Below are 288,358 nucleotides of genomic sequence, written 5' to 3' on the forward strand. Positions count from 1 at the left end.
AACACAGGAGCAATCTGGATGAACAACCCCTGGAAAAGTCAGTCCTCAGCCCAAAGCAATACCACAAGCTTCCAGAAACTGCTTGTGAGTTGAGGTTTTATTTTGCAAATGTGTATCTACATGCCCGTGTGTCAGCAGTGTCGACTCCAGAGAGCTAGGAATACAGTAAATGACATGGTAGGTAGCTCCGGAAAATGAGGATTTATTTTTAGTTCTGACCCTTGTCTGTTAAACGATCTGATATAAAAACAAGGAGGAAAAAGAGAGAAGAGACTGAAATCTAGGAGGCAACGAAAGGATGTGGAATTTCTGCTGGATCTTAAAAAGTATCAGTGTGAAACTCAAGTACACTTTTCCCATTTCTTTTCAATCAGAAAGGTGTTGACAGGAAAAATGGATGAAGAGTGGACGATGTGACTTCTTAGGAGACTCTGGTCCCTTCCCTGCAGTCATTCATTTTGAGACCCTGGCTCGAGGTGCCTATGGTGGAGGTGGTGGTCTTCTTCAGATATGGAGCCTTTAGCTTGTCACTCATTTAATCCCTGGATATGATAAGATTGTACTTCCAAGCAATCTGTCCTGTTTGTCTTGATGTTTTATGGGCTGTCGTCCAAAGGGTTCCTGCCTAGCCTCTGTTTCTATGCTCTGCTGAAATGGAGCAAAAAGGGAAAAGAGGCCAAGGAGTAGGATCGGACAGAAAGCTGAGTCTGCTCAGTAAAGAGAGGGAAATCGTAGAGATGCAGAAGGATGGAGAAGGTGGACTCTCAGAGAAGGACAGGGCTCGAGCTAAGAGACTTGAGTAGGAAAGCAGGAATCTGAACAGCAGCACAAGAACAGACAAGAAGCCAAGATCAAGAGACATAACTCTTCATTTCTATTGTAAAATGTGGTCAAACATTTTGTCATGGTGCATCGACAGTGTTATACTTTAGGGATATCTGAATTCTAGTCCCGGCTTTGTCACTAAATCACTGTGTGACCTTGAAGAAGACACTTGAGTTCAGTTTTCTTCTCTACAAGCCACGGAGGTTGAATTAGAATGGGGTCTCCAGGGAATTCTCTGGCAGTTCAATGTTTAGGACTCAGCACTTCCACTGCCTGGGCACGAGTTTGATCTCTGGTTGAGGAACTAAGATCCTGCATGCTGCAAGGTGCAGTGAAAGAAAAAGATGGGGTCCCCAAAGTAGAGACCCCCAGAAGAGTCAAGACACAGCTAAGACTTGTGTGAGGACCTAAGATGGTTGCTTCCAGCAAGTCAAGCCCTTCCTCTGTCCTTCCAACACCCAGAGCTGTCAGCTGCAAATCCTGCAGGGGAGGGGTGCTCTCTCCGAGGCAGTTTGCCTTCTCAGTCTCTATGTAAAACGTGTTCCCACCCCACACCCCAACTCCCTGTGATCTCAGGACCTCAGAAATCCAAAAGTAACTTTTCTCTCTGAAGGGATGCAAATCCTAGAACAGGTTTCAATGATTCTCACTCTTCTCTCAACTCTGAAGCTCTTAGATTTGGAGATTCTATTACAGAATAAGGTTGCAGACCACTTACATGGCAGTTACCTACAGACCCTTATCACAGTCTGGAGGCAAGCTGTCCCACCTGTTGGGACACTGAGCTTCATCTAGGCCTAGGTCCTGGGCCCTTTCTATCTGCTCTCTATCTTCCCCCGGAGATGTCCTTGTCTGCACATGGGATTCAGGGTCACCATCACATTTGTGCTCAGCTGGTGGGAGAGGCGAAGAGTGAAAGAAAACTCCTGGATAAGCAGTTTCTTTTTAAACAAGTGATGGGGGAATTACACACATCACTGGTGCTCACAGTCCAGGGTGAGAGCATGGCCACGGAGCCATGTTGCACCATGGGGAGCTGGGAAATGAAACCCTTGACTGGGTGGGGGGGTGTGGATTGAAATTCCATTACCAGAGGAGAAGAGAAGCACAGATTTGGGAAGACAAGGTCAGTCTGAAGCAATAAGGAACCAGCAGACCACACTAGCCGGTGAGGGGGGCAGTTACGGATGCTTGACCAGCCATCAGAAATGTCACGGGAAGGGAAAAGAAAAAAAGATGTTATCCTTAGGAACTGTGTGTCCATTTGAAGGAAAAGACAACATCAGCAAATACTAGCCTGCCTTTCCTCTTTGGCTACAACCCACTATTTAAGCTTTGCTTCAAGGTTAACTGCTGCAGTGGTTTCCAAACTTCTAGAAAAGAAGTTGCATTTATAAATGCACTCTTACATGAGATTTTAATTATAAATAAGAAAACAAAAAGACTGCTCTGGCTGAAACAGAGAAGAGGGCTCAGAATTCTGGCCACCTGCTCTGGCTGTCTTCGCACATTAGAGGCCAACACCCATGGAGTTCGATGTCCACTTGAAGGTTTTCCCCCAGAACAGTGAGACTCCAAGAAACCTAATCTGAGGACCCCTGATCTGTGAGAAGCAGGTCAAAGCTACTATCAAGGATAATGTGATGTCATTAAAGCCAAACTAAGACCACTCTGAACTTTGTAACAGTGAAGTCATGCTCCAGATTCTAAAAGTGAGAAATCTGAACTTCACTCATTTCCTAAGTAAGGTCATTCCATAAACCCTATTCTGTGATAAAATGACTCAATTCATTTATTATTACAGAGCCTTGTGCATTTTTAAATTTTTATAATATTCAGATGGCTATATCCATGATTGATTTAGTCAACGATGCAAACCCCAGCTACAACCTGGTTACTGTGGGGAAATTTCATCCGCTAGATAAAGTGGTTTCATGGACTACACTGCTACAAAAACCCTCACAGGACAAGGCCCACCCTGACTGAGAGACAGGAGCAGATTCAGGCAAAGGACATGAGCTCCCTGGTCAGAGCATCATAAATACCAGTACCCAGGGGCCAGCGATTCTCTTACCTCTTATGGTGAATATCAAGGAAGAGAGGGATGTGTGAAAGAGAAGATCTGGAATTTCAACTCAGGATTGCATTATGAAAGTGTGAAAATGTTAGTCGCTTAGTCGTGTCTGATTCTTTGTGACCCCATGGACTGTAGCCCACCAGGCTCCTCTGTCCATGGAATTCTCCAGGCAACACTGGAGAGGGTTGCCATTTCCTTCTCCAGGGGATCTTCCCGACCCAGGGAACAAACCCGGGGTCTCCTGCATTGCCAGCAGATTCTTTACCATCTGAGCCACCAGGACTACATTATGGATGACCTCAAAAGAAGCTTCCAGAATGTGCAGGAGCCCTGGATCCCAATACCAGATCGGCAGAAATGCAAGCCATCTGGTTGGGGTAGAAGAGAAACAGCAGGGAAGGGGGAGATGGACTGACATTCCTCCAGCAGTGTCAGTGGGGAATGACACCCCACCCCAAATGTCTGCAAGGCTATTACACATTGAAGAAAGCAGGGAAGAGGTCCTGAACCTGGCTAAGAGAGCTGAGTATTCCTGATGCAGGTTTATTCCTGACAAGGGTAAACAGGAGGTCTCAGTAGTAAACCAAAAATAAGGGACCAGTTTTCTTCTTACACCTCCTTCATACCAGATAAAGTTTCTTGACTCTTAATCCAGTCTTAAAGAAATAATCTTCCCATTTAAGCCCTGCATTAAATGAACAAAACATCATAGAGTGTGTTGCAAATTGTTCAATAAGCACCTTGTAAAAAGCCCAACGGAAATATGGGCAAAAGACATGAACAGGCAGTTCACTGAGACTGTGAAGATGTAATAAAAAAGGAGTCCAAGCTAATTATTCCTCAGGGAATTGCAAGTGCAGACCACACTGAGATACCTTTTTATACACACCAGATTAGCAAGAATTAAGAATTGTAACAACACCAAGTGTGGGAGAGAAGAGGTAAAGCTACAGGAATTCTTTCACATTCCTAGCGGGAGTGTAAATTGCTGTAATCACTTTGGAAAACCATTTGGCATTTCCTTGTAAAGTTAAACATTTTTAACTAGGACTTAGTAGTTTCACTCCTGAGTACATATTCTAGATCAGGTTTTTTCCAAAGTTGCAGGTCATGAACCTATTTTAGTGGTGTACAAATGACATTTTTAATAAACAAAATAGAATACAGGGATTTCCCTGGTGGTCCAGTGGCTAAGACTCTGCACTCCCAATGCAGGGGACCTGGGTTCGACCCCTGGTCAGGGAACTAGATCCCACATGCTGCAACTAAGAGTTCACATGCTGCAACAAAAATCTAAGATCCCGAATACAGCAGCTAAGACCCAGCACAGTCAAATAAATAAATATTTTTTAAAGAATACAATCAAGTAGAAAAACTTAGAGGACATTGTAGTAAGGAGAAGTTTTGTTTCATGAATTGTTTCATGTATGTGTGTATGTCCATGTGTGTGCGCATTGTGGTATAATTTTCATGGTTGCTAAATGAGTCAGACAAGACCCCTGTGGAGGAGCAGAATGTTTATCCCTGGGATCAGCCTTTGAATGTTAAAGCAGAAAAGGTTTCCAGAATAAATTCACCCAAGTTAGTACCAGGCCATGTTCCCTGATTTTCTTGACTAAAATAAACTGTTTTCTTCAAACTGTATTTTTGCACAAATCCCTTTTTACCAGGGGACAGCCTGTGCCATCTGGACCAGGCTCTTCAGTGGACACAATTCATTAGCTGCCGTCACTCTCAAAATGCAATTGAAATGGATGCATCCTTTAAACTGAATGCAAACAGTGGCTTCTCCACACTCATTTGACTCAATAATTCATGAAGTACTCATGATTACTTATTGAGACTAAAGTAAAATTAGCCACATAGCAGCCCGGGAAATGTATCTGCCCTAAGGTATTAAGTGTCTGTGTGTGTGTACTCAGTCGTGTCCGACTCTCTGCGACCCCGTGGACAGTAGCCCACCAGGTTCCTCTGTCCATGGGATTCTCCAGGCAAGAATACTGGAGTGGGTTGCCATTTCCTCCTCCAGGGGATCTTCCTGACCAGGGATTGAACCTGTGTCTCTTGCGTCTCCTGCTTTAGCAGGTGGATTCTTTACCACTAGCGCCACCTAGAAAGCCCATTAAGTGTCTCTATACAATGGCAAACTTTACCGTCCTAAAAACCATTCTTAGTTCCAAGGACTTACTGGAACAAAAGCATCAATTATGAACTGTTGGGCTTGCAAAGGTGGAACAAATTTTCATATTTTTGTGCTGTAGGTTGAATTGTTTCCCCTCAGAATGTATGTGCTAAGCCCTATTGCCTAACAAATGTGAACTTATTTGGAAACAGAGTCACTGTAGACATAATTTGTTAAGACAAAGTCATACTGGAGTTGGTAGGACCTTTGTTCAATATGACTGGTGTCCTTTTATAAAGGGAAATTTTGGACACCGGCATGTACACAGGCAGAATACCATGTGAACATGAAGGCATGGATTGGAGTGATGCAGAAATACTAAAAATTCCAGAAAACCACCAGAAGCTAAGCAAGAGGCATGGAATAGATCCCCCCTTACAGACCTCAAAAGGACTCAACCCTGCTGACATCTTGATTTATCTCAAGTCTCCAGAACTACAGTGATTCCTGTCATTCTAAACCACCAAGTAGTGGTACTGTTACAGTAGTCCTAGCAAACTAACGTACTTTAGATCTTTAAGATTTAGGCAAACGCTTTATATCCTATTTAAATACTTAATTATTACTCTAGTTTTACACTTCCTTTGTGGCTCAGTTGGTAAAGAGACTGCCTGCAATGTAGGAGATCCAGTTTCGATCCATGGGTTGGGAAGATTCCCCTGGAGGAGGAAATGGCAACCCACTCCAGTATTCTTGCCTGAGAAATCCTATGGACGAGGAGCCTGGTGGGCTGTAGTCCACGGGGTCACAAGTGGGACACAACTGAATGACTGAACCACTGAGGGTTTACAGTCAACATGTGATATCAGGAAACTTGGAATTAAGATTCCATTTTGCATATTAATTGGCTATTTAACCTCAAATATATCACTTACCCTCTTTGGGCTTGCATTTTCATGTGTGACATAGTCATGACAACAACATTTGTCCTACTTACCTCTCACAGTGGCAAATGGGCCCAAAGAGGTAAGACTTGGGAAAGTGAAAGTGAAAGTTGCTCAGTCATGTCCGACTCTTCCTGACCCCATGGACTATACGTACAGTCCATGGAATTCTGCAGGCCAGAATACTGGAGTAGGTAGCCTTTCCCTTCTCCAGGGGATCTTCCCAACCCAAGGATCGAACCCAGGTCTCCCGCATTGCAGGCGAATTCTTTACCAGCTGAACCACAAGGGAAGCTCATACATGGGAAGCTCAGTTCAGTCACTCAGTCGTGTCTGATTCTTTGTGACCCCATGGACTGCAGCACACCAGGCCTCCCTGTCCATCACCAACTCCCGGAGTTTACTCAAACTCATGTGCATAGAGTCGGTGATGCCATCCAGCCATCTCATCCTCTGTCGTCCCCTTCTCCTCCTGCCCCCAATCCCTCCCAGCATCAGGGTCTTTTCCAACGAGTCAACACTTCGCATGAGGTGGCCAAAGTATTGGAGTTTCAACTTCAGCATCAGTCCTTCCAATGAACACCCAGGACTGATCTCCTTTAGGATGGACTGGTTGGATCTCCTTGCAGTCCAAGGGACTCTCAAGAGTTGTCTCCAACACCACAGTTCGAAAGCATCAATTTTTCGTCGCTCAGCTTTCCTCACAGTCCAACTCTCACATCCATACATGACCACTGGAAGAACCATAGCCTTGACCAGATGGACCTTTGTTGGCAAAGTAATGTCTCTGCTTTTTAATATGCCATCTAGTTGGTCATAACTTTCCTTCCAAGGAGTAAGCGTCTTTTAATTTCATGGCTGCAATAACCATCTGCAGTGATTTTGGAGCCCAAAAAATAAAGTCTGACACTGTTTCCACTGTTTCCCCATCTATTTCCATGAAGTGAAGGGACCAGATGCCATGATCTTAGTTTTCTGAATGTTGAGCTTTAAGCCAACTTTTTCACTCTCCTCTTTCACTTTCATCAAGAGGCTTTTTAGTTCCTCTTCACTTTCTGCCATAAGTGTGGTGTCATCTGCATATCTGAGGTTATTGATATTTCTCCCAGCAATCTTGATTCCAGCTTGTGCTTCTTCCAGCCCAGCATTTCTCATGATGTACTCTGTGTATAAGTTAAATAAGCAGGAGAAAGCATTAACTGTTCATGCTCAAAGACTCTTTGACATCCAGTGTCAAAATCCTTGCCTTGCTGTGTCCACCATTATATGCCAGTCTTTGCTAATCATACTCAAGCCTCTATACTGAAAGACCAGCCTTAGACCAAATTTCAAGTTCTCAATAAATTTCAACCTTGCCTTTTCCCCTCTGATCCCTACTGAAACTCTGTTGAGGTGGTGTCCTCCCTTTCAACAGTGAGTAATCAGCTCAACTTTGTCTTATCAACAGGTTGTGCTGGTGTTATGTAGGGATCCAGCCCTGGACATACTAACATGCAATCTATGTTACAAAGTTAGTCAATAATCACTCAGTTCAGTTCAGTTCAGTCGCTCAGTTGTGTCCGACTCTTTGCGACCCCATGAATGGAATGCCAGGCCTCCCTGTCCATCACCAACTCCTGGAGTCTACCCAGACCCATATCCATCGAGTCGGTGATGCCATCCAGCCATCTCATCCTCTGTTGTCCCCTTCTCCTCCTGCCCCCAATCCTTCCCAGCATTAGGGTCTTTTCCAATGAGTCAGCTCTTTGCATGAGGTGGCCAAAGTATTGGAGTTTCAGCTTCAGCGTCAGTCCTTCCAATGAACACCCAGGACTGATCTCCTTTAGGATGGACTGGTTGGATCTCCTTGCAGTCCAAGGGACTCTCAAGAGTCTTCTCCAACACCACAGTTCAAAAGCATCAATTCTTCGTCACTCAGCTCACTTCCATACATGACCACCGAAAAACCATAGCCTTGACTAGACGGACCTTTGTTGGCAAAGTAATGTCTCTGCTTTTAAATATGCTATCCAGGTTGGTCATAACTTTCCTTCCAAAGAGTAAGCGTCTTTTAATTTCATGGCTGCAATCACCATCTGCAGTGATTTTTGCACTTTCCCATGTAAGGTAAATTGTAAAGCATTAGATAACTATGCAAAACATTGTATTTCCCATCCATTAAAATGACAATAATGATTATTGACTAACCTTGTAATGTAGATTGCATGTTAGTTTGTCCAGGGCTGGATCCCTACATAACACCAGCACAACTTGTTGATAAGACAAAGTTGAGCTGATTACTCACTGTTGAAAGGGCACCACCTTGACAGAGTTTCAGTAGGGATCAGAGGGGAAAAGGCAAGGTTGAAATTTATTGAGAACTTGAAATTTGGTCTAAGGCCGGTCTTTCAGTATAGAGGCTTGAGTATGATTAGCAAAGACTGGCATATAATGGTGGACACAGCAAGGCAAGGATTTTAACACTGGATGTCAAAGAGTCTTTGAGCTTGAACAGTTAATGCTTTCTCCTGCAGGAGCTGGAAGTTCCTCTATTGAACAATAAGGCTATTTGCCTGTGAAAGTGTTTCCTGGAATAGTAAATTATGTAAATAGTAAATTATTCAATTATGAGAAACACAATTGAATAATAAAGTCATACTAAGGCAGATGGGTAGGTGGTTTTGGGTCTTGTGTCCAGACTGGATGGGAATGGGGAGCGATGGTCTCAGTTCTCAAGCATAAAATGTGAGTAAAGTGCTGGACTTGGTGGCTGTGTCCTCTCATCCCCTCTCTTTTGGGCAGGCTCATGCTGCTCTTCTCCATCTGTGTTCTTTCTCCCAAGGTCAGTTCCTCATTCAAACTGGCTCTCTGCCAGCACTGTCCCTCACTGTCATCCAAAAACTAATTTCTTCCTACCCTAAAACTCATTGCTAATTTTCATTTTGGTTAATCCGTGTAATATTACGGATTTCTCATTGTTCTAAGTCCCCCTGCACAGGGTTGCCTAATTTTAAGGAGAATTCAACCCACAGGAACAAGGCAGGGGAGACAATTCCACAGGAAAAATTGTCTTCTGAGGAGGTGATTAGATACTTTCCTTCCACCACCTCGGTGCCTATTTCCACCATAGTCTCAAACAGAGGGCAGATGGTCATTTGGCCCACTAGCTTTAGCTGTTTCTGCTGAGATGATCAGATAAAGTCTCTATCAGCACCAGCTGCTTCCAGTGTGCTGAAAATTTCTTTGCATTCAAAATAGGCATAAAACCAGCAGTTTAGAACTCAGATTGTTGTTGCTGCTGCTGTTGTTTGGTCGCTAAGAGATGTCCAGCTCTTTTGTGACCCTGTGGACTGTAGACTGTCAGGCTCCTCTGTCCATGGGATTCTCCAGGCAAGAATACTGGAGTGAAAAAAAAAGAATACTGGAGTGGGTTGCCATTTCCTTTACCAGGGGATCTTCCTGACCCAGGGATCAAACCCACATCTCCTGCATTGGCAGGCGGATTCTTTATTGCTGAGTCACAATTTGGAACTGGCTTCCTGGTCCTGGGTGGTCCAGGTTGAATTAATCTAGATCCATTTTCCTACCCCCTGCCTGTTCCCAGCATTCCTCACCCCCAAAAGGCTAATTTCTTGCTTTCAAAAGCTACTTGGAAGAACTGGTAATTCTCTTCTGGTACAATCACAAGGGAATGAATGGTTCATTGTTAAAGAAGTCATTCCCCTGAATAAGGCGATCTTTCCTTCAAACAAGGTTAGGGGTGTTGGACCAAACATTATAATTAAGCCAAGTATTTGTCTGCACTTCTTGTTATGCAGCCCAATGTATATAGATGTTTCAAACAGCTGAATTTGGGGTTCCATCATGTTATATGCTATTAAGACAAAACAATTTAGAGACAGGCATGTAGTAAAGCACAATAGCTATCTTATTTTCAAAAGGTTCAGAGATATCTGAGATTTTTGAAAACTTAGACATTTTATAGGGCGTAGGAAAAGCAACTAGCAATTTCCTGAATTGCAAAGAGTATTTTATAGAGTTAAGTTACAAGACAATTATACTTTCACTAGATGCCCAAATTCTACTTATCCGCTTAGAATTTCTGTTGATTGGTGAGTGAGAAATAAAGATATAATTTACTGGCTAAGCCAGTCCTATAATGAATGGAACAAAACAGGATACGCTTGAGAAGTAATAAGCACTGTCTTTGATTTCTAACACTCTGGTCAGGAAATTTGAACTGGTTGTGTGAGTTAGGTCTTTTGGAAAAAAAAAAGTCACTAGGGTTTTCTAAACTTTTTGAAGAGAGATATTGGTTGGTTGGTTTGTATGTGGTAAAATATACATAAAATTTACTATCAAAACCATTTTTAAGTGATAGTTCAGTGGCATTAAATAATGCATTCAATCACTTTGTTGTATAACTATCACCCCAGCCATCTACTGAACTTTTTCATCTTGCAAAATTGAAATCCCTTATGCATTAACAATAACCCCTCATTCCCTCCTTCCTCTAGCTCCAGTAATCTCTATTCTACTTTCTACGCTCATGAATTTGACTATTCTAGATACCTCTTATAAGTGGAATCGTACAATATTTGTCCTTCTCTGATTAGCTTACTTTACTTGGCACAATGCTTTCCAGTTTCACTCATGCTATATGTGTCAGAATATATACGCATGTGTTAGAATTCCCTTCCTTTTAAAGGCTGAATAATATTTCACTGCATCTAGATGCTGTATTTTGCTTATCCATCTATCTGTCAATAGACACTTGGGTTGCTTCCACCTGGTTGTTATTTTTCGTATCTTGTCATTTTCTGACAACTCCCATCTTTGGAGCACTGGAGAAAGTCAGACACAGTTGGAGAAGGGGCAGGTGATGGGCTTACCTGCCTCCTGAGAAACCTGTATGCAGTTAGAACGGAACATGGAATAACAGACTGGAGGTGAGGCAGCTGAGAGGAAAGATGAGGCAGAGTGGGCAGCCAAGGGCCTGTGCAGAGGGAGGCAGAGGGCCAGGTGGCTTCCCCAGAGGCCAGGCAGACAGCAGCAGCATCTGCCAGAAAAGTTCTACCAGCAGTGGCTCTTCTTGGTTTCAGGTGTCCTCTGACCCCTGTGTTTAGAACCCCTGGTCAGGTACAGCCTCTGGTGTAATTAGGTAGGTGATTCTAGAATGACACTAACATTTCTAAATCAATGTTCACTAAGGCTTAACAGGAAGACCCTTACCAGAATTAAGCAAGCCAGGAAGATCATTTTGATCAGATGAGCAGTTTAGGAAGTCTGTGTGTGCTGGCACGTGCTCACCTGTGTCGAACTCTTCATAACCCCATGGCCTGTAGCCCGCCAGGCTACTCTGTCCATGGAATTTTCCAGGCAAGAATATTGGAGTGGGATGCCATTTCCTACTTCAGGGGATCTTCCTGACCCAGGGATCCAACCTACGTCTCCTGCATTGGCAGGCAGAGTCTTTACTGCTGGCACCGCCTCACGGAAAACGGAGCTCTAAATCCCCTACTAACTCCAAACAGCACTGTTTTAAACCCGGGTTTTACAAACCTATGGTTGTCGGGGTGGAGGAGGGGAGGGAGGGATAGTTAGGAAGTTTGGAAAGGTCATGTACACACTGCTATATTCAAAATGGGTAACCAACAAAGACCTACTGTATAGCACATGGAACTCTGCTCAATGTTATGTGCCAGCCTGGATGGGAGGGGGTGCTGCGGGGAGAACGGATACATGTATGTATGTATGGCTGAGTCCCTTCACAGTTCACCTGTAACTATCACAACACTGTTATACTGTAATACAAAATAAAAAGTTTAAAGTTTAAGGAAAAATAACCCGAGTTTTAAGTTTGATTGAAATGGGATCACATGACAAGTTCTTCCTGAATTAAAAATAAAAGGAAGTATCCAGTCTTGGGCAAATCAGGCTGTAAGATTAAGTAGAAATATTGTAATTTCAGTACTTTAAAACATTCAACATTAATATTTAAAAATTTAAACACAAAAACTGAGTCATCATTTGGTTTTTCATACTAATGCTGAAGAGCAATTAAGGCATATATTAACAATTGTACAAGCGAGGAAACGAAATTTCAGAAAAGCTATGTGACATACCAAAGAAGTCGCAGCATTGGAATTGGAAACCAGGGCTTCTGAATTTAAATTTTAAGTCGTTTCTTTAAGTCAGAGGTGTTTAATCTCTGGAAACGAGGCAGAGGTAGGCTGAGTTGCACTGTGGACTGGATAAAATTTTAATAACTTACAGCATGCCAGTTCTGGCTTTGCTACTAACAAGTTATTTCATGTGAGAGAAATAACATTATCACAACTTCTCCTCCTAAGAAACTAGGATTCAAGTAGATGACTTGTCCAGGGACTCATAAGTGTAGTTTGATCCCAATGATCTCATTTGATATGGTTTTTCCAGTAGTCATGCACGGATGTGAGAGCTGGACCATAAAGAAAGCTGAGCACCGAAGAATCGATGCTTTTGAACTGTGGAAGAAGACTCTTGAGAGTCCCTTGCACTTCAAGGAGATCAAACCAGTCCATCCTAAAGGAGATCAGTCCTGAAAATTCATGTAAAGGACTGATGCTGAAGCTGAAGCTCCAATACTTTGACCACCTGATGCACATTGGAAAAGACCCTGATGCTGGGAAAGATTGAAGGCAGGAGGAGAAGGGGACGACAGAGGATGAGATGGTTGGATGGCATCACCGACTCAGTGGACATGAGTTTGAGCAAGCTCTGGGAGTTGGTGATGGACAGGAAAGCCTGGAGTGCTGCAGTCCATGGGGTCGCAAAGAGTGACTGAATGACTGAACTGATCTCGATTGAAGAGTCCTCAACCTTCACCTCTATTCTAGAAGCAGAAGCACATCTTTATGTTTGTTTATGGATTTCTAAAGAAAAGTGTACTCAAAATTTAAAACTAATGAAGGCAATCTTCTCTGACCGAAGGGGGTGAGGAGTCCAGAAGTTCCCCCAGAGGGTGCTGTCCACAGGGTGACCTGAGGAATCCAGAAACTGCCCATCAGATTGGTCTGAACTTTCTAAATCTTTACAAGTCTTACTGAGCCAAACCTGGACCTTCTCCCTCCCTCATCCCCCTCCCCCCCATAAAACTGTACTACTTACATTTGGATAGGTAAAACTGGTGATTTCTCCAATATTTCAAAACTGATTTCTCTCACAAAGTCACCCAACCTTAAATGGGGTTCTACCGCTCTGTCTCTATTGACTAATTGCTGTGGACCAGCCAAAAGTTATCTTTGGACACTCTTTAAAATACTATGTACTAAACATGGCTTCCTTATAGCTCAGATGGTAAAGAATCTGCCCGCAATGCGGGAGACCTGGGTTTGATCCCTGGGTTGGGAAGATCCCCTGCAGAAGGGAATAGCAATCCACTCCAGTATTCCTGCCTGGAAAATTCCCCGGACAGAGAAGCCTGGTGGGCTACAGTCCATGGGGTCACAAAGAGTCGGACACGACTATGTGACTAATACTATACTACACTAAACATGGTTAATGATCCTTGGCCTAGATGGAGAGAAAGCAGAAAGGGCAGGGATTCCCTTTCACTGAAAGGACTGATAGTAGCGGTGTGCGGTCCGTGATCTCAACATGTCCGTGAACATCCCTGCCTGACCCGCGATGCTGGAGAGAAGCCCCATTCTGTTTGGCTCACTCCGCACCTTCCCGTCCCCTGAGACGGCTGGCTGCCGCGGGCGGAGTCTGAGTGTAACAGTTGAGAGCCGAGTGCAGAGGCACGTGCCTGGAGAGGAAGCCCCGAGAGCCAGCCGTAATGAATGAAGCTTTGCTCCAGAGACTGTAACCAAGGCGATCGGGAGGCTGGCCTGGGTGTGGGGTGATTCAGACGATAGCAAGTAAATGAACACATAACACCTCTTTGTCTAGCTCAGGGAGGCCAAATGAACTCCTAGAGAATGGTGAATTTTCCAGGTAACCGGAACTTATTCCTTTAAGAACCCCAACTGCAAATCTTAAAACATTTGTTGTTGCTTTTGAAACTTTCTAGATGTATTCCCTTTAAGATACCGGGATATAGCTCTGGGTCTTCATTCTTGAGACTCCCTTAATGTTCCACGTTTAGGACCTCTGAGGTCCGTGGGGTTCCTCTTCTGTCCCTGCAAGCACCTGCCCCCACCCCACACAGGTGCTGGCTGATCCATGCTCCCACACCCGCAGCTGCCTCTTGAGGCCCTTTTCTTTAATTTGTATAGGGCCAGGGAGCCAGAAGCTGGAACTTCTCAGAACAGGTTCATAAATAAGGCTGAAAACACTTTCGGTGGTAGCCTGAACCCTACAAATTAAGTACTTGCCTGAGCTTTGGTACACTGATTTTTAAATCAACATAAGTGTTTTCTTAAGTTATTCTTTTTTAAATTTATTTTTTAATACTTATTTATTATTTATTTGGCTGTGTGGGGTCTTAGTTGTGGCATTAGGCACCTTCAGTGCATGGCATGGACTCTAGTTTTGGCAGGCTTAGTTGCCCCCAAGGTATGTGGGATCTTAGTTCTCCAACCAGAAATCAGCCTGAGTCTCTTGCATTGCAAGGTGGATTCTTAACCACTGGACCACCAGGGATGTCCATAGCTATTCTTTTCAGTTGTAGTAAAATGCACATAACATGAAATTTAGTATCTTAATCATTCAGTGGCATTAAGTACATTCACATTGTTGTGCAGCCGTCACCACTATCCGTCTCCAGAGCTCTTTCATCTTGCAAAACTGAGACGCTACACCCATTAAACAGTAACTACCCTATTCCCTCTCCTCTCCCGGCCCTGGAATCCACCATTCTATTTTCTGTCTCTACGAATTTGACTGCTCTTAATACTTCACCTAAGTGGAATCGTAGAGTATGTGGTTTTTTGTGACTGGCTTATTTTACCTACCATAATATCCTCAAGGTTCGTGTATGTTGAAGCACAAGTCAGAATTCCCTTCCTTTTTAAGGCTGAATAATGTTCCATTGTGTATGTGTACTATATTTTGTTCATCCACTCATCTCTTGATAGGTACTTGGATTGCTTCCTCATTTTGGCTATTGTGAATAATGTTGCTATGAGCACGAGTGTACAAATATCTCTTTGACTTCTTGCTTTCAGTTCTTTGGGGTATATTCCAGAAGTGGAATTGCTGGATCATGTAGGAATTCTATTCTTAATGTTTGGAGGAGCTGCCATACTGTTTTCCATAATAGCTGCACCACTTTATATTCTCACCAACAATGCACAAAAGTTCCAACCTCTCCACATCCTTGCCAACACTTGTTATCTTCTGTCAGATTCCTTTTTTTGCTTACTTATTGTTCATAGTTGTCCTTATGTAGTGAAGAGCTACCAGCTTTCAAAACCTCTGGATTAGTGGGGTGTTTACCAAATGAAGCAATAACAAGTTAGGCAGGTATGTCTCACAACAGTTGTGATCATAAAAGTCATACTTTAAATGTAGCATAGAGGAGCTAGCTATTTTAAAAAAGCTTACAACCAATTATTTTAAAAGATTTTTTTTTACCAAATAACTTTTTATTATAAAATTACATTCATTGTAAAAAATCTAGAAATTATAGAAAAGGGGATAAAAGAAAATAACGCCACTGTGTAGAGGTAACTTCAGTTAGTATTTGTGTTCATGTTCCCTTCTCTATACACTTGCCTTCTACACATATATATATGTATATATTATGTGTATTTATTTTGTATATATAAATATTATATATATATATATATATATATATATATATATATATATTCCCTGTCATTTTTCTTCACTATCTTTTCTCCCCCGGCCCCCCAAACACTCGTATACTTGCACCTTAGACTGTTGATTACCCTCTGATCCTGCCATACATGTTCGTGGATTTGTGGCTTATCCACTCTTATTCTTTTAAACTGGCCTTATTCTATTCTTGCAGTTTGGTAGTCTGTAGCATTTTTCCATATCATCATATTCTTAAATCAGCTTCAGATACATGCTTTTTAATAGCTGTATAGTAAGAATCCTTAAAAAATAATCACCTCTTATTATCTTTGGGGGAAGTATTCATGTTTTGGACTTTCTCAGGTATAACTTTAGGGTTTTTAAAAAAATAACCAAACCTGTTTTTACAGGTGCCCCACTGGGTAGACTCTTTGCTAAGACTGTTACTCCCATTTTATAGATGGTGAAAGATAGACACCCCAAGAGGTATTTCTGGTCTGATATTTTTTTCAAATGGTAAGAACACTGATCTGTTACATATGGGAAAGAGACTTGCAGAATGGGCCAATTCAGTTGTGGCACTCAAAGATCCCTAAAAAATATGAAGGTGTCCTGAAGATTATTGTGTAATTTCATGAGCAGCTTCTCCTTCAGAGTTAATTGACAGTTAACAATAATTCTAACAATGCTTTGGTGTTGTCAGACCTTTGGGGTTCACATGTGTGTGTGTGCCTTTTTAGAGAGCAATTAATAAGTGTTGGCATTGTGCTTGTGATCCTTCTGAAATGCTTGGGAAGGATATTGTCGTTGCTGTAGCTTTGTGTATTTTGGGTCTTACAAATGATTTACCACTTACTAAATTTGAAATCCAAATTGTGGATTTGGCTCTGGCTGCTGCCAGCTAACAAATGCTATAACACTGGGGAAAAGTTAAGAAGCTATCACAGACTGCTTAAATTTCTAACTTTTTCTAGGGTAATCATGTGGAAGAGAAATGCCTAGATTTATAGGTCAAACAATGATAATTTGTATTATTTAAAACAATAATTGTCATATTCCCATATGGAAAAAAAATTCTTCATCATGTATTTTTAACTTGATACACTTCAGTAAACAGTGTTTTAAAATTTTTATCAATCTATAAGTTACAATTTAAGTAATAATTACTAGATTGCTTTAATGTGACTATAGAGCTAAATAGTAGACTATATTTTCCTAAGTATTATCATTCCTCTTTCTATTCTGTCCCTCAAGCTGTAAAGGAAGGAAAAAAAAAAAACCATGCAGAAACATCAGTTCAGTTCAGTCGCTCAGTCGTGTCTGACCCTTTGTGGCCCCATGAACGGCAGCACGCCAGGCCTCCCTGTCTATCACCAACTCCTGGAGTCTACCCAAACTCATGTCCATTGAATCAGTGATGCCATCCAACCATCTTATCCTCTGTCATCCCCTTCTTCTCCTGCCTTCAATCTTTCCCAGGATCAGGGTCTTTTCAAATGAGTCAGTTCTTCACATCAAGTGGACAAAGTATTAGAGTTTCAGCTTCAACATCAGTCCTTCCAATGAACACCCAGGACTGATCTCCTTTAGGATGGACTGGTTGGATCTCCCTGCAGTCCAAGAGACTCTCAAGAGTATTCTCCAACACCATAGTTTAAAAGCATCAATTCTTCAACACTCAGCTTTCCTTATAGTCCAACTCTCACATCCATACATGACTACTGGAAGAACCATAGCCTTGACTAGACGGACCTTTGTTGACAAAATAATGTCTCTACTTTTTAATATGCTGTCTAGGTTGGTCATAACTTTCCTTCCAAGGAGTAAGCGTCTTTTAATTTCATGACTGCAATCACCATCTGCAGTGATTTTGGTGCCCAAGAAAATCAAGTCTCTCATTGTTTCCATTGTTTCCCCATCTATTTGCCATGAAGTGATGGGACCAGATGTCATGATCTTAGTTTTCTGAATGTTGAGCTTTAAGCCAACTTTTTCACTCTCCTCTTGCACTTTCATCAAGAGGCTCTTTAGTTCTTCTTCCCTTTCTGCCATAAGTGTGGTGTCATCTGCATATCTGAGGTTATTGATATTTCTCCCAGCAATCTTGATTCCAGCTTGTGCTTCTTCCAGCCCGGCATTTCTCATGATGTACTCTGCATATAAGTTAAATAAGCAGGGTGACAATATACAGCCTTGACGTGCTCCTTTTCCTATTTGGAACCAGTCTGTTGTTCCACATCTGGTTCTAACTGTTGCTTCCTGACCTGCATAGAGGTTTCTCAAGAGTCAGGTCAGGTGGTGTGGTATGCCCATCTCTTGAAGAATTTTCCATTTGTTGTGATCCACACAGTCAAAGGCTTTGGCATAGTCAATAAAGCAGAAATAGGTGTTTTTCTGGAACTCTCTTGCTTTTTCGATGATCCAGCGGATGTTGGCAATTTGATCTCTGGCTCCTCTGCCTTTTTTAAAACCAGCTTGAACATCTGGAAGTTCACAGTTCACATATTGCTGAAGCCTGGCTTGGAGAATTTTGAGCATTAATTTGCTAGTGTGTGAGATGAGTCCAGTTGTGCTGTAGTTTGAGCATTCTTTGGCATTGCCTTTCTTAGGGATTGGAATGAAAACTGACCTTTTCCAGTCCTGTGGCCACTGCTGAGTTTTCCAAATTTGCTGGCATATTAAGTGCAGCACCTTCACAGGATCATCTTTCAGGATTTGAAATAGCTCAATTGGAATTCCATCACCTCCACTAGCTTTGTTTTTAGTGATGCTTCCTAAGGCCCACTTGACTTCTCATTCTAGGATGTCTGGCTCTAGGCAAGTGATCATACCATCATGATTATCTGGGTCGTGAAGATCTTTTTTGTACAGTTCTTCTGTGTATTCTTGCCACCTCTTCTTAATATTTTCTGCTTCTGTTAGGCCCTACCATTTCTGTCCTTTATTGAGACCATCTTTGCATGAAATGTTCCTTTGGTGTCTCTAATTTTCTGGAAAAGATCTCTAGTCTTTCCCATTCTATTGTTTTCCTCTATTTCTTTGCATTGATCGCTGAGGAAGGCTTTCTTGTCTCTTCTCGCTATTCTTTGGAACAGAAAAATCAAGGCACACATTTATGAGAAAATGTGAGAATGTACTATTGCTGCCGCATTGTAGATTTGGATTAAAATTGTGCAATTTTTCATGATCATATCTGCTAGCAAAGTTAATTGTGAAGAATCTCACTATTTTCCTCCTATCACTTTATAGTGAATAAGATGCTGCTCCTCAAGCATCAAAGTCAACGATAATCCAGTTCTGTAATTAGCACCACTTCATCCATCATGTTGTTTGAAATATGTTGAAATACAATGTTTTGCTGGATTTCAAATAATAAATATAGAATTTTAAAAACATTAGAACCAGAAAGATATTATTCTTTCTCAATTTAAAGAGAAGGAAACAAAGAGGATAAACAACTTGCCTAAAGGCAGATTTTTTTTTTCCATTAATTCACCCAGTCCTTCATCCACTTATTCAAGCAACCACGGTTAGCAGGCAGGAGTCAATGTGAGGCCCTCTGAATGCAAAAAGAGTGTAAGACACCAAGACTATTTTTAAGGATTTAAACTCCAGAAAGAAGAGGCAGGCAACCCCACAATTAATCACTACAGTGGATTGTGCTCAGGACCTTGTTGGCAACATGGGCTAAGTGCTACCAAAGCATAAAGATAAAAAGGTTACTTCTAGCTGAGACAGTCAGGAAGGTTTCCCAGAAGAGGAGACTTTTGAACTGGGCCTTAAGGAATGAACATTTCTTGTGTTCATGTAGAGAAGAACAAAAGGCAACCCAAGCAGAATATACAACATGAACAGAGCCTCAAACTCATGAGCATCTATGGCAGGACTAGGGAATGGGCATCAGCCTAAGGTACAAGGGTGTGGGGAGAAAAGGCAGGGGAAAAAAATGGCAGAAAATTGGTCTTAAAGAATCTCATGTGGTTAGATTGGTAAAAACTTTGAATGTCATGCTGAGTGTGAATTTTATTCCAAGAAAATTGGGTTTGTGAAAGGCTTATAAATAGGGTTGGGATATGATCAGAACTTGGTTTGCACTGAAGATGAGTTAGAAATCTACATCCTAGACAGGAGATGATGAGAGCCTAAATGTGGAAGAGTGGCAATGGTGGAACAAAGAAGATATATGAATATCCAGTAAGCAAATAAAAAGATACTCAGGTTACTAGTCATTAGGGAAATAGAAGTTAGAACCACAGTAAGATAACACTACATATACTAGAATGATTTAACTTAAAAAGGCAGACCATACTAAGCATTGGCAAGGATTCTCATGTATGGAATTCTCAGTATATGGGATTCTCATATAATGCTGGTAGGAATGTAAAATGGTACAATTTTAGAAAACAGCTTGGCAGACTTCTATAAGGTTAAATATACACTAATTACATGATTGGACTGCAAGGAGATCCAACCAGTCCATCCTAAAGGAGATCAGTCCTGGGTGTTCATTGGAAGGACTGATGCTGAAGCTGAAACTCCAATACTTTGGCCACCTCATGCGAAGAGTTGACTCATTGGAAAAGACCCTGATGCTGGGAGGGATTGGGGGCAGAGGAGAAGGGGACGACAGAGGATGAGATGGCTGGATGGCATCACCGACTTGATGGACATGAGTTTGAGTAAACTCCAGGAGTTGGTGATGGACAGGGAGGCCTGGTGTGCTGCGATTCATGGGGTCGCAAAGAGTCGGACACGACTGAACAACTGAACTGAATTGAACTGAATGAATTACATGATTCAGGCTTTCCAAATCTAATTCTTTAGCAAAGAAAAATAAAAACATATTCATTTCAGTATTCAAAATCCACAGAGTCCACAGAGACTTGTAGATGAATGCTCATATCAGCTGTAAATGTATATCAGCATAATAACCTAAACACTGGAAACCCTAATGTGTATTAGTGAATAAACAACCTAAAATGAATACTGAGAAATAAAAAAGTAATGCTCTGTTGATACCTGTAACAGCATGGAGGAATCACAAATGCATTACATTAAGTAAAAGAAGTCAACACAAGAGTACATACTGCATAATTACATTTATGAGAGACTCTAGAGACAAATCTAACCTATAATGATACAAAGCAGACCAATGGTTGCCTGGGGCAGAGGGAAGGATTGACTAGAAAGAGTCACAGGGGAATATTTTTGGAGTGATGGAGTTGTTCTATACCTTAATTGTGATGATGGTCATGGGGTATATAAATATGGCAGAACTCAAGTAAATGTGGATGCATTTTATTATATATAAATTATACTACAATAAATTTCATTTAAAAATAATAAATTGAACTTGGTGAATAAAATTAAAAATATGGCAGTTGGTCTGATTTTACAAATTTTTCCATTGTGTATATGTATGTGGTCAGTCATGTCCTACTCCTTGTGACGCCATGGACTATAGACCTCCAGGCTACTCTGTCCATGGAATTTTCCAGGCAAGAATACTGGAGTGGGTTGCCATTTCCTACTCCAGGGGATCTTCCTGATCTAGGGGTTGAACCTGTGTCTCTTGTGTTTCGTGCATTGGCAGGTGGATTCTTTACCTCCAGCACAACCTAGGATTTTCCATGGGTTCTATTTAATTATAAATTGATGTCTTAAAATAATAAAAAAGATGCAGACAGAAACAAATACAGAAAGGATTTCCTATTCCATTTCATTCAGTCAACCAGAAGGAGAGAGTTATATAGTAAAATTCAGCAGCCAGTATAATACAGAGTCCCAGCTTCATGTATTAGCAAAAAGCAACTTAAGTAGATGGTATTGTGGTATTAGCAAACTCCACTAGATTGGAAATAATTTTATTTTATGGATTCATGCATCACCTTTCACCCATTTGAAAAGTCATTTTTATATTTTTCTACATTTTGAATGTATCTCTTCTGTATGCACTTAAACTCCATAAAACAGTTGAGCTATCTTTAATAATGCTGATCCTAGACATTTCTTTATTCCTTTGTATTTTCATTTTTATTCTTATTTTCACAATTTTTATTATACATTAGGGGAAAAGAAATTGTGGAAAAGTAAAATATGAAGGAAGATAAAGTAAAGAAGAGAGACATTGCATAGAACTTGTTCCTTAACAACTCTGCCATCATTCAGACTTTTCTCTATTCTTTTCCATGTTACTCCTTAAAGGAATGATTGCCTGGGAAGGAGAAGAACTTGGAAAGGAAGCCTGAAGGATTAAGACCTGCTTTATCTCTATCTTCAGGGGAAATTCCCTCCCTTCTTTTCAGGAATCTCTCTTTTTCTCCCTCTGGAGGTGTGGTTCTAGGAGGGCTCTCAAGCGAAGCATGGACCCAAGCTGGACCAATCAAAGTCCTTCATCCCTGGCCAGTATTTTGGTCAGGTATGCACACATGACCCAAGCAAGTCAATCAGAGCTTATCTCTGTTCCTCCCACGTACAATTTGTTGGGGTAGAACATGTCCCTCCTTGATAGCCAAGTAAGAGGTGAGCCAAGAGCTCTGGCAGCTGTATAACAGCTTTGTGAAGAAGCCAGTCTGAGAGAGAGAAGCCATTACTCAGAATTAGACACAAGACAGAGAAAGAGTCTTGACTGTTTGGCACGTTGGTCATCACTGCCTTGCCTGAGATTTTATGACATGAGAAATAATTCCCTCAGTTCAAGTTGGTTTTTGTCTATTATAATCTTTTAAAAAGAGTGATGAACGTAGGAATGTAGGAACTCTTGTCTTCCCACTTGGACTACAATGCAATCAATCTTTCTAGGGCAGCAGAGAGCGGCTGGGGGCTCTAATGAAAGAAACATTCAGGGGTCCTCCAACAAGGGCATGTGTGTATTGATATATTCAGGACTGCTTCCAGAACTCTGCACTCCAGATATTGCTAAAGGGCCTCCCCTCTCTCTGACTCCTTTCCTGACCCAGATTAACACTTCTAATCAGACCTAAGCGTCTTGAGCTCTAAGTTCCCTTCTTAGAGCCTTCTCAGATCTCTTACATACTCTAGCTTCACTAAAGTCATTTAACTGGACTGCTGCCCAGTAAGTCTGGAGGCCAAGATCCAAAATATTGCTATGAGACCTCCAGGAATCTCTGCTTCATTCCTTCTTCCCTCCTTGGAGAGAAATGGCCTTCTTGAACTCTTCTGAAGAATGACTTCAGTGTCTTTTTCAAGTTGGAGAGAAACATAGGTTTCATCCCAACTTCTGCCTGGCTCCTTAGTCATGATATACAGACAGTGGTCCCTCACTGGGAACTCTGCCAAGGGTAACTGAGCAGGAGCTGATTCCTAAGAGTTTGGTGGATGAGGGGAGGAGCTTCTTCCTCATACTTAGCTTTGCCACCAACCTGATGGCCTAAGAGCAGTGCTTTCCCCCATAGAAACTTGAACTTGAATATGGACAGATGCTTTCCTTTTAAGACCTTGTGGACCCACGGAGAGCAATTTGGAGCATTCAAATAAGATTTTGCTAAAGATCTGTGGATAACAAAAGAAAAATAAGCAGAGGGAAACACGAATCTAGATTACCTGGTTTGTAAGTTACGGTTCTTGCTCATGACCTCAAGTGCTTCTGTCTTATCTGCTTATAATTTTGTATCCTGCCTTTTTTTTATTCTGTGCATTCTTTCCCATTTTGCAGGTTCTGCCTTTTTTTGGAGGAAGAACTTCCAAGTATCAATATAATAATCAAACAACGGGTGAGGACTTTTTGATGTCTAAAGGTGCATAGTCTCTGAGAAGTCATCAGAGCATCTCTTGACAAGACAACCTGGGCAAAAGTGAACATCCTTCAACTAGAGCAACCATTTCCCTCAGAGTGCAGCAGCCACCACTCTACTCAAAGAAAGTGGGAACTTCTGGAAGGAGAAAATTGGTATATCAGCTAACTTTGTTGTATAACAAGCTATCTCTTAACTTTAGCCACTTTGAAATAATAACCATGATTTCGTGGGTTGACTGGCCAGTTATTTTGGTCTGGTAGCTACTTTGAATTTGATTTCTATAAGCTGCCACCAGAAACCTAACAAAAAACTCAAATAGAAGGTCAAAGGAGAAAAGCTCCTTTCCCTTGACAGATTTTTATAAACAATTTTTATTTTATATTATTTAACATTTTATAGTAATTTAACAATGTTTTATTAGTTTTAGGTATACATCAAAGTGATTCAGTTTTACATATACATGTACTTATTCTTTTTCAAATTCTTTTCCCATTTAGGTTATTACAGACTACTGAGGAGAGTACCATGTGTTATACAGTAGGTCCTTTTTGGTCATCTATCTTTTAAATATAGTTCTTTGATACGCTGATGGTAACAGTGGACATAATTACATATGGTAGATGTAGCATCAGGGCCCCTTGTTACTATATTCCACTGAGTGTCCTCTCACTAGAAACCCCATCATCAGGAGAAGGTTAAATACCTTATAGTTTATGAACTGATGTCAAATGAGTAGGAGTTAACTAAGATATCAAATAGCTGCATATCCGTAACTTTTATGCACTTTTGCTCATCACTTAGATTGTTTTAATTCTTCCTTCCCTACTTGTCTCATCACAACCAGTTTTAGAACAGAGTTATTCTGGAAAGCATTCATTGAGTCAAACCTGACATAAACTATGAACTTAGCTCGTTACATCAACTTTCAAAATTAAACAGACTGTCCAGTGTTTAGGATACCAGAAGAACATGAAGAATCACAGACCAGCTTTCTTAGGAATTGTTTCTTAACTTAATTTGGGCATCATTCAGTAGGAAAAGCATGCCTAACCCGACTTAACATTAAACAGAGATCTGAAGATATAAATAACTCAAATAAAGCAAATCAAGATCACCATCTCATTAGTAACAGGAGAGAAAATAAAATGAAAAATAAGTAGGAAAAGACCAGACTGTGAACTTTTGAAGGGAAACATTTGCAAGTGAGAGACATTGAATAAAATCAAGTACAATGAGATGCTTAATGAAGGCAACATTACAAAGAACACATAAAACAGGAGCTATTTAAAGAAAAATTATTTATCAGATGCTTGACGATATAAAATGCCACCTGAGTTAGACAAGAAAGCCTGAACAGGAAGCTCAGATGGCAGGGTTCTATTCAAGGCCTTTTCCTAAAATATTGTAACCATACATATTGGTGATAAATTTGCAGTGAGTACTTAAGTCCTAAAAAAGTCTTTCACAAGAAGAAAAATGAAAAAATACATGATTCCTTTTCAAAGATTTTTGTTAAGTCTCATCTAGACTAAGATGTTTATGGTCAATTGCTTTGCAAACAACCACAGCTAAAGATAGCATGGGTCACCAAAGGGGTATGATATTTCCTATCTAGTCTCTCTGATACTAGTTAGAATATTAATGAAGAGTATGTAGACACTTCCCTCAACACCTTTGAAAACACACTTGGGCTTGGTTTCATTTCATTTACTGCCCTGTTTTCAACCGAAAGTGTTAGCCAATATACTCCAAGGATTCCTATATGAGTTTTTGCTTCACTGAATTGATTTAAGGAAACTAACCGTGGTCATGTATGGATGTGAGAGTTGGACTGTGAAGAGAGCTGAGCGCTGAAAAATTGATGCTTTCGAACTGTGGTGTTGGAGAAGACTCTTGAGAGTCCCTTGGACTGCAAGGAGATCCAACCAGTCCATCCTAAAGGAGATCAGTCCTGGGTGTTCATTGGAAGGACTGATGCTGAAGCTGAAACTCCAATACTTTGGCCACTTCATGCGAAGAGTTGACTCATTGGAAAAGACCCTGATGCTGGGAGGGATTGGGGGCAGGAGGAGAAGGGGACAACAGAGGATGAGATGGCTGGATGGCATCACCGACTCGATGGGCATGAGTTTGAGTAAACTCCAGGAGTTGGTGATGGACAGGGAGGCTTGCGTGCTGCGATTCATGGGGTCACAAAGAGTCGGACACGACTGAGCAACTGAACTGAACTGAACTGAATTGAACTCTATAAGCTCTGTTAAGCTCTGCTAATTGTATGGCTGGGATATCTAAAGGAAGGAGTGGTGAAGGAGTGAATTATCACTGGTCCCTTCTCAGTAGCATTATTATGCTGAAAAAAAAATTAATTGAAGTTCCCTAATTTGGAGATGCAGTTAACTCATGTACTGAGTCCCTGTATCATACAGGGTACAAGCACAGGCCCTTGATATACAGATCTCTGGCTAAGGGAGGGGTTTATTCATAGTTTGGGTAGTCCATGTCATGATTTACAAGGCGGGCTATTGCTGTAGCACAATTGGGACTTAAGTGTTTTGTTTGCTTTGTTTTTAACTGTGTCCATTCAGTTTCCTAAATGGAACTCGAGTCTTTTTTTTCTTTTCTTTAATCAGATAAGTGAAGTGAAATAGAAGCCACCTGGTGCAGAGCTGGCCTTTCTGGCTTTTTCTTTCCTAGCTGGGTGGCTTTGGGTTAATCTCTCATCCTTTCTGTACCTGACCTTCATGAACTAAAAGTATGGCAAGGATGACAGTAATGGTGTGCAGGTTCAAGGAATATTGTAAGGATGGACTGATTGAGTGTATGTGAGTGCCTAGTAGATTAGCACACATCATTATAGGCTAAACAATTACTTACATTCCTTTCTTACATTCCTGTGACTCAAAGGACACTTCTTCCCTCAAATGTAAATCTTTGCTGGCTTTCATCGAAAGCTGGCAAATTAGTACAGAGAGGAGAGGGGAATCAAAGTAAATTTGGCCCTTAATTGCCTTAATTTTTGATTTGCAGTTCAATTCATTTGCCACTAGAATGGGCTTCCTCGGTGGCTCAGCAGTAGAGAATCTGCCTGTCAATGCAGAAGATGTAGGCTTGATCCCTGGGTCGGAAGATCCCCTGGAGAAGGAAATGGTAACCCACTGTAATATTCTTGCCCGGGAAATCTCATAGACAGAGGAGCCTGCTGACTTACAGACCGTGGGGTCACAAAGAGTCGGGCACGACTGAGTGACTAAACAATAATCTTAGAATAGTTAGCCACTGGCTACTTTGGTCAAAGCACTCAACTTCTTCATACACAAAATAAATATAGTGTCACCATTCTATTTCACCATAAGTTGGTAGCAATGATAAATGACTTGAGTACTAGAATGTTTCGAGGCCAAATGAAAGTATTATGATTAGTGACATTAATAATTATTTTCTAATAATAGCTGTTTATCTTTTGGCTTTAGCAAAACTTGATTAGAGATTGAATTTTGATGTTAAACCCAAGAAAATAATCTCTCAATCTGGAATTTGGCCAGGTTACCATGCTGAGCAACAGTTTCAAAGAAAAAGACAATTGGGATTTTTAATGAGCTTTGAAATTTATCTGAAAGGTGGGCTGAAAGCTACAAAAGACATGGTATTAGGCAGTGTGACTTTAAACAGCTCATTCAGGATACAACCTAGTGATAATATCTTTCTTCTCTACCAGAGAAGAAAAATAATCTTTCATTAACTCTTCCCCTGATCTCCTTTGAGGAAATAGTCCAAGGTCAGTTGTTACCCAATCATAATGTCCCTAGGATAATTGACTGGTATTTTCAAATTTGATTAAGTCAATGGGACAAGTAAATCAATTCAATGCAAGAGACAGGGCAACCACTCATTTTTCTTGCCAAGCTATCAGCCAGATTTTATAAGAGATAATTCAGAATAGGGTTATGGCGATGCTTCTTTTCAATCCGATTACTAAAGCATCATGACTTGATTGTTATCTAGAAATGAAGCCCGCCTACTATACTCTTTAAATGGGAACCATGGCTGAATTTTGTGGAAATAACGCCTTGCATTGTATAGAATATGGCCTCTACCAATTGTTAATCTAATGTTGTTCAGGCTTTAGAAATCTTCTGCCAAGTTTAAACGCTGTGGCAATAAGGAAAGAAAGAGGCTCTGGGAAAGAGGAAATGAAATTAGCTGAATAAATCCTAATTTGGAAGGAAGAAAACTGACAAATGGCAGAAAAATGCAAATGGCAGAGAGGCAAATAGTTTGCTCTAATGTCTTTGTCTTCTGATAATATTTTTGAACCAAGATTATATATGGACAGCTAAAGTTGAAAGATGAGTAATAAAAATATCTTGAATCCTACTGGAATATCATGTTATATATTATTTTTTCCCATCCTTGGGGAAACAAACAAAAATTACACTAATTGCCACAAAGAAAACCCAATCCCATTACATCTAAGTGAACGTATACAATCACATGCACTCCAAACTACTTCTTGTTCTCACCCATCCCTATGTAACTCTTGGTTTTTCAGGGGAGATCCCTTTTTTGGGTGATGAAGGAGACTGTGCCTACAATCCTTAGCAATGATTTCCTGACTGCTGAGCAGCATTAGTCATGCATCCTCCTCATGCCCATAAATGGAGGACAAGCCTACACTGATGCTATCAGACGAATTTAAACAAGGCCTGTTCTGAGAGAACCCTCAGAGCCAGACTGACAACACTCCTGCAGCAAACCCATCTTCAGTAGAAGTGTGTTTTGTTTCATCTTACACTTGGGCACACACTACTAATAGAGGCATAGAACAACTTGGGATCGCGGGGATCGCTGTGCATGCCTAGGGCTTGGAGCAGGCCTTCCATTGTGGTGTTAAGCTGGGGTGTTGCTCTGTAAGCCAAAGTTTAAGTCCATATACTCAGTGCTAAGAAGAGATTGTATTTCTTTTGATGAAGAGTTTCCTCTTCATCTTTGATTAGAGCAGTCATTCATTTATTTATTCATTTATTCGTTTATTTCCAAACATCCAGGTGCCTACCTGAGGGCCAGGTATTGGGCTTCAGGCTGAGCAACCCTTGTGAGAGAAAAATGCAAGCGATTTTCACCATTCAGCCAAGCCAATAAAATCAGCTAATTTTAAAGCAGCTTTACATTTTACTGTCTAACTCACTTATTTATGCCCTAGGAAGGCAGTATGATGTGGTAGAAGGAGCAATGGACCAATAATTAGAAATCCTGGTGTAAGTTCCAGTTCTACCACAAAGAGACTGCGTGACTGTGGGGCAGTTTACTTAACCTCTCTGGGCCTCACTTTCCTTTTTTGAAAATATGAGTGGGTTGGACTTAAGATTCCTTCCATCTCTAAAATTCTTTTATTCTATACGGTAACACATTCCACAAAGTTTCTTTTGTGACCAGAATTAGTTGGTGAATTCCCAGCTCAAGTTTCCCTTTTGCTCTCTTTTATTGTTAAACCAAATATGAACAAGAAGTAATAATATTTTGTCACAGCCAACAAATTGCCCTTCCACTGAATGACCTTTGGAGGTCAGGCCACCCATCACAACATCTAAATCCAAAGGCAATGGTATGATCAACTTGTGAGCTGGCGGGCTGCCATCCAAAAGTATGGAAATGGTTGTAGCCAGCCAAAATTCTTGGCTGGTACATTTTTAATAAACATAGAAAATAAGAACAGCATTTTCCACCTGGATTGCTTAATTTGGTGCCCATACCATCGGAACACTTGCTGGAAGGATAAAGATGATGTGATATATCACTTATTTAGCGCAGGATGGATTAACTTGCACAAATGAGAAGTAGGTTATGGAGTCATCTGTAAGGCATTTTTATCCTTGCCTCTTGTCTCTGGCAAGAGATAGCTTGAGTCATTACAGCAACATCTCCACCCCTTTTGGCCCTTTGTAAGAGTTTTCCCTGAAACATAAGCTCTGCTGGATTTACTGTATTGCTATGAATGGACTAAGGCAAATTGGTGTGAATTCTTTGTGGTCGAATACCTCTTCTTAATATTTTTGCAAGATGGTTCAACATGTCTTATTACTTTTCCAAGAAAAAAACCTCCACAGCAAATGTTCTCTGGTTAATTTGGAGAATATCTGAGGTGCATGTGTTTTAATTACATAAATGTCAGTGAGTGCTTAGGATAGGACAATGAGCCTCATAGTTATTAGCTCTGGTTTTTAATTGCGGTGATTGCACAAACTCATCCAGTTCTTGGATTCTGTATTTCTGTCTCTACTTGTAATGTGGCAGCAAGGACATTTGATGGGCAAGACTGTTTTCTCTGCAGTGCTTGGAGATCCCTGAATAAAATACACTGTGATAGTTAAGATGTAATTAGACATGTGGGTGGAAATTAGTGTTCAAGCACACCATGTCTAAGCAGAGTCACTGTGCCTTTTTACTACCTGAGGCCACCCTGGTCCTGTGCCATAACTCCAGGTCACTGAGTATACAGCGCTGTTGGTTAGAGGCTGCAGGTTCCAAAAAGAAAATAAATAACTTGGTATTGAATCTGAAACCGGGAAGCTTTTTATAGTAAAAACTGGGCCACACAGTTCTATTATAGACAAGTCAGGCATTCACCAAGTATGACTATAACCTGTTCACTTTTCTTTTGGAAGTGTACATGATCTCAATGATCAAAACTATAATTTGAATTGTACCTCCATCTTATAAAACACCAAAACTTTCTACTAGATTTCCGGAGTCATGGCAGGTCCTCCATTTTGGATTAGATTCTCCAGTCATACGGACCCAGTAGCAACAGACCTTTTCCTTCTCAGTCATCTTAAAAAACACACACTTCTCCGTGGGACTACAAAAGGCCTGCAATTTGTCCAGTTTAATTTTTCATTTGATTTTGGATTTGCTTCTGGACACCTAAAAACTCCCACTACTATAAATCCTGGCTTTCTGGATGGACTCCCCCCTCCCCCAACGCCACTGACTTTAAATGAGTTTGCTTCGCCAGCATTTTACATTTTACCTTTTAAACGTGATTTCAAGACCAAACCAATGATGGAAAATTAAAAACCATCATTACATCATTAGTATCCCCCCACGGTCCCCCTGCACCCCCACACTGAGTCTCCCACCCTTTATCCCCCTGTTGCGGCCGGAATTCCCTTTTTGCTAATGACGACAGAAAGCGGTTTCCCGAGCTGCGTTTCTCTTCTTGCACTCTTGCTGCTGCACACGATGCCTCGCGCGTCTCCCGGTGACTGCGTTTCCCCGCGAGTTGGCCGCGTTCTTTCGGGGATGAAGTCATCCCTATACATGGTGTGCCTATTAGTTCGTTACATTGGTACAGCACACTGGGATTCCTCGGAAAGAAAAGGAGCGACGCGAACAATGATGACCATATTTTACATGTATACGCCACTCCTCCCCCCAGCCCGGGGGAATCGCCGGGAGCCGCGCGCGGCGGGGGCGGGCCGTGGGGCTGGCCGGGATGCCCAACGACTGGCAGGTCCGGGTCGTGAGATACAGCAACAGGGCGAGCTGAGGACAAGCCCCGCGCGAGGGCACCCGGACGGGCAGATCCGGAGTCCCTCCGGCCCGGCCCAGTGCCCAGTCTCACGCATCCCGATCGCCGCCTCCCGGCTCCCCACGCCTGTGCCGGCAGGTCCCGCACCGGGAGGTCCTGGCGCCCCAGTCTGGCACTCAGCTCTCCAGCGCGGGAGCTCCCCCAGGGTCAGGGGAGCGGGAGTAGACGGGGGCGGGGGGGGGGGGCGACGGCCAAGGACAACCCGGGGCGGGGGTGTGGGCAGCCCTGATCCCAGGGGGCCGGGGAGCGGGCCGGGGAGCGGGGCGGGGGCGGGGTGGGAAAGCAACAAAGAGCCTTTGCTAACCCGCCGTCGCCGAGCCCGCTCCCGCCCCTCGCGGCTCCCCGCAGGCCGGCGGGGTCCCGGGCCGGCGGCGCGGCGCGGGGAGCCCGGCCCCCCTGCCTCCCCTCCCCCCCGCCTCCCGCACCGCCCCCTCGCCCTCGGGGGAAGGAGGGGAGGAAGGCGGCGCCTGCGTGCTCCTCCGCCGCGCGCCCCGCCTCCTCCCGGGCTCCTCGCGGCGATCCGACTCTCCTCCCGCGGCTGCCGCAGCTGCCGGTTGCACACGGCCTCGGCGGCGGGCGCGGCGAGGCGCGAGCCTGTGGAGCGGCGGCCGGGCGCGCGGCCCCGGCGGCACCCCTCCGAGGGCGGCCGAAGAAGCTCCCGGGGGAGGAGGAGGAGGAGGTGAAGGAGGAGGAGGTGGGGGGCTGCGGCGGCCGCGGGACCCACACTCGGCGCCTCGGCCTCTCCGCCCCCTCCCCAGCTTTTCTTTCGCCCGCTCCTCTCCCGCTCCGGACCCGCGCCTCGGCTTTGTGCGAGGAGATGGTGTAGCCCCGCGGCCGCCTGGAGGAGGAGCTGGACACTTGTCTGCCGGCCCCGAGCTGCGTCCCCGCCCCTGGAGGAGAGACCCCCCCCGCTCGGCTCGGCGCCTCCCGCGTCTCCCGGCTGCTGGGGAAGCCTCGGCGCGGCCGGCACCATGAGGTGAGGGGCGCGCGGGGCGGGGGCCGGCGGGCCATTGTGCCGCGGGAGCCGCGACCCCTCTCTCTCGGTCTTTCCCCGGACCCCGCCTTCCCTCTCCCGGCCCGGCGCGTCTCCCAGGTCTCCGGTCTCTATCTCCCCCCCTCCCCCTTTGTCCCTTCTCATTTTTCTTTCTTTCTTGTAATCCTCCCCAGCCCCTCTTACTGGGGAGGGGGGGGGGGCTCCTCTTTTCGACGTTCTCCCGTTTTTCCTCAAATGCTCCTCTTGAGCCCAGGATTTCCCTTCCTAAATTTAATGTGCTCCTGGCTCCCTCCCCCCCAGCCCTTGCGAGACAAACCTGGGAGATGGGGAGGGGTTCGAGAATCGAAGCGTGCTTGTTGCTGGGAAACAGGTATTTTTCCGTCTCTATGTAAAAATTTCGTTCACTTTTATAACAAAACTCTCGTGTTTAACTAAAAAAAAAAGGGATGAAAGTTTGAAAGACCTGTAATTTCTGTGGGGAATAAAGTGCTCTGGTAGTGGTAGGTGAAAGGGTTCAGAAAGGTGAAATTTCACGGTGGTGGGGGAAGGGAAAGAATTTATTACGTTAATATTGGGGAGGGGGAACACAGTGAAAGACTGCGATAAGTAAGTTGTTCGGGGTGTGTAAACGGGGGCGGGGGAGGGATTTGTTTGGAAAACCCTTTTCTCTTCCTCTAGCAGCCTGTGTTGCATTGCAGCAGCTGCCTTTTTCCTTTTTCTCTCTAATCAATAACACAGAAGCTAAATTATTTTTTCAGCCCCAAAGAATTGAATGTACCGTCGTAAAATGTTACTTTAATTGATACGATGAAACATATGGTGTGATATTTTTCGTGTTTGTTTCTCCAATTGTGTTAGAGAATAAACCGTGATGTGGTGTGTCATTCATTGGAGATTTTTTTTCAGCCTTTCCTGTGTTTTGTGTCCATAACCTCCTCTTTTCGGATTGGTGCAAGACTTCGTGAGAAATGGGACTTGGTAGACTGAAGGCTGATCCATTCTGCGTTATCATCCTTAAGGCCTTCCTTTTAGGTTAAACAATTGTGGATAAAAGTAAATTACTCCATTTCTGTCTTCTGAAAGAGATAGTCTTACAGTTCGTTCGGATTTGAATCTCCTTTGTGTTAAAAGATTAATGGCTAACCGTTGCCAAGACCCTTATAATGTAATACAATGAGATTTGAATGATATAATCTACACTTTCCTGCGTTTTGGCAAGAAAATGTCATGTCATTGGAATTCTTTCTCAATTTAAGTAGTTTCCACTTTAAACTTTTTTTTCCTGTCAAGATTGAACACTACTTTACCATTTTGGTTTTTATTTTAATATACATATATATTTGTGATAGAGCTTTCAGCTTATTGTGAATTTGAATTATCTCTGATTCAAGTTATGGAGCTTTATTTGAAGGCTTTAAAATTTGTTTTTAATGCTGTGTCTCTAAGTGACCCCTTTTCCTTTGTGATTTCACAAGCAAGTTATTTTCAAGTATAGATAGTGCAAAATGTAATTATGGCATACTTTGTAAAATATGGCTTGAAAAACTTGAGCCATGCCTTTGAACATAGTTTTTTTTTTTTGAATCAAGTTATTGATGTCCTTGAAAACTCTGGAACTACAATAAAGCATTGTTAATGTTAAGTCTTGTAATAAATTATATTGATTTCTGCTGTAACTTTTAATGCTTATAGGAGTTTTGGAGATCAGAATGTATCAAGTTGTTCCAAACTTTGGGTAAACTTTTCCCAACATTGAAAAATGTAAAACAATGAAAGTGAGTTATTTTAAAATGAAATGATTGTAAAGTTGTCAGATTCAAAGACTGTGAACCAAAAAGAAAAGAAAAAACTTAAAAATTAATATTCAGTGAAGTTTGATTACTATCATGTATAGTTATCAACCTGTCAAAGGTAAATTATATCTTCACTTAAAAATTCCTTTTCTAATAAGAAGTAATTTGTAACTTTTAAGCTGTTTTCCTGCTCTGCTCTGTTCCTTATTAAATGTAGAAAGGGAGGAATCACACTGATGCTTCCCAGTAGCTTAAATATAGAAGATGCTACACAGGTCTGAAAAGTTTGTTAAAGTAGTCTACAGTAATTCTTTGTAGGCTAATTGTGAATAATTTACAAGCAGAAAAGAGGATCAGCTTTTCACTTTGGAAGGCATTGGATTATTTGGTAGGTGGTTTGTGCGACTCATATGTATTCACGTTTCCTTAGATACCTGTAAAAGCAGGATTGTCTGGTAAGGAAGTAAAAAGTGCTGGTTGCAAAAAGCTCTGGCATATTTTGGTGCGTAAGAAACGGCTTTTTAGGTTATAGTCATATTGATTTGGTCTCGATGCTTTCCAGTATGCTAGGGCATAAATGTTACACTATTAAATTGAGTCTCTCTAATTATGAGTAGTTCTGATGCTTTAAAGGCCATCCAGAAATAGGAGTGTTTGGGTAGAAAATTTCCACTTAAGTTGGTCATAATTCTGAAGAGGGACTGTGATAAATATGTTGCGGTTTAGGCATTTGTGATAAGATCTCTCAGATGACTTTAGTTTCAGGAATGGCACTCACTGGTATAATGTAATAACTCCTTTGCAGAAGGGAATGGAATAATAACCTTGTGCTTAGTTGCTCAGTCATGTCCAGCTTTCTGAGATCCTGTTCCTGAAGCAATGGCATTCTACACATTTAAAAAGCTGTGTATAGAATTACTTGTTAGTACTTTTTTTAAAAACAGATGAGAATTAAAATGAGAACTTGTATTTCTTATACAAAACAGTGAGAGGGTTGAGACCTAAAAAACTGATACTTTTGTTAGTGGAACACCGGACTTTTTGTTCTATTCTTATTTTTCATTTATGTAATGATTGAAAATTATAAGATGATTTGTGATATAGGTAGGGGATTATGTGTAATATTAATATAGCATATACCTTTTAAATGATTACATTTTTGCTTAGTTGGTTAGTTACTCAAATTTTTTTTTTTTGGTCGAAAGAGAAGCTTGTCTGATATAAGATAGTTGCATGTAGCTTAGTGGCTAAGAAGAGCTCAGAAGATTTCGGATTGACATTCTTAGATCTGTATTAAATAGTCCAGGATTCCACTCACTCTTCTGTGACGTTCTCATGGAAAAAAGGTGTAGTTGAGTTGTGAGGATTCAGCCAAGTCATTTATTAGCTGGATGACCTTGAGCTGATCACTTTATTTCACTGATCCATATTTAAAAATATGTAAAAATAGGGATAGTTATTTACTGGGTATTAAGGATCAAATGATACTATTGACTAGAAGAGAGTGTGTATTGTGTACTTGTAAACCTTATACAGTTACATTACCCATCTTGTTTTAGGGCTTAGTTCTGTAAGGTAAGCCTTTTGGGTAGTTTGCTTCACCTCATCTAGTTCAAGGATGGCAAGCAGGTTGTATTTTGCTTATCTACTCCCAGTTGATAGTGGCTGCCATATTGATAAAGGGCATAGCTGCATTTCTGGGTTTTGTGAAAAAGGGCCTTGATGTTTGATTGGGATGAGGGTTGTACAGAATGGCAATAAAGTGTTTCCTGATATGCACCTTGTTTAACCATCTGTGATCCAGTCCAGTCTTCTTATTTTATAGGTGAGGAAACCTATCTTTGTTTCCTTTCCTTGTGTATGTTTAGTCTTTGAAGTAGTTATTGTGACTTTGTTACCTTCGTTTATACTAATGATAAATTTAATACACATTTTAAGAGTGTGGCATAGTTAAAGTCCAGAAGATCCGGGTTTTATATGCTGACTTGTTAATGGAGAAAACTGATAAATATGGAGATTATTCTATTTCAAGAATTGTTGTGTCAATGGTCAAGTGAGAGCCCGTGAAAGGATAATAATAGTAGTCTCTATTCCCATGGATCTTGCTTTATGCTTGTAGGTTTTGGATGTGTGGCTTTCTTACAGAGGTTAATTTTAGGGGCAGATGCCAAATTTTCATTTTTTAGAATGTCAGTGCTTTGTATTTAGGCATTGTTTTGCCTTGTAGGTATTAAGGAATACATCATGAATAAGAATGTGGATTAATGAAGAAAAGGTACTGGTTTTTTACAGCAGTCAAGGTTTTCAGTTAGTCCAGTTGGAATAACTGAAATAACTGGCGGGCCCATTTGGCTGGTATAGAAGAAATTACTTACTCAACTGACAGCTTTGGTTACTTATCTTTTTGGTTACACAGCTTAAATCTGGGGTGACTGTATAACTTGTGAAACTCCCAGTCTTGTTTTTTTTTTTTTAACATCCCCTCCCTCTTGAGCCTCCCTTGCCATCCCACCCGTCTAGGTTGTTACACAGCTCTGATTGAGTTTCCAGAGTTATACGGCAAATTCCCATTGGCTATCTACTTTACACATGGTAATAGACGTTTCCATGTTACTCTCTCCCTACATCCCACCCTTTCCGCCCCCACCCCCCACCCTTGTGCATAAATCTGTTCTCTTTGTCTAACACCCAGTCTTTATCATAAGTGTAAGAAGAGTTTGGGAAAATGTGATTTCAATTTTTATGCAGTTGTTGGGGAGGAAAAAGACTTCAGTTCTTCCCATGCGCTTCTCTCCTTTCTCTGAATTGATGGATGAAACTGAGTGGAAGTAAAAGTCAGAGAGAGAATCTGAGCTGAGGCTGTACTTCAGTGAATGCTTCCTCAAACAAAGGCTTATGAAGTTTTCTGGCATAGAAATCAGGAAGAGAATTCCTTATCAGACCTGAGAAGTAGTCCTTGATTTATCTACATCCCAGCTCTCTTCTGTGTTACTGTGTCCTTTGCATATTTTTTTGCCATTGCGTTTATTTCACTGTTTTATAATGATGTGGATTTTTCTGTCCCTCTTCGCTGTAAACTCCTTGAGAGTAGGACAGCGCTTTTATATTCAGGGTTCCAGCAAAATATTTGGCATAAGGTGGGTGCTTATATAAATGCTTGACTTGGGGGTGTCCTTTTCCAGAGTCTATTCACTAACAATAAGCACCACCATTTCTGGAGCACCTATAATATTTTGTAGCCATACTGGGCATTCTAGGATGTAAAATAGTATTCAGCATATAATAAATGTTAGTAAAGTTATTTAATTCAAATAAAACAAGCATCCTGAACACAAGAATAGGTAGAGAGCTTGTTTCTTCCTCAAACACAAAGCTCTGCTGCTGCTAAGTCACTTCAGTCGTGTCCAACTCTGTGTGACCCCATAGACGGCAGCCCACCAGGCTCCCTCATCCCTGGGATTCTCCAGGCAAGAACACTGGAGTGGGTTGCCATTTCCTTCTCCAATGTATGAAAATGAAAAGTGAAAGTGAAGTCGCTCAGTCGTGTCCAACTCTTAGCGACCCCATGGACTGCAGCCTACCAGGCTCCTCCCTCCATGGGATTTTCCAGGCAAGAGTACTGGAGTGGGCTGCCATTGCCTTCTCGGAACAAAGCTCAGAAGTGGCCAAAAAAACAAAAACAAAAACAAACAAAAAAAAAGAAGTGGCCAAAAAGAGTCAGACTCAGGTTTGTCTAACTCCAAAGCCGTTTTGGAAGATACTGGGTTTCCTTGACTTTCTCATTAAATTCTGAATTAACAGAATGGCCATCATTCTTTGATCATGGGACTTGCAAGTATTTTTGAGCAACAAGCTCAAAATGCCTACATGTCTATTGGCTTAGCTGATTTCTACTCTGCTTAATGACTGTTTTGATCCTTATTAGTGCTTAAAATACCAATAATTGGATAGTTTGTGATATTCATGAAGAAAGGTTTATTAGTTAGCTCAAGATGCTATAACAAAATCCCATAGAGATTTATTTTCTTAAAGTTCTGGAGGCTGGAAATCTTGAGATCAGGGTGCCAGTATGGCCGGTTCTGGTAGGACCCCCATCTTTTTGGACACTTTCTTGTTATGTCCTCATATGGTAGAGGGAGAGACAGAGGTCTCTCCCCTTTCTTACAAGGTCACTGATCCTTTTGGATTTGGACCCCACCCTTATGACCTCATTTAACCTTAGTTACCTTCTTAATGCCCTGTCTCTGAATATAGTCAAAGAAGGGATAGGGCTTCAATATATGGATTTTTCTGGGAAATAATTCAGCCCATAGCAGAAGATAGCCCGGTTTTTTTTGGTCAGTGGATACTGCTTTGATGGAAGAAGTGAATCTGTATAATGCTTAGGTGATTTTTAGATTGATTGGTTTAAGTAACTCTACATGAAGAAAGCATTTACTGATGAAATGAAACATTTATGAAAGAGACCGCCTACATTTTCTAGAAATTTCTGTACATTGGGAAGTTTTTGTTTTATAATGACTCTGATAAGCTTGCATTTATTTTTTCAAAAAATCCTTTTGGTATGAAACATATGGCTCAGTGCAGAGGTTGCATCAGTTCAGTTCAGTCGCTCAGTCGTGTCCGACTCTCTGCGACCCCGTGGACATCACCTGTCCATCACCAACTCCCGGAGCCTACTCAAAACTCATGTCCATCGCATTGGTGGTGCCATCCAACCATCTCATCCTCTGTCGTCTCCTTCTCCTCCTGCCTTCAATCTTTCCCAGCATCAGGGTCTTTTCCACTGAGTCAGTTCTTCGCATCAGGTGGCCAAAGTGTTGCATATAAGAGGGTAAAAAGGACAGGCTTTAAAGTCAACCTGAGTTCAAAGTAGGTTATAAACCTACTTTGAGTACATCACAATTTTTGAGATATGAATTTTTTCTATAAAATGGAGATACTTTTTTGCATTATAGGGTTGTTAAGGAGAATTAAATCAGAAATTATTTAAAACGCTGGCATAACATTTGGCACGTAAAATGGGCTTGGTGAGAGTAAATCCCCTACTTCTGTGGAAGTCTGACATCTCCTAAGTTTATGTTAAGAATGTGAAAACTGATGTAAAATGGTGCAGCCGCTTTAGAAAACAAGTGCTAAACATAGAGTTACTAGATTACCCAGAAATTTCACTCCAGGGTATATGCACAAGATAAATAAAAATATATGTCTATACAAACTGGACACAAATGTTCATGGCAGCATTACTCATAATAGCCAAAAGGAACATGGTTGGAAACATGCTAAGTGAATGGAAGTCAGACACAAAAAGCCACTTTTGTGACAGGAAGAAGATTAACATTTGCTATGGTTTTGGGAGCATAAAGGAAGATTGGGAAGTGAGTATGTGCAAGAGGGTTCCCCGACCCCATTCCGCTGTGTATATGTGTCTGTGTGTGTTTGGATGCCGTCAGGGTGTCTGAGAATTCAACTGAATTCTGACGTTGCCTACCTGGAGATGGAATCGGATTCCACCTGTAAAGGGTTCAGTCCCACAAGACCCATGTTCTATTTCAGGAAGTGTGTCAGTCATGTCCGACACTGTCCCCATGCACTGTAACCCACCAGGCTCCTCTGTCCATAGGATTCTCCAGGCAAGAATACTTGAGTGCAAGAATACTGGAGTGCATAGCCATTCGCTTCTCCAGGAGATCTTCCCAACCCAGGGGTCGAACCTGGGTTTTCCGCATTGCAGGCGGATTCTTTACTGACTGAGCCACCAGGGAAGCCCCTTTCCATTTCAGAGATGAGTCGCAAGTCCAGGTTGTTACGTGTACTTCTGATTGACTGGCTGTGACTCAGAGGGCTCCATAGCCCCCTCCTCAGGTGTGATTAATTTTTTAGAATGGCTTGCAGATCTCTGGAAAGCTCCGTTTACTCACTAGATTCCTCCTTTATTATTAAAAAAGATATTAAAGAAGATGAGCCAGATGAAGAGCTACACAGTTCCTGAACAAAGGAGCTTCTGTCCTTGTGGAACTTGGGTCATGGCATGGTGGCATATGGAAGTGTTCTGGTTCCCTGATGTGGAAGCTCTCAAAAAAGAGAGCCTGAAAGCCATTCTTTTGGGTTTTTGTAGAGGCCTCTTCACATTGTCATGATTGACTGAACCATTGACCAGTGGTGACTGATTCGACTTTCAGCCCCACTCCTCATCTTTGAAGATAGGATGGAGTGGGTAGGGGGGTGGCCCTGAAAGTTCCAGCCCTCTAGTTACTTGGTTGGTCCTTCTGGCATCAGCCCCAGTCCTTGGGGTGCTTCTGAAAGTTACTTCATTCACATAACCAAAAGACAGCTTTATCACTCTGCTTCAGAAATTCAAGGGTTGGGCGAGCTGTGAGCGTGAAACTGGAGGAAGACCAAATATATATCTTAAAAATCACAATGTATATTGGGTTTCCTTCTGGGATGATGGGAGATGTTCTAGAATTAAACAATGATGATCATTGTTCAACCTTGTGAATATACTTTATTGTTCTGTCCCTTAGTCATGTCCGACTCTTTGCAACCCCGTGGGCTGCAGCACACGAGGCTTCCCTTGCATCACCATCTCCTTGAGTTTGCTCAGACTCATGTCCATTGAGATGATGTGATGCCATCCAACCATGTCATCCTCTGTTGTCCCCTTCTTCTCCTGCCCTCAGTCTTTCTCAGCATCAGAATCTTTTCTGAGTCAGCTCTTTGCATTGGGTGATCAAAGTACTGGAAGTTCAGCATCAGTTCCTTCCAATGAGTATTCAGGATTAATATCCTTTAGGATTGACTGGTTTGATCTCCTTGCAGTCCAAGGGACTCTCAAGAGTCTTCTCCATCACCACAGTTCAAAAGCAGCAGTTCTTCTTGGACTAATATTTTAAATTGACATCTTCATGTTTTCTAAAGAAGAGAGATTGAAGATAGAGAACCATTGGGCTTTTCTCTTTAGGGAACCAGGTGGGTGGGAGTGCTGAAGTGGAAACGTTAATTAATGGTGCCTCTGAGAGGCCTGATCAAATTTTGGAGTTCTTTATGCGCAGGTAGCAGCCATCTCTCTGGTAGCTCTGTTACAACAAGGATGACTAAAGTCACTGATAATATCAGTGAAACAAGTCCGTCAGAATCTTCAGAAACCCATTTAATCTGGATAGTGATTTTTCTTGGGTCTGTTTACAGTAATCACAAATACCAGAGAAAGTTTTGTCTTTGGTGTCATCAACCTTGATGATATTTTTGCCCTTCTAGGACATCTGGTCTTGACAAACCTATATGTCTAATGATAATGAAGTCAAAATGACTGACTGCGCTGCCTGGGTCCTCCTATCCTTTTTCGTATCTGTTGTTATATGTGTGAGCGTGGTGGGGAAGAAGATTCATAAAGAACCTCAGACCATAAAGTGAAATAAAATGAATAGCTCTTTAGGTCAAATCTCAAGAGAATCCAAATTGCTTGTGCAATGAACTGATCTTTCTGTGCAGGTGTTGTGATATAAAATATTGGTTATATTTGAGTGTCTGCTTTTGCTTTGAGAAGTCCCCTCCTCATCTACTCCAAATTCTCATCTCACATTAGACTAGTATTGCAAGCAAATTGTATCCATTCCTTTTTTTTTTTTTTTAGCAATTTAAGGTTTATGGATCAAAAAAGTTTTCATTTCATTTGCTTTCATCTCTTTTTAGTCTCTTATTTGCCTTGGTTTAAGAAAAGGAACCCAATTTACTATTGTCGAAACAAAGGTTTGGTCAGCGTTTGTTTTAATTACTTTTTTCTTTTCATTATAAAGCAGTATAGATTCTACATAGATTTTAGAAGGTATGGAAAGTATAAAGATTTCAATAACTTAAATCTAAACCATCTAGAATTTTAATATTTTGATATATAGCTTTCTAGACTTCTCATAATGCATATGGCATATGTTGTGCATCCTCAGTCATGTCCAACTCTTTGCGACCCCATGGACTGTAGCCTGCCAGGCACCTCTGTCCATGGAATTTTCCAGGCAAGAGTCCTGGAGTGGGTTGCCATTTCCGTCTTCAGGGGATCATCCCAACCCAGGGATTGGACCCACCTCTGTTACGCGTCCTGCATTTGCAGGTCAGTTCTTTACCACTGGTGCCACCTGGAAGCCCCTATAATGCACATAAATGTGCTTGTGGGTGTATGAGTGTGTTTTAAGTAAAAGTGAGATCATACTATTTAGAAGCAAAATTATGTATTTTGTAACTGGCCGTTTTCCACATCTTGTCACTAAATAGAGATCTAAAATAATTTTAAGTGACTGCATGGTATTTTCACTATGCTTTGGGTGACCTTAATCTACTTAATCTCTTGAAAGTTGCTCAGTCGTGTCCGACTCTTTGTGACCCCATGGACTATACAGTCCATGGAGTTCTCCAGGCCAGAATACTGGAGTGGATAGCCTTTCCCTTCTCCAGGGGATCCTCCCAACCGAGGGATTGAACCCAGCTCTCCTGCATTGCAGGCGGATTCTTTACCAACTGAGCCACAAGGGGTAGACTTTTAGATTTTTTTCCCTTGTTTATAAAAAATACTGCTATGAACATCTTTGGGTATATATATCTTTGTGCATATCATATTTTAAATCTGCACAGATACTTATGTTTTAGGATAAATTCATAGGATTAAATTGGAGAGTGTTTATTTTTCCCTTTTCTTTTACTTTTTTGTATCAGCAGGTTGTTAGGTCTCCCTTTGCTTCTCTCCGCCTCACCAACACTGCTGAAACCCCGGCCACTGTTACTCACTGGAGCAGTTGGTATCTTCTCATTTCCGTTCTTGTGCCACATTCTCTGTACATCAGTTAGAATGGTCTTAAAGTGGAAATCCAATACTGTTCTTTGCCTGCTGAAGCCTTCAATGTCATCTTAGTGTTCTTGGGATAAAACTCAAACTAATAATAAAACCAAAATTATTAGTAGGTCCTGCGTGATCTGACTATATTCTAGTTCCTGGAATATGGGAATTCACAGGCTTCTGTGAGTATGCAATATTTGAGTGAATAATAAATGAAATTGCCAGACCAAAGGGAATTTTCTTAGTTTTTGGTACACATTACCAAATTAACAACAGCGGATGAGTGCCAGTTTCACCTCACTCTAACCAACTCAAACCATTGTCAGCATTTTTAATCTTTGCCTATCTGATAGGCAGAAGGTGTTATCTCATTGTTTTAATTTGTGTTTCTTTGATAGTAGAGTTGAATATTTCTTGTTGTGTTTATTCGACATTTCTTTTGACAGAGTTGTCTCTGCGTCCTTTGCCTGTTTCCCAAATAGGATTTTAATTGTTCTTGTAATGATTTATAACGTCTTTAAAAGGTAACCTTTTGTGGTGTAGATGTTTTATGCCAGTTATCTAATGTGGTATTTGAGACTACCTCAAAACCTAGCAAAACATGTATGAGCTGGCTGGTCAGTTCCGCTGGACTCACTTGTATCTTTTCATTTCTTAACTAGGTTCATGTGCTATGTCTTTTTGTGTCTCACTTAGTAGTACCAGGTTGCAAGGTCTTATCAAACTTCGGCCTGCATCCTCTTCCCTAATGCCTTCTTGGCCAAAGCCAGGCGATCAAGCCCAGAGTCAGGATGGGAGGAGACTACACACACATGAATCAAAATCAACCATATGTATCTCTTTTAAAAAGAAAATGTTCATTTATTTATTTATTTATGGCTGCACTGGGTCTTCATTGCTCTGTGCAGGCTTTTTCTAGTTGTGAAAAGCAAGGGCTACACCGTAGTAGCAATGTGTGGGCTTTTCATTGCTGAGGCTTCTCTTGTTGAAGAGCACAGGCTCTTGAGCTTGGCCTCAGTAGTTACGGTACACTGGCTTCATTGCCCCAGGGCATGTGGCATCTTCCAATACCAGGGATCAAACCGTGTCCCCTGCATTGGCAGGCAGATTCTTAACCTCTGGACCACCAGGGAAGTCCAATTGTATGTATCTTATAAACAAATTGAGCGCTCATCTTTTAATTTTACTTTGGTATGGAAGCATTAAAGTTTCATGTCAGTTCTGTTAGTCTTTACCTTTATGGTTTCTGCCTTTGGTGTCAAGCCATTCCTTTTCAAACTAAAATGATACAGGTATTCACCTACATTTTCTTCTGTTACTTTTTGGTTTCATTTATGTTTAAATTTAAGCCACTTGAAATTTATTTTGGTGCACGATGGGAGGTTAGCACTCGACTAAATACCAAACAGTTAGTTGTCAGCATCATTTGTTGAAAAATCCGTCTTTTCCCATTTATTTGAAATGTCATACTCATTGTATACTGAATTCTCATAAATACTTAGCTCTGTTATTTGTTAACATTATTATTAATGTCATAATAACATTTGTTATTTGACTCATTAGTTACTTGTCTAATTTTAGGCTATTACCTCACTGTATTAATTACTCTGATTTTATAGTATATTTTAGTATCTAGAAAGGAAAGTTACTGTTCATTTATTGTTTTTCAAAATTTTATTTGCTTTTCTATTTGATACATTCCTTTAGTTTAGTTTTAGAATCATTTCATCAGTTAAAGCAAAAATGAAATAAAAAATTGCACTCCCAAACCTGTTGGAGTTTTAATTAGAATTGTGTTAAATTAATGGATTAATATGGCTGGAGGAATTGACCCCTTTATAATATGGAATTTTCTGTTCTTTTTTGTCTCTGTATATTCAGATTTAAAAATTTTATCTTTAGTAAAGTGCAGCAGTACTTTAGTTTAGTTTAGTAGGTTTGACATTGTACCTTTAAAAAGTTCTATATTTAGAAATTAAAGTTTCAGCTCATTTTTGCTGTAAGTATATATCTGTTCTCATTTTTCTTTGTCTTAATTTTATTTAACATATATACTTATATTTAAACATAAAGCTTTTGATTTTGAGTTTTTCCTTCTCTAATAACTCATTTCCAATGTTGACATTTCTATTCCTCAGTTTTCTTAGATGTTGAAATGTAATAGCTAACAGTTACTGAGTACTTACTGCCTGAAATCCTTCCCATATAATCATTTAATACTCCCCTTTACAACTTATAAGGTAGAAACAGTTGTTAGCCTCCTTTTGTAGGTGAGAAAGATGAGTCTCAGGGTTGAGAACCTCGCCCAGGGTTCAGTTCAGTTCAGTCATTCAGTTGTGTCCGACTCTGCGACCCCATGAATCGCAGCACTCCAGGCCTCCCTGTCCGTCACCAACTACCTGAGTTTACTCAAACACGTGTCCATCGAGTCGGTGATGCCATCCAACCATCTTATCCTCTTTTGTCCCCTGCTCCTCCTGCCCGCAATCCCTGCCAGCATCAGGGTCTTTTCCAGTGAGTCAACTCTTTGCATGAGGTGGCCAAAGTATTGGAGTTTCACCTTCAACATCAGTCCTTCCAATGAACACCCAGGACTGATCTCCTTTAGGATGGACTGGTTGGATCTCCTGGCAGTCCAAGAGTCTTCTCCAACGCCCAGGGTTACCCGTTGGTAAACAGTGAACTGGGATTTCACCCCAGACAGTCTGATTCCAGAGCCCGTACTTTTAACCAGTATTCTAGGGTCTAGGGTCTCTCTGTAATGATTCACTTTTATGAACTGAGGTCTGTGTTTGAATTTTTCTAAATGTTGATGTGTGAGTGAATATTTTTCTTTGTGATTTCATCATATAAGGGTTCTTTATTTTCTGAAGAACAAGGCCATGTAGAATGAATTGACCTAGAATAGGAGGAACATTTCAGAGATAGCAGGGGTGGGGAGAAAAAGGCTTTATTTGGGTTTAATCTTGAAAAGTGAAACAAAATTATGGAAACATTCATGTTATGGTTGCTACTGTGTGTTAAATTCTTAAGATGGAAGAAGAATGAATCAAGTGTTGGTTGCTTGTTTCACATAATTTTTATTTAAAAATTGCAAGACGGTATGAAACTATACTATATAGTTAATGTTATGATGGACTTTTCTAGTGTGATCCTAAAGAAAGTCATTTTTGCAAAAATATTCAAGGACTTATGTTTTCAGATTTTTTTGTTTTTGACCTCCTATTATCTCATCTTGATTAGCTTTCTCCAATTAATTGCTGGTGATGTCTGTTCAAATGCTTTTAGCTTCAAGTAGCAGACTCAAAGTACTTCAACATTAAGAACATTTACCATCTCATATAATTGAAAGTCTAGAGAAAGAGTGGGGTCTAAGCCCACTCCACTGAGTGGCTCACAGATGTCTCTGAGAACCCAGGAACATTTTGCCATCTTGAGTATCCATTTAATCTTCACACTGGTAGCAAGCAGGGCATGGGATTTCTAGGCTTCACTTTCAGAACCACTGATTCTTCATGGGAAGAAGGGTCGTCTTTTGTTCCTTTTCCGCCTTTCTTAAGGTATAATTTACATACAGCTAAATTTTAATCATAAGTATATCTACAGGTTGATTAATTTTTACTACATATACTCATCTGTGTAACTACCACCCAGGTCAGGATACAGAACATACTCATCACCCCATTAAGTGCCCTTAACATTCCTTCCAAGTCAGTGTCCCTCTCCAGTGTTCATTTCTGCCAGGGGCTTTGTGATTAGTTGGAAACAGTTCTCATCATTTTTAGTAACTTTGAAGAGTCCTGCGTCTCTTGGAAGGCTTGCACCTCAGCTTTGCACATGGTACACATTGTGTTGCTTTGTCATTGAAATACCTGCCATCGTTGAGAGACTGCCAGGTAAACTGAACTGACAGAGGTTACTGTTAGCTTAGGAGGAATGTTTGACAAGGTTGAATTTTATAAGTGGTTAGTTCATTCATTTTTCTGGTGTGTATGTATTAGGATGATTTTGCTTTCCTGGGCAACCTGGCAAGTTATGGGAGTCCAGCAATGAATCATATTAAGACCCCAAGCCTATTTTGTCCTGTATTACATTTTTACATATGTGTTGCTGGATATTCTAATTTATTGCATTGGTGTATTACCCCATCCAGTCTGTGATCTGTGCAACAGTCAGATCTTTCTGAAATTTAGATTTATCAGCTCAATGTCATGTCTAAAACACTTCAGTGGCTTCATGTTGCTCTTAGAATTAAGACCAAACTTCCTTTTTATTGCCTACTTCCTGTGTGAATCTTCTTGCTCTGTGATTCCAAAGTTAGTAAAATGGCACAATAAGATGAATCCTCAAAAGCCAGTTATAAAAAACTAAAAGATGTACATGGACATACCCATTCCCTTATGCGTATAGTTTAGTGGGGGTGGAGGCGTTAATCAGTAGTGGTAAAGAACCTGTCTGCCAATACAGAAGAACTAAGGGGTGTGGGTTCAATCCATGGGTCAGGAAAATTCCCTGGAAGAGGAAATGATAACCCACTCCAGTATTCTTGCCTGGAAAATCCCATGGACAGAGGAGCCTGGTAGCTATAGTCCGTGGAATAACAAAGAGTTGGACTAAAGTGACTTCACACATCGTGAAGGTAGACTTTTATCTATTTTTGTCTGATTCCTTTCTAAATGATGTCATGTGCAAATAATGTTTAAGGTTTTTCTCTAGTATGTATGCCTTTTATTTATAGCAGCTTGCCAAAGTTATTTTGTATTGCTTTAGTGAAGTATTTTGTTAAATCCCTCTATTATTTTGTTCAAAGCATCTACTTTAAGGGAAATTCCTCTGTCATCTTTTTATATTCCTCTGGATATGGAAGCTTTTCAAGGTGTTTTCATTTTAGAAGGAAATGCTGCTGCTGCTGCTAAGTTGCTTCAGTCGTGTCTGACTCTGTGTGATCCCATAGACGGCAGCCCACCAGGCTCCTCTGTCCCTGGGATTCTCCAGGCAAGATAGGCAGGTCTAATAGAATCATCATTGGCTTCAAAGATGTTTTTTGCTTTTTACCGACTTTGAGACGTTGGCTGTCCCCAGTCTCAATTTCTGTCTCTGCCATATGGAATTAATAATCCATTGCCTTGTTTTGTGGTTTGCCTTAGTGCATTTAGAAAATTTATGGATTTAGTGTATTCTTGTACACTTGATTTAGCGGATTGTTTTCTTTGTGTTGTACCATAACCTTTTTTAAAAAATAAAATTTGAGCTGCTGAATGTTCTTTTGCCGTTTTCTTTAACCTTTTTTTAAAAAATTAATTTTTGGCTGCAGTGGGTCTTTTTTAAAAAATTTATTTATTTTGATTGGAGGCTAATTACTTTATGATATCATGGTGGTTTTTGCCATACCTTGACTGAATTAGCCACAGTTGTACATGTGTGCCCCTGTCCCAAACTCCCCTCCCACCTCTCTCCCTATCCCATCCCTCTGGGTTGTCCCAGTGCACCAACTTTGAGTGCCCTGTTTCATGCACTGAACTTGGACTGGTCATCTATTTCATATAATATAAATGTTGCAATGCTATTCTCTCAAATCATCCCACCCTCGCCTTCTCCCACAGAGTCCAAAAGTCTGTTCTTTACATCTGTGTCTCTTTTGCTGTCTTGCCTATAGGGTGGTCGTTACCATCTTTCTAAATTCCATATATATATGCGTTAATATACTGTACTGGTGTTTTTCTTTCCAGCTTACTTCACTCTGTATAATAGGCTGCAGTTTCATCCACCTCATTAGAACTGACTCAAGTGTGTTCTTTTTAATAGCCAAGTAATACTCCATTGTGTATATGTACTACAGCTTTTTTATCCATTTGTCTGCCGATGGACATCTTGGTTACTTCCATGTCCTAGCTATTGTAAACATGCGCTGGGTCTTTGTTGTTCCCTGAGGGCTTTCTCTAGTTGCGGTGAGCAGGGGCTTCTCTGGTTACTGTGCTCGGGTTTCTCATTGTGGTTTCTTTTCTTGTTGCAGAACATGGGCTCTGGGGCTCATGGGCTCAATTATTGCGGCACACGAGCTTAGTTGCTCTGTGGCATGTAGGATCTTCCTGAATCAGGGATCAAACCTGTGTCCCCTGCATTGGCAGGCAGATTCTTAACTACTGGACCACCAGAGAAGTCTGTTTTTAAGAATTATTTGTTTGTCTCCATTGGGTCTTGAGTGTGGGCTCTAGAGTGCACTGGCTTAGTAGTTGGGGCACGGCCTGTAGGATCTTAGTTCCTCAACCAGGGGTTGGACCCACATCCACTATATTGGAAGGAGATTGTTATCCACTGTGCCACCAAGAAAGTCCCTTTAACTTTTAGTATGAAAGACTTCTGATGTTAGGCACTCTAAAAGCAAGGACCTAGTTAAAGTCTTAGAGAATGTATATTTTAAAGTGTTTTAAACTTTCTTAAGGTGAATTTTTAAAAAACAGACCCCCTGCACTGTGGAACTGTTACCTGCATCATTGGAAGCAAGCCTCATTTCTCCCCCAGTGGCCAGTCTAACCTTCCCTCCATATGCTTGGTCCATACTGGGCCAGCTATTCTTCCCAAACTTCCGCCTAAGAAGCTTTCACTTGCACCCTGCAGCACACAGCTGTCTCAACCTGGCATTCAGCGTCCTTTGCAAAATGTTCCAGCTGTGCCTGTCCATACTCATCGTGTGAATTCATTTCACAGTGGTCTGCTTTTTGTTCCCCAAAGGTTCTGGTGGAATGTTGGTCTCATTACTTTTGTTCTGTCTTCTGGAAAGCTGCCTTCTCTGTGCTCACTCAGTCTCACTCTTCCTTCAGTTTCCTCTGTTAGTTTATATCTTTTAGTGATCACTCCTGGCTAAGTCTCTCTTACTGAACTCAGATCATCTGTTAACCATTCAGCTTGTTTGGTACTTCAGACCTAAAATTTTCCTTAAAAAATCAAATGTGGGCTCCCTTTACTCCTGGTACATTTCCATAAGCACTTTATAGCATGCTGGATACAATCAGGGACTTCCAGTAACTTAAAAAATAGATATATAAAAACTAAACTCATGATTATTGATTGTTTTAGTCCTCATTTTAATTCTCTAGATAAATCATCTGATTTTCAAAGGTATTAGGGTACTTTGAGCAACTTAATATTAAACAGTGTGTTTTTATAATGTTAAGTAGGTATGGGTGAGTGATGGTAATGGTATTTGGATAAAACAATATGTACTTGAAACTATAAGGACCAACACAAGTTGTATGTATGTGTATCTGTATGTGTATCTATATGTTTTTCTAGCTAGAAACCTTATGTAAATAAGTATTCTATCACCCAATCAACAGTCCTGTTTCTCTTTAACAGATTAACTGTTGCATTTCTTTCTGAGTCTGTAAAAAGTACTAAATTAGAAACTAATTCAATAAGGTTTTAATACAGATCATGAGTACAATGATGAAGTAGACAGTTTATTTTTTGTGACCGCCAGATCGCCTCTTTCCCTCATTTTCCTAAATGCTTCCGTAATTTCTGTATCAATCAAGATTCTCTAGAGAAATTGAACCAATATTTATTTATTCACTCATTTAAAGGAATTGACTTACGTGACTGTGGGGGCTGATTAGAATGAAATTTGTAAGGCAAACTGGCACACTGGAAATTGAGACAAGAGTTGATTTTGCATCTTGAGTCTGGAATTTGTAGGGCAAGCCAGTAGTATGGAAACTCAGTTTTTATGTCACAGTCTTGACGCAGAATTCCTTCCTTTCCTCTTCTAGCTTCTGGTGTTTGCTGGCAGTCCTTGGCATTTCTCGGTTTAGAGGTGCCTTACTCTAATCTCTGCTTCTGTTGTCATAAGTCTGTATTTCCCACATGTGTCTGTCTTCACATGGCATTTTTCTCTTTTAAGGAGACCAGTCATACTGGATTAAGGGCCCAGATTACTCCAGTGTGATCGCATCTTAACTAAGTATATCTGCCATGATTCTGTGGTTCCAAGTATCACCTTCTGTGGTACTGGGAGTTAGCACTTCAACATTAGCTTTTGCCTTAGTCTCCCATTTGGGTATGGACCATGACTTTGGTCTCATTCATCTCTCACTTTAGTCAGTTGAACAGAGGAGGATATGTGTACACATATAATAAATATAAATACATGCAAAATATCCACAATGAAACTGTTAGAAGTAATGAATGAATTCAGTAAAATTGCAGGGTACAAGATTAATGCCCCTAAGTCAGTTGTTTCTATACACCAGCAGTGAGCAATAAGAACAGGAAATTAAGAAACACTTACATTTACAGTAGTATCTAAAAGAATAAAATACCTCAGAATAAATTTAACCAGTGAGATGGAATTTAACAAAATATTGCTGAGTAAGACCTAAGTAAATGAAAAGAACTTCTGTGTTCATGGATTGAAAAGACTTTAATATTTTTAAGATGATAGTACTATCCAGAATGATCTACAGATTCAGGCAATCCCTGTCAAAGCCCCAATGATCCATTAAAATTTTTTTTTTATATATCTGTTTTGTGTCTGGTCTTTGTGGCACAGGGGAATCTTTCATTGTGGCACATGGACTCTCTAGTTGTGTCAGGAATGTGGACTTCAGTAGTTTTGGCACTTAAGCTTAATTATCTTGTGGCATGTAGAATCTTAGTTCCCCGACCAGGGATCAAACCTGCATCCCCTGCATTGCAAGGCAGGTACTTACCCACTGGACCATCAGGGAAGCCCCCCAGTGGTGTTTTTTTGCAGAAATAGAAAAACTCATCCTAAGGTTCGTATGGCATTTCAAGGGACCTGGAATAGCCGAAGCACTCTTGAAAAGGAACAAACTTGGAGGACTCATACTTCCTGATATTGAAACTTATTCCAAAGCTACAGTAATCAAAACAGTGTGGTACTGTCGTAAATATAGCCCTACAGAACAGAATAGAGAGCCCAGAGGCAAACATGTTTACAGTCAATTGATTTTTGATTTTATTTTAAAACTTAAAAAAATTTTTTTTTTTTTTATTATTTGGCTGTGTGGCGAGTCTTGTGAGATCTTAGTTCCCTGACTAGGGATCAAACCCGGGCCGCCTGCATTGGGAGTGTGGAGTGTTAGCCACTGGATTAACAGGGAAGTCCATCAATTTTTCACAGGGGTGCCAAGATCATTTAATGGGAAGAGGATAATCTTTTCAACACGTTACTGAGAAAACTGGATATTCTTAGTTCTTTTGAAAGAGTTTGGGATTTTTCTCTACAGTATGAATGCTTTGGTGTTACTGATATTTGGGGTCAGAGAATTCTGTGTTGTGGGTGCTCTCTTGTGCCTTGAAGGGTGTTTAGTAGTACTCCTGCCTCTACCCACTAGATGCCTACCTGCAGCTCACCCCTAGTGAAAATTTCCTCCTAGTGAAATTTTGGATGGGGAAAAATCACCCCGGTTGAGAACTACTACTCTGAATTCTGAAATGTCAGGAATTATTGTATAACTAAATGTTTAAAAAATATGTTCTGTGTATTTTGAAATGTTTATTTTATTTTATTTTCCTTGCTCTGCCATGTGGCTTGTGGGATCTTCTTAGTTCCCTGACTCAGGATTAAACTCATGTCCTCTGCAGTGAAAGCACAGAGTCTTAACCACTGGACCACCAAGGAATTAATTCCCTTAAATGTTTTATGTTTAAGTGAAAAAAGGTGACTCCTGTTTTGTTTCCTACTTTGATTACCAAAGACTTACATCTGGTTACTTAGACTTTAGTCTGGTAACCCAGCCACAAAATATAAAGTGTTTCAAAACAGAAAAATGCGTTCTGAAAATTAGTCAGTATAAGTCTGTTTGTAAGTTAAAAACTACTTGAAGATGAAAAAAATCAGCCTTTGAATTTTAACATAGGTGAAATGGAAAAGGAAAAAAAAAACAATTTGGAAGAAATTGTTGTACCTCTTCATTAGTTCAGTATTAGTGTTTAAAACAAACTTAACTCGTTGGTTTGAAAGAAAATTTCATGATTAACTTTTGTGTCCCTAAAACCTGATGAATTTTCCTCACTGGTCCAGAGGCCCAGTAACTGGAAACCCATCTCCATACCTGGCCCAGGACAAGAGTCCTTGGCTGAAGATTGTGGTGTCTCCGAGGCTGACCTTTGTTCATGCTTCCTGCAGGCCACATGGGCTAACCAATTACACACGACAACTTTTAGTATCCTCCATTTATCCAGAGTAAGTAGATGTTTATAAATATTAGCTGTTACCTGTTGCACATTTAAAAATGAGCCAGGCAATTGCTAAGCGCTTCATGTGAATCTTTTCATTTAATGAATTAGAATAAAGGAGATTGGTGTCATCTTTGCTATTTTACATTAGAGGAAACCAAGGCTTAGAATGCTTAAGTGACTTGTCTGAAGTCACATGGTCTAAATGACAGTGGAGGTTCAAATCAAAGTCCTGCATCTTTCCAAAGACCTTGCTCTTAATATATTACTTTGGCCTCTAATTGTTCTACCTTTCAATGCTGCTTCTCAGATTTCATTTTCCATCCTTAAGATCAAATCCAATACTGTTGGAGTTTGTATAGGAAGCATGGGAAATGCGGCAGATTGGACTGGATTTTATAAAGGCTTTGAATAACAAGAAAGGAATGAAACTCATGTGCTTCATACTTCTATACACTGTTTCTTCCAGTCTTTACAGCTACTCTCTAGAGTAGATATCACCTTCATTAGTACCCTTGCTTGAGTTTATGGCTAATAAGGGGTGGAAGGAACCTAAGTTTGTTTCAGAACCCTAAACCTAACTTTGTTTCACTTCCAAACCTGTATGTGTTAGCCCTGTGTCTTCAAAGTGGTTTGAACTTTTCTGATTGACTTCTAATTTGTGGTTGCTGGGGATAGCCATGGGATTATTTTGAGGAGTTTGAACCGCTTGGTGCACCAAGCTTTGTCTGTAACCCAGAGATACCTGCCTTTGTAAATGTTATATTTCAAGTATGTAGGTGCTTTTATGATAAGATACAGATTAACCTAAAAGGTAGTAAATTCTAAGTACTTTTACATTGGTTTTTCTGAGTCAGAATATGAAAAAAGTAGAATTTATGAATTTACAGGGCCTTATCTTCAAAAAGGCTGAGAACCAGTGTTGTCAATTTATTTTATCTGTATTTGATCTGTTTCTTAGGTGGGGCTTGGCAACCATTTAACTTTCTCAAAAGACAGGGATATCCCAAAACAATGCAAGTATTTATAGAAATGGCAAGAAAAACTGCTGACTTTAATTTTTTGTTCTTTAGATGAAGACTTTTGGGGAAAAAAAGTTACTAGTTACCTATATAGGCAAATCTATTAAAATAGTTAAAGTAAATTTCAAGTAAGAGAAAATTTAAATTGTTAGGAAATTATAGCCTTTGTTTTATAAATTAGGATTTTTTGAAAATAAACTGAGAGGATCAGATTCTTTTAAATTATGGAACAAAAGGCATGTGATATCCTGTTACATAGGATTTTAAAAATGACTCTTCTAAATGATGCTTTTAGAAGAATTTAAGTAGCAGTTTTATGCTAGTACATAGAGAATCATTGAGAGTGAAGGCATACCAGTACATTCAAGCTGTGAACAGGCTGGAATTTAGGCTTATGATTCTTTAGTTTTAGAATTTAGAATATCATTGGGATTCTGATGGTAGTATTGTGCGTGCATGGTCAGTTGTGTCCGACTCTTTGCAACCCCATGGACTGTAGCCTGCCAGACTCGTCTGTCCATGGAATTGCCCAGGCAAGAGTACTGGTGTGGGTTGCCATTTCCTCCTCCAGGGAATCTCCTTGACCCAGGGATCAAACCCATGTCTCCTGAGTCTCCTGTACTGGCAGGCAGATTCTTTACCACTGTGCCACATGGGAAGCTGATGTTGGTAGTAATCTCTGTAAATTTGGTTTCTCAGCCTTGATGGGGTTAATTGAGGCTTGGCAAGTCAAGAAAAGGAGTTCTGTGCTGTTTTCAGACTGCAGGATCTTGTTGCTATGCAACAGACGTTGTCAGTCAGCACAGGGTATAGTAAATTGGTGTTCTCTGGCCCTTTCGCCACATGCTCATTTTGTAATCTGAGAGAAGTGGTTTCAGGCTATTTTGCGAGGTTTTATTTTAAAACAGGCATTTGAAGATTTTTGTTGCTTTTTGTAATTGGTTGCATATAAGGTCTGTGAAGTCTTTGTTCTTGTGTAGAAGATACACTAAAATGCTTGTGTTCAAAGAAAGGGTTTATAGATTTGTTTCCAAGTAGTTGCAGTTTAGAGCAGTATTTTTGTTCTGTAACTGTAAGAAGGATGGTGCTGCCATTTCCACGGAGTCAATTTTTGCTTGAAATTCAAGTTAAGTAATTTGAACATCAGAACTTTTCAGTAGCACAACATATTATTTTAAATTTTATTTTTGAGAAGTACGGACCCAGATGTTGATATCAGCATCCCTTTGTTGATAAACATGTTTTTTTATAGGAATCCTAAACTTATATAGACTCTTCTGTAGAGTCTGTTACTTTATTTTCTCCCAGGAAAATTAAAATGTTTTAATAGCAAGTGGGTGATTGATAAGAGCCTTTTCCTAAAAAGGAGGTAAAATATTACAGTAAAATTTAATGATTTTAACCATTTTTAAGTGTATGGTTTCATGGCATTAAGTACATTCACATAGTTGTACAAACTATCACCTTTCTTCATCTCTGGAACTGATAGCCTTTTGCATCCATTTAGTAACTTAATCCAGGCCCTCTTGTAAATGCTTTAGATAAATTAACTCATTCAGTCATCATACCCATACCCATACCCGTATATCGCTCAGTTGTGTCCGACTCTTTGCGACCCCGTGGAGCCCACCAGGCTCCTCCATCCATGGGATTCTTCAGGCAAGAATACTGGAGTGGGTTGCCATTTCCTCCTCCAGGGGATCTTCCTGACCCAGGGATCGAACTCAGGTCTCCTGCATTGCAGGCAGATGCTTTAACCTCTGAGCCACCAGGGAAGCCCAGTCATCATAGCAACCCTGTAAGGTAAGTATTTCTGTTATGTTCCAAGTGAGGATACCGAGGCACAGAGAAGAACATGCACTAGTCATGAGTGGAGCTGGAATTCACACCCCAGCAGTTTGCTCTGCTGTGATCTCAGCCACTATGCTGTATTGCCCTCTTTTGGAATTACTTTCTTTTTAGTGGTAGGAGCAATGCTTTTTTAAAAAAATTTTTGTAGTTTATTTAAGTAAATTTAATATGCTTTAACAGCATTATGGACTCTTAGTAAATTTAATTTGGCCATATTTTAGACTTTTTTCCCTGAATATTTAAAAAGGATGTAGTTTGTATTATATTATGGTTAATTGTATATAAAAATTATTTACCTTTTGGTTAGTCATATAGAAAGGATTTAATTCCCCTTTTCAGCTTGTTTCTGGGTCATTTGCTTTGCTGTTCTTTCCAATAGAGTGTATGGAATATGCAGATTATTTTCTGATCGTTTGATACAAACATACAGGAAGGTATAGTGTTATTAAAGAATTCTAATATGCCATTTAAAGTCTAAAGCCAGATGGCATTGGATCATTTGCTTCTTAGTATTTTATAAATTCAGGCTCTTCTTTTTCATGGATAATATGGAGTTAATTGTAGTATTGGCAATCTACAATAAAGAACTGCTCAAGAGTGAAAAGGGAGAAGAGCAGTGCAGGTTGTCATTTGAACTATCAGTTGGTACAAAGGGATGGATATTTTTTAAAAACTTTTGCTGTCTTTCTGTTAGGTACTCTTATGTCTGTTTTCATTCTTTAACTGATGTACTTACCTTTCCCCCCATCCCAAACTGCCCCTCCCCCCATTCCAGTAGATTTTTGCCTTGAGAACCCTTGACCTTGATTTTCCCTGTTTTATATGGTCTCATCCTGCTCAGACAGATTTATTCTATAGTCAGTTTGCTTTTCATTTCTCTTCATAGTTGCACCATCTTAAAAAAACTTTTTCCTCCTTTTATTTTTGTGCATTGCTATATATGTTTGATTATGCCTTTTTTCATTTGTTCACTTGATATGTTTTGCATTCTCTATGCTTTTAAAAAGCTGCTCAGAGTTTTTAGTAGCATATTTCACTGTAATTTACCTGTTTCCTTTTAAATGGCTATTTGTATGGTTTAAAGTGATTTTGTATAATGAATAATGCTTTCATGAACCCTAAGGGTTTTTTTTTCCTCCTAATTGCAGACTAATTCCTTAAGATAGATTTCCAGAAATAGTATTAGATCTCTGAATAAATAGAAACAGTTTTAAAAGGTCTTGAATCATGTTGCCAAATGCTTTCCTGAAGTGTTGTACCAGTTTTCCTGCCAGCCTGCAAATATATGGAGTGTCCATTTTACCACAACCAGCAGCAGCAGAGAATGTTTTGATGCTGACCTTTAAATCTAAGAAGAATTGACTTACAGCTCTGCTGGACCTTTATCCTAAATTACACCTAGAATTATAATTGTGGTTGAGATTATATTCAAGACAAGGGAGGCCTGGCTGCTAGTTTCTGTCCTTCAACTGCTTTTTGATTTCTGTTTTGATGCAGTCAGTGCCCAGATGAAGTTTCATTTACCGCTGTACCCTTTTGCATGCGCGAATGACTGACTTTTTCTGCTCTTCAGTCCCTTAATTATTTTGATAAGTTGAATGGTATGGAAGCATGTGGTGTGTGTTTCAGATGACATTTCCCTTGAGAGCCTGGGCAGGAATAGGTGTGGCGCTCTCCTTCACCCTTCAGGAGGCTCCATGGGCAGCAGAGGCATCCGAGATCAGGTTCAGTGGCCACCTTGTCCAGAGGGTGCTTCTCAGATGTAGCCTGAGTTACTGTTACTTCTTTACTTAGAAAATAATGAACAACTCTGGAGGTAAAGTGGCTTTTCCCTAAAAATTTTTATAGAATTCAGAAGAATTAAGAACTGATAGAATGTTTTCCTTGAGTAGAAGAAAAGTCAAGGGAAAAGCATTCCTGAAAGCTGATAATGTAGAAGCTGCCTCTGGGTTCATAACAGCTTTAGGTGCAGTTGACTGTGCTGGCCATGGACCACTTGCGCTGAGCTGGCTTTAAGTTCTCTTTAGTTCTCTCCTAATGTCACTGGCTGCATCTCTTCATCTTCTCCTTGCTTTTCTTTCTCCCCCTCGACTTGCATTCCTGCCCAGTCTTACTCAGCCCCTGGACTTGACCACCTGTGTACTTCTGATTCCCAGAGTCAACTTTCTGGCTAGTTCTGTCTGGTGAGCTCCATATAAGCTCACAGCTTTATTTGCTTATTAACTAATGAGCACCTTAAACATCACGTGTCCAAATCAGAGTGTGTGATGTGAACATACAGATTTGTACTTACTGATAAATACGTATTTCAATGACATTTTTCCCTCAGACTTTCAACCATAAAAAATAACAAAAGGGCTAAATTATAAATAATATCAGTATAAGACTTGTAATATTGAAAGGAATGCCTTTCACTCTCATTTCGTAAGCTTTAGATCCATGATTTCTTCTGGTAGGCAAGAAGGAAGTGTACCTATTTTCTTCTGAATGTCTGAACGAAGAAGGGTTCTTATTAAAGGTTTTTTTTTTTAATGTGAGCTTCTGTATGCTATGTACCTGTACCATTAAATATCATTCTTTTTTTTCTTAGGTTAGTGTTTCATATGTGAGCTGACAAATAATAATTTGAACTATTGTATGGTGGTACAACTTACTCAACAGTTGAGTTTTTTGTCAGTATCAATGCCTTTGTAGATGATCATATGCGTTTATTTATTGTATTTTTATTCACATTTATTTTTGTACTGTTATTTGTGCTCTCATAAAAACGAGGAGGAAACAGAAGAAACGAAATGTTAATAATACAATTGAAATAAATATGAAAGTCGCTAGGTATTCTGAAAGTGGTAATGGGATTGGACCCCTTTTTGTACTTAAACTGGTTGTCTGTGTTTGTATATCATACATGGTAATTTTGACACTGATGAAAACTCAGTTGAGGTGAAGAAGGACCCTAGTATAGCTTACAGCATCACAGTGAGAGCGGCTGAAGCCAGGACTGTTTTCAGAGCTGGCAGTATCGGTTAACTAGTAGTTACCCATTCTCTGCTAGACTTTATTCTTTGCCCCGTACTCTTTCTTCACATGGCTTCTCCGGAGTCACTTTTTCCAGATTTTGTAAATTTAAGTCAATGAATGTTTCTTGTGATCTTGAGGTAGAAAAAAATCCTGGATGAAGATTGGTAATAAGCCCTACCTAGGTCACTGTGCCTTCTTCTCCTGTGAGGGGGTGGGATGCTGTGATGAGCATCAGTGGTAGTGGGGAGTGAGCTTTTCTAACGTGGGAGAAGGAATGCTGGCAAACAGAAATGTATTACGGATACTCAGAAAAGGACGGTAGCGAAAGCCAGTTACAGGTATGAAAGAGAGAGACATGTCTAAAAGGTAAAGTCTTATGATGTGAGGAGTTAGAGGTGAATATGTTAGTATCTGCTTGAGATACAGGGTTACAGGGCTTGTCAAAGGATGTAGCTTGCAACACTCCTTTTCCTTTCCTTTAATAGAAAAGTTGGGGTTTCCTAAGACAAGTTTAAAGAAAATAAGAAACATCTCATTTCTTATAAGGTCTCTGAGCAATTAAAAAAAAAAACCCAATCACTTCTGTGTACTAAATATTGCTTTAAGTAAGCCAAGAAATTAGAAATTTGAGGTGAGAATTATTTTAAAACTAATTTTATCTGTATTTTTTATTTAAGTGAGTGTTCGTACCTTAGTTTTTAAAACTAAACATGCATCCCCTACCCAGGAATTTGCTGGATTTTGCCTCTTAGAATGAAAACTCATTTTAAAGACTATTGCTCAGCTCATAGAAATCCTGCTTCCAGAAATGGGTGGTGTCTGAGAGAGGAGGGGTCCTGGAGTTCCACGTCTTGAGTGTTCCATGTCGACTATGTTGACCTCCTACTCCACCATCAGAAAACAGACTCAAGGAGGAGCTGCTTGGCATCCCACTGGGTTAGGGTATCCTAACTCCTTAGCTCTGCAGTTTATTTGTATCTACCGTGTAAGATTGTGGCCTGGAGAGAACTTACCCTGTGACAGGTATCACAGGAATCAGGATCCTTAGCTGTTTCTCCCTCAGGGAGGTCTTGATCTTGGTTTCTTCATCACCTGTAGCTAGAGTCCAAGTGTTGAGGAAAACAGAGCATCCTTTCATTGTCTAGGACAGATTGTCTCCCTTCCACTAAATCAGAAAGCTTTTAACATTTGAAGCTTGTCTATTTTCCAAGAGATTTGTTAATGGAAGTAATGGAAGCATCATGGTACTTTGGACTTACAAGTGACATTATGGATTTTGATCTCTGATAAAGAGACTCGTTAGGTATTCCCCCCCATCACCAGGATAACACAGGTGGTTTTTTAAAAAAAGCACCGACACAGAAGAGTTAACCTCTAAGAGCCCTAGATGAAGTATTTGACTAATAGTAATACTATTAATATTAATAAGCAAAACAGAAAAACTGGAGGAAATAGAAAACAAAAGGACTAATTTGCTAATTAGCAGATATAATGCAAAGAACAGAATGGCAGAATATAAAAGCTAAGCACAAGAAGCATGTGTTGTTACAAGCAAATAGGGAAAAAACTGCTTTGTTTCATCTTGTTCCTTTCTCTAAGCCTGTTTTTTCAGAGATATCTCAGGTCCCCAGTGAGAACTCCAGTGTTTTGGAAGTTCTTGGCTGCCTTTATTTTGGATCTTTGTGTCGTCCAGAATCTTTTCTGCAGTGCAAAAGTTTTCCTACTTCTGAAACCTTAAACTTGGAAGTTTTTTTTTTGTTTTTTTGCTTCAGGTAGAGAAGCCTTCTGTAATCTGAGTGTATGTGTGAGGGGGTTCTCTTTAGAAACATATTCCCCCAGCCCCTTTTGCATTTTACCCTTTGAGTGACTTTATGGAGCATAGAGGGTTTCACACCCTCAGCCTTTTCTTATAAGCTATTTTTTACATGTTTGAGGCTTGCGGTTCTCTCATTTTTGCCATAGTTTCATAAATTAATACAGCTTAAACATTTTAATAGCTTTACTGAAGTATAATTGACATAAAATAAATGTCACATTTAAAATATATAGCTGGTTAAGTTTTCACATGTATGTGAAAGCATCACATCATTTCATGTCCATGAAACCATCACCACATTCAAGTTAGTGAACCTGTTTGGTAGTGGTGGTTTAGTCTCCAAGTTGTGTCTGACTCTTGCAATCCCATGGACTGTAGCCTGCCAGGCTCCTCTGTCCATGGGATTCTCCAGGCAGGAATAATGGAGTGGGTTGCCATTTCCTTCTCCAGGGGATCTTCCCGATCTCGGGGTTGAACCTGAGTCTCCTGCATTGCAGGCAGGAGATTCTTTACCAACTGAGCTACCAGGGAAGCTCTCAGTGAACCTGTTTATCACCCCCAATTTAAAAGGAAAACAGAAACATGTCAAAAATTTGGAGAATAGGGAGAAAAAGGAAAGTCACTCATAAATCCTAACACTTGATTTGCATGACCTGTGTTGTCTTTTTTTCATTTACCACAGTATCAATAACACTTTTCCCCCTTTGTTACCTGGCCTTAATATTAGCAGGACTTTATTTAAAAGAGTTGACCAGTGACATGTTAAAACACCCTCTTTGCACATCTGACTTGATAGTACACTGAATGTTTCGTGTTGGGGATAGAGACATTTTCAGCTGCTTTTGGGGTAAGAGATACAGAAGAAGGAGGCAAGGAGAGAGTAAAAGAGAGCGAAAATGGATGTAAATGGTCCCCTCTCTTCCAAAGTGAGTACTCATTTCCACGGGTGTGAGAGGGACAGGTATGCTGCAGAGAGCTTGTACATTCTAACTAAATGAAACAAACTGGGATGAGGCAGATGGTGAATGAGAGTGCCTAGTGCCTAGTTGGGATGTATTCAGTTGTTAAAGGCCCATATAGCACATGGCAGGAGTTCAAATTTGAAATATTTAATTTAGGGAAAAATATTTAATTTAGGGAAAATTTGGTTGGTGGAATGACAGGATCCTTATGGTGTGCATCTAAAATAATCTTAACGGTTGATGAAGAGGTAGGTTTGTTTGTTTATTTACACATGCTCATTTCTTTTTTTCCCCAGCCTTATTGAGATGACATGTAACATCGTTGACATATAAGCTATAAACTCAAGGTGATATCTGTATGTGTGATGAAATGAATACCAATAAGGTTAATTAACACCTCCATCCCCTCACATAATTAATTTTTTTGTGTGTGGTGAGAACATTTAAGGTCTATTCTCTTTAACATCTTTCAAGTACCGTTGACCCTTGAAAAATGTGGATTAAAAAAAGAAAAAGGTGGGTTTGAACTTTGAGGGTCCACTTATATACAGATACTTTCTCAGAGTAAATACTTCAGTACCGCACAGTCCCTAGTTGGACGAGTCTGTGGATGTGGAGGAACCTTGAGTACAAAGGGCCACCTCTAGGTTATACTGGGATTAACCCCTACATTGTTCAAGGATCAACTGTATATGTACAATACTGTTAATATAGTTGCTATACATTAGGTCCCTGGAATTTATTCATTGTGTAACTGGAAGTTTGAACTCTTTGACCACCATCTTCCTATTTCTCCCATCTCCAACCCCTGCTACCCATCAGTCTGCTCTTTGTTTTATGTTTATGTGTTTGGCTTTTTTAGATTCCACATATAAGCAAGAATATGCAATATTTGTCTTTTTCTGGCTTACGCACTTAGCATAATGCCAAGAGGTAGGTTTAAAGAGAGAATTCTCATGGCCTTACTCACACTTGGGTCTGCTTACCTGGCAGTGGCATTTATTTTATGTCAGTTATGTGTCAGTAAAGCTGTGAAAATGTCTAAGTTGTATTAAATATAAAACTATGGCAGAATGACAGAACTATAAGCCTCAAACATGTGAAGATTGCTTATAAGAAAAGGTTGAGGGTGGAGGACCCTCTGTGCTCCATAAAGTCACTCAAAGGGTGAATTGCCAGAGGAAGGAACTGTGGGGGAGGTACTCTTCTGAAGAGGACCCTCCCCCCACCCACACACACGCCCAGTTTGCAGAAGTCGTCCTCACCTGAGGTTGTGGTGAAGAAATGTGCAGCCTTTACTGTAAGGCGCCACACAAATAGTCCAGAACAGGTAGTGCTCATGATAGCCTCAGCTCCCCGATGGGTTTCAGGGAGGCCTTTTTAAAGGTCAGGTGGTGAAATCCCGGACTGTTCAGCGATGTGATCTCACTGCTGTAGGCCTGAATTTGATCCCTTGTTGGGGACTGCTGCTGCTGCTGCTAAGTCTCGTCAGTCGTGTCCGACTCTGTGCGACCCCATAGACGGCAGCCCACCAGGCTCCCCCATCCCTGGGATTCTCCAGGCAAGAGTACTGGAGTGGGTTGCCATTTTCTTCTCCAATTCATGAAAGTGAAGTCGCTCAGTCGTGTCCGACTCTTAGAGTCCCCATGGACTGCATCCTACCAGGCTCCTCCTGCCATGGGATTTTCCAGGCTAGAGTACTGGAGTGGGTTGCCAGTGCCTTCTCCCTGTTGGGGACTAAGATCCCGTAAAGGGTGTGGCCAACAAAGAAAACTAGGTGAGGGATGGAGGAATCACAGAGTATGTGATCAACTCACACACAGTTCTCTGATTGGTTGATGGGGAGGTAACAGGGCGGTGAGGGATTGACATTATCAAGCCTTAGGCTGAGGCCTGTGTGCTCATGGTCAAGTAACTTAACATCTTTCATTTGGTGGGGGTTTTAGCAGCTGTAAAAACAACTCAGGAAATGTGCATCTACTATTATCTAGGTACTTCACAGAGGAGCAAAAGCAGATGAGGTGGTTGAGGGGTCTGTCCTGGGAAGGTTCCATAGGGTCCTGCTCATTTAAAATAAGTATAATGAGAATGGTGGCTGGTACAGCTTTAGGTTATTGGTAGGAAATAAAGGAGTGTTTGTAAAGTTTTTTTGGTAGAGAAAGTAGTTTTGATATAGTAATGACTCCAGTGAGTTAAAGATGTAGTGTGAAAGGACAGCCAGTGTTATGGAATTTGCTAGTAGGTAGGACGATAGCATTGTCACTTCTCAAAAGATTTTAGGCAAGTTGAAATCAGGCAAAGATTTTCTGGAGAAGATTTGTTTTAATTCAGGACACATTTGATTGTTTCGATAGTACAAGACTGCAAAGAAGTAGATTTTTAAAGATTAAAAGAGACTGTCTCTACCATTAAGGAGCTTATGATCAGTTGGTTTGAACTGAACATACTTTAAGAAAATCAGATAGGCCTGATAGAAACAAAAGAGACTGTCTCTACCATTAAGGAGCTTATGATCAGTTGGTTTGAACTGAACATACTTTAAGAAAATCAGATAGGCCTGATAGAAGCATTGAGCAGAGGTTGAGGCCCCAGATTTGATAATTGTGTGAAAACAAGAATGAACCATGGAAAAGTTCTGGGCTTTTAGAGGCCTGGGCTTTTCTGGTGGTTAAGAGTAGAAACTACTAGTGATCGTATTGAAAGAGCTTTCAGAGCTACCAGATCACATCACAGCTTAATTTCAGATAGTCTCAGCTTTTGAAATCAGTTGTTTGGTAGGAATTTAGCACATGTCTTTCTGTGGAAACTATGTTGTAATGAGGGGTGATTAGGTCCTCAGTCCACAGGCCATTTAATGCATCAAGTCTTTGAAGTATGTATTACACTCTTAGGTCAAAAAGCGTCAGTTATTAGCAATTGAATATGGTTCAGCCCAGTACATTTCATTCTCACTAGATATTTTTGATGTCTATAATTTATTTGACAAACATTGGTACTACATAGTTGACCTGATGGTCATGTCTTAAAACATCTCTGGGACCATCCGTGCAGAGTTTCAAATCGAGATGCCCAAGATCGAAGATTCCTCATTTCCCATGATGTTGCTCTTGCTCCTTCTCAGATTGGGAGAAGGGATCCTCCTTGGCCTTGAGGTTCTGATGGGTCTTCTCTCTACTAGTCATCTTCTCTTTCTTTGTGTCTAAAATAAGAGAAGAGAGTGAGAGGGGAAAAGGGGTAAGAAGGGAATGTTTTAGGATGGTGGTCTTCAAACTGGATTTTTAAACAGTGTTTATCAATTATCAAAATGGAAAGAATAGAATAGAAAATATCAGAATACATTGCACATTTTTATGGCAAGTATTGTTCCATGAAACTGTTTCAGTTCTGTGTGTATGTGTTTACTACGTCGTGGTATGTACCATGTATTTATCACTGGCTTCAAAAATTTGATGCTGTTTAGGTAGATGAATTGCTGTAGGTTGGGTTTCAGGTATACTGTTGTAGGGCCCTGGGACTTTGTTAACTTCGTTTCTACTGTGGGCCAAGTGATAGGCCTTCTTCCCTTCCACAGGGTTATCTTAACCTGCCATATAGCTAAATATAGTTTTATAGAGGGTGGAATCCTTTGGGAGTCTTTTTTTTTTTTTTTTAAGGGGCTTCCTAGTAGTTTCTGGTCTAAAGGCAGTTAAAAACAGAAAACCTAAGACACAGAGGTCGATGCCTTTCTCCTTTTTTCATTTCAGTGTTGTAAGGAGAATGTAAAACTTTCTGGTCAAGGGACTTTGCTGGTGGTCCAGTGGTGAAGACCCAGTGCTCTCGGCTGCAGAGGCTGCGGGTTGGTTCCCTGGTCAGGGAACTAAGATACCCTGTGGTGTGGCCAAAAAACAAACAACAAAACTTCCTGGTTGAGTTTTGTACAGAAGTCACCAGGGATTCATCTGTGATTCAGAAGAAAAGATAGAATAGTGACATTGAGCTGGCACTCGGTAGGTCTTTGTGGACTGGCTAAGTGAGTGGAGAGAGTCTGAGCATTTGTCTAGGATCACTGAACTACTTATTAGTGAATATGAAGCACAAGTGAACAGAGGTGATTATCTTGCCCTTATTTTAATACTGTGCTCTTGGAAGGGAGAGATAAGAGGAAAGGAATCCCAGATTGGCAACTGGTTGATTAAAAACAGTCCCTGTGGCCAGTTTTGTATCTGGATGGCCTTTCTGTTTGAAGAGAAATGGATAAACCATTCATGCAAAGAGCTACTGGGTGATGGTTTTAGTTTTGAGGGATATTGGCCCATGGTTCACTTTTTCTTTTCTCCCCAGTCATTGGAAAAGTTGTTTGTGAGGAAGGCTGATTGCTTTCAGGGAGTTGTCATTTTCCTCCTGGGGGATGTTTGGATGAGAATGGAGGGACTGTTTTGGCAAGGGCAACAGCTGCTAAACAATCTGTTTGGGGATTGGTGCAAGTTGGTATGTAGTTGAAATCTGCCTCCTGGTTCCTGAAATTATGTTTCTTTGCCTCAAGAGTAAATGTTTTTCTGCTTATTCCAGTTACATTCATTTAGTTCTGGCTGGTAATTTTTCTAACTGATAACCTTCCTCTTTAGTGAAGTGAAAGTTGCTCAGTTGTGTCTGACTCTTTGTGACCTCATGGACTATGCAGTCCATGAAATTCTCCAGGCCAGAATACTGGACTGGGTAGCTTTTCCCTTCTCCAGGGGATCTTCCCAACCCAGGGATCGAACCCAGGTCTCCTGCGTTGCAGGCAGATTTATTACCAGCTGAGCCACTCGGGAAGCACTCTTTAAGGGCGCTTCTTTGATAGAGTTTTTGACAGCTACTTACTATGAGGCAATTAAAAATGTTGCTTCTGTCTTCCCTTAGTTTTTGCTCAAAATTTAATCACAAGTTGGTCGTAGCAGGATGTTTGAATTTAAAAATTTGCTATTTATTACTTAACCATTTTGGTAATGGTAGAGATGGAAGATGCCTTTTGATCCTTTGGATATCGATATCAAGTAAGATTTACCCATAGCTTGGGTTGGAATTTAAATTCTAATAACCTTCAGAAGCACTGTGTGTGTGATCAATTGCTCAGTTGTGTCCAACTGCTTATGACCCTATGGACTGTAGCTCGCCAGTCTCCTCTGTCCATGGAATTTTCCAGGCAAGAATACTGGAGTGGGTTGCTATTTCCTACTCCAGGGGATCTTCCCGACCCAGGGATCAAACCCAGTATCTTGTGTCTGCTGCGTTGGCAGGCAGATTCTTTACCACTGTGCCACCTGGGAAGCCCCTTAGAAGCATTTGTAGTAGAATTTACTTAGCTGGTTGAATCCTAAGCTTGATAGTGGGTTGGGGTTGTATACATGTGTCATATTTCTGACCATTCATGGTACTAATTTTGTCAAATGTTTACAGAAGAGACTAAATTATTGCCAGCCTATTACCCATTGCGCATTTAGCACAGTTCTGTTAAGATCTTTTTGATTATCTGAGTAAATACTTCTTTTAATACTGTAGAGATAAGAACCTGCTGTGGGTGCTTTAGGGGCTTCATTTGCTGTGTGTGCTGACTTCTGTATATCAGATAATAATCTGATATCTGAATATCCTGGGCCAGGGTCTTAATGCCCCAGTATTTATTTAGGTCTGGCCCTGATGGCTCAGTTGGTAAAGAATCTGCCTGCAATGCAGGAGACCCCGGTTTGATTCCTGGGTTGGGAAGATCCCCTGGAGAAGAGCTAGGTTACCCACTCAAGTATTCTGGCCTGGAGAATTCCATGGTCTTTTTAGTCCATGGGATCGTGAAGAGTCGTACACAACTGAGTGACTTTCACTTTCACTTACAAGTTGTCAGTAAGCTGGGAAGTCTTTTGTGGTATCTGGGATCCTAGAAGGGTAAGGTACAAGGATTTCAAGGTGTATTTACATATTTGCATATTCAGTTTGTTGTATCTTTGTGAGTAGCACTTAATTCATTTTTTTTTTAAGACTTGTTGGTGCAGTTGTCAGTGGACAGGTAAACTTTATCAAACTTTAAAACAAGACATGGATGTCTTTTCTGATGTCCACAGTTGCATTTGTTGGCCTTAGCTCAGCAGATTTTCAGCACTTAAGCCTGGTGTCTTCAAACTTTAATTTAGTGAGTGGGCTCAGTTTTCCAGTCACCAGTAGAAACTTAGTGACAGTAAATTTTGAATGCTTACATTTTATCAGAGTCTGGAATTATTCCCTGTGAAAGGTGGTTTCATTTTAGATTCAACATCTCAACTAGCTCTTCTCTTCAAAACAAGGATATTTTTCTCTTTAATTTTTATATATGGATACAATATAAATATAGTTGCAAATACTATATATAGTTAGGTTCTTGTGGAACTGTATTTTAATTACAGATCAACAGAAGAGTAAATGTAGTTAGGACACTAGTATATTTTAATTTGAAATTCACTTACAAGAGTAAATTTATTTAATTTTTCTCAACATTGTTTAATATTAGCATATTGATTCCAGTGAATTCTGAAATAATTCTCATGTGTTAGATGTGAGTCTATTAAAATTCTACTCAATGGGTTTGTATGTGTAAGGGGGGAGGGCCTTGGGATGGTGGGCGTAGAATTGGGGTGGGTTATTATAAGTACCTTATGGAATGATAAATTTGAGAGAGGTCTCTAAATTTCTGAAAGTTGATAAGATGTGCTATAAAATGTACTAGAACTTTACCTTTTATTAGGAAGAGTATATAATTAGTGATTTTGTTGTTATGACTGAAAACTGGACTCTTGCCTTGTCTTTGGGGAATATCACCAAAATTATATGTTTTTGTTGACATGATAAGTGATATTTGCCCACTGAAGTATTTTATATTTAAAAATAAGATTAGCGGGAATTCCCTGGTGGTCCAGTGGTAAGGACTCTGTGCTTTCACTGTAGAGGGCCTGAGTTCAGTCCCTGGCTGGGGAAATGAAATCCTGTAAGCCGTGCTCCGTGGCCAAAAGAAAATGAGAAAGACAAAACAAAAAATTACATATAAAAATAGTGTGTGCTATTACAGAAAATTGATGAAATATGGAAAGAACAGGTTAAAGTCAACCAATATTACTGTTTAGCTTCACAAATACTCATTAATACTGCCAGGTACAGTTCTCGGCCTGGAGATGTGTAGATAAATAAGGTAAAGAGTCCCGAGGAGTCTTTCAAGTCTTGTGAACACACCAGAATCACAACTAACTGATGAAGAACCAGTGATTAAAAAAAAGTCTGGAACCTACAGAAAAAAAAAGGTCTTCTGCATCTAAAGGCATAAAAGAAGAAACCACAGCAAGATGGTAGGACATGTGTACTTGTAATATGATCAAGTTCCCCGGCCCCACCCTGTGGGTGACCTTGCAGAGCCTGTCCCTCGGAGTCAGTTCTGAGGCCTGCATCTGGCTTCCCAGTTGAGGGGACTGGCATTGGAAAGAGGACCACCCCCCACCCCCACCCCCGCAGCCGCCAGAGCACTTGGCTTTGAAGGCCAGCAGGGCTTATTGCAAGAGCTCCACAGACCTGAGGGAAAGTTAACTTAACTGACTTAACTCTTAAAGGGATTGCACAGAATCTCACATGCACCAGAACCAAGGGCAAAAGCTGTAACTTCATAGGAGTCTGGGCCGGACCTACCTGCTGGTGTTGGAGAGGATCTCCTGGGGAGGAAGGGGGCAGCTGTGCCTCATGTGGTCATGAAAGCTGGTGGCAGATTTATTGGGGATTATTTATCTGCATGAACTCTCCTCAAGGCAGACATCTTGCTTGGACCATTAGCACCAAGACCTGACTGCCCCCTCACTCAAGAGCCTGTAGGCTTCTAGGCCAGATGCCTCAGGGCAAACATCTAACTGGGTGGGGAACACAGCCCCCATCCATTAGCAGACAGGTTTTGTAAAGACTTCCTAATCCCACAGCCACCTCTAGACACAGGCCCTTAGGCATGGTCCTGCCCATCCGAGGGCCAGGGCAAGCTCCACCCACCAGTGGGCAGGCATCAGCCTTTTCTGCCAGAAAGCCTACACAAGCTTCTAGATTAGCCTCACCCACCCGAGGCGGAATCCAGAAGGAAGAAAACTGTGATCCAGCAGCCTGTAGTCTGCAAACGCAGGCCAGAGGCTACTCTGGCACTACTGGTCCCTGGCCCTTGGGTGACAAGAGAGGAGCACACTTGTGGGACCCATAGGAGGTCTCCTAAGAGAGCTCCTCCAAACTTGAGACAAGTAATTAATGAGGTGGCAGAGGAATGTGTTTCAGATGAAGGAGCAAGATAAAACCCCGGAGGAACTAAGCGATGTGGAGATAGGCAATCTACCTGAGAAAGAGTTCAGAGTAATGACTGTAAAGATGATCCAAACACTTGGGAGAAAAATGGATGCCCAGATTGATAAGTTAGGAGTTTTTAACAGAGAAAATGTAAAGAACAACTAGAGTTGAACAGTAAAATAACTGAAGTGAAAAACACACTGGACAGAATCAGTAGTAGAGGAGATGACTGAGAACAGATCAGTGAGCTGGAAGATAGAGTAGAAGACATCACTAATGTGGAGCAGAAAAAAGAAAAAAGGATGCTAAGAAATGAGGACCTTGGGAAAAAAAAAAAAGAAATGAGGACCTTGTAAGAGGCCTTTGGAACAGCTTTAAGCACACGAACATTAACGTTACGGGGGTCCCAGAAGGAGACGGGAGAGAGAGAAAGGGCCTGAGAAAATATTTGAAGAGATAATAGCTGAAAAATTCCCTAACTTGAGAAAGGAAACAGTCAGCCAAGTCCAGGAATCATGGAATTCCATACAAGATAGACCCACAGAGGAATATTCCATGATACATTGTAATGAAAATGACAGAGAACATATTGAAAACCAGGGGAATGCCTATTAATCAGTTATCAGCTGATTTTTCAACAGAACGTCTGCTGACCAGACTGGGGTGGCATGATACATTTAAAATAATAAGGTAAGAGTCCTTGTATTCAGGGGGCCAACATTATAGTAGGAGATGGAAAAGAAAGATGAATGTACGTGAATCAGAAGTTCAGTTATTCTCATGTTGTGGTAAATACAAAGAGAAAGATAAGATGGGTGGGGGGAGGGGGTACACCAAGGCTTGACTTGATTGGAATGGTTAGGGAAGGCCTTTCTTGGAGAGTAAAGTCTTGAGTTGACTTGAAAGATGAGGGAAGCAGGCCTGTGGAGATCAGCAAGAAGAACATTCTAACAGAGATACAATAGGTCTGAAGGCCTTGAGAGAGAAGGAGCTTGCTGTATTCCCAGGGGCAGAAAACAGAAAGCAAACAGTGTCCATAGCAAACCCATAGTAAACATCCTTTGGAGTCCCATTTTTTTTTTTTTTTTGATGTATAGTTCGGCTTGTGTTTATAGAATTGGTATTCTGCTTTTATCACATTTGCTTCATAATATAAACATTTCCCCATTTCACAATGAATGCTTTTAGTAAACATTTTTAGTTCTGGCATAATTAATTTTGTAAGTGCTTTATGGTTTTCTTACCCGTTCCCTGATAATTTGACATTTAGATTTCTTTTCTTCCTCCATCTCATCCTTTCCTTCCCCTTCCTCCTTCTTTTCTTTCTTTCTGTCTTTCACTATTATAAATGTTACATGAGTGCTTTATTGTTGCTTAGGATTGTTCTCAGAAGGAGAAATGGGAATTGGCGCAAAGATATGAATTACTTTCTGCAAAATAGTTTGCAGTAACCAATGTATGGAAAGTTTTTACTATATCCTGGCCTATATTATTATCATTTTTTTTTAAAATTTTTAAAATTGTGGTTAAGTATATATGTCATAAAATTACCATGGTAACCATTTTAAAGTTACAGTTCATTGGCATTAAGTGCATTCATCATGTTGTACAGCTATTACCACCATTTCAGAACTTTTTCATCACCTCAAATGGCGGCCCGGTACCCACTGAGACTGAACAGTCACTTTCCATACACCCCCCCCCAATTCCTGACAGCCACTGCTAGGCTTTCTGTTGCTGTGGATTTCCTTATTCTGGGCATTTCATGTAAGTGAAGTCTAGAATACGTGGCCTTTTGTGTCTGGCTGCTTTTATTCAGCTGAGGATTTGAGGTTCATTAAGCCACAGCAAGTGTAAGTGCTGTATTCCTTTTTATTCCATTGTCTGGAATGTGTTTGGCTATACCACAGTTTGGCTCTCCAGTCATCTGCTGATAGACGTTTGGGTTATTTCTACCTTGAAGTTACTGTGAGTGTGTAGAGTTGCTATGTACATTGATGTACAGATATTTGAGTACCCATTTTCAGTTTGTTTGAGCATTTACCTAGGAGTCATGTTACGGAGTCAAAAGGTAATTATGTTTTTAATCTAATGACCAGTTAAACTGGTTTCCACAGCTGTGCCATTTTACATTCCCACCAGCAGTGTATGAAGGTTCATCTTTCTCTACATTGTCTTCCAACACTTGATATTTTTGCTTTTTATTATAGCCATCCTAGTCTATTGAGTGCGAGTGAAGAGACATCTCATTGTGATTTTTGATTTGTTTCACTTATGACTAATGATGTATATCTTTTCATGTGTTTGTTGGCCTTTGAAAATGTTCAATTTTCAGTTTTAATTGACGTACAACACGTATAACATGTACAGAAGTACACCCATTCTAAGTGTTAATTCAGTTTTCACCAACTCAGTAGACCCGTGTGACCCGCACCCAGATCAGGAAACAGAAGCCAGCTCCCCTCATGCCCTCCTACAGTTAAAGCGTCTTCCCAAAGGGTAACCACTCTCACTGTAACAACATGTTTTGCCTGTTTTAGTTCTTCCGTAAATAGAATTATTCTGTATGTATTCTGTGTCTGGCTGCTTTGGCTTAACTTTCAGTTGGTCCCATTCATTCATCCATATTCGTTTTATTCCATTGTGTGAAATGCTAGCTGTTTATCCATTCTGTTGATGAACATCTGCATTTGTAGTTTTTAGTTTGGGGGTATTAGAATGTTTTGAGAATTCTAGTATTTGTTTGTTCTTGAGCATGTGTGTGCTGCCCATATTCAGTCTCCAAAGTGGTTGTACTAGCTTCAGGTTTAGTATTATTTTTGTAGTGTTGCCGTTGGTGTATTTACTTTGTTGGTTGACTTTTTTTGTTTGCTGATTTGTTTAATTTTAGTTCTTTTTTGGACATAAGGAAGTTTTCAGTGATTTCCTCCCCGCCCCCCACTTTGGTTAATTGTAAGTTTAGAAAGTGACCACTCCATCTGGAGCTTTTGATACGGAGAGTCAGTCAGCTGTCTGAGTCAGGTAATCTTGGTATGAAGTTGGAGAGTGATCAAATGTAAGTATACTTGAAAAAAAAGTATTTCTTGACGTGGGGATCTGGCATTGTTTTATTTGCTTATTAAATTTTAAGACTGTTTGCCAGTGTTTTTACAGTAATTATAAAAAAACACACATTTATCTTTAACCCCCACACTGAGACCTTAAGTGACTTATTGAGACAAGAATTAAATATTACTGTAATTCTTTGATCTTTGAGTTCTATTAATCTTCTATTTCTTCTTGAAGTACTTTCTTTTAAAATTATGAAATAGCATACATGTGATATAGAAAATTTGAAAAATGCAGAAGTTTTCTTAAAGTGAAAGTAATACCACTGCCTCTAGAAAAAAAAACACTTTTGTGTGTATATTTCTGTATTTTTAATGCAGTATTGGTTTTATGTTGAACATAATGTTCTATAATGTGATTTCTCCCATAATAATGTACTATGAATATTTTGCTCTGTAATTAAATATCATTCTGAAGCATTTTTTTTTTTAAATAAAAGCATGATATAAAATTTAGTTTCTATAAAAGTAGCACGTGAGTTCAACTAGTTCTGGCAAGGCTTGGGATTGGGGAAGGGGGATGTAGCTCTTTTTTTCACTCTACAATCTGACTCTGGAGGGATGACTGCTGTCTTACTTGTTCTTCAGTTTTTTGGTATTTCCAGATAACACGCTTAAACCAGCATTTCTTAACTTGTTCCAATTTTAGAATTTATTTAACTTGCCACTGTGGAAGATATTTTAGTTTTTAAACATTGCGTCCCTCCCCACAATATGTACTTTCTATATTCTAGGTATGGCTGTATGACAAATTTTGGTTAACCAAGTTTGCATTATTATGATTACATAATATTTACATCTGTGCCATGTTGTGTATGCTGTGATTACATTTTCTTTTGAAACAGCATTTTGTTTTATCCAGACTTAATGAATCTTTGTGTTCACTTACTTAATAGTTTTCCATACACTCATCATTTATTCAGCTCCAAACTCTCCTTCTGATGTTTAACTCTCCTTTCCATGTAGTCAGACACATCAAGTAAATCATTCAGTGTTTTTCAGTTTTTTTCTTGGATACCTTTAACCTTCTATTCCATTTTGGACCGGCTTCTTGTAGTGGAGTTTTTTCCCACCATCATCATGGGAATTCTCTTTGGCTTTTTCTGTGTGCTTATTACCACTTGTAGCTGTCTCATTGTTGAAGCATGGGAAGTGAATGGTTTTAGACGTAGACTACAGGGGCTCTTTATTACTGCCTCTGACCAACAATGTGGCTGTTAGTTTAGAAGTCAAGGTTGGAAATTATTTTTCCTTGGAATTTTGAAGGCATTGCTCTTAAGTCTTCTGGTTTCTGGTGTTGGGGAAAATCTGGTGTCATTCTGATTCCTGGTCCTTTGTAAGAAACCTTTTTCTTTCTGGGAGCCTTTAAAAGAATTCGCCTGCCAATGCCAGAGATGTAGGATATGTGGGTTCAGTCCCTGAGTTGGGAAGATTTCCCTGGAGGAGGAAATGGAAACCCACTCCAGTTTTCTTGCCTGGAGAATCCCATGGACAGAGAAACCTGGTGGGCTACAGTCCATGGGGTTGAAAAGAGTCAGACATGACTGAGTATGCACACAACGCAACTTTATTCCTGCTGCTGTGAAACTTTTTAGTGATGAGTCTTAATGTTATTCTGTGGGGGGGAAGAAACCCCAAAACTCATTATGCTAGACCCTTTTAATCTAGAAACAAACTTTCTTCAATGCTAGGAAATTTATTATTTCTTGATAATGTGCTCTGAAAAGGAAGAATGCCTGTTAATGGGTTTTTTTTTGTCTGGAACCAATTGTCTTTTTTTTTAACCTCTTTTTTTCTTCCTGTTTCCTATCTTTGTTGTTGCTGTTCTTTGTGTTCTAATTCTTTTATTGAATTAAAATTTTTTAGCATCTGTTTTAAATTTTGAAATTTTTTGACTTGTTTTATGAATGTCCCTTTTATGTAACATTTTTATTTCACTAGTGATTATCTTTTTTTCTGAGGATGTTAATCTCAAATAACTTGAAATTTTTCCTTTTCCCTGCTTTACTGTATTTGTTTTTATATTAAAATTTCTTTCCTCCTTCCCTTTGTTTTGCTTCTTGGTTTTCAAATTAGGTCTTAAATGTTCGATAATCCTTGGCTGTCCAGATTCACGTGTGAAGCTTTTTTATTTTTCTTTTAAAGTGAACAGGAGGGTGTATTTTCATGGAAAGCTTATAGTATGATATTCCTCTTTGAAGGGTAACTGGTTGATCTGATTTTCTTTGAGAGACCTTCAGTTGGCAGTGTTGGTAGGTCTTTTTTCTTGTAGGCATCTGTTTTCCATATATTTTCCTGCCTAAGAGGTAAGCTTTACTGCCAAGATTCTGTGCTGTGTTGGGAAAGAGGAGGATGGTAGGTGGTGGGTAGTTACCATTCAGGATTTACACTTGCACTTCATCCTCGTTATACCTTCACTCAGAGTTGGCCTTTGCAGTCTCCCTAAGTGTAAATTTTCCAAAATGAAGGGCTGGGTATCTGGTTGGGATTCCTGGGTTATGCGGTCTGGGAGTTGCTCCTTATATAGTGTTTTTACCAGTTCTTTTTAGCCTGCCCTGACTCCTGATTCCTGAACCTTTCTAGGCTTTTCTGGGCACTTACCCTCAAGAGCCTCACTAGACAATGTCTGTTGTCTTCATCCATTTACTTTCTAGTTTCCAAAATTATAGTTTGCTACAATTGTGTGTGTGTGTGTGTTAGTCTTATTTTTTTGCTTGTGTATGGTCTCTGCCTTAAAATAATTATTATTTAATGTTGGACTTATAGGAAACGCCATTGCTCCATACTGCTGAGGAGAGGATAGGTGTTCTGGTGAGGCCTCTTCTGTGTTGGGACTGTCAGTTGCATTACTCAGGACCTTCATGTGTGCTTATTTTATTGGATAAATGTCAGAAGTTTTGTTATTGGTTAAGGTTATTAAAGTTTACTCATTTTGAGTAGACTATCGGTGCTTTTCAATTTATTTATTAAGATATAGTAATTCTAGTAAGTTAAATTTCAGTAAAATGTATTTTTAAAATGATTAACATTGCATTAAAACTATTTGTTAAAAGATCTTTTTTGGTGCTTTATGGATAATCTTTAGGAGTATATTCTTTAATACAAGGGGGATGTGGGGTTTAGGTTTTTAAGATGTTCGGTATTTTTAGATTAAGAGTATTAGTTTGGTAGGGCTGCCATGACAACATACCACTGACTGGGTGGCTTAAACAACAGAAATTGATTTTCTCACGATTCTGGAGGCTGGCTTGGAGATGGAGGCGTTGGCAGGTTCGGTTTCCCCTGTGGGCCTCCCTCCTTGGCTTGTAGGTGGCGCCTCGCGCTGTCCTCACACAGTCTTCCCTTAGTCCGCGTCCCATCCTCCTCTAACACGGGTACCAGTCGTGTCGGGTTAGGGCCCCCGCGTATGACCTAACTTTACCTTAATTGACTCTAAAGCTCCCGACTCCACATGCAGTCACATTCTGAAGTAGTTGGTGTTAGGACTTCAACATATGAATTTGGTGAATGGGGGTAATAAAATTCAGCCATTAAAAAATATTTTTATTATCTCTTACGCTTTGAAAGCAGTATTGTTTCAAATACAGTGGAGAAAGGAATGTACTTGTGTAGCCCAGTAGAAGTATTACTAGTGTGGTCTTTGTGGGGCTTCTCCTGTGGCTCAGACAGTAAAGAATCTGCTTGCAATGCAAGAGACCCGAGTTCAGTCCCTGGGCCGGGAAGATCCCCTGGAGAAGGGAATGGCTACCCACTCCAGTATTCCTGCCTGGAGAATGCCATGGACAGAGGAGCCTGGTGGGCAACGGTCAGAGGTTGCAAAGGGTTGAACATGATTTAATGACTAACACATGGTCTTTGTAGGCAGATATATAGGCCTGGCTTGAATCTTAGCCTTGCTTCTTTATAGTTCCCTAAATTATTTAACCTCTGTGAGACTTGCTCCCAAATCTGTGATCTGGAAGTAACAGTATATCACAGGGTGGTCGTATGAAATTAAAGACTATGTTAAAGTGCCTGGACGTAGAGTTGCCTCTCAAATATTCATTATTGGATTTTTCTCCCCCTAAAATACTGTGTTTTGTCTATTCTTCCCCCCCTTATTTAACATAAAAAAATGTCAATTCAAATATAGATATAATTAAAAAAATTACCATATGCATTTGTATTCACAAGTGGTTTTGAATACTGGCAATTTCATAAGGTTCAACTGAAAAATGTATTTAAGTCAGTCCCTCAGTGAAATTTCCTGTCATCAGTTGTTGGTTTACCATTCTTAAACATACATAATATATTTACTTGGGGTTTCTTGGGTGGCTAGTGGTAAAGAACCTACCTGCCAATGCAGGAGACGTGGGTTTTATCCCTGTGTCAGGAAGATTCTTTGGAGGAGGTAATGGCAACCCACTCTAGTATGCTTGCCTGGGAAATTCCATGGACAGAGAGCCTGGCAGGCTGTGGTCCATGGGATCACAAAAGAGTTGGACAGGACCCAGCGACTGAGCATTCAAATACTTAAGTGAAACCTACAGAAAGGTAATCTGCTTGATCAGTGCACATTTCAAAGATTTTTGATGTTTAAGGGCAAACAGCTTTTCAAAATGCTTATTTCACCTTTATCAATAAGATATGATCGTGCCCTTTTCCCATTCTGACGTTCTCAAAGTTAGAAAAGATAGCTTGTTTTAACTTGAGTTTGTCTAGTGAGCCTCAGTATTTTCCATATCTTTATCAGGTTTCTCTTAATGTTTTGTGAATTGTCCATTTTTATATTGGGGTATTTGTGTTCTTATTTTCTTAAAATATCTTTTCCATTGCTTCTAGATTTACTTTTGTAAAAGTTGAAAATTTTGTTTTCTTACTTGTTAATTAAACTAAAGAGAATAGAACCTTTCATTTCCTGGTTGAAGAAGCTGAAACTAAAAAGACCAGAATGCATACATACTTGGTAGTTAAAGGAAGGATTCTAGGTTCAGATTGCTCAAGTTTGAATCCTGATTTTAAGGTTTAGTACCTTAATAATCTTAGGCAAGCTCTTTAACTTCCAAACCTCAATTTCTTCACCTGAAAAATGGAAATAACAACAGATGGTACCTATTTCATATTACTAATGCAAGAATTAGCTGAAATAGTGGTCGGAGAAGGCAATGGCACCCCACTCCAGTACTCTTGCCTGGAAAATCCCATGGATGGAGGGGCCTGGTAGGCTGTAGTCCATGGGGTTGCTGGGAGTCGGACACGACTGAGCGACTTCACTTTCACTTTTCACTTTCATGCATTGGAGAAGGAAATGGCAACCCACTCCAGTGTTCTTGCCTGGAGAATCCCAGGGACGGGGGAGCCTGGTGGGCTGCTGTCTATGGGGTCGCACAGAGTTGGACACGACTGAAGCTTAGCAGCAGTGGTTGAAAAGCTCTTATCCAGTGCAGGTTGCATAGTAAGTACTGTGTGGAAGGTAAGCTATGAGTGATAAGATTAGTTAATGGTTGTGGGAGTAGAATCCTTGATTCCAGTGCCCTTTGTTTTTTGGCATTCCTCGCCTTTTCACTAGAAACCTCATCTGCGTTAAATAGAGAGTAGTACTTATTTTAAATAGTATTTATCATTTTTTAATTCAAGACAGTATGTGTTTCCAGCTAACTGTAATTAGCCTTAAAACAATCTCGAGATTTCTTGAATACGTCTGTTTAGTTGCTTTTTCTAGTTTTGTGATAATAGTTTTAAATAGAATAAAACTAACAACATTGCAACTCCACTATAGTTCAATAAAAATAAAAACAATAAAATATGATACACCATATTTAGGAGGGATTCCTGTTGTAACTTGCTGTTGGTTTTTAGTAGCAGTCGTAACTGACCCAGGATTATGACAGTGCTGGTTTTGCTTTGGACCTGGTTTTGTTACAACACAGAGCACACGGTACGTGGATGCGCACCCTGGACGTGCCTTGATTACTGGGAAAGTTAAGGCTTGCACATTACAAGAACTCTTGACCAAAAGGCTAGTAGATCTTGCTTGGTTAAATACTAAGATAAAATGGTGACTCCCCCCTCATCCCCCTCCCGACCCCAGTCGAGTTTAAAAGCTAGATCCAGTCTTTTTTAAAATTAGATTGTAATATATTCACTGTTTTGCCATCATTAGTAGTACTTTTTATCTATAGCAGGACTGTTTAAAGGGCAGATGTCATTCTCTGTTTTGCATTTCAGTCTTTATTTTGTAATGTTCTTACTGTCTTTTCAAAGTAATGTACGCTGTTTACAAGTTGAGTGTGTTTTAGATTTTTAATTTAGTATTTATTTCCTACTTGCATTTCAGAGATTAACAAGTGATTTGATTGCTCCAGGTTCATGTTTTTGGGATTGTTCTTCTGTTGTACAGATTTTCTTTCATACGTGCTGTGAGCCATCAACATGAAATGCTGACATCCTTACTGTGTATAAACTGTTTAACCCTTCATAATCCCTACTGTAATATCTAGTTAAATGTTGATTTAAGTATTCTTGCAGTGGCTTGTAATCTTTTCTATTAGGGTTTATCTGAAAAATGTGAATTCTATTTATTTTCATATATTTTTGTTTTGTTTTTCCAAGTACTTGTTGCTTTTTTGGCGCTGTTTAGCAGAATAAAACAGGGTTTACGCTGTTTGGTATTTTAATTGTTTTTACTATATTCCAGTGTTTTAGGTTTTGGATGGTGGTTGGTTGTCTGTTTTTCTTTTTTATTGAAGTTTAGTTGATTTACAGAGTTGTGATAGTTTCAAATGTAAAGCAAAGTGATTCAGTTCTACACACATATATGTCTATATCTATTCTTTGCCATTATAGGTTAGGTTATTACAAGATACTGAATATAGTTCCCTGAATATAGTTTACTGTGCACAGTAAATCTTGTTACTTACCTAGTTTATATATAGTAGTGTGTATCTGTTAATCCCAAGCTCCTAATTTATTCCTTCACTTCCCCCTTTGGTATCCTTGTTTGTTTTCTAACACATGCAATTTTTAAATGTTGGTGTTTATTGCTTGTGGGCAAATGCCTTGGTAAGCAGTCTTCCTTTGTAACAGCCTCTCAGTCCATGTTTTCCCGCCTACTTATTTACCCATTTTTGTGTAGTAAGCCTCATTTCCCTATTCTCTTGTTTGCTCATCCTCTCATAAGTCATTATCCAAAGAAAAACAAAGCAGTAGTAATTTCACTGGCCAAAAATGGTGAAAGACCATGGACTTTAATTATGCCTGGATTACCCGCTAAGAGTTGGGTGTTTTCAAAATGGACAAGACAAGGAATTCCAGTTTTTATGTCTACCACTGAAAATAGCTTTAAGTTTCTATGTTTATTTTGTGGAATGATAGTGTTATTATTTTTACTCATAATGTGTACTGTTACTGAAGATTTTTTGACCTATAGACAAGTTTTGTTTATTAGAAGTTTTTAGCAGAGATCAACCATACTGACAAAAAGTTTTACATTGTAATTGAATGAATAAGATTTAGAATAAGATTGACCCCTTAAAACTTGATCTTTTAAAGGCTATTGGGTAGTACTTCCATGTTTTATATAATACATGTCTGATTTTACAGTCTTTTCTTTACAATCCTAAGTAATGAGCATTTTTAATTTAAACCCATAGCCATATGCTACTTAAATTTGAAAAATTGTATGTTATTTGTTTTACCAATTTGTATGTTGGCTGATAATCTAAATTTTAAAACTTTACATTTGGTAAATACTAATGTTTTTCTTAATAAGCTTTTTCACAGTTTTTTTGATTGATATTCCCTTAGTGTTGTCTTTGAAAATAAGTATGACTCATAGCACTTAGGTAGCCAGGCATGCCTGTAATGAATGCCTCTATGTACATTTTGAGGCTGTGGAGGCAATTGCTTTTTTTTTTTGGAACTGAACTTGATACTAGGGTTAAATTTAAAGATGAATCGAATTGCAGTTTTGGAGATAGAAAGCAAAGGTTTATATTTGAAGGCATGCTTTTTTCCAGGTTAATTTAATTTAGAATCAGTTCAGTTCACTTCAGATGCTCAGTCATGTCCCACTCTTTGCGACTCCATGAACTCCGTGTCCATCACCAACTCCCGGAATCGACCCAAACTCATGTCCATTGAGTCGGTGATGCCATCCAACCATCTCATCCTCTGTCGTCCCCTTCTCCTCCCACCCTCAATCTTTCCCAGCATTAGGGTCTTTTGAGATGAGTCAGCTCTTCGCAGCTGGTGGCCAAAGTGTTGGAAGTTTCAGCTTCAACATCAGTCCTTCCAGTGAACACCCAGGACTGATCTCCTTTAGGATGGACTGGTTGGATCTCCTTGCAATCCAAGGGACTCTCAAGAGTCTTCTCCAACACCACAGTTCAAAAGCATCAATTCTGCACTCAGCTTTCTTTATGGTTCAACTCTCACATCGATACATGACTACTGGAAAAACCATAGCCTTGACTAGATGGACCTTTGTTGACAAAGTAATGTCTCTGCTTTTTAATATGTCGTCTAGGTAGGTAATAAGCTGGGTGACAATATACAGCCTTGACGTACTCCTTTCCCTGTTTGGAACCAGTCTGTTGTTCCATGACAGTTCTAACTGTTGCTTCCTGACCTGCATTACAGGTTTCTCAAGAGGCAGGTCAGGTGACCTGGTATTCCCATCTCTTTCAGAATTTTCCACGGTTTATTGTGATCCACACAGTCAAAGGCTTTGGCATAGTCAATAAAGCAGAAATAGATGTTTTTCTGGAACTGTCTTGCTTTTTCAATGATCACTAATGTATAATTAAAAATAATCTTGTAGGAGCTAAAGATTACCATATCATAAACAACTCATTTAAGCAATTATTCTTCACTAGCTTTTAAACATGTACTTTGAACTCTTAAGAAAGAGGTATATATGTAGTTAAAATTCTGTAGAAGTTTCATATCTAATTTTAAATGTTCATTTTATTAAATTTTCTATTTTTACTTTTTACTTAGAAAATGACTCTCTTAAGGTAAGGTCTTCATTTTGGATGGCCAAGAGCCATTTCCCTTTTACTCTTTATTAAATTATCATTTAATTTTTTTGCATCATGGAGTAATTTCTTATTTAGTTCTATTTGGCCATTATTCTTGTGCATATACCTTCAGCTCAGTTCAGTTCAGTCACTCAGTCGTGTCTGACTCTGCGACCCCATGGACTGCAGCACGCTACGCTTCCCTGTCCATCACCAACTCCTGGAGCTTGCTCATGTGAAATTTATTTTATACTTGATATAGTATTCAGTATATCTAACCTTTTCCAGTTAAGGAAGCTTCATTCTATTCCTGGTTTGCTAAGGTAAAAATTAATGAATAGATGTTGATTTCTTTCAGCTTTTCTGCTTCTGTTGAGATAATCTTATTGTATATATTTTAGCCTTTAATATGTTCTTAATAGGATCTTATTTTTTTTAAAGTACACTATTGGATTTGATTAATCAATATTTTATTTAGGATTTTTTACACCTGCTTTTATAAGTGGTGGTGGTGTTCAGTCGCTCAGTTGCATCTGACTCTTTGTGACCTTTTGGACTGCACCATACCAGGCTTCTTGTCCTTTACTCTCCTCTGGAGTTTGCTCAAACTCATGTCCATTGTGTCGATGATGCTATTCAGCCATCTCATCCTCTCTTGCCCCCTTTTTCTGCCATCAGTCTTTCCCAGCAGCAGTGTCTTTTCCAATGAGTTGACTCTCTGCATCAGGTGGCCAAAGTATTGGAGCTTCAGCGTCAGCATAAGTCCTTCCAATGAATGTTCAGGACTGATTTCCTTTAAGATTGACCAGTTTGATCTCCTTACTGTCCAAGGGACTCACAAGAATCTTCTCCAGCACCACAGTTCGAAAGTATCAATTCTTCAGCTCTCAGCCTTCTTTATGGTTCAGCTCTTATATCCACACATGACTACTGGAGAAACCATAGCTTTGAGTATACGGTCCTTTGTTGACATCGTGACATCTCTGCTCTTTGATATGCTGTCTAGGTTTGTCATAGCTTTTCTTCTAAGGAGCAAGCATCTTGTCTACAGTGATTTTAGAGCCAAGCCCAAGAAAATAAAATCTGCCACTGTTTCCAACTAAATAATAATATTAATAATTGTAAAAAATAAAACAGTAAGCAGAGGGAAACTCTTAGAGTGATTAAGAAGCAGAGACCTAAATAAAAAGTTAAACAGGTTGATTTCAGATTTGGATCTCATTAGAATGTGATATTAGTATGTATGTGGTAGACATTATACTTTATTTTTTAATATTTTGTTCAGTTTTAGTATAACATAAAAATATGTTTTTTTGGTTCAGGGTTGAGTTCAGATGGGATGTCGGGTTTTGTTGTCATGTCTCTTATTGTGGTATGTTCTTCAGTGTTTCTTAACTGACCTTTTTGATGAGTTAAAAGATTATTTATTTTGCATAATGTCCTCCTTATTTATTTTGTATAATGTCCTCCACTTTCAGTAATTTTTGTTTCAGTATCCCCCTTGTTCCAAAGCACTGCCATTACAAAACATGGTGTCTCTCTGGGTAGTGATTTAACATGGTTTTAATGTTTAAATTGTTATACTTCATCACTGGTATAATATTGGTTTTTTGGCAGAACAGAAACATAACTGGTCACTTTGGGTATATGTCCCGCATATAAGAATGGTGTCCACTGCTTGACTGGAGAGCTTTTATTGTATTTTTCAAGAGTGTGTTAGAAGGGAGGGGAGAGAGGGATAGGGAGTTTAAGTCTTCTGACCTAGATTCCTCATCTGAATGAGAGAAACAGTGAAGCTAGCAGCTGTGGCCGCTTATTCAACTTATGTACCATTTATGTTACTGGTAAATGTTTCAATTTTTATTTGAATATCTTAGAGAAAAACTGAAGTCTTAAGGTAGCAGCTGTGAAGAATAGCCTAACCAATTGCAGGAGCAAAGTGAGTTTTGATCCTTTGCTGCCCGATTTTCATCTGTATCACTTGATGATGATGTGATTTTATTGCCTCATTTTATCATGTGTGATTTGTATCACCTGATTTTACTGACTTTTGAAATAGTTATCTGTATGATCAAGTTTTCAACTGTTTTCCTAGACCAAATAAGTCAAATTTTCTGGAAACTGAACAAACTGAATTGGAATAATATACCTAAGCTAAATCACTCCTTTTAGGCTTAACAATTGGGGAATGATTGTAGTCTTTTTTTTTTTTTTTGATTGTTGTATAAGTGCTATTTGATGAATAGTTAAACTTTTTGGAAAAATCCTTTTTGAAGCCAGCCTTCCCCTCTGCCCCAACCCAGGCTTTACCACGGCTATATGTGGCCTTGCTACTTTTGTAATATGGCTTGGGTAATTCCAGGGACTGTTTTACTTTAGAGATCAGGAGGTTGAAAACTCCAAGAGGGCTGAACTCAACTTGAGTCCACAGACCCTGCTGATCAGGTCTCAGGGCTGATTTGCAGAGGGATCAGTCAGGTGGGGTTGCCTGGCACGCTTAGCCGAAGTAAAACATAAGTCCCTATTGCAGTTGTTGCTCGGGTGAGAAAAGCATCTGAAAATTGAGTTTTTCGATGAGGAGTACTTTGTGTTAGACAGAGCTGTATATCTCATTAGCAGTGGGCCTTCTGGGAAAGCGTATTAAAAGATAGCATGAGCCTTTTGCAGCTAAGTGGCTTATGAGGTCAGTCAAGGAAAGACAAATAAGCCAGCTTCAGAAAAGTCTTTTTCAATTAAAGTTGTGGGAGGGCATAGACCTATGTCAAGAGACTGAGGAAACTATAGCTTTCTTAATTTTTAGCCAGAGAGAATATCCTCTTTAGTAGTACTTGAAGTATAGTTGCAGGCATTACATATCATGAGGGAAAGAAAGAGGACACTTCTAAAATTAAAATGTAGCCCATATACATTTTTAATTTTTGTGAATTGAATTACTCATCGGTTTGAATGTTCCCTTCTGCTACATTACTCCTTTAACATGAATTGAGTTTGACTATTTTGTTCAGTCATTCCTAAATGTTAGATGAAATTTATTTAATGTTTTGAACTTTATATTTTTAGATGTACTATAAAAATTACACAGCTGTTGCTTGGCCATGTATGTGAATTACTGTGAGAAATAGGATCTTGGTTTAGGTCCAATGCCTGCTGATAGTCAGCTGCCACAAAAATAAAAGATGAAGCTAACACATGAGAATATGGGTATCAAATCATGCTTTTGAATGTTTTGAATAGTGCCTACCTTGTTTTAGGTACCCAGTAGTCACGACAAGGAGCATTTCATGGTTGAGAGCCTGGCTTTAGGATTTCTATTGGAAAGCTGGGAATATTTCCCCTTCATTTTGTTAAGAATTAGAGTAAGTATGACCAACTAACTACTCATGTCAAGATATATTTAAGTCAACTTCAGTTTCAGATTTCATTTGATTAAAATTAATTGATTAGTAGAAATATTTAGTTTGAATCTTTGTGCCATGATTAATTTGATGGTTTTAAGATAGAATTACTGCCAAACTTCACTTAAATAGATCTGCCAGTGTGTTGTTTTTTATATGCCCATTTCCCCTTAGTTATATCAGTTCTGTGTATTTATTTAGTGCATAACTATATAAATGTACAGAATCTAGAAGGTTAGGTTCTAACCTTCACTGACATGCTTTTAGCAAAGATGTCTATAAAGAGAAAATTTCCCAATGACTTCAAATACAAAATTGCATATTATTTCTGTGGGAGATGATTATTGCTAATTTAAAAACTTTAAGAAGATTAAAATAGTGATTGTCCATGTTTCATGCTGGGCATTGTGATCTGTTTGCTCACTTGACATTCAGCAAATACTTGAATACGCTTCAGATATTAACAGTGTAGAGGTGATGCTGGTCTCTGTACCAGGATGTGCACTGCTTAATGAATTGTTACATTACAGAAAGAATCTCGCTGTGATAGGAGTGTTCCTGGAGTTCTGTGGTGCGTGCAGACCTCCTTGAGGGGTGGTGTGGGAAGGGGCCATTCCCAGAGTACTTGGATGTGAAATGAGGGGTGCCGATTGAGCAGTCACAATTAACAAGGTGATGAGGGCAAAGAACGCTTTTGAACACTCAGGAGTAGCGTGATCAAAAGAATGGAGAAAAGAGAGACTGTTGCCCCACGTGGAAAACAAAATCTAGTAGATGGTGATGACATCATTTTCACTGAAGCAATTCCAGAAACAAACTTTGTGCACTGCTTGAAGATGTCCATACTCATTGAAAAAATAAAAGATACTGCATGTGCTTATGACTTTCCACAGCCATTTAAGAAGGAATGCCCTTGACTCTGAATCTAGCACATGACAGTGAAGCAGTGTAGTTGGTTCCCAAGATAAATAATCTCTGCATTTCTAACCTCCCCTCAACATTTATTGCATGCACACTCATTTCAGCTTCTTCTTATGGTAGACTGAAAAGAGAATTTACAGCTGATACCATGTGAGAATAATTGGTATATTCTCAAGGCACATTAGCTTGGCTACTTCTTCAGCAGATTCCAGCAGGCAGTCTTCATTGTACTTGGCTTTTGATTGTTATTAACTCCACTTTGTTGATATGATTAGAAAAGCACAGCATTAAGGCATTCTAGTCAAGCAACTTAAAAAAAAATAATAATTATCATTACATCTTGTTTGAACATTTTGTAGAAGTACAGAACAAGAAATTCAAAGTTTTTTTAAATGTCACGCTGTTTATATTTGACTGACGATGAGTGATAAAAGTGGGGCCGCTGTTTTTCAGGTTTACGGTCAGCCATTCTCTTTGATCATGCTGTGCTATAATTACTTTCAGAACACACCCCCAAGGTGTGTGACAGAACATCCTATGCTAGTGATTTCTGAATCACTCTCAGCTTTTATCGTGTTTATTGTGTTGTCCAGGTCAGTCACGTGACTGCTGACTTTCCATCTATTAATACAGATTTTCTCCCACTTGCCAACGCCTGCGTGAAGTTTTGGTATTCCTGGTGCGGTGCAGGCTTCCTCCTGTAGGGCTGACCGCACTGTTGGTGCTCAGGTCTTCTCACACTGCCGAGTCCCTGTCCGTGCCTCTGGGATGTGCTGCAGTGTGCTTGTGTGTGGAGCAGACCATCCGACAAACACGGCCTCTCTACCTGGAACGTCAGTTTCACTGAAAGATTTTTGGGAAGAACATCATATTAAAGTAGGCTGGGTAATGGAGTGAATTTCAGAATACTCAACTACATTTTATCCCTGGGTCGGGAAGCGGAGTGGCTACCCACTCCAGTATTCTTGCCTGAGAAATCCCATGGACAGAGGAGTCTGGTGGGCTGCAGTCCATGGAGTCGCAAAGAGTCAGACACGACTGAGTGACTTAACATTTTCACTTTCACTACCTTTTAATGCGAAATTTCCAAGAAATTTGTTTGCTGTAGGCTCTATAGGGCTCCTAGACTGCTTTAGGGTATATGTGTTGAAAGCCTACTGTGTGGCATCTCGTAATCTTCAGATGCTTTTTCTGGAATATTTGTTTTTGGGTAGTCATCATAGTCTAGTCATCAGATATAAAGTATGCTGACGTTTGGTTTAGCTAATTTGTGCCAAGGATGATATGGTCTGTCATATTTAGGGGCTGAATTCCTGGTCTGTGTGGAAGAACTATATATGGAGAAAGAGAAGAGAAGTTTGTTTTCCCAGCTGTAGTGGACAGACTGTTTTTCAGGGCAGAATTTCACCACTTATAAAAAGTAGTTTTGAACAAGACTTGGCAGCTGGTGGATGTTGAATGTATTTGCCAAACTATATAAATATCTGGTCTGGAACCATGAATGTTCGAGAAACACTCTTGGGAAATTAAGTTTTCTTAGAGTAATAGGAAAACCAGACTTTCCTTGGGTGGTGGTTTATAAGCGTGAGAAGTGTTTATAATTGATTTAGTGTATTTATAATTAGTTTAATTGACTATCCTATTTATCTGAATATCATATTTATATATCTTATTTTAAGTTAATCTTTCAATCAACTATTAAAAACTAACACAAAGCAACTTTTTAGGACTTGAATAGTCCATGTGCTGTGTGTGCTAAGTCGATTCAGTCATGTCCGACTCTGTGACTGTAGCCCGCCAGGCTCCTCTGTCCTTGGGATTTTCCAGGCAAGAATGCTGGAGTGGGTTGCCATGCCTTCCTCCAGGGAGTCTTCCTGACCCAGGGATCAAACCTGCATCTCTTATGTCTCCTGCATTAGCAGATGGGTTCTTTACCTCTAGTGCCACCTGAGAATCCCTTGAATAGTCCATAATCCTTGTTAAGTCACATGCAGAAGCAGTTAAATTGAAACATGAAGCTAGAATTATATTCTACCTCCGTAGAGATGTGCTAGGCAACAGCCATTTGCAGCAGTATACTTGTGATATTCCAGGGCTATTATGAATTCCCAGATCCATAAATAACTGCTGTAGCCTGTGCTGTGGTTTTTCCAGTAGTCATATATGGATGTGAGAGTTGGACTGTAAAGAAAGTTGAGCACGGAAGAATTGATGCTTTTGAACTGTGGTGTTGGAGAAGACTTTTGAGAGTCCTTTGGACTGCAGGGAGATCCAACCAGTCCATCCTAAAGGAAGCCAGTCCTGAATATTCATTGGAAGGACTGATGCTGAAACCAAAACTTCAATATTTTGGCCACCTGATGTGAAGAACTAACTCATTCAAATAGACCCTGATGCTGGGAAAGATGAAGTCAGGAAGAGAATGGGATGACAGAGGATGAGATGGTTGGATGGCATCACTGACTTGATGGACATGAGTTTGAGAAAGCTCCAGGAGTTGGTGATGGACAGGGAGGCCTGGTGTGCTGCAGTCCATGGGGTTGCAAAGAGTTGAACACGACTGAGTGACTGGACTGAACTGAACTGAGCCTGTGATAGTCACCAAAGTAAAAAGGTACCCAGGGATGTGTAGAAATGAAGACAGCCCCATTGGCGTGCAGGTGATAGAAAGCTGATCAAGCTCACTTTCATTGCACCAGACTGGAAGAGTGGGATGTTCTGAGTCTTGTATTGGTTGAAGGATGACTCCATGAATGCCATGATCTTTGAGTTGGTTTGTCAGCACATCAAATGTTAAGGGTGCGCTGCGGTTCTTCAGTAGTGTTGCCGTCACTTGTGATTCTGGAATCCCACTTATTTGCTGTCCTCATTTACCAAAATGCTGTTGCTAATGCTGCTATAATAATAATGGTAAAACATTATTGAATGCCAGTGATGTGCCGAGTAGTAGAGATACATGGTTTTATTCTCACAGCAGTTCTGTGACACAGGACTATTATCATTCCAGTTTAGAAATCAGGAAAGTGAAGTGAAAGTGTTAGTTGCTCTTTTGTGTCTGATTGTTTGAGACCTCGTGGACTGTAGCCCACCATGCTCCTCTGTCCACGGGATTCTCCAGGCAAGAATACTGGAGTGGGTTGCCATTTCCTTCTCTAGGGGATCTTCCCAACCCAGGGATTGAAACTGGGTCTCCTGTATTGTGGGTGGACTCTTTACTGTCGGAGCCATCAGGAGGCTTAGTCTAAACAGCAGCTTGTTCAAGGTCACATGTATGTGTGCATTGGGAATGACAGAGCTGGGACTGGAATTGATTCACGCTCAACTCTACTCTTAACTCCCATGCTCTAGCACTTTTAAAGATACCCTCTGTGCCCTGTAGAATCTGGTACTGACCTTAAGGTCTCAGAAAGAAATTTGACACCTTATTGAAGGACAAGTTGTTTTGGGAGCAGGGAGGGAAGTATAGTCTGTGTATCAGTGATTTTGGTAACTTATATAGGCTTAGTAACAGTTCTGTAGTGAAATCTAAGATCATCACTGTCATCTGGTCTTAATGATTAAAGAGATGTGGTAATAGGAATAAACTATTTTTATTAGTTTTACTGGAAAATGAAGATTAGTGAAACCAGCAGAAATGTAAATCTGTTTTGTAAAAGGACCTAATTAAAATATTCTTAACAGGAGCCTCTACGGAGAAATAGTGGGACGTTATATTTTCTAGGTAGGGTTAAGGTGCTTATTCTTGTGCAGAAAGTGCTGATCATCGGGCTTCTACCCAGAGAGGGTATAGGTAGGAATGCTATTTTGGAGGGCCCTGTAGTAATTCAGGAAATAATGCATTAAAGCAGGGGCAGTGGGACAGATTTGGGGGGAGCGGTATTGGTAGAGACTTAGGTGGTGAGGTTGACTAGGCTTGGTGACTGACGTGGGGATGAGAGGAGCGGAGCAGTCTGGAGTGGCACTTGGGTTTCTTCCTGGCGCCAGACAGTAGGACTTTTGTATCCGTCACTTGGAATTGGAAATAGGGAGGCGCAGATGTGTGAGGGAGGAAAATAGGTTGTATGCTGACATGTGTTTGTGATATGTAAGTAGAAATACATACTAGGCAGCTGTCTCTATGGGTTTAGAGATTAGAAGTATGGGCTGGAAATCACTTTTTGCTAGCCGTTTCTAGCAGGTATCATTTGAAACTGTGAGTGTGGACTCTGATTTAAGCTTTGGTGATGGTGGTGGTTGTAAATGTGTATTTTGAGTGAGGGGGGAAGGGATTAGTCACTACACTACTTGCCAAGCTAATTCTTTTCATCTGCACATTGTTTCTCAACCCATTCAATTAAAAATTTTAGAGTTCTTTCTTGAATGAACATGGAGAAGTAAATCATGCCAGTCTTTTGTCTTTCTCTTCTATTACTGAAAATAAAAAAATGTACTGTGTTACATAATCATAATTTTTATTATAGGCATTGAGTCTGCATAATTAGCTTCTTTATAGAGGAGACTACACAGGAATGCACATTTAGTTAATTTACCTCCCAGCCCCTAACAGTTTATTATGAAAAATTATAAACACACAGGATAATTGAAAGACTTGTTCAGTGAAAATCTATTTGCCCACCGTCTATCAGATTCTACCATTGACACTTCAGTATATTTGTTTTATCACATATCTATCTAGTCATATGTATGTGGAGTCGTCAGTGCACTATTTCCTACCTAGGGCTCTATAATACAATTTTTTTTGTTATAAGATATATACAGTGAATTGTACAGATCACCCAGTAAGTTTTGAAAGATGCACACACCTGTGTAACCCAAATCTTTTTCAAGATACAAAACATTCTGGGACTGATGGCAGAGGTCCCTGAAGCCTCTTCCCACATCATCCTCATTTTCACTGTCTGCCCCCCGACCCCCAAACAACCACTGTTTAATTTCCACTGTAAGTATTTCCAAATCAAGAACTTCATCTATTAGGAATCATAAAATGCACATTCTTGTGTAAGGTTTCCCTCCCAGGATGTTTTTGCTATTCATCTGTATTGTTGGTGCTTCCCTGGTGGCTCAGAGGGTGAAGAATCTGCCTGCAGTGCAGGAGACCGCAGTTCGATCCCTGGGTCAGGAAGGGAATGTCTACCCACTCCAGTATTCTTGTCTGGAGAATTCCATGGACAGAAGAACCTGGTGGGCTACAGTCCATGGGGTCGCAAAGAGTCGGACATGACTGAGCCACTAATGCTTTCAACGCTGTGTTGTTGCTTGTTTCTGTTGTTTTTCTTGCCCAGTCATACACTTTTATATGAATATACAGTTTATCCTTTGTATTGGTGGATACCTGGGCTTTTTCTAGTTTTTGGCAATATCTAGCATTGGAATTGAAGGGTCAGAGGGTAAGTATATGTTTTGTTCTATATCTTGAAGTACCAGGTATCTTTGAAAGTTGTGTGATGGTTTTGTATTTCCATTAGTCCTGTATGGGAGTTACAGCTGCACCACATTGTACCTCTTCTGGTGGATGGGTAGTGACATCACATTGTGAATTTAATTTGCATTTCCCTGATGGTTAATGATGTTCAACACTTTTACATGGATTTACTGACCATTTGTGTATCACATTTTGTGACGTTTGTTCAAATTATTTGCCCAATATTTTATTAGTTGTCTTTTAATTACTGAGTTTTAAAAATGCCGCGTGGATGCTTTTCAGATTTATGTTTTGTAAATATTTTTTTTACGAATCTGTACCTTGCCTGTCCTGTAAAGAAATTCCCTTGTGGCCTAAATTCCCTGGTTTCTGTACTTTCTGTAGCAGCTTTATTGAGATGTAATTTATATGTCATGCATTTTCTTAAAGGTGGTTTCTAATGAGAGAAAATTTTAACCTGCCTACTTTTTTTTTTTCTTCTATGATTATTGCTGAAACCTTTGCTTACCCTCAACTCATGAAACCTGTCTCCTTATGTTTTCTTCTACAAGTTTTGAGTCTAGGTTTTATGTTAAAGTCTATGATAATCTTCAATTAATTCTTTTGTATGGTCTCGGTTGAGATTTTTGTTTTTCTGTGTGCATATTTGGTTGTTCCAGTACTTATTAATTGAAAAGACTCTTTTCTCCACTAATATATTTTTGCGTCTTTGTAAAAAACAAAATCAGTCTATATTTTTAACTCTCTTTTGTTTCATTGATATTCTATCTTGAAGTCAATATCATACTCTTGCTTGCTAAAGCTTTATGTCTTGAAATCGGATAGTGTTAGCCTTCTAACATTCTTCTTCAGAGTTGGATACTCTGTGTTCTTTGTATTTCCATGTGGATTTTAGACTCTGTTAATTTCTGCAAAAATGTTTCCTGGGATTTTCATTGGAATTGCATTTAATCCATGGATTAGAAGGAGCCCTTTATATTATATCATTATTGAGTCTTCCAATATATGAATGTAGTATATTTTTTTAAATCTAGGTTGTCTTTAATTTCTCTTACCAGTGTTTTATAATGTTCAGCATAGAGATCTTGCATATTTGATATTAAAGTTATTACTAAGTCAAATACTTGAATCCTGCAACCTTGCTAAATTCACTTACTAGTTATAGTAGCTGCCTTTGAGGATTTGGTAGGATTTATTTATATAAGTATTTGTCATTTGTAGTTAGAAGGCATTACTTTTTCTGGTCTTTCTCTTACTTATTTGTCTTGGTGCAAAGGCTGGGATTGCCACTACAGTGTTGAATAGAAGTGGTGGGAAGGGCCATCCTTGCCTTGTACTTCATCTTAGGAGGAAGGAGTTCAGTATGCCACAGTGAAGTATAATGTTAGTTGTAGCTATTTCTGTAGATGCTCTTCATATCAAGGAAATTCCCTTCTGTTCCTAGTTTGCTGAGGGTTCTTGTTATGACAGATACTGCATTTTATCCAGTGCTTTTTCTGCATCTTTTGCAGTGCACAGTTTTTCTCCTGTATTCTGTTAATGTGTGAATTACTTTGGATTTCAAATGCTAAGTCAAGCTTACATTCCTAGGATAAAGAATATTTAATTATTCTTTATATAAACTGCTAATTTTGACTTGGTAATATTTTATTCATTGTCAAATCTGTTATTATGGAAAGGCAATGTCATTTTATTTGTTTGTAATGTCTTTGTCAGGTTTTGGAACTAGAGTCCTGCTGGCCTCATCAAACCCACTAGAAATGATTTCTCCTCTGTTTCCTGAGAGTTTGTGTAAAATGGATGCTGTGTTTTCCTTAAATATTTGATACGGTTCACTAGAGCACCCCTGTGTCTGGAGTTTTATTTGGGGGAAGCTCAGTAATTTCTTTAATAGATAAAGCTATTTAGATTTTGTCTCATCTTATGTCAATTTATTTTTTAGAAAATTCTCCAATTTCATCTAATTTGTCAAATTAGGTGGCATAACATGTTCATCAAATTCCCTTAGTATTATTGAAGTATTGATAGAATCTGTAGTGATAAGTCCTCTTTCATTGCTGTTATTAGGTATTTTATTTTTCTCCTTTTGATAAGTTTAACTAGAAATTTTACTTTTCTTACTGTTTTCTGTTTCACTGATTTCTTTGTTATTTTCTTTGTCCTACTCTTTTTGGATTTTCTTTGCTCTTCTCTAACTTAGGGAAACTTAGATATTTGGTATGAGATCTTTGTTTTCTAATGCAGCATTCATAAGCATTAACCACTAAACATTGCTTTAGCTACATCTCATGATTTTTATTTGTCATATTTTCATAATGATTTAATTTGAAATACTTTCTGATATCCTTGTGTTTTCTTCTCTGACTCATGAATCACTTATGTGTATAATTTAAAAATCCCCCCTCCCAGTTTTTTTAGGAAGCCTAGTATAATTAACTTCACATTTAATTCCATTGTGGTCAGAGGTTATACTCTATGCTTTCAGTTACTTTAAATTTATTGAGAATTTTTTAATGGGCTAGTATAGCATCTGTTTTGGTGATCATACTGTGTACTTGAAAAGAATGTATATTCTGCAGTTGTTGCAGTAATGCTTTTGAAATATCAGTTAAATCATAGCAGTTAATAGGTTTCAGATTTTCTGTGGGTTCAGTATTTTTTTAATGTACTTTATAAATTATTGTCTAGTTTTAATAGTTAACTGAGAGGAGGTGGTAAAATTTGCAACTAATTGTTGTGAAAATTGTTGTCCTTTCTTTATGTCAGTGTTTTTCTTGGCTTTATTGAGATAAACTTAACATACAAGATTGTGGAAGTGTAAAGTGTTGATTTGATGCATTGATAGATTGCACAATTCTTTCAGTTTTTGTTTCATGTGTTTTGAACATTTATGATTGTATTTTTTTGGTGAATGGAACCTTTTATAGTTTTTACTATAAAACTATAGTTTTATAGTAAAATAAAATAATGTGAAAAGTGAAAATAATGTGAAAAGTTCAGCAAACAGGGACATTTCTAATCAATTGCTTCAGTTCTTATTAATGGGAAGATTGCTAGGATAGGGAAGGTATGTGTTGCCAAGTGAAATGTTTTCCTGTATTTTCCTTCCTGTTGCTGACCATCTCTAAATGTACTTATTTTTGTGAGCTATCAAGCTATTAATGAAAGTTTAATAGATTTGCTCATTCACTGAGAATTGATGTTTGAAAACTTAAGGTCAGTTAAAAAACAGATGAGTGGGTAGATACAGTATATGAGCCCTATGTGTATGTATATTGTGTGCTAAGTTCTTTGGGGCATGTGAAATCTGAGATTGTGTTGATTTTTAAGTTTACATAAAATACTATATTGTATGTTTGCATGTTGGTGAGAGAGACCTTAAAAGTTCTCATCACAAAAAAAATAATTGTAACTGTGGTGATGGACTTACTGTGGTGATCATTTTGCAATATATACAAATACTGAATCATTGTGTTGTATATGGGGGGGGGAAGAAGTTTAAGATCTTGGGGGACAGGCAAGAGGGGGTGGGGCGGTGGTATATTAGTTATTTATGGAAACACAGTAAAATTAACAGCAATACTTAGTAGCTTAAAACAGTACTTACTCACTATCACACAGCTTCTGTGGATTAGACACTGAATACAGGTCCCCTGCTTCCCTGGTGGCTCAGATGGTAAAGAATCTGCCTGCAATGCAGGAGACCTGGGTTCGATCCCTGAGCTGGGAAGATCCCCTGGAAGAGGGCATGGCAAGTCCACTCCAGCATTCTTGCCTGGAGAATCCCCACGGACAGAGGAGCCTGTCGGGCCCCAGTCCGTGGAGTCGCAAAGAGTCAGACACGACTGAGCGACTAAGCACAGCACAGAGGTCCCCTGGCTCAGGGTTTCTCAACACTTGCTGTCAAGATGTTGGCCAGGGCTGTAGTCTTAACAGAGGTCATCATGAGGGGAGGGGGACTTCTGTACTCACTCACACAGTTATTGGTTGAATTCAGTGCTTGCAGGCATGAGTACCAGGTGGTGGTGATCGTTGGGAGCCATCTTTTTTTGTGTGGTTGGGAGGAGGAAAAAAGATGCAAATTATTTCTTGTAACTGTACTTGTAATGGGAGCCAGAAACATACAGCTGGGAGAAATTATAAACCAAAGTTTATAACTAGGAAGCTAATGGTTGTCAGTACAGCCCAAAGAAATGTCTTACAGAAAGAAGAATGAGTAGCAAAGCATCTCAAATAACAGGACATAAGAAAACGTTAAATATTCATTATAACATGTTGGATTAATTCTAGACAATGTCATTATTTGTGTTTTCTTCATTTATATAAAAATTTTAAGATTTGTGTTAAGGTACAACCTTTAACCAAATGTGACTGGGATTAATAAAGTTTTATTCCTTGAAAGACAAAAATACTTTTTAAAAATTGTTTTCACGTTTTCTTAATATTTAAAGCTATTATATACTTTTAATTGTGGTAAAGTGGACATAATACTTTTAATGTGTACAGTTCAGTGGTCTTAAGTACATTCACATTGTTGTGTAACTGTCACCACCGGCCATCTTGAGAACTTTTTAATCTTCCCAGCATTTTAAGACTATCCATTAAATAGTTACTCCCCCTTCTTCCCTCTCCACAGCTCCTGGACACCACCATTCTACCTTCTGTCTCTAGTAGTTTGACTCCTTAGGTACTCTGCATAAGTGGAATCATAACAGTATTTATCCTTTTGTGTCTGGCTTATTTCACTTAGCCTAGTGTCATCAGGGTTCACCCATACTATATATGGATGATATATATCATGTTATATGTATAGGATATATGTGCTGTGCTAAGTCACTTAAGTCATGGCCGACTCCGTGCGACCCTATGGGCTATAGTCCTTTTGGGCTTCTCTGTCCGTGGTATTTTCCAGATAAGAATACTGGAGCAGGTTGCATGTATATATGGATGATATATATGTAAAATCCATGTGTCAGGATTGTTTTCTACATCTGAAGAATATGTGTGTATATACCACCTTTTATTTAGCCATTCATCCATTGATGGACATTGGGGTGGTTCTACCTTTTGGCTGAAGAGTGCGGTTGTGAATATTGGTGTACAGATGCCTGTTTAAGTCTGCTTTGGGGGTAGGCTATCTCAGAAGTTGCCTAGTACAGGTGGGCACAGAGAGCAATTAGCTTTAAGTTTTTTGATTGAAAAGATATCTGTAGCAGACAAGAGAGATTTCTACTAGTTAAAAAATACAAATTATAGGTACCTAAGTAATTGTTTCATTAAACTTTGCCTAGTTACAAGTGGTGTTAACACATCTTTTTGTGAAAGAGTGAAACTTTTCATACAGAGTTTTCATTAAAAGTCTCACCAGAAGAAAACCTTTTCATAAAAGTTTCATCTTGTTTTAATGACTGGTTTAAAGAATAATTAACAATATGTATATAATTTAAGATGCTGATGTTCATGGTATTTTAGAAAATAAACCACACACCAGATGTCACTGGGTCTGCTGACCATTCACATTTCTACAGTAATTTTGGATTTAGATTATAATTCAGGTATATCCAATTTTAGGAGAGTCAGACAGTAAATCAGCCACTCATTGAAAGGTGAGATTTCTGGCACTTTTAACTGTCTAGAACTCAGCCATAAAATGGAGCTTTTTTATCCTGTGCTTTTTTTTTTTTTTTAATTATCACTTCATTCTGCACCAAGTCTTTGACTCAGCAGAAATTTAGTGAGCTCCTAAAAGTAGGGGCTAAATACCAGCTAATGTAAATATATTGGTAAAACACAGCCCTTACCTTATTTAGTTGGGGAGACTTTGGTAAATAATTACAGTGTTACCCCTAGTCCTAGTTCCATCTGTATTCATACCCAACCCTCTCTCTGTTTTCATTTACTTGAAAGAATCTTTTTTTTCTGTAGTTTTAGATTGAAATTTTATCTTAACTTTCTTGTCAGTACTTGACTAACTTGGATGAAAATCATTAACGTTTCTTGTATTATTTCATTTTGCCTATTCTTTTTTTGAAAAATGAGAGTTATATTCCTCATTGGCTAGTATATTTTAAAGTTCACATACTCCCTATAATGTTAAATTCTTTACATCGTGTAGTAACAAAACCAGAGTAGTTAAACATCATGGGATGGTGGGTGCTGTTCTACCATATGACTTGTTTTTAAAAATCATGTTATATTTATATTCTCCGTTTGTGTGCATGTGTGTTGTAAGTGTCTAGTTTGATGCCTACAATGCTTCCCACAGATCTTTGTCTTCATGAATTCTTTGAAGAACATTGAGGTTCAATTTGAAGGAAAGTTTCCCTGAAAGATTTATTTTACGCATGTGTTTTGTATTGCTGTCTTTTAAAAACTCTGTGATAGCCTGGTGGTGGTAGTGGTTTAGCGACCCCAGGGACTGTCTGCCAGGCTCCTCTGTCCATGGGATTCTTCAGGCAAGAATACTGGAGTGGGTTGCCATTTCCTTCTCCAGGGGATCATCCCAACTCAGGAATCAAACTTGGGTCTCCTGCATTGCAGGCAGATTCTTTACCGACTCAGCTACACCAGAAGCTCTGTGATAGCCTTAGATATGTTTTGCTTTTTTAAAGAAAACCCACAGATGGTTGTTTAGGGCTTTTCCAAACCAAGCATTGTCATGTGTGTGTGCTCAGTCTCCTGAGTCATGTCTGACTCTTGGTAACCCCATGGATGGTAGCCCACTAGGTTCTTCTGTCCATGGGATTCTCCTAGCAGGAATACTGGAGTGGGTTCCCATTCCATTCTCCAGAGGATCTTCCCGACCCAGGGATCAAACCTGCATCTCGTGCATTGGCAGGCAGACTCTTTACCTCTGAGCCACATGGGAAGCTGCCCAGATATGTTTTTGTAATAGTATAAAGTATAATTTTCTCTAGTGAAATCTTCAAAAGAATCTTTGTTTATTTCTACAGGATCATCAATTTCAGCAAATATACAAATTCCCTTCCCTTGGCTTCAAATTAAATATAACATGAAGTATAATGCAGAAATAATAGATAACTTCTGAGGAGTTAATTTTGTTGAGCTAATATAATCGGTAGTTAGGTAGACTTTAACTCATTTGAGTGATCATAAGTCCAAACTCTGAAGTAGACTGGCTGCTTTGAGTTTCATTTCTGTTGCTTCCTACAGTGAATTCTTTAATTCGGGCTTCCCTGGTGGCTCAGATGGTAAAGAACCCATAAAGAATCCTCCTGCAGTAGGAGAGACCTGGGTTCAATCCCTGGGTTGGGAAGATCCCCTGGATGCAAGCATGGCAGCCCACTCTTCTTGCCTGGAGAACCCCCATGGACAGAGGAGCCTGGCGGGCTACAGTCCACGGGGTTGCAAAGAATTGGACATGACTGAGTGACTAAGGACACCACACTTCTCTGTCTCTGTTTCTTATCTGTAGACTGGGAATATTAACAAGTATCTCCCAAATAAAGTTGTTGAATAAATAAGTGAGTTAATATAGACAAAGCACATTGAACAGTGTGTTCAATAATTTTTATGTTCATATTAGTATTTGTTATTATTAGTAGAAACATTATTATCATCACATTGACTCAGTAATTAGTTACATATGTCACTTGTCTCTGGGTTTTAAGTCTTTATTAATATAAGGAGATTTGGATTCTTTTTGACTATAACTGGGGATATGTCCATCCATACTGAAGACTATAGCTAGTAAAAAAGTTAATGCATTTTCCCTCATTGATTTTTGTTATGGTTTTTGTGTTGCAGTTAAGCATTACTTTGAAACAAATTCCAAAAATATTTACCTGTGGATTCTTATAGAGTGCAGTCTCCTGAAACAGCTACACCTGATTTTTTAAAAATAATGTTTGCTTTATTTTTGTTGCCTAGTCTTCTGTATCACAGGAAAGGCGGGAGGGGCCTGATTTACCTGGGCTTCTTAGCAGTAGACCAAGGTTCCTCTCGTACCCCGCCACCAGCTGCATGCAGAGGCAGTTTTCCAGCCAAGATTTTCTTATTAGTTTCTTAATTCTCTTTTTACTTCCTACCCAGTGTTGGACACGACTGAGTGACCTCACTTTCACTTTTCACTTGCATGCATTGGAGAAGGAAATGGCAACCCACTCCAGTGTTCTTGCATGGAGAATCCCAGGGATGGGGGAGCCTGGTGGCCTGCCGTCTATGGGGTCGCACAGAGTCGGACACAACTGAAGCGACTTAGCAGCAGCAGTGTGATTTCATTTTCTTTCCTCTCTGTAAACTGTTATAAATTCCATCCTAGTTTTCTCCTCTCTCGTGTTTCTAAGAATACCGAAATTGTTATGTTTTCATTCTGTTCTTCCCCTCTCTTCAGGTATATTGTGGGCAGAGGCAGGTCCTTTTTGTTGGCCAAGTCACATTTACAGAATTGTGCACATTCTGTGCTTGAGTCAGCGGTATTCATAATTAAAGTCAAATAGTACCATAAAGATTTTTTTTAAAAGATCACTCTTACTTCTGAGCATGCAAGTGCCTCCTTTCAGATACTTCTGTATATTGTTTAATTTAATGATTAATTTCTCCTTTAAGAGGTTTTTGTCATCCTGTGGGATAACCCAACAGATTGGCTGAAGTGTTTTCTACAGCATGGTATTTTGCTTTAGATACATAGGTCATTTTCTGTGGTGACTGAATTTCTTATCTGTTAGATTGCATTTATACTTGGTACATGAACACAGTTGGTATGGAACGAAAGAGTTAAGTAGTGACATTGATATTTTCACTTTTTACAAAAACCTTTTAGTATCTCTTAGAAAGATGAATGGTTTAAGACTGTGTGGCCTTTACTGGAAATGTTGCCTTTCTGTGTCTTTGGAACTGCTGCCTCACAGATGGTTTTCTTGCCTTGTAGAAAATGTTCGTTTGCTGCCATTATTTGTATCTGCTATTTGTCAGTGGTATTCACAGTGTTCTTCCCTTACCCCTCAATCAGTGAGCCATGGCAGCGGCACCTAATTGTTATTAGGAAGCAGCATCCCCCCATTCTTAGCAAGTGTTTTATTTATGAATGAAATATGAAAGGAGAAAAGCTAGTTAGTGTTTCATAAATGTACCCTCTAGTAAGAAGCCCTTGTATGTAGTGTGATCTGTACTGGTGGTGTACTGACTGGTTAATTGACCTGAAGTTTGGTATCCTTAAAAATGACATGTGCCTTTCAACGTTTAATCTCCTTTATAATGTATGTGTTAATTCTGTGACCTTTGTTTTGTTTTCCAAGAAAGGCTTTATTGGGGCCCATATTACAGTGGGTGAGTGAGAACAAATAAGTTCCCTTGCTTGCTCACTCACTTGTTGAGTTGGGGGTGAGCTTGTTCCTTATATGGGTTGAGGGTAGGGGTGTGCAGGGTTCGGGCTGGAGGGGTGGCCCAGTGTTCTGCCCACCACTCTGGTAGTGCTGAGTGCAGGGGCATGCTCAGTACCCTGCTTTTGCTCCAGGCTCTTCAAAAGAGGCAGTTGGGTTTTTTGGTCTCTCTGTATCTTTTGTCCAGAATTTGTGCCAACTGCCTATGCATGCGGTTATTTTTAGTCCCATATAGTTCCCTTGTATTTTGTTGCTAGAGGAGAGGTTTGTCCAGGTGCAAGCATTGCAGCACTGCAGAGAAGAATCCCAGGTCCCAGCCTGTCTCATTCCCCCCACCCCCAGAGACTCTACACCTTTATTCTTAAGGGGGAAGGGGCTGAAGTTCTCTTCCTTTGAAACGTCTTCCTGGGGCCGCAGACCTTAGCCTAGCTTAGAGGTGTAGCAGTCCCTGGCTGACTGTTCCCGAGGACCTGTAGGGGCCAGGGCCACCGGTGACCTTTGTTTTTGTAACACTTCTACTGTTAGCCTGGTGATGAGAAGTCTACATTATTTTTCTTTGCTAAAGCATACCTCTGTTTTATCTTCAAAATTTCAGCTTCGGTTTCTTTAAAGTGGAGAGAGAACTTAAGATATATGCGGAGTGTTCTGAATATAGCATTCTGCCTTGTCTTTTATGTATATCTCACAATTTTTTAGTGACTCATCTTGATAGAAACTTAATTTTCATAGAATTTCTATATATTCACATTGTATCCATTTATAGAGTATTTAAATTGCATAATTACAGTATAATTGGTATGAGTACATTTGGTCACAAACACAGCTGACTCTTGCTAAGTACACAGCCTAACTGCTGGGAGCAGAAGAGTGCAGGGGGGTTAGAGTAGTCTGCTGGCTCAGAGCTGAGTATCTTGAGTGCTTATGGTGTGTGTTACAGATGGAAAGGAGAGGCTCTGAGATTGTCCATTTGGGCACTTGAAGTCAGAGCTTTCACTGGCATGTTTTGGGGCTTTTACTCAAAGCTTATAGATGTTTACCTTATACAGTTAATGTTGCTCACTACTTTCCAAGTCATTACTTCAACAAATCTTAATTTGGAGGGAGAACAAGATACAGTGCCAGCCCTTCATGGGTTTAATGTGATGTTGTAGAGATGACATGCATAGTGTATTGTGGGAGGCCCTGTATCGAGCAGGAGAGGAAGAACTTTGAGGAGCACATGACGCTTGTGTCTAACTTGTGTCCGAATCTTGGAGAACAGTCAGTGTTAGGCAGGAGGTGTTTGGGAGGAGAAAATGTTATGTAGCAGGTAGTTTCGGTACAGGGCGTGTGCAAAGGCGTGGATATGTGGACAGACACGGTGTAATTGTTACTGCTGTAGTGAACACTGTGTGCCCCCAGCAGCAGGATGCTAGAACATTTACATTGTACCCATTTCATGCCCTCAGTGCTTGAAAGAAAGTATAAATGTTGAGAAAGAAGCCAAATCACGCTAGACCCCTGAAGCCACAGTTTATCCTGAAATGAGTCTTGGGAGTGTCTTAAGCAGAAGAGTGATGTCTTGAGATCTGATTTAGAAAAATTTCCCACTGGAAGCATTGGGAGGAAGGAGTAAAATTGCAGTCAAGGATACCAGTTAGGAGTTATCTGAAATAATCCAGATGAGACGCTACGGAGGGCCCAGATTACAGCGTGTGAGCGCTGTGAGCAAAGGGAACTGCTGAATTCAGGAAGCAGAACTGACAGGCCGCAGGGACAGAGCACCTGGCGAGGTCGAGGGCAGGGCCGGTTCTGTCGTGACCTCTAGGTGTGCAAGATAGCTAGAGTCCAGAGTGGTGAGCCGAGGAGAAGTCTTTGTGTGTGTGACTCCTCTAGGGCGTGCTATTTATTGTTTACTTTCCTATTTGAAGAAAATACATGTTTTTTATTCCTGATTTCAGTACATAATCTTTTGAAACTCTAGGAGGCCATGGAATATAGATATGAAAAATAATTGTGGAATTGAATTGAAATCTTAACATTGTGTTTAACCCTCTTTAATGCTTGAAATGTTATAAAATTGCAAGCTTGAGTAAAAAATTGACATCAAAGAATAAGTTGGAAACACTGTCTTTAAAAATTTCCAACTTTTTTGTATAGTTTCTTTCTTAAATGTTTTATCTTCTGAATAACTGACATCTTGATTCACAGAATGACTCAGTATCATAACAGACAAGATGCCAATTCTCTTAGGATAGATTCTCTAAGTGGTTGGTAGTATAATAGAGGTTATGATACAGACCTTGATAACTTACTGCAAATTAGGCTCTGTCACTTGAATGACATTCTCCTTTTTCAAAGATGATGAAGACATTTTTATATGTATGTAAAAATAAATTGGGGTCATGACTTCTATGCTGCATGCTTTGTAGCATGTCATTACTTTGGAAACATCAGTAAAATGCTAGGTGACACAATCGTTCTCTTGTCTTTGTCTTCTTCCCTACCCTTCTCTTTCATCTTCAGTTCAGTTCAGTTCAGTCACTCAGTCGTGTCCGACTGTTTGCGACCCCATGGACTGCAGCACCCCAGGCTTCCCTGTCCATCACCAACTCCTGGAGCTTGCTGAAACTCATGTCCGTCGAGTCGGTGATGCCATCCAACCATCTCATCCTCTGTTGTCCCCTTCTCCTCCTGCCTTCAATCTTTCCCAGCATGAAGGTCTTTTCCAATGAGTCAGCTCTCTTTCATCTTTCCTGTTAGCAAACCTTGTCTCCTGTGCTTCTGACATATATGTCCCACACCCTTCCCTCTCCTTTAATCTAGACCAAATCTCATCATAAATACACTCCTCACACTAGTCGTCATGCTTGCGTTCTTGACTTCCATGCCGTCTTCCCAAGTCCCTTCTCTTTATAGAAACTGGAATCATCTTTTAAAACTATAAGTCGTGTTCTGCTTGAAGCCCTCTATTCCAAGTGCTTTCCAGTGCACTTGGAGTAAAATCCCATCTCAAATATTACCTCTTCAGAGAGTCCTCCTTATGGAAAAATGAATGAATACTGTGGGAACTTAGAAGAGGGAGCAGTTGATTCTGACTTTGAGGGCTCCAGAAAGTCTTAACAGAAGGAATGGTATTTGGTCCAGGTCTTGAGTAGACTTTTGTTAAATGAAATTATGTACTGAATAAGAACTTAAATAAATAGTGGCTCTGTGTGCCTAGGCACTGCAGATTCATGCTTTGACAGGTAATGATTACTTTGAAAGTAAGTCACTGTTTTCAAAGAGTTGGCTGCATTTATTGTAACTTCAATAAATAGCATATACAAGAGCCTTAGTCTGCTTAAATACCAGGAACCATTTCATTCATGGGTATGTATAAAAATAGAATCAGGCCGACCTTTTTGTATCATCATATATACCTGTTCAGGATATTTGAGTACATTCAGAAACAAATTTTGACAAAGCCACAAAATTTGATTGTAATGTCATGGTTTTTATACTTAAAAAAAGTGAGCTGTTTCTAGCCTTCTAAGGCCATATATCAATTTTTTAAAAAGTCAAAATTAACGTCAGGAAGATGAAGTATAGCCAATTACATATACCAATTGCATTTGGTCATAAAATAAAATTTACTGGTAACTAATTTTAGTACCTGATCATCCCAGAAGTATAGCTTAGTAATTAATTAATTTAATCTTTTGTGTACTTCCTTTACTGATTCAGAATGTTGAAGACTTTGACTAGGTATTCATTTTGAGGCTTGTAGAATAATAAGTGTAAAGATTAATTTTTGTCTTTTTTGCTGTGCTTGTTTAGGTCTTCATTTTCTTTAATTTTTTTTCCTACCTTTTTGACTCTTCAGTAGCTGTGATTCTTAAATCTCTTCCTTCCAAATTACTTTTCCCTGAAAAACTGCGCATACTGAATTTGCAAAGTTTTATCATCTCAGAAATTCACTCATTGACTTTCTCATCTGAAAATCCTCCTAAAGTTGGAAATTCCTACCAGAAGAACCTCTAAGCAGACCAGTCCTTGCTCTTGTGCTTATATATATATGATATGTGTATATATATATACACACCAATGTATATATAGGCAGTTCTGTTGTGACTTAGGCCAGTCATATAGTCATACTTGTAAAGCAGGCTTATAATATAAGTATTTCTACTGGGCTGGGGAGAAATGAAAAAAAAAAAAAAAAAATGGACAATGTAGAAAATTGTATAGAAAGCTAGTTATTATACTCCAGAGTATTACATTGTATTTATTTTGAGATTTTTAAGTTCCAAAATATCTTCATTTTAGTAAGTTATGGTGGTTCCTTCCCCTCTTCTGAAATCTCCTGCCTGTCAAGTAGGCCAAAATATTGTCGACCTATTCTGTATTGATTCATCTAGTTGGTTTTTGTTTATGAGTCTATGAAATCCAAAATTGGGTACGACTAGCTTATCTTGTGCACACCTGTAATGGGGTTGATATATTGGGTGGTTTTCTTCTCAGGTCAACAATGAGTTCTCTTAGTTTTTGATACCAGCTGGGTGTCCAACAATTCAGCTGAATACAAACACTGACTCTCTGAAATTAGTAGGTTAAGGGCTCATTCCCACAAGACTGCCCCACTTCTGTTGACTGGGGGAAAAAAAAATGCAGTGTGACAGTAGTGAGTTAAGTTTTGCTGAGGCCAAATGAGAACTGTAGCCCAGAAGACAGCCTCTCAGAAAGCTCTGAGGAACTGTTCTGAAGAGATAAGGGGGAGGTCAGTGTATGTGAGATTTTGGTGAAGGAGGATCGATCAAGCACAGGTTTTCTTAGAGGCTTGCTGCTAGTCACGAGAAGGTTGCTGCTAGTCACGAGGAGCAGATGTCTCCGTTAATGATTTTAGTGCTTTTCTAGATATGAGAAGATGCAAGAAATCGGGCTCATCCGAAGGCCTGTTCTGCCAGTTTTTCCCAGAGCATAGAGTGCCTCATTGCTGATCTCCGCCCTGAACTCCTTTCAGGGTGTATTGAATGTCAGCGACTGCAGTGGCTAGTGGCTTCATTCTTTTTTTTTTTTTAAAGAACAAACTAAATCTTTAATGGATTTCAAATACAAAGAATTAAAGACATGTTACAAAAGTCAAATATAATATTGTTAACCATACTGTTCATTTTAATATTAACACAGAAAAGTATTTGAATTAATCATGAAAAGTAAAAAAGACTTATCTTATTTAGGGGGAAAAATATCCCTCAAATAATCCTGCCTCTTTCTATAACTTTGAGATCTTTACTTACTTGCTTGCTTAGTTACTTGAGGGCGAGGACCATAAAAAACTGATGGTAAAAGTTTGGTTTAAAAGCATTTGTTTTGTCTTCATTTCCTTAGTGGCTTCATTCTTATAGAACCAGATAGCAGGTAACAGTTTTTAGTTGGCACTGCTAGTCAGGTACTTGGGTTACCCCCCTACTTACGCCCAGCTGCCTGCAAATTCAGGGGTTGCCACGACTTCCCTTCAGGCTCAGTAATTTGTTAGAATGACTCCCAGAGCTCAGAAAAGTGTTTTACTTACCATTCCTGATGTAGCATAAAGGACACGACTCGGCCTGATGAAAGAGATGCATAGGGCAAGACATGGAGGGCTTCTTCCAAGCTCTCTCCAGGTATGCTATCCCAGCTAGAACCTCCGTGTGAGCTTCTTTGGGTGTGCTTATGGAGATTTCATCATGGGGATGTGATGGCTAATTCATTGGCCATTGCCGAATGAGACCAGTCTTTGGCACTTCTCCCCTCCCCAGAGGTGGGGAAGGACCAGGACTGAAAATTTCTACCCTCTGATCATGGCTTGCTATTTCTGGTACCCAGCCCCCATCTGAAAGCCTAGAGTCATTCATCTTATTAGCATACCAAAGATACTGCTTGGGAGATGCCAAGGGGTTTAGGAGTTCTGTTCCAGGAACCAGACAAAGACCAAGTATTTTTTTTCATTACACCATAGGATGTGCGTCTCTAGTGAGGAGAGGTCCTCAGGTGTGTGGAAGGAATGGAAAGATTTGACTTGGTCAGTAAGGTCCCACTGGACAGTGCCATTCTCTTTCCTGGCTGGGCCTTGATGTGGCTTCTCTGAGGACTGGATGCCTGCTAGAATTCAGGATTGTCGGGCTAACTCATGTCTTTACAGCTTGATACATAACCTGAGTGGCTCTGACTACATCTCCAGTAACATCTCAGCTCTTACCCACTTCTTGTCTTGTTCCCTTTAATCTTGGTTTCTCTTTGTGCTTCTTGTTTTGTTGAGTGTCAGATTTGTATCCTTAATCTCATATTGAAGATGTCTTTCCATCTTTATTATAAAACATCAACTAGTGTTTGCATTTTTGGGCTTTTCTTGGCTACTTTGATATGTTCGTTTAGAGATTAATAACTATTCAATTAACTATGAGGGTATGATTACACCACCACCCTTATGGCAGAAAGTGAAGAGGAACTAAAGAGCCTCTTGATGAAAGTGAAAGAGGAGAATGAAGAAGTTGGCTTAAAACTCAACGTTCAGAAAACTAAGATCATGGCATCCAATCCCATCACTTCATGGCAAATAGATGGGGAAACAATGGAAACAGTGAGAGACTTGATTTTCTTGGGCACCAAAATCACTGCAGATGGTGCTTGCAGCCGTGAAATCAAAAGACACTTGTTCCTTGGAAGAAAAGCCATGAGCAATCTAGACAGTATATTAAAAAGTAGAGACATTACTTTGCCATCAAAGGTCCATCTAGTTAAAGCTGTGGTTTTTCCAATAGTCATGTATGGATGTGAGAGTTGGACTATAAAGAAAGCTGAGCACTGAAGAATTGGTGCTTTTGAACTGTGATGTTGGAGAAGACTCTTGAGAGTCCCTTGGACTGCAAGGAGATTCAACCAGTCCATCCTAAAGGAGATCAGCCCTGGGTGTTCATTGGAGGGACTGATGTTGAAGTTGAAACTCCAGTCCTTTGGCCACCTGATGAGAAGAGCTGACTCATTTGAAAAGACCCTGATGCTGGGAAAGATTGAGGGCAGGAGAAGGGCACGACAGAGGATGAGATGGTTGGATGGCATCACCGACACAAGGGACATGGGTTTGGGTGGACTCTGGGAGTTGGTGATGGACAGGGAGGCCTGGCGTGCTGCAGTTCATGGGGTCGCAAAGAGTTGGACCTGACTGAGGGACTGAACTGAACTGAATTGTGTGTCCAAAAATACTGTTTTGTGAAAACTGGAAAATACTGTTCTATATTAATTTACAGATGGGTTTATTGAATTGTTGTTCACTGTGAGTTAGTAAATTTATTTCTTGGATTGTATGCCATAAAAGGCACTTTGCCTTAGCTTGTTTCTTTCTAAAGGGTTATGTAAATTTTGTCACTTAACAAGTATTTTTATTGTGAGTGATGAAGAGATTTCAACTGCTGTGCTGACAAAGACTCTTTAATCAAGCTTTTAAAAATAATTCAAGCTTTAGTCATTGCCTCATTTTTACTCCCAGAACTATTTTACAAAAAAAAAAAAAAAAAAATTCAGTATAGCATAAAAATTTAGACAGTACCACTGGGTTTATTTCAGTGTTTGTACTGCACAGATATTATTACTGTGTATAACTGTGTATCACAGTTACTTTTGGTGAGATTTCGCTAATGGAAAATTATGAACAGTTTTAACACTACCGTTGTGAGTGGTTTTATTGCTCAGTGCTGTGACCTCTTTAGGTCTCCTGTGATCCGTCATTGAATCACAGAAGTCTAGCAAAGCACATACTGTTGAGAGATGGGCCAGAAGGGAGGGATGAAAGTGACTTTTTGTTTCCCAGGATATTGGGGAAGAACCCACATGATTTACTTTGAGGCTGAAATTTGTGTAATGAGCAATGCTTTCTTTGAAGATAGGGTTGGGTAAGCTACTTAGCATCTCCATTAACAACTACTTAAGTGTCAGATAAATCTATGAAAATTGTGAAGATTGAGTCATTTTAATTAGGTTAATAGTCATCATGGAGTTAACATACCTGTTTTCTTCTGTTCAATTTTTGTATTTCATTTTTAAGAAGTAAAATATAAAGTAAAATTCCAACTAGTCTTTTTTGCCCAGTAGTATTTTGGAATATTTGAAATATGAAATTATTGCTTAATATGTAACTAAGATCATCCCTACAACAACAGCAACAAAATCTCATTCTCACTTGGTAACAATAATTGAGATGAAGCTGAGGTTTAAAAATTCTATCATAGAGTTGGTCTTTTTTTCCTTAATATCTATTTGTGAAGGTTAGAATTGAAAATCTAGAAGAATGCTTAGAAATCATCTCATTTTATTGTTTCATTTTTAAGTGAAGAAATTTGAGACATAGGATGTTATCTTATCTGAGTGGAGTCTGGGGCTCCGTCATAGTGCCATCCATGGATCACTAGTGCCCCTCCATGTCTCAAGGGACAGATGGAGCCTAGCAGAATTCGTTATATAGACCTTGAAGCAAGCCTGATGATAAAAGTAATTTTTCCAGTAAAGATGGGTAATCAAAAACAGTTTACCAATAGTATAAATGTATATATGCACACACAGATGATGATTAATTTATACTTGTAGTTATATTCTGTTTAATGAATATATTAGATTTATTGATAGAAGAAAATGTTTTTTTTATTATTTATATAATATACAATCTCCTTTGTGGATCCTGATTGCCTTCTTCTGCTTCCTCATTACACTTCATTTTTTGGTCTGTCTTCCCCATTAGAGTCTACTCATAAGAGCAGGAAAGCCTCTGCCTTATTCACTGTCGTCATTTCTAGCACCCAGTAAAGCACTGATTTTTGACCGACTGCTTCGTTAGATAACTATTTTATATGGCCTTATTGGAAATTTAGCATATTTAAGTATCTTAAAAGTTTGCTTTTTTTTTTCCTTTTCCCAGTGAACAGAGTATCTGTCAGGCAAGAGCTGCTGTGATGGTTTACGATGATGCCAATAAAAAGTGGGTGCCAGCCGGTGGTTCAACTGGCTTCAGCAGAGTTCATATATATCACCATACAGGCAACAACACATTCAGAGTGGTGGGCAGGAAGATTCAGGACCATCAGGTAAGGATTTGTTAATTCTTAAAGTTATCTAGTATTACAAAAGGACTTGATATATTCAGTAAAATAAAGTCATATTTTGTAGCCAAAAGAGTCTGTGTGGGAAAAACTGGGTATAGCTTTGCCCTTCTACCCTCTCCATCTTTATAAAGCTTGAATTTAGATGACAGTTTAGAACTAATTGTTCAGGAATATAAATCTGAGTTTTTCAATTATGATATTCACTAAATCCTCTGGCCTTCAAACTAGCTAGGTTTGGGAATCTAAAGTAAATTTAAGACAAACTAAAATGTGAAATATCACTTAAGTAGCAGATTATGCTTAAGGAATTCATTTCCCACCAAAGGTATGGGGTAGGGGACTATAGGAAGGAGTTCAAAATTTAAGTAGTTTCATAAAGTATTGTTAAGTTCATATGTGATAGAAAAATTGTATTAAGGTTGCTGGAATAGTTAGGCTTTTGTAATTCATGTCTGGCATGACAACTAAGCTTTTGCTAATTCCCTGCTCTGGATTTCTTAGAAAGGTGACTGGATTATCTGATTACTTGATTTCTGGGGCCTTTCCAGATCAGGAGCCAGTAGACAGTGCAAAATGGAGATAGGGTTTTACTAGCATTAAATATATACTAATAGTAGTGAGGACTTTTATAAAGAACAGATTTATGAAATACTTTTGACTGTGGTAAGATAGTAAAATCAGCCAGTGTTAAACATGTGGGGGGTGGAGGGGATGAAACATTTCCAGCTGAGTTATTAGAGAAAGATAGTTCCCTGAATATCCACTGGGAAACAGGCTGGTGTAGTGTGTGGTGAGATGCTGTGACAGCCCTGTATTTGGGGATGGAAATTATAAACTGGTAATATCCGGGGACTTAGATTTGGTATTTGTGTGGTACAGATTGTGGCTTTGAGATGCTGGGCTGCGAAACTGGTATCAAAGTTTCAAAACTGCCTAAGGCTGAGCCTTTTCAAGAGGCTGCACACCATAAAAAGAAGACTAAGAAAATCTTCCTAACCAGCACCGGTAGGCAGAGGAGTTTGTCTGAGCTAGCTTAGGAGCTCCTCTGAAAAATGGAAGCCTCCAGCTTCATTTACACATCTCCAGCCGAGAAATTAACCAATCCTGGTTGCGGGCCAGTGAAACCCCTATGGCACCTGGCAAAAACAAATATATTGCTCCCTAGGAGAGGAACTTTCCAAGACCTGAATCAGTTGGCAGAAAGAGCAGTTCACTGAATTCAGCGTTTCCCTGTTAGTACTGACTGTCCTAGCCTGCTGCTCTCTGCCCTCTGAGGCCCCCTTCTCTCCCCTGTGCCTCCACCCCCAGTCTATTCTTCTTCTCCCGCCCCTCTCTCCTTTTGCTCTGTGCTCCTGTTGCTCAGCCTTCCTCTGGTTTCCCCAGTCTCTGTACCAAGAACCCTCGCTGCCCAGTGGGTATCCAGATTGTCCTCTCTGTCTTTCCTCCAGCAGACTGTCTCAGGAGTGAGTTGGGCCAGAGACTGACTGAATACTCCCTAAGATGTTGCTACAAAGTAAAAATGGGAACTGGACAACTAGAACTTTATAGAAGTTTAAACACATTACACGCTAGTAGCTGTAAAATAAATTTTTGGTAAATTCAGTGAATTGGTCATTTGCTATCCTGATGAACAAACCTAAACATATCTAAATGTTGGTGAAAAAGAAGATGAGTATTTAAAAATAATTGGATCAAATCATTTTGTACACTTGAAATGAATATGTTATATATCAGTTACACCTCAGTTGAAAACAAATGATTAGAAATCTATGTAAAGATGAAATACCTACATTTTTATTCATGAGAGAAGTTAACTATCCTATGATTTCCAGTTTTTGACAAATGGGGTGTTTCTTAAAATGTCAGAAATTTAAAAACACACTTCTATAAATAATTTGTGACATTAAGATGAAATCATTGTGAAGATTAGAAAATGTTAAAAAGTGAAAAAAAAAAAAAAAAAAAGAAACAACAAAACCCTGGATCTAAGTGACAAGATATGACACACAGACACCTGTGGGGATGTCTAAGCTGTCCTTAGATAGACAGTCCCGCCCCCACTGCCTGTTTGTTCTCTGTATGTGTGAATCTGTTTTGTTATGTTTGTTCGTTTGTTTTGTTTCACATACCACATATAGGTGAAACCTTAGAGTATTTGTCTTTCTTTGTCTGACTGACTTCATTTAGCATAATACCCTCTAGGTAGATGGACAAATCTTAACGGCATATAATAAGCAAACTCAAAGAAAGCAGAAGGAAATACTAAAAAGAAAATAAATAATAAATAGAAATTAATAACACAGAAACTGTTTCCCTGAATAAATTGACAGAATCAAACCCCCGAAAAGTTACAAATAAAACATCATTAGGGTTGGAAAGAGATGTCACTGTAGTTGCAGTAAGGAAATAAATCATAAGATATTATTATGAACAACTTTACACCAATAAGTGGGCCATTTTGTAGAAAAATATAATTTATCATAACTGGCAAAAAGTGTAGAAACATAATAGACTATATTTTGTTATCAGTCATATATATATATTTTTAAATTTTTTAATTTTTAATTTTTTTATTAGTTGGTGGCTAATTACTTCACAACATTTCAGTGGGTTTTGTCATACATTGATATGAATCAGCCATAGATTTACACGTATTCCCCATCCCGATCCCCCCTCCCACCTCCCTCTCCACCCGATTCCTCTGGGTCTTCCCAGTGCACCAGGCCCGAGCACTTGTCTCATGCATCCCACCTGGGCTGGTGATCTGTTTCACCATAGATAGTATAGATGCTGTTCTTTTGAAACATCCCACCCTCACCTTCTCCCACAGAGTTCAAAAGTCTGTTCTGTATTTCTGTGTCTCTTTTTCTGTTTTGCATATAGGGTTATCGTTACCATCTTTCTAAATTCCATATATATGTGTTAGTATGCTGTAATGTTGTTTATCTTTCTGGCTTACTTCACTCTGTATAATGGGCTCCAGTTTCATCCATCTCATTAGGACTGATTCAAATGAATTCTTTTTAATGGCTGAGTAATATTCCATGGTGTATATGTACCACAGCTTCCTTATCCATTCGTCTGCTGATGGGCATCTAGGTTGCTTCCATGTCCTGGCTATTATAAACAGTGCTGCGATGAACATTGGGGTGCACGTGTCTCTTTCAGATCTGGTTTCCTCAGTGTGTATGCCCAGAAGTGGGATTGCTGGGTCATATGGCAGTTCTATTTCCAGTTTTTTAAGAAATCTCCACACTGTTTTCCATAGCGGCTGTACTAGTTTGCATTCCCACCAACAGTGTAAGAGGGTTCCCTTTTCTCCACACCCTCTCCAGCATTTATTGCTTGTAGACTTTTGGATAGCAGCCATCCTGACTGGCGTGTAATGGTACCTCATTGTGGTTTTGATTTGCATTTCTCTGATAATGAGTGATGTTGAGCATCTTTTCATGTGTTTGTTAGCCATCTGTATGTCTTCTTTGGAGAAATGTCTGTTTAGTTCTTTGGCCCATTTTTTGATTGGGTCATTTATTTTTCTGGAATTGAGCTGCAGGAGTTGCTTGTATATTTTTGAGATTAATCCTTTGTCTGTTTCTTCATTTGCTATTATTTTCTCCCAATCTGAGGGCTGTCTTTTCACCTTACTTATAGTTTCCTTTGTAGTGCAAAAGCTTTTAAGTTTCATTAGGTCCCATTTGTTTAGTTTTGCTTTTATTTCCAATATTCTGGGAGGTGGGTCATAGAGGATCTTGCTGTGATTTATGTCGGAGAGTGTTTTGCCTATGTTCTCCTCTAGGAGTTTTATAGTTTCTGGTCTTACATTTAGATCTTTAATCCATTTTGAGTTTATTTTTGTGTATGGTGTTAGAAAGTGTTCTAGTTTCATTCTTTTACAAGTGGTTGACCAGTTTTCCCAGCACCACTTGTTAAAGAGGTTGTCTTTTTTCCATTGTATATCCTTGCCTCCTTTGTCAAAGATAAGGTGTCCATAGGTTCGTGGATTTATCTCTGGGCTTTCTGTTCTGTTCCATTGATCTATATTTCTGTCTTTGTGCCAGTACCATACTGTCTTGATGACTGTGGCTTTGTAGTAGAGTCTGAAGTCAGGCAGGTTGATTCCTCCAGTTCCATTCTTCTTTCTCAAGATTGCTTTGGCTATTCGAGGTTTTTTGTATTTCCATACAAATTGTGAAATTCTTTGGTCTAGTTCTGTGAAAAATACCGTTATCAGTCATATATTTTTATCAGTCACAAAATATATCAGTAGTTAATGATCTACCCCAAATATTTTTTAAAAAAGGACAGCGTCCAGAGCATTTATAAACGAAATTAAAAATCTTTATTACCTGTTTTATGTAAACTGATCTAGAAAAGCGTATTTTGGGACTTCCTTGGCAGTCAGTGGTTAAAATGCCACCTTCCAGTGCAGGGCGTGCAGGTTCAGTCCTTGGTGGGGGAGTCAAGATACCATATGCCTAGTGGTCAAAAAACCAAAACATGAAACAGAAGCAATATTGTAACAAATTTAATAAAGACTGTAAAATGATCCATGTTGAAAAAGAAATCTTAAAAGAAGAGAACTTTATGAGGCTAGTGTAATTTTGATATCTAAGACAGAACTGTTTCAGAGAGGAAAATTATAAACACATTTCAGTTATTAACATTGATAAAGAGATGAAAGTCCTCAATAAGATAATAGCAGGCCAAATGTAACAATGTATATTGGAGGAGAGGGTGGGGGGAAGATCACCTCTTAACCAAAGAGGATTTGTTTCGCTCTATCTCAGTAATGTAAAGGTAGTTTAACATTAGTAGCCTATTAATTTGGTAGGAGAAAACCTAGAAGAAAAACAGTGTTTTCAGGAAAAACACTGATAAAATCCATACAGAATAATGCTCAGCATGTTTGGCATAAAAATGAGTTTTCTTAAGCTGATAAGGATGAATAATGTAAACATACAGCAGACATCTACAAGACAGTTCAGTGTTGAAAGGATTTCCATTAAACTCAGGAATAAGTTTGAGGATTTCAGCTTTAGTCATTTTCATTTTCTCTTGCAGAGGTGGTAATCTAGTAATATAAAGATAAATAGAAACTATAAGGATTGAAAAGGAAGAAAAAGAGCTTGACCTTATTCACTGATGATATAATTGTCTATGTAAAAAAATGCCAATATCTGCAGATAAAATATTAGAACTAATAAAATTGTTCAGCCAGGTTGTTGGATATAAGATGAATATATAAAAATCAGTAGCATTTTTGTATAACTAGCAATAAACAATTTGAAAATATAATTTTATACAGATACTACTTAAAGTAACAGCAGTGATAAAATACCTAAGAATAAATCTCATAAATAATTGGTTTCATTCCAGAGTACCTTTTTTCATTGCATGATGGTTATCAGTCTAAGTGGGAACGTATTATAATTTATTAAATAATGTCTAAGAGCCATTGAAAAATTAACCACAGTTTATTTGTAAAATTGAATATGTACAAATCATATACATATATATGAAAAGCTGCCATTTTTCTCCTTAATACTTCAGTACTTACTGTGTTCTAGGGGCTCTGCTTAGGTTTTATATAGGTAATAAATTCCTGACGTTGAAGAGCAATGCAGTAAAGAATGGGGATGTTACACATGTAAAGAAAGCACAGTTAGTTGTTTCAGTTATAATCAATAAATCATTGTGTAGCTAAGGCATAAAAGAATGATCAGTTTGTTGAGAAGATGGGGGAAAAGGTTGTGATGACTTCACAGACAAGATAAGCTGATGAGCCATGTCAGAAAGAAGCATAGATGTTTATTGCACAGTTTAATCTGTTATGATCAGGCTAAAAATGGATGGCTGTATGCAGGGTGGAAATCACTAATCTAGATTCAAGCTCCTTGGGTCTGCTGTGTTAGAACTTTGAAGAAGTTCATACCCAAGAGCATCCTTAGTGAACAGTTACTGTTAAATGAAGGTGTATGTGTCCCTCTTTACTTGCAAAGCTTTTAAAGATTATATAGCATTATATAGCATTATATAGTCTATCCTTGAAAGATAGAATTGAATGAAATAATTTGTTCACAGTTTAATTTCACAGTAAAATTTCTATATTGAAAAAACTGAGCTAATGATTTAGGTAGTATAATTTTGATTCTAGTAATATTTTCCTCAACTTTTTCTAACAGTCTGTCACTGAAGAGTTGAAAAGTAAACGTAACTATCTTTTTTGTCTGCCCTTATAACCTATTAGTCAGGCAGGATATAGATTGCCTTAAAATTTGGTTCATAGTTTTCTTATGGTATTAAATTCTAGTAGCTAAGGATTTGTAACCCTCTCCCACTCTCAATATGTATAGAAATTAAATGGTAAGACATGACCATAATTTTTAAGTTGTAGTAAAACTAACATAAACTTTACTATTTTAATAAATTTTAAGTATATGGTTCAGTTCAGTTCAGTCGCTCAGTCGGGTCCAACTCTTTGCGACCCCATGAACTGCAGCACGCCAGGCCTCCCTGTCCATCACCAACTCCCGGAGTCTACCCAAACCCATGTCCCTTGTGTTGTGATGCCATCCAGCCATCTCATCCTCTGTTGTCCCCCTTCCCTCCTCCCCCAGTCCCTCCCAGCATCAGGGTCTTTTCAAATGAGTCAGCTCTTCTCATCAGGTGGCCAAAGTATTGGAGTTTCAACTTCAACATCAGTCCTTCCAATGAACACCCAGGACTGATCTCCTTTAGGATGGACTGGTTGGATCTCCTTGCAGTCCAAGGGACTCTCAAGAGTCTTCTCCAACACCACAGTTCAAAAGCATCAATTCTTCGGCGCTCAGCTTTCTTTATAGTCCAACTCTCACATCCATACATGACCACTGGAAAAACCATAGCCTTGACTAGACTGACCTTTGTTGACAAAGTAATGTCTCTGCTTTTTAATATGCTGTTTAGGTTGGTCATAACTTTCCTTCCAAGGAGTAAGCGTCTTTTAATTTCATTCAGGGACATTAAATACATTCACACTGCCGTGCTGCAACCATCACTACTATTCATCTCTGGACTTTTTCATCCAGACTGAAACTCTGAACCCTTTAAACAATAATTTCCCATTTTCTTCCACCATAACCCCTGGCAACCTCCATTCTCTGTTGTTTTTGTGAATTTTGTTATTCTAGGTATTTCAAATAATTGGAATCATACAATATTTTTTCCTTTATATCTAGCTTATTTCACTTATCTTTAAGTGGTCATCATATTTTAAAAATAATGTCATGTTTGGATATTGGTGGATGAGGTAATTTAGATAAAGCCTCTCTCTGTGAACCAAAATAATTGGACGGAATATTTAAAAGAAAGAAGTCTATTTGGAGAGCTTACATGACAGTGAAGAATTATGGGTCCATGACTTAAAAGAAGAAGGAATCAGAGAAGTGAGCCTCGCTTGGGAACCGGTTTTTACCCAGAAGCACATGTTAGTTTTGAAAGAGGAGCCTGAGTAGCTGAACAGAACTTTTGGCAGACTCCTGGGACTAGTAGAACAAAGATTATATGTCAAGTCTGCTAATGAGGGGAGGTTGTCTTGGTAATCACACAGGTTGTGATTTGGGACCCAGAAGCCCCATACCCTGGGGAAGAAGTTTGACTCTAAGTAGACTGGCCTTTAGAAGAACTGATACCCAGCCTCTAATCACTTTTGGTTTGAGGTAATTTGAAATTGTTAGTTTCCCTAGCCGCTTGCCAGAAACAAATGTAAATCTTCCCTGGAAAAATGTAGCATCATTTTAGGCCTCAAAATTTCCACAGCGTTATCCATAGTCAGTGTCTGGCATTCAGTCAAAATAAACCGCATACGAGGAGACAAGAGAACAGTGAGGACAGACCTACTGGGAATCCAGTTAATGGGATTATCAGAAACTGACTTTAAAATGACTATGCGTAATGTATTCAAGGAAATAAAAGACTAAATTGAGAATTTCAGTAGAAAAAGCTAAATGGAAATGTTGGAATTGAAAAATAAAATAGCTGGTATTAGTAGCTCAGTGATGAGATTATAACAAATTAGAAGCTACTGAAAAAAATTAGTAAACTGAAATATAGATCAGAAGGAAATATTCATTCTGAAGCTGTGATGTTTGGAGAGAGAAAATTATGGACATATGAAAAAGTGCTTAAGAGACATAGGAAATACAGTAAAAAAGTGTAAGGTATACCCTTACCTTATTGGCGTCTCAGAATAGAGGAGGGAATGCGGCAGGAGCAGTAATCGAAGACAAAATAATGAACACAAATTTTCAGAAATGGTGAAAGGATATCACCTTAGAAATGCTGTAAACCATAAGTGGATAAGTACAGAGAAAACCACTTATAAACATACCATATTAAAATCACTGTATACTAAATTCAAGTTGAAGTTCTTTAGTTTGATCCATGAGAAAAATACAGCTTTAAAAAGCAGTAATAAACTGTCAACTGACTTCTCAGTAGAAAAAACAAAAGTTAGAAGGCAAAGAATAAAAGAAAATAAATGACCACTTAAGTCCCATACCTAATAGTCTTCAATACTGAAGGTGAAATAAAGATATTATCTTGAGAAACCAAAATGGAGAATTCATTGTCAGGAGATCTGCTTTGAATGAAATTCTAAAGGGTGATCTTCAAGATCAGAAATGGTCCCAACAGAAGGTTGGAGAGGACAAAGGGATAAAAAGCAACAAAAAAAGTGTAAATATTGGGTAAATCTTAAATGACCATCAACTGTATAAGACTACTAATAATGTTTTATGGGATTTAAAATATAAATGGAATTAAAAATACCTGATAAAAATAGTGTAGAATTCTTAGGATGGGCACTGGGGAAAAGGGAGTTTTATTGGAGATGAGGTATTGTAAGTCTGTGTATTGTTGAGGTGAAGACAAAAATATTGGTTCCTGTGTGTCTTTGATAAGTTTAAGACGTCTGTTTCAGTCTCTGGGGCAACCACTGAACAGTGAAAACATTGTGTAACTAGCAAGCTAATAGGACAATATAAAGAACTCTGAAAGAAGATATGATAGATTTAGACCCAAATTTATATATAACTTACATTAAGTGTAAATGAATTAAACACTACAATTAAAAACAGAGACTGGTGAATTGGATAAATAATATGAAATTGATAGTTAGTATAAAATTATAGCTGCACACAAAAGACTGAGAACAGCCAAAGCAATATTGAGCAGCTGCAAAGTAGGAGGACGCACTAGTGGCTATCCAGACTTCCTATAAAGTTACAATAATTAAGTCACTGTGATGTTGGCTCCAAGATAGGCATACTGACCAGTAGAACAAGATAGAGCCACCTAGACACTTGATTTATGAAAAAGGCAAACCTGCAGCAGGCTGATAGGTACTGCTGGATCAATTGGACAGCCATAGTGGAACAAAAAGGAAAGCTGAACCTTACTTCATATTGTAGGCATAAATCAATTCCAGTTGAATTAGAGATGTAAATATGAAAGTTAATACAGTAAAGCTTCTATAAATTAACATGGAATAATATTTTTATCACTTTTATCACACATGAGAAGCATTTGTTAAACAAATTTCAAAAAGCATTGACTATATAAAGGAAAAGATTGTGTATTTGGACTGAATAAAACTTAAGAACTTCTGTTCATCAAAAGACACCATTAAGAGAGTGAAAAGGCAAGTCACAGAATGGGAGTAGATATTTGTAACATACAACCAACAGTGGGATCATCCAGAATATATAAAGGACTCTTAATAGATCAATTAAAAAAAAGATGGGCAACTCAGTTAAAAAATGAGCAAGGGATTTAATTTAAGCTTGTATTCATAGAAGATCTCCAGATAGCCATTAAAATACAAAAAAGTGCTACATCTCAATGGTCATAAGGGAGCTACTACCTAGAACCTCAATGATGTAGTATTTACACCCAGCAGAATCTCTGAACTTTAGACTGACGATACCAGTTATAATGATGCACTGTATGTGTGGTTGTGCAAGCCATTGTATACTGCTGTGGGAGTGAAAATTGATGGGACCAATTTGGGAAGCTACCTGGAGTTTTCTGCTGAAGTTGAGCATATGTATGGCTTGTGACAATTCCACTTCTAGGTATATGCCCAACAGAAATGTGTGCAGTAAACCACAATTACATACAATGAATGGATGCTTCTCATAAATAATTTTGAGAGAAGGAGGGCAAATTACAGTATAGTGTGTAACTCCTTTTACATAAAACCTCAAAACCTACAGAACTATTTGTTGATGTTAGAAGTGTGGCTAATACCGTTGGGGGGGAGGTTTCTGATGTTAATGTCCTAGTTTTTGATCAGGGTTTGGCTATCACTAAGATACATACTTATGTTTTATATGCTTTCTGAATTTATAAAACGTCAATAAACATGTTCACATATATTTAATGAGGGATATAGATTTTCTTTTGTTTTGCTGATTTACTCTTTTAAGGCCAGAGACATGTAACTATCAGCCTAATATCTATCTGGCTGTTAACTTCTGAAAACTGATTTTACTCCAGATACTGGTTTTAACCATTTTTTCTTTTTTTGCCAAGGTTGGTCAGGAGCAGGTTTGAATGATCATGTCCAGTCAGGATGTTGACATTGCTGATTTTGCCAATTATTAGCTTAACTTTATAAAGAATTACTGTCTTTTAGGTTGTGATAAATTGTGCCATTCCTAAAGGATTGAAGTACAATCAAGCTACACAGACCTTCCACCAATGGCGGGACGCTAGACAGGTGTATGGTCTCAACTTTGGCAGTAAAGAAGATGCCAATGTCTTCGCAAGTGCCATGATGCATGCCTTAGAAGTGTTGAATTCACAGGAAACAGGTAGGGTGTCCACGGGTTACTTGTTTTCTTGAACTGAAGTGCTGTGTGTATATTAAACCAAGTCTTTCCTGACCAACTTTTAAATCATATATATATATATATTTATATTTGAAGTGATTCTTGAACTTCTTTTGTTTTCTACAAAAATTTGAACTTTTGTTTGTTGATGATGAACATTTACTCTAGAAGGATACTCTTATGAGACTGGTTAGTAGTTAGTAATTTTTTAGTGTTCTCATTTGAAGTTATTTAATTTGTTTATTCTGATCTAGAACCTCAACTTTCATTGCAGGGACATGAGACTCAGAGATAAACTGTGGACTGAATATGCGTATTTGTCATCATCTTATTTTTTATGATGAAACACATGTTTTCTGAAACATGTTTTTTAAGCCACTCCTGAGTCCATGAATTTCAAGGTCTAGGACTAGGTCTCCTTCCTAGTAGATAAAAATTCCATTCTAAAACTTGTTTAAAGATTTTCAGCATGCCCTCCGGTGGTGCAAGCTATGAATTGCATGTTCTCTGACACTGCATGGTGGTCAGAAAGGTGTGTAGAAATAATTCACTTAAAAAAAAGCACACACAGGATTTGAAAGTGTATATATGTCAGAGATGAGCTCTGTTTTTATTTTGACTTAAAAAATAGGGAAAAAATGCCAGTTTGTGATTACCTCTTTGGGGAGATAGATTTAGTAATCAGAAAATTAAGGTTATAATAAAGCAAACATGTATGATTACTCTTGCTTGCCTTTGTGTATTTAGTAACAATCTTATTGATATAAGCGTGCCATAAATAAAGTTTGTTTATATATTTTATGAGGAAGGACTTACATAGTTACATTAAAATTCAGTATTTTGTTGAAAGTACAGAATTTCAAAACCTGTTATAGATAATTTAAATTTTATTTATACCTTGCCCTATTCTAAAAATGATTAAGGCATCTAGCCTCTGTGTTAGTCTATTTCAGATGTGATTTTCAGGGCAAGAAGACACTTTGGAATCTTGCTGAAACTACCTTATTATACCTATAGGTGGTTTATATTAGATTTTATTTTAAGGAAATTAATGTTTCTATAAATAATTTGTATATAACTCTCTTATCTATTTTGAGAAAATAAATCACTAGAACTTCTAGTCTGTCACTAAGTCTAGAAAATAGCAGAGGAAAATCTGCGTATTTGTACAGACTTGTATGTACATTGTCTAAGTCACTGTACTTTGCTTTCAGGCATCAGTATTTTATCAGCATTTTCTTGTCGGTATAGAATTGCTTTTCTGTTACTTAGTTTTACCATAAGGAAGCAACTCTAATTGTTGTTCTTAATATTTTATTGAGTAGATCAACTACATAATAAATAATTAAAGAGCCAAACTTTAGAGAGCATATGTGTGACAATAACATTTAGCTTCTCCATGTTTGGAACAGTCTTGCATTATTTTTATTTCTGAACTTTCAAAAGCATGTCCACTGATACTAAGAATTGAATGTTACTAATTTAAAGTGGTTACCATTATTATTCATCTTATCATCAGTTTTTTTAACCAATTGGAAAAGGTTGTTTTTATCAGTGTATAGTCATATAGTTTGTCTTCAAAATTTAGATGCTAATTAATGATTTTTTTCATTTGATCTTGATCTTTTGAAATTAGTGAGTCTTAATGTGGAGAGACTCAATTACATTGTCTATTGTAAAGTAATTTCCACGTTATAGGAAGTATAGTACATGAGAAGATCGCCCACCATCTCATTAGCTATGCAAGCATTTTGGTAAAGCAGAAAAATTGAATAGATTCCTCTTAGATAAGTTTGGAGCTTATTCTCTTCTCTGTCACATTCTCAACTTAGAGTATCATGGCCTGAGGCAGGAGAGAGAGTGGTGGAAGAAGCTGGTCCATCCTAGCCGTCTCCTTGCATCATGGCCCCAGTCATTGCCAAGGAAGCTTTTGGTTCTGTGGCTTTTTCATCAGAGAAGGCAAAGCACATGAAATGTTCTTTATAGTCTGACTTACTTAGAAAATGACCGTTTTTGTACATTAGTATAGTTAAACACTGTCTCCAATTTTTGATAGCAATAGTTGGCTTGGCATTGGAGGCATAAGGCGCTTCCCTGGTGGCTCAGCTGGTAAAGAATCTGCCTGCAATACGGGAGACCTGGGTTCGATCCCTGGGTTGGGAAGATCCCCTGGAGAAGGGAAAGGCTACCCACTCCAGTATTCTGGCCTGGAAAATTCCATGGACTGTATGTATAGTCCATGGGGTTGCAGAGTCGGACACGACTGAGCGAGTTTCAGTGGGGGCATAAGAGGATTTAGATGCTGTGAATCTGAAGTGTCCTCAGGAAAGGATATAAACTTTTCTGTAGATCTCAGAAGTAGGATCGGTAAGAACTCCACCCCCAGTGTTAATTTTGTGAGTCCCTGCTATCCACATAAACAAACATACCCAATAATGTCACCTCTCATCTTGAACATGTCGTCCCCTTCCACAGCTGTTTGCTTTGGATTCATAGCCAGTTCCTTGCTAAAACCATCTATTCTCTTCCTGCCAAAACCAAGTTGGGAACAGGTAACTTGCATGTCCCCTCCCTAAGTAAACAATATACTCTGTAAATCTCTGATCAGAAGCAAAAGAAACAAACTTATTCATAAAGGTAAAGTACCTGTAGCTACTAGTCTGTTTTTACTTAGTGTCTTTCCACTTTTTAAAACCAGTTTTTCATATTGAATGCTTCTGGATTTTCTGTTTATTAGGTTTAATGTATTATTCATTGAATATTCACTAGTCCTTTTTAGTGGTGTTCAGGCTTTTTAAAGTTACGGTCACCTTTGTACAAAAAAAATCTTTTTTAGATGCTTGGTGCATAAACAGACCAGTGCCCCCCATTCCGCCCCCCCACCCGGGAAAAAAAGAAAGAAACCTGCAGAGATTCTCTGATTAATGTGGGAATTGGGAGCCTGTGACCATGGGGACACCCATGTGGTTCCCTCAAGCAGGATTTGGAAATTACTAACTCATCTTTTCTGCCAAAATAAAAAATCACAATTCTCCCTTCCTCTTTTCTTTGCCCCTCCACATCTCTAAATCCTCAAACAAAATGTTCAAATTAAGGGAAAAAAACAACCTTTTCTATAGCTAGTCATGCTGACCTTTACAAGGTGCTCTGTGTGCATGTTTAATATTTCCATTTCTTTTATGAAAGGGGTGGGTGGCAGGAATGTTTTCCTTTATTTTGTTTTTAACTTAGTGTGCAATTATCTAATATACTGGAAAGTACAGAAGGTGCTAAATACAGTGAGTTATATTTGGAATTTAAGAAACAAGTCACATGTTCTAACATTTTTGAAAAAGAGTTGAATTTAGTGCTTTCTTTTATACCAAAAGCTAGTTTATCAGTTTCCTTTGCCTAATAGAAATGGACTCAATTAAGTACATTCAAAATGTGTTATCCAGCCTGGTATTTTTTATTTCTTTATTATTTATCAAGTACATTTGTAGCAGTTTTGCAGGTAATAGTCATGGATTATATAAAGTCAGTCTTTTTCGTGATCAGTAGATGTAAACTTCCACAATCTATTTCATTTTGAAAAAGGTTTAAGTCATTTGAAAAAAGATAATTCTTAAAATCCATTTTTAATAAAGGGAAATCATATTGGTTTTAAGTAAGATTATTCTACTCCTTTTGTTCTACTGAACCAAGATTAAGCATACCTTTATAAGAGGAAAACCTTAAAATATTTTACTGTTGACTAAGACTGCTTTTGCTGGATTTTATTTTGTATCTGTTGAAAGCAAGAATATAGTCAAAGATAACCTCCTGTAGGAAATTTGCCTTAGAACTTATAGTTAAATATTTATGAAGACTGAGATTCCATTCATTTTTTTAATTGGTAATTTGGTCTGATAAACCTTACAGTATTGCATTTGTATGAGTTCTATCTCAGTACTTTAAAAAAATCTGTTTCAGATATGTTTCAGAATTAACTGGACTTAAAATATCTCAAAACGTTTCTAGAAATACTTTTTATGTTTATAGTGGCACTTTTATTTTTCAGACATCCAGATTGCCAGTATTCATGGGACCAATATTAAGGTTATGTCACAAAAACCATCAAACACGTTTTGAGCATAGGTCCTGTGCTGGGAGTGATGCTAACATGATAAGGCCTATCCTCTGCCTTCTAGGATTTCACAGCAAAATTAGAGTACAGTTTGTGACATGTGAATGAAGTATGCAGAAGGAAATTCTAGGGTAAAGGGAAGTTTTGAAGAGAAGATGATGTTTGAGCTGTCTTTTGAAGAATAAGTAGATGGTAGAAGAACATTCTGGATAGGCTTGGAGGCAAGAGAGCCTGGCGCAGTTGGGAAACAAACAAGCGATGTGGTGGGCTTGGGCCGGAGGCCTTCTATCTATCTGGGAGGGAAGTCACAAGAGATGAGACTGGGCAGGGCCTTGTGTTCCTGCTGGGCAGTGTGCACTTCAGGATACTGGTTGGTGACGCGGTCTCTGAAGGGTGCTGAATAAATACTTGAGGACAAAAGTGATGGATTGGTAATCATGTGTTTGCAGGCATGGAGATGAGTTTCAGATGCCGTTGTGATAATACCAGTGAGAATGATGAGGCCTGAAATGGCAGTATAAAAAGGGAAAGGAGCAGGGTAAAGAGGAGGTGACAAACTTTTAGTGCCGACCTTGCCCGTGCATTGTTTTAGGCCTTCTACTTATGTCCTCATTTAGGCCTTAGAGCAGTTCTGAGGCAGGAATAATAATCTGTTTTTAAGGCACCAGTTTTGTGGCCGGTCCTAATTGGGCACGTTTATTACCGATAATCTATATAACAACGCTACAGAGTTACTGGTATTAAGCTTGTTTTAGACATGAGGTTGGGGCTTACAAAAGGTCTCTGGACTGGCCCAAGAGCCCACAACAAGACAAATAGCCATTTGTACCCTGATTTAGTTTTAGCATTCACCCTTTTTCTGCTGTGTCCGTGAGATGTAATGGATAGGTGAGGAAGAAGAGGGTGTTGTTCTCAGACAGTCACCAGATTGTGTCGTTTTGGGCAGTCAGGGAAAATGGATTCTAAAGGTGATCTTGGATATAGTACTTCCCACTTCTAACTTTCCTTAATCAACGGTCTTACCAGAGAAGTAACAGTGTGAAACATAGAACTGTAGCTCCTAGTCAGGATTAAGTGAGTAACAGGTTTGGAGGTTGCGTGGGTGGAACAGCCTTCTTCTGGGTGCTTTCTTCTCTAACTTACCTCTTCACACCCTTCTACATTTATAAATTCACAATCTCTATAAAAACATGAGGTTAGTCTGTCAGTACTGTCACCCCCAGTTTCTAATTAAGAAGACTGATACAGAGAGGTGGGACTTTCCTGAGGTCGTACATACCTAGAAAGGGAGGCTCAACTGGGATTGGATTTTACTGACCTTCAGGAGATTTCGTTTCTCTGCTTTTCCACTCAAGATCTTCAAAGCATATTTTAAAAGGCTTTTGAGGGATGTCCGTTTAAGGTGAGAAAATCAGAGAGAGAAAAACTTTCATTTACTTTTTGTTTCATGGTTTTTTTGGAGGGTAAAATTTTATGGTCTTTCATTTTTGATTTAGTGGAAAGAACTTAGAGTTGGAGGTGAAAGACTCCAATTTTGACTCCTCCCCTGGTGGCAGGTTGCTTTCTCTAAAGCTGTTCCCTTCTATGAGGAAACATATAGAAGGATCCTTGTAAAAGGATCATGAGAACACCTTGTGTTAGTGTATCCTAGGCATTAATTGAGGTAAAGACATTAGTATTTTTAAACTATAGGATGTTATTTTTTTTATGCTAATATTAAAAAATACACAGAAAATTCTACTGTTTGGATTAATTTACTTAGAGAAATAAAAGTGGTAGACAGACTTTGAAGTTTTCTCCAACCTCTTCGTCTTTACTGACTGGTAAAGATATACCATGTTATGTTTCCCCATAGAAAATCAATTAATTTATCCATCATTTGATACATACACGGCAGGGAGAAATTAGACTCAAATCTTGTCCTCAAGGATTCTTCTACTCTTGCAGGAGAGATAAGACACAATCTTAATCCAAAAGAGAGGTTGTCTGGGAGGTACAGATAAAATCCTTTGAGTGTTAACAATGAGATGGATTTTTGAACTGATTTTGAAAGATGAGGTAAAAGAGGGACAGAAGGAGAAAGGCACATCCATCCGGCCCAGGAAGTAGTGTAGGGGTACAAAAGTGGGAAAATGAGCTTGTTTGTAGAACAGGAGTTATTTAATTGGCCTCATAGCAAATAAAGTCAGAAAGATAGGTCTGACCAAGAAGGGCTTTTGAGAGCTGTGGGTGATAGAGCTTGAGTGTATGTTTTGGAGCAAATGGGATGATGTGAGCAAAGCTGTACTTCAGAAGGTCAGCAGTGGTTTGAAAAGGGAGCTGCTGGGAACTGAGACAAGCCTTAAGTTGCTGAGTAAAGGCAGAAATAGTAGGAGTAGAGGAGAAAATTCCAGTTGGAGAGGGATCACGGGGATAGAATCAGGTGACTTTAAACAGGAAATCAATATTGTATGAGTACTTCCTCACCTTATGCAACTTTTCCTTTTAAAAAAGAATTCTGGCTGCAGATTTTCACATGAAAGCAATAGAAGTCTCTGGGAGAGTATCATATGTTTGCTGATAGTGTGGTACCTAAAATAATGTCTCCTTATGAAAAAAATCAGTAGTTTGGGAGAAGGAGGTGAAAAATGAAAATGCTGTTTAGCGTGAGTTTGGATTTTTACTGTGAACCGGAATCCAAGTTTTAGAAAGAATGGTACATGGACACAGATCTGTCTTTAAATAGCTTTTAGAGAGCAGATATGTTAAGCCCACATTTTAGTAATTTATTAACAGAGTTCCAATCTATGTTATATATGAATGTCCTTTCCTTTGGGAGATAATTCTGTTTGAGTTAGAACAATGGTTTTCAACTTGTTTCAGAACTAATACAAAACAACTGATACACTTTTGAGATAATTTTCTTTTGGAAAGCTAAATAAACAATGTACATCATACATTCCAGTGATAGAGTTATACCTCCTAAGTCAGATATTAAATTTTTTGTTGGGGACTAAAATTTGCCAGCTCTTTGTAGGGATGCTTATCTGAAACCAATCAGAAGTTCTAATTAGCTGTTGTTGACACTTTGAAGAATTTCTGGATCTTGTGATTGTGCCATGATGCTGATAAGCAACATTAAATAGTCCCAGTACCTGAATTGAGCTCAACCAATTATGTATCTTTGCTTACTTAAGAAAGAACAAAGATTAATGATAAATACAGTTCCTTTGGACAAGCTCACTGTAAGTATCAAGTCCACGGGTGTTAGCTAAAATAATAAAAGGGTTTCTAGCTGTTGAAAATGTTGAGAATTACTGAGTTAGGCATCTGGTTCATATGCCCAACCTTTCTCAGTCAGGGTTACTTGAGAGGGTTAAGCACTTATGCAAAATGACTTGGTGACTATTACGTTATAGTATATGAATTATTATCTTTTATTTATAATAAAAGAATTTTAAGATATTTATTTCTATGACTTTTAAGTTCCTGATCATTAGCTTTTTGGGAAAGCTGCTTTGGCTTGACTGTAACTTGAGTCTAATACTGCGTTTTCTTAAGCACAGCTTCAGTTTTGTGTTGTAGAATTGATAAATAACTAAAACAGACAAGATTTCCTTGATGAATCTGTGTTTTATAATTATAGAAAGTTATTTTAGCCTGAAGTTTGTTGTCAGACATTGTATTCTCTCTCATTCTTATTTCTCTGCTTCTTTGTCGGTTGGACCTCTTATTAATGTGTCTGATACAGGTCTAACTGGTGACTTCAGTTCTTTAGGCTTACTTTACAATAAACTTGAAGTTTAATTAATGGGGCTGCAGCAAACTGAGGATGTCATCCATGATTGTTTACATAGTTATTTTTGTGATTATTTTCCTGCATGAGAATAGTTATTTGTATACAATTACTTTACTTGTCTTCTTGGATTGTAATCATTATTTGTTGCCCATAAGTTGGAGAAGCATTTGCTGGATGTTAGACAGTTGAAAGTTCTGATACCTTTTTGTCGGACTTTTTCATATTTAACTATGGATGTAGGAGGTAGGGAGAAGCTTTGATAGAATAGAATCTCTCTCGTTGTTCACTGATGGGAAGACTCAAATTGCAGGAACCGCTTCTGCTCTTGTGAGACCAGTTACAACACACAGTCGCAGCCAAACCTGTTCACAGCTTTTACAGTTTAGTGTTTTTTCAACTGAAGTATAATTGATTTACAATATTGTACTAGTTTTAGGATCACAGCTCAATTTTGGACATACTTTCATCAGTGTGTAAGTGATAGTGTATACTGTTGGGTCGCCCATGTTTGTATTCAGCAAAGAGCATGTACACGTTGGTGCAGTGCCTCTGAATTAGCATTGGTCATTCCTGTTTGTATGGTCTAGACAAGATAGCAAAATTCTAACTAATTCTAATTAATCTTCTGAAGATAGTATTAAATGGTGATCTCTTTAACATCTGCTATACATGTATAAACAGTGTCACAATGTTACATATATAGACAACATATTATTATATATATAATATGTGATATTATTTCATTAACCCATTAAAAATTCCTTAGAGGTAGATGGTCTCATAATATAAAAGAGGTAAAACCACAATAAATTTAATTACTTGTCCTCCAGATAAGGTACTACGTTATATGATACTAGAGAAATAAAAATGAATGATTCAAAATTGTTGACCTTAAGAGGCTATTGTGTAGAGAAGATAAGCCATGGTCAGAAATACCTGCAAGACGGCGTGAATACCATGAATGGTACAGAGTGGTAATAGGCAAATACAGCATGCTACTCATGTAAGGACACCAGAAATAACTCCTGTGAAGTAGACCTGCTATTTCTGTAAGCTTTTGCAGTTTCTGAGATGATTCACCTGAGGAAACAAGTGGCTTCTGTTTTCTGGAAATTTTCAGTGATAATTTGGCTGTAAGAGTGCCATTCATATAAAGAAGAAATGCATCTTTATTAAGAAATTTCCGATGCAAATACTGTCCTGATCTTTACTGTGATAATACTGTACTAAACACAAAGAATTACTTTACCTTGTTCAGACTTAAACTCACACTGGTCTCTGTGGATTTAACATTTTTCTTAAGTCACAGAACCATACACCCCCAATTTGAAGGTACTGACTGGATGACTGATGTCAGTTCCTGGAAACAGGTCTCTAGTGTCTTCTGCAGATAGGGAATGACCGTATGTTCATAGGAGGTAGATTGGATTTTTGTGTACCTCTGTTGTGTATACCAAATGGCCTTGCAGTGGCTTTTCGTTGCTCTTAGAACAGAGTACAGGCTTCTTACCAGGAATCCGGATTCCTTCATGAACTGGCCCCTCTTGACTGCATTAACTAAACATGCTCCCTGGTTCAGATCCTTGCACCTTCTATTCCTTCTTTCACCACGGTGAGTGTTTTCAATAACTTTTTTTTTTTGGTGATTTATATGTTTATTACCTAAACCAGTCTTTCCCAGTGAGCTGAAAATTCTGCAGGGGTAAGGATTTTGTTGTCAAAAACACTTTAAAATGATAATTTCTGGACTGCATAAATAAATTTGGTCACAGTCCTAATTCAGTGACACTTACTGGCAGATTTTATTCGCATATAAAGATCAAAGTATTCAAAGTGTCTTCTGCTGAAGGCCAAAAGATACATGCATGCATACATTTTATTTTATTTTATTTTTTGCATACATACATTTTAAAATGTAGCCTGCAATCTTATTAATCTGGACTAAGATGTGATATATAAACATCTCTCAAGTATACTTAATACAGTAGTAGTAATTTACAGTATTTTTATATGAGTAGATGTTTGAGTCTCTAGAGTTTTGTTCTTAGGAAGCTAGAACTATTTTTCTGCTCCAAAAGGATGCTGTTCTTTTGGGGAAATCAGCTTGAATTTATACCTTTTCCTTCTTAAGTAGGTACTTTTGCCTCAGTTTGGGTAGTACAGTCTTATTATCAAGTTACCATTACCCAGGCAAGAGCTAGGTTTTCAGGACTCTGGTATTTCCACATTGTCAGTTAGTTCAGCAATTATTTCTCTGGCAGTATTTACTCTCTTATTCATGAGAGTATAAATTAGAACATGTATAATTTAAAAAACTTCCCACGAGTATTTCTTGTGTATTTCATCTCCCTGTGAATAGTGATGGTGTGATCCCTGCAGCCAGCTTGTGGAGTCTTGACTTACTAAAAAACAAATTCAGCATGAAGTTGTTGCCAGAGGAGATTCAGCCAGGTTGCCTATCTAAAGTTACCTCCCTGTTTGCTAGAGTCACCCCTCCCTTTAATAGTTCTCCTGTGCCTTGCCCTGACCTGATGGTTCTTGGTCATGAAACTTGTAGAAATAACTTGTCTTCACCTGAATGTCTTCACACTGGGTTTTTCCTTGCTTTTTAAAGAGTTGATTTTCTTTTTCCTGGAAACTTGAGGGGTCCCAACCTTACGATCCATTAAAAACTTTAGATATATATTTCCTGGGTATTCAGGGATTTCTTTATATTATACTGAGCAAGGCTTTATAGGAATCCCCACTTACCCATCCACATAAAGGTAGTCTTTCAGTTGAAGATGATTTTCTTCCCCTGACTTTTGTTTAAATATTTCTGGTGTTGTGTAAATCTCCTGCTTCTTTATTATACAATTATATACAGATTCATTCATTCTCATAATTATTCTCTCCCATATACATTGTTTAGATGGATTCCTGTATGTAAAGGCATTTCTAACATAGTAGGCCTTAAACGAGTTTTGGTTAAATTGCATTGATTCGGTGAAACTCCTGTTTAGTTAAACAGATTTATCAGTCACCTGCGTGTATGTGCTCAGTCACTCATTCGTGTCCAACTCTTTGTGACCCCATGATCTGTAGCCCGCCAGGCCTTCAGGCAAGAACAGTGGTGTGGTTTGCCATTTCCTCCTTGAGTGGGTCTTTCCTACCCAAGGATTGAACCTCTGTCTGCTGCATTGTCAGGTGGATTCTTCACCATTGCACCACCTGGAAATCCCCTATTGATCACCTACAACGTGCTGAACACCGTGCTGGTTATTGGTAATTGGGAAGATGAATATTACCTTTGAGCATCTTGAGGTCTAGTGAGGCACACAGCTGACTCTAGTACATGATATACAGGGGTAACGCATCAGATAAACAGTGAATTGTAAAGCCCTTAAGCTGGGCCAGTTTTGATGTTTCATAGTGTGTTTCCTTCTGGGCTATGGCTGGTATGGAAGTTTTCTTTTTCTCTTCCCCCTGTTTTATTTTTAAATAACAATGTGTTGCTGCTGCTTTTGTATAATAGTTCATTTTTAGAGAGTGAATAGTAGTAAAAGACTAAGATTTTGTGTGAAAAATGTCTGATGAAGAAAATAAAAACTGTAGGCCTACAGGTTGAACTAAGATAACTAAGAATATCATTTAAAGTATGATAATAAGTATTTTGTGTACAGTTTTCCAGAAAAAGAATTTCTTTATTGAGTAACATCTATGGATTCTTAAGACTGGGAATATGGCACTCCTAATGTAGAGTTTCCTAAATTTTTTCATAAGTTTGACAACGTAGGTGTTGGCTTTTTTCATTTTCTTTGTTTGTCTCAGTACACTGATGTTTTGTCTAAATAACATACCCTCATGCTTGAATGGTCGTATCTAATTTAGGCCTACTAATTATGAGATATTATCTTTTTTAAAGAGTAGTGAAATAAAGATACATATTGTTATGAATATAATTACATTTCAGAGACTGAAGTTGATGATGTTTAGTTTGTAGAATAAGTTTTTATGTCCTTACTGACAGCCCACACCAATAACTTTTATATTTAATTCTATTTCCTAAACCCCACGTCAGGTTAACAAACCCAGTTTATTTTATTATATATTGAACAAAATTACTCTTTCAATACAATTTTACTTAATTTTGAGTTTCAAAAAGTAAATGTGGACATCTTTGTCATTTAAGCGTCAGCTTTCCTGAGTTGTTTTAGATAGAAATTGCTTCTTGGTTTCACCGATGAAGTATCATGAATTATTGTGCAGAGAAAATGAGAAGGGCAGGGCAGGCAGTAGGGTTCCTAGAGAGAAGGAGATAACTGTTCTGGCTTAACTAGGACAGGCCTGGTTTTGTATGAACCATCCTGAATGGGTATGTATTCAGAGTCATGGCCTAACAAATGCCTTTGACTTTTTATTCCTCCTGAAGGACAATCTGATGGTGGAGGAACCTTCCCAGGCTAGCTCAAGTGTCTGGGAAGGATACCCAAGTGCTGGCTCTGCAGTCCTTCCGGACACCTGGGGTCACGCTGGTATTGTTAATCAAGTCACTTCCCTCATTGTGTACATCCAGTTCTCGCGTCAGAACCTAGAGCCAGTTAGAGCTCCACCTATGGCAACTGTTCTTGGCAAAGAGCTCAGATTTCCAGCACAGCATTTTGCTGTGATTTTTTTTCTAATCAGGAAGTTGCATGCTTATTATAAAGTTTAAGCAGTATGGAAGGTCATAAAGAAGAAAGAAAAATATCTAAAATCTTACTACCCAGAGGTAATCACTTTTAATATAATAGAAAAGTAATAGGCATTGAGATCCTTTTCAACTTTATCTTTCAATTCCAAGAAGAACACGAGCATGACATGGCATTCCCCCCCCTCCCCCCCCAATTAACAGCTTTATTGAGCTTTACTCCACATACCATACAGTTTACCCATTTAAAGTGTACAATTAGGTGATTTTTAGTATACTCATAGAAGTGTACAACTATCACCATAATCAGTTTTAGAGCACTTGCATCACACCATAAGCATTATCACCATCCTTACCCCCCGCTTTCCAGGCGGCTCAGGGGTGAAGAATCCGCCTGCAAACCCACTGCTGTATTCTTGCCTGGAGAATCTTGTGGACAGAGCAGCCTGGCAGGTATAGCCCGTGGGGTCACAAAGAGTCAGACATGACCGAGCAACTGAGCATGCACACACCCTTACCTCACCCCATTCCTTCATCCCTCCCAGCTCCTGGCAACCACTAATCTGTTTTCTGTCTGTATATATTTGCCTGCTCTGTACATTTCATATAAATGGAATCAAACAACATGTGATCTTTTGTGACTGGCTTCTTAACACAATTTTTTCACAGTTCATCTGTTTTGTAGCATGTGTCATGTATGGCAGTTTGAAAAGTAAATCATTAGCACATATTCATGTATCTAGGCATACTTTCTAACAGCTGAGTTTCTCATTTTAACAATTTATTTTCATGTGTTAAAGTTGTATGCAGTGAAAGTAATGATTAATTCTGAACATTTTTAAACTAAATAGGCTTATAAGCAAAGCAGAAAGGCTTCCTCATATTCTTTATAAAACTCAACATTTAAAAACGTGGTAAATTGTGTAAATTAGAATTGTGTAGTAGTTTTCTGTGTCAGATTAATTGTGTACAGAGAAGAATGCTGGACCATTTGTGAAATCTGTTAGGTTTATTTTCTTGGCTCCCAGGCACATTTTTCTTGCCCAGCATTGTCCTGCCTTCACTTTTACCCCCATATCCAAGAGCATTAGCTTAGAAACTTCGTACTTTTTTTTGAACTACTTCATACTTTTTTGATTCTCTTACTAAAGTAGGGAAGAACAGACATGGCCTTTGAAAACTTCTGTATTACACTTTTAGAGTGAAAACAGTTTTAGTTAAAAGAATTTCACCAGCTTACTTAAGGATGAGGGAACGAAATTGTATGAATTTCCTTAAGAATGATTTGAGGTGTTCTCATTAGATGCTGCCTCTCATCCCCAGATGAGCCTGGCCCATGGAACTGGGTCCCTTTGTACACATATTCCCACCCATTTCTCCCTCCCACTTTGCCTAATATTAATGTTGCCTAAAAGTTTTAAGTCTAGGCAGGTTCTTCACATTTCTTAGGAAATTTAGTATTACCCAATTTTATATTTATACTTATTATCTCCTTTCAAAATTTTGAAGTGGATAATCTTTAAAAACTTAGGTAGTTAATAAAACTTGAAACAGGAAATAAGAATGCCTAGTAAAGGAGGGAGAAATAATTATCTTAGTTGTCTGGGGACTAATAGTAACTCCTAGTGTTGACTACCAGAAAGTTCTAATTTTCAAAAAGGGAGCATACTAGTTGACCAAGAAGATCACAGACAGAAGACATGTTCACATAGAAGGAGCATACAGCTCATTTGAGAATTTAAAAGACCAGTGTACCCGGAGTGTAGAGAGAAACAAAGTCTGAGTTGGATGAGTTAGGGTACAATTACATCATGGGGAGAAAGCATTGGATTTTGGTATTTATCTTTAGATCAGTGGAAAGCTATTGAAGATACTTTACTAAGGGGAGATGATTTGATCTGGTTTAGTTATTAAGTATTACTGGTTTCTGTGGGGGAGGGGAGAGGTATGACGATCAGGATAAACAGATTAATTAGGGGATGCCATGTGTAGTCTAGTGATAGTGATGGTGTTAGTCGCTTCTGTCGTGTCTGACTCATTGCGACTCCATGAGCTGTAACCCACCAGGCTCCTCTGTCCATGGAATTCTCAAGGCAAGAACACTGAATTGGGTTGCCATTCCCTTCTCCAGGGGGTCTTCCCGACCCAAGGATCAAACCTGAGTCTCCCACATTGTGGGTAAAGTCTTTACCTTTTAAGCCACAAGGGATGCCCCATGTAAAATAGTCCAGGCTGGTGTATTTTATGTCCCTTAATGCATGTGTATTTATAGTTTACATTTAGTATTGACATCGAATACATTATAAAATGTGAAATTATAGAAATGTAAAAAGAACGAGAAGAAATGAACAGAAGTGGAAGCACTACTGTTTTCTTTCCCTCCTGGGGTGTGACTGGTGTTCTGGGATGTGAACCCCACTTTGCAAACAAGAGATCCTGAATCAACACAAGAGATCATGGAACATGAACAGTGACAGTGGAGATGGTTTGGCGGGAGAAATGCAGAGATTGTATTCATAGGACTTGGAAATAGGTTAAATAGTAGTAATAGAGGGAAAGGACTTCCCAGGTGGCTCAGTAGTAAAGAATCCACCTGTCAATGCAAGAGCCACAGGAGACTTGGGTTCACTCCCTGGGTCGGGAAGGTCCCCTGGAGGGGGAAATGGCAACCCACGCCAGTATTCTTGCTGGAATAATCCCCTGGACAGAGGAGCCTGGAGGGCTCCTTCCATGGGGTCACAGTGTAGGACACCACCGAGCACACGATGGAAAACAGGTGAGGAGAGCCCTAGATTTCTGGTTTGCGCACCTGAATAGAGAGTTACCCAGATGCTGTAGTAATGGGCTAATCATCTTTGTTAAAGTGTTCTACCTGAACGTGCTGCTTTCTCTGAGCATACTCTTACTCATTTCTTAGTAAGGAAGGACAGGGGTGGGGTGGGAGGATGGAGGTGGTAAGGTGATTGATGGACAGGCCTTGATCTGTGCTCAGGAGGAAGAAGCAGAGAAATGAATGTTGGACATGAGTTACTCTTGCCTTTGGAGGTGTCATATAGACCCTGCAACTTGACTCTTCAGTTTCTTTAGCTGGAGGCAGTCACTCATCCCACATCTAAAAGGGCTTACAAAACAGGTGTTGGAATGATGCTGTTGCCGAAGCCTAATCAATTATCAGCGATTTATCAGCTGTGAGCAGTCATCTTCATACTTGCTTAGAAGTAAAATGCGTTTGAGGCCCTCATTTAGGGGAGAACTAAAGAAATGAAGAGGGGTGGGGGAACCCAGTCATACAGACAGTTTTGCCTAAGACTCAGTAATTTAGAAAAAGAGAGCGGTGGTACTTTTTTCACTTGTGACTATGGACATGTGATGTTTCATTTCGTGAGGTATGTAAGATTTTCCTTTGTTAAAAACTACATGTATTTTAAAACAATTTGAAGTTCTTTCAAAAATGCTTTAAACATACCGCTTTAAAAATACCACACTTTGAGTTAAATTTACTATTTGTAATTCTCATGTCTTTTAGCATAGTGCGCTGCAGATTACAGTACTTTTTTCCTCCCATTTTACTGAGGTATAATTGACAAAATTGTGAGATGTTTACAGTGTACATCTTGATGATTTAATAAATGTAAAAGTTGTGAAAGGATTTCTTCCATCTGGTTAATGCAGCTATTGCATATTTATTTTTTTGTTTGGCTATGAATTTAGCTTTTTTAGGTTCCACATCCAGGTGATTCCATGCAGTCTTTTCTTTGTCCAGCTTATTGCAGTTAGCATAATACCTTCAAGATCCATCCATATTGCTGCTAATAGTAGGATTTCCTTTTTCCTATGGCTGAATAATATTGCAGTGTGTGTATATTAATATATATAGTGCATCTTCTTTATCCATTCATCTGTTAATGAACGCTTAGGTTGTTTTGTATCTCAGGTTTTGTGACTGTTGCTGCGCTGAACATGGGAATGCAGATTATTTCTTCAGTTTCCTGTTTTCAGTTCCTTTGGGAATATACCAAGAAGTGGGATTTCTGGGTTACATGGTAGTTCTGTTGTTAATTTTGGGGGAAATTTCAATATTGTTTTCCGTAGTGGCTGTCCCAGTTTATATTTCACGGTACCTACTCTTTGAAGAGAGACAGTCATACCACACTGCAGTGTCTTCCTCTATTCTGTTCTAGAGGTATTAGAACAAACACAAACACATTTGTTTTCAGTCAGTTCAGTTCAGTCGCTCAGTCGTGTCCAACTCTTTGTGACTCCATGGACTGCAGCACGCCAGGCCTCCCTGTCCATCACCAACTCCCGGAGCCTACTCAAATTCATGTCCATTGAGTCAGTGATGCCATCCAACCATCTCATCCTCTGTTGTCACCTTCTCCTCCCATCTTCAATCTTTCCCAGCATCAGGGTCTTTTCAGATGAGTCAGTTCTTTCCATCAGGTGGCTGAAGTATTGGAGTTTCAGCTTCAGCATCAGTCCTTCCAATGAACACCCAGGACTGATCTCCTTTAGGATGGACTGGTTGGATCTCCTTGCAGTCCAAGGGACTCTCAAGAGTCTTCTCCAACACCACAGTTCAAAAGCATCAATTCTTCAGTGCTCAGCTTTCTTTATAGTCCAACTCTCACATCCACACATGACTACTGGAAAGACCATAGCACTGACTAGACAGACCTTTGTGGGCAAAGTGTTGTCTCTGCTTTCTAACGTGCTGTCATGCCCTCTCACAGCTGGTGGCAGTAGCACTTTGCAGTCGCGAGGATAACCTGGGCCCTCACGGTACTCACTGCCAGTTTGCATGCTGGTGCTGTGCTCACTCAACAGACCAGCTTTCCAGAGAGCACAAACCAAATTAAAACCAGCTCTAAGCAAACGTTTTCTCATTTAATCCTCGGAAAAAATGCTGAGATGAGTAGTACCCTCATTACAAATTGCTTTGAGATTAATTGCTGACAGTGGAAACCTCTAAGGTTAAAAATGTGAACACTAAGAATCTACTATAGTAATTCTATATAGAAGTAACAGTAATACTGATCAAGTGACATCTTGTCATTTTCTTCTACCTACTAGTATCTCACCCAAGGTTTCTGTACTTCCCTGCTTGTGTAAAACACCTAACGATAAAGTATGTTAAAGGGTGGAGAAAGCCTGAGGGATAGCTGTTTTAGAAACTATTAGAAGTACATGAACAACCATGACAAGACTATTTCAAGGTCGGTGTAGCTAATAGAGATGGGTCATTTTTCTTTTCTTGAAGTCTAACATGGAGGTTAAGTTTTGCTTTTTTGATACATCTTAACCTCCTCAGTTCTATTTTCCTTTAGGGTCCATCCTTATTTCTCTCAGCCCTAAGCCTATTTTAATACTCTGATTTAAAGAGAAATGTCCCTTTTTTTCTTTTTCCAACTGAATTTCTTCAATCCGAACACTGAACCTTCTTTTCCCATATTCTGTGCTCCTCCTTCAGTTGAGAAAAGAAAGAGTCAACAGCATCAGTATTAAGCAGGAAGTGCTGTTAGGCTTATGCATATGATGGAATGAATAATTTATTATCTTCGGGAAATGCAAACTGCAGTAGAACTCAATCTAGCTTATCAGAATTTAGATCAGTACTTTACAGGATGGTATGAACTAAAAGTCAGTAGGAAAAAGATGTTTAAAGATACCAGGTTGCATAGAATATTGCATAATTGTTTAAATTGTCACGAGATTGGGAGTTTTGTGTCTTATGTGGTAATGATGTTTTTCCTGCATTCTGACAATTGTCAGATGACTTTTTGCCAAAATGATTGGTAATGGAATGTGGCAGTTTCTTTGCTGTCAGAGACGAGATAATTTCTCAGGTTTTTCCTGTAAGTTTTTAATATTTTTCTTATTTTTTAATCCTTTAAATATAAATGAACTGAAAGGTCAAACCTGAAGACTAGGCATGTTTATTTAATAAAGGCTTTATAGAAGTAGTCATTTACAGACATCGGTAAGACAGTTTTTTTTAAGTTTAAATTTAAAATATAATTATTGAAAATTTTCTAAATGGTTTATCATCTTTGGCATGATCTGATTAGGCTAGTAGACATTTTATATGTGTGCCTGTGGTCTTTTTTTATGTCATTACTGTAAATATTGTGCATGCTACTTTAATAATAATTGGGTGGGTGGAAGTACTTAGCAAAGGTGACATTCATCAGTCTTGTTTGTGTTTAAAAAATCTGCTGTATTTAATATCTTTAAAGCAAGGTTTAAACTTAATTGGATTGTATTAAATCTAATTTCTATAAATGATAAAGATTTTCTTGATTATTTAAGATTTATTACCGTTTTCAGGTGTATATTCTTAAAATATAAATTGGTTTGGTTCTGATTCTATGCAGACTTTTTTTAGTTAGCATATATTGTATTATTAAAGAATACAGTTTTAAGGGAAATCTAAAATACTGTCTTGTTTGCCTTTCTGTAGTCTTTCTTAAGTCAGTATATTTTTAACTGTTCACTGTTTCTTGATTAATACTGATTGGAAGAGAAAATCTTTCCCAAACTGAAAAGAATTTCTTTAGTATTTTATAGAAAAGTATTGATGTAAAGTTTTGAATGTTATTAATGTAAAACTGAAAGAAATTTAGTTTTGTTTTTTCCCACCCCAATTTTGAGTGTCACCTTGCTTTTATAAAAGCCTTTCCCCTTTTCATAAATTATCATCTCCTCCTCATTGAATTTTTTCACTTAAAGAGAATTTATCTCGTTAATACTCAAAAGTAAATTTTAGTTTAGATAGCCTAAATACTAAATGGCCTTTTGATGTGGCCACATATTTTTAGTAAGATTTTTTTTTTCAACATGTGTATACATATACACATGTTGAAGAAAAAAAGAAAAATAAAATGTGCCTTGATAAAACAATAGTTTTTATGTTTTTCAAAGTGAAAAATGAAGATATTCTTACTTTACATCAATGAGCATGTAACACTTTAATTGCTGGAGGTTGTTTAAAATGGCTTTGGTCTTTTTCAACTAGGAGAAATGAGTTCAGCTCATGTTAAGCTAATTATAAGCATTTCCCTTAAATTGTTTTCAGCTGCAAATTCTTTTAAATGAGCAATACTGAAAGAGGGTAACTATCATTAAATTAACTAATGGCCAGAGATTTGACTCCCTGTATCTCAGATCCATTTACATTTTAAGATAAACTGTAAAATGCAAATTGATGCATTCTCTGATTGTGTAACTCAGGAAATAATTAAGCTGTAAGTGCATCATTTGATCTGTGGCTTATTATAGGGTTTTTCCACCAAAAAAATACAGAGAAAAATTTTTTGAAAAAATTATGTTACAGAGGATACGTTTGTATTAAATTACAGAGTTTGCAGAATGAGGATCTAGCTAGGACGTATGTATAATACGTTTTGAACCTTTCAAAGCACCTTTTAGTTTATGTGAAGTTCTTCAGATGGCCCCGTTGTCTTTTGAAGCTTCTAACACCAAGGTGTCTGTTGCAGCCCAGAGCAAGGTTACTGCTACCCAGGACAGCACTAATTTGCGATGTATTTTCTGTGGTAAGCAACATTATGTTTACATTACTTTTTCAAGCTGTGGTACATACTACTTGCGCATTTCCATAACTTTTGTTTCCTTAGGCCATGGTCTGGTTTGTGGTATTTGGGATATACAGCAAGCTACTGTTTTATGTTGTGATATTTGTTGTGGTTCATGTAGGTGATTTGGTCAGCTTTTGAGTTGGCTTTCTAGCGAGGATTTAGTTAAAATTAGGGTCTCAGAACTAATTCTTGTTCACTTCTTCCAACATGAATGAGAGGGGTTTTTGTTTGTTCATTTTTGTTTTTAACTATTTTGTTTGAGAGCAGTCTTTTAAATTAGAGTTTTGGGGGAAAGTTCTATCCATCTTACTATGATATCAGGAATGTAATTGGGATTTACTGGAAGGGAGATTTTGCTTAGCTTGAATTAGTTTTCAAATGTACATGTTGTGAGGCAGCTGTGAGCTCTTTCATGCTTTGATAGGTTGATTTCTGATCGACAGCCTCCTTTATTCAGTAGGTTAGATATCTGTGGCGTAGGAGCGAATTTAGGCTTACAGTGTGTTTTCTTTCACTCTCATGCTCATATACACATGTGTGCACATATATATGTTGTTTGCATGGACAAACCAGTTATGTCACTTAGCCTTTTTTCCACATTACAGTTAATAAAGTATATGCATATCCTTCTCCTTACACTAGGATAAATCTGCATACACACACACACACACACACAGAGACATACATCTGAATTCCTTTTAGTCTCATTTGATTATAAAACTTTTGTTTTGAAAACCCCAATTCAAAAGTGACTTTTAAATCTTACAGGTGCAGCCCCTCTCCCACCCCCTGCCTTTGACTGAGATACGCCTTTTTGACTACTGTATATCTTAACTGACCAGATTATTTTATGAGAGCTAAAATGATAAATACTACTAAAATTTTATATGAACAGTTCAGCTGTGTATCTTTATTTTATCCACATGACTCAGAGTTTTTGATATGCTCCTTCAGTACTACTAATATTGTTTCTTTACCTATAAAGAGAATTGTTTTAAGGTTGATATACTTGCTGGTTTAGGCAAGGAAGTATGTGTTATAAATTGCCCCCCAAAATGAAAATTCTGATGCATTCCTTAATCACCTGAGGTTTTATCTTGTTCCAGGTGACAGTTACAGGAGTGGGCCTGTCGTGTGGCCCTGTATAAACGCTTCAGTCCGTCTCAGATTCCTCAGTTAATCGTCGCAGATTAACTGTTTAATTAGTAACTTTTAATTTTGATTTTTCTGCCTCCTCCTGGGGGTTCTTCCAGGTCATCTTTTGAACTAGCTGCAAGTGTGATTGTTCCTGTTTGTGTTATTAGGACTCTTTAGATCTTTCTGAAAACCTACTTGATGTTCTATAATTTGCTGCTTAATATGTGGGGTTTCACATGCAGAATAATAGATAGAGTTTACCCAGTTGCAGAATAATAGATAGAGTTTATCTAGTTGCAGAATAATAGAGTTTACCCAGTTGCAGAGAAAAAATTTGGCCTTCATAAAGGTGAATTTTTTAAGCTGTAAAATAATGTGTTAAAAAGCAAATTTCCCCCGTTATTACCTTTGATTGATTTAACTGTATGCAAACAATATAATTACCACATTGCTAAATTTAAACTTGATTGTATTGTGTATAATAACACTTATTTGTCTTTTAGTCCTGTGTTTTTAAATAGTCTGTGGCTAAGTGTGAAACAAGATATGTGAAAATTAAAACATGACAATAAGTGAAATGTGCTTTAGCCAAAACTCAGTCCTGAAGTCAAGACTGAAATGCCATTCATTCCTGGTTTAGGGAGACGTTCAGTTCTGATTTCTATCATTTATAAGTTACCGTATCAGCGACATGGACACATTATCTTTATTAGAATCAGTGATTTACATACTTTGCTACATGAATCCTAGCCAGGACACATTAAGACCAACTATTGTCTCTGGCTCTGGTAATAAAACAGAGAAAACTTAACTGTCATATAGCTACTGTTCTTTATATTAGAGTAGGGACAAAGCAGGTTCACTTGTCTCTTCTCCCTTTTTCCTCCAAAAGAACTGTTGACCATCCTGTGATGCTCATAAAATGTTGTTACTTAACCCACTTGTTAGAAAAGTACCTTTTTTTTTTTCCCCCGCATTGTATGAGAACACAGATCCTCAGGTAGACATACGAGCTGTGTGGAGTGACCAGTAGTTGTGTTACAGGAAGTACAGTGGCCGCTGACAGCCTTGTACTCCTAACTGCTGCTTCATGTTGTGTGGTGCCTGTGGTATAATTCACCAGCTGTGTAACCCAGTAGAGTGTTGGACAAGAAGAAAGAGTGTAATTGTGTACCTAAAGTTCATAATTTACCTAGAACTCTTATGTAATCTCACAGTACACTTATATTATTTTTAAATGCACATAAGTTTCGATGTGCTTGTTAATTGTGAGTTGACAGTATTGATAAAGAAGAAACAAAATAACCAGATTAAATATGGATGTGAGAAAATGCTGGGGGAGGAGGCTTCTCCTTTTCTGTTCCCAGCCCCCCACCCCTTTTAAAGAAAGTTTTTGGGAAGATAACCCATTATCACCAAGAACCATGTAGAAAAGAATTTTAAAGAGTGCTTTTTAGTTGTTCGTGGATTCCTCCCATTTAGAAAGGATCTTCCTTGTTGTAAACTATTTTTATAATTAGCAATGTTAGCCAGAAAATATTACCCACATTTTTTAAAGCTCCTTTTAAAACAAGTTTGCTGAGTAAACTTAAAACTCAAAACTTAAACTTAAAAAAAAAAATCCAAATTAGTTTTTATGAATTGCTAAAAGAGACCTTTCTCACATTCACATTTTTTTGTGAGTTATATCAAACTTTCGTTAGTTTAATTTAAAAAACCTTTAAATGAAATCAGTAGGATTGAGTTGAGATATTGATATGTTTCTCTTGAATTTATGTATTTGTGTTGAAACTTAACATCGAGAGATTTTAATTGGTGAATTTAATCTATTAATATTTATTGTTACAATAATAATTACAGTGCCTGGTATAGATGTGTTAGGATCAAATTTGAGATTGGTGCCAAACAAATCTGACATTCACCTGATTAATTATTTGAGCCTCATGAGGTTTTAACTTAAATATCCAAACATTATTTTTGAAAATAGTTAAACCATGATGGTCTTATGAGTTGCCCATGCTAAGTACTCAACATTTAATATTTTTTTGATAAATATAACTTTGGAAATACTGCCCCCGACTAGTTTATATATTTTCAAAAGTACCCTCCCACCTTGTTTGTCCCCCTCCCTCTGCCAGAAGAGACAAGTAATGTACACTAAACACTAGTGTATGGCTTAAATACGGCAGTCTATTTTTGTATCATTGTCTTGATATCAGAAAGGAGAGAATTCCAATCTGTTTACTCGACACTATATGTTTTAATTTATACAAACATTTAAATGCATTTTTAATTTTAGAAGCTTTTTTTTGTTGTTGCTGTTACTGATTACATGGAATTAATATATTTTTATATTTCCTTTATGTGGCTCTTAAAATAGCAGAGACTTTTAGGAAATCTAGTGACGTATCATTGCAGTTGTCATCTGATTTGTCTTCAGAGGACAAATTAAATGATTAAAAACATGTAAAGAGATGAGGGAAAAATTAGTAGGTAAGTTCAGATCAAATTATTTTTCTACACTTGGGATATAACAAGTACTGTATTATATTCTAATGAACCTTATCCTTCTCTTTGTGAAATCTCCACTAGTATAAAATAGATACTTTGTGCTGTTAACCCAGATTTACAAGAATTTGCTTTAGCACTTTAGAAGTATTTATTTATTAACTTCTTTTATACTAGTGGTCTATAAAAACACTTTCAAAATATCTGCCAGGGGCCTTTGCTAGCACCCTAGAATTCACAAATATGTACAGCATTATCATTACGCATATATTTCTCTCCAAGAGTGGAAGATAACTACTATTTCTTTATTCTCTTCTTTACTGGATTAAATTCAAGATTGTTCTATTATAACTATAAGCATTGTATATTAGGTCCAGTATTTTATTTATCTCATTTTGTGACACAATTTTTATATCCAGTGACATTAAAATGTCCCATTGTTTAGTGGCCTTCTTTATGAGATGCTAAAAATGGGTCTGCATTTTATATGATGTGGGAATGAATGGTCATTAGTTTCTCATGACAGAATCGTGTTGGTTTGAATGCAGGTTTTTTGTTTTGTTTTACCCCAAATGAAAAATTATTGCAGTTATCTCTGTTACATTAAAAGTTCAGATAAGTAGATTAATTATATGTATAAGTTTAGCAAATATTTGTTTTCACCAGTGCTGGAAATGCCAGGCCATTAAATAAGAACGGCAACTTAAAGTGGGCAAGTTTGATAAATGCATTAGCGTGCATCAGTCTAGTAATAAGGTTCTCATGCTTTCTCTCTCCTGTTTTTCATTTCCAGTGTTCTATTTAGGTGAGTTTTTGAATTCTGATTTTTCATTTAAGTTCTCCCTCTCCACTTCATGAATAAGTACCCCAAAGAGAATGTCTCATTGTCTTAGAAAATGTCAAGCTTAGGTGCCTATTCAGATGCTCATTGAACACTTGTTTTACTCAAGCTCTTCATATATAAATGTTTATTTTTCCTTTATTGTTGATGTTTTCCATTTGTTTCAAGTAAGCCTTCTGGAAATAATGACAGTATTTTGTTGCAGTCTTTCATTTGCTGTGTGTTATATGAAGCTTATATTTTATTTTGCTAAACAAAAAGAAGATACATTTGTAAATATGTGATGGTTTTATGTTATTCTCATGATTTTATCTCCTCTATCCAGCACAATATAAAGATAATGTTCATTTATAATGTTTCCCTCCCTTTTTTAGGGCCAACATTGCCTAGACAAAATTCACAACTACCTGCCCAAGTTCAGAATGGCCCATCACAAGAAGAATTGGAAATTCAAAGAAGGTAAATTCCCAAGTTATTATTTGCCTCTGTCTGCTGCAGAAGACCAGTCTGTGAACATCTGATATTGAAAGTAGATTGTGATTGTTTCTCATCACGTAATATGTACTGTTAAGAAGTCTTTAAGACATCTTATTTTTATAGCTGTTATAAATTAATCTGTGATCATTATGGCTGTCAAGTGACTAATTTAGAAGGTTGAAATAGTGTTGACTGCATAAGGCATTGGACATTAGATAGGACTTAGTAATGAAGTATATAGTCATTCTGATTTTGATTACACTGCTGGTTTAATGAAATCAATAATATCTTCATTATTTTCAGTGCAGTGTAGAAATACATTTGAAATTATAATACAGCTTCATCTAGGGATTGTTTTTTTCTGAATTAGCAAAATAGTCTCTAACTTACAAGCTACTTTATAACAAAACAGTTTTATAAAATTCAGGTACAATCAGTAACTAAAATTGAGCTAGTCAAACCAGGTGTCCTACTTAAACAAAGGAAAACCTTTTGGAGATGTTGATGTTGCTTTTTGTTACTAGTAGATTACCCCTGTTTTGTTCTGGAGAATTGATAGCCATCATGTAGATGGAATTTTCCAATTGAAAGGCATTTGCTCCATGGCAAGTCAGTATTTTTTATTGTTGTCTTTGATTTGGACCTCACATTTGAAATATTCTGTATATTCTTTATGTTATCTTAATATATGTGCCATGTTTCACTGACAGATGGTCAAGGGATCTCTTGCTGTGGTTCTGTGTTAGTTGCTTTGTTGTGTAACTACTTAGTCCTTGAAGAGTGCCCTCCAGGATCTCCCAAATGAGTTTTGTTTTTGACAGTCTGTATCTTCAGATAGTTCCAGAAATAGCCTCCACATTTGGTGAAACTCTGTCTGCCCTTTAGAGTGATGCTGTGACAGATAGGAATAAAATGAGTTTCTGTAGAAATAAAGAGAATTGAAAGGATGCAATCATTTCAGTTCTGTGTTGAAAGTTTTAAACATACTAGGATAATTCTAACAGAAATTGTAATGATCTGTCTCTCACACACACAAAAAGAAAAGTAGTTAATAAAAATGGGCATAGGGGACTTCCCTAGTGGTCCAGTGGTTAAGACTCTGTCTTTGCACTGCAGGGGGCACATGTTTGATCCCTGGCCAGGGAACTGACATCCTAAATATTAAGAGTGTGGTACATTTGTAGAAGGCTAGGAAGAACCAGGAGAAAATCCTGAACATAGTACATAATCTTTGGGTGATACAAAGTTGGCAAACAAGCAATCCCAGACACAGTTGCTGGAGGCCAGGACAGTAGAGAATAGAGACAGAAACCATCTGCTAGTACTGCTGACTCATTCAGGGTCACAGATGGGACATCCGCTTTGCGCAGGGCTGTCAAGAACTTGCAGTGTACAATTTTAGTTGGAAATGAGTATTTTAAGTGCATTTTTAGTAATTGTTACTAGAACACCATGCCTCATGTATATTTTTTCTCTTTTCAAAGTGTTCATCTGAACTTGAAGTTTTTCTCTTTGTATATAAGTAGATGCTTTAGAGTTTGAAAATTGATGATGTTTACATTACTTACTACTTGTTTAGTTGAAGACTTGAACTCAGTCATTTTGAAGCATGAAATCTAAACTTCTGAAAAGTTCATATAAATTTTCTATTTTCTGTCCACAGTCACGCATAGACTGTTTTCTCCTTCCACATGACACCAACCAATTTCCTTTTCTCTGCAATATTAATTTCATCTTCATTCCTTTTCTTTACTCTCCACCCACTTCTTTTTTATTCTCACGGAATCTGCCTGTGTTTCCACAGATTTGCTGGACTTGCTGCTTCCGTCGTTTACTTAGACTCGTCTTCTCTCAGCCTACATGCGCCACTTGTGTTTCTTCCTTTTGATGCTTTAGAATCTCTTCTTTTTGCTAACCCTTCTCCTTTTCTCTCCTTTTTGTACCTCTTTGTTTTCTTATGTAAGGTTTTACACTAAACTGTCTTTGTTTTTTCTTTCTGCACACAGTATAACCTTTGAAAAATTGATGGTTTGGTTGGGTCTTGTAGTTTTATGCTGATGGCTTCAAAATCTACAGCTCCTAATTATCCAATAGAGATCTAGACCCATATTTCCAGTGAGATGGAGTAGTGTCATGGACCCTTTTTGAGAATTGGGAGAAAGTGGTAAACTACTGCCTCCTTCTATCCTGTCCCCCCAACAGACACACCCTTGAGATATGTGTGTGTGTGTGTGCGCACATGTCTGCCCTTACATGGTTAGACCCCCTTAATTCCAACAATGGATCCTCAATGAGAATTCCTGTTGTAGAGCTCATCCACCTGGGTATCCCACTGATGCCTCAGTTTAACCCTTATGATGTCATTTCTAATGTACATTCCTTCTTCTAATATTTCTCCCAGAATTGCTGCTTAGAAAGTCTGTAATTATCTTTGTTCACGATATCTATTCAAGTACAGTTTATTCTTTCTTTCTCTAAAAGCCTGTTGGGTTTACTGTTCTGATATTCTCATTGGTAGGGTTTACTGTTCTGATATTCTCATTGGTAGTAGCTTTCTCCAGTATTTATTCTCTTATATACTACTATAGATTTGACTTGCAGTTTTTCTATCTTTAACCTAGATTCCTTTCAGTTATTCCTACTTTATTACTGCCAGATTAATTTTTTTTATTAAACTTTTTTGGCTCAAACAGTACAGGAGGGTCTCAAGTTGAGGAGGGTAGTCTGCTGCACAGTTGTGCCTTCCCCTCATATTAATCACCAGATTTAAACATCTTTAACCATTTCTACCTTAAGTACTTTTGATGAGTTCTTCCATAATAATTTGTTTATATTTCTGTTTCTTGATTAGTCACATTACAGAAAGTAGCTATTGAATCTTTGCTATGAAAAATGAAGATTTCTTTACTTCCCCTGCCAATTATGAGTAGTTACTATTTTTAGTTCCTCTAGGGCTTTGCTGGTAGCTTAGCAGTAAAGACTCTGCCTGCCAATGCAGGAGACACAGGTTCGATCCCTGGATCAGGAAGATACCCTGGAGAAGGAAATGTCAACCCACTCCAGTATTCTTGCCTGGAGAATTTAATGGACAGAGGAGCCTGGTGGGTTACAGTCCATGGGGTCGCAGAGAGTCACGTACAGCTGAGTGACTAAACAACAACAGTCTTAGACAATATGTCTTAACTCCTAGCTCTGTAGGAGGAGTGCAGTAGTTCTGCACATCCCGCTGCCCCCTCTCTTCCATCCTGCCACCTAGTTTTGGCAGACACGTCATCTTTTTTATTATTTTCAGGGTTTATACATTTGCAGTCTTTCTGTTGCTGTTGTTAAATTTCTGTCTTTATGTTGTAGGTGATCTTTTTCCCCCCTTCCTAGAATCCATTTAACCTTCTTAGTAACCACAGTAGTCTTGAGTTTTCACCAAGATGTGATTAGATTAGGTTTTGGGGTCCTCCCCTATTTATTAAGCTCAATACTTAGTGGACTGTTTCTGTTTAAGACTTAGCCACAACTCCTAGATTTTTAAGAAATTTTAATTTCTGTAACCATTTCCTTCTGTTGCTTCTGTTCTCTTTTTGGGGAGCTCCTACTGATCAAGTGCTGGGCCTCCTTAGTTACTTCCTTATGATGCTTTTTCTCATTTCCTGCCTCTGTTTCTTTGTTCTGTATTCTTAGTGATATTTTTTAAGATATTTGTTTATTTGTGGCTCCATCAGGCCTTAGCTGTGGTGCACAGGCTTGGGAGTGCATGGGCTCGGTAATTTGTGGTGCACAGGCTTAGTTGCTCTTAGGCGTATGAGATCTTAGTTCCCTGACCAGGGATCGAACCTTTGTCCCTTGTATTGGCAGGCGGATTCTTAATCACTGGACCACCAGGGAAGTCCCTTCTTGGTGATATTTTTAACTGTACGTTCTAGACCAGAACTGTCCAGTAGAAATATAAGCTACATATTCAATTAAAATTTTTCTAGTAGCCATACTAGCAAAAGTAAAAAGAAACATAAAATTATTTTTAATAACTTTATTTTAATCCATTATGTCCAAAATATCATTTGAAAATGAAATAAGTATATAAATTAGAAGATATTTTACATTCTCTTTTTTCATACGGAAGCTTCCAAATTCAGTGTGTACTTTTTTTTTGCACTTATAGTGTGTTTCTCTTCAGGCCGGCCATGGTATGAGTGCTCAAGAGGCATATGGCCCTGGCCACCTGATTGAACAGCACAGTGGTTGACCTTCTGTAATTCAGCTTTATTCTCCAAGAGCCTTTTGTTGGGGTGCTCTGCTTAGTTGCTTAGTCGTATCCAACTCTTGTGACCCCATGGATTGCAGCTCGCCAGGCTTCTCTGTCCACGGGGATTCTCCAGGCAAGAATACTGGAGTGGGTTGCCATGCCCTCCTAGGTTTGTTGGGGCAGGAGGGCAACAGTTATTCCTTTTTCAAAACTGTGTGTTCTAAATTCTTGATTGTATCTTCAAACTTCCTTGTTTCTCTTCATTTGCTTGAATTATCTACTTCCTATAGAGTGGTGGTGTTTGCCTTAGTAGTTTCACTCAAATATCTGGTGATCTTTAGTGGTCTCTTTATCTCTTAAAAAAAAAGAAAAAAGAATTGGTCTGAATGACATTAGTACCTGGCTTTGGTTTCCTCGTGGGGTTGGGTGCATATGGACAGTGTTCTTCCCGGGTTGAGAGCGGCCAGGGGTCTGTGCAGGTGGCCAGGCAGACAGACTGACAGGCTCTCCTTTGGGGTACAAGGGTGGGGAGCAGACAGGCCTCAGCCCAACAAAGCTGAGGTATCTGTAGTTCCACCAGACCTCCTAACTTCTCTGAGGCAGCTAATTCAGTTTGTCTAGTGGACAGGATTCTGTGGTAAATGCCATTTGATCAGTGCCATTCCATCTGTTGAGCTGAGGGTAGGGAGTGGAGGGATGACTGGTGCATTTTCTTCAGATAATGTGTATGTTTCTTCATCAGATTGATTATGGTTGCGTTGCACACTCCCATTCTCTCTTATCTGCTCATCTCAAGTTAGGTCTTCCCCAGCTGCTTCACGTGTCTGCTTCAGCCATCCTCCGTGCGTGTTCTGGACTCTGGATGCCTCCACTCTTCAGTCCAGTTGTGTTCCAAGCTGAGTGTTTTGTTCTAAGTGCTTACAGTACATGAAGCTGAGGAGCGGTGGACAAAAAGCCTCACCCTATTCACAGAATAGAGGGAATGTGGCATGGTGTAGTAGAAGGTGGTCAGTGCTTTGGGGAGAAATAGAGCTGAATAAAGGGAATATATATTGCGGGAAGGCAGGGGAAGTGGTTATAACTTTAAAGAGGTTGATCAGAGTACATCTTCTGGAAATGAACGGAAGGAGTTAGCAGAGTAGATGTCTGGGTAAGCATGTTGCAGCAGAGGGAATGGTTCTGCAAAGCCTTAAGGCAGGACTGTGCTCACGTGTGTAGGGAGGAGCAAGGAGATGTTGAAGCTTTTGTCGAGAGAATAGGAGCGAAAAAGGAGTCGTATCATGCAGGACTTTGCAGGCGATTATAAAGAATTTATCTTTTATTCTGAGAGAAATGAGGGACCCATTGGATGATTTTGATGGGAATGGTCTGACTTAAAATTTTAACAGAATTAGTCTGGCTGCTCTAATTCTGTTAATTATGGGATTCCCTGGTGGCTCAGATGGTAAAGAGTCTGCCTGCAATGCGGGGGACCAGAGTTCAATCCCTGGGTCAGGAAGATCCCTTGGAGAAGGAAATAGCAACCCACTCCAGTATTCTTGCCTGGAAAATCCCATGGAGCGAGGAGCCTGGTGGACCACAGTCCATGGGGTCGCAAAGAGTTGGACACGACTGAGCGATTTCACCTTTTAGTCTGGCTGCTCTGTTGAGACCTTAACTAGGTGGGAGATAATGGTGGCTTCCCCAGGCAGTGGGAGCAGTAAGAAAGGTCCTCACATTACCTGGTGGACTGACTGTACGTGGGTGTGAGAGAAGAGAAGGAGTTGTGGCTTTTAACGTAAGCTAGTAGGAAGGATGAAATTACTATGAACTGAAATGGGCGAGACTGAGTAGATTTTGTTGGCAGAGATCAGATGAATTTTGAAAATGCTACACTTCAAGTAGCAATGTTGACTAGGTAGTTAGATGTACTAGTCTGTAGAAACTGGGAAAGAATTCTAGACATGTAACTCCTCCCTACCCTTTCTGTCTTCTGAAAATCTGATGATAAATTTGGTCTACGAAAGACCACTCAGTGTAATTTCCTACTTTGTAATGGGTTTGTTTATGCACTCTTTTAATTCCATTAGCATTTTGGAGTGGGGAAAGATAGTCTGACTGGTCAAATCTACCAGCTTGAATAAGAGTCCAGGCAGTCCTGTCACTCGCTGCCTGCATTCCTGGGGGTCAGCTCTCCTTTACATCCAGTTCAGTTCTTTGGCCTGGAGACTCCCGCCCTGTGTCTCTTTCCTCTGTGTGACTGTCTATGCACCATACACTGTTTTTCCCTCTGTGCGTCTCTGAGTAGCATTTACCTCTTCTGTCCTGCCCTTCTGGTTCTTTCTGTCTTATCATTTTTCTGTAGACTCTTCTCCAGGTATTTTAATGGTTTTCTTTTCTGAACTCCTACAGTTTAACCACACGCTTTTTATATTTTATTGTTTGCTGTTTATTTTACATATGAGTCTTAACCTCTACAGTAAACATTGTTGGCTACTTGAGAGTAGGGACCTGAATAAAGTTTTTAATAAAAAGCCGAAAAGCTAGTGGTACTGAATTCATTTATATGTAGGTGTTGGGACATGACAGGCAGAAAATAGGAGCTCGTAAGGTTGTTGGGACCATTAAATAAGATAATACGCACTCTTTTCATGATGCCTGGGCTCTTCTGTCTGTGCTCTGAGAGCTGGTGTGAGGCATTCCTGATGAGATGCTCTCTGAGCTGTGCCTTGAAGAGGGAGTGAAGTAGGATGCTGAATCTGATTTCTGAAGAATCTGCCTTTGTTCGGGATGGTCCATTGGACATTGAAGAACTTCAGTTGCACTTTAGGGACATGAGCTGTATAATGTGAAGACAAGGAATGGCCATCTGCTTTCTGGTTTCTGCAGTTTTGTTGATGAGTGATGTTACAAACTGAATAGTGTCTCCCAAGAAATCCACTACCTCAAAATGCAACTTTTTGGAATTAGAGTTGTTAGTTATGATGAGGTCATACTCGAGTGAGATGGACCCCCTTTGTCCAATGTGACTGGTGTCCTTATAAGAAGATGAGAAAGTTACAAAAGCAAGATAACCATGTGAGGACACAGCGAACACTCTGTAAAGATGGAGGCAGAGACTCTAGTGATCCTTCTGCAAGGCAAGGAATGCCAAGAATTACCAGCCTTCCTGAGAAGGAAGAGGAAGGCATGGACCAGACTCTTCCCCTGGGGCCCTTAGAAGGAGCCAGCCCTGCCAACACCTTGATCTCAGACTTTAACCTCATACTGAGGGAGGGAGTTTCTGTTGTTTTAAGCCACCTAGTGTGTGGTTCTTTATTATGGCAGCCATAAAAACCAGTATAGGTGGTCACTAACTTAGTAGACCAGCAAAAGCTAAACTGACCCAGGACAGAGAAGAGAAGATGTGGGTGAGAGGCCATACTGGAGGGGGGATGAGTGAAAGCAGCCAACTTGCTCTCTTTCCCTTGCTCAGTTACCATCATTGGCAGCCAGACCTGTAGAACTCAGGTGAGGAAGAAGAGTCCTCAGAAGAGTCTTCCTTGAGAAACTTGCTCAGCCAAGAGAAAAATCAATGATGTTGACATCCAGGGTCTTTCCCAGTGAAGCTCATTTTTTTAAGACCTTCTGAATCAGCTTTAGTACTGCTTATAAATGTGAGTGGACAGCCAGGGATCATCATATCTTTAAGGACAACTTCTACAACATGAAGACAGATCAAAACCAACAAAAAATTGATAATGGAGGAAATAGATGTAATAACAGGGAACAGAAGAAAACCTAAAAATATAATAGCTTCAGAGAACTAAGAATATATTTCATTCATAAAGCAAACATTTGTAGCTATTTTAGACTTCCCTGAGATTCCAGAGATATTGCTCTCCTAATGTGGCAGGTGGGAAGTGGGTTTGATCCCTGATCAGGGAACTGGATCCTGCATGACAGAGCTTAAAGATCCCATATACTGAAACCAAGACCTGATATAGGAAAAAGATATCTGTGTGTGTGTATCTATATACTCTATATGTGTATATATCTATATGTGTGTATCTGTATACAAATGCATATATAAATATTTGTATCTATATGCAACATAGATACACACACATATATATATTTTAAAAAGAATCAGAGTGTAAGGAAATAGAAAATTTTTTTGAAACAGCATTAATTTTAGTAATAGGAGGTTTGAGAAATAAGATTGAGGAAATTGTCCTGAAAATAGCACTAAAAGAGATAGTATATGAGTATATAGTATATGAGGGGAAAAAAATAAAAAAAGATCAGATTAGGTGGCACATCATCCACGTAATAGGAATTTTAGGAGAACAAAGAACAAAAATGTGAGGAAATGGAACCTGCAAACAAATAATATAAAGAAATTTCCTGGAATTCAGTGACCTGATCATGGTCGGGGTGCTGACTTTTTCTGAAAAGGGCCAGATAGTGAAGGTCTTAGACTTTGTAGGCCACAAGGTCCCTGTGGCATTAGCTCATCTCTGCCCCTGTAGCTTTGTAGGATGGGCCGAAATTTTCTGGGGGAAAGAAAAAGAGTAAGCAAACAAACAAAAATAGATCACCTGATACATTTGACCCTGTTGAGAGGGTCTAGAGTTCTGATGGAGAGTTTGGGGTAGGTATAGAAAAAAAGAATCAAATTCTGAAAATAACCATTTTTAACACCACTGTTAAGAAAGGAATTGTTCTGGAAAGTAAATATGGTCAGCATGAGTCAGTTAAGTGGCTGCTAATGTATCCAAAGTTCTGTCATGACTTTATTGGGAGAATAAGGAAGGTAAGATTTTTAGGAGGGTTAGAGGGTCTGGGAATTAAATCATTTATATAGTACTAAGTCAGTAGATAACTTCTAAATCTGAAAGACTAAGAAGTATTAGTTCTAAACAAATGAATTAGTTAGAAACATAAATATCAAAAGTGTTGAATGTAGTTGTTTCTGGGGAGAGAAATCAGAAGTGATGAAGAGTTGAGAAGATGATTACTGCATTGGATTCAGCTCAGTCACTCAGTCGTGTCTGACTCTGCAAACCCATGGACTGCGGCATGCCAGGCTTCCCTGTCCATCACCAACTCCCAGAGCTTGCTCAAACTCGGGTCCATGAAGTTGGTGATGCCATCCAACCATCTCATCCTCTGTCATCCCCTTCTCCTCCTGCCTTCAGTCTTTCGAGCATCAGGGTCTCATCCAGTGAATCAGCTCTTTGCATCAGGTAGCCAAAGTATTAGAGCTTCAGCTTCATCATCAGTCCTTCCAGTGAATATTCAGGACTGATTTCCTTTAGGATGGACTGGTTGGATCTCTTTGCTATCCAAGGGACTCTTAAGAATCTTCTCCAACACCACAGTTCAAAAGCATCAATTCTTCGGCACTCAGCTTTCTTTATAGTCCAACTCTCACATCCATACATGACTACTGGAAAAACCATAGCTTTGACTAGACGGACCTTTGTTGGCAAAGTAATGTTTCTCCTTTTTAATATGCTGTCTAGTTTGGTCATAGCTTTTCTTCCAAGGAGCAAGCGTCTTTTAATTTCATGGCTGTAGTCACCATCTGCAGTGATTTGGGAGCCCAAAAAGATAAAGTCTGTCACTGTTTCCACTGTTTGCCCATCCGTTTGCCATGAAGTGATGGGACTGGATGCCATGATCTTCCTTTTTTGAATGTTGAGTTTTAAGCCAGCTTTTTCACTCTCCTCTTTCACTTTCATCAAGAAGTTCTTTAATTCCTCTTTGCTTTCTGCCATAGGGTGGTGTCATCTGCATATCCGAGTTTATTGATATTTCTCCTGAGAATCTTGATTCCAGCTTGTGCTTCATCCAGTCTGACATTTTGCATGATGTACTCTGCATAGAAGTTGAATAAGCAGGGTGACAAAATACAGCCTTAACGTACTCCTTTCACAACTTGGAACCAGTCTGTTGTTCCATGTCCGGTTCTAACTGTTGTTTCTTGACCTGCACACAGATTTCTCAGGAGGCAGGTCGGGTGGTCTGGTATTCCCATCTCTTGAAGAATTTTCCACAGTTTGTTGTGATCCATACAGTCAAAGGCTTTGGTGTAGTCAAGAAAGCAAAGTAAGTGTTTTTCTGGAACTTGTTTCCTTTTTCTGTGATCCAACGGGTGTTGGCAATTTGATCCCTGGTTCCTCTGCCTTTTCTAAATCCAACTTGAATATCTGGAAGTTCATGGTTCACATACCGTTGAAGCCTGGCTTGGAGAATTTTGAGCATTACTTTGCTAGTGTATGAGATGAGTGCAGTTGTGCAGTAGTTTGAGCATTCTTTGGCATTGCCTCTCTTTTGGATTAGAATGAAAACTGACCTTTCCAGCCCTGTGGCCACTGTTGAGTTTTCCAAATTTGCTGGCATATTGAGTGCAGCACTTTCACAGCATCATCTTTTAGGATTTGAAATAGCTCAACGGGAATTCCATCACATCCTCTAGCTTTGTTTGTAGTGATGCTTCCTAAGGCCCACTTGACTTCTCATGCCAGGATGTCTGGCTCTAGGTGATTGATCACACTATCATGGTTATCTGGATCATGAAGATCTTTCTTGTACAGTTCTTCTGTGTATTCTTGCCACCTCTTCTTCATATCTTCTGCTTCTGTTAGGTCCATGCCATTTCTGTCCTTTATTGTGCCCATCTTTGCATGAAATGTTCCCTTGGTGTCTCTAATTTTCTTGAAGAGGTCTCTAGTTTTTCCCATTCTATTGTTTTCTTCTATTTCTTTGCATTGATCACTGAGGAAGGCTTTCTTATCTCTCCTTGCTATTCTTTGGAACTCTGCATTCAGATGAGTATATCTTTCCTTTTCTCCTTTGCCTTTTGCTTCTCTTCTTTTCCCAGCCATTTGTAAGGCCTTAGACAACCATTTTGCCTTTTTTTGCATTTCTTTTTCTTGGGGATGTTGGGGATGGTCTTGATCACCACCTCCTGTACAATGTCTCCTACCTCTGTCCTTAGTTCTTCAGGCACTGTATTAAATCTAACCCCTTGAATATGCGTCTCTTCCACTGTATAGTCATAAGGGATTTGATTTAGACCATACCTGAATGGTCTAGTGGTTTTCCCAGTTTCTTCCATTTAAGTCTGAATTTGGCAATAAGGAGCTTTTTATCTGAGCCACAGTCAGCTCTCGGTCTTATTTTTGCTGACTGTATAGAGCTTCTCCATCTTCAGCTGCAAAGAATATATCAGTGTGATTTTGGTATTGATTCTTCTGGTGATGTCCACGTGTAGAGTCATCTTTTGTGTTGAGGGTATTTGCTATGACCAGTGCATTCTCTTGACAAAACTCTGTTAGCCTTTGCCCTGTTTCATTTTGTACTCCAAGGCCGAACTTGCCTGTTATTCCAGGTATCTCATGACTTCCTACTTTTGCATTCCAGTCCCCTGTGATGAAAAGGACATCTTTTTTTGGGTGTTAGTTCTAGAAGGTCTTGTAGGTCATCATAGAACCATTCAACTTCAGCTTATTCAGCATCAGTGGTTGGGGCATAGACTTGGATTACTGTGATACACAGTATTGTTCTTTATAGTGTCAGACTTTACTTTCATCACCAGTCACGTCCACAACTAGTTGTTTTCGCTTTGGCTCCGTCTCTTCCTTCTTTCTGGAGTTATTTCTCCACTCTTCTCCAGTAGCTTATTGTACACCTACTGATCTGGGGAGTTCATCTTTCAGTGTCCTATCTTTTTGCCTTTTCATCCTGTTCATGTGGTTCTCAAGGCAGGAAAACTGAAGTGGTTTGCCATTCCCTTCTCCAGTGGACCACGTTTTGTCACAACTTTCCACCATGACCTGTCTGTCTCGGGTGGCCCTACAGTGCATGGCTCATAGTTTCACTGAGTTTGAGAAGGCTGTGATCCATGTCATCAGTTTGGTTAGTTTTCTGTGAGTGTTGGATTAGTGTTTTATTATAAACTTTGTAACACTTTGGCCTTCTAAACTATTTTAGAAGTTTAATTTTAAAATTTTTCATGAGGGTAAAATTGAGTTGATAAAATGAATGTTTACCTTAGATGTTAAATCTTATTAGTCTTAATACTTTTGCTATAGTAAGATGATGATAGTATAGTTTTCTATTCATGTATTGTGTGTCATTTGTTAATACCAATTTCTGATTCCTACTCATACTATTAATTTGGCTTCCTTGGCTGACTGATGAAAAAACATATTCCAAGAAACATGAGTCAGTCCTGTGTCAGTCTCAGCATAGAACTTAATTTAGTTAGTATCTATAAATAGTTTGCAAATCACTACTACCTGAAAGTTATAAGAGGGGAGTAATAACCCCAGCACAGAAGTAGGAGTTGCAACGATGAGAGTATACTGTTCTCCGATAAGCCTTCAGAGGCAGGATGGACCAAGAGTTGACCGCCTTCTCTTGTGAGTATTGTCTCCTGTCTCAGGAGTTTTGTAATATTAAAAACTTTATTATCTTGTTTACTTTTATCCATTGTTTGTTTGTTTACTAATAGAGAAATGAAATTCTCACATTTTATTTATGCTGTTTTATTTTCTGTCAAATGTTGGTAGCATTAGTGTTACTGGATATTATCAACCTGGAGCATTTTTCCCGATCCACCCTCCTACTTCATTATGTTGAAATTTAAGTTACTTTTCATTTACCTAGTGCTATTTTTTCGTTATACATAAGGCTGAATGAAATGTATTTTCAAATTTTTGTATAGATTTTGCTTGCTGTAAGAAAAATAAGTCTTTGAGTTAACATAAACTAAATATGTGTTCAGGTATATAAAAAAGCTATTGATCTTATTGTTGCCTGGTGCTTTGTGCATTGGAGATAACTCTTCTCAGGAAGAAATAAAAATTTTGGTGGTGGGAAGAATTTTTCCCGATAGTTTTAAATGCTCGTTATGGCTATAATATTAGTCATTTGCACTATTTTTTTTATGAAAAAATATATTTTCTCAGAAACTTTTTAATTGCTGTAAAATGCATATCCAAGAGAAAAATTAGTCTCCAGAATGTTTCCATCATTCAGAATTAGGGTCTGTGTACTTTGAAAAAATTTTCAGTTGGAAACAGTCATTTGTAGTCAGAACTCTGGGAAGAAGAATCATGTGCATTTCCAGTGTGTGAGTTGGCAGTGATATTTCTAAGAAAAGCAGAGTTTATAAATTTGGAAACTGTCCCCCTAAAAAGATATACAAATGTCTTGCTTTAGAAGTCAAAACATGAAAGTCAGTAGATTTAAATATACCATCCAATTTAGGTGGGAATTATTCATTCCACTATGGATTTTTAAGCCTGAGATTTTGACACACAACTTGGGAAAATATGTTTAGATGTGTTTCTTTTCAGTGAGCAGGCTAAAAATTAGAGACTTCAAACACTTTTTCTTTCTTGCATTTTTCTTCCTTTCAAATCAAAAAAATAAATAACAGAACCTCCTGCCGCTGTAGGAACCGCCTACTTCAGTCTTCTGTCAGTGAACTTGGATGATCTGTCTGGCATTGTGCTCTTTTCTTACATCAGTATATTCCTTTTCTTTCATAGCCTGAAAACCCAGGTATTAGGACATGTGGAACTGTTCTTTTAAGTCAGGATACATTGGTTGGTAATGCCATTATTTAATAATTCTTTCAGATTCACTTTACTCATACCTGGCCTTCTACCTGTGCTTTAAGCTTATTTTTTGTGTTAAAAGTGGTCTAGAGAAGCAGCCATTAACTGGGGGGTTAAGAAAAAAAAACCAAGAATTTGGATGAGAAATGAAATGTAGTCTTAGAGTACTATGTGGCTCAGCTGTGAACAGTGTTTACATTATCATATTAATAATGTAAACTCTGAATGAATATTGATATAACCAAAAATCAGTATTTTCCCATGACTATATTGAGAAAAGCCTGTGTGTGGTGACGGAGTTGCAAGAGATATCTTATGTCAGTAGACATATTTTATAAAATTTAAATAATGAAAAAAACTGACATATCTAAAGAAACAAGCCAAAAGAGTTGACAGTAATATCTCTGATATGCTGAAAACTGAGATGGGAGGATTGGAGCAGTGAACTGCTGTGTTTTTCTTACAAACTTTAAAAACTATGTGCTTGTGTTATTTTGATAGAATAAAATGAAAGAGGTAACACAGGATTGTAACAGAGCCTAATAAATTAAATATTCTAGTCATAGATCTTAGTACAGCTACATTAAAAGTTGAATACTTTCCCCTAGCTTCTGTTTTCAAATATATTCTAATTAGAATAATATGGGTATATCTTTTGTCTTCTGGACCCAGTAGGTTGTTTAGAGTATTACATTTAATATGCTCTTACTTTTTGATGAGTGTTGTGTATTTCAAATGCAACATAAGCCCTAGCTGAGTTTATTCATTCAGTTCAGTTCAGTCACTCAGTCATCCGACTCTTTGCGACCCCATGAATCGCAGCACGCCTGGCTTCCCTGTCCATGACCAACTCCCGGAGTTTACTCAAACTCATGTCCATTGAGTCGGTGATGCCTTCCAGCCATCTCATCCTCTGTCATCCCCTTCTCCTCCTGCCCCCAATCCCTCCCAGCATCAGGGTCTTTTTCAATGAGTCAACTCTTCGCATCAGGTGGCCAAAGTATTGGAGTTCAGCTTCAACAACAGTCCTTCCAATGAACACCCAGGACTGATCTCCTTTAGGATGGACTGGTTGGATCTCCTTGCAGTCCAAGGGACTCTCAACCGAGTCTTCTCCAGCACCACAGTTCAAAAGCATCAATCAGCGCTCAGCTTTCTTCACAGTCCCAACTCTCACATCCATACATGACCACTGGAAAAACCATAGCCTTGACTAGACGGACCTTTGTTGGCAAAGTAATGTCTCTGCTTTTTAATATGCTATCTAGGTTGGTCATAACTTTCCTTCCAGGGAGTAAGCATCTTTTAATTTCATGGCTGCAGTCACCATCTTCAGTGATTTTGGAGCCCCCCTAAATAAAGTCTGACGCTGTTTCCATTGCCTCCCCATCTATTTCCCATGAGGTGATGGGACCAGATGCCATGATCTTAGTTTTCTGAATGTTGAGCTTTAAGCCAACTTTTTCACTCTCCTCTTTCACTTTCATTAAGAGGCTCTTTAGTTCCTCTTCACTTTCTCCCATAAGGGTGGTGTCATCTGCATATCTGAGGTTATTGATATTTCTCCCAGCAATCTTGATTCCAGCTTGTGCTTCATCCAGTCCAGTGTTTCTCATGATGTACTCTGCATATAAGTTAAATAAGCAGGGTGACAATATACAGCCTTGACATACTCCTTTTCCTATTTGGAAGCAGTCTATTGTTCCATGTCCAGTTCTAACTTTTGCTTCCTGACCTGCGTTTAGGTTTATCAAGAGGCAGGTCAGGTGGTCTGGTATTCCCATCTCTTTAAGAATTTTCCAGTTTATTGTGATCCACACAGTCAAAGGCTTTGGCAGATGCTGGTTATTCAAAAATAATAATTTTGTCTTATTATTAAAAACATTCTTCTGAATACACCTTATTTCTTGCCCTCATCCCTACAGTGATATCATTATCCCTCAGAAACTTTGGCAGAATGAAGTCAGTTATGTACCCTAAAAATCAGATTTTATTATTTGTCAGTATTTTTAAGCAGCTATTTCTCATAAGCAGGACTACCATAGGTGTCTTCTGTTTTTCTCTTGCACTTACTGAGTATGATGATCTGTCCAGAAAGAAGCTTTGTGTTTTTGTGCTAATAGAAGAGGGCTTGGACTTTTCTTTTTGTTTAATGATCAATTAAGGAAACATGAAAGGTAGAGATTTATGGAAAGATTTTATTGGTTCATTGATACTGCTGGGAGGAACAAAAGACAGCATACACACTTCTGTCATGTAGCACTCCCTCTAGTCAGAACTCGGTCAGCTTATCAGTCAGTCCAGGGAAAGTCTCAATTTGAAATTTCCAAATAATTATTACTATAGCTCACATTTATTGAGTGTTCTTATGCCCCAGGTACTTATTAAAGAGCTTTCATGATACTGTCTCATTTAATCTTCCTGCCAATGCTTTGAAATATTTTATGTGTAAGATGAATATAACCTTTTATTTTAAATCTTAGGGCAGGTTAATTTTTATAGCAGTTTAATCGTTTAAGTTGAGCTGGATACTTGGAGACATTTTCTTGCTCTGTTATATTATGTATGGAAGGTAAAAAGCAAACTATTTTAGAGCCACACGCAGGAGGCTTCTGCAGGTTTTAATATAATTGCAGATATTTTTATAGTCATATTTGAAGTCCTAGAGTTAAAATTTTTAGTCAAATTGAATATAAATATGAGACATTCTATACTTCCTTAGATAAGGAGATAAAAATATGACTGTTTTTCTAATTTAATGAAACATTGATAGGGTTGAAAGCATAGGTGTTGGCAGAAAGGGTAAATTTAATTTAACAAAGTGATTCTAAAATTTACCTAGAAAGAGTTAAATATCTGAGAATCATCTAGAAAAATTCAAAAAGAAGAGTAATAAGAATGGCTTCATCCTAGTAAATATTAAAGTATACTTTGGGTATCAGAGCATCAAGATATTAGTGCCTTGCAGACAAGCAGATCCATGCTCCAGAACATTTGGAAGTTCAGTAATAGCACATGTAAAGGTGACATCTTAAATCAGGGCTATAAACTATTCAGTAATAGGTTCTGTGATATAGGTCACTTCTTCACGTGTTAAGCCCAAGACAGATTTCATATGAACTAAGGCTATTATTGTAAAAAATAAAAGTATGAAAGTGTTAGCAACTATATAATCTTTTTGTGGGACAAGGCTGCCTAAGAAGGATATCGAAAGCAGGTTGCATAAAGGAATAATATTACTCGATTTTCTATATAAAATTAAAAGCCTTATTACAAAACATTTTTAAAATCAAAGACATAAAGCCATAATAAAAGTTAATACCTACGACCAACATGTGACAAAGCATTGTTACCTTTAATATAGAAAAGAACCTTTTAAAGAAATATGGAGTATTAACTCTCCCAAGAGAAAGCTGATCAAAGAACATATGCAGTCAATACTAATATAAAAATCAGTAAACAAATTGTAAAATATTTAACATCAGAAGTAATTAAATAAATGAAAATTGTTACATGATATCAATCATATTAGCAAAGATTAAAAACAATGATAGTGTTCAGTGTTAGTGAAAGGAAAGAAAAGTGGATATTCTCATATACTGTTGGACTGCTGGCGAGTGTTAATTGGTACCACTATTGCTGAAGACAATTTGGAACTTATATATCAAAAATCTTGATATTTATATATTTTCATCTAGTAAATCTGTGTGGATGATGATGCTTAAGAAGCAGTTAGAAAATGGTTCAAAGATACGTGAGGATAAATATTTATTGCCATATTAGTAATAGTATTAGGCTAACATATAGTACCATATGAGACTGCTCAAACTAGGAACAACTGAACTACACAGGCATGAAAAGTAAAGGTGCAAAACTTTACTTAGTGCGTTAAATACCTTTTACAATATATCAAGTGGGAGAGGAAAACAGATTTCAGAGTGGTAGAGAAATACTCTGTTTTATTTGGTTTTTGGTTTATATTCCTCATATTCCTCATGTATTTTTATATGAGGAAAAGTCTGGAAGCATGAATGCCAAAATGTTAATTATACTGACCTCTGGATATGAGATTTAATATGATTTAAAGTTTATTTCTTCTCTTATCTGTTTTTTCCCCATTCACCAAACTTGTATTAAGCTATTGCTGTCACTAGCCATTGTATTTTCTGATATGATAAAATATAATTTGTACAATGAAAATTTGCTGTCATTTTAGGAAGGCAATTACAAATTAGAAATATTTTCATTAAATGAAATAATGTCTTGGTCATTAAAGTAGTATGTTCAGTTATTCATTTCTTTGGACCCCTTTATTCAGGAAAAGTGCAGGATAAAATGTGATACTAGTTTAATGTGCTGTAGCAGCGAAAATGATCCTAATAAGAGACATTTTTTTCATGTGTATGTAACATAAGCTGTCTCTACTGAACATAGTCCTTCTCGTGGAAGGAGGGATGTTGATTGCATGGTCTACACTGCTTTGTATTTGAATCAGAAATACGGTTCCTGTAGGTTCTTTGCGAAAAGAATGGGTTTTTCATTGGGAGTAGCGGTAATTGCCTGCTGTTGACTTTCTTAATTGCAGGCAACTGCAGGAGCAGCAGCGACAGAAGGAGCTGGAGCGGGAGCGGCTGGAGAGAGAGAGAGTGGAGCGGGAGCGCCTCGAGCGCGAGCGCCTGGAGCGGGAGCGGCTGGAGCGCGAGCGCCTCGAGAGGGAGCGCCTCGAGCAGGAGCAGCTGGAGCGGGAGCGGCAGGAGCGGGATCGGCAGGATCGCCTGGAGCGGGAGCGGCTGGAGAGACTGGACCGCGAACGGCAGGAGCGAGAGCGGCAGGAGCAGCTAGAGAGGGAGCAGCTGGAGTGGGAGCGAGAGCGGAGAATATCGAACGCCGGTAAGAAGTTTACAGACTCTTCTGTGTTCCTGATGTCTGAGCCTGCTGGTGTTTGGTGGAGTCGTAAATTAGGAAGAATATTTAGCATCTGAGATTCTTGGGATTAAGCAGTACAGTTCGAAATTAGAAAAAATATGTGGCAATTGCTACTTCTATCTTTTTTTTAAAAATTTATCTCTGTTGCTTTTATTGCTTGGAGACTTAAAGCCCTTGGAAAATTTTATTCTGGCATTCTAATTCTTCTAACTGCCTATAAATTGGCTATAAAGTGTAAATTATTTTCATGGGAAATTTTTTGTGTTAGATGAATTTGGAATATATTTCCCTTTTGAGGTTGCTTCAATTTTCTTGAATACTGTAGCTTTCCAGAAATTTGCTTGATTGTGTTCTCAAGTTTTTGAAGGAGGAATTAAAAACAGCAACTTAAAAAATACCATCTCTAAAGCTGAGTAGTAATGTAAATGTATTTTAATATTGTGAAAAATTAGTGAAAATTACTAAACATGATGGAATTTTATTGAAGGACATAAGGGTAAAGATATGACTAAAAATTTGAGATATTTTGACATTCATTAAAATGAACATTTATTATAGGATTTAAGAATTTTTCTATTCCATATGATCTATAGCTAAAGTCTCAATGTGGGTTGATTAAATATTGATTGGTTTGTTAAGTTAATTCATTTGTTTTGATTGCCTAGTTATTTTCTGGGATTATAGTCAGCATAACTTTTCCACAAATGATCATCGAATTTGGGGGTTTCTAGCCCTTGCTGATGAACTTTTTGCTGGTTTCTTTTATTATTTTTAAAAAGCAACTTATTCTTCTTTGTGATCTTATTCATGTAATGTTAATGCCCTTTTAGTGGATAAAATAATGAAGATTAAGACGACTATTTTTTTTGCTGTAAGAATAAGCTAATCAGTTTAATTTACTGATTTGTTACTTGATTTAAAGAAAACATACTGTCTTTTGGATCTCAAAATTTATTTATAAGTTAAAATGTTCTTGAGTGAAGTCAGGTATTTGCACATGTGCTTTAATTCTCTGGAACTAACTGTAGTCTACATTTGTACATTTTGTCTGAATGCTGGTTTTGTGGCTTTACTAGCTCCCTTTTTCTCTCTCCTTTTTTATCCTGTCTTTCGCCGCTGCTTTCTACCTCTGTCCAGCTCCATCCTCCGACAGCTCCCTGTATAGTGCTCCACTTCCTGAGTATGCCAGTTGCCAGCCTCCTTCAGCACCTCCTCCATCATACGCTAAAGTCATCTCAGCTCCAGTATCAGAGGCCACTCCTGAATACGCTGTAGTGACCGCTTTGCCACCTACTTCCACACCCCCTACACCACCACTTCGACACTCCGCGACACGTTTTGCGACATCTCTAGGTTCAGCCTTCCACCCCGTTCTTCCCCACTATGCTACAGTTCCTCGTCCTCTGAACAAAAACTCTCGACCTTCTTCTCCTGTGAACACACCCTCTCCTCAGCCTCCAGCTACGAAGCCCTGTGCCTGGCCTACTTCCAATTTTTCCCCCCTCCCTCCATCTCCTCCAGTAATGATTAGCAGCCCCCCAGGCAAAGCCACTGGTCCGAGGCCTGTCCTCCCCGTTTGTGTCTCTTCTTCTGTGCCCCCGATGCCCCCCTCGCCAACAGCGCCCAACGGGCTGCTCGACCCCGTCCCGCACCCCGTGTCTCCGCCGCCTACCTCAGGGCCGCCGCCTCCGCCGCCGCCGCCACTGCCTCCCCTGGCGCCACTCTCACACTGTGGATCTCAAGCTTCTCCTCCTCCGCCTCCGAGCACCCCTCTTGCCTCAACTCCCTCATCCAAGCCTAGTGTTCTCCCTTCTCCCTCTGCAGCTGCCCCTGCCTCTGTGGAGACTCCTCTAAACTCTGTGCTGGGAGACTCCTCTGCTCCTGAGCCAGGCTTGCAGGCAGCCTCTCAGCCGGCCGAGACTCCAGCCCAGCAGGGTAAGGCTTCCCTTATCGCGACTAACCGTTTGCTAACCCCTTGAAAATGTTCCACCCCACACAGCTTCACTTCCCTAGGAGAATGGGGATGATGGCTTTGAAAAAGTTGAAGGTGGGTTTCTTTCTGTTGGATTGATTGCATTTGGAGGATCAGTAGGAGGAATTTTCTTGTTGAGCTAGATTTGGGTTCTTCTGCAGTGTTGGAGGTGTTTTTCCATGTTTCAGGGGCTCTGTACATTTTTCTGAATAATCACTGGGAAAACATTACTAGACACATTAATCCACACAATAAATGTATACTCAAACGTGTCTTCCTTTAATTTCTGGGAAATACAGAGATTATGTTTAGTGCCCAACTGTAGTCATTAGATCTGTGTCATCCAGGAGTCTCCTCTGGGACAGTGCTTATCTTGGACCCTGTTTCTTTTTGGCCCCTCCTGTATGCATTGGGCTTCTCGTGTCAGACTTCCAGGGGTGGCTGCCACCCTAAACCATGGGGAGCATCCCAACTTTGCACAGAGTGGGGAGAGGGCAGTCGTGATGTGTGCCCCAAAGGATTCCATGGTCCGGATTGTAAGACGTAGCAGCCTGTAGGGTTAGTTCGGAGATGGTAGCATCCTCTACAGTCATCCCCCTACTCCCCATACTCGAACTTTGCTGTCTCGGTGACAGGGAAGGGGGTGTAATCGTCTGCTGCTGCTGCTATGTCACGTCAGTCATGTCTGACTCTGTGCGACCCCATAGATGGCAGCCCACCAGGCTCCCCCGTCCCTGGGATTCTCCAGGCAAGAACACTGGAGTGGGTTGCCATTTCCTTCTTCAATGCATGAAAGTGAATGTGAAGTCGCTCAGTTGTGTCTGATTCTTAGTGACCCCATGGCCTGCAGCCCACCAGGCTCCTCCGTCCATGCTATTTTCCAGGCAAGAGTACTGGAGTGGGGTGCCATTGCCATCTCCTGTAATCGTCTAGGTATGGATTATTCTTAAGTAGAGAAGGACCTGGTTCTGTAAGTAAATAAAAAGATGCCTAGCAACCACCTCCCTTTTAAAAATAGGATTTAGTGAGAAATTCAGGAAAGAATATGACAAATTTGTACTTACAAAGAAGCAGTTTTATACTTTGGATTTAAGCACATCTCCTTAAGAAAAATCTTACTTCTAGGGGGCTTGTTATCTCCGTATATATTTTTCATGTTGACTTGCTGAAATTTGCTTAAACATTGCATCACAGTTCTAATAGATGCAGTTCAGTATCACTGTGAAAGTAGTGCTGGACAAAAGAGGCACAGTTTGACAAGGTCAGACAGCCCACCTCCTGTATCCTAGAGTTCTGTTGGAAGATTGACAGCCCGTCCCTGTTCAAAGTTAGCAGTTTTGAAAAACTTAACCATCCAATATGCAAATAGTTTTATTTGTCCTAAAACAGCCCTTTAAGCCTTTAAGGAAGGGGGAGGACCTACAGGGTCAGTCTCCTGATTCTTATTCTTGTCCACTACTTTGTGATTTTATAAGACCTGGACATTCTCCCACCCCTGTCTTCTAGGCTAAAACTCTGTACAAGTTCTGTGTCTCCTGGTTATTTCTGATAGTTGTTTTGAGGTTTTACTTTTATCTTAATAAAGTAAAGATCCGTTATTCTGAGTTGAGTTATCCTCAACTCTCTTTATACACTGTAAGTATGGAAGGTTTTTGAGATATTGAAGCCTGGTACCCGCCCTTCTTTCATGTTCTCAATTCAGCCATTTTGGAAAGCAAGTAGGCCATATATTTCATTAGTGTAGAATTTATTATCTCAACTCCTAAGGTTTATCCAGATTATTTTGGGTCTGTTATTTTAAATAACAGCCGATCTATACATACATTTCTTTTTTCAGTGATGCTACCTCCATCCCGAATTTTATAGACATTTATTCTATTTACCAAATCCCCATGAATGAAAAAAAATTGAAACCTAATTAGACATCTGTTTCAAAGTTCTATTACTAAAACTCTACATTTAAGTAGTTAGCTTAAGATTTGGCTTTAAATTGTAGTATCTTTTTTTTTAAAAATTTTTTTATAGTATCTTTTTAATACTGACTTGGATTTTAACTGTTATGTACATTGAGCTCATAAATTTGTAATCAATGTTTAATTTAGCATGTCACTCTACATGCCTTTCCTCCTGAAGTAGTGTAATGTGGCTGTGTCATTGACGGTCTTAACATTTCTTTCTCTCAGGCATTGTCTTGGGACCACCTGCACCTCCACCCCCTCCTCCACTCCCGCCAGGTCCTGCCCAGGCACCAGCCATACTCCCTCCTCCTCCAGGACCCCCTCCACCCCCTCCACTCCCTTCCTCAGGGCCTCCGCCCCCGCCTCCTCCACCGCCTCTTCCCAATCAAGTTCCCCCTCCTCCTCCTCCACCTCCTGCTCCTCCCCTCCCTGCATCTGGATTTTTTTCGGGATCCATGTCTGAAGACAATCGCCCTTTAACTGGACTTGCAGCTGCAATTGCTGGAGCAAAACTTAGGAAAGTGTCACGGGTAAATGGATTTACTAATTCATTATATTTCTTATGTGTGTCTCATTCTGTCTCAGCATCTAAAATATTGAATTTATTGTATCCTCATTGTATGAACCCTGTGTTATTAACTTCATTGACTAAAAGAATTTGAAATAACTTAAGAAAAGTTGCAAGAATAGTGTAGTGTTTCTGTAAATTCATTACTCGGATTGACCACTAAACGTTTTACCATGTTTATTCTTTGTATATGTTTCCTTCTGCATAAACTCACACACTCTTTCTGTCTGAATTGAGGATAAATCAGAGACACCATGCTCCTGTTTCCCTAAATACTGATGTGTATATTTTGTAAGAAGAAGAACATTCACCCACATGACCACAGTATAATTCTCAAAATCAGGAAATGTAATTGATACAATACTACATAATCTACAAATCTATTAAAATTTCACTTGTTGTCCAATGATGTCTTTTATGGCAATGTTTTTTTCTACTTCAGGGTCACTCCTGTTACATTTTGTTGTGATATCTCTTTAATTTACTTTAAAATGTAGTAATTCCTCATTTTCCTCTTTCATGACACTGACATTTTTGAAGACAATAATACAAGTATTTTGTAGATCTTATATTTCCCTAAGATTTGATTGAGGTTATGCATTTGGGGGGACAGGTTTCACAATTTTTACCACCAATGTAATATGTCCTTTTCAATGCCTTATACAAGGAGGCATGCGATAGCATTTTATGCCATTATTGGTGATGTTAGCTTTGCTAAAACTTCACTGATACATAAAATTACTCTGTTGGTTCTTAAGGTTTAAAAAATAATACCTAGATGTTTTTATTGAAATTAATGTGGATATATCCTTCTGTTTTGAATGTAATATATTAATAAAGGATTGATATATTAGGATTGCCCCACATAGGAGTTTATTATGTGTTTATATTCTCATTAAGATGGAAGATGCCTCTTTCCCAAGCGGAGGGAACACCGCTGGTGTGAATTCGGCCTCATCTAAAACAGATACAGGTCGTGGAAATGGACCCCTTCCTTTAGGGGGTAGTGGTTTAATGGAAGAAATGAGTGCCCTGCTGGCCAGGAGGTGAGTGAGAAATTACGTGGATGTGTCCAGAATTGAAAGAATTGTGTTAATTTTATTCTAAGTGTAATTAATTTAACTAGATGAAGGCCTTCCTTTTTGGTATAGTTTTAAACTGTTACATGATTTGTTTTAATTTTTTTAATCTGATGTACCTTTTTTCTAGGAGAAGAATTGCTGAAAAGGGATCAATGATAGAAACAGAACAAAAAGAGGACAAAAATGTAAGTTAATGAAGAAGAGTCTACTTCATGAGGACTTCTCTGGCAGTCCAGTGGCTAAGACTCCATGCTTCCACTACAGGGGATATGGGTTGATCCCTGGTCTGAGAACAAAGATCCCACAAGCCAAGTGGTGTGAGCGAAAAAGAAATAAAAATTAAAATAGTCTGCTGCACCCGAAAATGTGAAATTCAAGTATAGCTCATGTCAAAGATTAGTTTGAATTTAATTTCAACTAACAATATTTATTTTTAACTCTTCAGATATTAAAAATGGCACCACTTTTTATATATTTTTAATGACATTCTCAGTAAAAGGGGTTGAATGTGTGTAGTTAGGGGAAAAGTACTGGAATCTTTACTTATATTTAGTTATGTACCTAAGCCTGCCGTTAAAGGAGTGAAGGACTTTTTCCTAGGTTTGTAAACTATCTGAGAGTTTCAGTTTCCTTGCATTTAAAATTGAAGGAATTTGACCAAATACCGGTGGTTATTAGCTGTGCCCTCTCTTGCATTCAGCAGCACATTGGCAAGTGTGGTTCTCATTGAGTGTGCAGTTCTCAGTGAGAACGCATGAGGAAGGATCCATGAGGAACTGCAGTGGAGGGGGGAGGAGTTTGGAGGTGGGGCTGCTAGGATAGGAAAAAAGTCTAAACTTAGTGTAGAAGAGAGAAAAGACTGATGAAGGAAAAGGTGGGAAATGGCAGAAGGTATAAAGCACCAAATGTATACAGCAGGTTTCTAGAAGATACGATGTTATCAATATGTATTTCTGTATATTTAGGAAGACTCAGAGCCTGTAACTTCTAAGGCCTCTTCAACAACTACACCTGGTAAGTTCAAGGGATACATTTTCATCTTTATGAACTTTATCTAAATATTAGTACTTCTCAATTAAAAATTCTCCCTTTCCCCATGTTTAGATCAAGTGACTGCTTAGCTACTAAAACGTTAAAATTCTTGGTTCACACTTGAAAGCACTGACTTTCTCCTCTACCTTTTGTGACCCTGAAGCAGCTGTTCATTTCTCTATGACATTGGGAGATATATTAAAATCCAAAGTGTTTTTTCTATGACTTTCTCTGAAAATCATCATTTTTACACATTCTATGTATATTATTGTTAATCACTTGAAGTTACTCATTTAAAGAAGGAAAAATATGTTATTTAGATGAAAGAGAAACACTTTAGTAATTGATTCTTAAAGGCGAGGATTTTACATGTCATGTCTTCATATTTGACTAAATGAATAAACACTGAACGCCTGTTTCTCCCCCTACCTAATTTGGAATGAAGTTTGATCATTTTGATAAATTAATATTTAGAGTTAGCCATAGGAATCGACTATAGGGAAATGCCTATAACAACCACTCATTCTCACTGAATAGTGACTCTGTAGTGGCCTGATTGCTGTATTATAATTAATATTGTAACTCTGAATAATTTTTCCTCTGTATAGGACTCAAATCAGTTTATGTTACCTTCATTAAAAGTTCTATTGTTTGTGATTTACTTATTTTTACCTTTATCTTCCCCAAATCAGTATACATGCTATTACTAAACCATAGATATTTTAGGACTCAGCTATAATTTAGAGTCACAGAACTTTCTGGAATTTGAAAAGAGCTATGAGCCCTCTCCAAGGGAAGAAAAAATCATATTTTTATACAAAACTGATCATCATTTCAAAATATTCACTGATTCCCTGAAGGTTATGTACAGACTCCTTGTCTAATGTATATCCCCTTATTTAAAACATGGAAAAGTGAAGCATGGATTTTGCATGTGTTTTTTTTGTGTGTTTGCACATGTGTACCATTTTTATAAAATTAAGGATTCATTCGAAATGTCTAGAGGTTTTTTTACTTCACTTGCTGCAGTTAGTTTTTTCCCCCTAATTGCCACATGTTAGACACCTGCCAGGCCAAAAAGAAGCGAAAGATGAAGTCACCCTAAACACAAGAAATTCATGGTTCAGCTTGGATGCTGAGACACACACACAAGTGAAAAGTTAATGTTTCATAACCACATGTTGAATATTAAAGAAATGTATCAAGGGGAAGGAGATTGTATAGTTAGGAGTCACCTGGATCATCTTTGTAGGAAAAAGTGACATTTTGCCTTCCCTTGAAGAGTATTTCGCTTAGCTGGAAGTAGAGAAAGGAGTGCTTTTTCAAAAGGAAGTGGGTATGGCATGGGCAGAGATGGGGAGTTGGAGCTGGAAGAGACTAGGAGACATGACTTCGCCTGTCTCTTATTTAGTGACAGTGTTCTTACGACCATCCCCTGCCTGTCCAGTTGTCCTTTAGGATTCCCCTCTTTTCCCCTACTCTGGAGGTATCTCTTGGATGTGTTTCTGATTCTGTCTGTCGTGGACATCCTCATCTGATTATCTGACGTCCACTGGCTCAGTCTGTGGTGGTCAGTGAGAGAGTGTGTTAGCTTTGAGAATACAGAAGGAGTAATGATTAACTGGTTGATGGACAAGGAGTAAAGCAAGATGAATGCTGACTTTGTTTCACTAGATGACTCAAGGCAGCAGAAATCCGGAACATAAGCAGTGCTTCAGGCTTGAGTTGAGAGTTGAGTTTAGCATACATGCATGTCCATAGGCCAGCTGAGGGGCCACAGTAGAACTCGGCAGGTTTTCAAGCTAAAATTCTGCACAACTTAGACGTGATTCTTCTGTGGCCCAAATTTGTTCTTCCATGAGAGGCTACCACTCCAAATTTCACCTAGTCATCCAGTGAGGCCAGTGACAGCATCAGTGAGGCAGCCGAGGTTAGCAGAAACAGTTTAGAACTTCGCTTTTCAAAACACAATCAACTGAAAGCTCAGAGAAACCTAATTTTATTTAACTGGAATTGTCTGCTAAGTCCTAACAATTGGTTGTGTGAAAATCAAGGAAATACAGTAGAATGAGATGATTCTGAAATATATTTTGAGTTGCTTGAATTTTTTGCCAAGAGGTCTGTTTGAATTTAGATTAAATATTGAAGTACATGAACACATTAAAGATTCTTTTTAAAATAGTTTAAAAGAGTGTATAGTTCGTACTCTCCCATTCTAATAAATTTAAGCTATCCTTATTAATTTAAAATAATTCCTACAATTTCATTGTAATTAATCAAAATTATCCTACCCTTATTCATATTATTCTATTTTTATTAGAGAAACTTGTTACCATCTGGTGTATAGAATTACAGTATTGTAAATTTAACAATCTTAAGTTCTTCATAGAGAAAGTTGTCACACTTAGTTGCTTAGTAATTTCTTTTCATTTTGGGATCTGAAATTATGCAAATTAGAATCCTAACTCTGGGTGCATATAGGATATTTAACTTAAGTTCTTTAATTTTTAAAGAACCGACAAGAAAACTTTGGGAAAGAACAAATACAATGAATGGCAGCAAGTCACCTGTCATTTCCAGGTAATCATTTTTTTTCTAAGTTTTATATTACAGTTGTATCTAAGAAGAAATTAATATCTGTGTTTTTATGGGTCTGAATTCTACCATATGCTTATTATTATCACCCAGGTTGTCTGAAATTTCTAGATAGCTTTTATTCCTCCCAGTACTTACATTTTGAAAAAATTCAAAACAACTACAGAAAAATTGAAAGAATAGTATAGCAAACATTCATGTATCCATCACCTGGATTCACCAGTTATTAACATTTTGCCAGCATTGGCTTGATCTCTTGTCTACACATCCACGCTTTTTTCTCTCTGAGTAGTTGGAAGGCAGTTTGCAAATATGTGCTGCTTCAGCCCTAAATGCTGCTTCAGCATTTTTCTTAAGAAACAGGACGTTCTCCTGTATAACCTCAATATCATTATTACTGTCAATAAATAACATTGAACTTTTGAAAGAAACATAATGCTTTAAACTGAAAAGCAGCTGGAGAGAAAAGGCTACAGTGTTTAAGAGAGCAGAATAAAACCTAAAATTTTGAATTTATAAAGTAGAAAGATTTATTTTTCAGTTGAAACTTCTAATTATAGTCGAGTTAAGAAAGATAATGCCCAGGAACAGCACTAGTTAATCCATGTTTCTACAAGTGGCTATGTGTTGCATGGTCAAGCAAATTCAGTATTCCTTAGCCAGGCATATTTTACTGTCATAACTAACTTTATATTATAGGTCTTAAACATAGATGAACCATTTTCTTGGTTTATGAGACAGTTTAAAGGACTCATATTTCTCCTAGAAAAAAGTGTGTGTCTTGAGAATGAAAAGTTTTTTTTGCCTTTTGTTTCTGAGCTGTTCGCCTTATTTTTGCCTCATAAAAAAGCAGGCTTAACGTCTAATTATAGAAGCCTAATTTTAAAAAATATAAGAATAGACCTTATATTGTCACAGGTACATGAGCTTCAGTGTAAATTTGGATTGGTTTTTTGTGTGGTTCTTCCTGTTGGTGGGAACGATTTGGTGATGACATAGTTAATTAAATTTCACAAAGAAACTGGGCCTTTTTGAGTGTATAGAAGCTTTCAGTTTCTTTGTGACTGAAAGATGAATATATTTGGCTGGAATTGCTTTTGGTGAACATGTTTCTTCAACAGAGTGGAAAAACTGCATTTATGTTCCCAGATACCTAATTGATGTGGCCTTCTAAAGTATCTCTAATAGTAGTTACAGATTTTCTTCAGTAGCACTATACAAAACCCAGTTTATCAAGGACTGTGCATATCAGAACAGACCTGTGATGTGCCGTGTCCTTTGAAGTTGCAAATTGTAACGAAGAGGAATGCCTTCTCTTTGTCCCTGCTTTCATCCCTGCCTCATTGATGGGGATTCCATAGTGAGCTTGCCTAAAGCTAAACTTAAATTCATGGCAAAAGTTCTATTGAAGATGGGACATGGAAAAACTCCTCCAGGTGGAATGTATGTGTTCCTTGATCTGGTTGGGTTCATTTAATAGAGGAAAGAATATTCTCTCAGAGACTTTTCAGACTTCTAAAGAAAGTTTAATAAATGTTCTAAGCATCACTATTTTAAAAATATTTTGTATAGATTAATCAAATATGGGTTCTTATTATCCAGTAATGTATTGTAATCATGTTCTAACTCTGGTAGATGGTTTTCCTCTCTTTTCCCAGAGTGAACATTCTAAAATGCCCAATTAAAGAACTGTATTGCTTTTCTTCCTAAGTTGCTCCCCTCATTCCTTCCGAAAACAAGTATATTGGCTTTTTATTTTTTTGCTTTTATTTAAGCACACTTTATCATTGCACAGTACTGAAATTAAATACGCAGTGTCAAAATTATGTTAGTGATAAGATCGATTAATATCCTGTAATATATATGCTGTACTAAGTGAAGGTGTCAGACAGTGGAATAAAAGCAAGAATGTTGACCTATGGCTGATTCATGTTGAGGTTTGACAGAAAGCAACAAAATTCTGTAAAGCAATTATCCTTCAATAAAAAACATAAAAAAAAAGCTCTAAATCATGACTGGAATGTAACGTTGGAAAGTTTGTGAATTCTTCCCATAGCATTTATTGGGAGCTTACAGATCTTGTATTCAAGATGGAAAAAAGTTCTTTACATGCCTCCTTAGAAGAGCTAATTTTGTATACTTCAAGCTACAGTGATTTTTACTGTGCTTTTTATTTGAGTTTATAGTTTTATTTATATTCACTCTAATAGAAATGTCCTGTGTTTTGATACTTGTTGAATTTTTATGTAAGTAGGTTTTACAGTATGTAACAGTAGCCACTACATAATGATTTTTTAAAAGAAGTCTCTGTAATTATCAAGTGAACAGTGTCCTCACATAACTAGACTTAGTCTCCAAGTAATCTTTTTTTTCTTTTTACAATTATTTTAAAGTTAATGGACTCCTTTAGTTCTTCTTCTGTTTGCTATAACTAAAAACCTGTAAAACAGTAACAAAATGAGAATTATTTTTAAGAGTTCTATTGTGTATCCCTTTAAATGGTTTTTCCCCTTCATAGACGGGATTCTCCAAGGAAAAATCAGATTGTTTTTGACAACAGGTCCTATGATTCATTACACAGGTATCATCCTGATGTGACTTTGTGATTTGAGACTTTTAAATAACATTTTCAGGATAGGGCTGAGCTTTTTCTACATGGATTGGTAATCACCACAAAGGAGAAATGACGATAGCATGAATCTTTCATATTTAGCTGTATCTAAAACACTCTTTTAGAAAAAATTCTGAGTGATTTTAGTGAGAAAAATTAATAGTATTCATTTCCCTGCCATCAGCTTATATTTGGATTATGAGAAATATAAATGGTCAGCATACCTGAAATACAAGAATGAGAACTGAAGTCCACATATATCGAGAGTGTCTAGCTTTTGCATTTTATTTTAAAAGCCATTCTTTTTCTAAGACAAGGCTTTAAGAAGTTGAACAGAAGATCCTGTACTCTTTGTCACTGGAAGACGGGGCAGTATTACAGCCACAGTGACTAGCCATTGTGAATAATTTACTATCTGAAGAAAATCTGTTTCCTACATACTTTGCAGTAAATTGAGTATCTTTAACAACCTAGCATCTAATATCCTTGAGCAGATTATTTGTTTGCTAGGAAAAGTCCTGTTATACCATTTTTTAATTAAGAAAACTTAGGATATGAACCATGTATTTCTTTCTTAATTAAAAAAATTGACAATTTCTTAAGATCCTCAAGTGCTTAAGCTATATTTAGAATTAATTTGGCAGAACAGGGACTTAAATAGTTGCAGTACAGTTATTTTATTGACAGTATCTAGAGGCAACACTCTCATTATAAAGGAATAAAAATTCCCCTTTTTTGTTATCAATTATGGTGAAAACCTTAATGTTAGAAATAACTGAGATACTATACTCATGTTACTGTATGCATCTGTTTTTTAAAATACACATCAAGTCTACTGGGAGCATAAATAGTATACAGGAGGTTGTCTTTGGTAGTGAGTAAGGAGTTCTGTAATCAGACTCTATTTGACCAAATTGTTTTTAGCTACAGTTATTTTCATGCCATTGATGATTAAAATATTTGGCAAGTTCATTTTGTTAGCCAGTTAAATTTGCATAAAGTATTTATAGTACAGTAGTGAAATAATTTTTCCTGCTTTTTTTTGAGGTGGTTTAATTGTTTTGACCAAAGACTTATTTAGAAAATTTGCTAACACATAGAAAAATAGCATTTAACCATGAGATTTTCTGTTGTAAATCTTTCCAGTTTGATGCTTTCATACATAGTATCCCCCTGAGATAATGTTGTTGACAAACCTTTTTTAAAAAGTGGTGATTACGTCTTTCCTTAAGTATGAAAAGTTCCCCCCTTTAGTTAATTATCACGGTGATGGTGGTGGTGGTGGTGGTGGTGGATTGCATGTTAGCATGAATTAAAGTTTTTAAAAATTGCATGTCTCCACGATTTTTTTTATTATATAACAAATAATTTTCTGGATTGTTTAGTAAATATGGATATATTTATAACATACTCCCTGGTTAAGTAACAGACTATTGTTATTCACATGAATTTCAAGGATATTCATTATGTAAGTTTAGTAAAAGGAACCAAAACAGTGTTTGTACCAATTAAATGTGAAATGTAAAAGAAAAGCAGAATGAATAATAATTTACTTCTGGAGAGCAGGAACAGGCAGTATGGGTAAATGAAATGCGTAAAAGTCAGCGTTTATGATACTTACTGTATAGAGCGGATTTTGCAGTGCAGCGTGACTTGCATACTGTGGATCTCAGTACATCTTAAATGACTGTGGAATTAAGTCACCTCCTCAACAAGGTGAAAAGGTATATTGTCTCAAGAAGAAAGGAAGTATGTCATATAAATCTTATCCAGCACAGGCCTAGCTCAGTGCCTCTTGAATGAAATTTTATGAGTTATTATTTTTCTTGTTCATATACACATAGCAGCAGATATGTAGTAAAATTAGTTGATTTGCTTCACAGCAATCTTTTAAGCTGTCATATGTTTCATATAAATGTGACTCAAGATTTCATCTTCAAACACAGTGTCTATGGGTTTGAAGTATAATATGCCTTATAAGAATTTTAAGTTTGAAAAAGTTATGCCTGTTAAGTCTTGGTTCAGATTTCTCACATTGGTATTCTGCAAAGTTGTAAATATGTGACCTAATAGTTTTCATTTGTGTTGATTTGTGACCCTTTAAAAGTGGCCACTTAATATATACTAGAAGCTGAAAATGAAGTATCATTCAGTTAAAATTCTAAGTTTTTCCACTTCGTATTTTCTCCTATTGCCAGAATTGGAGAGGGAGTCATGACTGACTGACTTGATTTTGAAACTTTTTGCTTAAAATGTGGCTAATTCTTAAGACTTATTTCTTCATGTAAAATTTTTTAACAGAAGCTCAACTTTTAAAAATGTAATAATGATTGACAGTCTGCTTCTGTCTCCTTACCATCCCCCTGTTTTTTAAACAAAGTAAGTTTGTGGAAGTAGTTAGATGACCATTCAGATACCATCTTTATAAAAACTTCATTGGGAAATAGCCACAAAGCCAGTAGGATATAAACATACTTTTTTAAACTTAATAACTTATTTTCAACTTAATAATCGTATTTCCAAGATGCTTATTTATTTTGATGCTTTTTATGGAATGGAACGCATACAAAGAAATCATACTCATTAAGCAATTCTGCCCCCCACCCCCCACCGGAAACCAAGGCATAGAATTTGAAAATTGATTTATACAGAGTGAAACAGTCTGGTCTTTATCATTTCCCTCTCATTGGTTTGCCAGATATTTAGTAGATAGCATACAGTTTCTAAAGGAGAGAACAAGATTGTGTTACTTGGGCTGGGTCGTTGCAGCTGGCCTCCCGTCTGTCCTGGTCACGATGCCACGTGTTACCCGTCACCCTCCTCGTGCCCAAAGAGCGTTGTCCTCTACTTTTTACTGGAAGAGTCTTGTCATGTTATCAACTTTTTCTAATTTCTTTATAAATACTGATAATGCTGTAAAAAGAGAAAAATATTTTTTTATATCCTAATTAGTTCTACGACTATTAAGATAATTAACTCTTTAACACGTGTTTTAAGAAATCTACTCTAATCTGGTGTTGGGTTGGTAACTTTGCAATTACTAATGAACTCATTAAATATGCTAAGCGTTATTTACCTGTCCTGAAAATTTCATTTGTCCAGACCAAAATCTGCACCTTCGTCACAGCCCAGTGCCAACGGAGTCCAGACGGAGGGACTGGACTATGACAGGCTGAAGCAGGTGGGTGCCCAGCAGCAGCTTCCCTTTGTTTGTACTTGTTCTTTTTTAAAAAATAATCCCATGTACGTATATTTGACAGGTTGTGAATGTATTTGAAAAGAATATAGGCTTGATATTTTTATAGAAATTAAACAGTAACATTCATGCTATATTACTTCTTTCAGATCCTCAGTTTTTGGTTCACCAGTTTGCATAAAGGGCCAGCAGTGATGGAGGGTAGGGGCAGTGGTTTAATGTAATAGGATAAACGTTAAATGTAAGTGTATGGTGTACAGTTGTTCAAGAGAAAAAATGGGCTTGTGCTTACCATCGGCCAAAACAGACCCACCAAGTCTGGTTTTAGCAAGAATGTAAGGAAAAAGAGTACTCTCACATATTTCTGTGAAAGGAAGCAGTTTGGGGGAGACATCAATAAGAAAAAGATATTGTTCATATTTTGGATACAGTATGCATTGTGTTTAATACGTATATACACAGGAAGAAATGGAAGGAGTAATAGGTAATTTTGGAACCTTGAACTATTTTACTTCTAAAAGAGGTAAAATAATTTAAAATGATAGTGTTTTAAAAGATTGGAAAAGGAAGGCTAAAGACGTCTTAGTGAAACAACTATCAATTTTGTAGACCTGATAGTTTTGCCTGTAATGAACAATTTAGTCTTTGTCTCCTTATCCTGCACTTCAGAATAGCCTGAAAGATAACATTGGTACTGATCACTATAATAGGCACTTACTGACTGACTGGCAGACCTCAGTGTTACACATTTGCTGGGTTATTAGCGTGACATTGTCTCCTAATCCTAGTAGTAGTCAGATAACACAGTGTCTGTACTCAAATTGTGCACATCAGAGGTTCAGAGAGTTTGAATTTACTCAGTCCCATAGTCAGGATCAGAATCCTGTCTTTATCTTTAGAGCCTGCTTTCCCCATTCCATCACTCATTTTTTAAAGTATCAGCCGTTTGAGTGGGGCTTAAAAGAGTACCAATAATGTTGCAGTATAATGAGTTCAAAGTAAAAGTTAAATAGGAATTAAAGCAGCAAATAGTAACAGTTTCGGATCAGCCTAGCTTTTATACTACAAAGCTGTTTGAACAGTTCAGTTATCTAATTTGAAAAGCATGTGGTCATTGATATCAAGTGCTTGTTTCCTGTGTGTTAAACATGGCTTTCTTTTCTTGAAAAATATCTTGAAATGGAGCACTTGCACACAATTAAAATATGGTCAGTTCTTGACTCTCTGAAGTAGGAGACTTGAGGAGAGGAATAGATTTGATCTTAGGACTGATTTTAAGTTAATTTGAAAAAGAATATCTATTAGTTCTGTGCCTCAGTTTCCTCACTGGGAAATGGAGGAAATAAACTAATTGAAAATTTTCAACCTTATTTTAGACATGAAAAGGTTTTTTTAAACGATGAGTCATAAACATAGAGCTATTTAATTTTATTTAAGGTGTGTGCAGTGCTAAAGAAAGTCATAGAATTTGAAATTAATTCTTCCAAATGATAGTTGTTTTTCACCCATTAAAATTATCACCTTATTAGTCCTTTTAGCGTTCATGTTACACCATCTTTATTTTTTAACTAGAGGGTGTATCCATTATTTCAAGTTGAACTTTATAAATAGAAATTTTGAAAAATAAGTAAAGGCAGAGTGGTTATCATAGAGGTAAGAGGGTCTAGAGCATCACTATTAAATAGAAATATTGGGCTGGCCAAAAAGTTCAGTTCAGTTGCTCAGTCATGTCATGTCCAACTCTTTGCGACCCTATGGACTTCAGAACGCCAGGATTCCCTGTTCATCACCAACTCCCAGAGCTTTCTCAAAGTCGTGTCCATTGAGTTGGTGATGCCATCCAACCATCTCATCCTCTGTCATCCCCTTCTCCTCCTGCCTTCAGTCTTTCCCAGCATCAGAGTCTTTTCCAGTGAGTCCGTTCTTCACATCAGGTGGCCAAAGAATTGGAGTATCAGCTTCACCATCAGTCCTTCCAATGAATATTCAGGACTGATTTCCTTGAGGACGGACTGGTTGGATCTCCTTGAAGTCCAAGAGACTCTCAAGAGTCTTTCTCCAACAACACAGTTCAAAAGCATCAATTCTTCGGTGCTCAGCTTTCTTTATAGTGCAACTCTTAACGTCTGTACATGACTACTGGAAAAACCATATCCTTGACTAGATGGACCTTTGTTGGCAAAATAATGTCTCTGCTTTTTAATATGCTGTCTATGTTGGTCATAACTTTTCTTCCAAGGAGCAAGCATCTGTTAATTTCGTGGCTGCAGTCACCATCTGCAGTGATTTTGGAGCTCAAAGAAATAGTCTGTCACTGTTTCCACTGTTTCCCCATCTATTTGCCCTGAAATGATGGGACTGGATGCCATGATCTTATTAGTTTTCTGAATGATGAACTTTAAGCCAACTTTTTCACTCTCTTTCACCTTCATCCAGAGGCTCTTTAGTTACTCTTTGCTTAATGCCATAAGGGTGGTGTCGTCTGCATATCGGAAGTTATTTATATTTCTGCCAGAAAATTTGATTCCAGCTTATGCTTCATCCAGCCTGGCATTTCTCATGATGTACACTGCATATAAGTTAAATAAGCAGGGTGACAATATACAGCCTTGACGTACTCCCTTCCCTAGTTTGGAACCAGTCTGTTGTTCCATGTTCAGTTCTGACTGTTGCTTCCTGACCTGCATACAGATTTCTCAAGAGGCAGGTCAGCTGGTCTGGTATTCCCATCTCTTGAAGAATTTTCCACAGTTTGTGGTGATCTACAGTCAATAAAGCAGAGGTAGATGTTTTTCTGGAATTCTCTTGCTTTTTTGATGATCCAGTGGATGTTAGCAATTTGATCTCTGGTTCCTCTGCCTTTTCTAAATCCAGCTTGAACATCTGGAAGTTCACAGTTCACGTACTGTTGAAGCCTGGCTTGGAGAGTTTTGAGCATTACTTTGCTAGCATGTGAGATGAGTGCAATTGTGCAGTAGTTTGAGCATTCTTTGGCATTGCCTTTCTTTGGGGTTGGAATGAAAACTGACCTTTTCCAGTCCTGTGGCCACTGCTAAGTTTTCCAAATTTGCTGGCATATTGAATGCAGCACTTTCACAGCATCATCTTTTAGGATTTGAAAGAGCTCAACTGGAATTCCATCGCCTCCTCAGGTTTTTTCGTAGTGATACTTCCTAAGGCCCACTTGACTTCTCATTCTAGGATGTCTGGCTCTAGGTGAGTGATCACACCATTGTGGTTATCTGGGTCATGGATATCTTTTTTGTATAGTTATTCTGTGTATTCTTGCCACCTCTTATTAATCTTCTGCTTCTGTTAGGTCCATACCATTTCTGTCCTTTATTGAGTCTCTTTGCATGAAATGTTCCCTTGGTATCTCTGATTTTCTTGAAGAGATCTCTAGTCTTTCCCATTCTGTTGTTTTCCTCTATTTCTTTGCATAGATCACTGAGGAAGGCTTTCTTGTCTCTCCTTGCTATTCTTTGGAACTCTTCATTCAAATGAGTATATCTTTCCTTTTCTCCTTTGCCTTTCACATCTCTTCTTTTCTCAGCCATTTGTAAGAACTCCTCAGACAGCCATTTTGCGTTTTTGCATTTCTTTTTCTTGAAGATGGTCTTGATCACTGTCTCCTGTACAATGTCCAACTATAGTTCTTCAGACACTCTATCAGATCTAACCCCTTGAATCTACTTGTCATTTCCACTGTATAATCATTAAGGGGTTTGATTTAGGTCATACCTGAACAGTCTAGTGGTTTTTCCCTACTTTCTTCAGTTTAAGTCTGAATTTGGCAATAAGGAGTTCATGATCTGAACCACAGTTGGCTCCTGGTGTTGTTTTTGCTGACTGTATAGAGCTTCTCCATCTTTGGCTGCAGAGAATATAATCAGTCTGATTTCAGTATTGACTGTCTGGTGATATCCATGTGTAGAGTCTTCTCTTATGTTGTTGGAAGAGGGTGTTTGCTATGACCAGTGCGTTCTCTAGGCAAATTGCTATTAGCCTTTGACCTGCTTCATTTTGTACTCCAAGGCTGAATTTACCTGTTACTCCAGGTATTTCTTGACTTCCTACTTTTGCATTCCAGTCTCTTCTAATGAAAAGGACATCTCTTTTGGGTGTTGGTTCTAGAAGGTCTTGTAGGTCTTTATAGAACTGTCCAACTTCAGCTTCTTCAGCATTACTAGTTGGTGCATAGACTTGGATTACTGTGATATTGAATGGTTTGCCTTAGAAACCAACAGAGATCATTCTTTCGTTTTTGAGATTGCATCCAAATACTACATTTCGGACTTTTTGTTGACTGATGGCTACTCTACTTCTTCTAAGAGATTCTTGCCCACGGTAGCAGATACAATGGTCATCTGAGTTAAATTCAGCCGTTCAGGTCCATTTTAGTTTGCTGATTCCTAAAATGTCGATATTTACTCTTGCCATCTCCACTTTGACCACTTCCAATTTGCCTTGATTCATGGACCTAACACTCCAGGTTCCTATGCAATACTGCTCTTTACAACATCGGACCTTGCTTCCATCCCCAGTCACATCCACAACTGGGTGTTGTTTTTGCTCAGCTCTCTCTTCATTCTTTCTGGAGTTACTTCTCCACTGATCTCCAGTAGCATACTGGGCACCTACCGACCTGGGGAGTTCATCTTTCAGTGTCCTACCTTTTTGCCTTTTCATACTGTTCATGGGGTTCTCAAGGCAAGAATACTGAAGTGGTTTGCCATTCCTTTCTCCAGTGGACCACGTTTTGTCAGAACTCTCCCCCGTGACCTGTCATCTTGGTGGCCCTATGTGGCATGGCTCATAGTTCATTGAGTTAGACAAGGCTGTGGTCCATATGATCAGATTGGTTAGTTTGTTAGGCTTTTTCCAAATGAACTTTTTGGCCAACTCTATGTAACATGGGTCACATACTTCAAATTTTTAGCAGGTGCATTAAATATAGAGAAATAGGTTACATTCTCTTTAATATATTTTTATTTAACCTGATGTAGCCAAAGTAATATTTCAGTATATAATAACCAGTATTTTAAAATTACTGACTAGTTATTTTACTTTACTTTCTTCATAGTGAATCTTTGAAATCTGGTGTCTAATGTTTACAGTGCATCTCACCTCAGACTTGCCACGTTTCAAGTGCTCAGTAGCTATGTGTGGCTGGTCTTCTGTCTTAAGACTGTGTATGTCTAGCAGGGTCCCATCCTCCTACTTCCCCACCTATTGGGGCAGCCCCCAAGGGCCCTCTAGGGGAACCCTACATTCCGTGAAGCTTAGTTTGACAGCTCTGGTGATTCCTAAGCAGTCCCCATAGTTAAGGCCAGATGACAAACTTCCCAAGAGCTGATTGTCCAGTCTGTGTCTTCTTCCTTTAAACTTGTTTATGGATTGCCTCTTAGCTCCCAAAAGACTAGATTAAAAGCAGAGCTCTTATGTTTTATAGGGATTATCTGAATCATACCTTTCACGGCATGACCAGGTAATTATTTTAGGTTTAGAAGACGTTCTGCTTCATATTTTGCTAAGCTAGAATAAGCAAAGATTGGAAAGAGAAGACTATTAAAACAAATTTTACCAAAGTTAATCTTCTAAGTCATAAATCATGAATCTGGAAACAAAAGACAGAGGTAACATTTTATACATTCGTAAAATTTTATATGAGCAAGAATCTTTATTTATTTTCTGTATTTCTGATGTTTTTCTCTAATATTTTAGGACATTTTAGATGAAATGAGAAAAGAATTAACTAAGCTAAAAGAAGAGCTCATTGATGGTGAGTGTCTAAACAAATTTGCTACCCCTGCAATGTTTAAAAATACCCATTTTAAAGAAAATGAAGATTAAAAAAATACCTAGTTTATTACTTGAGGGCATGAAACAATTACTTTTCCATATTATCCTGTCCTTTACCTGGCTTCGGATGCCAAAGAGAGGGTTTCTATCCTTCATATAATGGAAATTATTTGTTAACACAGGGTATACAAAATTCCTCTTAAGTTTCCGATATTGAATAGTATTAGATGGAAAACTCCTTTTCACATCCCATCCCACTAAACTCCTGTTTTGAGCCCAAAGAATCAGTGTTTTCCTTTTGTGTACAAAATGGAGAGAATATATAAATGTATATAAATTGATGTTGTCATTGTAAAAATAAGAAAACAGATTTCTTCAATGAAAGATGCACAGGTAGTGTATCTTTGTATTACTGTGAGTTTGAATGAAGTCATTAAGATTTCTTAAGAATGAATCACACATTTATATTACCTTATCATTATATTTACTTTTAATATTTTTCCTTTTCCTGCCAGCAATCAGGCAGGAACTGAGCAAGTCAAATACTGCATAGAGAAACAAACTAAGGAGAGACAGGACTTTAATCTGGAAAAAGAAGAAAATAAAAACCTGCAAAGAACAACTGTTAGCAACAACAAAACCCTTACATTTTGTGAGCTGTGAGAAGAAAATGGAGATACACAGTCAGAAGGAGGGAAAAACCAACATACTTTGAAAGCCTTCAAACATTACTACTCCGGCAGATAAGCTATTTCCCTCCCAGTTTGCTGCTTTTTTCTGACCTTTACAACAGGATGGAAGAGAGTCGTATAGGAGTTCCTGTATCAGTTATGCAGAAAATTACTAAACCCGTCAGGCAAGATCACCGTGCATTGAAAATATTTTCATGTCAAGAGAAAATTGCACATTTTCCACAGTCCATTGCTAAAATAAAGAGGAGAAAGGCTTGAGAAGTTTTGTTTTTCAGAGAATGCTGATGAAGAATTTAGCAAGTGATGCTATTGTATTGTAAATGTTTCTCTCAGGTTTGTCTTCCTATCATATTTGATATTCCATGGATAATTGAGGTCAGCCCTGTGTAGGTTAAGATCATAAAATGTGGAACAAATGGAATTGTATGTGCTTTCAAAAGGTGACATTTATAAGAAAGTGTCCTAAAAATGATTTGTCCAGAGTGAGGAATTTTAGAATGATAGGAGGTCTCTCGAGTTTAGCCTTCATGCAATTTTGTAGATTCAAACATAAAATTCATCCAGAATTTAAAGATTTAGATGCCTTCCTAAATTGTTACAATGCTTTACCAAATCTATGACTCCTACATAACACAAACCAGTGGTCAAATGTAAAACAATATATTGTAGATTTACTGTAGGTTTTCAATCTTTTTTAGATTTATGCATGTGGACATTTTTATAACGTAATTACAACCACCACAAAAATTAGCTTTTTTAATTGCAGACAGTAATGCATGTTAAACTAATATGTAGTGGCCTTTTCAAGGCCTAGTCCCAGGGAAAACATTTTGTAGAGTATAGGGAGTGGGAGGAGGGGAAGGAATAATTTTTTATTTAAAGTTAATTTCTGCACTATCTTTTTTCTCAGTTATCTGCATGAATAATGATGAGGAATATTTTGTGACTTTAATTGGTAAATATGTTAACAGAACCAAGTACTTAATCTTTTACATCATGTCTTCAGCTATTTGTATTTTAATTCAGTAACTTCAATGGTCTGAAACATGATTCTGAGCTTCACATGAATTCTGTCTTACTGTGGAATTCAAGCGTTCGATCCCTGAATCTGGCAGTTATTACCTAGGTGCCCTGCAGTTATCCAGGTGTTCATTCCTGACTTCAGAGCTGCTTTTGGACTTTTATGTTGAAATACTAGAAAAGTAGCAACGATGGCAGCAGTTAAGGTCACAGAAATCATCGGATAAAGGGAAAAATGACGAGGGGTCCTGCATAATTTTCTTTTAATAACTAAAGTGAGACTTAGGTGGTAGGAAGAAGGAACTAGATGCTCTACTTACCACCATGTGCGTGTGTGTGTGTGCGTGTTTGTGTGGGCACTCACGTGTGTGTGTGTGTGTGTGTATAATGCACTCCCTTTTCTTTGAAACTTCTAAGATTAAAATAGGGGAGAAATCCTGTATGTTACAATGATAGCATTTTTTGAAAATCTAGGAAATCAAAAATTCTCCAGGCTCTCCATCTTGGTTTATGCTTGAGTTGTTATGTGCCATATTTGCTTTGAAATCTTTGATTATCTGTAGTTTTACTAAAATTTTGAAGAAATAATCCACTGTTGTCTGCTTTCTGGATTTCTTAATCTACCTTCATAAGACAGAGCTTGTTGATAGCATAGTTTTCTAAATGCAGGTTTGCAGCCATCACCACTTCAACGAGGTTTGAATGAGGAAATTTTTTTTTTCTTATTAAAACAGTTCCTGTTTCTGTAGAAACTTCATTTTTAGATTAATCTGTGATGGATGAGCTATCATAATTCAAATATGCAGTTCTTTTTCTATCAGCTGTTCATTGTCATCCAACAGTAAAGGCATTAAAGATGCAGCAAGCTTAAAAAGTACTACTTTCTTAAAGAAATAGGAGGCATTTCCATCTTTATTACTGTACTTTTGGTTATGCAAACACTTTGGAGATATAAATGTTTATGTCCCCCATAAATCTGGTCAGAAATCATTTTTGATTTTGTTGATTAAGTTAAACAGTAGGATAGAGTACTGGGTACAAGTGGTCCAAAGTAAGATAAAAGTCTACGCTAAAAATGCTAGATCTTGAAGAAGAAACTGGTTTATGCACTAAACGTTTTGTGCCTTGGTCTAAATATTAACATGTCTGTGTAAAATGACAAAAAGAACCAGTGTTGAATCATGTTTTATTTCCTGTCATTATGCTTTATCCCAGACTGCTAAATGTGTTCTTTCCAAGAAGTTTGATTGAATTACTGTGTACATTTACTGTCCTGTGTGACAGTTTTGTCATTGTTAGAGATTTCAGTAATTAAAATGGGAAACAGAAGCTTAGATTATTTTCCTTATCAAAACTATGTTCCTTGGAGCCACGTTATTATGATGGTTTTCGTGCTCTTGTACATTGGATGTCTTAAGCTGAGTACAGTTTAGGGGATCCTTTCTAATTACAGGAAGGTGGTACTTTCCTTTAACACTGTGATCTGACCTGTGACAAATCTGTACTACACACTATGTAAATGGCTAACAAGTCAATTGCAAACCAACTGAATGTACAAACCTTAGTGCTGGTGCTGAAATCTCTTCAGAATAGTCATCATGATCTCAAAGTTTGTTTCAGAATTTGCAAGCATCAAGTGTCAATCAAAACTGAAGATGAAACACTAATGAATGTTGAATTCTCATGCTTTAGGTGTACTTCCTTTATAGTTTTTGTTTCTCTGCTATTTTTACCATACTGTTCCATTTAAATTTCCTACACGCTAACTTCGTTTGTGCGATTGAAATAAAATTGCAGTATATACATGTTGCTTGTTTGTGACACTTAGATAATCTGACATAATCTGTTGGTTCTAAATAAGTTGTTTTGAATGTAAAAAACACTCTTTAAAATCCATGACTTCACTACTTAAAAGTTTACCTATCACGACACTATTCTTTAAAGATTTCATAAGTCATAAATACTAAGTAATGTATACAAAGGGAATGTGTGATCATGTATCTACTTTTTGCTTGAAATAACTGTTGGGTGTTCCATGTTTGTTCTTATTTTCTCCTGGCGCAGCTTGGTACAGTGTCTTACAGTCAAGAGAATGATAAGTGTTTTAAGTTCACTCCATTTTGTTCTATAGCAGAGATACGTTAAATTAAGCTAATTGATGCAGTTAAAATTTTTCTTAATATAGTTTGCAGCATAAAGGACATTGTATAGTCAAGGGCCTTATTGGGTACTGAATTTTAAATGTAGTGAAATCTGTATCTGTAGTGTTTGTTTATGCAGAATACTGAGTTCTTGATACCTGCATATACACAGCAGTATGTTTTATCGGACTCTTATGCAGTATTAATTTTGAGTTTCGCTTTAAAATTCTGTCTTCTTTAGAAACACAACAGCCTTTGTCTTTTTTCTGCCAGCAGACTGTAACTTTACCTTCCCTCATCCTCTCTACTTCTCATGGCCCCCGTGTCCCTGCCACTCACTGACATTTGCGGTTATTACCCAGACTACAGTTGTACACATATTAATCGGCTTTTTTCTCTGTATCCTGTCTCAGGTTCTTGCTTCCCTTTGTGTAAAAATTAGAATGTTTGTCTACAAACTTAAGAATCACTTCTCATTTAAAAATGAATGGCGTACCAGGCGGTAACCTTTAAAATTTGCCTAGATACAACTTTGTCTCCTAAATTTGTATATACTTCTAGTGCCCTTGTAAAGAATTGCCCTTTAAGTTCTACAGAGTAGCATTATCCTGTGAAGCAGTTTACAGAGGTATGCTGCAGCTTCTCTGTGATTCCTTTTTGTAGTCATCATAATTTTATATCTAACACCATTACCCTTTAAATTCTATTGATTGTAAGCATAAAAGTGACATCACATAAAACATACTGCGTGAAGGAACTCTGTAGGAGCTCTTAATTCCTTTTTGAAGCTATTACATAATCCACTTTCCTAAGGACATTTACTCCAGTCACATTAAAGCTCCAAACTTGTTCCTGGTAGTACTGTCTTTGTTTTTAATAGAAAGATGAATTCATATCTGTTCATTTTCCTCAAAGCTCAATGGGATGAGAAAGGGATCCCAAGAGTATATTGAAATTACCGATGCGCAATACCTCTGACTTTTTGCTAAGAAGCCATTTCATATTTAGACTTAGACACTTCTAAAGTGTAGGTATAAGGAATCTTTGTCAATCTGGGCAATTAAAATTGTCCCAGGTACCTCTGGCTACAGAAAGGCACAGTGGAGAACATTTATTCTTAAGGGTAGCTTCCTCTTAAACACATTTGCTTAAGAAGCTAAAGCTGGTAACCTCTCAAGAAAGGACATTTATATGAGCCAAGGACTGTTGCAGGCCTAGAGTGCAGACTCTATTCCAAACATCCACATAGGGTGTGGGTTAGGTTTGTTCCCTTTATGTTGTCTCTAGTTCTTTTTTGAGGCTCAGGAGGTTTTCATATCTGTTCATAATACTGGAAAAGTGAAACCTTCAAATTTTCAAAGTCTAAAATTGATAAAATATTACTACAGCAAATTTAAGGTGGTTAGGGATATGCAGCATCAGCGTAAATGGAGGTCTACAATATGGTCCTTTTTGATACCAATGGTGAACTCATAAAAGAGGCAAGTTGAATCAGTAAGGAGATATAATTGAAGGTCCCTAATGTGTAAACTATGTAAATTTATGTCTTTCTAAATAGTTTTTTTTTTTTTAAGAGTCCCTGTCAGAGGGTAACTAAATGACAGTCATAATGACTTAGGATGTGAAAAGAATTACTGCCACATTTATTGGTATTCTGTTAAGCCTGATGAAATCAATATATGTGAAGGTCAAGAAATTTTAAAAGGACTTTTCTTTCGGTTATTATAGATTTGTCTGTTGCACATACTCTCTAAGCTAAAATGTCAGGATCAATTAAGGCATGGAGTAAGCTTCAAATGCTTGCTGATGAATGTAACATATAGAATAAAGAAAGCTGAAACCTCAATTAAGTGTTGGAGCCAAAAAGTCACAGTGAGCTATCCCTCAGAGACGCTGAGCAGAGAGCAGGGCCCCTGGAAGCTTCTGGTATTGGATCAGCGGATTCCTAGTAAGAGGGAGGAGATGCAACGTCTCAAGAGTTCTTCTACATCTCTTTTTAAAGGCATAAATCTAGCAGAAGACTCAGATACGATCTTTTCTCAGCTGTGTTCCAAGAGAAGACAGCTTTCATTTTGATAAAAATTATTAGAAGTTCTTACATATTTCATAAGAGGACTAAGTTTGCATTTATTCCATAAACTTAAAAATCTATGCAAATCACAGCCTCATAGTTCATCATGTTTAGATTTAACTTTTTTCCCCTTTGGCTCCAAGAATGATTTTTTTTAGCAGTAAATAAAATGATTTTTAAAATTATTATAAAGAAATCACTAATAGGCAGTGAATAATGTTATATGGGTATATTTGGTTTTTAGTTAATGGTGGTTCTTCCAAGAAGACATAGTACATATTAAAAAGCATGTAGTTAGTTGGTCCTTTGGATTGCACGGGAAATGGCACTTAAAAAATTGATGCTGAGGAGAAAAACATTGGTAGGTGTTTACATGGAAGGGTCTTTAATCAGGTCCCAGAGTTTCCAGTCAAGTCTATAGAAATTGAGAAGATTGATTCTTGGCTCACACTTAAAATGCAAGCTCTTTTAACCATACAAAAGAAATATGCCACAGAGGTTTTTAAAGATGTGATTCTTAACAGTTTCTACTAATGTTTCATGCCCTTAGTCACATGCATGGAACCTTAGTCTGACTCCCTTCTTAAAAATGAAAGACATTTTTCAGTTTGCTCCATTTTAGATAAGAAGTCCCAATTTGGAATTTTTATTGTCATTAACCAAGTTGAACTCAGGTGTAAACTTGATTTGTCCTGCCTGCCCAGGCACCAGGTGTGGTAAATGTTTCAGAGTTCTCGCAGATGCTCACTCATACCCTCAAGTCTGAGGTTTGTCCTCTCTGAGTGGTGGACCAGCTTAGCACTGTCATCCAAGCCCCATGTGAACACGGGTGCTGCCAGGCTGTGTCCACTGCCAGTGGTCAGACAAGTGGAAGCTGGATGTGATGAACTCAGTAGACCTGAGTGAGTTCTGTGCCTTGAAGCATCGGTGGTAGGCACTGACTTTGTCACTAAAATGTCCAGGGAGAATCATAACCCATGAGAAAAGTATTGGGAAGATTTAGATATTCAGAAAAGAGAGTGTTGTTAGTATTAAAATCTGGCTTCATTTTCTGTTCTATTTATTTCCAAGGAGATGGGAGTTTCAGGCCTGAGCCACGGGGTAATTCACAATTTGGTTTCCTTCCCATAGACAGCTTGTCTTTGTAGGTTTCAGTTGCTGAAATTTAACTGTACAGGGTAGTGTTTGGTCCTTACATAAAACAGCTTTGTTTCTGAAAGTAAGCATCGTTGAAAGATTCTTTCTTTAATCCACTCCTTCGCCGCTTTCTTAGACTTGACTTGAGTTTTCCTCCGGCGCTGCTGGCTCACTCCTCCCTTTGTGTGTGGGGAGTGGACCGGCCATCAGCCTGGACTCCAGTCATCTTGGCCAGCTGTCAGACTGCAGGGTGGTCCATGTCCTCCCGGAGGCCATGTCTGCCTGCCTCTCACACTTAGCTCTGCGTGTGATCATCCAGCATGTACTACAGCCACTGCTTTGCTTGCTTGCTTCCTTTTTGATCCAAGAGAAGAAGGGCCTGAGTTTTACTGTCTGGTCTTAAGATCCGCTTTTCATTGTTTCAAAATCTTGATCCTATTCACTGGAATCCATGCATCCTAGGTGTGGGCAATAAGGGAAAATCAATGAAATGACCATTTCAAGGTCAGTAGTGCCGTGTTATTGCTGGGGTAGCTGCTACCCCAGGGTCCACTGCTCACTCGTCAGCTTTCACAGACCGGGTTTCGGGTGTCTTTATTCTCCTGGCCTCGGCCTCAGCCTGGAAGCACACACATCCAGCCGTTCCCACAGACCAGGTGACAGTGTGGGATCATGTGAGACGTGAGACCGCGCTCCAGTTCCATACATTAGTGACAAATTCCTTTTCAGTTTTTCTGACCCAGTAGCTATTGTTAAGGGAACACTGCAGAGCTGGAGGGAGTGAAGGAAGGAAGCAGCGGTTCTTTGTTTCTGGAGGGGAATGCTCTCCAGCAGCTCTCGCCCGCTGTGCCGTGGTTCCTTTTGTCACTGTCATCTTGGGAGGAATGATTCCCTCCCCTCTCTGCCCTTTTCATTATATACAAGTGGAGAACCTGTCATTCTTACCCAGGTCTTTGTTTTTAACCCAAAAGACTGACAGCAATTCCTTGGCCAACCAGGCGACTCCTGTGCCATTTGGGAGGAGGTGGTTCTTAGTCCTTGCTTGATCTTGAGAAGACAGTTGGCTTAAAGTCAGAGGTTGAATGAATGGGAGGGTTTGTGATTAGGAAAGATGAGTCCTGTTCTGCAGACTTTCTTTTACTTCTATTCTTGTTGGGCATCTGTGTGTTCTGAAATTCACCTTTTGTTACCAGTAAGATACGCTTTTACATAATGTATGTGTTTTTGGAGGGGGCGCGGAATGAAGTGTTTCTAAGAAAAGTGATTGAGTTAGAAAGAAGATTCTGTCTTGAGACATCTGTAGTTGATGCAAAATATTCAAAACTCAATTACAGTATTTACACATTTTCATCTTTTTTTGGTTTGCTTGATAAGACTGAATGAGGAAGCAGTCTGTAATTATAGCAACATTGCAAGTTTCCACTCTGTAGCTAGGGTAGAGAGAGTGGGTGAGTTGGGGCTAGCTGCATCTGTGCAGCAGCGAAGTAGGACTGCAGGCAGAGGGTCAACCCAGGTAAGTTCTGGCGCAGAGCGTCCTGTTGCCCCGCCTATGGGAGGCGTTTTCAAAAACCTTTCACTTGACCTGAACAAAAATCAGTTCCATTGTGCCCTCTGCTGACCTCTGGGGAGTTGAAATGAGCATAGGCAAAGGAAGTCTTTTGGTGCTTTTTATCTTTTGAGAAGTGGGAGAGCCAGGAAGAAACCTTTCCAGTTGGACAGCAACATACACTGTTTCCATTACAAGATTTAGTATGTGAAATACATTTTCATTTTCATACCTTCTGAGTTGTTAGGCCATCAGCATCTTGTAAAAGAGCCCCAGTTGGTAGGATTTGAAGGTGAGTTAATTGTGGTCCAAATGGGTTATTAACTGCCATGTTATGTTGCTTCGCTACACAATTTTAAAACTAGAAATATACATTTATGTCCTTAAAGAGTATACAGAGCTGTTTATTTGCTAAAAATGTGAATATTTGCAGCCCATGGATCTGGGGCTTTGTAATCTGGGATTGAACCTCTTAGGGCAGTATGGACTGAAACAACTCTTTAGAAGTTAAGATTGACTTAAACATACTCAAGGCCATATTTTAGCTGGTATTAGAAATTAATATCATACAGAACCTCATGAATCTTATCTCATGGAATTTCTGAGTTATTGGCCTTACTGAATGTCAGGAATAAAAGAAACTGGTAGCAGCTTTGTTTTCAAGGAACGGATTGTCAATTGCTGCTTGACTCCAATTATTTGTAAATCCAAAAAAAGGAGATCTTACTGTCAGGAAAACATTACCTTCCAAGCTTGGCGTCTGCCTTTAAGAAGGGAAAGTGGAAGAGAAGGTGAGACATGAAACCAAAAGAGTGAGCAGGGTTGGTGGGATTAGATGGCACCTAGGTTTTGCACCAAAGTTTTAAAATACAAATAAATAGGAGGACCACTTGCAAGACCACTTAGGAAGGACTTGCCAGAAAGTCGCAGCTCCTGCTGCACACTAGTGCCTTCAAAATGATTCTCTGTGTGAATTGCATGCAATTTCATGTAACCATAAAGTGTAACCTGTATGTGCATGACGTGTCTAGAATGTGTAAAGTTCAGCAGAAAAGGGGTATAGCTAACCCTGTCGGTGCATCAGCAAGCCTACTGAAGTCCTTGGACTTAATGTGACTTAGGTCTGCTGCATCAGAGCCCTGTGTTTGCTTTTAGCAACCATGTCTTTGAAATTAGATCCACTCCTCCCTTTCTACTTCCTTTCCTACTTTGCAGCTTTGCTGGTTTTAACTGCTTCACTCTTCTGCTTCTTGGTATCCTCTTGTTTTGAAATAAAAAGATGAAATACTTAAGACAAAGAGTTGTTTTTATTTTACCAGTTGCTCTTATCAAAGATATGTGATGTGAAAAAGAGTTTGTTTGGCTCTCTTGACTGCGATTCTGACCTTAAAATATGTTCAGCTGTAAAAGCTTTCTCTGGGCCTCCTTCTGCATGTCTCCCCATCACTAAGGAAGGTGTCAGGCACTGCTTTCATCTTCTTGAATGCTGCTCTGCACTTCTGTCTAACCGTGTCCACGGAAGACAGCGCTGTTCTTGATGGAGCCACCTGAGCACCACCTGGGTTTCCCAGGTGACGATAGTGGTAAAGTACCCACCTGCTTATGCAGGAGACCAAAGAGACATGGGTTCTATCCCTGGGTTGGGAAGATCCACTGGAGGAGGGCTTGGCAACCCACTCCAGTATTCTTGCCTGGAGAATCCCACGGACAGAGGCGCCTGGCGGGCTACAGTCCACAGGGTCACAACGAGACACGACTGAAGCGCCTGGTCAGGCATGCAAGCACCACCCAGACTCATGGAGCAGCCTGTCAGATAAATGCAGGGCTGCAGATACACGCCCCCTGGTTTTCTCTGGGCTACTGAATACCCTGTACTTTCAGTGAGTGCATGTTAAGTCACCTTAGTCGTGCCCGACCCTTTGCGACCCCATGGACTGTATCTCACCAGGTTCATCTGTCCATGGGGTTCTCCAGGCAAGAATACTGGAGTGGGTTGCCATGCCCTCCTCCAGGGGATCTTCCCAACCCAGGGATTGAACCCGCCTCTCTTAACGTCTCCTACATTAGCAGGTGGGTTCTTTACCACTACCGCCACCTGGGAAGCCCAACTGTATTTCGTCTGTAACCTATTGCAGTCACTGCATGCAGATAGCGGGAGCACTTTTGGAGTTTAGAAAGCAGAGGGCACCTAAGGCTGTGAGTTCCTCCCGCTCTTCCTGGATTTCCTAGAGGCCAATTACCTTTCAGCCAAGAATATCCACAAGCCTGTGGTTTGTAAGGAGCTTGATGGTACATTCATGCAAATGATGTGACCATTTAAAAGGCCTCATTTTAACCTCTGCATTTTTTTTCCAGACTATGGAGTCGGGGAAGTGAAAGAAGTTTTTTCATAGCCTGAAGTAGAACAGCTTGAGTGGTTTCCTTTTTCACCAGCCTCATTTCTGGCTGAGTTTCTTCACCTCTCCTCCCCTTTTCACCAAGGCTCACGGGGCGGGGAGCGGGGAGCGGGGGTGGGGTGGGGTGGGGTGGAGGTTGGGGGCTCTGTGATCTTTGGTTTCCCTTGCTCTTGGAGACCATGATGTTGTTCATTCCAGGTTCAATCCTGTGATATATAGCAAAGAGGTTATCCTAAGAGACTATATGATAAAAAGATTTGCCAGGGTCCTTAGTTGTAAGTAAGATGCTCTTGGAGTTTATTATTGTGAGATAAGATACCCTGAGATGCTGCATCAGCAGTTATGTGACAGGTGTGCCAAGGGGAAGGCAGCCACCCCCACATTGGCCTCAACCTTGGGGGCTTGGTGCTTCTGCTCTTAGCCAGAAAGTTCAGTGTCTGGGTCTTTGCCACGCCATTCCAGCTCAAGCTTCGTGGCCTGGCTGCAGACGGCCGAGGGTCCCTACCACAGATGGGCCAGGCTGATAGTGACATTCAGTAGCAAGAACTGAACACAACCCCTCTGACCTTGCCAGACCAGGTCATGTAGGTCAAGTTCACAGCACCTCTGTGGACTGGGTGTAAAGAGCCACAGTCCTGCCATTTTTCTTGGGCCACAGGGTCTGTCCTAGCAAAGGCTGAGGGGGTTGTTGTAACGCTGAACTGATGTTGCTAACGTCTGTGATGCCATCTGTGGGGAGGAGACATTGCAGATCTAGTCTTCAAAGCTCTTTGATGGGAGTCACCTGGGATGTGAGTGATTTCCATTCTTTTATGATTATGTTTATCATCAGTCCCAGGCGCCCAGAACAAAAATTCATATGGACAGCCTGGGTGCTGGAAACGATGCACAGTACGGAGTTGTGTCTTTCCTGTTTCTGCTCATGAAACTGAGCAGAGCTCTGGGACCCTGCAGACTGGTCCTGTCAACCCAGAGAGGCCACCGCCTCCCTGCAATGGGGCCTGATGCCTGAAGTGAGGGCAGATGACGCCTCCCAGGCCCCTGCACTGGGGGCCGCCCAAGCCCACACCAAGGCTGCTGTCAGGAGTTCTCACAGCCAGCGTTCCCCACCACATTTTAGCTCCTTTTTTTTTTTTTTTTTTAAACTTGAAGTAAAACACATAGGGGCTTCCTAGATGGTGCTAGTGGTAAAGAACCTGCCTGCCAATGCAAGAGACATAAGAGATTGCAGGTTCAATCCCTGGGTCGGAAAGATCCCCTGGAGGAAAAAACAGCAACCCACTCCAGTATTCTTGCCTGGAGAATCCCACGGACAGAGGAGCCTGGTGGACCAAAGTCCATAGAGGCACACAGAGTTTGACACGACTGAAGTGACTCAGCATTGGCAAAGCACATGGAAAGTGCGCTTACATGTACAACACACTGACTTGACACAGAAAATACACCCACTGGGCCAGCACCCAGATCAAGAAAAGACATGGCCATGACCCCAGCGCCCCCCTGTATTCCCTTCCATCTGTACCCAGGAGAAATATTTCTGACTTCTAACCCCATGGATGAATTTTGGCTGTTTTTGTGCTTTATTTGAAGGGATTTGTGCTTTTTCATGTCTTAATATTGTATGTGAGTTTCCCTTATAATGTGTGTGGTGGCGATGGTTCTCACTGTGTTTCAGCAGCCCCCAGCTCGGAACCCCCAGTGCTAGCGGTGCTGTGAATGTCCAGCCAGCGTGTGTCTTTGGTGACCACGGGGATGCGCTTCTCGTGGGCACGTACCTGGGAATAGAACTGCTGGCCATAGCCCACGTCTGTGTCCAACTTCAGATACTGACTCACTTTTCAAGACACTCCTGACAGCGATGCATCAACGTTACACTTGTGCATGTGCCCCCCGTGCAGCCCGCCGTCCACAGGGAACGTCAAGTGGAAGCAGCAATCTCGCCTCCCCGAGCTTCCTCGGAAGTCTGATTTGCTGTCCTGGAAACAGGGGGTTGAGGACTTTTCTCACACACCTTCCTTGCCCTCTTACTCTCCAAGAACACTATTCATGGCTACACTTACTGCAAGGAATTTGCTCTGAAGATTCCCTGCCCCCCCCCCCCCACCTCTGATAAGTTTGTTTGTACCTGAGGGAATTGTTTTTAAATTTTATTTCATTTAAAATTTCCACCTGACCAAGGATGGAGTAATTGTTTCTTCTTGACTGGCAGATTACAAAAAGGTCTCTCAAGGCAAAGAAATGAGAGGTCCATGCCCAGCAGCCTAGAAAGTCGCTGCCTTTTGTTGTGTTTTTATATATGTAATTTTATTATTTATTTATTTAAATTTATTTATTTATTTCTGGCTTTGCTGGGTCTTGGTTGCTGCAAAGGCTTTTCCCTAGTTGCAGTGCGGGGGCTTCTCATTGCAGGGGCTTGTCTTGTGGAACAGGGGCTCTAGAGCATGCGGACTTGAGGAGTTGCAGTGTGCGGGCTCAGAAGTTGCGGCTCGCAAGGTCTAGAGCACAGGCTCAGTAGCTGTGGCGCACAGACATAGTTGCTCCATGGCATGTGGGATCCTCCCAGACCAGGGATCAAACCTGTGTCTCCCACAAGGGCAGGCGGATTCTTCACCACTGAGCCACCGGGGAAGCCCCTTGTTCTGTTTTTGTTTTTGTATTCCTCACATGACAGGGGAATTTGCTTGATTTGAGAAAATAATCCCACCATCTGTGCCCAAAGATTTAGGGCATGAAGCGGATGTTAAGATACAAGTCTCTAGGGGTAAATGCCAATATTTTTGCCTGTATGAGGAGTTAATATTTTTTTAACTGGGAGCTATTCAAAATTCCAAACTCCTTTCCTTTCCTACATTTTCAGAAATAAGGGAAAGACTTTCCACTTATTATCATCTGAGAAACTATCAGATTCTCTCATTAGTATTGAGACACTCTAGTCAACAAGATCCAGAAGGTTTGGGCAGCGGATGGAACCGGAAGTGGGATGTTTTTCCTTGTAGGTCCCTTGTTTCACCAAGCACTTCATGGCAGGAGATCTCAGATGCTGCCTGTAACCTGGTGATGCGCCAGGATTCAGGGAGCTATTCAGACTGCCTCCAAGTTAACAAAAGACCGAGAAGGATGGACCTTCTGAATTTTAGGGTATTTCTTTTCTGAAATCCTTGTGGATTAAGTGACAAGAATGGGTGTTGAACAAGAGGGGTGGGATTAGGTCTATAAACTCAAAAAGCATGACTATCAAGAGGAGGGTACCAAAGAGCTTAAGATTCAGGAAAATTGTCTAGTAGAATTTAGAGCTGGGGTAACCAGGGGTGTCATCTACCGAAGCCCTGCCTCCACGAGGCAGTTGTTGTCAGTGGAGCCAAGGTCTCCCTTACTCCCACCCTCCGCAAGCTGCATCTCAGGTCCAGACAAGGGCAGCTATAACTGTGGAGAGATGGGATGTATTAATAATTGGAATTTAGCCAAGACTCAGATATAATTAGCTTATAAACAATGTGAATAAGCTTGAAAAGATTATTTTTCCCAAGATTGTGGCTCAGTTTAAATTTCTCTTTTCACAATAAACTCCATCACAAATACACAGGCACTTCAACACCCAGAAAGAAGGGAGTGATTCAAGTCACAGGGACAATTTCAGGAGGTGACTGACTGGATGCTTTTGACCCTTTCTTCTCTAGAACTGTAAGGTGGGGAAGAGGGAGAGGAAATATATTTTGCCTCTGAAGTATGGCCCCGGGCTTTGCAGGTGGCGCTAGTGGTAAAGAACCTGCCTGCAATGTCGGAGATGTAAGAGATACAGGTTCAATCCCTGGATTGGGAAGATCCCCTAGAATAGGAAATGGAAAGCCACTCCCGTATTCTTGCCTGGAAGATTCCATGGATAGAGGAGCCTGGCGGGCCACAGTCCATGGGGCCCCAAAGAGTTGGACACGACTGAGCACCTGAGCACACAGCATGTAGCAAAATGGGGAGGAGATATGTGAACTATTTGGGTTTAAGTTAGTTTACAAAACCACAAGCACAATGAGTGTGTAACAAGTTATGTGTAATGACAGAAACAGATGAAGAAATAATATATGTTGCCTGAGGTTGGTGGGGAAGTCCATTTGCTTGGCATCCAGAGGAGCTGGGCTTCAAGAAGGAGCAGTTGTTGTTATGTAACAGTGGGGAAGGGGTTTCTAGCAGAGCAACCAGCAGGGCTTGGGGGTGTGCAGCGCTGCTCTATAACAGCCCTGAGGCTGGGGATGTGAGATGCACATGGTGAGAGGTGGAGTCTAAGGGGGTGGGAGAGAATTGGAGATACCGTGTACTTTTCATCTGAGATCCCAGCCTGTGCCACAACAGATTCCAAGGTTTCCAGAGAGGTCCAGAGGTCCTCACAAGAGAAAGAGGGATTGATGCTGATTATATAAAAGAAGAAAAAGGCATTAACGTTTTAGGACTGTGTTTGCAGAAGATATAAAACTGGTGGACACAGTCCTTGTCCACAGAGCCCACAGTGGTACCTGGGTACATTCTTCTACACATTTAGATCCTCTGTGGAAAATACAACCATTTAAAATGCCTTCTATCTGAACAGACTGGTGGTTGCCAACAGGGAAGGGGCTAGGGGAGGGATGGAGTAGGCTGTTGGGGTTAGTTTTTGTATATAGAATGGATAAACAACAAAGTCTTACTGTATTGCACAGAGAACTATATTCAATATCCTGTGATAAACCATAATGGAAAAGACTGAAAAAAAGAACATATGCAAATGTATAACTGAATCATTTTACAGCAGAAATTAACATTGTAAATCAACTACACTTCAATTTTTTTAAAATATCGAAAACTAAGATAAAATGAGATGCTTTCTATCTAAATTGCTTTAAGTGTTCAGAGGAAAAGTAAAGAGTGTTGGCCCCTTTAGGAGACAAGATTGCTTCTTATTTCCATCTAAGGTGGAGCTGATGTAGTAATAATAGGAATCAAGCGCACAATAAATGTCATGCACTTGAAATCATCCTGAAACCATACATCCACCAACCCCTGGTCTTTCCTGCATCCCAGCTTTCCTGCTGGCAACCACCAGAAGCTAAAAGAGGAAAGGAACTGAATCTCCCAAGAGACACTAGAAGGAGAGCAGGTCTGTCCACAAACTTGGTCTCAGACCTCTGACCTCAGGTGCTACGAGAAGATTCATTTCCATTGTTTTTTGGACATCATGCTTTTGTAGCAGTTTGTTATGGCAGCAGCCCTACAAAACCAACACACCTTTATTATTTTCTTAAATGTAAACACCTTTAAACTCTATTTGGGGGTTAGAGTTAGGCTCCATCAACATAATCTAGAAAGAGAAAGCGGAAAAAAGGGAGGGTTGAATCACCATGCATAAAGAAATGAGAGAAATCTGTAGTATTCTTGCACGCCTTAGAGACAAAATTAGAAACCTTACAAAGCACTGGGTGGAGTCAAGGGAGAGGAAGGGACAGAGGAGGGAAGAGGAGGGAGGCAAGAAGAACAATTAAAATTTTAGGTGTTAGGAAGGGTCAAGGGACTTTTAAAAAGCAAATTGTCTAATATTCATTTTTTTCCATTTATTTTTCTGTCTTGCATATAGGGTTATCATTACCATCTTTCTAAATTCCATATATATGCGTTAGTATACTGTATTGGTGTTTATCTTTCTGGCTTACTTCATTCTGTATAATGGGCTCCAGTTTCTTATCTTTCTGGCTTACTTCATTCTGTATAATGGGCTCCAGTTTCATCCAACTCATTAGAACTGATTCAAATGTATTCTTTTTAATTGCTGAGTAATATTCCATTGTGTATATGTACCACAGCTTTCTTATCCATTCGTCTGCTGATGGGCATCTAGGTTGCTTCCATGTCCTGGCTATTACAAACAGTGCTGCAATGAATATTGGGGTGCACGTGTCTCTTTCAGTTCTGGTTTCCTCAGTGTATATGCCCAGGAGTGGGATTGCTGGGTCATATGGCAGTTCTATTTCCAGTTCTTTTTTAAGGAATCTCCACACTGTTCTTCATAGTGGCTGTACTAGTTTGCATCCCCACCAACAGTGGAAGAGGGTTCCCTTTTCTCCACACCCTCTCCAGCATTTATTGCTTGTAGACTTTTGGATAGCAGCCATTCTGACTGGCGTGTAATGTTACCTCATTATGGTTTTGATTTGAATTTCTCTGATAGTGAGTGATGTTGAGCATCTTTTCATGTGTTTGTTAGCCATCTGTATGTCTTCTTTGGAGAAATGTCTGTTTAGATCTTTGGCCCATTTTTTGATTGGGTCATTTATTTTTCTGGAGTTGAGCTGCAGGAGTGGCTTGTATATTTTTGAGATTAATCCTTTGTTTCTTTGTTTGCTATTATTTTCTCCCATCCTGAAGGCTGTCTTTTCACCTTGCTTATAGTTTCCTTTGTAGTGCAAAAGCTTTTAAGTTTAATTAGGTCCCATTTGTTTATTTTTGCTTTTATTTCCAATATTCTGGGAGGTGGGTCATAGAGGACCTTGCTGTGATTTATGTCAGAGAGTATTTTGCCTATGTTCTCCTCTAGGAGTTTTATAGTTTCTGGTCTTACATTTAGATCTTTAATCCATTTTGAGCTTATTTTTGTGTATGGTGTTAGACAGTGTTCTAGTTTCATCCTTTTACAAGTGGTTGACCAGTTTTCCCAGCACCACTTGTTAAAGAGGTTGTCTTTTTTCCATTGTATATTGTGCCTCCTTTGTCGAAGATAAGGTGTCAGTAGGTACATGGATTTATCTCTGGGCTTTCTATTTTGTTCCATTGATCTATATTTCTGTCTTTGGGTCAGTACCATACTGTCTTGTTGACTGTGGCTTCGTAGTAGAGCCTGAAGTCAGGCAGGTTGATCCCTCCAGTTCCATTCTTCTTTCTCAAGATTGCTTTGGCTATTCGAGGTTTTTTGTATTTCCATACAAATTGTGAAATTATTTGTTCTAGTTCTGTGAAGAATACCGTTGGTAGCTTGATAGGTATTGCATTGAATCTATAGATTGCTTTGGGTCGTATACTCATTTTCACAATATTGATTCTTCCAATCCATGGACATGGTATATTTCTCCATCAATTTGTGTCCTCTTTGATTTCTTTCATCAGTGTTTTATAGTTTTCTATGTATAGGTCTTTTGTTTCTTTAGGTAGATATACCCCTAAGTATTTTATTCTTTTTGTTGCAATGGTGAATGGTATTGTTTCCTTAATTTCTCTTTATGTTTTCTCATTGTTAGTGTATAGGAATGCAAGGGATTTCTGTGTGTTAATTTTATATCCTGCAACTTTACTATATTCATTGATTAGCTCTAGTAATTTTCTGGTAGAGTCTTAGGGTTTTCTAGTAGAGGGATCATGTCATCTGCAAACTGAGAGTTTTACTTCTTCTTTTCCTATCTGGATTCCTTTATTCTTTTTCTGCTCTGATTGCGTGGCCAAAACTTCCAAAAACTAGGTTGAATTAGTAGTGGTGAAGAGTGGGCCCCTTGTCTATTTCTAGGTAAATGCTTTCAGTTTTTCGCCATTGAGGATAATGTTTGCTGTGGGTTGTCATATATAGCTTTTATTATGTTGAGGTATGTTCCTTCTATTCCTGCTTTCTGGAGAGTTTTTATCATAAATGGATGTTGAATTTTGTCAAACGCTTTTCCTGCATCTATTGAGATAATCATATGGTTTTTATCTTTCAATTTGTTAATGTGGTGTGTTACATTGATTGATTTGTGGATATTAAAGAATCCTTGCATTCCTGGGATAAAGCCCACTTGGTCATGATGTATGATCTTTTAAATATGTTGTTGGATTCTGTTTTCTAGAATTTTGTTAAGGATTTTTGCATCTATGTTCATCAGTGATATTGGCCTGTAGTTTTCTTTTTTTGTGGCATCTTTGTCTTGTTTTGGAATTAGGGTGATGGTGGCCTCATAGAATGAGTTTGGAAGTTTACCTTCTTCTGCAATTTTCTGAAGAGAGTTTGAGTAAGATAGGTGTTAGCTCTTCTCTAAATTTTTGGTAGAATTCAGCTGTGAAGCCATCTGGTCCTGGGCTTTTGTTTGCTGGAAGATTTCTGATTACAGTTTCGATTTCCGTGCTTGTGATGGATCTGTTAAGATCTTCTATTTCTTCCTGGTTCAGTTTTGGAAAGTTATACTTTTCTAAGAATTTGTCCATTTCTTCCAAGTTGTCCATTTTATTGGCATAGAGCTGCTGGTAGTAGTCTCTTCTGATCCATTGTATTTCAGTGTTGTCTGTTGTGATCTCTCCATTTTCATTTCTAATTTTGTTGATTTGGTTCTTCTCCCTTTGTTTCTTAATGAGTCTTGCTAATGGTTTGTCAATTTTGTTTATTTTTTAAAAAACCAGCTTTTAGCTTTGTTGATTTTTGCTATGGTCTCTTTAGTTTCTTTTGCATTTATTTCTGCCCTAATTTTTAAGATTTCTTTCCTTCTACTAACCCTGGGGTTCTTCATTTCTTCCTTCTCTAGTTGCTTTAGGTGTAGAGTTAGGTTATTTATTTGACCTTTTTCTTTTTTCTTGAGGTAAGCCTGTATTGCTATGAACCTTCCCCTTAGCACTGCTTTTACAGTGTCCCATAGGTTTTGGGTTGTTGTGTTTTCATTTTCATTCATTTCTATGCATATTTTGATTTCTTTTTTTATTTCTTCTATGATTTGTTGGTTATTCAGAAGCGTGTTATTTAGCCTCCATATGTTTGAATTTTTAATAGTTTTTTTTCCTGTAATTGAGATCTAATCTTACTGCACTGTGGTCAGAAAAGATGACTGGAATGATTTCAATTTTTTTGAATTTCCCAAGGCTAGATTTATGGCCCAGGATGTGATCTATTCTGGAGAAGGTTCCATGTGCACTTGAGAAAAAGGTGAAATTGATTGTTTTGGGGTGAAATGTCCTATAGATATCAATTAGGTCTAGCTGGTCCATTGTGTCATTTAAAGTTTGTGTTTCCTTGTTAATTTTCTGTTTAGTTGATCTATCCATAGGTGTGAGTGGGGTATTAAAGTCTCCCACTATTATTGCAGAACACCTGACTTAAAAGCAGCTTAACAGGAGTTTTGTACTTGCCTCCTATTCTGGCTCAGTTGGTAAAGAACATGCCTGCAATGCAGGAGACCGGGGTTCAATCCCTGGGTCGGGAAGATTCCCTGGAAGAGGAAATGGCAATGCACTACAGTATTCTTGCCTGGAACATCACATGGAAAGAGGAACTTGGTGGGCTACAGTCCATGGGTTCACAAGAGTCAGATGTGACTTAGTGGCTAAACTACCCACCACCTATTCACCCTGCTGGGCATGGCTGGATTCATACCCAGGGTTGTGGAAACAGACAAAATACACAACATGCAACACTGGACAGAGGAGGCTGGTAGCAGGTATGGGTCACCTGTACTCACTGCTCAGGACTGCACACAACGGGGTTGCAGTCAGGAGCAGAGTGAACAGCAGAGGTGGGGAGCAGGGGCTGGTGATACCAAGAACGTGAGGAGCCCCATTTCCCATAGCAGGATTTGACCAGCAGGGAAGTGACACTTGCCACTCAGGGCCCAGCAGGATGCTGGGCAGGGGGAACCGAGATGTCCTCCTGAACACCCTTATGTTCACAAGACACCCTCACCACACAGTTGGTTCGGTTCCCGAGGACGCACTCCAAAGAGGAAACGTTGACTCAATAGATTTGCTCTTGTACAATATTCCTCCATATGCTCAAAGGACTTGTCTTTGCCAATGTGGGAGGGAGGAGAATATTGTGTTGCTCTTCTGATTAGGATACTGCATTAGAATTCCTTAGAGAAGCAGTGCCAGTGGGGTCTGTGTCTATGCACATTTATATCACAAGGAATATCAGATATCATATCCATGTATTCATGTGGAATTGGTTATGTGATTACAGAAGCTGGCCAGTCTCCAAGTCTGCAGTTAACAGGCTAGAGACCCAGGCCTGTGGTACAGTAGTCCCCCCTTATCGGCAGTCTCACTTTCCACGAATTCAGTTACCTATGGGCAAGTGGGGTCAAGTGGGGTCCAAAAATATTAAATGGGAGTTCCAGAAACAATTCATAAGCTGTGCAGCACTCTGAGTGGTATGATGAAATCTCTGGCCTCTTGCTCTGTCCCTCCTGGGATCCCCAACCATGAACTGCCCATTATTCAGCCACTGACATCATCATGGCTCGGTGATCCAAGATTGTCAAGATCATCATCAAAGCAGATGGTTCTCTTCTGACATATCAGGTCAATGGTAGCCTAATGCCACGCCATTCACCTCACTCTAGCTCATCACAAAGGCTTTTTATCATCTCACATCATAACAAGAAGGGTGAGTACACTACAATATTTTGAGATAGAGATTTACTTAACTTTTATTATAATGCATATTTTTTTGACATGTACATACTGCTTAAGGTCTTCCCTGTAGCTCAAACAGTAAAGAATCTGCCTGCAACACAGAAGACCTGGGCTTGATCCTGGGTTGGGAAGATCCTCTGGAGAAGAGAATGACAATCCACTCCAGTATTCTTGCCTAGAGAATCCCATGGACAGAGGAGCCTGGTGGACTACAGTCCATGGGATCGCAAAAAGGCAGACACAACTGAGCAACTAACACTACTACTACACACTGCTTAATTGTATTTATTTGTTTTTGGCTGCACTGGATCTTCCCTGCTGCACACAGACTTTGTCTAGTTGTGGAGAGCAGCAGCTACTCTCTTATTGTGGTGCATGGGCTTCTCATTGCTGTGGCTTCTCGTGGGCTCAGTAGTTGCAACTTGCTGGCTCTAGAGTGTGCAGTCTTCAGGAATTGTGGCACACAGGCTCAGCTGCTCCCCAGCATGTGGGATCTTCCCAGACCAGGGATTGAACTCCTGTCCCCTGCACTGGCAGGTGGCTTCTTATCCACTGTGCTGCCAGGGAAGTCCAGAATATATTTTTATAATTGTAAATTTTGGGGGGCTATGCTGTGTGGCTTGCAGGGATCTTAGTTCCCTGGCCAGAGGTTGAACCTGTACCCTCAGAGGTGAAAGCACGGAGTCCTAACCACTGGACCGCCAGAGAAGTTCCTATGATTGTTCTATTTTATTATTATAGTTGTTAATCTCTTACTGTTCCTAATTTATTAACTAAGCTTTATTATAGGTATGCATGTACAGGAAAAAACATAGTCACACACAGGGCCCCTTCAGTATTACCTGCAGTTTCAGGCATCCAGTGGATATTTTAGAACAAAGCTCCAGTGGACAAGGCTGGATACAACCATTCATGTCTGAAGGCAGGCAGGCTCCAGACTCAGGAAGAGCTGATGCTTCAGGTCAAGTCTGAAGACAGGAAAATGCTGATGTCCCAGGGACTTCCCTGGTGGTCCAGTGGTTGTCTCTGGGCTTCCAATACAGGCGATGAGGGTTCAATCCCTGATCAGGGCACCATGATCCCACATATTGCTTGGCGTGCCCAAAAGATTAAAAAAAAAATTAAAGCTGATGTCCCAACTTGAAAGCAGTCATGCTGGAGGACATTTTTATTCTATTAAGGCCATCAGCTGATTGAGTGAGGACCACCCAGATTGGGGAGAGTGATCTGCTTTACTCAGTCTGCTGATTGAAATGCTAATCTCATTCAAAAACATCATACAGACACATTCAGAATATCTGACCTCTTCTGGGCACCCCACAACCCAGTCTACTCGACAGGTAAAATTAACCATCACAGCTATGTACTCCTGATCTTCCCTTGGCTGCCAAAGGCCTAGCAGACATTTGTGAAACAGGACTTTCTAATTTAGGCCTGATCAAAATGCTTCCTCCCCCACTAAGAGGAAAGGGAGCTGTGATACCCTTCCCCACTGTGACCAGAAAGGGGTTTTTGTCCCCATTTCATTGCCAAGGGGAAGAAGTCAAACTCAAATATTTGTTTCTGCATCCTATTCCCCAAATGATATTTCCCAAATCCTTCTAATTTACCTACCTGGGACAGCCTGTCCTGGTGACTCCTGGGGGTTCTCCATCAAGGAGACCCTGTTCTGGGACGGTCTACTGAGCATCTTGCAGGAAGGCAAGGTGAGGCCCAGGGACGGAGCAGCCAGTCTCTTGGGTAGGTTTAGCCAGCTTCCCTTCACCCCCACGGCGGCCAGCTCGTTGCTGAAGGTGAGGGCCAGCTGGTCTCCCAGTCGCACGGAACTGGGCGGCGGCGCTCGGGCCACCCCTGGCGGTCGCGTTCAACAGTGAAGCCCGTCGAGAGCGGGTGTGCAGCGCCCTCTGCCGGTCGACACCTGTTATTTCTTTCACTTGAATTCCGCCTTGGGATTGGGAAGTACTGTTTACCGTCCTCCGTTCACAGTTAAGAAAAACTGAGATACAGAGAAATTAGTAATTTATCCAAAGTGAAACTGACTGAGAGGGGATGTGAATCCACACATGCTGACTGCAGACGCTACTTTAAGACCAAGGTAGCTAATATGACCTCAAGGTATGTCCACAAAAATGTGTGTGCAGTCTTCCTTGGGGACCCAGCAGATCTGACCACTCCTGGGGGGCTGTGTTGAGCCCTGTGTACCCCACTTTTGGAAAGCCATCAGCAGCAAATCACAACACATTCAGGGTGAATGGCCAAAATGATGAGAGCATTCAAAGTCCAGTCATGTGAGGAAAAAATGGAAAGCATGGGGGCATTTTCCTGGAGAACGGATTTAGGAAACAGGGAAGGATTCTGCAGACCCGAAAGGAAGAGGGACTGGAGTGCCCTGGGACCCCACGGAGGGGACGGTGGGGAGGCCGATCTCTGTGGTCCAGGGCCTTTCAAGGAAGCTCCCCACAAGGTGGACACCACCTCTCACTGGCCCTTGCCAGCGGGGATGGAGGGATATGGACAAATGTGAGAGACCCTCAAGGCACTTGCAGCCTCTTGGATGCAGGGCAGTGGGTGTTAAGGCAGAAAGCCAGACCAGCCTGGGGGAGGGCCCCAGGCTGTCTGCTCTCCTCTGTGGGGCGAGGTGGGAGGTTAATTTTGGCTGCACAGGGTCTTCACTGTGGCCTGCCAGCTTCTGAAATTGTGGGCACGCGGCCTTCTCTAGTTGTGGCACGTGAGCTCTTAGGTTTGGGGGTTTCAGGGGGTGGTGATGGACGCCGCTCAGGGCCTGGCTCCTTTGGGGCACAGGATTCATCTGCCAGCCTCTGACGGGCTGAGCTCTCTACACCCGGGGGTAGAGGTGTGCGCCCCCAAACCACAGGCAGTGACTGAGGAAGGGTGATCTAAACATCAGAAGGGGGTGCCCTGAACCCCATGCAGCCTCTTTTGCTCCACAGCAGGGGAGACGGGAGGGGGGCGCCTGGGAGAACTGACAGACTTTGTTGCTTGTTTGTGGGCTGCCCAGTCTCTCTGGTCTCCTTAGAGTCTGTATATCATTTCCTAGTGGCAGCCTTTTTGTTGGGCGGACGCCGAGGCCTCCGCAGTAGGGAGCCCCTTACTACTCCTGCCACCTGCCTGCTGGATGCTGGGGGCTTGGTGGGGAGCGAAGGTCAGGTCATCCGACCCCTCTCCAGCAGTGAAACCGAGGCTCAGGCACTATCCCGTGAGGTGGAAGCAGACAGAGGGTGTGGACGAGGTGCATCGGGTGAGGGTCTCCAGGAGGCCAGCGCTGAGCCAGAGTTGGGGGTGCAAAAGATTTATGAGGAAGCAACACCAGCAGAGAAAAGGGGAGCGAGCGGGGCTGGAAGGAGGGGTTGGCAAACTGCCTCCGGTCTCAGCAGCCCAGTGGATGCTCAGATTCCCAGGGCCCATTAGAGGGGCTGTGGGGTGGAAATGGCCACGGTGCCTCTACCCGGCTTAGTCACTGGCTGACGGGGCCGAGAGGAAGGTGACCTTGACCATGACTCAAGAGCTGAAGCTGATCCCACCAGCTGACCACCGTCCTTGCAGCTCCTTCTGAGGGGCCCATCTGGGAGTCACCTAACTCCAGCCCGTGATGGAGGGTGAGTGGAGGGGTGGGGGCTGAAGCCAGGTCTGTGCCCCACAACCCACAGCTCCCCCAAGAGGCCACACCAGCAGTGGGTGGTCCTCCGTGGGTCAGCCTCATCCAGGGAAGGGACGGTTTGCTGTGTGGCCCAGTCATCCATGAAGAGGGGTGGTCCCCCAACTGTCAGACTCCCAGACCCCCAAGAAGACTGGAGTTGACTTCTTAAGGCAGTCCTGCTCCTCATCTCACCTGTGACAAAGGTGGCTCAAATAGGGGCCGAAGCACAGCCTGTGTTCAGTGTGACCAGCAGGCCAAGCTGGGAGCGAAAGTGGCCGGATGGAGACGCTGTCTGACCAGAGCTTCCCACTCACCTCCAGCCCCAGCGCCCCTGAGCCTGGGCCCAGTGTGCCGGTCACCTGCTGCCTCCAGGGTCTCTCCGCCCCCCCCCCCCCCCCGGGTAGTGTCTGTCTGCTCTTTCCTATTATGTGCTAGCATTGATGGCAAGTCTTGGGCTTGGGGCCCTGGGACCTCTCCACTGATGCCCAGCCCCTCCCACAGGCGCAGAGCTCCAGACCATGGGCCCCTCATCTGGTACTGAGACTCCCCGTTTTATAAAAACATGGAATCCCAGAGTGCGGAGGCGGGAGATGTCTGAGGTCACCCAGCAGCAGATACCGGCTCCAGAGTGGGGAGTTCCTGACAGCCACCCAGTCCAGGTACTTAAAACCCCAGATCAAACTGCCCACCTCCAAGTGGACCTTTCCCAGCTTGCTGAATTATCCTTCTCTGCTGCCTGAAGTAGGATGTTTGTGTTTTACTGGAGGAAGTTCTGACACTTATTGAGCACCTACTGTGTACAAGGTGTAGGATGTTTTACTGTCAGAAGTTATGACACTTATTGAGCACCTACTGTGTACCAGGTGCTGGGAACACATGCTGAGTCACGTGGGATCTCTAGCTGGTCTGAATTTCCTGTTGCTCGAACAAGAGTTAAGGGAGCCAAGAAGCCCAGGGTGACCTGAGGCTTCACCACAAACGTGCCCTTGTGGAGACCGCCCCCCCGCCCCCAGACTGGGTGGACTGCGTGGTGGGAGGCACCAGCCAGAGAGGGCAGAGCCAGCCCCTGGGCTCTGAGACCAGCACCCTGCATTGGTTGTCAGGCTGCTGTAACAAAGGGCTGCAGACTGCGGGGCGCTTAACCAGCTGAAAGTGTCATTTCATAGTTCGGGAGGCTTCGAAGTCCAAGATCAAGTTGTCAGCAGGCTGGGAAGGAGAATCTGTCTCCTTGGCTCCTAGACTGCTGGCTGCTCGCTGTGTGTTCTTGCAGTCTTCCTTCCGTACTCATCTGGGTCCAAAGTTCCCTCCTCTCTAGTTGTGGCCATGGGCTAGGTAGTTGCTCCAAGCCATGTGGGTTCTCTGACCAGGAATCAAATCTGACTCCCCTGAATTGCAAGGCAGATTCTTTACCACTGGGCTACCAGTGAAGTCCCCTCGCTTCAGGGGAGTCGGGTTCGATCCCTGGTCAGGAAACCTACATGCCTTGGAGCAACTACTGAGTCCGCGGCCACAACTTGAGAGTCTGTCTGGGCACAGCATCAAAAGATCCCACGTGACTCAGAGCAGGTTCCACGCGCCAGAACTAGGACCCAACACAGCCAAGTAAGTACATAGATAAATAATTAAAAAACCCACTCTGACTCCTTATTTCCCCCTGAAAGTGGGAAATAAATCCCCCACGTGAAGTTATCTTCCCTGAACAGGAAGGGTAGAAAGCATTCTTACCACCATAGGTAGGGAATCCAAGGCCAAGGAAGATGTATGAACAAACTGTGATACTTCATTAGTCTGCGACCCCAAGTACAAGCTCCTTTGTTAAATCTTCCCAAGTAATTATTTGTTTAAAAATGATATGTAAACATTCTGCTTTGGTTATTTCGGGAGTCCCATTTCTATGAGCATGCATGCTCAGGTGCTCAGTCTTGTCAGACTCTGCTTACTAGGCTCTTTGGCAAGAATACTGGAGTGGGTTGCCATTTCCTCCAAGGGATCTCCCCAACCCGGGGATTGAACCAGCGTCTCCTGCTCTCCTGATTGGCAGGCAGATTCTTTACCACTGAGCCCTCCATGCATATGAATTAATTTTTAAAAATTTGTCTTGTGTCAATTGAATTATTAGAGCAACCAAAAGAACCCAGGAGTGGTGGTGGGGGGGTAGGAATTTCCCCCTTCCTGACTGTTGCACGGAGCATTTACCTGAGGACAGTATACCCACACCTGTCAATTGCAGTGTGGAATCACCTGGGGTCTCAGGCAGAACACCTGAGCATTTGAGGCAGCAAGCAGGGCAAAGGAAGAGAATGTGTGCTCAGTTGCTGAGTTGTGTCCGACTCTTTGTGACACGATGGACTGTAGCCTGCCAGGCTTCTCTGTCCAGGGGATTCTCCAGGCAAGAATACTGGAGTGGGTTGCCATTTCCTCCTCCAGGGGATCTTTCCTACCCAGGGATTGAACCTGCGTCTCCTGCATTTCCTTCATTGGGAGGCAGATTCTTTACCATTACACCACCTGAGAAGCCCAAAGGAAGAGAATTCATTTGGGAGAAGAAAGCCCTTAGGTTTTGTTCCTAGCACGGAAATTCCCAAGCAGGATGCCCCAGAACAGGACATGCCTTCTTTTCAGAGGAAGGGGCAGGGGTGGCGGCTGCAGGCCTGCATGAACATACCTACACTACAAAATGACTTACCTGTTAGATCAAGAGATCAGGAAAGACCTCTCTGAGGGACATCTGTGCAGAGACCTGAATGAAATCAGGAAACAGCAGGACAGACCTGGGGGGCCAGGGGAAGCAGAGGATGGGAAGGTGTGGTTTATGGGAATCTCATAAAGGTCAGTGTGGTATGTTTCAGATTTCAATGTGAGCTGATGAAAATGCAGATCCGGTACCCTGCCTCTAATTAGAAGTTGTGGGCAGGCACAGGGCTCACTCCTAAACAAGCCCTCCTGGAGTCTGGCTTGCTCCCTCCTCCTCCTTGCATTTTCTGCACACAATCCAGGGGGTTCAATTCACAGTCTTGGGGGTCAGAGGTGGGAGCCCTTCAGGGATCATCCCACACAAACCCCTCCTGTTTCTGGTGGGGGATGGGTGTCAGGGGTCTCTGAAGACCTCGTCCACCAGAATGAAGGAGAGTGAGTGGCTCTTCAGTGCCTGGAATTCAGTTCCTGTGTGTTTCTGGAAAAAGCACGGGGAGCAGGTGTGTAATTTTGGAGACACACCCCCTCCGTGACACACACACACACACACACACACTCTCTCTCTCTCACCCTGTGACCGTAGCTTTTCAGCTGGGCCCCCTCGATGAGACATCCGGCTTTGATGCCGCCAAAATCTTGGCCTTCTCTACCCACTGAAGTCAGATAAAAAACACAGAGACAGAGTTTGGAGGAAATAGAAAGGTGGTTTTAATCTTCTGGCGGCGGAGGGAAGATGAAGCAGGCTCATGCCTCAAGAATTGTGTCCCTCTTCCAGGGGGAGTCTAAGGGATTATATAGATGAGGCTTCCAAGTTCTGGGTTGGCGATGAGGAACAAAGGTATAAGGATCTTGTATAATTCTTGTATTGTTTCAAAAACAGTCGGAGGCTGGCATCAGGTAGCCCGGTAGTTGGGTCCATTGTCTTTTGTGAGTTGTACTGGGCTTTCTTTGTATAATGCAAAAAGAGAGAGAGAAAAAAAAAAAACAGCAAGGAAGAGAGTGCGGTAAAGATGAGAACAGATACAGGATGTAATTAGCATAGAGTCAAAGGATAATAGATGCAGAATGACGCTTATAGAGAGCTAAGAGGCAGAAAAGCAAACTCAGTTATAGACAACAGATTAGCGACAGTGAAAGTAAAACCTAGGAGTGATCAGGCCTGTTCACTGTTCTCTTTATCTTCTTTGTTCTCAGAAAAGAAAAACTCACTCCTCTTTTTTCCTTCGCGTTACACCAGCTTGACCATGTCAGGCGGGAGGTGGTCTCTACCCGGAAGCTCTCTGTTCCCTGACCCCTTGGGACATGTTTGCAGGTCTAATTGGAGTCTCTGGCTAGGGCTCAACTTCCTTTTTTCTGGTTTGTAAGAACATGCCAGAGAAAGAACAACGTCCCTTCCCCAGAGCAAGGGACCCAGAAAGCTCCTTACATTTCTCTTCTCCAAGCTGGGCGGTCAATCGCAGGCCTCTGACTCTTCCTGGGCAGCCTGGACTTCAGCCCCCAGCGCCTCTGACAGCCCCACGAGCCCGTCTGCCCAGACCTCCGTCCACCCACCGCCTCCGCGAAGGGAAGCGAAAGGGTCAGAACTGCCCGAGCAATGCCCCCTCCCCTCCAGCACCTCCTGCCCCCGCAGTCCCGCCCCGCCCCGGGCACACCCATCCTCTGCGGAAGGACGCGCCAGGGCCGCCCCCCTCCCCCGCGTGGCCCCCTCCCCCGCCTCCCCCGGCTCCCCAGCCCAGGGGAGAACTGAGACAGGAAATGAGCTCAAGTGCTCCGGCCACAGAGAGGGCGGCTCCCGCAGGCCGGCGCTGCAGGTGCCTGCAAGTTTCTGAAGCAGACCTCACTCCTTCCCCAACCCACAGCGTCAAGGCCTGGAGAACCTGAACACAGCACTCGGATGATCCATCCCAAAGGCCTTGCACATCCTTGGTGCTTATCTGGCGCCGGATGCCCCCGGGGAAGCTACAAACAGGCAGTCTTTGCTGCACCCACGCGGGCCAGGAGCACCCCCTGCGGTTGCCAAGGATGGGGAGAGCGAGAAACACACCCCGCCTTCAGACCCCAGACGGCCCCAGCCCTCATCAGCTGCAGTAGCTCCAGGCCTGTCACTTCGTTGCTGGGTTTGTTTCCTCCGGGAATTGTGAGGTTGAGATGAGGACACATGCAAAGTGTGTAAACTGTGATACACACAGGTGCATAACAGTAACCCTTATCTGCCGTCTTCCTGCCTGTCTCCCCCGGTGACTTGTCAAGTTATTGTGAGAGGGTAGCTTAGAATAGAAGACACATCTAGGGGGTTTGTGGTGACCCTTGTTTCTTTGGAGGCGGCACAGTAGAGCGGTGGAGAGGATATAGCTTTCCATGTCCTGGTTGTGTGACCCTCAGCAAGTGACTCAACTTCTCTGTGCTTCGGTGTGAAACTGGCTAAATGAGATTTGATACTATCAATACCGACTTTAGGTGGTTGTCTTGAGGATTTAACAACACATATTAAGTTCTCCATTCTGTAAGTGCCTGGCACACGGTAAGTGCTCAACAGGAGTTAGTTCTGGGGCAAAGAAGCAGAAGCCAGCCAAGGGGCACTGCTGATTTTTGTTGGCATCCTGGTGCCCAGATACTGTGCTGTACCTCCACCTTTAGTTTCCGTTTCCTCATCCTCTTTCCAATAAATTGCCTTTTGGGGTAAAAGTTAGGATCTGTTACTCTTGTATTCTTAACACTGGAATGGAAAAGAAGCAACCAACATAATTTCCCTAAACTAATCTGACCTTGAACTTGTATCTCCCTGAGGGGGATTGTTCATTTTTTGTTTCTGAGGGCCCCTCCTCCCCCACCAACTCCATGGGCTCATCAGGAATCAAAAGGCTTTCAGGGGAACAGGAGCGGGAGAAGGGGCCTAGGCCACAGTTCCCTGAGCACTGCCCCCGCCTCCAGGGGCTCCCGGATGTCCCCACAGGCTCTTCCTGGGTGGTCACAGGCACACACTGGGATCCCCCCACTCTGCTCTTGAGCCTGGGGGGCTCTGTGGACTCGTCCAGGGCACATTCCATGTCCCCTGGGCAGTCTGGCCTTCCCACTGGAGGAGACCGAGGCCTGGGCTCCGTCCCTGCCAGGCCTTAGGCAACCCAAGTGGATTTTTTTTGGACCTGGGCAGTCCCTGAAGCACCAAGAATCAGTCTGCTTCCCCAACCTATCCTCTCTCTCTGAGAGCCTGGCGGAGGAACGTGAAGGTCCGTCTTTCTGGGTAGAGGAAGGGAACAGTCCTCTCATTTTATTCCTCATGTGCCGACAGCTTATTTCATAGCCGTCCTGCCTACTTGCAGCCAAAGACACGTGAACAAAGATCACCACTGAGTTCTACAAGGGCCAACGTCTTAACCCACTGCATTCCCACCAATAGTGCGCCCCGAGAAGAATTCAGGATGAAAAACAGGATTAGGCACCCCGTGCTTTGATTAAACAGGCACCTGGATAGTTAGATGCATATCTTAGAGGAGTATTTTTGCATCTTCCCATTCATAGGAAAGCACTAAAATCATGAACTTGAGATATCTGTTCTTTGTGACTAGCAGTTACCTTTTACCAAGATGTATGCTGGCCCAGATGTGTTTCCTAGCCAAAAATCATACAGAAACTGGTTTCGCCCCAATTTCTTCAGAGTAGTTTCCTCTGAGCTACTGAGTGTCTGTCTCCCGGGTTATTGTCTTCAGCAAGACCCTGAATAAAACTTAAATTTACAGCTCTTACCATGTGTCTTTCTTTAAGTCAACAGATGTCTCAGAGGAGGCCCCAGGTTTCAGGGGAGATGATGCCCGCGTCTTGGTCAGTTCAGCCCACGGCCCGCTGCGGCCCTGCCTGCAGGTCTGCCTTGACACTGGGACAGCAGGGCCCCACCATGCTCACTTTGCTCACCCAGAAGACGAGGCTTTATATTTCCTTTCCCCAGCTGGGGCTGATCAGGCACCGTCACATTACTTTCTCAGGTCCCACTTCCTGTCCCACTGAGGCCCACAGGCTAACCACCCCCCAGTAGCCAGGTCATTTCTTCACAGCTTCTTCTGTCTGTTCTCAGGTTATCAAACATCCAGATTGCCCCCTGGGACAGGACTGCTTATTCAGGCGACAGGGATGACTCCCAAGCCTTTTCCCCTGTTGTTCGTAGCCCAGGCTTCCTGCCAGCTCACCCAGGCCGTGCCTCTCCTTTGGCCCATGAGTTTCCTCCTCTGGACCCTGCCGATCAGAGCCCAGAGCTGACTCCTGAGATCTGCAACACAGGCATCTCAGGTCTCACTCTTCCCCCTTCCCCAACCCTAACCCCACCTATAGTCATTTCCTCTTTGAAGATGCAGACTGGGCTTGCAAGTCTGGTTAAACACCCCGTCAAATCTCCTACTTCCTGTCATTAAGAAGGAGAAAAAAGGCAGTTGTTCAGAATCTTCAGATGTGAGCAAATCCCAAGAGTATTTCTTTATTATAAAGCATCTTCCAGCAAAGAAGAAATTCCAGCAGCCAAAGTTTAGTATTTTTTTTTTCAATGAAACAGAAACAGGTATTTTAATTTAAGAGCAAAATATCATGGTCCTTGGCCTCTCCCTTCTTCCTTACCCTTCTCTACATGATATTTGTGACTTGGTGATGTCTTTCTTGCTGATGTTTTCATCTTTCTCCTGCAGCTTTCTCATGCAGCTATGAAATCAAAAGATACTTGCTCCTTGGAAGGAAAACTATGACAAACCTAGACAGAGTATTAAAAAACATAGACATCACTTTGTCGATAAAGGTCCTTATAGTCAAAGCTATGGTTTTTCCAGTAGTCATATATGGATACGAGGGTTGGACCATACAGAAGGCTGAGCACCGAAGAATTAATACTTTCGAATTATGGCGCTGGAGAAGACTCTTGACAGTCTCCTGGACAGCAAGGAGATCAAACCAGTCGATCCTAAAGGAAATCAACCCTGAATATTCATTGGAAGGACTGATGCTGAAGCTGAAGCTCCAATACTTTGGCCACCTATGCGAAGAGCTGACTCACTAGAAAAGACCCTGATGGTGGGAAAGGTTGAGAGCAGGAGGAAAAGGGGATGACAGAGGATGAGTTGGTTGGATGGCATCACTGACTCAATGGACATGAGTTTGAGCAAACTCTGGGAGACAGGGAAGGACAGGGAAGCCTGGTGTGCTGCAGTCCATGGAGTCACAAAGAGTCAGACATGACTTAACATCTAAACAACAACCACATCTTTTTCAACCCAGTGCTTCAGACTACCTCGAAGGATTTTATTTGCCTTTCCTGTAAAGCTAAGCCCCCTCACCTCGACCGCTTTAGCTCAGGTCAGCACTAGCTCTCACCAGGATGGCAGCCACAGCCCCTTACCCTCCGCCAGTCTCCAGTCTCACTCATCCCACCTCTGCCTACCCTGCGCCGGCCAGGTCTCTGATCCTCTTGTTCTTCTTGCTCAGTGGTGAAACGTTGTCTACAGCAGAGGGCGGCAAACTTTCTCTGTAGAGGGTCAAATACACACAGTTTAAGGCCACATGGTAGACTCTGCCATTCTAGCCTAGGTGGAACTGTGTTCCAATAAAACATGATTTATAAAAAATAGGCAGCAGGCTAGATTCAACCCGTGGACTGCAGTTTGTCAATCCCGATCTACAGAAGATGTGGACAGCTCAACCTGCCCTAAGACACCTCTCCAGGTGTGGTTGCTTTCTGCCTCTTCACTTCTACCTCCCACACCCCTCTGCCACCCCCACCCCACTCACTGCCAATTCCATATTGCTTCAGGTGCCCCCAAGGCATTGCATTCCTGCTGTGTCTTTGCATGCGACGATTCTTCATCCTGGGCTTCACCCCTTCTCCACCTGGGAATCGCCCACCTCTCCCTCCAGATTCAGCATCACCCCTCCCTGGGCATTTCTGTTCACACCACTCCCAGCAGTTCACCCTTCCTGCTTCATTTTTCCTGACCTCTGACAACACCAGCCCTTTTTCGACTCTTCCTTTGGATTCCATCTTGCCTTGTATTTTTCGCTTTTCCTGCCTCTCCGCCTCCCCTCTTCCGTCTCCTGCCAGTCTCATCCCTGGTGTTCCTCTCTGCCCATTTCCAGCCCCCGCTCCCCACCCTCTCACTGTGGCCATCTCCTCCCCCTGGCTCACTTACCTCCTGGAGGCTGATGCTCCCAGAAGCACACCTCCAGCCGGACCTCTCCAGAGCACAAGACTCCGGACTCCAGCAGACATCACTCAAAGTCGCATCAGCTGCTCCCACTAGGTGTGTCCACGCCTCAGTTCATCGGCTCTGTTCCCACATACCTTGATGTAAGATGGCATCTCAGGTTGGACGTGTTTTTGGAGCATCCGCCATAGCCCCTTAGCCATAGCCATCTGTCTGCCTCCAGCCGTTTTACCCACTCCGCCACATTGGTCCTGGGTCACTGCCCGTGGTTCAACAGGACACCTCTGCCCAGGTGCGCATGAGCCCGGCTGGCCATTTAGTCTCTTCCCAGGGCATTTGGAACTGGGTAGTGCTAGTGTTTCTTTGGGTGAATTGGCCTATTCTGCGTGGGTGGGAGCTGGAGGAAAGGCATTTTCCACTACCCCAGGGCCTGGGAGAACAGCAGGAGCTGGTCTGAGAGAGAAGGAGGGCTGGGCAGGCAGGATCAGAGGTGAGAAGGCTGAGGTCAAGGCTGGAGCATGAAGTGGCAGGGCGGGGGTCATGTGCCCACTGTACGGATGCTGACGGAGACGCCAAGGGAAGAGTGATGTGGTCCCCAGGTCAGTAATCTAGGCTTTGCCGCCCTGACCCTCCTTCCCTCAACTTCGTCCCATGTCCCCTTTAGCCTCTGCTCTCTGCCAGCAGGGGCGTCCCCTGAATCTGAAGCCCCTTCCTTCTCTGGGTGACTGGACTCCCCTGCATCTCTGCAGTTGTGCCCCTCTGCTGCTCCTTCCTCTCCCCCAGTGCACTCCCGCCAAAGGGTTGAGAGCCAGGAGGGCTGGACTGACCTGCTGGGTCTGGGCTGGTTTGGGGCCAGGCCTTTGTCGACTCTGGTCTTTGCAGAACAAGGCGATGCTCTTCCTCTGGCAGCAGGGGCCCTTGTGGGGGTGGGGCTGGGGAGGGGGCCCAGATGACTCCTGCTGGCTCTGGCTCTTGTGGTCTCTTCTAGCCTGGACTGGGAGCCCAGTAGGCCCAAGACTCCACAACCCAGACTGGCACAGTGGGCAGAGACTAGGGAGGGCCACATGGTCCCAGCAGAGTAGCAGGAAGTTTGCCTGAAGTCTCCAGCAGGCCATCTGCTCCCAGTGAGCAAGGCGTACGGTCTTGAGAGAAGCAGCCAGCCAGGGCTACAGAGCCACTGGGAACTCTTTTAAGGGAGTTCATTTTTTTTAAAGGTTTGTTTTATCGCTCTCTGGTTCATTCGGGTTGAATGTGTTTGCATGCAGCCCTCTAGGCCTCTGTCTGCTGCACCCCTGCCCTCCAGAATCCGGTGAACACCCTCAGATGTAAAAGGACAAGGAATAAACAGTGGATGCAAGATGAAGGAGAAGGGTCAGTCTTCCAGGTCATTCAAAAGCAGTCCATCCCTCTGGGTGAGTGCAGGGCAAGGGGGAAGCCCCCACCTGCTGTCCCCACAGAAACACTCAAGGACAGCTGGACTCGAGAGAAGTGGCTCAAAGGAGAAGTGGAATTACCTCCCCAGCTGGGCCATTGCAGAGGCCATGGTTCACCGCAGGGCTGTGAAAGACCCCAGCTGGCGGGGGGACACCCATCCTTTCTGTCACGTTTACCCTATAGATGCTGATTAGCAATTCAACCCTGGGAGGTTCTGCATCTTGAACTAAAGAAAAAAAAAAACTTGGATGGAGTCCTCATTGGGGTCATAAAGAGAAGTGAGAAAAGTGAAAGTGAAAGTCGTTCAGTTGTGTCCGACTCTTTGTGACCCCGTGGGCTACACAGTCCATGGAATTCTCCAGGCCAGAATACTGGAGTGGATAGCCGTTCCCTTCTCCAGGGGCATCTTCCCAACCCAGGGATTAAACCCAGGTTTCCCGCATTGCAGGCGAATTCTTTACCAGCTGAGCCACCAGGGAAGAGGTGGCCCTCATTTCTACGTGAAAGCACTCGTAGGGGCAGCTGCTCCTAGGCGGGGTGAGTCATTCAGTCATTCAGCAAGCTGTCAACTAGAGGAGATGACACGAAAGGGTCCTCAAGGATGCGTTCTATGGGGGGTGTTTGGAGGTAGCAGCATAGGAAAGGAGCTTGAAGAGGTTAAGAGCAGGTGGGGGACGATTTGTGGCAGCTGGCCAGCTGTGTGGCTGTGGTTGCTGCTTCTATGTTAGATCAGATTTCCTCAAGCGTGACAAATAAGAAAGCGTGTGGAACAGGCTGGCTTTCTGTTGCTGCTGTTTAGTCGCTCAGTTATGTCTGACTCTTTGCGACCCCACGGACTGCAGCACGCCAGGCCTCCCTGTCCTTCACCATCTCCGGGAGTTTGTTCAGACTCATGTCCATCGAGTTGATGATGCCACCCAACCATCTCATTCTCTATCGCCCCCCTTCTCCTGCACTCAATCTTTTCCCCAGCATCAGGAAAATGGCAAAAAGATATGACACTGGCTTTCTGAGCAGAATCCAAACTTTGGTCAAACCCTGTTACAACTAATTTTGCATCACAATAAATATACTCTATAGTTTCAAAAAATCCTCAGACTTCAGCTTACTGTTCTTTACCGCTGAAATCCTCAATATGCTCCCAAAGCAGTGAAACAGAAACCCTTGCTGCCGTTCCTGCTCTTGGCTTCCGCCGGCATCTGCATTCTTCCCAGCATGGGGGTTGGCCCCCCCGGGAGTCCCCACATCACAGACACAGACGGAGGCTGGGCTGGTGCCTGGAGGCATGCGGGACTGAAGGGTTCTGTGTAAGACACTCGCCTTCTCTCACCAGCGGGTGCCTGCAGAAGGACTGTCTTCAGTGGTTCTCACGGAGATCCGTGCTCAGGGCTTCCTCCTGCACTTCTCCCCACCTCCCTCCCGCTCCCCCCACCCACTGTGATCAGACCTGTCCCTCCTCCCACTCCCAGCGGCTGCTCACCCTCACCTCACCCGAGGGCTCACACCTCCGCCCTCCCCTTCTCTTGCTCCCAGGACGCAGTCCCCAGGACCTCAGATCTCCATCGTTTTTCTTCTCTCAGGAATAGACTCTTCCACGTGTTCTCAACCACTCCTGAGGAGAACAGATACTGTGGAAGGTGCGGAAATCTGTCATTTCCTGGCCTCCTCTCTCTCATGCTCCTGTTTCATTAACCCGTTGTTCCACGGAATATCTATGGTATCCCAGAAGCATCTCAAATTCATCACATCCCAGACCGAACTTGTCCCGTTCCCCCCAAATCCCCGTCCCTCTGTTGGTATTCTTTATCTCAGGCAGAGACGACCCCTCCTTCAGCTCACTCACCCAGAAACCCCGCGGTGGCGGGGTGCTGTAGTTAGAGGAATGAGGCTTCCAGTTGAGCCCCTTGGTGCAAATTCCAGTTCCACCACATCCTGTGTTACCCCGGCAGGTTCTCCAGTCCTTCTGTGCTTCCGTTTCATAGAATGAAAACAGTTTCCTTCTTACAGAATGACAGTGAGGAATAAAGGAGATGTTCCAGGGGACCCAGACACATAGATGGTACTCAGTAAATGCCAGCTGTTATTACCTCAACACCAACACCAACACCAACACACACACACACACACACACACACACAACCAGTGACACAGTCCTGTGGGCTCTACCCTGTCTGCACATTCAGGCCTGCCCCCCAGTGTTCCAGCCTCACGGCCACAACCTTGACTCAGACCTTCATTATTTCCACTCTGAACTATTGCAATAGACTCTCTCACCCTTCATAGTCTCCCTACTCCTGGCCAGCTGGGAAATTCCTTTTTTTTTTTTTAAAAAAAAAAAAAAGATAATACATACATACATATATATATATATATATATGGCAGCCTTATTGAGATATAATTCACATACCATGTTATTCATTCATTTAAAATGTATACTGAATGGTTTTTAGTATATTTACAGAGTTGTGTAACCATCTCCACAACCAATTTTAGACCACTTTCATGACCCCCAAAAGAAACAACCCTGGGGTCATTAACAGTACTCCTCATTCCTGCCCTAGGCAATCTATTTTCTGTTCCTATTGATTTCCCTATTCTGGACCTTACATATGAATGGAATCACACAATATGTGATCTTTTGTGAGTGGCTTCTTTCACTTAATGTGATGTTTTCCAGGTTCATCCATGTTGTAACAGGTTTTTATTCCCTTTTATGGCCAAATCCCCTGGTGGCTCAGATGGTAAAGAATCCTCCTGCAATGCAGGAGACCTGGGTTCGATCCCTGGGTTGGGAAGATCCCCTGGAGAAGGGCATGGCAATCCACTCCAATATTCTTGCGTGGAGAATTCCATGGACTGAGGAGCCTGGCAGGCTACAGTTCATGGGGTTGCAAAGAGTCAAGACACGACTGAGCGACTACGCATACAATACGATACAACGGCCAAATAATATTCCTTGGTATGGGTGTGGCACATTGTGTTTATCCCTTCACTGGATGATGAACTGAACAACAAAGAACTATTTCCACTTTTTGGCTGTGACAAATAATGCCTCTATGAAATTCGTGTACAAGTTTTTGTGTGGACATATGTTTTCATTTCTCTGTATACCTAGGGGTCATATTCTATGTTTAATTTTTTAAGAAACTGCCAAACTATTTTCCAAAGTGGCTACACCATTCCGCAGCCCTCTCAGTAGTACGTGAGGGTCCACTTTCTCCACATGATTGCCAACATTTGTTATTCCCTCTCTCTCTCTTTTTTTAACTCTACCCATCTTAGTGCTTGTGAAGTGGTATTTCACTGTGGCTTTGATTTGCATTTCCCTGGTATCTACTGATGTTGAGCATCTTTTTCATGTGCTTGTAGACCATTTGTATATCTTCTTGTGGGGAATATCTATTCAGATCTCTCACCCATTTTTAATTTGGATTACTTATCTCTTTATTATTGAATTATAAGAAGTCTTTATGTGTTCTAAAAATGAGTCCATTGTTAGATATTTGATTTGCAAAACTCTCTTCTGTTCCATGGGTTGTTTTTGCACTTTTTTTTTTAATGTAGACTATTTTTTAAAAAGTCTTTATTGAATTTGTTACAATACTGCTTTTGCTCTAAGTTTGGCTTTTTGGTCAGGAGGCATGTGGGATCTTAGCTACCCCAATAGGCATTGATCCCACACCCTCTAAATTGGAACGAGAAGTCTTAACCACTGGATAGCCAGGGAAGTCCCCTCACTTTCTTGATAGTGTCCTTTAATGTCCTTTAAAAGACACAAAAATTTTTCATTTTGATGGATTATGCTGATTTAGCTATATTTTCCCTTTGGTTGCATGTGCTTTTGGTGTTATATCTAAGAAACCATCACCTAATCCAATGTCACAAAATTTATGCCACTATTTTCTGCTAAAAGATTTATAGTTTTAGCTCTTATATTTGGGTTTTCAAGTCCATGTTGAGCTGATTTTTGAATATGAAGTAGAGGTTCAACTTCATTATCCTGCATGTGGAGGTATAGTCATCCCAGCATCATTTATTGCAGAGTGTTCTTTCTCTGTTGAATTGTCTTGGCATTCTTGTCAAAAATCAACTGACTGTAAATGTGGTTGTGTATTTCTGGACTTAATTTTCTTCCTCTGATCTAAATTTCTATCCTTGTGCTATCTTATTTTTTAAAAATTCATTAATTTATTCTAACTGGAGGATAATTACTTTACAATATTGTGGTGGTTTTTGCCATACATTGACATGAATCAGCCATGGTTATCTTCTTTATCACACAGTTTTGATGACTTACAAAGACTGTTTTTTTTTTAACTTTTCATTTTGTATTGGGGTATAGATGATTAACAATGTTGTGATAGTTTCCAGTGAACAGGGAAGGGATTCAGCCAAACAGATGTATCCATTCTCCCCCAAACTCCGCTCCCATCCAGGCTGCCACATGACATCGAGCAGAGGTCCCTGTGCTATGCTCTAGGTCCTTATGAATTATCCGTTTTAAATATAGTGGTGTGTACATGACCTTCCCCAACTTCCTATCCCTTTCCCCTGTCTTTCCTCCCAATAACCATAAGTTTGTTCTCTAAGTCTACGAGTCTCTACAAAGAGTAAGTTAAAATAAAAAAGTATGAGTCCCCCACATTTGTACTTTTTCAAGATAATTTGGGCTACTCTGAGTCCTTTGAGTAAAGACAGTGATAAACTGGGTTACTCTTTTGCTTGAAGATCTTTTCTGGTTCCCTCTAAGACTGGGTGGCAGCTGTCAGTGTTTCTGGTTTCCCGAGCCTCCCTCGGAGGAGTGGGCTGTGTGGGGGAACCAACAGGAGGCGCCGGTCTGTGCTGGACCACAGCTGTGCTCCTCTCCTTGTGTCTCCATCACTCCTGCCGAAAGGGCGACTGAGTGATGAGCATTTGTTTTTTTGTATTTTTTCTAAGTTCTTCTCCTTTTTATTATTTGATTAATTTTATTTTTGACTGCATTGAGTCTTCATTGTGGTGTGTGGGCTTCTCGTTGCGGTGGTTTCTCTTGTTGTGGACCACAGGTGTCAGGAGTTGTGGCTCATGGGCTTAACTTCTCCACGGCATGTGGGATCTTCCCGGACCAGGGATGGAACCCGTGTCCCTTGCATTGGCAGGCAGATTCTCAACCACTGGAGCGCCAGGGAAGTCCCAAGTCTCAAGTATTTGAATTGCATTTGGGAAGCATCATGAAGTCAACAGTCTGGTCTTGGTGGGCCCCTGGTCCTTAATGCAAGCGCACTTCTGGGCACTGTGGAAACTGACGCCCAGGCCTCATCTTAGCCATGTACCGTGAGTGCCTGTCAGGTGCTGGCCAGACAAACGGTCCTTGCTCTCATGGAGTTCTCACTCCGGGGAAGGGAAAGGCCAGGAATGAGCAGGATAATGTGAGATCCTGTTAAAATAACAGGAATGGCCCAAAGAGCACTGGAAGAGCAACTGGAAGGTCAGGTGCTGAGATAAGGAGATGACACTTCAGTTAAGATCTGGATGACCAGATGGGTTCTCCCTTAGGAAGCTCTCCTAGTGTGACCCCTCCCCAGCCAACCCTGGGCATGGTCAGCACAAAAGGGTGTCCTAAGCTGACTTGTCACTTCCTCTGTCAAGAGTGACTACTTTTATTTTAGTTGTGTTCCTCTCATGGTCTCCTGCCTGTAGATGTTTTCATGACGCAACTTTGTTTTATCAGGACTCACCGAGAGGAAGGGAAGTCATTCACTCTTTCACTAGAACACACATTCCCTGAGGGTAGAGGTGCTCTGTTCCCATGTTTCCAGTCTCCCAAACAAGTTCTCAGTGTATATATAATATATATATATATATATATATTTTTTTTTTTTTTAATTTTTGACCACCCTGCGTGGCATGTGGGATCTTAGTTTCCTGACCAGGGATCGAACCCATACCCCCTACATCAGAAGCACAGTCTTAACCACTGGACTGCCAGGGAACTATCTTCAATAAATACGTGTTGATTCAACTGACAGTGCTCCATCAACTGTTACCAAATCTAATTATTGATTCTGACTCCCAACAACTGTTAAAATAAAGAAACACCCCTGTGTGTGATGAAGCATCGATGATTTCTGGTGGGTGTTTTGTTTGTTCCAAACTTTAGACTGTGTGGGACATTTCTAAATGTGGGGCAGGTTGGGGTAACTTCTTTTCCTATGAAGTCCTGTGTTCTTTTGTGCACAATATATAGTGGTTAATGAGAGTGAACGTTTGTTTGGAGGATTTGCTATATGTCAGGAGCTGTGCCAAGTGCTTAATGCATCACCCGTTTTAATCTTTATAATAAGCCATATGAGGTAAGCACTATCATCCCCATTTCACAGATGAGGAAATGAGGCACAGACTTTCCCAAGGTCACATGCCTGCCAGGTGAGGATCCGGGAGTCTCAATACAGGAAACATGTCTCTGAAACTGATGTTCTTGCACACTGTGCTATAGTCCTCCCTGAAATAAATAACTAATGATGTTTGGTTAGTTTCTGTAGGGAAAATGCAGCCAAATGTATATTCTGTGAAATTGCTTTCCATTTTTTAATTGTGGTAAAGCAGAAATAAAATTTACCATTTTAAGTGTACAGTTCAATGGCATTAAGCATATTGACATTGTTGTGTAATCATCATCACCATTATCACCCATCTCCAGAAACTTTCATCTCAAACTGAAACTGCGTCCTCTCTAAAGACTCCCCTTCCCGCTCCCCTAGCCTCTGGCAACCAGCATTCTGCCTTCTGACTCTATGAACTTGACTAGGTACCTCGTGTAAGTGGAGTCACACAGGTGTTGTCCCTTTGCGTCTGGCTTGTTTTGCCTGGCCTGATGTCCTCAAGGTCCATGCCTGCTGAAGCGTGTGTCAGAAGTTCCTTCCTTTTTAAGGCTGAATCCTATTCCATTGTACGTGTAGACTGTTTTTGTACTTTGATCCAGATGGATGAACAACCAGGGACACTGGCTGTCTCCACCTTTCGGCTGTTGGGAATAATGCTTCTGTGCGCATGGGTTAAGAAGCATGTTTCTACTGAATTGACTAAGAAAAGAGAGGCCTGTGGGGTTCCGGTCAGTGGGGATCCCAGGGGCTGAACTGATGGGGAGGCGGCCCTGTCACCCCACCTCACCTTGCACCCTGGCTCCTCTGGTGTCCACCACCGCCCGTGATCCTCCTGTCAGGCATCTGCCTCTCCACCAGCTTCTGTGTTTTTCCATCCTTCCCTGCATCCTTCCACTGGAAGGAGGACCCCAATTACCCTCTGCAGGAGCACACCTCCCCCACTCCTAGATCATGAACTTCAGGTGAGGGAGTTGAATCCAGCCTGTCCCTGAGGACAAATACTGGGTCTTTATTGTCTTATTCCACGGCTCTACTTCCCACCTGCTGGCACCTGAAAGGCCCTGTTCTCCTGGAATCCAGGCAGAGGGGAGCCCAGGCAGCACGCAGATGCTGTAAGAGTGTCAGCACGGATCCGGGCTCTTGGTGCCGAGAGGATTACGGCTCCAGGGCTTCCTAGTGGCGGCCGCAATCCTAGCGCCAGGCCCAGCACTGCCCCCATCCCCAAGAAGTGCCCCCATCCCCAAGAGGTGCCATTCAAAGACGACTAAGAGATGTGTTTATACTCCATCTGAGCTACTCTTGTTTCCTTTCCTGGCCTCTCTCTCCTTTTTTTTTTTTGGTCTTCTCTTCTCTCCAGAACATGTCCAATAGGTGGGGACCAACTTAAGGGAGTTTGAAGATTTCTGACAGGCACAGTCCTTAGAAACTTTAAAAAAAAAATTGAAACAAAAGTTCCAAAAAAATACTGTTCTGCCTTAATAAAGGAGTCTGTCAGATGTGGATCTCCAGAAATTCACCAGGTTAACTTCCTCAGTGCTGGGGTAGCTAAATGGCAGGGGACTGGCTGCAAAGGCACACTACTCCAGGAAGGGAGACTTTGCTCTCTCCACATCTGCTGTTCAAAGGGCATCTTGTTACACCACCACCGTGTCTGTCCTTGTGAAGGAAGGGCAGCAAGTTTCACCCCTCCCGCCACCCAGGGGCAGTCTGTGCAGCATCTGGGGGCCACCTGTTATGCCCCATACCCTTGCTCTAGGGTTAGGAAAGCAGACAATGCCTTGCAGGAGCAGTTCTAGCCCCGAAAAGCTGATGAATGTAAAACTAGTGACACCAGGGGAAAGGGCTCTGGAGTAAAGGAAAGGAAATGTGTGGTGCTGGGGAACTGTCATTTTCAACAGAGTGGTCCAGAGAGACCTCACTGGGAAGAGGACATTGGGGCAAGACCTGAAGGAGAGAAGGAGGGTGCCCGGCTGTGCTGGAGAATGTTCTAGCAGAAAAGTCAGCATGTGCAGAGGCCCTGAGGTGGAAGCCAACAGCGCGAAGGCCAGGGTGGCCGGAGCCAAGTGGGCATGTGGCGTGTGGCAGGGGATGAGGCCAGTGGAGGGTGTGGGGGTGGTTTTGTGTACCACTGTGAAAGAAGGGAAGCCATCAGAAGGTTTAAAACAGATCATTGACATGACCTCAAGTTTCAAGAAGAGAAAATCAGTTGGTGGCTGTGTGGAAAGCAGCCCATGGGCAAAGGCAGATGCAGGGCACCAGTTAGGAGGCTGTTACAATAATTCAGGCAAGAGATGGTAGCAGGGAGGGTATCAGTGGTCAGATTCGGACCACTGATGTGGTCCGAATGGTGTGCAGCATTTCGGAGGTAAAGCTACCAGGATTTCCTGACAGGTTAGATGTTTCTCTTTGAACACGGAGTATAAAAGTATGAAAGAGCCTGGGATTAGATTTCAACAAGCCTGGCTCTAGTTCTGGCTCTGCCTCTTGCTAGCTGTGAGACAGGATAAGCAAACCAGCCCCTTAGATCCCAGCTTCCTTATTTGTAAAAAGGAAGTGAGAAATATCTGCCCCTTTACCGGTGGGGCAGGTCTTTTTTTTTTGAGAAGATCAAAGGAGAAACATGGGTGACCTCTCACTGTAAGCTACAGAGTGCCATGAAAATAGAGAGGTCATTTATTCATGTGCTGTTGAGTTTCTGCAACAAACAAACAAACAAAACCAACCTTGATGATTAGTTTTCATGACAGTTGCATTTCTCTCCATCAGTGGAGTTTCTTACCTGGGGGAGGGACTGCCAGGGGGATCAGCTTGCTCTCTCTGCCTCCCCTCTGGGTGCTGGTATGCTGGGGTTGGGGACTGTCCCCTCCCCATAACCTGCCAGAAGTGCCACGGACAGCTCTGTAGGTTGTGCCCTGTCCGCGGGCTCCCGGGTGAGATGTGGTGGGTGCAGACATCCAGCCTGTGTGGGTCCTGCTTGAGACCTTGTATCGTGATGGGGGGGCTGCATCTTCCAGGAATGTTCTTTATTTTGTTTAATTTTTTTCTCGAATTTGTACAAGACAGCTCCTGCTGCTTCTAAGTTGCTTCAGTTGTGTCTGACTCTTTGCGATCCTCCATGGTCCAGGCTCCTCTGTTCATGGGATTCTTTAGGCAAGAATACTGGAGTGGGTTGCCGTCCTCCAGGGGATCTTCCTGACTAGAGATTGAACCCTCATCTTTTAGTTCTCTTGCACTGGCAGGCTTTTTTACCACTAGGGCCACCTGGGAAGTCCTGCATAAGACAGAGGACCAGGCTACCTGAAAGAAAGTGAAGTTGCTCAGTTGTGTCCAACTCTTTGAGACCCCATGGACTGTAGCCTAGCAGGCTCCTCCATCCACGGGATTTTCCAGGCAAGAGTACTGGAGTGGGTTGACATTGCCTTCTCCAGGGGATTTTCCTGACCCAGGGGCTGAACCCTGGTCTCCTGCATTGTAGGCAGATTCTTTAACAGTCTGAGCTACCAGGAAAGCTCCACCGTTCCCTGGTAGGGACCAATAAAATAATTTCCTTGTGTGTGTGTGTGTGTGTTTGTAGGTAAGCCACCTTTTTTCTTTTTGCAATTTGCTGCAAAAGTCCTTATTGTACAGACAGTTCAGAGAGGTCCTCTGTCCATAGCAATGTTGCAGAGTGAGGTTATATGGGCCACTGTGACCTTCATCTCATGTAAAGCCCAAGGCTTTGGCTGGTACCACTGGTAAAGCTGGAGTTGCACTGGATAATGGTGAAGAATGAAAATAAGGATCAGGAGCTTGTCCTGCTTCAGGGGGTGCTAGCAGGTCAGACGCAAGGACTGCCTTTTAGGATGCCTGGGGCTCCTCCTGGACCATCGGCCTTCCCTGGGGGCCTGGCCTGCACTCCCTGCCTCCTTAACTCACTCTCTCTGTGCCCTCTGCCCTCTTCCCACCTTTTCTGCCCCTCCTGAAATCCTGCCGATCCCTCAAGGCCCGCCTCGAATACCGCCTGCCCCTGTCACCCTGCTGGCGTGTCCCCAGCCCATGAGCCCTCTCCCTGTGGCCGGGACAGCACTGCATAACTGGAAGGCCAGGCTCGCTGGAGGCAGGAGGGCTGAGTCCTGGCTCTGCAGCCTTCCAACTGTGTGAACTTGGGCACGCCACTCCGCCTCTTTGAATCTGACTGTCCTCATCTGTAAATTGTAAATATAGACATTGAAGGACCCAGATGCAAGGCCCCAGAGGGGTAACGAGATTCCTGGAAAGGCAGGGGGCAGGTAGAGAGTCCCAAGTCACCTGCTCACAGAGCCTGGTGCTCGAGCTTGGGAAGCAGCTGTGCAGGGATCCCGCAGTCTCCTCCTCCCCTAGAGTCCTCTGTGGGCCGAGGGCAGGATGGAGACAGGTCCAGGTGAGACGGGTATGCTGTGCCCTGAGCTGTACATGCCCTGCGGTCGGGCACTTGCACCCCACCTTCCCTCTCCCCTGCTGACCTCACTCAAGAGGGCAGATTCTGCAGGGGACAAGGGTGAATTCTTCCTCATCTTGTGAGCTCAACTGGTGAGCCCAGCCCAGGAGGTGGCCTACAGGTGGCTCTTTAACTGGATTGAAAAAGTGGAGTGTTTCCCTTCTCTATCAAAAAATAAAAAAGCAATAAGGAGGAAGATGGAGGAGTAGAAGGAGGTGCATTGGGAATACTGAGTCTTAGCCACTAGACCACTGAGGAAGTCTTGGTGGTGTTTTGAATACTGGGTCGAAGCCCCATTATCGTGGGTACTGCTTCGAATCCTTGGATAAGAAAGGAAAGGACAGACTGGCCAGTGGTGACTGCCTGCCACTTCACCCTGGTGTGTACTCGGGTCCAGACCAGCCCCTAATCTGAGGAGGGAGGTCAGGGCCAGACCAGAGGGCAGCAGATAAGGGAGGGGAAGTGGAGATGCCCCACAGCCCCAGGGAGACCCTGGGTCCTGGGAGGGCAGGGATCAGGGTCCCCTGGAGGAAATGGCAACCCACTCCATTATTCTCGCCTGGAGAATCCCATGGACAGAGGAGCCTGGCAGGCTACGGTCCATGGGGTCGCAAGGAGTCGGACACAACTGAAGAGACTTAGCGTGCAAGCACGAAGGCAGACTCAGTGGAGGTGGTGGAGATGGAGTGATGACGAATGAAGGAAAAGCAGAGAGGGCAGAGAGAGCAAAGGGGCCTCTCCCTGTTCTAAACACCAAGCCCAGCAGGAATCCTTCCCCCTCCGTTCAGGGGGCTGCTTGCGGGATGCCCTCCCACTACTTGCTGAGTCAGACTCGGACGTACCCCTCTGGGCCCCACTGCCTCTCCCACTGCCCTGAGGCTGGCCCTTGCATAGGGTGTTGTCCTTAATGAGTCTCTGCAAGACCCCCAAGCCCCTTCTCCACGTCCTGGGGCGGATGTACCCTTTGTTGTGGGCTGACCACCACCCCAGACACTGTGCAGATGGGCCCCCACGCAGTGCCTCAGGGGTGCCAACTATATCATTTTCTTTCTGGCAGCATTTTGGATCATTACAAGTGTCTTTGAAAAGCAGCCTTTTAATTACAGGATAAATGCTGCCCATGGGAAGGGGCATTTCCCAAGTGCTCCAGGAACAACTTGGCAGGGGGCACTTCCAAGGAAAGCACAGAACAACCAGGGCCTGTGGCTGTGACAGACCCGGTGTCTGTCTAGATGGGAGCCTAGACCCAAAGAGGGGCTCCCAGGGGAAGAGCAAGGGCCCCTGAGGCAAAAGCCCCTTTGCTCACCAGTTCCCTTGCACCCAAACCTCCCCGCCCCCCAGAGAAGTCCCTTTGGCCATAAGCCAAAGGTTGGGAGGGCTTCCCAGGTGGTAAAGAACCCGTCTGCCAATGCAGGAGACCTAAGAGATGCGCTTTCAATCCCTGGGTTGGAAAGACCCTTTGGAGGAGGACATGGCAACCCACTCCAGAATTCATGCCTGGAGAATCCCAGGGATGAAGGAGCCTGGCAGGCTACAGTCCATAGGGTCACACAGAGTCAGACACGACTGAAGTGTCTTAGCACGCGTGCTAAGACGTTGGTTGGGAAACTCATGGGAACTAAAAGTTGGGAACTAGGGTCTCTGCAGACATAGTGCCCTCCCCGTGTATCAGAATGTTCTCTCCACTCCATGCAAAATGGCACTGTCTTCCTGGAGCTCTGGGAGCTGTGCTAACCTAGCACATGTGCTAACCTAGCCAGCAGTGGCTTTCCTGCGTGTCTCAGGCCTGCCCCCCCGCCTCACCCCCACCTCTTCTCTTTGTTCTCAGAAACCAAACAGAGCCAGGCAGGCCAAAACCAGGAGGGGGCTTCCGGGAAACATCTGGGGTGGCTGGGCAGACGTGAGCTGTGACCCTGGCTCATTGGAGAGCTCCGTGTGGCCTTCAGAGGCCAGCCTACTCCCAACCCCTGAGAACTCCACCTCCCGGGGCTTTGCCTGGGCTGGCTGACTCCCTGTCCTGGGAGTCGGGCGTTTATATTAATATCCCAAATGCTAATTAAGATCAAAGTGACTCTGCCATTCGTCTGGGGGACAGAAGTCTGGACAGGTGACACAGCCTCTGCCAGTCCTCCACGGACACCAGCCTGTAACAGCTTCTCACTGGGAACCAGCAGCATCATAGTCTGCCTTGGGGGTGCGCTTGGAAACTAGTTAGAGGTGTATGAGAACCTTGGGAGGAACTCGGTTGACAGATGATACTCAGACGGTTTCTCGAGCAAGCGTGGCAGAACCACTCCCAGTCTCCATTTTCGAGTCTCATTTACTTGCTGAGCCAGGTGCCGCGGGTGACAGGCCGAGGGCTCCAGGGAGGCTGTTCTCTCTCCCTCTTGATGGTCCCTGAGGTTTTGGAAGCCAGTGAGGTTCACCCTGTCTGTGTCCTCAGAATGCCTTCGATGTGACTGTCATCAAGTATATCTCTTGTGGCTCCATCACGATGTCCCATTCCATCAAACTTCAGTGTTTTTATCCTTAATTGGGATGTCCTCACTGAAACTCTGCGGTCTCTTCTCAAGCAGTTTTCTAGCAACTAGTTTTCTAGTTTTCCTGGCTAGCCCTTAGGCAGTAATTTTTAAGCATTTGGGATGGCACAGATCCAGGTGGCAATTTTTGACCATCTGTGAGACTATCTGACAGGTTTTCAAGATTAAGCAGATCCACAGGCTTAAACAGGCAGGCTGCACCCTGACATGCATGTGGGGAGGGGCTGGGGTACCCATGTTTCCTCCATTCTTATCGCCACTGCCCCATGTTCTTCTCATTCAAGTCAAACCATAGGGAGGACTTAGTTTTTACAGAAAAGCAAATTATTAAAAAACATCAAATTGCATTCTTGTAAACACTCTTCTGGTTGTTCTGAGGACAGGGTTACATTTCGGTGACTCTTTCCAAAGGTTTATGGTTCTACCAGCTGCCAGGACCTGGGTGCTTCTCAGGAGGGTAAAGGCTGGCTCTGCTCCTAAGGTGCCAACAGTAAAGGCTCCACTTCGCTGCCAACTTCGACCCGTCAGCCTCGAAGATAAGCTTCCGGTTTTTCATGTTGCAACGCCCTCCAAACCGCAGAGGTTATGACTTCTCTCTCTTCTTTCCTGAACCACCAGGCAGGGCAGCAAGCCCTGCCCACTTCCTGCTCACGTGTTGGGTCTGCAACGACCTTTTACTCCAGGACGTGAAGTCAAAAGCAAGTCCCGAACAATAGCTGGGCGACTCTCTGAGGCGGACACTCTAGCCTGGGCACCAACTCAGGATTGCCTGAACTTCAGAACAAACTGCAATTAGTTATGTAACAAATCCCAGCCAGTCTCACAAACTCCAGACTTTAGGAATGCAATATGGATTAACTCTACACTTAGGCATAAAGATGTTGATCTTTTATCTCTTGCATTTCTTTTTTTCTCCTGGTGGTGTAGCTGAGGCTCCCAGGGGAGCTGTAAGAGAAGGAACTTCTGATAGAAGCAGACAGGGAGAGGTTGAAGGCTGGGTTTTTGTGACATCAAATAACCCTGCAGGGGGCTGGGTGTTTGTTGTTACAGAGAGCACAGCCTAAAAATACAGCTGTGCCAAACAGCAGGCAACTGATTGGGTGTGTTCAGCGTACTGTGCACGGCCCTTTTTCTTGTTGTTTAGCTGCTAAGTTGTGTCTTACTGTTTGGGACCCCATGGACTGTAGACCGCCAGGCTCCTCTGTCTATGGGATTTCCCAGGCAAGAGTACTGGAGTGGGTTGCCATTTCCTTCTCCTGGGGATCTTCCCATCTCAGGGATCGGACCCAAATTTCCTGCATTGGCAGGTGGATTCTTTATCGCTGAGCCACCAAGGAAGCCCATGCCCAGCTCCAGTTGCCAGCAAATGGGGCAGATAACGAGATCACATGACAAGTCCTAGCTTTCCTGGTGCCTACAGTTCATGAGCCAACACCCACACATCAAGCCACCACCCTCCCTGGGTATATAATTACCGGTTTTGAGGGGTGGAACAGACTTACCACCAAGGACATCTTGTTTCCTGTCCCAAATCTCTGGAAACCAGTTGGGATTTCAGCTGCTCTTGGCTGGCCTCTCTTGGCCCCTCATAAGTCACCATGGGCTCCAAGTGAGACAGCCTTTGTCTCTCTTCCCAGCCGCGCCACTTACTCCCTCTGTCAACCTGGCAAGTCAGTTAACCCCTTTTCCAGTTTCTTCACCTGCAATATGGGTATACCATTTCCCCTTCACAGGATTTTTGGAAGGATTAATAGAGCTATCTGCACACCAGATGCTGGCACCTAGCAGAGTTTTAATGAGGGTCAGGTAGATCTCGTACGTATCTTTGTAGTCCCAGACACTGGCTGGCCTGTGGTGAGCTGCCGCATTTCTGTGTGCAGGACAGAGGGTGGGTCCAAGCATTGACCTAACTCCACGAATTTCCTTATTCTTTTCTTGCCTCCCGTATGTCCTTTAAATTAATCATGCCAGGGTATACGACCCCCACCCCTACTGCGGAACACTTCTGTGGGTGACCTTGCGCTCAGCTAGCACCCTGTCACCTTCCTCCCCTCTGTAGTGAGGGTGCTCTATGGTAAGGGGCAGCACCACTGGATAGTGACCTGGGCAGACCCGGAGAGTCTGGAAACTCTCTGAGCTGGTAGGACCATGTCACTATAGCAACCACAGAGAAAATGTAATGGTACATTTTCTTTCTCTGTTCTTCTTATTCTTTCTCACCCTTTTTTGTTCCAAGTGTGGTTTTTTTTTCATCCACTTTTGTTTATCCATTCAAAAAACCATGGACCTGTACCATGGCTAGGACGCAAAGACCACTAAGATGATGAAACAGTGCCCATCCTCAGTTTGGAGTTAGAGGTCAGCAAACACATCATGCTGAGTGACATGTGATGAAACCAGTTATGAGTGAAGGACATGTAGCATTAAGTCTTTGTTAGCTAAGACAAGCCCTTCTGCTGGCTGTGCTGGGTCACATCTACACCTGACTGCCCTCCATCTACACCTGACCGCCTTCCCTCTACACTTGACAGCCCTCCATCTATACTTGACAGCCCTCCGAGGGCTCTGGCCAGTCTAGGCTGGGGACTGTCTGCAGTGCTTCCCAAAATATCTTTTAAAAAAAATTTATTATTTATTTACTCAATTAATTTTTGGCTACACTGAGCCCTCATGGCTGCAAGAGGGCTTTTTCTAGTAGCAGCGAGGGGGGCTGTTCTCTAGTTGTGGTGCATGGGCTTCTCACTGCAGTGACTTCTCTTATTGTGGGGCACAGGCTCTAGGGAGCACGGGCTTTAGTACTTGTGGTGCACACCTACAGCTTGCCCCGAGGCAAGTGGAATTTTCCCAGACCAGAGATCAAACCCATGTCCCCTGCACTGGCAGGCGGATTCTTAACCACTGGACCATAGGGAAGTCCCCAGGAGCATCTTGATGGAGCGTCCTTTCCTCCACCTTGGGACCAAGGTGGAATCTTCAGGCCCTGTCATGCTGGAGTGATTCTCATGTGATTTAAGCCTTTTTTGTTCTTCCTATTAAGAAACTTCAAACAGGCAACAAAGGGAGTCAGATATTTTTTATTCTCTCTGAACTCCTTAAGTGCATCACAAGTCGAAAACTTTCCAGCCCCGTTGCTTTCGGTTTCATCTGTCCATGGTGACAAGGTTCTAGAAGGGTTCCTAGACTGTGCACCACCTCCCCTTGCCAAGAATGGCACAGACAATCCAGACTTCCGTCTTGAAAGTGACCCTGGCAGTCCATCAAGTTCTAGCTACTTTTTAAACATCCTCTGCTCCATCCTCTTTTTTTTTTTCGCTCCATCCTCTTGGTTTGCGGATAATAAATTGACCTTTTCTTGGACGAAATAGAAGCAGAATTCTCCCCTGCCACAGCTGGTTGAGGCAGAGCCAGTAGAGGGAGCTCAGGGATGTCATTAATTATTAATTAAGTGTATCTAGAATTTCTAACATTTGGCACATGCACAACAGGAGCAAACATTGAAAATAATCCAAATCTTACCGACAAGGAGTGAAACTTGTCATGAAACACTCCTGAGCCTGTGGCCAGATGACAAAGCAAGTTCACGGCGCCATGGGCATCGATGGTCACATGATTTTCAGGAGCGCTCAAGTTGGATTGCTGAACCTGGGATGTGCCATGCCCCAGGTCGGCCCTACTCTACCAGAGGTGAGCACTTTCTTCCCAGAGCCTCTGATCATCAGTCCTCAGTGGACACCAACCTGTGGGTAAGATCTCAAAGGCACTGGTGTGAATTCAGCAAGTAGTCCTTGCAAAATCTACCTAAAGGTAGAAGACATGGCAGATGCTATGGAAAACTACATGGAGGTTCCTGAAAAAATTTAACATAGAATTACCATATGATCCAGTAATTTTACTTCTGGATATGTGTATGTGTACTAAGTCACTTCAGTCGTGTCCGACTCTTTGCGATCCCATGGACTGTAGCCCACCAGGATCCTCTGTCCATGGGATTCTCCAGGCAAAATACTGGAGTGGGTTGCCATGCCCTCCTCCAGGGGATCTTCCTGAATCAAGGATCAAATGCATGTCTCTTAAGCCTCCTGCATTGGCAGGCAGGTTCTTTACCACTAGTACCATCTGGGAATCCCAAAACTTAAAGGAGGAAGTCGTATACTTCTATACCCAAATACAGAGCAAAAATATTCACAATAGTCAAAAGATGGAAGCAACTCAGGAGTCCATTGATGAGTGAACTGGTAAACAAAGTGTGGTATATACATACAATGGAAAATCATTCAATCTTAAAAAGGTAACCAATTCTGACATATGCTATAATGTGGATGAGCCTTGAGGACATTATTCTAAGTGAAATAAGCCAGTCACAAAAGGACACATGCTTTGGGAATCCACTTATATGAGGCATATAGAATAGACAGATTAATGGAGACAGAAAGTAGAATAATAGTTGCAGGGACTGGCGAAGGGGGAAATAATTATTTAATGGGTACAGAATTTCCATTTGGGAAGATGAAAAAAGTTCTGGAGACTGAGAGAGTTAATTTAGGCAGGTTGATAAGGAGTCCAAGCCTAAGTCCCCTTTAAGGAGGAGGTAAACATTCTTTCTTTTTCATATTCTTTTGCCTTAGACAACTAGGCCTTGTAGGCAGCAGTATCTCTTATTCAAGGACATACCTTTTTTTGAGCTTTGGAAGAATGTTATGGAAGAAGGCCTGGGTAAAACTTCCACAGCCTAGAGCTTTGGGTTAACCTGTTCCTTCTGGCTAATCTCGTGCTGATGTCATCCCTGGATGTGTGTTACGAGAAAGGGTCTGGGCGAAATTCTCACAGCCTTGAGGTATTTTTTTTTTAATCTCAGCAGCTAGTCAAGAAGTATATAAGACCTAATCTAGTGAAGTGGATACTCTCCTTCCTCCTTGTGATGTCTATGTCAGAAGCTTTTTCTGTCACTTTCACTTTAAATAAAATCTACACAAAGCACAGAGTGACTGAGACTGTCTTCGTTCCTGGAGTTAAATCTTCTTCAGAGACCACGAATACGGCAGCACTGTTCACCGTTCACCATAAGTTATCAAGCTGAACGGTGATGATGGGTGTACAGTAGTGTGAATGTACTTAATGCTACTGAACCGCACACTTAAAAATGGTTAAGAGGAAACATTTTATGTTATACATATTTTACCACAATTAGAAAAAGAAGCAAAAAAATCGGTAGTATTTATAAATATTACTGATTACTATTAGTGAAGCAAAGAATTTTCAATGCCCTTTTGGATGTAATAAGAAATAGGAATTGCCTAATTTGACTATGATTTGAGAACATTAAGAAGGGCATACCATTAAATTCATGGTCAGCACTCTGGGACTTTTTCACAGGCATATACATTGTCTAGTAGGCATAAGGGAAGCAAAAGCATGTTTAAAACACAGACAATTAAAAAAAATGAACGTAAAGGGATCTGAGTAGCCTGCCTTGGCCAGTGGGAGGTGATTCCCAGAAAAATGGGAGCATCGCCCCTCTGTTCAGGATGGGTGTCTTGGCCGTGACTTACGGAAGTGCAAGGAGAATGAACACAAAGAACATCACAGAAAGTAAAACAGGAAAAAGAAGTGGAAATTAAAATAAAAAGAGGGCTGTATATTTGTAGAAATAACATTTTTAATGGGTGCTGCTATAATGCTATTTGGAAGGTTGATGCTATGGGAGGGCTTCCCTTGTGGCTCAGCTAGTAAAGAATCCACCTACAATGCAGGAGACCTGGGTTCGAACCCTGGGTAGGGAAGATCCCCTGGAAAAGGGAAAGGCTACCTACTCCAGTATTCTGGTCTGGAGAAATGCATGGACTATATAGTCCATGGGGTCGCAAAGAGTCGGACAGGACTGAGTGACTTTTACTTCCACTTCCAATGCTATGGGAAGGCTTATAATCTTGTACTTTTGTTACTTTACGAGTGGGATGATTCTGAATGGTCCAAGGTAATCCTTTCTTTTTTACATTACATAGACAAAAGGTTTTTCAGATTACTGAGATTTCAGAAATCTAAGTATGTAAAAACTATACTCATATAGGCAAAAATGGCATTTTGTTTCACAATGAGGCTTACCCTGGGGAAGATTCAGAGTTCAGAGTACCATGACCTGCTTTGCTATAGAGGTGGTTATTCTTTTGTATCAAACATAAACAAGCAAAGAAATATCTTAAGTAACTTAGTATGATGATACATTCTTTTTCTGCCAAACTACTCATATCAAATAATATTTAGAGTTCTTGAATGGCTATTCAGGCTGTCTCTGCACAACTTTCAAATACATCTATGTTGCAATTACATTTCATCCATTTTTATTTTAATGTGGACCATTTTAAAAGTCTTTATTGAATTTGTTACAACATTACTTCTGTTTTACGTTTTGATTTTTTTGGGGGGTTCTTGAGGCATGTGGGATCTTAGTTCCCCCACCAGGGATTGAACCTGCACCCAGCGCATTGGAAAGTGAAGTTTTAACCACTGAACCACCAGGGAAGTCCCCTGTTTTAATAGACATAATAGTCAGATATATAGTCATTTATGCAGGTGTGTGTTCAGAATAAAATAATACACTATTGTACTTCAAACAGGCTTTAGGTTGTACAATCAATTAGGATGCACTTACTCAAGTAAAATGAAGACATTTAAAAGAATTCTGCAAATCTGATTTTAAACATTCATCTCAGGTATTTTATATCATCTCCCTCAAACTTTAAAAAAAATATTTACTTATCAATATTTATTTGGCCATGGTGGGTGTCTAGTTGTGGTACAGGCGTTCTAGACTGGGTGGGTGGTCTTAGTTGCCCTGTGGGCATGTGGTGGGATCTAGTTCCCCAAGAAGGGATGGAACCCACATCCCCTGCACTGGAAGGCCTATTCTTAGCCACAGGACTACCAGGGAAGTCCCCCTCAAACATGTTTTAAGCAGATTTAATTGCGCTGGCTGTGTGCTGTGCTTAGTCGCTCAGCCATGTCCGACTCTTTGCGACCCCATGGACTGTAGCCCACCTGGCTCCTCTGTCCATGGGATTCTCCAGGCAAGAATACTGGAGTGGGTAGCCACTCCCTTCTCCAGGGGATCTTTCTGACCCAGGGATCGAACCTGGGTCTCCTGCACTGCAAGAGTACAAGTACAGTGATACTTAAAAAAAAAAAGAAAAAAATTACAGGGGTAAAGTGAATCTTCTAAGACAGCCCCTAGGGGGAAAGGCATTCAGGCAAGCCTGCAGAATTAGGGCATAGGAATTGCGAGTCGAGGAGCAAAGGATCAAAGGTGGAAGTGAGGGCCAGTTTGCATGCCAGGTTACTCAGAGGAGCACAGTCACAAAGGTTCTGTGTCTTCAAAAGGTAGACAAAAAGCCCACGAGCTGTATTCTGATCAGCCTGGGAAGCCTCCAGCTGATTTGACAGTGGGGGCAGTTAACAATTAGAAGTTAATGGCCAGGAGAACCAGAAGACTGCCCCAGGAACCAGGGGGGATCAGGCAGAAGAAAGGGTGGACGCTTTGGAATCTTTAGATCTGGGTTAGAATTTTCACTCCAGCACTTATTTGCCGGATGTGCCTTGGCATGTTTGTCGACCTGAGTCTATTTCTTTATCCTAAAGATGGGGATAATGATAACTATTTCATTGAGTTGGCTTGAGTCATAAATAAGATAAGGAGGGGACTTCCCTGATGGTCCAATGGTTAAGAATCTGCTTTACAATACAGGGGACTCCGGTTTTATCTCTGGTCAGGGAACTAATATCCCACATGCTATGGAGCTACTGAGCCCACACACTACAACTAGAGAGAGTCCGTGCACCACAGTCAAAGATCTGTATGATGCAATGAAGATCCCGTGTGCTGTAACTAAGACCTGGGGCAGACAAATTAAAAAAAAAAAGGATAAGAAATGGAAGTGCTCTCCGCACTGCAGGTTCTCATTAGACATTAGTCCCCTCTCCATGATATCCCTTTCTCCACCACCCAGATGCCAACTGCAGGTGCCCCCCACTTTTCCTAAAGGTTGTGGAACAGTTTTAGTGATAGGGTTGGAGCAATCACTGAAGAGAAGTGCAAATGCTGGACATTAGCACTGATGAGCTTAGGCTTAGCTTTGGCCGGAAGTGAAGCAACGTGGCAATTACATATAACACAAACAAATACACTCTGTCCCACACTGGAGCCCCCAGTCTGTCCCAGACAGACTCTGGGTGGGAGGCAGGGGTGGAAGGCTGCTCTCAGGGATTTATAGTTTAGCCACTGTGCCAACACAAACCACGTGTCTGGGTTATGTCTAAACCCCATGTGAAGCATCCAGTAGGTTCTTAATAGAAACATATTCTGGATTAAGACGGATAAGGGCTCAGAGATTGAGACCAAGGCAGAGGGAAGAATGGTCAGCAGAGTGAGTACTGGTGCTAAGAAGCTGGGCCAGTGGCTGGGGGCAAGGGAGACATGGAGGGGAGGGCAGCTGAGGTGTGCTTCTAAGGCAGAAAGCTCTCTCATCTACCCTGCTTAATGGGAGCAATTAGTGCCAGTGAAAGTTCCATTGCCTCTTCCCTTAACCTAGCCTCAGAAGAATCTCAGTTACTAGCCCAAGAGGGAGAGAATTTACTTAGTTTGGCTTTTGGAGAAACATAGATGACAAAGTTTCATAATTAGCTAACAAGTCATTTCTTTAATGGGGTGAGACACAAAGAGAAATAAAATATGATTCCTGCCTTCCAGGATGCCCATCACATAGCAAGGCAGTGACAGGCATATGTGGGAAGTGCCATGCGGGCAGAGAGATGGGGGAAGCTTTGCTGAGGATGAGCAAGAAGGCCATTCTCAGAAAAAGGGAGAAGGCATTCAAGCAATGTGACCATGGCCCCATTAGAAATTTTGTAGAAATGGAGGGTGAAGTGGGTGGGAAAGTTCAGATAGGCATAAAAAGGGACAGAGGGAGTCCACCCTGGTGCAAAGATCTATGAGGGCAAGTTTCTGAAGCCCTTTCCTGTATGTCATACTATGAAGTATGAACTTTTTCCTGCAGAAAAATAATTCAGGACCCCCAACACACCCATGCAAATTTTATGCTAATTTTAAAAGGTTATTAATCAGCAAATGTTAAAAACAAAATGTTTGAATAATAATTAGTTTCTGAACAAAGGATCTTTAAGTTTTAAGATTAAATCTGGGACTTCCCTAATGGTCCAGTGGCGACGATTCCGTGCTCCGATGCAGAGGGCCTGGGTTCTATTGTGAGTCAAGGAACTAGATCCCATGTACTGCAACTAACAGTTCAAATGCAGCAACTAAGGATCTCATGTGCTGCAATGAAGATCAAAGATTTTGCGTGCTGCAGCTAAGACCTGGTGCAGCCAAATAAGTAATTAAATGTTAAAAAAATTAAATCCGGTGAGTGGGTTAGATTTTTCACTTAGAATAGTATAGACCAAAAGACTGAAGATACAGCAGTCTTATATTTAATAAACTAGCAACTACAGGAGGATTCAAAGGATTAGATACTTAGATAAAAAACAAAAATGCATGAAAAATGTATTGACACATATGCTACTGAAAACACCAGTTAATCTATACTATGAAAGTGAAAGTGTTAGTTGCTCAGCTATGTCTGCCTCTTTGCAACCCCATGGACTGTAACCCACCAGGCTCCTCTGTCCATGGGATTCTCCAGGCAAGAATACTGGAGTGGGTTGCCATATTCTTCTCCAGGGGATCTTCCCAACCCAAGGATTGAACCTGGGTCTCCTGCATTGCAGGTGAGTTCTCTATTGTCTGAGCCATGAATGAAGCCAATCTATGCTAAAGGAGGATTCAAAGGATTTAGGTACTTAGAAAAAAAACAAAAAATGCATCAAAAAGGTATTGACACATATGCTATTGACAACACCAGTTAATCTATTTACAATTGATTAAAAATGCTGACCATGAACTTGAAATACAGCTGTACCTTCCAATATGTATTAGGTTGGTATGAAAGCAATGGCAGTTTTGGATCGTGAATTTTAAATCATTATAACTAGGCTTAAAAACATCTTTGCTATTCAAAATAGGAATCATTACAATCAACACATTTTGCCAATAAGAAATAAGTTTGTTTATTTCTATAGCAAAAAAAGTCCATACTTTGGGATTTGATGAACTCTTAGAAAAAGCATTTTCTGCCTCCTGCTTGTTGTGGGAGCATTTACTCTGCAAAAAGCTGTCGAGATCCTTGAAGAAGTGATAGTAAGTTGGCAAGAGGTCAGGTGAATATGGCAGACGAACAAGGTAAAACTCCATGGCACAGTTCATTCAGTTTTTGAAGCATTGGTTGTGCAACTTGCGATTGGACATTGTCATCGAGAACTGGGCCCATTCTGTTGACCAATGCCAGCTGCAGGCATTTCAGTTTTTGATACATCTCATGAATTTGCTAAGCATACTTCAGATGTAATGGTTTCACTGGGATTGAGAAAGCTGTAGTGGATGAGACTGATAGTAGACCACTAAACAGTGACCATGACTACTTTTTGGTGCAAGTTTGGCTCTGGAACTTTTTCTCAGTCCAACCACTGAGCTAGTCGTCACCAGCTGTTGTATAAAATCCGCTTTTGTCACATGTCACGATTAGAAGGAGAAATGGTTTGCTGTTGTTGTGTAGAGTAAGAGAAGATGACACTTCAAAATGACGATTTTTCTGATTTTTGGTCAGCTCATGAGGCACCCACTTAATGAGCTTTCTTACCTTTCCAATTTACTTCAAATGCCAAATGACTGTAGAATGGTCAGGGTTAAGTTCCTTGGCGACTTCTTGTGTAGTTGTACGAGGATCAGCTTCAATGATCCTCTCATTTGGTCACTGTCAACTTCTAATGGCCCGCCACTGAGCTGCTCATCTTCAAGACTCTCATTTCCTTTGTAAAATTTCTTGAACCACCACTGCGCTGTACGTTTGTTAGCAGTTCCTGGGCCAAATGCGTTGCTGATGCTGAGAGATTTCTCTGCTGCTTTACAACCCATTTTGAACTCAAACAAGAAAATCGCTTGAGTTTGGTTTTTGTCTAATATCATTTTCCTCATCTAAAATAAATATAAATAAATAGCAAGTAATGTTATTAGCAAAGAAGCATAAAGCAAGAATTGTGCATTAAAATGATGTATAACATAACCACATTTAAGAATGGATTCCAATATCAAACAGCAAATTTCAACAATGCAAAACCACAATTACTTTTGCACCACCCTAATATAACTGCATTTAATCCTCACAATCACCTTGTAGAACAGGTACACTTATTATCCCCACTTTACAGATGAGGAAATCAAGGCTTTGAGAACAGGCTGGGAGAGGACTGAAAGTGAGTGTTAGAACTGAAATTCACACTGACTCACAGGGCCACGTGGTGTTCCTGGCCCAGCGATGTCTTGAGGGTCAAGTGAAATAAATGAAGATACAAAAAGTCCTTAGAGCAGCAGGAGGCAGAGGACAGAACTTAATAAATAAAACTAGGTACTATGATTATTACACCAACTCCTGCCTCTTCTTTTCTTTCTTTCTCACTAGCCTTACCTCTTTTAAATTCTTCCACTGAAGCTGAGGATAGCAGTATACTTGGGTCCATGTACTGAAAGTCTCTCCTTCTGGCCTCTGATAGATAAATATTAAAAAAAAAGGAGGGGGATAAGTAAGAGTTGCAAATAGACATAAATGTAAGTTCTTCAAATAAAAATGAAAGAAAAAATTGTCTCAAGACCAACCTAATTATTTCATCATGCTAATCACGAACTCCATAGCTATGTGAATACAAGCCAATCAGGTCAAACAACATTGGTAAAAATGTGTTTTTATCAGACAGCTCTTGGGATTCTTTTACTTTATGAAAGAAGGCTTTCTGCAGCTCACAGTGCATAAAAGTTTGTTATGAACAGTACCAGATGAGTCTTGCTGTACTTCTTCATGCCATGGGAAATTATACCTAGACCTATATCCTGAAAGACATGTATCAGACCTGATAGCCCAGGTCCTTGGGAAGTAGAGCCAAATAATGGGCACATTAGAAGACATCATATTTCTTGTATTTCATATCTAAGCCTTCCTGGCCCCACGTATGTCTTTTGGCTGCTTTAGTGGCAGTGCTGACTGGCTTTGCTTCTCCATTACTCATTTTCCTCGTCAGTGGGAACAGGGACTGTGCCACTCGTAGCCACTGGTTATGCTTTAATCTTTTTTTTTTTTTTTGGTTGAGCCATTCATTTGGGACGTTAGTTCCCGGATCAGAGATCGAATCCATGCCCCCTGCATAGGGAGCTTGGAGTCTACCACTAAACTGCCAGGGAAATACCAGTGCTAAGATACAGCTCTCCAAGTGACTTTATATATTCTGAAAATCCGCAACTGGCTAACTCTGGATGACAAATGACTCTCTGAGAACTAAACCGGGAAATTCACCACTCATTCAACACCGGGTGTGAAAGACAGAGAAAGCTCAATGTGTTATTTGTTTTTTACTTCTTTTTGTAATAGTAAACCTGGGTGTTTTGTAGTTGTAACTGAGAAAATGAGCACTCTTGCACCAGAAGCTGGGTTATAAATGGTAAAGCCCACTTATTATAATTTAATGGACAGTGTTTCCAAAATAGAAATTCACTTAAATTTACATAGTAAGTTAGATTAACCTAGCAGTTGGGTTAAAAAAAATACTTTGATTAAAACCACACTGCAAAATGGGGAACCTCAGTGGACTGCTTTAAACTCTTGACCTCGAAGGAAGGAAACCAACTAACCAATAATGATAACTTGGAGAGAAAAAAAAAAAGGTTTAGGATCCATAACAGATTCGTCGTCAACAGTGTAATGATTCAGCATTCTGGAGGCCAAGTAAAACTAGACTTGCGGGTGTGCACGTCAAGTGGTATCTCAGTGTACACGGACAGAATTTTCTGTTCGACGCCGCACGTTGGTGAATATTTTCTACTATATCCGCGTAATGTTGAACCCCCTCCTTACAGCAGCCGTCATAAAAACGATGTGAGTTGTAGGGAACCCCTGGGCATTCTTTACCAACCCGCACATCCACTCACTAGCCCCACTGCCCCCAAGCTACCGTCCAGGTCAGTTTCTACTGAGATGCATCCATCGCCAAGACAAAGGAGCCCCAGATTGCCTTCGGAGCCACTGCTTATCCGGAAGGTTTCCAGAGGTGTTTGTGTGTGTGTGTGTGTTTAAATATAGTAAGGAGAGCACTAATAGTGTTTCAGCAAGAAGTACTTTCGGCCTCGGAAAGTTGATCTTTAGTGATCGTTATGCAAATTTATTTTCTTTACAGCTTTTTACGATCTCTTTCGCCAAACTACTTCACACACCAATTTCCCTGCTGTGCATCGCCAGGCAACCGTACAGGCGCGAGTACCGGGAGGGAAACGGCGGGGAGAGCGCGCGGTCCGTGGGTCTGGAGGGTGAGATAAGGCCGGGGGAAACACATCCTTCTCGGGCCGAGCCTGGCGCCGATGCTCCCAGATCTGCCACCCGCAGAACTGGTCAGGCAGCTGGGTGGGGCGGGGCGGGGCGGACGCGCCACGTCTCGTGACGAATCGACAGCGCTGGGCATGATTCAAAAGACCGAGGAGCCAATAGGAACCCTGGGAAGGCTGACCAGAGGGGCGGGGCGAGGGGAGGGCGGGGTCGGGGATGCGCGCGCCCGGGCCGCGGGACCGCGGGGCGCGAGAGCGCGAAAGCGGGCAGTGTCGCGCGCGCGGAACCGCCGCCTGGTTGCTGCTCCGCGACTCTCCCGGAGCCGTTCGTGTTCCCGCAGGATCACCGAGCAGGTGAGCTCCCGAAACCCCGCCCCGCTCCCCGCAGCGCGGTCTCCGAGGGATCTGGGGGAGGCCAGCGGGGAGGGTGCGGCGGATGGGCAGGGGTCCCGGGGCGCCTGGCGTGGAGCGGCGGCTTCGCCCTCCCCTCCTCCGGGTCGGTCGGGGCGGCTGCTGGCGAGGCTCGAAGTGCGCCCGGCCCGGCCAGCTGCGGAAATGAAGCTGTGGTTTTAAATTGCCGACGTTTCCCTCCATTTTGGACGCGCCGCGTCGGAGTAAAATGATGTTGGCTGGGGAGGATGTGTGGGTGGGTGATCCACCCCGGTGCCTTTGTCCCCGCCCTGCAGCATCGGCCCTCCCAAGACTGCTCCGAGCGCCTTTTTGACAGATTAGCGGGGTGGCTTGGCGGGCCCAGCTCTTGTGTAGGCAGAACAGGCGCGGCAGCCTGGCGGACGGGGAAGTGGGGTTGCCAAGTTGACTTTAATTGTCGGTGGTTATCACTGACCTGGAGGGTCGTGGCCGTCTCTGGCGACTTCCACGGCTGGCTGCATGCATTGCATTCCCCCGCCCGGTATTTCTGCGCACTCAAAAAACGAGTAGTTAGGCAGGTTTGCGTGCTCCTGCTAAAGCTCGATCCTTTTCCCCCCTTTCTTTTTAATATATCTTTTTAAGGCTTAAAAAAAAAAAAAAAAGCTCCTGATTGCAAAGGGCCTGGTTCCAGGCGGTTCACCAAAATAATTACGCGGTCTGATCGGGAATCAGGCTGTTGATACTCAGAATGACCCAGTAGATACGTTGGACAGCGCGTGGACGATTCAAGGGTTCAGCCCGGAGCAAGTGAACTTGCTCACCTGATGTGTGGAAGAGCCTGCACCCGGCCGGACCCCAGCTAGACCCATGCTTCTGGTCCCAGCCCTCAGGGACCTTGCAAATAAATACGTGCACATCTGTAAAGACACCGTTGTAACTGCCGTGGAGGAAAGGATGGGTGTGTGTGCGCTAATTTAGATGGAGCACCAAGTCCAATTTAAGTTTGGTTTCTGAGAGCTGTCTAGGGAGGAGGGGAAAGAGTGAGTAGGAGGGAAATTATTGCTCCTTCAGTTCTTTATTTTGCTTAGGACGATAGTGGGGCTATTCTGCCTGTGCAACCAGGAAGATGGCAGTTTCTTCTGTACCCTGCGGCCGGGGCAGGAGCTAGGCCAGGGGTTCCTGTTTGGGTTTTGCCGGGTAGGCCAGCCTTGGGTGCAGGTGTTGAAGAGGGAAGCCGTGAGACTTCATTTGCGCTTCCGTTTCTTTGCCATGTTTAGACTGATTTGGGAAAGTGAAGAAAGACGGAAGATGTGATCAGCAGGGAATAGCACATTCTGTTGTGCTGATAAACAGTAACATATTGGAGCCAAAATGTGTAAGGATTCCAGTGCCAACTGACACTGAAGTTAGCAAGCATGTGGCTTAATAGAGAAAAGCCTGAGGGTCCCCATGTTTCCACTGCTAATGGGGGGATGAAGTCATTGTGTTCAGTAAACAGAATCTTTCTTTGCAGACATACTTGGCTAAAACCTCCCTTTTGAGGGACGCCTATCTTTTGAGTGATGGTACGGTGATGTGCATGAATGTCCTGGGGCTTTTCTGTCCTACCTGCCTAGTTACTCCGAGTGCGATACTCCTAACTGTGCGATACTCCTGCAAAGTGGAGATGTACCATCATAATGGTGGTGGTTTCATCTTTTGGAACATTTGTGTTTGAGATAGCGGTCTCCTGAGAAGAATGCTGGTTTGTCCCCCCTTTGTTTTCCTTTTTCAACCACCATGTGAAAGATTGCTATTCCTAATTCTTTTTTTAAAGTTAATTTTAGAGACCTAACAGATATACAGGGGATATCTTAATTTGTTTAACCCCAAATAGTTGATTGATAACACAAAAACCTCTTTGGAATTGACCTATGACCAGTATTGGATAGATACTGTGTATGTGGTATCTGTGCAATAAAATTTCCGAAAAGGGACAGAATCTGCTCAAGGGATTTTCGCTAGTGGTAAAGAACCTGCCTGTCAATGCAGGAGACATAAGAGACCTGGGTTCGAGCCCCGGGTCGGGAAGATCCCCTGGAAAAGGGCATAGCAACCCGCTACAGTCTTCTTGCCTGGAGAATCCCATGGATAGAGGCAGGCTACAGTCCATGGGTCGCACAGAGTCGTACATTACTGAAGTGACTTGGCGCACACACATGCAGCCCTTAATTCCCGAGGGACTGTTTGAAAAGTTAATAAAGAGTTATTTGAAACTTGAATAACATCTTCATGTAGAAAGATGTGATTGCCTTCTGCCAACCCTGGTCAATTGACATCAGAGAACTAGTACTGATAACAGAGGTTTGATTTTAAGGGTCTGAGAAGAAGGAAGGGGCATAAGAGAAGAGAGAAGAGGGCACATTTCCTTCCTCTTTCTCAGTGTTTGGAGGCTTGGAGCTAAATGTTGAAATAGGCAAAACTTGCTGTTGTCACCTTCCTTTTTTGTGCCCCTCCTCCGGGTCCCAAGGTGTCCACCACCTTCTTTTTTTCAAGTTCCCCTCACGTGACTTCTCATCCAGGTGGGACTTCATCCTCAGAGCATTTGGGCTCCTTGTCCTTGCTTCCCCCGCCCCGCCCCCAGCCCAAACCCCTTCATTACCCCAGTACTGCTATCTCAGGTAGGTGTCTTGTACCTAACATGCAAATGGACTGACATCCTCTAATCACCACCTAAGTCTTTGTGTCTTCTTTCATCTACCCACCTAGCTCCTGTCTATCTAAACAAGTGAAGCTTGTGAAGTTTGCCTCTCAGATGATTAACAGGGAAGAAATGTGATGCTTGGGAAAGACTTTTTCTCAGGAGGGGTGTGATAATGTGACTTTCTCCTTCCTTAATTCTGGAGAGTCTTCAGAAGTTCTGAGATGTTGGTATTGTTGTGTAATCAGCTCTTGACTGGAGCCGAGTGAGGAATGTATATTTGTATGCCCAGAGGCTATTTCGGGGATGAAGGTGATGCAAGGAGAGATTTTTCGTACTGCCTTCTTCAGAGGGCCTAGCTTGTTCAGTTGGTGTTGGAGATGTCAGGAGGAGCTGGTTTTGTCCTGTGGAAATGTGAATCTGCTGGTCCATCGAGGGAGAAGTTCTTACTACCTAAGAGCTAGAGGCACCCAGCAATCAGTCGATGTTTGAAAAAAAGTAGCAAATAGGTCTCATGTAAGTGGCAATTCCTGCAGATTGCTTGTGGTTTCTTAGGGTGTTGTTCTTATACCAGGCTTCATGGGCTGTGCTTTGGTTCACTGGAAAAGGTTATAACTGGAGGTTGATGTTTGTTGTAGGCATTTGAAAAAAGAGCTAGGATACTGGCCTAGTTATGTGGTTGGCAGAATTACTTGGTATACATTTGAGACTTCAGCTGTAAGACTTGAAAGATTTGTGAAAACCCCAAATTTGCTCTTCATTTTCGATTTGAAGTTATTTTTCTCACTCTTGGTAGGTTATATAATGTTAATTATACAACCTTGATTTTCCTAGTCTGTCTCATAGTTTACTGTTTGTAATAAAGGTAATTTGTTAAAATTAGATGATACATCCTTAAAGCCTACATCTTTAAAGACTACAGTCATCCCTCTTTATCCATAGTTTCACTTTCCGAGGTTTCAGTTACCTGTGGTCACCTGTGGTTCAATAATATTAAATGGGAAATTCCAGAAATAAACAGTTCATGACTTTTAAATTGTGCGCTATTCTGAGTAGCGTGATGAAATCTCTTGCCGTCCCTCATCATCCAGCCTGGGATGTGAATCGTCCAATCGTCCTTTGTCCAGCGCATCCACCCCATTAGTCACTTAGTAGCTGTCTTAGTTACCAGGTCAGCTGTTGAGGTATCGCAGTGCTTGCATTCAAGTGACCCCAATTTTACATATATATATATATATATATATACTCCAAAGCACAAGGGTAGTGATGCTGGCAATTCAGATTATGCCAAAGAGAAGCCATACAGTGTTTCTTTTAAGTGAAGGGGTGAAAATTCTTGGCTTAATAGGGAAAGGAAAAAGAATCATATGCTGAGGTTGCTAAGACCTACGATAAGAACAAATCTATTGTGAAATTGTTAAGAAGGAAAAAGAAATTCATCCATTTTGCTCTTGTACCTCAAACTGCAAAAGCTATCAGCCATAGTGCACGATTAAGTGCTTAGTTAAGATGGAAAAGGCATTAAGTTTGTGCAATAAGATATTTTGAGAGACCGTCCACTTTCGTATAACTTCTATTAAAGTTGTTGCTGTTCAGTTGCTCAGTCGTGTCTGACTCTTTGCAACCCTGTGGACTGCAGCACGCCAGACATCCCTGTCCTTCACCATCTCCTGGAATTTGCTCAAACTCACATCCATTGAGCTGGTGATGCCATCCAACCATCTCGTCCTCTGTCATCCTCTTCTCCCACCTTCAGTCTTTCCCAGCATCAGGGTCTTTTCAAATGAGTGAGTTCTTTGCATCAGGTAGCCGAAGTCTTGGAACTTCAGCTTCAGCATCAGTCCTTCCAGTGAATATTCAGGGTTGATTTCCTTTAGGATTGACTGGTTTGATCTCCTTGCAGTCCAAGGGACTCTCAAGGATCAGTTGTTCTATATTTGTCCTATTAATAGTTATTATTGTTAATCTCTTGTGGTGCCTAATTTATAAATTAAACTTTATCATAGGTATGTATGTGTAGTATATATGGGACTATAGTATATATCCCCATAGTATATATGGGGCTCTGTACTGTCTGTGGTTTCAGACATCCATTGGGGATACCTGGAGGTCTTAGAATATATCCCTCTCGGATAAGGGGGGAACTACAGTTTATGTAGATTTGTAAATCAGAAAATTTGCGCCCTTTGTGAGATTGTGCCTCGCTAATTAAAGAAGCGTGGTCACTGTAGGTGGGCAGTGTTTTCCATGGTGCAAATCATTTGAGCCTTTATGTTTTGTCATATTTAGTCCTCAGGGCCACTGCTGTGTGTAGAGTGATTTCCAGTGAAATCTGCTGTGGAGGAGAGAACAACCTGTATGTCCTGGCTCTGCCGCTTCATGTTGTCTCTTTCTGTGCCTTGGACAAAACAGTTAACATATTTAAGCTTCAACTGTAAAACAGGAATTGTGCACTCTTTCCTCCAGAGGCTTCTCTAGCCCGAAAGTCTTGACCCGTTAAACATTTTGGAAAGCTGTATTTTTGTGTTTAATCTGTGAGAAAAGACAAATGTGTATATGTTCAGACTCTTTTTTTTTTTTTTTAACTATTCAGACAGATTTTTGAAAATGTCAAGTAGGAAATTTGCCGACGGTGAGGTGGTAAGAGGTCGATGGCCTGGGAGTTCGCTTTACTATGAAGTAGAAATTCTGAGCCATGACAGCAACTCCCAGCTTTACAACGTGAAATACAAAGATGGAACTGAACTTGAATTGAAAGAGAGTGATATCAAGGTAAGCGCTCTTTGGTTTATGGACCATGCTTATAATAATTGGGAAATCACAGTAGGCGTGGTTTTTAAGCTTAGAGCAGTCAGGTCTGGCTCTCACACTCCTTCTTTGGGTCCTGTCCTGATTTTGGCTCTGGAAGTGTATGAATGAGGCACGGTGCTGTTCCTCAGAAGCTCCCAGTCTGCTGAAGTCAGACACGTAGATCACCCTGCCCCTGGTTTAATGCACTCTGCCACTCTGCGACAGTTTGTCTTGGGTGGTACTGGGGCATAACAAGAATAGGGAAGGGCATGGGGTTTTGGGGCAGGCTTTCAGAGCTGAGTGCTGAGGACAGATAGAGAAACTCAGGTGATGGGGCCAGGGGCTTCCACAGTGGGTTGTGTGCCAAAGGCTTGGGTGGGGGTGGACACAGGCAACCAATGCTGAAAGGGTGTGGTGGATGAGGGCCAGAGGAAGGTTAAGAAGGAACCAGAACTGGAGGGGTTTGGGCTTCATCCTAGACACTGAGATTTAATCAGGAGAGTGATGTTAATTGGTTTTGAGCCCAGGGCTTCTCAACCTATCTGGTGAGGACCTGAGCTTGAAAATATCTGATCCATGGCATATAAGTACTTATTAATATATCATAATTATTAGGCAAATGGAAAAAAAAATGTACAAAATAAAAGCCTTGACTTTTAATTCTCAGATTCAATAGACATAAAATTACTTGGTCAAAATGCTATAAAAATTTCTACCCACTTCTCAATTTCATTCCTTGTCTCAGATCAGTAACCCATCTCGAGCCCACAGCCTATGGACCACAGTTCAAGTGCTGTAGACAGTGGTCTGTGACGGTTTTGAGTAAAAGGACAGGTTGCAGATGTCTGAGGCACTGTGGGACGTGTAGTTCATACAGTGTGAGAGTAGGTCTGGGTGTGGCAGTGTCTCAGTGAGATTTTATTCACAGATGCGGAACTTTGAATTTCAGATAATCCTCATGTGCCACCAAGTTTCATTCTTCTTTTGAGTTTGTTTGCCGTCATTTAAGAACTGTAAAGCCATTCTCAGCTCCAGGGCCACACAAAGTGGGTGGGAGGGATTTGGACTGGGAGGTAGTTTGCCTTCCTTGAGGTCTAGATCCCTGGAAACATTTGGAGTAGGTTAGGGCAGGGTAAAAACATTACGAAGTAACCCAGTCTTGGACTTTTTTCAAAAATCTGATAGTGTTTTATTTGGAGTGAAACGTGGGACTGATTTTCTTATTATTGTTTGTGTGCTGTTTTCTTTTGTCCCATCATCTCAGTCTTTTTTTTCTTTAAAGATTTTCTTTTCTTTTTTTGATGTGGACCATTTTTAAAAGTCTTTATCAAATTTGTTACCATATTGCTTCTGTTTATGTTACGGTTTTTTGGCCTCAAGGCATGTGGGATCTTAACTCCCCGACCGGGGATCAAAACCCCCTGAATCAGAAGGGGCAAAGTCTGAACCACTGGACCGCCAGGGAAGTTCCCGTCTCAGTCTGAGTCAGTGTTATTGTATCTCTCGTATATGTTATTGGGACAACATACAGCTACTTGATTTAGAATATGCATTTCATGGCAGTACCGTCAAAGGAGAGTTAGGAGTGGAAAGGCTGCCTTGGTCTCAGGAGAGACGGGTCATTGCCGCAGTTGTCATTGGCCTCATTGGATGGATGCTCTGCTCCCATGAGCTCCTGAAGTGACTTTAGAAGCACTGGTGCCGATCTCCGCCATTGCTCCCTTCTTGCAGTGTGGGTCTGCGTGTGTTATGACTTAAATGCTGAAGCTCTGCCCTCTCCTCCCTCTCTAGCCTTTAACCTCCTTCAGGCAAAGGAAAAGTGGCTCGACTTCTAGTTCTCCCTCCAGACGCCGGGGGAGCCGCTCGAGGTCTCGCTCCCGCTCCCCTGGCCGGCCCCCAAAAGGATCCCGCCGATCCGCCTCAGCGTCGTACCAGGCTGACCTGAAGGAAGCAAGGAAGGAAGCCAGGAAGGACATGTTGGAAGTTAAGCTGACTCCGCTGGTGCTGGTGCGTGTGTTTGGGAGCCCTCCAGCCTCTCACGGCGTTTAGTCTGCCCAGATCACGTCTTCCCCTTTATGTGTCCGCGTGTGAGCTGCAGTTAATAATATTAAAGTGTCAGGGAAACATTAAATCTAAGGTGATGACTTGGAAAGCTTACGTTAGAAATTGAATGTTTGGAAGAATAGAAGGTATAATGCTTTTAAGTGCCATGAAAAAGAACGTTTTTAAGTTTTGAGTGTTACTTAATGTTGTGGTTTTAAAAGAAAAAAAGCAGTGTTTAAATTTTAAATAGAGGCAAATTATAGATTGAACTAAGTTTTTATAGTAATTAAAGTTCACGTAGAAAATAATGAGATAAATAAATTTAAAAAATTAAAAGAATGAGACATAATATATGGTATAAAAACATTCTTGTTTAGCATCACTGTACTTAATTACCTTCTGTACTCAAAGATGACACTTTTAATTGAATTACTTTCACAGTTCAAGGTTGGAAATATTAGGGTATGCAGAACCTGTAGGACCTTGCACAATGAATATTTTGGATCATAGACCAAATCAAAATTACAAGTAAACAGAATTGAATAAATTTCATTGTTTACTCTCTTCACTTAATGTTACCTCTACTGGATAAAATGCACACAGGTTTTTAATAACCTTAAAAAACTGGATTATTACATAGTGTTTTGTAGTCAGATTTAAAAATTTTAAGATATTGCGAATAACCATCTATTATATTTTCCTACATCACTTTTGTTGTTGTACAGTATTGTTTGGTTTACTATGAATTGTATGGAGGTAACATAATTGTTAGCACCCTTGTTGATAAGATATTTAGCTTTTTTTCTTTTAAATTTTCATTATTATAAACAAATATTCGTACACATCTGATATATCCTTAGGATAAAATCTTATAAGTGGAACTGCTCTGTCAGATGGACAGAGTAGATTTGAGGCTTTTATTGCATATTGCCAAATTGTTTCAAGAAAGTTTATACCAGTTCAAGTAGGGTATGAATGACTATTTTCTCATTCTGAGTATAATAGTTATTAGTTGTTTTTTTTTTTTTTTTTGGCCAATATGATCATCAGAGATTTTCAACTCACTGTTTTAAATTGCATTTTGATGATTACTAGTGAGTTTGAACCTTGTTAGTGGCTCTCTTTACTAGTCAGATGACTCAGGGTAAGGAACAAATGTTGTATGCTTTCTGTCACATGTCATTTTTAGCTTTTAATGACCACTATATTTTTTACAGTGTAACTTCCTTATAGTCCTGGTGACCCGAGAGCTACAGACTAGCTTTGCTCCTCACCAGTTGAGCCCTGGGCTCACCATGGACTCACTGCTGAGTTGAGGATGGTGTGATGTGCTTGAAAGACCTTACTTAGACTGCACGTAGCTTTGACATCATGTCATCCTTGTTCTTTTGGACTCCTGATTGTGATATTTGCATATTTTGCCTCAGCGTGGATACCCTGTCAATTTGCCATCATTACAGTTTAGGGTCAGCTGACTAGCGGTGTTACAGGATTACACTGTGGTTGCTGTGGATTACATGTTGTACATTTGCAAAACCACTGCTAAGTGGCTCATTGGCACTTTGATAAACTCGAGTATATGTTGAATGCTGTCACTGCTCAGTTAGACCTTGATTTGAGCTAGAACTTGGTCCTCTATTAATGTTGTCTTCTGATAGCTAGCCCTTCAAAGGATATATTTATTTTTTTAATTTGTTTTCCTCCTATTGCTTTATTAGCAGTATAATCTGTCTATGACTTTAAAGGAGCAAAGTTACAGATTTCAGCCATACATTGCTGAAAAATGTTTTGTAAATTTAAGTCCTTCCTTTTTACCATCAATAAGAAATTCCTTCCACTGCTTAAAGAGAATGACATTCAGGGAAAGAGGCTGAGTTGAGAAAAGAGAATTAGGGAGAGAAAATGTAAGGTTAAATAAAAATGAGGTAGATGAAATTGAGAAAATAGGCAGTTCACAGATTACTAGTAGTACTCTGTAAGTACCCACTATTTCTTCATTTCCTATTATTTAGAGTATCTGTTATTGAATAGTGAAATTATAAGATTTAGTCTAATTTTGCTTAAAAGATGAAACATTTTATGAAAGATGTTATGTTACGGAAAAATCCAAAAGAACTCTTTGGCCAATGCAATAGAAACCTCTCAGAGCCAATCTTTTGAAGATTGGGAAATTCTAGTCAATTCTATTCCATTTCATTTTTAGCAAAAATAGGCTGAAATTCTTGAGTTCAGGCTGTGAAAATGTTTGATTGGTTTTATTGCTTGGTTTCACAATACTGAATTTTTACCATCATGTTCCCTTTTGCTAAATTACCATTCTTATGGTTAAAATGTTTTATATTCTTCAATTTAGAAGCCATTTGGAAATAGCATCAACAGATATAATGGGGAGCCTGAGCGCATCGAGAGGAATGATATACCTCACAAAACCACACAGGTATGAAATGGTTCGTTTTATCTCTTGGGCAGTTTTTTTCTTTGTTAAAGTGACTTTCTCTAAAGAAGCGCATTGAAAACCATCATGTTTCCTAGAATCTTTTCTAAAATTCTGTCCTTAAATTAAGACTGAACATAGAGATTGTCATACTGAGTGAAGTCAGTCAGAGGAGAAATATCGTATGACATCCCTTATGTATGGAATCTAAAAAGAAATGATACAAAGGAACTGAATTAAAAAACAGAAAGAGACTCACAGATTTAGAGAATGAACTTGTGGTTGCCCCGGGGACAGGATAGTTATGAAGTTTGGGATGGACAGGTACACCCTATATTTAAAATGGTTAACAAACAAGGACCTATTACCGTATAGCACATGGAACTCTGCTCAGGGTTATGTGGCAGCCTGGACGGGAGGGGAGTTTGGGGGAGAATGGATACATGTATATGACGTATGGCTGAGTCCCTTCATTGTTCACCTGAAACTATCACAACATTGTTAATCGGCTGTACCCCAACACAAAATAAAAAGTTAAAAAAAAAAAGACTGAATATAATTTAACAAATTTATTAGTTTATATGGCTATATTAAGATACTGAATTAGTTAATGTGGTAGCATTCATGATACTTATTGACTATAGATATTTAATACTTTTTATTTTTTAAATAGGAAAAATTCCATTTGTCACAAGAGAGTAGTTATGTACCTACACAGTATAGCCTTCGTGCAAGAAGAGAAGAGATCACATTAAAAGAAGTAGATTCGAAGGAAGAAAAAGTTGTCACAAAAAGACCTGCGTTGTTGAGAACCTCAGAAGTGACAGCCACACAGTCGAAGGACTTAGAGTTTGGAGGAGTACCTGGTAGGCATCAGAATCAGCCTGGGGAGGGCAGGTAGGGTGGGCCAGTGGTCATTGCTATAAAGTGAGCAGGAAAGGCGTTTCTCTGAAGAAACCTGCAGGCAGCCAGGTAGTGAGCCTGGTAGGAGCTTGGGAAGAATTTTCATTAGAAGGAACAACAGGTGCAAAGGCCTGAGTGGGAGCATTTTGGAGAGTTATCATAGAGGAGAAAGGGTGTCCTTGTGGCTGTATGTAAAACTTTTAGTGATCTTTTAATAGGTTTTGAGCAAAGAAGTGTAAAGTGACGAAGGGGAGGTTGGCATGATAGTTGTATGTAGGAAGGACAGTGAACAATCAGTGATTGGGAAATCTGCTAATAATCAGACCATGGTGCCAGGGCCTGGCTTGGCAGTAACACTGGGAATAAGCTGTATGCTTCCAATGGGGTCATGGTGTCTACCTTACCTGCTAGACAGGTTGCTTTTGAGGGTCAAAGATCTGAAGTGTTCAGAGGCTTGGAGTTATTAAGTGGGTGGAGTTGGTGAGGTTTTATGAGGTTATACCAAGAAAGGACTTCTTGGTCAAATAGTTCAAAATTCTGCATGGCTTAACTCCTTTGTATTTTATAAGTTATAACTCTAGATGGTGTCCAACATTGCTTAACAGTCTGCGTGCATGCTCCATAAATGTGGTACTGGTTTTTGTTTTTTTGAAAAATAATTGTACTCATTTATTTTTGGCCCTGCTGGGTCTTCATCACTGTGCAGACTTTCCTCTGGTTGTGGTGGGCAGGGGCAGCTCTTTGCTGCCATGCTTGGGTTTCTCTTTGCAGTGGCTTCTCTTGCTGCGGAGCGCGGGCTCGAGGGGCATGGACTTCAGTAGTTGCAGCTCCAGGGCTTTGGGGCACAAGCTCTAGTCCTGTGGCATGTGGGATCTTCCCAGATCAGGGATTGAACCAACATCCCCGGCATTGACAGGAGGATTCTTAACTGCTGAGCCACGAGGGAAGCCCTGAATGTGATACTGTTTTAATTGTTAGAGACTTAGGGATATAAAGTTTTTTGTTTTTTAAAGATTAGACTGATAGATAGTTTTTAGATGTTCCAGTCTTCAGATTGCTGGAATCTCAACATATTTACTCCCATTGTGGTTGGATTTTGAATGTTTTAGAAGTTGGTTTCCGAGGTGGAATCTAGCTCTTCAGTGCTGGGAGTGTGTTGTTTTTTTTACCACTTTTATGCCCGTGGTTGCTTTCCCAGAAGATGTAACAGGTGGACATGAGGACTATCTCATGGGGCATTAGACATTGGCTTCAAACAGCTAGCCAGACTTGAGTTCTGACCTTCACTAGAAACTCAAGTGATTCTTGAAAAAAAAAAACCTAGCCTGGGTTGAAATAAGAGCCTTGAATGTTCACTGATTATTTACAGGTGTTTTTCTCATCATGCTTGGCCTGCCGGCCTTCCTCTTCCTGTTGCTGTTGATGTGTAAACAGAAAGAGCCCAGTCTTCTGAATTTCCCACCTCCACTGCCAGCTTTGGGTGATTTATGGGAAACCAGAGTCTTTGGGGCCTACCTCCTCTGGTTTCTTCTTCAGGCTCTGTTCCACTTACTGCCAATTGGAAAGGTAAGGTTGTATTGTTGGGGCGTAGTGTAATGAGATGGTCTTCCTTTCACTCCCATGTTTATGTGAAGATATTGATAGTAGTTTTAAGGTTAAAAGTTGTCGATGGTCGTAACCACCCAAGTTTGGAAATTTTAGTTTGTTAAACCTTTACTCTTTGTGTTCTGTAACACTTGCTTATCAAGCAGAACTTTAAGAATCTGATTAACGGTTCTTGTGTAACTTTCCAAACCAAATAGAAAAGAATAAGCTGTTTTGCAAAATAGCCTGAGTAATAGCAGAGGTTGCTGGGGAAGAAAAAAGTTTCCTCTCACTATATGTCATTTCATGTGCAGAGTTTTAAATTATCAGTTGATAAGCTACTGAGCTCAATGGACTTTAGTCCGCTTCTTTTAGTTTTTAAAATATGAGTTTTCTAATTTTCATCTCAGAAATTTGTTATCTGGACCATTGAATGTTCTCTTCAAACTCATGCAGTGTCTTTAAAACTTGTCCTCAGTGCTGAGTATAGTCTTTTTTTTTCTTTCAGTAGGATCCTCTACTTGGATATATTTAAAGAACATGAGATTCCTTAATGAATAAATAATTCATTTAAAGATCTTATTCTTAGGGCTTTGCAAGTTTGCCAACTGTCTGTAAATGAAAGGATCAGTTTTATTGGGATTGGAGAATGCCAGTGATAGGAGGCTAGAGCTGCAACCTTTAAATACTTTGATACCTCACCATAACATTGACCCTAGAGAGGATTCTTGTGATGTGAATTTTCAGGTAGTTTTGTAATAAGACTCTACAGTAAAAACCACAAGTTCAGACAAACTTAGGTAAAGTGAGGTCAACTAGATAATATTTATTGAGAAGAGCAGTTTTGATGGGGTTTATATTTATTTATTTATAACTAACTAACTAACTAACTAAATACCTCGGAGAAGGCGATGGCACCCCACTCCAGTACTCTTGCCTGGAAAATCCCATGGATGGAGGAGCCTGGTAGGCTGCAGTCCTTGGGGTCGCTAAGAGTCAGACACGACTAAGCGACTTCACTTTCACTTTTCATTTTCATGCATTGGAGAAGGCAATGGCACCCCACTCCAGCGTTCTTGCCTGGAGAATCCCAGGGACGGGGGAGCCTGGTGGGCTGCCATCTATGGGATCACACAGAGTCGGACATGACTGAAGCGATGCAGCAGCAGCATATATATGTATATATTTCTAAATAAGTACATTTAGAAATATATATTAGAAATATATTTAGAAATATATTAGAAATATATAGAAATATATAATATATATAATTTAAACATATAATATGTAAATATATTTCTAAAGAACTATATAATATATATAATATATTTCTATATATATATATACACACACACACATATATATATTTCACAGACTAAAACCCAACATAGGAGTTGTTAGATACCTTTAATAGATAAGAATCATTTGAAATTAGCATGTGGTTTTGCTAATCCTGTGATCTCAAACAGATATTACATTTCTACTGGGTTCCCTTTCATAGCTAATGAAAGAGTATAGTAGTTTGGCTGAAGACAAATGATACCATATTAGTATTTTACAATTTATAATGAATTGCACTGTTTCTGAATATTTTGGGGACTCAAATTTAGTTGCCATTGGGCAAGTGAACTTTTTAACTCATCCCATTCAAGTGTGTTTCTTGAGTACCTTTTATATGGGGATGCTCTGGGTGATCCAGATGAAGGGATGATATGGTCCAGTGAACATGCTCACTGTCTCTTATTGGAGATAAAAGAATCACATGAAATGATTGAATAACTGGGTGAGCATATATTTATAAATAGCAGAACAAGTAAGTATATGAGTTCCTGCCATCAAATACATGGGCCATAGTGAACTGGGTGAGTGGGGTTGAACCTGATTGAAAGGACTGCACAAATGTGAGGTGCTGGAGTTGTACTCCACTTTGTAAGCAGTGGGGAGTCATTGAAGAATTTTGAGCTAGAGATCAACTAGATGTACAGGTTTTTGAAAACACATCTAGTCTTGTGGTGGGACATGGGATGGTTGGGGGAGGGTGGTTATTGTAATAGTCTGAGTACACAGAGAAGTCACTACTAGATTTGTATTTGAGATAAACTCCTGAAGGTGGAATTACTTCACCAAAGGGCGTGCTGCAAAGATTTTTGAAACTTGTTACTAAACTTTCCCACCAAAAGATGATCCTCCTTGTTGGGCATATTGAAATTTAGGTGATTTTACAAGACATACACACACACACATGGTAAAGTGATGTGCTTTTTAAATTTTTTAATTAAAAAACAAAACTTTTCTTTTAAGGTTGTAGAAGGAACCCCTCTTACTGATGGAAGAAGACTCAAGTACAGATTAAATGGTAATTTTTTTTTTAAGACTCAAATTGATGCCTTGATAGCACAGACTTTTGGGTGCTGTACTCTTTGAAACGATCAAAGCTGATTGCACCAGAGCAGTAAAAAGTAAATTATTTCTTAGTAGTCTAAAGGGCATGCAAATAAACTGCTCATACCTGCAGCCAGTATGTCAAAATTATGCTGTGTAGAGTGACAAGCCCCTCAGTCACTCTTTCCCTCTCTCCAGTTTTATTCTCTTTTTATTTGCTTATTTATTTTTGGCTATGGTGGGTCTTTGTTCCTGCCCGCAGGCTTTCTCTAGTTTCAGTGAGCAGGGGCTACTCTCTTGGCAGTGCATAGGCTTCTCACTGCAGTTTCTCTTGTTTGGAGCACAGGCTCTAGGTGTGTGGACTTCAACAGTTGTTGTAATGAGTGAACTCAGGAGTTGCAGATCCCAGGTGCTAGGCATGCAGGCTCAGTAGTCGTGGTGTATGGGCTTAGTTGTTCTGCAGCATATGGGATCTTCCTGGACCAGGTATCAAACTGGTGGCATCCCTTGCATTCCAGGTTGGATTCTTAACCACTGGACCACCAGGGGAGCCCCGGTTTTATTTTCTTAATAGCATTCATCATTCACTGAAGCAGTTTTGCATAAGCATTTTATCATCCTGAGTCATCTCCATGTAGTGAAGTCCTACTCTGATGTGGGCTTCCTGGCCATGCCTGCTCTTGGGAATTCTTGCTCATTTGCTCTGGCCAGTGGCCTGTGGGCCATCTCTAGGCTATAGTCTCAGTGCTTTTGCCTGGAAAACTTCCCCCAGGGTCAGCTGCCTCATCTCTGATGTCTCTCTGCTCAGAGAAGCCCTCAGGTCCCTTTCTTTCCTTTGCCCTGCCTTAGTTTCCTCTGTGATAGGCCCTCCAGACATCAGCGTGCTTGTCTGTTCACGGGGGTCTCCCCACGAGAAGGTGGCTTCTGGGCTGGGACTTGGCTGTGTCTTTGTGGTACCCTCCGTGTCAGCAGAGTGACTGGCCTGTAGGAGGCGCTCTTTCTTGGGAGCTCTGAGTGGATGGAGTGGAAGTCTCACTGAACATCCATAAGAGGGCCTTGTCCCTCTTGATCCAGCCCCTCTTGCGGTCGGAGTGTGTGCTGAGGAAGAGGATCAGCCCACCTTTGCTGTGTAAAGACTGATGAAGTTTCATTAACTTAAGAAATAAATGTATATATAGTGTGCTGCACTGTGCTTAATCACTCAGTCGTGTCTGACTTTTTGCGATCCCATGGACTGTAGCCCACCAGGCTCCTCTGTCCATGGGGATTCTCCAGGCAAGAATACTGGAGTGAGTTGCCATGCTTTCCTCCAGGGATATATAGGGTAGTTATCCTTAAATGATTTTCCACTTTAACTAGACTGAGTAGACTGTTTTCCTTTCCTTGGGAATTATTATTATAAATTTTAATTCTTGGGCTGTTTTAATCCTGTCACTTCTCACCAGTCTGACTGTGGCTGCTTTTCTCAGTGGCTCACCCAGCATCCACTGTATCGGAAATCCCTCTGCCGGGCTGCAGAGGGGAAGCCAGCGATACTCTAGATGCCTCTTCTGCCAAGTGTGGAAAGCATCGGGCCTAGCTCAGCACCTGACCCATGGTGGTTGCTTAACACTTTTTTGCTGCTCCTGTCAGATATTCCGTTTACTTTTACCAGATTCCTTGCTTCTGGAACCAGGGTTAAAATCTCCGACACACCTTCTCCCCATGCCTTGTTTCCCCGGTGAGGCTGAATCTGGGGAGGGATGGGGTGGTGTTCACTTCTTGCCATCAGGTCTGTCACTGTTTATATTTTGTGGGCTTCTCTCTAGGTACCCATTTACTTCTGAGTGCTCTTCTTTTCTGTTTTTGCTTCCCTTTGAAGGCACAGCTCCTCCCAGGCTGAGCACAGTAGTCCTGGGCTTGAAGCTGGCAGAGCATGCAGGCAGTGGCTGGAGCAGTTGCTTGATCCTTCTTTTTAAAATTTCCTCATCTGATTACTCTCACTCTAGTATTATAAAATTTTACCATTATAAACTAAGGGGAGTCCTAAGATGTTTTGAATAATTTAATCCACATAGGTGAGAGAGCAAGAGCAAGAAACTGCTTCATCTACCATTCTTTTTAATATTCATAAATTTTATGAGCATTAAATGAATGTTTTACAGAGTTACTCTTTAGAGTAAACATGATATGTGGAAAATGTGGATTTAAATAGTTAATTAGAGATGATGGTTTTACTTTACAAAAACTTTGGTTTCAGAATTCTTTTTTAAAATTTTTAAAAAAATTTGTTTTAATTAGAGGATAATTGCTTTACAATATTGTGATAGTTTTTGCCATACATCGACATGAATTGGCCATAGGCCTCCATGTGTCCCCTTCCTCCTAAACTCTCCTCCCACCCCCCTTTCAGAATTCTTATAATATCTACCTCTTTTCTGTGTTAGACTGTTTTTATCCAAATGCGATTTGACGACTTAGAGGACAGTTTTTGCAGACACTCGACTCCTGAAAGGAAAACTATTCCTCGGGTCAGAAGAAAAAGCAGACACTCAGCCTCTCTCTGTTGAGCTGTACCAGGGCTAGCTCAGGACAGGGGTTCCTCTCGTGGGGCCTCGTGGGTTCTTTTACTTTGGAATGAACTTTGCCTCTGGGCCCCAGCAGTCCCTTCCTGGTGTCTCCAGCCCGCCGGTCCCCTCAGTCCTGCCTGTAGGGGGCATTTGTGTTGGGGTCTCTTCTCTGAGGGCAGGCTCTTGAGGTCTGTGTTTGGGAGATAGAGTACAATTCAGGGTCCTTTGAGATCAATATCAATAAGTTATTTCAAGTAAAAATATTCATAATTTATAACCAAGATTACCCTAGGGCTTTAAAATGTATGTTTGGCCCAGCTCTGTCAGTAATTAGCCATTTGACTTCAGGCCTGAGCGTTTGGACCACGTGAATTTTGAGGTTCTTTTATGGTAAATTTTGGTGCACCTCTTTTCAGCTCTCTCTTAATTAAAAGCAGATGACTATTCACAGTGAAAAATATGTTATTATTATTAATAATTATGTTGTTAATTAACATACTATAAGTATGTATGGGAGATGTAGCATCTATATTGAAGGCTGCTAACCTCAGGGCACTGCTTGTTCATGTACTTGTGTGTATTTAGCCTGGATAATGAAACTAAGGCTTTAAAAAATAATGTTGCATTATTATTATTAGTATAATGTTGCATTATAATGGTATAAATCTCTTGTGAACCCTGGGGTTAACATTAATTTTTTTACCCCCCCCTTTTTATTTTAAAGGATTCTATGCTTTTATCCTGACATCTGCCCTCGTCGGAGCGTGTTTCTTCTGGAATGTGGAGCTTTATTATGTGTACCGTCATTTCCTTCAGTTTGCACTTGCAGCCATTGTTTTTGCCGTGGGCTTGAGTGTTTACCTCTACGCCAGGGCTTTGAAAGCGCCCCGGGACGAGCTGTCGCCAGCCAGCTCTGGTGAGCAGCCTTAGACGGTGTGGGTCCCACGAGTGCCTCCCATGAACGTGCCCTCCCACCCCCACTGGCCTCCCCAGCATCCAGTTCTAGGCTTTCATAGAATTCTCTTCTTTCTTCAGTTGATGAGAGATGAGAAATAGGAAAAAAAAAAAAAGATGAAAAATAATTTTAAGAAAAATAAAAGGAAGAAAATTTGATTCTCCCCTCATGCTTTCCTATTTGTTTCTTCTTCCTTTTTTAGTCACTTGATGACAGTAAGACATTTTAATAAGTTACAGCATTTCAGTTAACATTAGTGTTATAACAATTTATGGCATATATTTTGTTTGAAACAGTATATCTCCTTTTTTAAAAAAAATCAAATAATAGAGATTATAAATTGGTCAATTCTAACCTAAAATATTTAAGAACATTAAAAAAAATTAAGTGACTTATTTTAAAAATTGTGAGTCTGCATTAAAAAAAAACTCCAGTTCCCTCAAAATCCAGGAATCTGGGCCCCATAGGTCCCATGCCTGCAGCAGCAGGGATATTTCCAGATGGGACCGACACCCCCTGCCTGTCCTCCCTGACTGTTTGCCAGGCTCTGGGAGATGACTGAATTGTGACCCTGGGTAGTAGACAGCAGTGCAGTTTTAAAGTCTCATAGTTGGGTTTGGAATACCGTTTGGATAAAACTTTTCCCTTCTTAGGAAATGCCATCTATGATTTCTTCATTGGCCGGGAGTTAAACCCTCGGATTGGTACTTTTGATCTCAAGTACTTTTGTGAATTGCGTCCCGGATTGATTGGATGGGTATGTCTTTTTTTTTTTAAGTTTCAATTCAGTAGTACAAATTAGTCTTGCATTTAGAAAGAAATGTAGACAATTTTGAAGTGAGCTTATAGGTGGTATGTTTTTAGGAATAATTATAACTTTCCATACATTTGTCTACTTCAAATATTTTCTTACTTTAAATATAGTCCAAAGGGTTAAGATGTCCTGTTATAGGTTATTAAATGTTAAAAGAGTTTGTATTATTTTGATTATATCAGTTTGTGTTTATGTAAGAAAATAATAGTTTAGATGAATTTATGAAGAAAAAATATATTTTTCTTCCTTTAAAAAAAAATGTACTTTTACCTTATTTTAGACGTGTATGAAAGTTGCAAAAATAGAGTTCCTTCACACCACTTTCCCCAGTGTTGGTGTCTGACAGAGCCATAATGTAGTTATCAAGAATAGCAGTTAAAAAAGGAAAAAAAGAAAAAAAAGAATGACAAATTCACCTTTTACAGTAGTTTTAATTAAATCCATAGACCTTATTCAAGTTTCACCAGTCTTTCCACTGTTGGCCTTTTCCTGTTCCAGGATTCTCTTCAGGGTCTGACAGTGCATTTGTTTGTTATTTGGTCTTAGCATCCTCTAGTCTGTAGCAGTTGTTTAGTCATTCTTTGTCTCTCATGACTTTGACACTTCTGAAGAGTACTCATTTTGTAAGAGGGCCCCTAGATTTGGGTTAGTCCAACATTTTCTCATGATTGGAGTAGGTTGTGTCTTTGGCAAGACTACCACAGAATAAGTGTCCATCTCAGTACATCTTAGCAAGGGATTCCTGTGTGTCTTATCACTGATGGTGGCTTCTCAGTGAGGTGTGTCTGCAGCTTTCTCAGCTTGGAAATTACCACCTTTCTCTCTGGGAACTGTACCTGCCCCTTTTGTTTTAGGTGGTCATTAACCTGGTGATGCTTTTGGCTGAGATGAAGGAGCAGAATCGCGCTGTTCCATCATTAGCAATGATTTTGGTCAACAGTTTCCAGCTCCTGTATGTGGTAGATGCTCTCTGGAATGAGGTAAGTAATTTTTAAGAGCCTTGGAGTCAGATGGCATTGGGTGTGGGTGAGTGACTTGACTCCTCCAAGCCTCAGATACTTACACACAAGGTGAGGAGAACATAACCTGCCTCCACGGCTTATGAAGATTAAATGAAATGTGGGTCCATGTGACGCAGTGAGCTGACACACAGCGAGCTCTAACAGATGGTAGGCGTCCGTGTGTATCAGCTGCTCTGTCAGCTGCTAGATATTTAAGATCTGTGGATCTTGAATTGGTGGGTGTGACCGATTCATACAAATAAAACTTTCTTAGTGATTCTAATGGATGAAAATGGGTGGATCAATTCAATCCTATTATTGAATTAGGATAGTCTTTTTTGGATTATCAAGGAGCAGCTAGTTCTTAAATACTGGAGGAGTTGTTTTATTGTTGGTGTTTCAGAATACAAAGAACAGCTCTAATCACATGGATATAAAATCAGAAATGATACATTGAGGAAACCAGTTTAAATAATGCTGATTTCTTAACATGTGGCTTTTCTCATGCATTGATACAGGATCAGTTCTTTCTGCTACTTGAAGACTGGCAATGTTTGCTAGTCTCTGTCTCACCTAAATATATTACTCTTGAAAACAATATCTTCTTTGGGTCTGTTCTACAACTGTTTTGTCATTTACTGTTATCTTTGTAATCATCTCCTCCAAATTCTAAATTTTCTTTCAATTTTAAAAACAAAATTGATGGTCCTTCATCATGATGTTCCAAAGCAAGTGTTCATGGCAGCCTGTTGACATTTTGAGAGAGGGTCCTTCTTGAAGATGTTTTTGAAAAATTGTATCATTTGGTCATACTCAGTCAAGGCGACTTTGAAAACTTGATACCCATATGTCGATAATCTTCCTTTTCTTTGGGAGGAGATTAGGACCTCTTGGAGGTAAGCAGACCTCGAGTACAGGTAGCCACATTTGGACTCTTATTGAGCTCCTACCACTAAATGTGGACCTGGGCTCAGCCTGGGAAACTGCAAAGATGTTGGGAGCATCTGATACAGAGTCCTCTGAAAATTCCAAGTCTGCTCAAAATTAAACATGCTTCTGAAGTTAAAAAAAAATCAGCTCTTATAAATGCACTTCACCTTGCCAGTTGTAGGTCTTTCTTTGATTATGTAGTAAACAGATGCTCGGAAGATGGTAGGATATGTTTTACAAGTCAGATGATATTTCCTCTGTTGCTTTATTCCCTCAGAGATTATTTTTTTTTAATTCCTATCTGATGATGAGTAATTCTTCCTTCTAGTTTTCTGTCTTGTCATGGAAGTCACTTTTTAAGTAACTTGGAAATTCATATTTTCTAGAGATTGAAACAAACATTGACTTCTGTTAATTAACAAAAAATGATTGTGTCTTTTTTTTTTTTTTTTTTTTATGATTGTGTCTTAAGGCAAAACTCTTAAGGCAGTTTTTCACCTGGGGTAGTGGATTAAAGTTGGGAAGTTATTTTTTAAATAAGTCATCACTGTTTCAGCCAGATTATAGTTAGCTTCTTGAAGAAGAGACTTGATTTTATGGTTTTCCTTAGTATCTGGCATGCTGCTGTTCAGTTGGTGGATGCTTAATAATTTTCTTATTTGATTGAGTGATAGGAGTTCCTCTACATGTTAACGTGGCACACCTTGAGCAATGGAGACTATGAACTTGAATGTAAATGGCCCTTCCTCTGAGCCTCTGCTTCAGTCCTGCAGCCCTGAGTCCCCGGGCACTGGGTGGGGTTCATGGTCCTTCCTGCCCCTCCTGGCCCCGGGTGTTTGTATCCTGGCTCTTCCTCTCTGTGTCCCCCCTCGTGTGCTATCTTATCTGCTCCCCGGTGCAAAAGAATAGGCTTGTTGACTAGAGGGTGAACCAACAGGCCCGGAAACTGTTTAACAATCATTTTTCTGTTCTGTGGTCTTTTTGTTTGCTTTCTGGAAAAAGAAAAAAAAAATGCATTTTGGAGATATCACTCTTTTTCTTTACCCTAGAACACTGATTCTTTAATAGAGATTATACTTGCTAATTTTTCTGGCCAGTGTTGAGTACTGGAGTCTGAGGCAGGTTAGGGATGCCCTGAGACAGGATGCCGTCTCCACTTCCAGAGCTGAGGGCCTGCGGGTTTCTGGCTCATGCCAACCAGATCCACAAGAGAGTGTGTTCAGGTCCTAGCTTACCCTGAGCAGTGAAGCAGGCAGTTTCCCGTGATGCCGGGTAGTGTGGACAAGCTGCCTGACACGCTAGATTATGATCAGAAGTGAGGCTCGGAAGCCTGGCGTGCTGCAGTCTCTGCGGTCACAAGGAGTCGGACACAACTTCGTGACTGAACAACGTCAGCTAGGCTGGTGCGCCTGTACCCGGTGCTGCGGTGGCAGGAGGAAACCCGTGCTCCCCGCATCTTCCCGTCCAGTGGAGAGAGCCGCCGAGTTACAGGACTGTCAGCTGGCTTCAGCGAGTGGGGGGCTGAGGAAGGCAGTGCAGGCCAGGCTTCAGCTGAAGTTGGAGGAGGGTGTTCCCGGCAGAGGCGGGGAGCCAGAAGAGGCCTGGGGGGCTCTGTGGTTCAGGATCGTGGAGGGAGTGGCTGGAGTGACAGGGGATGAGGCGGAATGACGCAGTGTGACACCTGTGCCAAGGGAGACAGATCCCCACTCCCGCCTTTACACGTTTTAGGTTTGCTCTAGCGTCTCATCTTAGAGGATGAGATGGCAGGACGGCATCACCGATGCAACGAATATGAACTTGGGCGAACTCCCCAAGATGGTGAGGGGCCAGGAGGCCTGGTGTGCTGCAGTCCATGGGGTCACAAAGAGTCGGACACGACTGGGTGACTGAACAACCACCACCTTCCTTTAGCCTTTTGTAAATTTGACTGTAAATTAGTACTTTATTTGAATACTGTAAACATAGAAGCTTTTCTCCCCAAACTTTAAAACATTTTTTTCCCTTCTCTGTACCCGTTTAGGAAGCATTATTGACAACCATGGACATTATCCATGATGGATTTGGATTCATGCTGGCTTTTGGAGATTTGGTGTGGGTTCCATTCATCTACAGCTTCCAGGCCTTTTATTTAGTCAGTCATCCAAATGAACTGTCGTGGCCAATGGCTTCTCTAATCATTGCTCTGAAACGTGAGTATTAATTTCAGTTTCTGTGTATTAAGTATTAAGTAGTGTGTACTGAGTCTGTTGTGCTGTGGTACCTACATATTTACAGCGTGCCCTTTTAAATGGCCATGATTAGCTCAAGTATGAAATAATCTGTGATGGATGAGTTGAGTCATAAAAGATTCTTGAATCTTGCAAAGAGAATGGATGCTTCATCCTTGGGTTCTTCAGTAGTTATTTAAACATCATTTTGAACAAAACACCTGTTTTAAAATTTTATTCAGTTCAGTGCAGTCACTCAGTCGTGTCCGACTTTTTGTGACCCCATGGAATGTAGCACGCCAGGCCTCCCTGTTCATCACCAACTCCTGGAGTTTACTCAAACTCATGTCCATTGAGTCAGTGATGCCATCCAACCATCTCGTCCTCTGTTGTCCCCTTCTCCTCCTGCCCTCAATCTTTCCCAGCATCAGGGTCTTTTCAGATGAGTCAGCTCTTTGCATCAGGTAGCCAAAGTATTGGAGTTTCAGCTTCAACATCAGTCCTTCTAGTGAATACCCAGGACTGATCTCCTTGAGGATGGACTGGTTGGATCTCCCTGCAGTCCAAGGGACTCTCAAGAGTCTTCTGCACCACAGTTCAAAAGCATCAATTCTTTGGCACTCAGCTTTCTTTACAGTCCAACTCTCACATCCATACATGACTACTGGAAAAACCATAGCCTTGACTGGACGGACCTTTGTTGACAAAGTGATGTCTCTGCTTTTTAATATGCTGTCTAGGTTGGTCATAACCTTCCTTCCAAGAAATAAGCGTCCTTTAATTTCATGGCTGCAGTCACCATCTGTAGTGATTTTGGAGCCCCCAAAAATAACGTCAGCCACTGTTTCCATTCTTTTCCCATCTATTTGCCATGAAATGATAGAACTGGATGCCATAATCTTAGTTTTCTGAATGTTGAGCTTTAAGCCAACTTTTTCACTCTCCTCTTTCACTTTCATCAAGAGGCTCTTGATTTAAAAATAATATAATTATTGTTAAAAACAATAAAATTTATTGTTTTAGTAATGATTCATTTTTTTCTGGTAGTACCTTGAAAAATAGGAAGATGGTCTTGCCTTCCTAGAGCTTATGCTCTTACAGAAGAAATAAGACACTCACACACTGGATTGAGGCAGAGGAAGAGTCTAGAGGAGGGACTAATAGAGCAAATATGATGGGAGTTTAAGGTAGAGAGCACGTCTCTCTGGGGAATATCACTGTAAACTTATTGGAGAATGTGGTGTTTGATCTGACTGTTGGGTGGGTGAAAGTGGCATGGGGAGATAGATACATCAGATGGAGGGAACAGCTTGACCAGGATGGTGGGGAAGTGAGGAGTACAGCTTGGCTGATGGTAGCAGGTTAGATTCAGGATGGGTTTTTTCTTTTGTTACACTGTTCATTAAACATGTCCACCAGAGGGAGGGCAGGGAAAATGAGTACTGAACTGCAAATGTTGCTAGTTATGCTACACTAATATCTATGGTAGAAGAAAAATTCAAGTCTCTGGTTGAAATTAAGGTTTAGTTTCAGTATTGGTTTGGTTAACACATGGCTGTGTGTTATTCAAGACAGGCTATGTCTATTTTATGGTTAAGCTAAAAATAGGGAGTAGAGTTATTTTTTACTACTTTATTGAGGACTGATGATACATAGTCATATGTCAGGGTCTCTTAGTTTTGACATTTTGAAATCTGAAATAAAGCTACCAGCTTAAGAGGCTTGCAGTGGGATTCAGCATATATTAATATTTATGTGCATGTTGTTCTGGTGCAGATTCTGAGCTATAGTTTTATTAATGAAGCATTCATGTTACGGTCAGTAGATGTCATAACTAACAGATGAACTCCAGTATTGATTTTATTGTAATGTAGGCTGCAGTAGATTTTATTCATGGATGCACCATGAATAATAATGCATATTTGTTAGTTTTGCCTTCAAGGTGTCCCCAGGTAGATGAGGAAAGCTGTAAGATAGTGAGCTATCAGGATTGGATCTTCTTTTGTCATCCTGAGATTGAGAGGGTTTTAACAGTTCTTAAGAGATCAGACTCTTCTGTACTTTGGACATTTCCTTGGAACACAGGAATCATTTCTAAATGAAATTACAGATGCTTTAAAATAAAGATGATATGTAAATTGTTAACAAATGAAATTTCTAAAAAATTACAGTGTGTGGATTTGTAATCTTCCGATGTGCAAATTCTCAGAAAAATGCATTCCGGAAAAATCCCACTGATCCAAGGCTTGCACGTAAGTATTGGTTTATATTTATTGTATTTTTGCATTACATAAAGCTTTTATGTCTCTGCTTGTCTATAGATCATTAAACATTTATTTTTTTATTTCTGTATAGATTTAAAAACCATTCATACTTCCACGGGAAAAAATCTTCTTGTTTCTGGATGGTGGGGTTTTGTTCGCCATCCCAATTACTTGGGTGATCTCATCATGGCCCTGGCGTGGTCCCTCCCATGTGGTAAGCATTCAGGACGAGAGCGGATGGGACTCTTTCCCAGGCCGCCCACACATGTCTGTCCTCTGTGGGTCTGGGTGTTGTCTCTGTTAGAGGTTGGGGTTTCTTGTTCCCCGACTGAGTGCTGTGTTATTCTGTTTCCAGCACCTCATTCATCCTGTGTCTGAGGGGAATTAGGAATTCACAGAGCATGAAGTTTTACTCTAAAATCCTGCAAGCAGAACTTTGTTTTCAACTGTAGCTGGTAGCTTTTTTTCTAAGCAGACTATGTAGGAATTAATTAACTTTTTATTCATGACTCGCTGTTCATGGATTCTGAAAAAATCTGGTTCTTAAGAAAAGGCACACATAGCTTTGTATGTGTCTGGGTCCACCCACAGCCTGCGGTGCTGTCTGCCCTGCTCTGCGGTGATGGCCAGCCGTTCTCTACCCCGAGCGCCAGAGGGGAGGAAATGGAGAGGTTCGCTTTAATTAGAAGGACAGATGTTCTGATTAGGAAGGATTGTTAGGATGGATTAATCACTCTTCTCTGAATAGCTTTTAATTCAACTACTATCTTCTGCCACACAGCAGTGGGATTTTATGAACTGGTTTAGTTGTTTCCCCCATTATTGGAGAAAATGGAGTAATGGGACGCCCCAGTTTTAGGCTATTTGGGGAAGCGCAGGAAACAACGTTGTGTAGTTATGTAGTGAGAAATAAAAATACTAGGTACTGTTTACTTTTGTTATCTCCAGGTTTCAATCACATTCTGCCTTATTTCTATGTGATTTATTTCACCATCTTGCTGGTGCACCGGGAAGCCCGCGATGAGCACCACTGTAGGAAGAAGTATGGCCTGGCGTGGGACAAGTACTGCCAGCGAGTCCCCTACCGCATATTCCCCTACATCTACTGATTCTGCTCTGGTGCCCTCTAAATACTCCTGCAGTTCTATCTTCCGTTTGCAAAAAAAAAAAAAAAAATCCAAAATGAACTTTCTTTCATTGCACTGACAGAATCTGTATATTTCTTTTTCAGGCAGGACTATAGATAGAGCCAAGTAGTAAGTCTTTTCATGTATCCATGTTTATTAAATCATAACAATTAACATAAGGAAAATATAAATAGAATTTGCACTCTTAGGAAATTTTTAATCTTTAAAGATCTGAGAACATAAAACAGTCTTATAAATGCACTGAATACTATTGATGTTCAGGATTTTTGATTACCTTTCAAATTTTGATTCTTTTGTCCAGTTGGTTTGGTTTTTGTCTTAAATAAAAACACTGTTACATTTTAAAGTTCATTTATGTTTTCTTACATTAAGGGGATAGAATTTTCATTTGTTTCCCTTCAAGTTAAATCATTTTCTAGTTACATGATTTGAAAGTAAAAACCGATTGTCTGTTCAATGCTGTACGGGAAGGGGAATAACTGATAGTGGACACTGTTTAATGAAGACCATTAGTAGTGGTTTGCTTAACCTCAGCTTCTAAAACTGCATTTGAAACTGTAAATACATAGCTTTTATGTAATATATGGTGACTTCAGGTTTTTCTGTATAGTGTTTTGAATGTGAAATAATTTTCAGACTAACTTTGGGTTGGCCAGAATATTCATTTGGGTTTTTCCATAAAAAACCTGAACGAATTTTTTTATCCAACCCAATATCTTTTAAACAAACATTTGCAGTGTTTTAATTAAGTTTTGTAAAGTAATACATGTTAATTAAACATTTTGAAACAAGGAGAATTCATTTACTATTGTATGAAAGATGCTATTAAAACATAGGAAGGATATTTTTTCCTAATCCAAAGTTTGTGAATTTGGCTTTGCTACCTCAATTGCAGGTGTTTGTTGGCCTTTATAAACTGTTGCAAATAGAAAAATAGAATAAATATATATTTTTGGAGTAACATCACTATTTAAACCTTTTTACACAGATTGGTGTTTAAAAGTTTGCCATTTCCAGAAAGGCTAATATTTTTGTATGTTTTTGACTTTTTTAATTAAACTGTGTTTTTGCTACTGTTAGTTCATGCAGTGTATACTGTATTTTGCATATCTTTTATATTTACAAAATTCTACTCCCTGTTAAGGAGTGTTGTGTTCATCTTTCGAAATCTATTTATCTAAAAGCAATTTAAGGGAATAGTTTAAAATCATTTCTTTTGGTTTAATAGATGTGCATAAGGTAGCTTTAGCTATTAAATTCTACTTAAGTTGATATAGTCTCATTATTAATTGTCCTTTAATGGAACAGTAGCAAATTCACTAAGCTTTCATATTCAGAGTTAAATTGTTCTCAGTATCTTAAACATAGGCAAATCTAATAAATATAGTCTGTATGTTGGGGTTTTCAATTATACATTTTATATATGAGCCATTTAGATATGCAGTGTTTATTCTGTGCTACAGTTTGAAGTGTATATAACTGTGCTTGTGTTGATGTGATCATGAAGTTGGTTTGCTCAAGCATTCCACATCCTGTAATCTTTAAATGTGGTTTTGGTGAAATTGTCAATGTTTATTAGTACTGATGTATGCAAGCAGTTTTTTTATGCTTTTCTTCTGGCATCAGAAAATGTTGTCCCAGCTTGTTCTATACTAGATTCACCAGTGAAGCATTAGGGGAGGAGGAGGGATCATTAATTCTTTCCTTGTTAATGAAAAAAGGGCTGTTACCAACACAGTGCTACAATTTGTTTTTAATTTGTTTTTGACTTTTTTTTTGACAAGTTTTATAATGAAGTTTTAAGTTGGAAATAAAGTTGAAAATAAAGATGTTGCTTTGACCACTTTGGAATCTCTCTCTTGTTTTTTTTCCAGGCTGTAACTCTGGGATCATTGGGGCCAAAACAGGAACCCTTAGATTACTGCTCCCCACCCAACCCCTAGTTTATTCCAGGATCCTTTGGGTCCCTCCTGGACCACGAGCAATCCTAAAGGTAGACTGAGATCCCTGGCAAACTGCAGTTTGCATCAAGGTTCTCAGACATCAGAGCTTGAAAAGGGTTAGTGGAGGGTCTCAACCTGCAGATGGTGATCATAGATTTAGTATTTGTTCTTTGAGAAAATAGAAGAATGATCAAAAGTGTCATAGACTCAGTAATACTTTGAAATGAATTTGTATTAATTACAAATGCACCCAAGTGCATTTGAAAGCCAGTATATGTATGTGAGAGACAGTTGTGTGTCAGTGAGATCAGATCATGTCTTTATCTCTCTTCTCAGTGTGAAATGACTTTGCATAAAGTGGGTGTGTCAGAATACACTCCAAAACCAAGTAAGTTAAAAATATCACATCATGTGATTCTTGGTCTTATTTTTGTACTCTTTGAGGAAAAGTTTGCTTATTGGTGGTTTCTATAACTCATGGACTGTTTTGTTTTAGCAAACCATGGATAATTCCTAAAACTATTTTAATTAATTCACTGGACCAAATAAGACCTCACCTTGTTTCTTTTGTTAAAATCCTATATTTTGTCATTTTCTTATTGATTCCTGAATGACAGGGGCTAGGTCTTTATAATTATTTTCTGCAATACTGTGTGTAATTAGATTCTCAATGTATATGCATTTGATCATGTGACTTTCAGTGCAGTTTCCTAGACAACAAAGTAAGTAGATGTTGATATTTTGTTCATGGCTATTAGAGTCTAGTTCTGGTGTGAGCCTTCTCCACAAGCTCTTCTCCCCCTTCTTACAGACAGAAGGGATAGTTTGATCTTCATTTGTGGAAACATGGGATTTGTTTTCTGCCAGTGGGCCCACTGCTGAGGTGATGTGACAACGACCTGGCGTGAATCCAAGCCCTGCTGCTGGCAGTGTGAGCTCGGGCAACTCAAGCTCTCGGAGCGCCAGTTTCTTCGTGTGTGAAGACTGACACACCACATGGTACATGGGTGGCCTGAAGGCATAGGAATTTTTATGAGTGTTCAGCATAGTTGGTGCTCAATAATAAAAATCTACCTACAGAAACACATTTTGACATGCAATTTTCACATTTTTCATCCAGTTTTGACATTGAATTCTCAGCGTTGGTTTTTCAGTGGAAAGAGAAAATCTGGTGAAATCAGAACAAGATCATTTCTTTAAGGGAAGAAACTCTTTTGTCTCAAAAGTCTGCAGTCAGGCCAACAGTGTCATGTTCTGTGTTCTCTCAGAGCAGCTGGGGAAAGTATTCCAAAGAACTGCTCTTCACGTATATGTTTTATTGTGTTGCAGAAATCACTCTAAAGTCAAAAATTTCGTAAGAATTAGATGCCCTAATACCATGCTAGTTGCCGTGGCTTTCCCTTTTAGAAAAGTCAGACCTGCTTTCTGGGGCATGTTCTCTCACCTGGAGGAGAGCCCACCCACAGGGACATTGCTTAGAATGGAAGCAGCTGGGAGCTTCCCCTGCATGTTAAAGTTTTCACATACAAATGGAAGGAAGAGATGGCACTGTCCAATCTGCCTTGATCACACAGCTTTTTTTCATGAAGGATGTTGACTACATGTGAATGCCTTGAAGCATGTAACTGGTTAGAGTCAACAATTACATGGTTTGTTATGGAAGTTTATTTTTCATTCTCCTCACACAGCAGTGCAACCTGCATTGTGATCCAGTGACTAGGAGGTTTCTTTGTGGATAAGTACACAGATGTTAAAAAGTTTGAGGATAAACCAGCAGCTGTCAAAATACCCGACCTCTCAGGTGTCTGGTAAACTGGGCATTCAAAAGTATAGAGTTCTGGCTCTGTCTGCTTAGATGCATTTGATCTTTCAGTAGAAATCTAAAAAATAAATAAATAAATGCTCAAATTACACAGTTCAAGTAAGCCAGTGGCTCACATTTCTTTTACACGAGATTTGGGGAGTTTGTTATAAATTGAATACTTTTAACTTTAGGTGGTTATGTGGTTATGTAACTGCATATAGAATTATGCCTGATTTTTTTAGAGTTACTAGTATAGCTTTATAGTACGTATTCTTGAGAAATCACACTAGATGTTTGTACAGCATCTATTTTAGGTTTTAGGAGTATTTGGGGCTATTTTACATGTTTGTAGTCTGAAGTATATCGGCCAGTCTCCCTAGTGAAATCATAAGGATGGGAAGTAGAAGGAATGGTTGGTACTACTGAGGGAAAGCTCAGTGGTTTAAAACTTTGTGATAAACATCTGGGAGATTACCTTTGTTGGCAAGAAGTATATTTCAGGAAAATCACAACATATCTCACAAGGTAGCGAGTCTTCTAGTACTTTTTCTTTGTGATTCCACCTTGCCCCCTCAATGAATAAACCAAAGACGTGAACTCCAACATGTGTGGGGTCTGTGCCCTAGGAACAAAGAGAGGTGGTGTCAGAGGGTCCCAGATGAGATGCTCCCTTTAATAGAAGCTGCATCTAGAGGAAAGTCAGGGAGGAGGCCAAAGAGGAGGAGGTGCACTTCCCTGCCATTGCCATGTGGGTTCTAAGGCGAGTACTTCTCCTTAGAGGTACTCATTGCCAGGTTCTAAGGCAAGCACTTCATTTCTCTTCCTTCTCTGAGAGCATGAGTGATTTGTAGGTTTTAATCTACATATGATGATCCTGGATTGACAAGTATTTCAAATACAGTAAAACTTCAAATTTCTAGAATTGTAATCCTTAGGCCACTTTTTAAAAAGAGAGCAGAAACAATGACAAAACAAGTCAATCTTCTAGTAAGATGGCAGAGTAGCAAGCCCCTGTGCTCACCTCTTCCTATGGTCACACCATATTTACAGAGCAAATATTGATGAGAATGATCTGAAGACCAGTAGAAAAGATTTTCTGCAACTCAAGATATAAAGAAGGAACCAAAATGAGACAGGTAAGAGGGGCAGAAATGCAGTAGGGTAGGCAGACCACAAACGGGGAGGATACTCACAATTGCAGAGGTTCTCCTCTACATGGAGCAAGTGGTCTGAGTGTACATGGAAGTTTCTCCAGGATAGATCACATGCTGAGCCATAAAAACAAGTCTCATTAAATTTAAGATTGTTGCAATCATGTCAAGTTCCCTACCACAATGCTAAGAGACTAGAAATTAACAAGAACAAAACCTGTACAACACAAACATACAGACACTAAACAATAGGCCATTAAACAACCAATGGGTGACTGAAGAAATCAAAAAGGAAATAAAAAAAAATACCTTAAGACAAATGAAAATGGAAGCACAATGATCCAAAATCTACAGGATGCAGCAAAACAGTTCTCAGAAACAAGTTTACATTGATGAAAGCCTACTTTAGGAAACAAGAAAAATCTCAAACAACCTAACCTCACATCTAAAGGAACTAGAAAAAGAACAAACAAAAACTCAAGGTTAGTAGAAGAAAATAAATAATAACAATCAGAGCAGAAGTAAGTAAAATAGAGACTAAAAATATAGAAAAGATCAATGAAACTGAATCAATGAAGCTGATTCTTTGAAACATACCACAAAATCAATAAACCTTTAGCTAGACTCATCAAGAAAAAAAAGAGAGAGGGCCCAAATAAAATCAGAAACAAAAGAGAAGTTACAAATGAGACCACAAAAATTTAAAAGATCAGAAGAGATTACCATGAACAACTACATGCCAATAAAATAGACAACCTAGAAGAAATGAATAAATTCCTAGAAATGTACAATCTCCCAAGTTTGAATCAGGAAGAAATAGAAAATATTAACAGACTGATTACCAGTAATGAAATTGAGTCAGTAATGAAACATAATCAAAACACTGCCAACAAACAAAATCCTGGACTAGATGGCTTCACAGGGTGTTAAAGAAGAGTTAACATCCATCTTTCTCAAACTATTCCAAAAAATTGAAGAGGAAATAATGCTTTGGATCTCATTTCACCAGGCCAGCACTACCCTGAAACCAAAACCAGCAAAAGATAGGACAGAGAAAAAAAGAAAATTACAGGCCAATACCACTGATGAACATAGATGCACTAATCTTTATGGGAATGTAAAGTGGTGCTGCCACTATGGAAAATAGTATGGCATTTCCTCAAAAATTTCAACAGAATTACCATATGATCCAACAGTTCCGCTCCTAGATCTTACCCAAAAGAACTGAATCAGGGACTCAAACAGCTGTCTGCACACCCATGTTTGTAGCAGCACTGTTCACAATGGCCAAATGGAATCGACTCAAGCGTCTATGGACAGAGGAATGGATGGAAAAAATATGGTGTTGTGGACTAGAAGTCTTTTGTTGCTAAGTCACGTCACTAAGTCATGTCCAACTCCTTGTGAGCCCATGGACTGAAGCATGCCAGGCTTCCCTGTCCTTCACCATCTCCTGAAGCTTGCTCAAACTCATGTCCATTGAGTAAGTGATGCCAAGCAAACACCTCATTCTTTGTCGCTATACTATTTTCCATAGTGGCAGCATCACTTTACATTCCCATAAAGATTACTGCATCTATGTTCATCAGTGGTATTGGTGTTCATCAGGGGTATTCTCCCCCTGCCCTCAATCTTTCCCAGCATCAGGATCTTTTCCAATGAGTCAGCTCTTCACATCAGGTGGCCAAAATATGTATCCTCCTCAGATTTATAAATTGAGGCCCTATTGCCCAGAGTAGCTATATTTAGAGATGAGGCCTCTAAAGAAGCAATTAAAGTCATATGAATGGGGGGTTCTTGACCCAATAAGATGGATGTCCTCATAAGGAGAAATGCCAGAGAGTTTGTTCTTTCTCTCTCCACACATGCACATCAAGGAAAGGCCAGGTGAGGGCATAGCTAGAAGACAGCTGTCTGCAAGCCAGGAAGAACTCTTAGCTGGCACCCTGATCTCAGGCTCCCAGTCTCCAAAACTGGGAGAAGATACATTTCTGTTATTTAGGCCATCCTGCTTGTGGTGTTTGTTATGGCGGCCTGAGCTGAGATGTGGTATACACATACAATGAAATATTTAGTCTTAAAAAAGAAGGAAATTCTGACACATGCTACCACATAGATGACATTATAAAGACATTATGCTATGTGAAATAAGGTGCGTGCTAAGTCATTTCAGGTCTTCCCTCATACCTCAGTTGATAAAGAATCTGACTGCAGTGCAGGAAACCCAGGTTCGATCCCTGGGTCGGGAAGATCCCCTGGAGAAGGAAATAGCTACCCACTCCAACACTCCAGTATTCTTGCCTGGAAAATCCCATTGACAAAGGAGCCTGGTGGGCTGCAGTCCATGGGGTAACAAAGAGTTGGGCACGACTGAGCAACTAACACTTCACTTCACAAATCACTTCAGTCGTGTCTGACTCAGCAACCCTGTGGACTGTAGCCTGCCAGGCTCCTTTTTCATGGGATTCTCCAGGCAAGAATACTGGAATGGGTTGCCATTCCCCTCTCCAGGGGATCTTCCTGACCCAGGGATTGAAACTGCATCTCTTAAGTCGCTTGCATTGGCAGGTGGGATTCTTTATCACTAGTAAGCCAGTCACAAAAGGACAAATACGATATGATTCCACTAATATGAGGTTCCTACAGTAGTCATATTTTTAGAGATAAAAAGTAGTGTGGTGGTTGGGATGGTTGGAATGGGGAGTGTTTAATGGGTATGGGGTTCCAGTTTGAAAAAATGAGAACGTTCTGGAGATGACTGCACAACAGTGTGGATATACTCAATGTCACTGAACAGTGCAGTTAACAGTAGTTAAAATAGTAAATTTTACGTTATGTTTATTTTATGACAATCAAAAATAGAAAAAAAGTAATAGAATAAAAATTCAATTAAAAAAAAAGGAAAAATGAGGAGTGATTTGCTCTACTAAGCCTCCATATATAACTTAAAACTTCTTGACCTGTGTAGTATCGGTCCTGGAATAGAAAAACAGATTGCTAAAACAGATTGGAGTTGTGTAAACCACAAGAGTGGCCCTCAAACCAGTGGGACAACGGTGGGAGCGTGATGGGGTTAGGATTGGCCTCGAGAATCTGGCTGTCAGCACTCACACGCCCAGATAAACTGCTTCCAGCATAATTTGCTGAGTGCCCTGAGTTTCATGGCAGGCTGGGTGGGGGCTTCTCCTTGAAAGTGGATGAACTCTGGAGTGAGTGGGTTGCTGAATGGCAGGCTGAGCTGCCCTGAGGAGAGATCTGCCCTATTTGTTTGGAATATTACCTTTGGGGGCTTCCAGTGTTTAAGACTTTGCCTTCCAATGCAGGGGGTCTGAGTCTGATCCCTGCTCAGGGAGCTAATTTCCCACATGCCTCATGACAAAAAAAAACCCCAAAACATAAAACCAAAGCAAAATTATAATAAACCATAAAATGGTCCACATCAAAAAATCTTAAAAAAAGAAAGAAATACTGCTTTCAAATCCTGATGTAGAAGTGTTCAGTCTTCATTTATGTCAGGGGAGAGTTATAAACAGAAGCAATATTGTAATAAATAAAAACTTCAAAAATGATCCACATTAAAAAAAAATCTTAAGAAAAAAGAAATACCATCTTCAAATCCTGATCTAACAGCATTCAGTCTTCATTTATGTCAGGGGAGAGTTGTACAGTTCATTTATTGTATTTATCTAAATCTTTTATTCACTTAATATATTTATAATTCTTCCCAACTCCCTAGAAGCAGAGTGGGAGAGATGGCATTTGATGGCATTTGGGCTTGAAGAGAGACTATACCATGCTCTAGTGCATGAAGGTTTGTTGATGGAATGATTGATGGATGGATTGAATGAATGAATGATTATCCTTTCCAACCTCTGAAGTATTCCAGTACTTCAGTATTCAGAATTCCAGTATTCCAGTACCTTAAAGGCTCTCCTGACTATGTTGAGTTTCTTCTGGATGATTATGGAGAATTCCTTGTCTTTGACGTCGGTGGTGTCCGAGATCACATGGTGGGTAAAAGTCAGGGCATCTGTAGAGATTCCTTGGGACCGTCCATAGTCTTGAAGCACAGTGATAAGAAAGGCTTTGGAGAAAAACATGTGCCAAGTTCCTTGTGAGTCTCAGGCACTCAGAAGCTGTGCCTGTCCCAAAGTTTCCCGTGGGGATTAGCAATACTGATATCTCATGGGAAGGGAAGAGTGGAGAAGAAAGTGTCAGGAAATGCCCGTGGTGTGTGTGAGAAGGGGCTGGATGGGAGGAGAGTATAAATCCAACTGCCTCACTCAGGACTTGGGGATATTAGTCTGGCCAGGAGCACGAGCTTCCTGGGAAACATGAGAGCATTTGTAGGCCCAGTGACCCTCCCATATTCCACAGGGGAAGAGAGGGGCTATGGATCCCAGGACCTGATCACTTTTGACCCAGTCTTGGCTAATCAAAGTACCTCATATTCCTGGCAGCAAACATGGGGCTCAGGGGCAAAAGCCGAGACCCAAGTGTGTCAGAGCCTTTCTCAAGAAATGACATATGGGGACATCCCTGGTGATAAGTGGTTAAGACTCCATGCTCTCAATGCAGGGTGCCTGGGTTAGACCCCTGGTTGGGGAACTAGATCCCAAATGCCACAACTAAGACCCCTATGGACCTTAGGAAGAGGAAGGCCCTTTTTCCTCTGGAGGTGCTAAACTTCTTGTGGCCATTTTTTCCCTTGGTTGCATGGAGAAAGGCTACGTGCAGCAGAGGAAAAAAAAAGAGACCAAGCTATAGCAAAAACAGAGCTGAGACATGAGGAGGCAGCCTGAGAGTGACATGGAGGATTTTGACTACCTGAATCCAGCCATGCTTGAAGCCAGACCCCTTTGGCTTCCTTTCCACTTATATGTGCTTATAACTTGCCCTCTTTTGCTTACACAAGTTTGGATTGCCTTCTGTAGCTTGATACCAAGATACCTAACAGAATTCTTAACTGTTCTCCTTGCCACCAGCTGCTTTTCTCTTGTTTAATTCTTGTTCTGCATAAATTGCCAGTTGAGTAACTCCATTCTACTTGATCATGTGACACTGCTGCCTAGAAGCCACCACACCAGAGTGAATTTTAGTTTCTTTTGACTGGTCAAGTTAAAGCCTGTCATACTGGCATGCCTCTTCTACTCTAAATACCTACTCACTGGGCCTGACTCAGTGCCTCTGCTCAGCCTTCAGCCTTAGATAATCTTTCTCAAATTTCCCTACAATTCTTCAAGGCCCAAGAGACCATCTCTACAGGCCCAGCCAGAAGTGACCTCTCTCCGTGCCCCTTTCAGAAGACTAAATGCTCCAGGAGAGGATGCTATTTTCTCTGATAAAATGCTATTCGTAGTTTAGTGCAGTGGTTAAACATGTGAATTTCCAAGTCAGATAGGCTAAGTTTGAACCTTGGCTCAGTTGCTAATTGTGTGACTTTAGACAAATTATAACGTCTCTCTGCCTAGGTTTTCTTATCTGAAAATAGGGATAAAAACAGTGACAACATTATAAGAACATTATAAGATTTTCATGAGGATTAAATGACTTAATAAAGACAAAATCCTGGGCTTCCTTGGTGGCTCAGTGGTAAAGAATCCACCTGCCAATGCAGGGGACACGGGTTCGATCCCTGCTCCGGGAAGATCCCACGTGTCGCAAGACAACTGAGCCCATACACCACAACCACTGAACCTGTGCTTTACAGCCCAGGAGCCACGACTCCTGAGCTCACGTGTCATGACTGCTGAAGCCTGAGCGCTCCAGTGCCCGTGCTCTGCGGCAAGAGAAACTGCTGCAGTGAGAAGCCCGTGCGCCATGAGAGAGCAAACCCTGCTCTCCACAACTAGAGGAAAAGCCCAGGCAGCAACAAAGACCCAGTGTGGCCAAATAAGTAAATAAAATTATAAGAATCATACACACACACACACACACACAATCCTTAGAGAGTGCCTGGCGCCTGGTACTAATAAGTACTATAGTTAGTAAGTACTAAGGGTGCTAACTGCTGTCCTCTTATTCTGTCCCTACCTGGATAGTATCTAATTGGTAAGAAGGAAGCGTCAAGTCTCATCTTAGAAGTTATTTCCTTAGTGGCCTTCCCTTCCCTGACCCTTAGTTTAGGTCTTCCTGTTTTAGGCTCTAAGAATATTCATCTATTCTTGTATTCATTCAGAAATGCACTTACTCTTTCTTCAAATATTTACTGAGAATTTTTTTGGTGCTGAGGGCTATATTAGGTGCTTGGAATACAATAGGGAATAAAAATGGAACTGGCTCCTGCCTTTGTGGATCTTACAGACTAATGCGGCCCCTTTACAACTCTCATTACACCCTGACCATACATTATTGTAACAGGTTCTGGTTGAATATCTGTCTTTCCTGCTGGACATTTGTGCCAATCTGGTGGGGCCTAGGACCCAACAAACATTAAATGAATAAATGAACGAGATGGCTGAAGCACAGAATCAATCCCTTGGGCAGGTGCCCATCTCCAGGAGTCCACTCTTAAGATGCAGTGGCTTTGGAGAGGCATCTAGTCTTGTTGGATTCTGACCTCATAGGATTAATGACCTAGAGCTGAGGAAGGGAGACTCTTGCCAGGGTGAGGGTGAGGGTGAGGGTGAGGTCTGACAAAGATATGGGTCTATTCTGGCGCTTGAGGAGATGGGGCAAGGGAAGGGCGTGGATGGGGAGGGAGGAGAGAGACTGCTCTAGTGCATGCAAGAGGACCTGGTACCTGTATATATGTGTTTGTGTGTGTGTGTGTGTGTGTCTGTTGGGGTTGGGGGAGCAGGGCTAGCCTAGGGACCTCTCATCCCAGAGAGGAAGAGGACAGGGAGAGTGCTGGTGGAGGTGTTGGGGACAGACTTGCCTGGATCAGGTATAGGGCTGGTCCAGGTTCTCATGCTCACCTTGTGGAAAGAAGAAAGCTGGGAGCCAGTATCTTGCAGGAAATCCTTCAGAGAATTCACTGTTTTGCTCAGTGGAGTATTTGGGGTCTTGGCTAGGTGATGTGCTGCTGTGCTTCCAAGCTGTGACATGTCTCATATACCTGTTGGAAGGCAGACCACAGATTGGTGTGGTTAGAGGTATAATAATTGCACATTTTCAGATGATGTGAGCAATTTCTTCCAGCCTATCCTGGATTCCTCCTTCCCTTTTCATCTCAAACTCTCCCCCTTCTCTGGACTCTTACCCTGTAGTTTAATGAAAACCAGCTATGGCTTTAAAGTTTTTGAGAACACAAAGCCCTGGGAGGCAATTAACAAGTGATCTGGTTATTACAGTAGGAATCTTGACTGGGCTTTGTGGATTCTTGCAGATTGGGTTTGAGTTACTGCCTTCTCTAAGAAGATAAACAGTAGCATTCACTTATAGTTCAATGGTGAAAGAGACAGTTTGGTACAGACTTTGGAACTAGGTTTTCCGGGTTCAAATCTCAATACTTCCACTTTCTGGCTGTGAAAATTTGGGCAAGTTGCTCCATGTTTTTGTGTCAATTTCCACATCTCTAAAATGAGAATGATAAATAATAGTACCTACTTCATATCACAGGGTTACTATGAGAATTAAGTCAATTAGTATGAGCAAAATGCTTTGAAAAATGACACCCTGTGTGTGTGCATTCTCAGTCATGTCTGACTTTCTGTGACTCTATGGGCTGTAGGCCACCAGGCTCCTCTGTCTGTGGGATTCTCCAGACAAGAATACTGGAATGGAATGCCATTTCCTTCTCCAGATCTTTCCAGCTCAGGGATGGAATCTGCATCTCCTGCATCTGCGGGTGGATTCTTTACCGCTAAGGCAGAGGAATCAGAGATTAAATTGCCAACATCCATTGCATCGTAGAAAAAGCAGAGAGTCCCAGAAAAACATCTACTTTTGCTTTATTGACTACCCCAAAGCCTTTGACTTTGTGGATCACAATAAACTGGAAAATTCTTAAAGAGATGGGAATACCAGACCACCTTACCTGCCTCCTGAGAAATCTGTATACTGGTCAAGAAGCATCTGTGTGCAGTTAGAACAGGAAATGGAAGAACAGACTGGTTCCAAATTGGGAAAGGAGTATGTCAAGGTGTATATTGTCACCCTGCTTATTTAACTTATATGCAGAATACATCATGTGAAATGCCAAGCTGGATGAAGCACTAGCTGGAATCAAGATTGCTTGGAGAAATATCAATAACTTCAGACATGCAGCTGATACCACCCTTACAGCAGAAAGTGAGGAAGAACTAAAGAGCCTTTTGATGAAAGTTCAGTTCAGTTCAGTTGCTCAGTCATATCCGACTCTTTGTGACCCCATGGAATGCAGCACGCCAGGCCTCCCTGTCCATCACCAACTCCCAGGGTTTACTCAAACTCATGTCCGTTGAGTCAGTGATGCCATCTAACCATATCATACTTTGTCGTCCCCTTCTCGTCCCACCTTCAATCTTTCCCAGCATCAGGGTCTTTTCAAACAAATCAGTTCTTTGCATCAGGTGGCCAAAGGTTTGGAGTTTTAGCTTCAGCATCAGTCTTTCCAATGAATATTCAGGACTGATTTCCTTTAGGATGCACTGGTTGGATCTCCTTGCTGTC

At 40.6% G+C, this 288,358-nt stretch overlaps 4 protein-coding genes, 3 long non-coding RNA genes and 1 other non-coding gene across 17 annotated transcripts in view; 3 read left to right on the forward strand and 5 right to left on the reverse strand.

Moving 5' to 3' along the window:
- The first annotated feature begins 4,074 nt into the window (after positions 1–4,074).
- Positions 4,075–4,147, forward strand: TRNAG-CCC. The gene has a single exon. It is a non-coding gene; the product is annotated as a tRNA-Gly (tRNA).
- A 27,739-nt stretch (positions 4,148–31,886) lies between these two features.
- ENAH (ENAH actin regulator) lies at positions 31,887–189,158 on the forward strand. Of its 9 annotated transcripts, XM_043485752.1 has the most exons (16): positions 32,147–32,400; positions 109,905–110,070; positions 120,764–120,941; positions 141,008–141,064; positions 145,967–146,051; positions 164,485–164,789; positions 166,650–166,760; positions 168,981–169,285; positions 170,224–170,369; positions 170,533–170,590; positions 171,371–171,419; positions 173,951–174,017; positions 176,551–176,613; positions 179,746–179,824; positions 185,564–185,621; positions 186,157–189,158. In XM_043485752.1, the coding sequence occupies exons 1-16, from the start codon at positions 32,354–32,356 to the stop codon at positions 186,192–186,194; spliced, it is 1,812 nt and encodes a 603-aa protein (XP_043341687.1). In that variant the 5' UTR covers positions 32,147–32,353; the 3' UTR covers positions 186,195–189,158. The 9 variants fall into 9 exon arrangements, with proteins under 9 accessions (XP_043341685.1, XP_043341684.1, XP_043341690.1 ...); XM_043485750.1 differs by lacking the exons at positions 32,147–32,400; positions 176,551–176,613 and adding an exon at positions 31,887–32,012 and having other exon boundaries at positions 165,963–166,760; XM_043485749.1 differs by lacking the exon at positions 176,551–176,613 and having other exon boundaries at positions 32,096–32,400; positions 165,963–166,760.
- LOC122452249 lies at positions 179,407–208,794 on the reverse strand. Its single transcript, XR_006272637.1, has 3 exons — positions 208,639–208,794; positions 207,867–208,115; positions 179,407–179,556 (listed from the first exon to the last, which is right to left on the reverse strand). It is a non-coding gene; the product is annotated as an uncharacterized LOC122452249 (long non-coding RNA).
- A 5,266-nt stretch (positions 208,795–214,060) lies between these two features.
- On the reverse strand, positions 214,061–214,977 carry LOC122452202. The gene is made up of 2 exons (XR_006272624.1): positions 214,803–214,977; positions 214,061–214,322 (listed from the first exon to the last, which is right to left on the reverse strand). It is a non-coding gene; the product is annotated as an uncharacterized LOC122452202 (long non-coding RNA).
- Positions 214,978–218,265: 3,288 nt separating this feature from the next.
- On the reverse strand, positions 218,266–221,882 carry LOC122452125 (tyrosine-protein phosphatase non-receptor type 23-like). Of its 2 annotated transcripts, XR_006272592.1 has the most exons (4): positions 220,380–221,882; positions 219,538–219,689; positions 218,793–218,876; positions 218,266–218,315 (listed from the first exon to the last, which is right to left on the reverse strand). XR_006272592.1 is itself a non-coding variant. In XM_043485534.1 (2 exons), exons 1-2 carry the CDS (start codon positions 220,665–220,667, stop codon positions 219,930–219,932), a joined length of 471 nt encoding a protein of 156 aa, XP_043341469.1. In that variant the 5' UTR covers positions 220,668–221,882; the 3' UTR covers positions 219,908–219,929. The 2 variants fall into 2 exon arrangements, 1 of the variants encoding a protein (XP_043341469.1); XM_043485534.1 differs by lacking the exons at positions 218,266–218,315; positions 218,793–218,876; positions 219,538–219,689 and adding an exon at positions 219,908–220,112.
- A 22,624-nt stretch (positions 221,883–244,506) lies between these two features.
- Positions 244,507–247,813, reverse strand: LOC122452150. The gene is made up of 3 exons (XR_006272595.1): positions 247,708–247,813; positions 245,915–245,992; positions 244,507–245,424 (listed from the first exon to the last, which is right to left on the reverse strand). It is a non-coding gene; the product is annotated as an uncharacterized LOC122452150 (long non-coding RNA).
- Positions 247,814–248,024: 211 nt separating this feature from the next.
- LBR (lamin B receptor) lies at positions 248,025–276,713 on the forward strand. The gene is made up of 14 exons (XM_043485576.1): positions 248,025–248,169; positions 253,458–253,636; positions 255,446–255,661; positions 258,051–258,134; positions 258,805–258,997; positions 260,404–260,600; positions 262,920–262,974; positions 266,274–266,465; positions 267,158–267,261; positions 268,173–268,298; positions 271,270–271,438; positions 273,628–273,708; positions 273,812–273,934; positions 274,669–276,713. Exons 2-14 carry the CDS (start codon positions 253,472–253,474, stop codon positions 274,827–274,829), a joined length of 1,866 nt encoding a protein of 621 aa, XP_043341511.1. The 5' UTR covers positions 248,025–248,169; positions 253,458–253,471; the 3' UTR covers positions 274,830–276,713.
- A 1,747-nt stretch (positions 276,714–278,460) lies between these two features.
- DNAH14 (dynein axonemal heavy chain 14) overlaps positions 278,461–288,358 on the reverse strand; it is a 394,377-nt gene continuing 384,479 nt past the window's right edge. Inside the window, exons 81-84 of the mRNA XM_043484666.1 lie at positions 286,684–286,823; positions 283,687–283,850; positions 279,091–279,237; positions 278,461–278,691 (exon numbers count right to left, since the gene is read on the reverse strand). Coding sequence (XP_043340601.1) covers positions 278,476–278,691; positions 279,091–279,237; positions 283,687–283,850; positions 286,684–286,823 — 667 coding nt within the window. The 3' untranslated portion in view covers positions 278,461–278,475. The remainder of the gene's footprint in view (positions 278,692–279,090; positions 279,238–283,686; positions 283,851–286,683; positions 286,824–288,358) is intronic.

Source organism: Cervus canadensis, chromosome 13 (assembly GCF_019320065.1).
Source record: "Cervus canadensis isolate Bull #8, Minnesota chromosome 13, ASM1932006v1, whole genome shotgun sequence".
In the NCBI taxonomy this organism is placed as follows: Eukaryota; Metazoa; Chordata; class Mammalia; order Artiodactyla; family Cervidae; genus Cervus; species Cervus canadensis.

Excerpts from the sequence above, each read along its gene's own strand:
- LBR (XM_043485576.1), top strand. The coding sequence starts at position 253,472 with ATGTCAAGTAGGAAATTTGCCGACGGTGAGGTGGTAAGAGGTCGATGG. Across the intron at positions 258,998-260,403 it reads AGAGTTTGGAGGAGTACCTG|GTGTTTTTCTCATCATGCTT; the intron begins GTAGGCATCAGA and ends GATTATTTACAG. Across the intron at positions 262,975-266,273 it reads ACTCAAGTACAGATTAAATG|GATTCTATGCTTTTATCCTG; the intron begins GTAATTTTTTTT and ends TTTATTTTAAAG.
- ENAH (XM_043485749.1), top strand. The coding sequence starts at position 32,354 with ATGGGGAGGGGTTCGAGAATCGAAGCGTGCTTGTTGCTGGGAAACAG. Across the intron at positions 170,370-170,532 it reads AGTGCCCTGCTGGCCAGGAG|GAGAAGAATTGCTGAAAAGG; the intron begins GTGAGTGAGAAA and ends CCTTTTTTCTAG. Across the intron at positions 185,622-186,156 it reads AAAAGAAGAGCTCATTGATG|CAATCAGGCAGGAACTGAGC; the intron begins GTGAGTGTCTAA and ends TTTTCCTGCCAG.
- LOC122452125 (XM_043485534.1), bottom strand. The coding sequence starts at position 220,667 with ATGGCCTGCTGGAGACTTCAGGCAAACTTCCTGCTACTCTGCTGGGAC. Across the intron at positions 220,113-220,379 it reads AACCAGCCCAGACCCAGCAG|CATCCGTACAGTGGGCACAT; the intron begins GTCAGTCCAGCC and ends CGTCTCCGTCAG.